We start from the raw sequence: 288,358 nt of genomic DNA, 5'->3' as shown, positions 1-288,358 counted from the left end.
TGAAAGGATAAAACAGAGTAATTTTGATAGGTGGATAAGGGCTTTGAAAAAACGTATGAAGCTCTCAGAGAAATTATACTTTTGGAGGAGTTTAAAAATTCAATTCCTGATGTAGTGAGAACTCATGTGGAAGAGCAGAGGGTTAAGACTGTGATATTAGCAGCAGAAATGGCAGATGATTATGAATTAGTTAATAAATCAAAGCTTGGCTTCCGACATCAGTTTCAGCCTGTGAGGGGTAGAAACTGGGGACATGAGAAACACTCAAGTGGTAAAGGTAAAGGTGATCTGATGGGAGATAATAAGGAGAGTGTACCTCAGATTAAAAACGAGATCCAGGAGGGTAGAAAACAAATGAAAGGTTTCAAATGTTTTCACTGTAATAAAGTAGGCCATGTAAAATCACAGTGTTGGTAGTTGAAGAAAAGCACTGGGAAGGCTGGTGTGGTAAAACAGGATAAGACAGGGGGTTTGTTAAAGTGGTAAAGGAAAGTGTTGCCAGAAAAGGTGGTAATATGTGGAATTCAGAGTGAGAGGAGTAGCATTCCATTATATAAGGTAAGGTTGGAAAGTCCAGTGAAGAGTGGTGAAGTGGTAGTAGGAGTAATAGAGAAACTACCTTGTCCAGGAATACAGTTTTCTTGGGTAATGATATAGCTGGATCGCAGGTGGGAGTGATGCCTACTGTGGTTGATAAGCCAGTGGAAAATCAGACAACTGAAGTGTTGAAGGACGAATATCCTTGGATTTTTTCTGATTATGTAGTAACAAGGTTGTAAAGTCACAGGTTAAGACAAGAGGAGAAATCAAAGAGTGAAGATGAAGTGGAAGTGCAAATATCAGAACCGATTTTTGATCAGATGGTTGAAAAAGAACAAGAACAGGTGGAGGATGAGGCGGATATTTTTAGTTCAGGAAAATTAGCGGAGTTACAACAGAAAGATATAAAAATACAACGGATGTATCAGAAAGCATACAATAAGAGGAATTTGAGTGCATACCAGAGTGTTATTACCGTGAAAGTGATGTATTGATGAGAAAAAGGAGACCTTTACATATGCAGGCGGATGAAAAGTGGGCAGAAGTTCATCATGTAGTATTGCCGGTAGGGTATAGAAAGGAGGTGTTGTGAGTTGCACATGACATACCAGTGGAAGGTCTTTTGAGAATAAGGAAAACTCAAGCTAAAATACAAAAACAGTTTTATTGGCCTGGACTACATAAAGATGTAGTTAAATTTTGTCAATCATGTCACACATGTCAAGTGATAGAGAAACTTCAAGCAGTGATAAAACCAACCCCCTTAATACCCATTCCAGCATTTGAGGAACCTTTTACAAGGGTCCTAATTGATTGCGTAGTACCGCTTCCTAAAACAAAAAGTGGGAATCAATATCTTTTGACGATAATGGATGTGTCTACTAGGTTTCCAGAGGCCATTCCAGTTCGTAATATTACAGCTAAAAAGATTGTGGAGGAGTTACTTAAATTCTTTACTAGATATGGACTACCCACAGAAATACAATCGAATCAAGGATCAAATTTTACCTCAAAGTTATTCAAAGAAGTAATGGATAGCTTAGGAATAAAACAATTTAAATCAACTGCGTACCATCTGGAATCGCAGGGAGTGTTAGAAAGGTGGCATCAGACATTAAAGACAATGTTGAGGGTTTATTGTCAAGATTATCGAGCGGATTGGGATAAAGGAATTCCTTTCGTACTGTTTGCAATTAGGGATGCATCTAATGAGTCAACCAAATTTAGTCCTTTTGAACTAAGTTTTGGTCATGAGGTAAGAGGACCACTTAAATTGATTAAGGAAAAATTGGTGGGTGAGAAATCGGAAATTACATTATTGGATTATGTGTCAAATTTTAGGGAACGATTAAATAGAGCAGGTGAATTGGCTAGACAACATTTAAAAGTTGCACAAAATGTGATGAAACGGGTCGCGGACAAGAAATCCAAAGTTCATAATTTTGCCAGTGGGGATAAAGTTTTAGTGTTGTTACCAGTGGTAGGTGAATCTTTAAAAGCTAGGTGTTGTGGACCTTATCAGATTGAAAGGAAATTAAGTGAGGTGAATTATGTGGTAAAAACACTGGATAGAAGGCTCACCGAGTGTGTCATGTGAATATGCTTAAAAGGTACTTTGAAAGGGAAGGAGATAAAAAGGAGGAGGTTTAATGATTCTAACTCACAGTGATGAACAAAATCCAGATGACTGTGAATTTGACATACCTCAAATTAAATTGGAAAATGAGGATGTTCATAAAAATTGGGATATATTGTTGAGCTCTCTTCCAGAGGAAAAACAAACTGACCTGAAAGAGTTACTGATATCACATGGGCAAGTTTGTGGAGATGAATTAGGCAGCATAATCAAAGATCCCTCCCACCCGGCATACTCACTCTTCCAACTTCTTCCATCGGGCAGGAGATACAGAAGTCTGAGAACACGCACAAACAGACTCAAAAACAGCTTCTTCCCCACTGTCACCAGACTCCTAAATGACCCTCTTATTGACTGACCTCATTAACACTACACCCTGTATGCTTCATCCGATGCCAGTGCTTATGTAGTTATATTGTATATCTTGTGTTGCCCTATTATGTATTTTCTTGTATTTTCTTTTATTCCCTTTTCTTCCCATGTACTTAATGATCTGTTGAGCTGCTTGCAGAAAAATACTTTCCACTGCACCTCGGTACACGTGACAATAAACAAATCCAATCCAAGTACTAAAATGGCTATACATGATGTAGGTGTGGGAAATGCTGTTCCATCAAACAACATCCATATAGACTTAACCCTTTAAAATTGGCACAGGTTAACAAAGAGATTGAGAATATGCTGAAAAATGGCATAATTGAAGTGGGTTGCAGCCAATGGAGCTCACCCATAGTGATGGTGCCTAAACCAGACGGTACCCATCGGATGTGTGTGCAAAGGACTCTATGATCGATTGAACTAAATTATCTGACTTTAAAGAGAAATGCCGAGGCATAGAGAAATGGATGGATCATGCAGAGACCTTCTTGTTCAAAGCGACTGTCAATCGAGACGAATTTCAGTTGGAGGAAGAAGGAAACAACGCTTGCCTTTTTATGGGGTATGTGGAACATTCCTTGTTCCAGGCCTATCTGGGCCCCTTGCCACAACTCCTTTACCGATGCATTGATGACTATTTTGGTGCCACGTCATGCTCTCGCCCGGACCTGGAAAAATTAATCAGCTTCGCTTACAGTTTTCACCCCTCCATCACTTTCACCTGGTTTATCTCAGACACTTCCCTTCCCTTCCCTGATCTTTCTGTCTCCATTTCCGGCAATAGACTATCCTCTAATATCCATTACAAGCCCACTGACTCCCACAGATATCTGCACTACAGCTCTTCGCACCCTACACCCTGTAAGAACTCCATCCCTTTCTCTCAACTCCTTCGCCTCTGTCGCATTTGTTCCGACGATGCCACTTTCCAAAATGATGCTTCGAAAATGTGTTTCTTCTTCCTTGACCGTGATTTCCCACCTACAGTTGTGGACAGGGCCCTCAACAGTGTGCGGTCCATCTCCCGCGCAACTACCCTCGCCCTCTCCACTCCCTCCCAGAACAAGGATAGAGTCCCCCTCGTTCTCACATTTCATCCCACCAGCCTCTGTATGCAAAGCATAATCCTCCGCCATTTTCACCAACTCCAGCATGCTGCCACCACCAAACACATCTTCCCTTCACTCCCTCTGTCAGCATTCTGCAGAGACCGTTCCCTCGGAGACGATCTAGTCCACTCCTCCACCATACCCAGTACCTCTCCCATCACCCATGGCACCTTCCCATGCAATCGCAGAAGGTGTAACACCTGCCTCTTTACCTCTTCCATGCTTAACATTCCAGGCCCAAAACACTCATTCCAGGTTAAGCAGCGTTTCACTTGCATCTCTTCCATTTGGTCTACTGCATTCGCTGCTCCCAATGTGGTCTCCTCTATGTCGGAGAGACCAAACGCAGACTGGGTGATCGCTTTGATGAGCATCTTCGGTCTGTGCGCATTCAGGATCCTGACCTTCCTGTGGCTTTCCATTTTAACAAAAGACCCTGCTCCCATGCCCACATGTCTGTTCTTTGCCTGCTGCAATGTTCCAGTGAAGCGCAACGCAAACTGGAGGAGCAACATCTCACCTTCCGGTTAGGCACGCTACAGCCTTCTGGCCTGAACATCGAATTCAACAACTTCAGATGATCAGCCCCACCTTGATCAATTTGTTTTCATTTCATTTTAACTGTCTTTTACCATTTATTTCTTTCTTAATATACATGTAATTTCCCCCCTCCCCCCCCCCCAATCTTATCCACCTTTCCTGTACCTTTCTCCTCTTTGCTTCCCCCTTCCCCTCCCCCTATACCTACAGTTCATCCTCTAATGTTAGTTTCCCTGCTGTTTGACCTTTCACATTTTTTGTCCTCTCTGGGGACTGCCATTAACACTCTTTCTCCTTGGTATCTGTGGCCATTAGCACCCGGTTTCCCTGGGTTTCTGTGGCTATGACTCATCTTTCATTCTCACTCCACAGTATAAATATTTCCCACTCTGTCTGTCTGTTAGCTTTGACAAAGAGTTTGCGTGTGTTGTCTTTTTTAAACAAAAAGTATATTTACTGTGTGCATTTCTTAAAGGATGGTGAAAAGGTGAAAAATAAAATCATCTTGAAGTTGATGGGTTTTTTTTAATTTGGGGGGAGGTGTCATAGAACAGGCCCTTCGGCCCTCAATGTTGTGCCGAGCCATGATCACCCTACTCAAACCCACGCATCCACCCTATACCCGTAACCCAACAACCCCCCCCTTAACCTTACTTTTTTTAGGACACTACGGGCAATTTAGCATGGCCAATCCACCTAACCCGCACATCTTTGGACTGTGGGAGGAAACCGGAGCACCCGGAGGAAACCCACGCACACAGGGGGAGGACGTGCAGACTCCACACAGACAGTGACCCAGCCGGGAATCGAACCTGGGACCCTGGAGCTGTGAAGCATGTATGCTAACCACCATGCTACCCTGCTGCCCCAAATTGTCATGTGAGAGTAATGGGTAAGACATGGGTGTTTAAGAAATGTACCTTTAAGAAATAGAGCTGCTCATATTACTGGAGTGATGTCAGAGTGTGGGTGGAGCTGAGCTCCACTTCTGCTTTTTAGTTTCAGTTTGAGAAGAGCTTGGGTGTTTCTGTGTTCTTTCATTGAGCTGCACTGCTGTTGATCTGTGCCATGCAAAGATTATCTATGGATTATTTGGCGAACTCAGAATTGTAAAAAGGTCTCAGTATTAAATGTAACCCAAATGTGCTCCTGTTTGAAGGTTTGTTAAGTCTTTTGGATGATAAAAGGACTGCATACAGGTTACTTAGTGTTCTATTCTTTGGGAGGTGTATTTGATTTACTGGTTGCTAAGATGTTTTCTGTTTGTTTTAGAAAGGTTAACTTGAGTTCATAGAATAAACATTGTTTTGTTTTAAAAACCACTGGTCCATTTTCTGCTGTACCATACCTGTAGAGTGGGCTGTGTGCTCCCCATACCACAATCTACTGAAAGTTGTGGGTCAGGTAAACTCCATGATACACTTTGGGATTCTCTAAACCCTGGCCCATAACACATGCAAGAGCCAACTTGGCATGTGGGCAATCTGGCACTGCCAGCCTGTCACCAGGGCAGTGCCCTGGTACCCTGAAAGTGCCATGTTGGCACTGCCAAGGTACCTGATTGACAATGCCAAGGTGCCCCGGTACCAGGGTACTTCCCTGCCCATAGTGGCTCATGCAAGGTTTTGATCAGGATTCTAGTAATGTTGACAGCAAAAGCAAGGGGGAGGGGGTGGGGGTGATGAAGGGGTCTCAAAGGTTGGGGGGAAGGGGGGGGCAAAAGGGGGTGAAGGAGTCCTGAAAAGGGAGGCCCTTAGCGACCTCCGAGCAGGTGAATAGTTGATTTTGAGATTCTGCTGTTCTGGAGTATAACAGAGTAACTTCCCTGGACAGAATTCTCACAAACCCCCGCTGGCGGGTTCAATGCCAGATGGGTGGCCCAAAAATTGTTTTTTACAGTGGAACCTTCTGCTGGTGCCTGCCGTGGCGGAAAGCCACTAGAGTCTGGCATGAAATTTAATTGCATTCCAATAAAAGGATGCAGGTGACAGCTCAACCACCCACACCTGACTCTCCACAGAGCCAACTGGAAGACATTCCAGTGAGAAACACGCCTGGAACAAAGTGGCATGCAGATTTGAGGACTCACCTGAACAATGCCTAGGGCTGCCTGCAGAGTTCAGGATGGAGGCCCCCAGCAAGCCTGGACCTCGCATCACCACAGCAGTGGTGGGGTCCATCCTCCATCCTCAAAATATTTCCACCTTCTTTATCAAGCAGTCTATCTTCCAACCTTCGAGTGCACACAGAAAGCCATCTTAATTTTCAAGAGGTCCACTTTCTCTCTTCAATTGTGGGTTAGTAAAGTTGGCGCTTTTTCAGTCTGGCACCCGGAAATGAGGTCGGGGCCGGAAGATTTGTTGTGTTTTCCCGTTGGCCTCCAGAATAGGCAACATTTCACGTTCCTGCTCCTACCATGGGGCTTTGTCCTCAGTTGGGATAATTCTACCCCTCTGTTTTAACTGTGGTCTTTGCTGAATTGGCTTACTTCAGTAAACAGAGATAGAGATACATCTGCAGTGGTGCTGATGCTGGCTGGCTTCTTCTTTGGTGGCACACACCTTCCAACATCCCAGCACTGATTCACACTGGGGCTGCTTTTCAGGTGTCTTTTATATTCCTAGAAGGCAGATAGGATAGCTCTTGATGAGATGATACTCATGTGTCATGACCTCCCATGATCTCCCATTGTCTCCATCAGAGATGACAATTCACTTTTATATGCTGCAGCAGTTTATTTGTCAATAAACAGGAGGGGTCCATTGGATCTCAGAGTAACCCCACCAACAACTCAGCCAATGACTGACTTTACATCTTCAGCCATGTGTCCATTTTAAAAATAATTCAGGTCTATTTCAAGTTTATTATTTCCAGCTGTAATTCCTTAATTATTATGACATAAAGCATGGTATGAACCAGAACAGTAAAGCTGCATATAATAATAATAATAATAATAGCTTATTGTCACAAGTAGGCTTCAATGAAGTTACTGTGAAAAGCCCCTAGTCGCCACATTCCGGCGCCTGTTCGGGGAGGCTGGTACGGGAATTGAATCCGTGCTGCTGGCCTTATTCTGCATTACAAGCCAGCTGTTTAGTCCACTGTACTAAACAAAGGTAATATAATAATCATGTGTGACTTCAACCCACATGTAGACTGTAATGAGCACTATTGCTGTGAAGAACAAATTCCTGGAATACGTATGCGATGGTTTTCTAGAACAGTATGTTGGGGAACCAACTAGGGAACCAGCTCTTTCCGATCTGATATTCTGCAATGAGAAAGGAATAATTCATTTTTTTCTGTAAAAGAACCTTTAGAAAAAAGTGCCTATAAACACAGAAATTTTACATGAAGTTTGAAAAAGATGTTGTTCAACCTGCAACTAGGACCTTAATTCCAATAAAGGAAGGTATGAGGTGTAATATGCCTTTAGGGGATGTCAGCATGATGTTGCTAGAAGGGAAATGTGTCAAGTAATCCAGTCTTACTTTCACTTTAGTTTTGAACAGAGCAGACACACAGCTCAGGTTTCTTCAAGCTTTGCGTCTATATATAACTTCTCATATGCCTAGTCTTGAATGAAGCAACAATATGTTTACCCAGTCCCCTAGGAGTGATTGGAGCCTTGTGTCTTGTACAGTAAATAAGCCCAAGGTATTATATCATTAAAAGAACACAACATGAGGGATACGTTGATTATGATGGATTGGGAAGATTCATTAAAAGGTATGACAGTAGAGAGGAAATGGCTAGCATTTAAAGGAATAATACATGGTTTACAACAAATGTGCAATTATTGAAGGCAGAAAACCCAACAGGAAAGATGAATCAACTGTAGCTAACAAAGGAAGTTAAAGATCGTATTAGATCAAATGAGAATACTTTTAATATTGCCCCCAAAAGAACATAAGCCTGAAGATAACATTTTAGAATTCAGCAAAGAAGGATCCAAGAAACTGATTAGAAAGGGAGAATAGAATATGAATGTAAAGAAACATGAAAACGGGCTGTAAAAGCTTCTATAGTTATGTAAAAAAGAAAATATTAGCAAAAACAAATGTGGGTCCATTACAGAGAGAGACGGGAGAATTTATAATGGAGAATACGGGAAACGAGGATGCTCCTTGAGACTTTGGATAATAATAATAATCTTCATTGTCACAAGTAGGCTTACATTAACGCTACAATGAAGTTACTGTGAAAAACCCCAAGTCCGGCACCTGTTTGGGTACACTGAGGGAGAATTCAGAACGTCCAAATTACCTAACAGCACGTCTTTCGGGACTTCTGGGAGGAAACCGGAGCACATGGAGGAAACCCACACAGACATGGGGAGAACGTGCAGACCCTGCACAGACAGTGACCCAAGCCGGGAATCGAACCTGGCACCTTGATGCTGTGAAGCAACAGTGCTAACCACTGTGCTGCTGTGCCGAATTGAGGCCATGGTCGAATCAATCTTATTGAATGGCGAAGATGGCTCGACAGGTCGATCAGCCTATTCCTGCTCCTTGTTTGTATGTCTGAATAGAGAGAACAGAGTGAATAGAATTAAGAAACAGCTCTCCAAAAGCGTTTGGCGTCTTCTCCATAACCCTCATGCCTTCTCATCCCATAATGGCTGCTAATCCATTAAGGACATAAGGGTGGCACGGTAGCACAGTGGGTAGCACATTTGTCTAGTTGAGCCCTGTTTCTGATCTGTATATTCTATGTCATGTCATAGAATTATCACCAAGATTCTGATTCGATCCTCGCAATATTTTTATTCTTTCACAGGATGTAGGCGGGCATTGCTGGCTATTATTGCCCATCTCTTATTGCCCTTCAGAAGTGAGCGACCACCTTCTTGAATTGTTGCAGTCCATCTGCTGTGGGTACACCCACAGTGCTGTTAGGATGGGAGTACATAGAACATAGAACATACAATGCAGAAGGAGGCCATTCGGCCCATCGAGTCTGCACCGACCCACTCAAGCCCTCACTTCCACCCTATCCCCGTAACCCAATAACCCCATCTAACCTTTTTGGACACTAAGGGCAATTTAGCATGGCCAATCCATCTTTGGACTGTGGGAGGAAACAGGAGCACCCGGAGGAAACCCACGCAGACACGGGGAGAATGTGCATACCCCGCGCAGACAGTGACCCAGCAGGGAATCGAACCTGGGACCCTGCCGCTGTGAAGCCACAGTGCTATCCACTTGTGCTACAGTGCTGCCCGTTAAAGGAGCAGCTAACCCAGGAGTTTAGCCCAGGGTCAATGAAGGAACGGCAATATGGAATGTGTATCTTGGAGGAGAACTTGCAGGTGATGATGTTCCCTTGCATTTGCTGCCCATGTCCTTCTAGGTGGTAACGGTCGCGGGTTTGGAAGGTGCTGTACAAGAAGCCTTGATCAATTGCTGCAGAGCATCTTGTGGATGGTGCACACTGCTGTTGCTGTGGTGGAGTGAATGTTTATTGTGATGGATAGATTGTCAATCAAGCAGGCTGCTTAGTCCTGGACATGTTGAGTTTCTTAAGTGTTATTGGAGCTGCTCTCGTTCAGTCAAGTTGCGAGTATTCCATCACACTCCTGACTTGTGCCTTGTAGATGATAGCTAGGCTTTACGGAGTCAGGAGGTTTGTTTCTCGCCACAGAATTCCTGGCCCCTGACCTGCTCTCATAGCTACAGTATTTATGTAAAACTGGTTCAGTTTCTGGTGAATGGTAATCCCCAAGATATTCAGCGACGGTAATGACATTGAATGTCAGGGTGATGGGTGGATTCTCTCTTATTGGGGATGATCATTGCCTGGCACTTCAATGGTGCAAATGTAATTTGCCACTTTCCAGCTCATGCCTGAACGGTGCCCAGGTCTTGATGCACGTGGATATGGATTGTTTTGATATCTAAGAAATTGCCAATGCTGCTTATTAGTGTTTCCACAGAAGCATTTTCTGGCAATGGGTTGAGATCATGATCATGAGATCAGTCCAAAGACATGTAGGTTAGCTGGATTGGCCATAATAAATTGCCCTTAGTGACAAAAAAAGGTTAGGAGGGGTTATTGGGTTACGGGCATAGGGTGGAAGTGAGGGCTTAAGTGGGTCGGTGCAGACTTGATGGGCCAAATGGCCTCTTTCTGCACTGTATGTTCTCTGTTCTATGAGCAGTAGGCTAGCTACCATAGTCCCTTTAAGCTCTGGTGCATGGAGGCGAACTGACCTATTTCTGGCGAAGAGCAACTAATTTATCGCAGACTGTGGATTGAAGTTGGTTTTGTAGGAATGGTTCCACGGGAGGCATTGCACTTATCTGAGAAGCTTTGTTTAAAAAAGATGTATTTTCCAATTAAGGGGTAATTTAACGTGGCCAATCCATCTACCCTGCACATCTTCGGGTTTTTGGGGATGAGACCCACACAGGCACGGACAGAATGTGCAAACTCCACATGGACCGTGACCCAGGGCCTACAACTACTGAGAAGCTGAATTGGTTGGTTTCTAGCCAGTAACAGAACATTTACAGCTCATTAATCTTCAAACGATTTGGTGTGGAGCTTCAGACAGTTTGTGGGATATATTTTTCTGCTTAATCTTGTGCGGTAAGCATATTTCTTCAGAGTTCCATACCCCAAGATACAAAAAACAAATTGGCTGCAAGACCAAATGAAACACTGAACAAAGTATGTATAATCACTCGCCAAAGCTATAATCTTTAAAAATTCTGAATACAATACGCCACTTGCAATGTCAGAATATTTAATAGTTTCCTGCAATTAAGTTACAAAATCGATGTTATGACTTCTCTCATCTTAAATCATTCTCCTCATTCAATGGCGATTGGACTGAGGGAATGGCAACTATTATTTGAAGAGCACTTAAGGTGCACGCTTAGCATTGTGAGCTTTTTGAAAGCTGGGCTTTTAATAAGGGCCCATGTTGTACTGTATTCAAACTGTGGCTTGCTTTATATTTCCTGCTGTTTCTTCACTGGGGTCATGCTGTGTGACCGGGACATCTTTCAGCCAACCTTGGCACTAATGGCGCTATTTTCCAAATTAGCCCTTGATCACAGAAGGGAGTTGATTCAGGCAATTTAATGGCCTGTCGCTATTAACAACAGGACTGTCCAGTCACACTGAATAAGGTTGCTATGGGGACTCTGCAGGTTCTATAGTCATCTAGACACAGGCAACAAAAAGAAACGGATTCAAGGGACTACAGCCGTACACCGACTCATCCAGTCCAGGATTTTAATTTCCTCTTGGCCACTCTTTTACCCTTCCTCTCTTGCAAGTACTGGACTTTTGGAGCTTGGGTTCACATAGCTGTCAGCCACACTCTACTCCCGCATCCAAGTGGCCACGGGGGACAGAGGGAGCATTGACAGGCTGTTCACCTACATGGGCATCATAGTTGAGCTCCTCCCACCCTGCTTCAATCTCGTCCTCACTCTTAAGTGTTTCTACTCCAGCAGAAGAAGGTTAGTGGGTGGCAATCAGGTTTGCTCCTCCCAGTCTTGGATTTTTTTCAATTTCTCAATTCTACCAAGCGTTCTGTCGCTTGCTCTCCATTGAAAAATAGTTTATGTCAATATTTAATAAACTCGCTGGTTGGCGCATTCTCATCCAGTTTCAACCATTTTTTTTTCGCAGGCTGTGGGCTTCACTGGCTAGATCGGCATTTATAGCCCATCCCTAATTGCCTTTGAGAAGGTAGTGCTGAGCTGCCTTTTTGAACCGCTGCAGTCCAAGTGGTACTACACATATGTCATACAAAGGACAAAGCTAGTTGTTGGCCATCTGCATGTATTGAGAGCGCTAATTAAAATTGTTTCCCCTGCTGTTAGTGTGTTAACACTGTGGTTCAACTTTTTCATTATGGTTATTTGTTACAGGTTTGTCGCTGTGATATGTCAGTGTGGGCGTAACTGCTAAAAGCTGATTCTGAATCTGGCTGAAAATGTCATAAGGTGGCCAGACACCCCAGTTTTGTCGGAACAGTCCCGTTTTTTTCATTAAATGCCCCCATGTCCCCACAATTTCATAAAAATAGTTCAAATGTCCCGGATTTCATCTTTTCCCTTTTTATCAAAAGGGCTGGATTCTCCGGTCCCCCAGCTTCTTGGTTGCGGGAGACGGCCTGCCATTCGCTGGTGGCATGATTTTCTGTCCCTACCGCTGTCAATGGGAATTCGCATTGAAACCATTCCATGCCATCATGAAACCCGCTGGTGGGGGTGCACTGCTGGCGGAACCAGAGAATCCTGCCGCCAACGAATGTGTATCCATGTGTCCATGTCGCGGGGCCGAACTAGCAAGTGGAGGGGGGGGGGGGGGTTGTGTGAAACTAACGGGAGGAATATTGGTCAATGAGAAGCAAAATAGCAGGTTAGCACGTGGGGAGAAGGGTTCAACTACAGGGGATATTATGACAAAAGTTAAAGGGACAAAGAAATCAGATGTTATTAATGGAAGTGTTAGGATTCAAAAAGAAGGTACAAAAATCCAGCATAACGGAACTTTACTTGAATGCTCGTAGCATTCGAAACATGGTAAACGAGTTGACGGCACAAATCACCACGAATGAGTATGATTTAGTGGCCATTACAGAGACATGGTTGCAGGGTGGTCACGACTGGAGTTAAATATCCAGGGTATCAGACTATTCGGACGGACAGACAGGAAGGTAAGGGGTAAGCTCTGATATTTAGGGTGGTAGTGAGAGACAATATAGGTTCTATGGAGAAAAAAACTGAATCCATTTGGGTGGAAATTAGAAATAGTAAGGATAAAATGTCACTGATAGGCATAGTCTATAGGCCACCAAATAATAACATCATGATGGGACGGGCAATAAACAAATAAATAACTGATGCATGTAAAAATGGTACGGCAGTTGTTATGGGAGATTTTAATCTACATGTCGATTGATCAAACCAGGTCAGTCAAGACAGCCTTTGAGAAGGTAATATCGAATACCAGTGTCTTGTGCTTAAACAAAGGAGGCTAGAATGGGATGAGGGAGGAGTTGGCTAGGGTAGACTGGGGGCAAAGACTTTGTGGTGGGACAATTGAGGAACAGTGGATGTCTTTTAAAGCGATTTTTCACAGTGCTCAGCAAACGTATATACCAGTGAAAAGGAAGGACTGTAGGAAAAGGGATAATCAGCCATGGATATCTGAGGAAATAAAGGAAGGTATCAAATTGAAAGAAAAAGCATACAAAGTGACAAAGATTAGTGGGAACCTAGAGGATTGGGAAATCTTTAAAGGTCAACAGAAAGCCATGATAAAAGCTATGAAGAAAAGTAAGATAGATTATGAGTAAACTAGCTCAGAATATAAAAACAGATAGCAAAAACAGGGTCCTTGGATGAGAAGGGGAATTTAATAATGGGAAATGAGGAAATGGCCAAGGCATTGAACAGGTATTTTGTGTCAGCCTTCACAGTGGAAGACACAAATAACATGCCAATAATTGATGGAAAGGAGGCCACGGCAGGTGAGGATCTAAAAGCAATCATTATCACTAAGAAGGTAGTGTTGGCAAGCTATTAGGGCTAAAAGTAGACATGTCTCCGGGCCCTGATGGAATGCATCCCAGCGTACTAAAAGAAGCTGTTCCGGTAGATTGGAAACCAGCAAATTTGACGCCCCTGTTTAAAAAAGGTTGACAAAGGGCAGGTAACTATAGGCTGGTTAACTTCTGTAGTGGGGAAAATTATTATCATCAAAGAAGAAATAGCGAGACATCTAGATAGAAATTGACCCATTGTGCAGACACAGCATGGGTTCATAAAAGGCGGATCATGTTTAACTAATTTATTGGAATTCTTTGAGGACATTAGGCGTGTGGTAATGTTAGGTCATCCATTTTGGTAGGAATAACAGCAAAATGGACTATTATTCTGGGTCACTGTCTGTGTGGAGTTTGCACATTCTCCCCGTGTTGGCGTGGGTCTCACCCCCACAACCCAAAAGATGTACTGGGTAGGTGAATTGGCCACACTAAATTGCCCCTTAATTGGAAAAAAAAAAAGAATTGGTACTCTTAAGTTTTTTTTCAATGGACTATTATTTAAATGGTAAAAAATTGCAGCATGCTGCTGTGCAGAGGGACCTGGGTGTCCTTGTGCATGAACCGCAAAAGGTTGGTTGCCAGGTGCAGCAGATCTCCCAAACTGGAGTGACATGAAAGTGGAGTACACCTGCTGTACGTCAGCTCACTTTATGAGGTCCCGACTATGGTTTTATTTAGCGGCTAAATTCATCATCATTGTGCTGTATAGCTGCACTGATCAGCAGGCCTCAGGTGGGACTTCTCATTTGTGTTAAACTAGATTATTTCAACCGACATTGACCCCAATGACCCTAGCACCAGGCGGGAAATACAAACTGAAGATGTAGTTATCAAGGCGAGTGTTAGTGTTGGTTAAAGCTCGGTGCTCTAGTCACACAAGAGTCAATAAAGACTTATAATTAACCTAAGAATTATTTACAAATATACAGTAAAGGGTACAAGCTTGAGTCCATGCTTGCTGGCACACACGGCTCTATCCTTTTTATTCGTTCATGGGATGTGGGTGTCACTGGCTGGGCCAACGTTTATTGCCCATTCCTGAAGGCATTTAAGAGTCAACCACATTGCTGTGGATCTGGAGTCAAACAGATGGGTTTTCACAACAATCAACAATAATAATAATCATCTTTATTGTCGCAAGTAGGCTTACATTAACACTGCAATGAAGTTACTGTGAAAAGCCCCTAGTCGCCACATTCTAGCACCAGTTCTGGTACACAGAGGGAGAATTCAGAATGTCCAAATTGCCTAATAGCATGTCTTTCGGGACTTGTGGGAGGAAACCGGAGCACCCAGGGGAAACCCACGCAGACACTAGGAGAACACGCAGACTCCGCACAGCCAGTGACCCAAGTGGGAATCGAACCTGGGACCCTGGCGCTGTGAAGCCATAGTGCTAACCATTATGCTACCCTGTTTTCATGGTCACCTTTAAACTTTTAATTCCAGATTTTTTTTTAAATAAATTCAAATTTCACTATCTGCCATTGAAAGTTTTGAAAGTTTTGAACACAGGTCCCTAGAGAATGAATCTGGGCCTCTGGATTACTAATCCAGCGACAATACCACTACACCACTACCTCCTCACAACACTGCTCTGTCCGACACTCTGGGTGTGAGTCAAGTGTGCTCTGTGTGGGTGCTGCAGTACTCAGTCCCACAGCAACCCTTTATGTGACAGATCCTTGTACTACAGCAAGTGCACGGTTGGTCTCCTCTCATAGATTGCCAGCACTTACTACCTAGGCTGACAAATTAAGACGAGTTGATTGGGCGATGTAATGATGGGCCGCTGGTCTCAAAAGTTATCCATAAGCAAAAGCAAACAACTTTCTGGTCGATTAAGTGATGATGTGAAATATTTTACTCATGTACTAAGCAAGAAGGCAAAACATAATTTTATTGTCTGTGTTCAGGCAATTGAAGAAAAATCAAGGACATTTAAAAATAAATCCTGACTGCTCAACCACTGTCTAAATTTGAGCACAGAAATTGGGTTAGTGGCATCACTGATTACAGAGAAGACATTGGGAGTGCTCACCATTCCACCTGTCATGCAAACTTCCTGGAGGCCTGGCTTGGCACTATTTAAAACAATTTCATGCACATCTCAGGTTTCCACTGTAGATTCCTTAGGAGTTCAGCCACACTGGTCTCTCACACAAAAGTGGATCCTACAACCATTATGATTGGGAATTTGCCTTAGGTTTCAATATCTAATTGTGTGATAATGTGACCCATGGGCTGTAACAATGGAAACCTCTTGTTATGGGAGCTGGATGCTCTAGTGGGCCACTCCAATATTTTGAAAGACGGATTGAATAACACATTTCAGTGACATGAAACTGACTATAAATCAGCAAACCAGTTTGGCTTACTATTGTCAAATGAATGGGTGCCATAATGCATAGTGGTAAGCACTGCTGCCTTAGCACTCGGGTCTGGGTTTAATTCCGGCTGTCTATCTACATGGGTTTCCTCCAAGTGTTCCAGTTTCCTCCCACAGTCCAAAGTAGTAAGGTGGGGTTACAGGGAAAGGGCGGGGAAGGGGAACTAGGTAGGGTGCTCTCTTAGAGGGTTGGTGCAGACTCAATGGCCCAATGACCTCCGCCTGCACTGTAGAAATTCAGTGCTTCTATAGAATGAGCAGGAGCAATATTTGTAGCAAATCTCACCATATTGTCATCATTCTTATAACAAAGGAAATAATGCAAAACACTAGACTCTCCTGTTAGTGTCCCAGGCCTACTCCTGCTTCTAATTCACATGCTTGTATGCACCTGGGCAGCTCCACTTTAAGATGAGAATGCTTTTCCTTGCTAGTTGTCTTGTATCTTTCCCAGATTTCATAGAACAGAATAACTTGGTGCCCTGTTCTGTTCCCCACCCATAGTTTGCCCTCATCCTTGCCAAGGGGCTGGCCAGTAAAGCAGCTAATTAATCTGATTAGCACCCCTTGCCTGCTCCCTCCCCATACCGCCTCCGACCAATCCCATCTCCCACCAGGTGGGACTCTGGGAACTGTCTCCTGCTGTTTGTGAACTGAGAATATGCCAGACCCTAATGTGCTGTTGACAAATGTCCATTGCCTCAAGCAATCTGGATAGATACCTCATTTGAATTCCAGTCAGCATTGGCAAAACATGGCTGTCCTGTGAATTTAACCTTGAGCATAAACTTGAACTTACAAGTAGCATTTTAATAGCATCCATACCAATAACTCACCAAAATTTCTCAAACAAGGAGTGTTTCTCACAGAAAACCTATCAATAGTTTGACTTTATAAGCAAAATCAAAAACTACACTTATGTGCTACCATGTCTTAAAAGGTTTCTTCCACTTCATTACCGGTGTCATGTGAGAGTACCTTTAAGAAATTGATGTTTTTATAGAATAACTGTAGTTGGTGTACCTTTAAGAAATGTGTGTTTATTACTGCAGTGATGTCAGAGTGTGGGTGGAGCTGGGCTGTCTGTCAGCTTTTAGTTTCACTTCGAGGAAAGCCTGGGTGTGTCTGTGTTTTTTTGGTTTTGTTTCAGTGTTGGAGCTGCAGCCAGCCGCAGGAGGTGTAATGTTGCTCTCTCTGCCATATAAAGACTATCTCTCGATCATTTGGTGAATCCAGAGGGATACAGGGACTGGTTTAGCACACTGGGCTAAATCACTGGCTTTTAAAGCAGACCAAAGCAGACCAGCAGCACGGTTCAATTCCCGTACCAGTCTCCTCGAACATAGAACATAGAACATAGAACACTACAGCGCAGTACGGGCCCTTCGGCCCTCGATGTTGCGCCGACCTGTGAAACCATCTGAAGCCTATCTGTCCTACACTATTCCATATTCATCCATATGTCTATCCAGTGACCACTTAAATACCCTTAAAGTTGGCGAGTCTACTACTATTGCAGGCAGGGCGTTCCACACCCCTACTACTCTCTGAGTAAAGAAACTGCCTCTGACATCTGTCCGATATCTCTCACCCCTCAATTTAAAGCTATGTCCCCTCGTGTTGGTCATCACCATCCGAGGAAAAAGACTCTCACTGTCCACCCTATCTAACCCTCTGACTATCTTATATGTCTCTATTAAGTCACCTCTCAGCCTTCTCCTCTCTAACGAAAACAACCTCAATTCCCTGAGCCTTTCCTCGTAAGACCTTCCCTCCATACCAGGCAACATCCTAGTAAATCTCCTCTGAACCCTTTCCAAAGCTTCCACATCCTTCCTATAATGTGGTGACCAGAACTGCACGCAGTACTCCAGGTGTGGCCGCACCAGAGTTATGTACAGCTGCAGCATGACCTTGTGGTTCCGAAACTCAATCCCCCTGCTTATAAAGGCTAGCACACCATATGCCTTCTTAACAGCCCTATTAACCTGGGTGGCAACTTTCAGGGATTTATGTACCTGGATGCCGAGATCTCTCTGTTCATCTACACTACCAAGAATCTTGCCATTAGCCCAGTACTCTGCATTCCTGTTACTCCTTCCAAAGTGAACCACCTCACACTTTTCCGCATTAAACTCCATCTGCCACCTCTCAGCCCAGCTCTGCAGCTTATCTATGTCCCTCTGTATCCTATAACATCCTTCAGCACTATCCACAACTCCACCAACCTTCGTGTCATCTGCAAATTTACTTACCCATCCTTCTACACCCTCTTCCAGGTCATTTATAAAAATTACAAACAGCAGTGGCCCCAAAACAGATCCTTGCGGTACACCACTAGTAACTGAACTCCAGGATGAACATTTGCCATCAACCACCACCCTCTGTCTTCTTTCAGCTAGCCAATTACTGATCCAAACCGCTAAATCACCTTCAATTCCATACTTCCTTATTTTCTGCAATAGCCTACCGTGGGGAACCTTATCAAACGCCTTACTGAAATCCATATACACCACATCAACAGCTTTACCCTGATCCACCTGTTTGGTCACCTTCTCAAAAAACTCAATAAGGTTTGTGAGACATGACCTACCCTTCACAAAACCGTGTTGAGTATCGCTAATCAACTTGTTCTTTTCAAGATGATTATAAACCCTATCTCTTATAACCTTTTCCAACATTTTACCCACAACCGAAGTAAGGCTCACAGGTCTATAATTACCAGGGTTGTCTCTACTCCCCTTCTTGAACAAGGGGACAACATTTGCTATCCTCCAGTCTTCCGGCACTATTCCTGTCGACAAAGACGACATAAAGATCAAGGACAAAGGCTCAGCAATCTCCTCCCTGGCTTCCCAGAGAATCCTAGGATAAATCCCATCTGGCCCAGGGGACTTATCTATTTTGACATTTTCTAAAATTGCTAACACCTCCTCCTTTTGAAACTCAATTCCATCTAGCCTGGTCGACTGAACCTGAGTGTTCTCCTCGACAACATTGTCTTTCTCCAGTGTAAACACTGACGAAAAATATCCATTTAATGCTTCCCCTATCTCCTCTGATTCCACACACAACTTTCCACTACTATCCTTGATTGGCCCTAATCTTACTCGAGTCATTCTTTTGTTCCTGATATACCTATAGAAAGCCTTAGGGTTTTCCTTGATCCTATCCGCCAACGACTTTTCGTGTCCTCTCCTTGCTCTTCTTAACTCTCCCTTTAGGTCCTTCCTGGCTAACTTGTAACTCTCAAGTGCCCTAACTGAGCCTTCATGTCTCATCCTAACATAAGCCTTCTTCTTCCTCTTGACAAGTGCTTCAACTTCCTTAGTAAACCACGGCTCCCTTGCTCGACAACTTCCTCCCTGCCTGACAGGTACATACTTATCAAGGACACGCAGTTGCTGTTCCTTGAAAAAGCTCCACATTTCGATTGTACCCATCCCCTGCAGTTTCCTTCCCCATCCTATACCTCCTAAATTTGCCGAATAGCATCATAATTGCCTTTCCCCCAGCTATAATTCTTGCCTTGCGGTATATACCTATCCCTGCCCATTGCTAAAGTAAACATAACCGAGTTGTGATCACTATCACCAAAGTGCTCACCTACATCTAAATCTAACACCTGGCCGGGTTCATTACCCAGTACCAAATCCAATGTGGCCTCGCCCCTTGTTGGCCTGTCTACATACTGTGTCAGAAAACCCTCCTGCACACACTGCACAAAAACTGACCCATCTATAGTACTCGAACTATAGTATTTCCAGTCAATATTTGGAAAGTTAAAGTCCCCCATAACAACTACCCTGTTACTCTCGCTCCTGTCAAGAATCATCTTTGCAATCCTTTCCTCTACATCTCTGGGACTATTCGGAGGTCTATAGACAACTCCCAACAGGGTGACCTCTCCTCTACTGTTCCTAACCTCGGCCCATACTGCCTCAGTAGATGAGTCCTCAAGCGTCCTTTCTACCGCCGTAATACTTTCCTTGATTAACAATGCCACACCCCCCCCTCTTTTACCATCTTCTCTGTTCTTACAGAAACATCTAAATCCTGGAACCTGCAACAACCATTCCTGTCCCTGCTCTACCCATGTCTCCGAAATCGCCACAACATCGAGATCCCAGGTACCAACCCATGCTGCAAGCTCACCCACCTTATTCCGGATGCTCCTGGCGTTGAAGTAGACACACTTCAAACCAGTGTCCTGCTTGCCGGTGCCCTCTTTCGAACTTTTAACCCTATCCCTGACCTCACTACTCTCACATCCTGTACACTGGGACTACAATTTAGGTTCCCATCCCCCTGCTGAATTAGTTTAAACCCCCCCGAAGAGCACTAGCAAATCTCCCTCCCAGGATATTGGTACCCCTCTGGTTCAGGTGAAGACCATCCTGTTTGTAGAGGTCCCACCTACCCCAGAATGAGCCCCAATTATCCAGGAAACCAAAACCCTCCCTCCTGCACCATCCCTGTAGCCACGTGTTCAACTCCTCTCTCTCCTTATTTCTTACTTCGCTAGCATGTGGCACGGGTAACAACCCAGAGATAACAACTCTGTTTGTTCTAGCTCTCAGCTTCCACCCTAGCTCCCTGAATTTCTGTCTCAAATCCCCATCTCTCTTCCTACCTATGTCGTTGGTACCTATGTGGACCACGACTTGGGGCTGCTCCCCCTCCCCCTTAAGGATCCCAAAAACACGATCAGAGACATCACGAACCCTGGCACCTGGGAGGCAACACACCAACCGTGAGTCTCTTTCGTTCCCACAGAACCTCCTGTCTGTTCCTCTAACTATGGAGTCCCCAATGACAAGTGCTCTGTTCCTCTTCTCCCTTCCCTTCTGAGCAACAGGGACAGACTCTGTGCCAGAGACCTGCGCCCTATTGCTTACCCCTGGTAAGTCGTCCCCCTCAACAGTATCCAAAACGGTATACTTGTTATAGAGGGGAACGACCACAGGGGATCCCTGCACTGCCTGCCGGTTCCCTCTGCCTCCCCTGACGGTAACCCATCTACTTTCTTCTTTTACCTGAGGTGTGACTACCTCCCTATAACTCCTCTCAATAACCTCCTCCGCCTCCCGAATGATCCTAAGTTCATCCAGCTCCAGCTCCAGGTCCCTAATGCGGCTCTCGAGGAGCTGGAGTTGGGTGCACTTCCCGCAGATGTAGTCAGAAGGGACACGAGAGGTGACCCTTTCCTCCCACATTCTGCAGGAGGAACATTCAACTGCCCTAGCCTCCATTCCCACTGAACTAACTTCCCAACTACTGAAAAATAAAAAAATAAAAAAACTTATTAGTTTAGCAATCCAACGGACAGAGCTTTTTTTTGGTTAGAGGAGGAGGATGGGTGGGAGACACTACATAAGTAGTGTTTCGGGTAAAGCTGTCACTCGAGAACAGCCCCTTCACAAACCACCTTCAACTTACGCTGACCGCACTGCACGTATGCAAATCTCCCCGGAACAGCCAATCAGAAGCTCTGCTCTGCTGCCCTCTGCTGGATGCTCACCTTCCGTCGAACTCCTCGGGTCACTGATGCAGATGCACCTTCAACTTACGCTGACCGCACTGCACGTATGCAAATCTCCCCGGAACAGCCAATCAGAAGCATAGCTCTGCTGCCCTCTGCTGGATGCTCACCTTCCGTCGAACTCCTCGGGTCACTGATGCAGATGCACCTTCAACTTACGCTGACCGCACTGCACGTATGCAAATCTCCCCGGAACAGCCAATCAGAAGCTCTGCTCTGCTGCCCTCTGCTGGATGCTCACCTTCCGTCGAACTCCTCGGGTCACTGATGCAGATGCACCTTCAACTTACGCTGACCGCACTGCACGTATGCAAATCGCCCCGGAACAGCCAATCAGAAGCTCTGCTCTGCTGCCCTCTGCTGGATGCTCACCTTCCGTCGAACTCCTCGGGTCACTGATGCAGATGCACCTTCAACTTACGCTGACCACACTGCACGTATGCAAATCTCCCCGGAACAGCCAATCAGAAGCTCTGCTCTGCTGCCCTCTGCTGGATGCTCACCTTCCGTCGAACTCCTCGGGTCACTGATGCAGATGCACCTTCAACTTACGCTGACCGCACTGCACGTATGCAAATCTCCCCGGAACAGCCAATCAGAAGCTCTGCTCTGCTGCCCTCTGTTGGAACAGGCGCCGGAATGTGGCGACTAGGGGCTTCTCACAGTAACTTCATTTAAAGCCTACTTGTGACAATAAGCGATTTTCATTTCATTTCATTTCATTTCAACTGTTCTCCGTAGTGAATTTAAACATGATGTGCTTCTGTTAAAAGATTTTTTTAAGTCTTATGGATGTTAAAAGCAAAGTAAAGATTACTTAGTGTCGTATTCCTTGGGGGTTGTATTTGAATTAATGGTTGCTAAGATGCTCACTATATGTTTTAAAAAGGTTAACTTGAGTTCATAGAATAAACATTGTTTTGCTTAAAAAATATACTTTTCCATTTCTGCTGTACCACACCTGTAGAGTGGGCCGTGTGCTCCCCACACCACAATCTATGAAAGGTTGTGGGTCAGGTGAACTCCATGATACACTTTGGGGTTCTCTAAACCCTGGCCCATAACACAGGTTCTTGTGATTTAAATCAGGTTTAGCTTTTCATCAACAGTCTTACAAAGTTCAAATTCCCACATTGTCAGCATTGGTAGAGATACTAATGAAATACAATTGCTCCAAAAAATGCAGAAAATTCATTTTGAGCGGGTTGCCATGTATGTTGCACATTCTTTCAGCTTTCCACGTGAAGATTAAGAATGTTCTCATGTGGCAATTGATAGGAAAGCCTGCATATCCATCCATGCATCTATCAAAATTTAACCTCAAACTGCATTCCAGTGTTTATCCTTCAAGGCATTCTTTGCCTTCAATATAATGACAATTGTTATGAGCACAGCAGATGTTAATTACTCAGCAAACCCACAATCCCAGAGGGAAACTTGTCTTACAGGCCATACCTTTTTTATATTCTAAAAATAAGAAAACACACTAATCTCAGCAGTAAGACGTCTAGTAACACTTTTGGAATTTTTAAAGTTGAAAGTAAAAGATTTATTAACAAGAAGAAAAGCAAGTTTAAGCACACAAGTGTAAAAATAGCCCTTGAATACAGCCCCCCCCCCCCCCCCCCACCCCCACAAAAGACTCCACATTTGGTCAGACCCACAGGTAAACACCTTCCAAGCAATACTCCCCAATATATATTTTTTGATTTGATTTGTCACATGTACCGAAGTACAGTGAAAAGTATTTTTCTGCGGCCGAGGGAACATACACAGTACGTACATAGTAGACAAAAAGAATAATCAACAGAGAACATTGACAAATTGTACATTGACAAACAGTGATTGGTTACAGTGCGGAACAAGGGGCCAAACAAAACAAATACATGAGCAAAAAGTGCAGCAATATTACTTGAGGCAAACTGCTATAGTGTTAATAAGGTATATCACATAATCTCTCAACCCTACTTCTACTCTGCTGTGGAAATCCAAGATCTTCAGAATAAGACTTCTTTTCACAACCCTAGACTTTTCTGACTTGACTGGATAGCTGATTCAAACTGCATCTTCTCTCAGCCCAGAGCTGTTTCTAGGAGATCTTCCTCACAGCTAATCAACTCAACCTCTCTCCTTAAATATCCTTTCCCTATTTCATCTGTGCTTCCATTGTCCTCAAAACTTTTTTTCAACTTTATTTTTCCAAAATATAAAGATCTGTCCAAAATATAAAAATCTTTCATGTCTTTCCTGTGGCTCCCACTTTCAGGTCAAATAAAATGTAAAAATTGTCCCTTGTTTACTTATGGAACATTTGCAAGTTGTAAAAGTTCCTTACTCTCTTTTGAAATGTACCAGCTGAAAAAAGGTTCCCTGTGTATCTCTTAACGTAAATTTCTAAACCATGCCTATTTATTTATGAAACCATGGTCAAGCAGTTTTATGACAAATGCATGCACTTAACACCTTCACTCGTTTTCATCTCTTAAACCTACCAGAGAAGCTGTGTCTAGTACCCTTTCCCCACCTTAATTAAATGTGTATACAACATACACGCCCTTCTTCACAGAAAGATACAATATTGCCTTGAAATATTTTCAAAAAAATCTATTCTCACACAACACATATTTATACAGGGCCTTTAGCCTAATTAATGTCCAAGGTACTCCAGTTGAGCCTTATAAATCAAATCCTGACAGTCAGTCGGAGATGGAGAGATTAGGATAGATGACCAAAAGTTTTTATAAATTTTTTAATTTAAACTTAAAAAACCTTTTGTAAACGTCTACAAATATTTAAATACTTCTAATTACATTTTAACATTTTAGGTTTTATCAATTATTAAATACTTCTAAAAATGTTTCTAAACATTTAAAAACTAACAAACTTTGTCACAGTTTAATAAATGTTTGTAAACTTTCAAAGATGAATTCTACGGTCTTTAAAAAGACAAGCTAAGTAAGACAAACAGTTTTGTTTTGCATAGCACTTATTTACTTGTTTACAAAAAAGAAAATGGCAGAACAAGAAGCAGATTGTTTCTATTATCATACTGCTTTTTGACATCCAATTGTGGAGGAGTAGAGATTTCTTCCAATTAAATTTTGGGAAGACAGAAGCCATGATTTGCAGTAATCACTCCAAGCTCCATTCCATAGCCACTGACTCCATCATCCCCTGGGCAACAGTCTGAGTTTAATAAGCCTGTCTGCTCAGAAGAACATAGAATGTAAGAGCATAAAAATTGGAACTACATTCACTCATTCAGTCTTTCAAGCACCCTCCACCATTCAATGCGATCCTGGTTGATCTTTACTTCAGCACCATTTTCCTGTGCTATCCGGGTATCCCTTGAAGTTTTTAATATGTAGAAATCTGTAGATCCCAGTCGTCGCAGACATGCTCAATGACTGAGCCTCCACAGCTCTCAGAATTCCAAAGATTCTCCACGCTCTGAGTGAGGAAACTCCTCGTCTCAGTCTTAATTGGCCCATTCCTTCTTCTGAGACTGTGTCCCCTGGTTCTATAGCCCCCAGCCAAAGGAAACGCCCTTACTGCATCTACTGTCGAACAAACTTAATGTCATATTTGACTCTGAGGTATGCTTCCGTATTTATATTCGTGTCATCAGGTAAGATTGTCTGTTTACACCTCGGTAACATTGTTCAACACTGCTCCCCTCTCAGCTCAATCCGGACCCTTGTCCATGCCTTCAGTGCTTCTAAACTCGACTATTCCAATACACTCCTGGCTTGTCTCCCACATTCTACCCTCCATGAACTAAGGTTATCCTAAACTCTGCAGCCCACTCACTGCAAATCCTGCTCCACAATCACCCTGTGCTGGTTGACCTACATTGACTGCCAGTCAAGCAACATCTTGCTTTTAAAATTCTCATCCCCTCCCTATCCCTATAATCACCTCCAACCCCACAAATCTCCCAGATATCTGCGCTCCTCTAATCCTGGCCTCTTGTGCAATCCCAATTACAATTGTTCCACAATATTGGTGGCTGCGCCTTCAGTTGCCTTGTTCTGGAATTCTCTCCCTACACATCTCCAATGCCTTGCTATCTTACTATCCTGCTTTAAGACACTTCTAAAACCTACCTCTTTGACTAGGCTTTAGGTCATTGAAACTAATGGGCTGGACATTCTCCCCGTGTCGGCGTGGGTCTCATCCCCACAAAACACAAACATTATATTTAAGTACCAAATTAGTTTTTTTCTAAAAGGCAAAAAGCCTGGCCAATCCACCTACCCTGCACATTTTTGAGTTGTTGGGGTGAGATCCACGTTTTTTTGAGTTGTTGGGGTGAGAATGTGCAAACTCCACTCGGACAGTGACCCAGGGCCGGAATCGAACCCGGTCCTTGGTGCCGTGAGGCAGCAGTGCTAACCACTGTGCCACCCCACAAAACCCAAAGATGTGCAGCATAGGTAGATTGGCCATGCTAAATTGCCTTTTAATTGGAGGAAAAAAATTGGGTTCTTAAAATTTTTTACTTAAAGGATGTAATTCATCTTCCATTATCTCCATAGGAGATGGCAGTTTATGTTTGCATGGCTTCTTCCTTTGAAACAGGTCTGAGAAAGAGTGTGACATCCCATTGTATCTCTCTCAGGACTTGGTAGCACCCATACAGTCACTGAATTTACATCTTCAGAATTTACATCCTCAACTATCTTTAACTTGTATGTCCAACTTTAAAAACACGTCTTATTTAAAAGTTAATTTTGTCTGTACAAATTCAGGGCTTTGCTCGGCCATCATGACATCTGTCATCCATGTCCCTTTCTTTATCGGTTCCTTTAGTCCTTTGATACAGGGACTTTAGATTTGTTAGTCCCACCCTTTATCTTTCAGGGAACATCTTGTTCTAAAACTTTACTATCTCTTCCTTGAATGGCTCCCACTGATCTGGCACTGATTTACCTTCAAGTAATTGTTTTCAGTCCACATTTCAGCTTCGTAAAACCAACTTTTTTCCCAATTAACAAGTTTTATCCCTGAACTATTTTTGTCCTTTTTCATAATTACATTAAATCTAACTGAATTAAGATCACTTCCACGAACATGCTCTCCAACCGATACCCATTCCCCTTGCCCAGCTTTACTCTCTTAAAACGGAGTCCAGAACATGCCCTAATTTTTGCTACATATCGTATAATTGCTCTCCTGATTTAAGAATTCTGCTCCCTCTCTAGCTTTCACTCAAATGCTAACTGGGATAGAATTAAAGTTGTTGAAATACACCATTACTGCTGTATTGTTTTTTCACTTTCGTGATTTGCCTACATATCTTCGTCTTTTATGCTCTCTGACTCTTTAGAGGATTAGTGTACACTTGCAGTGTGATCATAGAATTTAGTGCAGAAGGAGGCCATTCGGCCCATCAGTCTGCACCAGCCGTTAGAAAGCCCACACCTCCACCCTATCCCCTAACCTAGTAACCCCACCTAACCGTTTTTTGGACACAAACGGCAATTCAGCACGGTCAATCCATCTAACCTGCACATCTTTGGACTCTGGGAGGAAACCAGACACCCGGAGGAAACCCACGCAGACGCAGGGAGAACGTGCAGACTCCGCACAGTGACCCAAGCCGGGAATCAAACCTGGGACCCTGGAGCTGTGAAGCAAGTGCTAACCACTGTGCTACAATGCCACCCCTTTTTTGTTCTGCAGTTCAACTGATATGGTCTCATTTAATGATCCTCCTACCACATGATCCCTCCTCACAGCTATAATTGTTCCTTTAATCAATGTTGCAATATGCTCCTCACCTATCTCACCCAAAAACCCTGTACCCATGAATGTTGGGCTGCCATTCCTGCCCTTTTTTCAGCCATGTCTCAGGAATAGATGGAGAAAGGACGTTTCCCTTCCTGGAGGAATCTAGCACTCAGGAGCACAGTTCAAAACTGAGGGATTTCTATTTGAAGACGAGGAGGAATTTCTTCACAGCGGGTCATTAATCTCTGGACTTTTCTTCCCAAAATAGGAGTCAACAGTGGCTCTATGTTCAGGGCTGAGTGAGACAGATTTTTGATCTACACGTTGTAGGGGGCTAGTTGGGAAATGGAGTTAGGGCCACTATCATGTCAGCTGTGATCTTGAGTGGCAGAGCAGACTTGAGGGGCCATAGCTATATCATACTCCGTGATCTCAGCTCATGTCTTATCGCCTAGACTTCTTACATTGCAACATTTAGCACCACCAAACTCCCTTTTTGTCTATTTTCTAACCTTTGTTTCCTGTGCCTTCCAACCCCATACTAATCTTCTCCCTTCTCTTCCAACTGGAAGCTGGTCTGCTTCCTATCCTCCTCACCCCAGTTAATTAGGGGTTGCTGTGAAGATACTGATCTCACCCCTGTCAAGATGCAACTCATCTGGCTCCCCTCTTCTTCCCCCCGCCTAAGTGACCCCTCCCTCCTGAATAATCACTCTCCAGCCATGTATTCATCAGCTGTCCAGAGCCGGTTGGAGAGGGCGATTGACCCCGAGCTGCAGGAGGAGTTATCAGGACAGAAAAATATCAGAAAGGTAGGTTTTTTAAAATCATCTTAAAAGGAAGGCGAGGCAGAGACATTTATGGATAAAACACAAAAGCTTGGGGCCAAGACAGCTGACCAAATAGCCACCAGTGATGGAGCAAATAAAATCAGAGCCGCACAAAATTCAAGAGATTTGAGTCTTTGGGGTCACAAAAAGGGCATGTTTTTCTTCTTTTCAACTTGTGCTGCTGTGCATTCTGTGGCCCTTCCTTCCTTGGTGTTTCAATTTAGAATGTATTGCCAGATTGATGCTGTCACAAGCTTTAAGCAATGAGCTGCAGTGTTCTCCAACTCACAGTAAAAGGGCCAGTAAGGATAGGAAACATGCTACAATGTGCACCAGATAATTGACAATCATATTACCTGAAAAACAATTTGCTTTGACAAAATCTTAAATTCATAAAAATAAAGCTTGCAAGTGGCCTTGATTGAATAGGGCATGCAATTGGGCGGGAACAAACTGTTGATTTAGCTTAGACAATAAACAATTACTCCATAGAGAAAAACCATTCCCAACGTCAATAGTCCGGTTAAAAGTGTTGGCAGAGTTGATCTAAAACTTTTACTTCAAGGCAATGACTCAGATGGTCCCAAGAGATCTAGCTTGTCAGGAATCTGTATGCAGTGCAGAAAGCTTATCACAGCTCACCGCAGGAACAGGAGTCCATGGTGCAGTTCCAATTTGGTCAAGTGACAAGCAGCAGTTTGAGGCACTAAATGCCCAGCAGTTTACTGAGCTAACTCTGTTGATTTGGTGATGCGTTTATCAATAGGGAATAGACTGTCACAAGTATATAGAGCATACTTTTGGCCTGTTAGAATGATTGGTTCATTGAATGGCTCACTGGACCTTATTAGTCCTCAATGTTCCCTGACCCTTTGTGATTAATGATCTGCGTGTCTCAGCAAGTGTTGGGGTTGCTCGCTGTACTTATGGGGAAGAGGACAAGCTATACAGAGACTGCTAATCATGCTTCGTAGCGACGTTTATGTATGCAGGGTGAGAGGATGATGTAGGTTCCTTGTTGATCAAAGAAAATCTCAACTTCACTCATCGAAACAAAGAATTCCAATGAACATCCAGAAACGTAACCCAATAGAGAAATAACATGCACACTTAACGCTAACCATTTTATTTGTAAATATGCAACTATAAATACAACACTGACATTTTCTTAAACAGAAAAGCCTGCCTGCATTATTGCAACTAGTATACAAACAGGAGTGCAGTCCACTTATGGAGACAATGTTCTCAGAACAAAAGGGCGGGGTAGGTTGTTTCTTTTGCATCCTCAGAAGTCCTGCCGAATGTTTTCTTTGTTCTCATCCCCTTGTGCTTGTTTCATCTTGTGTATTTCACTTTCGAGCTGGACAATTGCTCTCTCAATCTCATAGTTCTTGCTGACTAACGTGACCCAGCTGAAATAGCAAAGTGAAGAGCGCTGTTAATTGCTCAAATGGCCAAAATGAGAACATTTATTGTTAGCACTAGATTTAAGACTGGCTTTAAATTACATTTATTTACAGAAAGCTCAAACCTAGTACATTTGTCACGCAATAACACCCATTATCTGAATCCATTCTTCAGCATGTGCAAAACCAAATGAACCAATTTCATATCATTTTCAGGGTTAGGGTTTTGACAAGAAATTAAATAGAAATAGGAGTAGGGCATACAGCCGCTCGAGCCTGCTCCATTGTTCAATATCAGAGCTGATTTTCGATATCAGAGCTGATCTTCTACCTCAACTCACTGACTGATCCCCATATCCCAAGGTTTGGTTATGAATGATGGACTTGTTTTAAAATGTCACCATGAAGAATCATGGAATTTTCAGTGAAGGAGGCCATTCGACTCATCGAGTCTGCACCCGGCTCTTGGAAAGAGCAGCCTACTTAAGCCCATGCCTCCATCCTATCCCTGTAACCCAGTAACTAACCTAACCTTTTGGACATCAAGAACAACAACTGCTGTGTGGAGAAGCAAGCAGCAAACTGCCATTTTGTGGTAGCTAACAAGCAAGATGTTAGAGAGGGTTTGTTTTCTGGTTGTAAGGCAGGGAACAGAACAAACTATTTTTGGAGATGTAAAGAACAAGGACTCGCCAAGGTAGGCTTTACTGATGAAAGATGGACCTGGAAGAGGCAAGCCGAGTGGAAGGACTTGCAATGGACACTGGAAGGTTTGACCTGGAGCGGCAAGAAGGGAGCCTGTTGGTGAGCTGGGAGTGACTTTGAACTTATTTTTGTAATGCTACACATCTACTAGGTGTAGTGCACAGCATCTTAATTGTGTTATTTAGTTAATGCTAAATAATCTTTTCTTTAGTTTAGTGCATCAGTTACCTGTTAAGTAATGTTTTCAATTATGTGTATTTTAGTTTGCTTATTGTAGTAAAAGTGTGTGTGTGAAATCTAGCCCTTCTGTTATTCACGTCTGTCAGAAATTCCTCTCTGAAAAAGGTTGGTCTCTACGGCCATTAAATTATTAGAGTCTGGGCAGCACGGTGGCGCAGTAATTAGCACTGTCACAGCACCGATGTCCCAGGTTCGATCCTGGCTCTGGGTCACTGTCCGTGTGGAGTTTACACATTCTCCCCGTGTTTGCGTGGGTTTTGCCCTCACACCCAAGATGTGTAAAGTAGGTGATTGGTCACATTAAATTGCCTCTTAATTGGAAAAAATAAATTGGGTATTCTAAATTAGAGTCCAAAACTCGATCGTCTTAGCCTTGAATTAATATATTCAATGACTGAACATCGGAAAGACTCTGGGGTAGAGAATAGCACATTCTCTCAATCCGCCGAGTGAAGAAATTTCTGGGTTACGAGGGTGAGACCCACACAAACTTCACATGGACAGTGACCTGGGGCCAGGATTAAACTTGGGTCCAGGTGTCCAGAGGCAACAGTGCTAACCACTGCACCGCCATGCCACCCATGTTGCAGTACAGTTATGGATGCTCCATCGTTGAATATATTTAAGGCAGATACTTGTCTCAGAGGATCAATGGATATGGGGAATGGGAATGAAAGTAGTCTTGAATGCCGCAGCAAGCTCAACAAGCCGAATGGTCTACCCCTGCTCCTACGTTATGTACTTTTAACTTGTGCTGGGAGATGTCACTTCCATGGAGCTGCCAGGGCCGACATTCAGCCACAATTTGCTTGGAAGATCTTGGCAGAACCCTCCGCCTTCCACCCATTAGGCCCTTAATTAACCAGCAATGGCTGTCCATCACTCTAGGTGGGTAGCCTCTGCCATTGATTACCAGCCTCCTGCACGATCATTCGGAAGTGGGAACCCATTGGCAACTCAACACCTCAACCTATAATAAAACCAGAAAATGCTGAAAATGCTCAGCAGTCTGGCAGCATCTGTGGAGAGAGAAAAATAGTTAATCTTTCAGCACTGGCGACCTTTTATCAGTGCGTTAATGTACATGTTTACTCCCCGTCCTGCCTTTAAACACGTCTACATAGGGCCAGGAGGATTCTGTCAAAGTATTGCTTAACATACGAGTTCTCTGCTTCTCTTGGCATTTGTACCCATGAAGGATAATAAGCATATCATAAAGGCTATGTAGTGGAGGGGTATAGAAAAATAAAACATTGAATTACCACTACAAAGTTGAAGCTGGCTAGACTTCTAGATCCAGTATGAAAATCAGGCCCTTGGAGTCACTTGAAATTAGATGTGTTTTATACTCCTAGAATTAAAATATTGCTGATAGCAGATAGCGCCTGTTGAAGTCTATAAAACTACTGATATTCAGCACACAGTTCAGAGATGGTTCGAATATTTATCACATGGGCAGTAAATCCAGAAGCATCTGGGAGAGCAGTTAAAGCCACTTTTACATTTCATGAAAACTACAATACTGGCACCAGCTTCTGATGTTCGGCTCTTGCACTGCACATTGCTGAAATTGGGCAAATATATGGTTAGGAAGATCCAGTACCAAGTCGTAGTAGGATACACAATGTCCATACATGAGGAACAACATCACCAATGTTTTCTTAGTATTTTAAAACAACCAGAAACATGTTCCTGTATCCTTGTTATATATTCTCTTCCCTCCCTCGGGTTATGTATTTGCCGCCCCCATTCTCCCAGTTGTTAAATCTAACTGTCCTCTCCCTCGTTCTTTTAACCTAACTGTGCCCGCTCCTCCTCCAAGTTCATTTTGATCTAGCTACCCTACCCTTCCATTCACTTTTCCATCGAGCCTGGAAGCATTTAATGTCTCTTGACTTTTAATTAATCCACTGTGCATTGGTGTGTCAATTTACAGCAGCTGTGTGAGTCCCTGCTTAAAATGCAGATGGACCCCGGGCTGTTCATTTGCACCTTGTACAGTTAGTGTTACTATCCCAGTTACTGGGATACTGGCTGTGAACCATCTGATTCATGTGTCAGTAAAGGGTTGAGCCTTAAAGATTCAGCTTTTAGGGCAGCACGGTGGCACAGTGGTTAGCATCGCTGCCTACGGCGCTGAGGACCCGGGTTTGAATCCCGGCCCTGGGTCACTGTCCGTGTGGAGTTTGCACATTCTCCCCGTGTCTGCGTGGGTTTCACCCCCACAACCCAAAGATGTGCAGGATAGGTAGATTGAACACTCTAAATTGCCCCTTAATTGGAAAAAATAATTGGGTACCCTAAATTTATAAAAAAAAAGATTCAGCTTTTTCACCCGAGTGCCACTGCATTAATACTTTTCCAGAGTTAGTAAAAACAGGATTTTGACACTTAAAATAAATTAAATAGAAATAGGAGTAGAACATACAGCCCCTCGATTGTTCAATATCAGAGCTGATGTTCAATATCAGAGCTGATCATCTACCTCAACTCACTGACTAATTCCCATATCCTAAGGTTCTGTTATGAGTGCTGGACTTGCTTTGAAATGTCCCCATTAAGAATCATAGAATTTAAAGTGCAGGAGGAGGCCATTCGACGCATCGAGTCTGCACCGGCTCTTGGAAAGAGCACCCTACCCAAGCCCATACCTCCACCCCATCCCCGTAACCTGCTTATCCTTTTTTGGACACCAAGGGCAATTTAGCATGGCCACCTAACCCGCACATCTTTGGACTGTGGGAGGAAACTAGAGCACCTGGAGGAAACCCACGCAGACATGGTGAGAACATGCAGACTCCGCACAGACAGTGACCCAAGCCGGTAATCGAACCAGGGACTCTGGAGCTGTGAAACAACTGTGCTAACCACTGTGCTACCGTGCTGCCTATGAGGAACGGCTGAGGACTCTGAGTCTGTACTCATTGGAGTTTAGAAGGATGAGGGGAGATCTTATTAAAACTTACAGATAGGGAGAAGTCTAGATAGAATGGACGTGGAGAGGATATGGACGTGGAGAGGACTTTTCCATGAGTACGAATAACTAGACCCAGAGGGCACAGCCTCAGACTGAAGGAACGATACTTTAAAACAGAGATGAGGAGGAATTTCTTCAACCAGAGGGTGGTGATTCTATGGAACTCATTGCCGCACAAGGCTGTGGAGACTAAGTCACTGAGTGTCTTTGAAACAGTGATAGATAGGTTCTTGATTAATAAAGGGACCGGGGGTTATGTGGAGAAGACAAGGAGAATGGAGGGGGGGGAAGAGAAAAATATCAGCCATGATTGAATGGCGGAGCACACTTGATGGGCCGAGTGGCCTAATTCTGCTCCTCTGTCTAATGGTCGAAGATCATAACTCGCTGCATTTAAAAACTCATCCACCTCCGACCTTAAATCAAATTCGCTCGGTGTCTATGTTTTTACTTTGTGTACCTCGTGTTGCCCTATTATGTATTTTCTTTTCCCTTCGTGTTCTAGATTATCTGTTTGAGCTGCTCGCAGAAAAATATTTTTCACTGTAGTTTAGTACACGTGACAATAAACAAATCCAATCTAGCAATTGAGCCTCCTTCCACTGTAAAACTGTTTCTCCTTACTTACTCCTTTCAAACCCCTCAATGCTGAACATCCCCCTTAGTCTCCCCATCAACCTTCACTGCTCTTAAACCTCCGTTTCTCTAGCCTTTCCACATAACTAAAATCCATTATTCCTGGTATTTAGATTTAGAATTTATCCAACAAGAAAATCAGTACTAAAACTAGTCTTTCCTAACCTCCAGATCAACAATTCAGCAAATGAGGAATATAAACACAAATAGACCAGAGGAGTCTGGGCAGTGAGAAACAGATTGTTAGTCCGTTGGAGTATATGGCCTAGGGTTTGAGGTTCGACACCATGATCAGACTCTAGAATGGATGTAACATTTTTGGAATCGATGCTAAACCTTCCCAATAGCAACCGTGGCCGATGCTCTAGCTTCCTGGTAATTTACCCGTGACATTTAACATTTTATATCCATCTACATGTCAAATGGACAAAGACCTTCATCTCCAGCTAAAAAAAAGGACTGATGCCCTTATGGGAAACTTTAAAACTTATTTGAGTATCATTGGAACTGTTCTATCCCTGAAAGCTGAACGAATACTGCAGAAACACTCTCTACAAACACCCAAAATGTTACTTTTCTAAAACAAAGGAACCAATCCTCGTCAGGTGGCCAGCCCCGGATTCTGGGCTGCTGGTTTCTGAGTGACAAACAGCATACGGTGCAAAAACCAAGAACACAAAGGAGACCAAAACCTTGCAGTGATTTTTTTAAAAAATTCGACATGATGTCTTTTTCTTTTTATCTATTCATGGGTGTGGCTGGCTGCGCCAGGATTTCATTGCCCATCCCTAATCGGTCTTGAACGGACTGGCTTGCTAGGCCATTTCAGAGGGTGATGCTGTGGACCTGGAGTCATATTATAGGCCAGACCAGGAAAGAACGGCAGATTTATTTCCTCAAAATAATGGTCATCCCAACATTTAATTCTATATTTTCTTTTAGGTGAATTAAAATTTCCCACGTGCCATGGTGGGATTTGAACCCAGAGCACTATCCTGTCTCTGGATTACTAGCTGTGACAATACCACTACCCCACCACCTCCCTGTCTCTTTAGATCAATTTTCAGATTTGCATAAAAAAGCAAAATACTGCACATGCTGGAGGTCTAAAATAAAAACCAAGTGCTGGGGAAACTCAAGCAGGTTTGGAAATGGCTGAGGCGAGAATGTGGAATCCAAAACAACACTTCTTTTAATTTCAGCTTTTAAAAGATTGTATATCGCCTCTGTCAATGCCAAAATATCCATTTGCTATTTGAAAGTAGGATGTACACACACTTGTAACTTTTTGTTATGAAATTAGGTTAGTCATCCACAGATCTGAAAGGGAATCAGATTGATGCGGTTACTGGCTGGCTAACACCTTCTGAACTGAAAAACAAATATGTAATATCCACTCCTCATTCCCCAATCAACCAATAAAGCAAATTCCATAGTTCAATGTTAATTCACTCACTTGGATTCCATTTCTCGTAGCTTACTGCCAGCAGCGAGCTGGTCATTTTTCCTCAGCCAGTTCAGGTCTTGAATCTGTTTCCTGAATCATCAAACATAATGTCAGATGTATACACAATCAGGTGGTTTATAACATAAATAAAACAAACATCACGCTCCTCAGAGAATGAAGGAAGAATCAAAGAGTTTTCATGCTCGATCACTACTGTTACATATACCAGTCATGGTTCATTTGTTTGAAAGGTGGAAGTTTTAGAAATAGAATTTTAAATTTAAATTGTGGGAAAAATACTCTGGAAATTTCTAGAGGCTGGCAAACAACAGGATAATTACAATTCAAAAAGGTAACTTGTGTTTACTGAATAAAGTCAAAATAAAAGGATGGGAGTCATAAAAGGCTTAGCTAAAGAACTGGAGACATGACGTCTGCAGTTATTCCGGTAAAAGATACAAGTTATTCATGTAGTTTCCCAGAACCTGGGAACAGACGGTGTGTGTCATCGTCATGGAGAAGGGTGGATCTTAGTGAGATACTTTGTGGAGCTTCTCTCGGAATTCAGTTGGGGTATAGTCAGTGGGCAAGACTATGTTTGGAAAGCAGCGAACAAATTGTCAGCTTTGGGTCTTATTTAGCCTGTAGCGGAAGTCAAGAGATAAAGTTGACCTGAAATAAGGTAAATGCTAGATCAATTACCAATGACGCGCCAGCGAGTGGGAGCAGGTATGCAATAAAAGACAAGTTGACGTGGGGAAAAATGATAAATTTGTGATTAATGTAAAAACTGTTATATTATATTTCTGGTAGTAAATATTAAAATACATTCAGACAGTCTGTCTATTAAAGCTGTAATTAAGTTGTAACAGGCGAGGTAATCATTCATGCCAACTACTTGCTTGATTACAGATAAAGGGCTAATGAGATATTGTAATGATTGCTGGAGATTCGCTGAGGATTAGATAAAATTATGAGGGATTGTATTTAGTCCTAGCTAAGCAGGTCATTGGTGGGATACAGATGATGTAAGTAATGAGAGGAGCCAGCTCTCTCTGTAGTTTTGCAGTCTGTTATAGGGTTTTAACTTGAACACTAGTTTTGCCAAATGCGGTTAGGTTGAGCAGAAGTGTACTGATCTGCTCCTGAAAGGATTGTTCTTCAAAAGTCTCTACACAGCTAAGCAAGTGACCTGTTTTGTTAACTAAGTGACATTTGAGCTGAATTGGATTGCTTAACTGGAATTAGTGGAAGGGGTAAATAGCAAGTTCAGGTTTTTGCTTTCATTAAACCGTTTAACTCAATTGTAAAACTATTTATTTGATGTTAATGTGGTTAATTCTGTGTTTAAATTAAAGTCTGTTTTAGCATAAAAGATACCTATTGGCCAGAGTCATTACTCCTGGGGTGAAGTATCATTTCCTCAGTTTTACACATAAAAATTAGTTTGGAGTCCGGTGTCCGAACACAAGTTGGGGTCTGGAACAGTATCCTAATAGATGTGTATAGTTGGAAGCCAAAGGAGGAAAACTACAACAATACTGTGAAAGCCAGTGAACCATATTACAGTTGTAATTCTGGAAGTAATCAGCTGGGTTGCAGTTCGAAACCATAGCAATGGACCTCTCAAAACCACAGGTGTTTTCTGATATTAAAACTGCCCAGACATCATAGCGAGATCTGTGCTGGAGCTGTGGAATCCAGAATCACTGTTTTATAAAGGAAATTGAGGGTTTCTTTGCCAGAATCTAATGAAACCATGGACCTGGAGAATAGCTGAAACGTTCAAGAGAAATCAGTGAACTCTGGAGAGCTGCGATACACCTTTTGGGCTGATCCCAGGGTAAGTGAATGAACTTTCAAGATTTCATAAGATAAATAATGAAATGAAAAATGAAAACCGCTTATTGTCACGAGTAGGCTTCAATGAAGTTACTGTGAAAAGCCCCTAGTCGCCACATTCCGGCGCCTGTTCGGGGAGGCTGGTACAGGAATTGAACCGTGCTGCTGGCCTGCCTTGGTCTGCTTTAAAAGCCAGGGATTTAGCCCAGTGTGCTAAACCACCCCCTACAAAGGGGATTCTGAAATTCAAACCCATGCAGACTGTAAAGGAATTCTGGGGGGGGGGGGGGGGGGGGGGGGGGGGGGAAGAGAAGAAACAAAGTAAAAAGTAAAACTGAGTTTATAGCAAGTCTTTAAAAGCTATAGCATTAAGTTAATAGTGCTTACTTTTAATTATTATTGATAAACAAAGCAACCTTTTATTGAGTAACAAAATCTTGTGGCATAGTTTTGTCAGTTAATTGATGGGTGTTCAGGATTTCTTCTTTAAACATTAATGGTCTCTAGCAGGATTGTAACACTATTCAACGACTCTCAGGAAATCCATGGATGAACATAGGGATAGGCCAAGCTGGGGTTGGCCTGTGAGAATTCTCAATAATGTGCAGTCTGCTGGTCCCAGCAACTGTGCTTGAATGTGAACAATGGCCATGTGGGTGAGATACTGGAGATCACATACAACACTGTACCCAAGTATGGTCATTACCTTCAGTCCTGGAAGAAAAATCATGTGCAAAGATGAAGGAATGATAAGGTTTGAATGATTTTTTTTCTTAGCCATTATTTCAAGATCTATGACCATGCAGATACGAGAGCTTTTCCTCAACATCTGCCCAGATACCACAAAATTTCAAAAGGACTGTCACCATGGTTTTGAGGTTTAGACAGGTTAATTGATCGGGAGGGAAGGACAATTGGTCTCTTACTTGGCTTCTCCACTGTGATGCAATGCAAGTAAAAAAGAGTTCAATCAATTTGATCTCCAAATAACTACAAGGCTGTGCTTGGAATTCACACTATAACTGGTAATCAGATTTTAGGAAGGAAAAACATCTCAATTTGGGTCACATCAGCAACACCAGGAAATGGGTTAATAATAATAATCTTTATTGTCACAAGTAGGCTTACATCAACACTGCAATGGAGTTACTGTGAAAAGTCCCTAGTTGCCACATTCTGGCGTCTGTTCGGGTACACGGAGGGAGAATTAGGAATGTCCAAATTACCCAATAGCACATCTTTCGGGACTTGTGGGAGGAAACCAGAGCACCCGGAGGAAACCCATACAGACACAAGGAGAACGTGCAAACTCTGCACAGGCAGTGACCCAAGCCAGGAATTAAACCTGGGACCTTGCCGCTGTGAAGCCACAGTGCTACCCACTGTGCTGCGACAAACTTACATATTTTCCATTGCATTTCTTTCATGCGTGTGTGGGGGAAAAAGTACCACAATGCATTTCCAAGCACAAATTCAAAACCTAAATGCAACTTAGGAATGAGGAGTTGCAAAAATGTTTTAAATGAACTTTTTGGTGCCATCTTCTACAGCTCAGCTCAATTATCTGTGATATCTTTGCCACTTTCTTTTGGGTTATTCTGTCAGTACAGAAAGATGAACACAATTCCATGCTTACAAGCACAATTAGTAACTGCAGCAATGTCAGAGACTAAGACTTAAGTGCAGATTGAGCACAGCAGTATGCTGAACACCCTGAGGGTTATGTATTTTCACAATCATTTATCAAGGAACAGGTGGTAACATTTCACAGAATGCATGGATATTGAGAATCAGACAGATTTCTGGAAAATCTCATCCCATCAAAATGTGAAATGGTCAGCCGCAGTTCAGCAGGATTCACACTTCCTAGTCAGAAGGTTGTGAATTCAAGACCCACTCCAGGATTTGAGCATAATACTCAAGGGGGCACTCCAGTGCACCACTGCGGGAGGGCTGCAATGTTGGAGATGCGGTCTTCTGGATGAGACATTAAATCAAAGTGCTGTCTGGCCATTCGGGTGGATGGAAGAGATCCTATTGCACTATTTTGAAGAAGAGCAGGGGTGCTATCCTCACTACCTGGCCAATATTTATCCCTCAGTCAACTTTGCAGAAACAGGGCAGCATGTGGCACAGTGGTTAGCACTGGAACTACAGCGCTGAGGACCCGGGTTCGAACCTGGGGTCACTGTCCATGTGGAGTTTGCACATTCTCCCCATGTCTGCCTGGGTTTCACCCCCACAACCCAAAGATGTGCAGGTTAGGTGGATTGGCCATGCTAATTTGTCCATTAATTGGAAAAAATAATAATTGGGTATTCTAAATTTACAAAAACTGATTATTGTGTCATTATCACATTGCCATTTGGAAGAGCGGTGTGAAAACTGGCTGCTTCATTTCCTACATTACAACAAAAAAAAAGCTCCTTCAACAAAAAAAACGTAAGATGAAGGAGAAAGGGGGGTGTATACGACAAGATGCCAGATTGGTAATACAACTCAAATCCAGGCTGAATATAAAAAAATCAGGAGGGGAAAATGAAAGAGAAATGCAAAAATCAAGAATATGAGACAGGCAGCTGACAAAAGGAAAACCAAAAGTCTTCTATAGACAGGAGGAACGGGCTGGGCTGATTAGGGACTGAAAAGGGGATATTGAAAGATTTCAAAAGAACATAGGCTGGTGGAATGGCTGGATATGTGGCTTGAAATTTAATGCAAAATAACTATGAAGTGACTCATTTTTATAGGAAGAATGATGAGGTGCAACAAAATAGAGGTGCAACAAAATAAAGAAAGCAACAATTCTAAAGAGTGTGCAGGAGATAGAGACCTGGGAGTACATGCGCAAATTTGTTGGATGTGACAAGGCTGGTTGAGAATGTGGTTAATACAGGATCCTGGCCTTTATCATTAGAGGCATAAAGTGCAAAAGCAGATAAATTACAGTGAGCCTTGATAAAAACTTTTGCTTTTTAGTCTGATTGGTATTCGTAAAGACATCAGCAGAGCCTGATGGTTATAAAGGCTAAATCTGTATCAGCATAAGCAACAGTGAGCACAGGAGCTGGCTGGGCAATGGGTGTTGCTATGCCGCGGGCAGACAGTAATTAAAGAGGCCCATGTCGTGCTCCTAAGAGAATTCGAACCCGACAGAATCACGACTCTTCGAGCATTCGTGATTCAGGACATTGATTGATTAATGGTGTCCTGTGAGAGAGAGAGAGAGAGAGAGAGAGAGAGAGAGAGAGAGAGAGAGAGAGAGAGAGAGAAAAAAGAGAAAAAGAGCAAAAGGAGAGAGAGAGAGAAAGAGAAAAGAGAGAGAGGGGGAGAAAGAGGAGAGAAAGAGCGAAAAAGAGAGAGCGAAAAAGAGAGAGCGAAAAAGAGAGAGCGAAAAAGAGAGAGCGAAAAAGAGAGAGCGAAAAAGAGAGAGCGAAAAAGAGAGAGCGAAAAAGAGAGAGCGAAAAAGGAGAGAGAGAAAGAGTGAAAGAGTGAAAGAGAAAAAAAGAAAAAAAAAGAGTGAAAGAAAAAAAAAAGAGAGAGAGATTGATTGATCACCTCACCTCACAATAGTTGGTATTTAGGTCCAAGCTGAGTTTTGATATCTTTTGTGGAACAAGAGTTTTGGCACTCTCTACTTCCGATTCCCTTAATACTTTTGGGGTAACTTGGGGAGATTGTTGTACAATAATTTGTGAATTTTTAAAGTGTTTTGTCTGTAATTCTAGTTGACCCAAGTTCGAGGTGCAACAGCCTTTATTAGATTAGAGTCCCAATACTTTCGGAAGGATATGAAGGCTTTGGAGAGAGTGCAGGAAAGATTTTAAAGATTGATTTGAGGGAATAAGGAATTGTGATAAGAGAGTAGAATGGAGACGCTGGGGCTGTTCTCTTTGCAGAGAAGCTCCCGAGAGGAGATTTGAGAGTCCTGTTCAAAATCAGGAGGGTTATAGATAGATAAACTAGAGAAAATGTTCCCATGGCACAAGGGTCAAGAACCAAGTAGTGAGACATGAGGAAAAACGTTTTTTTTTTTAAAAACACAGCAAGTGGTTAGGATTTGGACTGCACTACCTGAGTGCTGGAAACAGATTCAAATTGTAGGGAAAATGGAACTGAATAATCAGATGACGAGGAAAGATTTGCTGGGCTATGCAGAAAGACAGGGGATGTGGGAAAGGCTGAATTGTTCTCGAGAGCCAGGATAGACAGTTGAATGCCTTTTGTGCTATAACCACTTTAGAATTCTATGGGACATCTGGAGGTCATAAAAAGGTGGTATAGAAATGCAAGTTAGTCTCGGTGAGCCTCAGCATTTTACCTTAGCTATATTACAAAAAGTGATTAAAAATTGGAATGGTGTTAGAAAGTGAGAAATTCATACTTGGGGCAAAGGGTTTGAAATTTTGCTTTAAAAGTCTGTGAACTGTTGAACGTGTTTGCATTTGAGAGAGACGCGTCGCACCCGTCATGCCCTTCAATGCCCATGCGAAAGCCAGCAGCTCCGGGGGTGCCAACAAGCGACAACCAGCCACACAAAAAACCCCACAGAATTCTCACCTCAGTCTTTGGAGTTCCTTCTGAGCATTTTCAATCATCTGTACCAGATTGCTAATAGAGGGAGGAAGGGAAAGGGAAAAAGAAATGTAAATCCTTGGGGCAAAATTGTTTGATCAACGAATTTGTCCTGTAATGAGTGAAAAGTAATTGCCTCAAAATATTAGGACTGCACAGCCAGTGGATGGCAGGGGTATCGGGGGATGTTGTTGGGGGGGGGGGGGGGGGGGGGGGGGTTGTTCTGCTGACATGGGACGGACTTGAAATAGGCAATGGAAAGGAGGTCGAGGGTGGAGGCAGCCAACAGGCTGACCAGGAATGGCGCGACGCACGGGCCGGCCCGAGAAAGGCTATGGCTGACCAGCGTGGTTGGGGGGGGGGGGGGGGGGGGGGGGGTTGTGCCCCCCGACCAGGCTGATCACCTGGAACGTCAGGGGACTGAATGGGCCGGTTAAGAGGGCGCGGGTGTTCGCGCACTTGCGGGCTCTGAGGGCGGACGTTATTATGTTGCAGGAGACACATCTGAAAGTCTCTGACCAGACCAGGCTAAGGAAGGGCTGGATTAGCCAGGTCTTCCACTCGGACTTGGACTCGAAATCCAGGGGGGTGGCAATCATGATCAACAAGCAGGTGCAAGCAGACTGGAGGGGAGGAGTGGTGCTGGTGAATATATATGCCCCGAACTGGGATGACGTGAACTTCATTAAAAGAGTGCTGGGGAAGATCCCGGACCTGGACTCTCGCATGCTAATAATGGGCGGGGGACTTTAACATGGTCCTTGACCCGGCTTTGGATCGGTCATGTCTCAGAACAGGTAAACTCCCAGCAATGGCAAGGGAGCTGAAAGGATTTATGGAGCAAATGGGGGCAGTGGACCCCTGGAGAGCCAGACAGCCGACAGGAAGGGGCTACTCGTTTTACTCGCACGTCCATAAAGTATATTCTAGCTTAGATTTCTTCGTACTAAGCAGGGATTGTATAGGGGAGGTAAAGAACACGGAATATTCCGCAATTACTATCTCAGACCATGCCCCGCACTGGGTAGACCTGCAGATCGGGGGGGGGGGCGAACTACCAACGCCCGCAATGGAGGCTAGACGTGGGACTGCTGTCGGAGGTGGGGATCTGTGAGAGGCTTCGGAGGTGTATGCAAAATTACCTGCAGGTGAATGACACGGGGAGGTCTCAGCGGCGACCCTGTGGGAGGCACTAAAGGCAGTAGTGCGGGGGAGCTGATTTCAATTGGGGCCCACAGAGCCACGGCAGACCGGGCAGAGATGGATAGATTGGTCAGGGAAATGGGTCGGATAGATGAAGAGCACGCGGAGTCCCCGGGGGAGGGTTTACTCAGGGAGAGGCAGAGACTACAAGCGGAACTGGTGGCACTATCCACGAGTAGGGCCGTGGAACAGCTTAGGAAGGCGAGGGGCGTGGTGCACGAGCATGGGGAAAAGGCTAGCAGACTGTTAGCGCAGCAACTCAGGAAGAGGGAGGCGGCCAGGGAAATAAGTAGAGTGATGGATGGGGAGGGGCGCAAAGTGGAGGACCCGGCAGGATTGAATAAGGTATTCGGGGACTTCTATCGCAAGCTGTATACTTCGGAGCCGCTGGAAGAACCGGAGGAGATGAAAAGGTTTCTGGACGGGTTAACATTCCCAACATTAGGTGGGGGGCGAGTGGATGAGCTGGGGGCCCCGATTAGAGTGGAGGAGGTATTGGGGGGCCTAAAGGCCATGCAGACGGGGAAAGCCCCGGGGCCGGATGGATACCCAGTAGAGTTCTATAGGAAGTTTTCTGAGCTGGTGTGCCCGGTCTTGGCGAGGGTTTTCAAAGAGGCAAGGGACACAGGGACCCTGCCGCCGACAATGTCGCAAGCCACTATATTATTGATATTGAAGCAGGGTAAAGACCTGGAGGCGTGCGGGTCCTACAGGCCAATCTCCCTGATTAATGTTGACGCCAAGCTCCTGGCAAAGGTACTGGCGGTTAGAATGGAGGACTGCGTACCGGAGGTGATTGGGGAGGACCAAACTGGGTTCGTGAAAGGTAGGCAGCTGGCGGCCAACCTGGGATTACTTAATGTGATAATGATGCCCCCGGCGGGCAGGGAGGTGGAGGTAGTGGCGGCGATGGATGCCGAGAAGGCCTTTGACCGGGTGGAGTGGGACTATCTATGGGAGGTGCTCGGACGGTTTGGGTTCGGGGAGGGACTGGTGAATTGGATCAAATTATTATATCAGGCCCCGAAGGCCAGCGTCAGGACTAACAGAGAAGTGTCGGAGTACTTTAGGCTGTATCAAGGGACCAGACAGGTCTGTCCGCTCTCCCCACTGCTGTTTGCGCTGGCCATAGAGCCGCTGGCGATTGCGCTGAGAGACACAGAGGGATGGAAGGGGATGGTGAGGGGCGGGGTAGAACATAGGGTCTCTCTTTACGCAGACGACCTACTCCTGTACGTGTCAGACCCAGTGGCCGGGATGGGAAGTATACTGGGAATGTTGAGGAAGTTCGGCCAGTTTTCAGGATACAAATTAAATACGGCCAAGAGTGAAATGTTTGTGGTACAGGCAAGGGGCCAGGAGAACAGATTGAGGGGGCTACCGTTTAGGCTGGTTGAGGAAAATTTCCGGTATTTGGGAATCCAGGTGGCACGAGACTGGGGCAGGCTGCACAAGTTACATTTGGCCAGGGTGGTGGAGCAAATGAAGGGAGAGTTTCGGAGATGGGATGCACTCCTGCTGTCACTGGCAGGGAGGGTGCAGACTGTAAAGATGACAATCCTCCCTAGATTTCGGTTTGTTTTTCAGTGTCTTCCGATCTTTGTCCCACAGTCCTTCTTCAAAAGAGTTAACAGGATGATCATGAGCTTTGTCTGGGCGGGAAAATCCCCACGGGTGAAGGCGGCGATGGAGGGCTGGCTTTGCCGAGTCTGATTAATTATTACTGGGCGGCCAACATCGCTATGATAAGGAAGTGGATGGTGGATACGGGGTCTATCTGGGAGCGGATGGAGGCAGCTTCGTGCAGGGGCTCCAGCTTGGCAGCCCTGGTCACGGCTCCTCTACCGCTGCCGCCGGCCAGGTACTCCACCAGCCCGGTAGTGGTGGCGACTCTGCGGATATGGGGCCAGTGGAGGAGGCATGTAGGGGAGACGGGGGCGTTGGTTTGGGTGCCAATCTGCGACAACCATCGGTTTGCCCCCAGGAGTATGGATGGGGGGTTTCGAACATGGCGGCGGCTGGCGGGGGTGGGTGATATGTTCCTGGAAGGGAGCTTTGCGAGTTTGAGGAGCTTGGAGGAGAAATTTGGGCTGGTAAGGGGAAATGATTTTAGGTACCTACAGTTATGGGACTTTGTGCGTAGACAGGTCCCATCTTTCCCACGCCACCCGCCAATGGGGATCCAAGACAGAATAGTCTCTAGGTGGGAAGAAGGGGAGGGTAGAGTATCTGATATTTATAAAGGTGCTCATGAGGGAGGAAGGGTCCCAGACGGAGGAACTGAAACTTAAATGGGAGGGGGAGCTAGGCGGGGAAATGGAGGACGGGCTGTGGGCAGAGGCCCTGAGTAGGGTAAATTCGACCGCGACATGTGCCAGGCTCGGGCTGATTCAATTTAAGGTCGTTCACCGGGCCCACATGACGGTGGCTCGGATGAGCAAATTCTTTGGGATAGAGGACAAATGCGCTAGGTGTGCGGGAGGACCAGCGAACCATGTTCACATGTTTTGGGCATGTCCTAAGCTTAGGGGGTACTGGGAGGGATTTGCGGGCGTCATGTCCCGGGTGTTAAAAACAAGGGTGGTGATGGGTCATGGGGTGGCAATTTTTTGGGGTTTCGGAAGACCCGGGAGTCCAGGGGGAGAAAGCGGGCGATGTTTTGGCTTTTGCTTCCCTGATAGCCCAGCGACGAATACTATTGGCGTGGAGGGACTCAAAGCCCCCGAAGACTGAGTTGTGGCTTGCAGACATGTCGAGTTTCCTGGGTATGGAAAAAATTAAGTTCGCCTTGAGGGGCTCTGTACAGGGGTCCGCCCGGAGGTGGCAACCATTTATTGACTTCTTTGCGAGAGAGGTGAGCGTCAGCAAGGGGGGGGGGGGGGGGGGGGGGGGGGGTAAGAGTAGAGTAGGAGGGATAAAATGGCGGGTAGTACCGGTGGGAGAGGAGCGGGCTTGTGCAGTATGTTACGATTGAAGTATTGAATGTACGTGGATGTTTGCACATTTGCCTTCCTTTTGCTTTCTTTCTGTTGATGTCTGTAACTGTTTACAAAGCCAAAATCTACCTCAATAAAATTGTTTATTAAAAAAAATATTAGGACTGAAGTCAGTCTTTGGCCCCAACATTAAGACAATTCCCCAGCCACAAATTCATCTCTTTATAGATCATAGAATTTACAGTGCAGGAGGCCATTTGGCCCATCAAGTCTGCACCGGCTCTTGGAAAGAGCACCCCACTTAAGCCCACACCTCCACCCTATCCCTGCAGCCCAGTAATCCCACCTAACCCAAGGGCAATTTAGCATGGCCAATCCACCTAACCCTGCACATCTTTGGACTAAGGGAGGAAACTGGAGCACCCGGAGGAACACCACACAGACACGGGGAGAACGTGCAGACTCCGTTTTGCCTGTCATTATTTCACCCAAATGTGTGGGTGATTTCTTTTAAGTGCAGGGACCACTTTTTGTTTGGCCATGTGCACAGCCTTTGTTATTAATGCTGTGAGATTGCATAGCTCAGAGGGAACACCAATTGCAATACCCCACAAGTCCTGAAAGACGTGCTTGTTAGGTGAATTGGACATTCTGAATTCTCCTTCTACACTGTAGGAATACTTTGGATGGAAGCTCTCGTCACACTTTTCAACTCTCCATTTACACAATTTCTACAATGCTGTTGAGGATTTTTAATCCTTCACAAGGCAAAATTTAAATTGTACTTTGCTTTTGGAATGTTGATTTAGCTGACCTGGAAACTAACAGCAAACCAAAAAACAAATATAGCTGAATGTGAGCTAGTGATATGTGAATAGCTGAACACACTATCCAAGATCACATAATACATTACCATTCATAACCAAGATTGCAAAACCGTCACAAATGTCAGTGCCATCGAAATTAAAGTGTGAAATCATGGTATTGGTGCCACCAATTGTAATTAAACTGCTGCTCTCTCAGGCTGCATCAGCCATATCAGTGTGCAAAGGAAATCAAAAACATTGCATATGGCAACAACTTTAACAAGTGAGCTACCTGGGAACAACATTAATTTTGAATTCAATTATGATTTTATTCAGAGGTTCTGGAATTGTATGCGAGAATTCAGTTGCAGGACAGTATTCTACGCCCAACCATCTTCAGTGGCATCAGTTGCCATTCCCCCAGCATATTAGGCCAGATTGGGGATGCTTGCTGATGATTGCAAAGTAATACAGAAATGTAATTGCCCACAATGAAACTTTCTATGCCCTCATACAGAAAGACTTGGTCTGGGATGATAACTGCAAAGATAGATTCTCACCAAGCAAGTACAGATTTTTAAAAATTAATTCATGGGATGTGGGCATCGCTAAGCCAGCATTTATTGCCCATCCTAGAGGACATTTAAGAGTCAACCACATAGCTATGGATCTGGAGTCACATGTAGACAAGACCAGGTAAGGATGACAGATTTCCTTCCCTAAAGGCCATTAATGAACTAGATGGGATTTTGCAACAATCGACAATGGTTGCACGATCATCATTTGCCTTTTTAATTCCAAACTTTTACGGAATTCAAATTTCGCCATCTGCCATGGTGGGATTCGAACCCAGGTCCCCAGGCGTTACCCTGGGTCTCTGGATTATTAGTCCAGTGACAATACCACTAGGCCACTGCCTCCCTGTAATAACCATCTTTAGTGAGTTGAATCATCTCTCCACGACAATTGTTGAATGCAGTAGCAACATTCAGGGGTTCATTATGTTTTCCCAATTAAGGGGCAATTTTAGCATGGCCAATCCACCTAACGAGCGTGGTGAAACCCACGCAGACATGGGAAGAATGTGCGAACTCCACACAGACAGTGATCCAGGGCCGGGATTCGAACCCGGGTCCTCAGCACTGTAGGCAGCAGTGCTAACCACTATGCCGCATGCAGCCCTTCTGGGGTTCATTTTTGACTAGAAATTCAAACTAAATCAGATACACAATATAGTGACTACAAAAGAGTAGGTCACAGGTTGGCTATTCTGTGGCAATTGGCTCATCTCCTGACTCCCTAGAGCTCTTCCACCACCTACAAGTCACGAGTGTGATGGAATACTCTCCACTTGCTTGCAGTTCCAGTAGCATGGTCTAAGACAAGGCATTCTGCTGGACTGGCAGACGACCCGCCGCAGTTAATCTTTGGCCTCTCCATCATTGCGTACAGTGGCGGCAGTGTGCAATATCAACAAGATTCCTCAACATCACCTTCCAATACTGCAACCGCTACAACCTGTGGGGACAGTAGCAGCAGGTATCGGAGAACACCACCACCTCCAAGTTCCCCTCCAATTCACATCCCATCCTGACGTGGACTTATATTGCCATTCCTCCGAAGTTACTGGATCAAATACTTGAAGTTCCCTACCCAACAGCAGTGGAGTACCTTCACAACATGGACTGCTTTGGCACAAGGCAGCAGCTCAAACCACCTAAAGGCGACAAGTCCCCTGGACCTGATGGGTTACATCCCAGGAAGTAGCTAGAGATAGTGGATGCATTGGTAGTAAGCTTCCAAGAACCCTTTAATTCTGGAAAGTCCCAGATGATTGGAAAACTGCCGATATAACACCATTATTCAAAAAAGAAAGGAGGGAGATTTTTTTTTTTAAATCACTATAAGCCAGTTAGCATAACCTGCTGTCATTGGGAAAACGTTAAGAGTCAATTTTTAAGGATATAATAACAGAGCATTTAGAAATGCATAATATAATCAAGCAGAGTCAGCATTGTTTCAGGAAGGGAAATCATGTCTGACAAATTTATAGAATTCTTTTGAGGTAACAAGGAGGATAGATGAAGGGGAACCAGTACATGTGGTATCAAAACACTTTTTGGAAATCCAAGTACAAGATACCACTCAAAAGGCTACTTAACAAGAAAAGAGATCATGGTGTTGGGAGGCAGTATAATAGCATGGATAGAGGATTGGCTAACTGATAGAAGTCAGAGTTTGGTACGAGGGGCATTTTCAGGATGGCAATCTGTAACTCGGAGTGCCACAGGGATTGGTTTATTCACAATATATATTAATGGCTTGGATAAGGAAGTGAATGCACTATTGCCAAGTTTGCAGAGGACACAAACATAGTAGGAAGGCAAGTGGTGATGATGATAAAGAGTGATATAAACAGGTTAGTGGGCAAAAACTTGGTAAATGGAATATAACGTAGGAAAATGTGAAGTTGAATAAGGAGTTGAATATTATTTAAATGGCGAAAGGCTGCACAAAACTGCAGCACAGAGGGATTTGGGAGTCCTGGTTGATAAATCACAGAAACTGAGCATGCAAGTTCAGCATGGAGTAGGATGTTGGCCTTTATTTCAAATGGAATGGAGTATAAAAATAGGGACATCTTGCTAAAACAATACAAGGCACTAATTAGACCACTAGGTTGATCCTGGAAATAGAGGGATTTTCTTATGAGAGGTTGAGTAGATTGCACCAGTACTCATTGGTGTTTAGAGGAATGAGAGGTGATCTTATGAAGAAATACAGGACTCTCAGGGAGCTTGACAGGATAGATGCTGAGAGAATGTTTCCTCTTGTAGGACCAGTCGGCATAATCAAAGAGTTGCAGGTCGTCCATTTAAGACAGAGATGAGATGGATTTTTTTTTCTCTCAAGAGGGTACTGAATCTGTGGAATTCTTTATTGCGGAGAGCTGTAGAGGTTGAGTCATTATGCTCAAGGCTGAGATAAAACAGACATTTAAATCAGTAAGGGAATCAAGGATTATGGGGGTAAGGCGGGAAAGTGGAGTGGACGATTAAAATCAGACAAGTCATGATCTCATCGAATGGCAGAGCAGACGAGATTGGCCAAATAGCCTACTTCCTCTCCTAGGTTTATGGCCACCTTCGAGGGCAACCAAGCATCCACAACAAATATCAGGCTTGGCAATGCCTAAATCTTGAAACTGATTTTTAAAAGTTGGTCGAATTTGAGCTGTTATGAACAACATTTGAAAAATGCTTAGAGACAGCAAGTGAAATCTACCATCTTGTGATTCCCCCAAGCAGCATAGACCAGAAAATGTCAGGTTGCCATCCTGATCTATGTTAATTTAGCTGATGCTAGCCAAGATTCAGGACTACAAGAATATAATACTCAAGATTGAGTAGGGGGCAGGCAAAGAAAAGCAAAACAAGCTTTTGTTTTTGATCACAGTGCACTTCACATAAAAAAAAGTTATTGGGCAAGGAAAGGGCAGATATGGTTATCATGCCCTCCACTATCATGTGGAGAGCTGGCCCTCCTTATGTGCAGGCTCAAGCACACAAGAGTGACCATTTCAAAGAGACAGGAGGGAACTAATGGAACTAATTCAGTGTTCTCGGAATTGGAGTGGAAAGGAAGAAACAAATATTCATCAAGAGGGAAGCGGACACATAAGAACATAAGAACTAGGAGGAGTAGGTCATATGGCCCCTCGAGCCTGCTCCGCCATTCAATGAGATCATGGCTGATCTTTTGTGGACGCAGCTCCACTTTCCGGCCCCAACACCATAACCCTTAACCCCTTTATTCTTCAAAAAAAAACTATCTTTATCTTAAAAACATTTAATGAAGGAGCCTCAACTGCTTCACTGGGCAAGGAATTCCATAGATTCACAACCCTTTGTGTGAAGAAGTTCCTCCTAAACTCAGTCCTAAATCTACTTCCCCTTTCCTGCCCGCATCTATCCTATCTATTCCCTTCATAATTTTACATGTTTCCATAAGATCCCCTCTCATTCTTCTAAATTCCAACAAGTACAGTCCCAGTCTACTCAACCTCTCCTCGTAATCCAACCCCTTCAGATCTGGGATTAACCTAGTGAACCTCCTCTGCACGCCCTTGAGCGCCAGTACGTCCTTTCTCAGGTAAGGAGACCAAATCTGAACACAATACTCCAGGTGTGGCCTCACTAACACCTTATACAATTGTAACATAACCTCCCTAGTCTTAAACTCCATCCCTCTAGCAATGAAGGACAAAATTCCATTCGCTTTCTTAATTACCTGTTGCACCTGTAAACCAACTTTTTGCGACTCATGCACGAGCTGACCCAGGTCTCTCTGCACAGCAGCATGTTTTAATATTTTATCATTTAAATAATAATCCCTTTTGATAAGATACTGAAAAATCTGCATGGCGAAGGGAGTTGGCCAAATTAGAAGGTTCTTTCAGAAGTCAAATGGCCCTCCTTCTACAGGATGTATCATTGTACTACAACTTCGAACAAAGCTATTTACAACCAACAAACTCACATACTCATTATAGACTTTCCATGCATTTGAACCATGCTGTGACATCAGCTCCAGGTTTTCAATTCTCACTGCTTGATGTTCTAGCTGTGCCATGGAGTTGTTCACAGATTCCTGCCATGCTGTGATATCATTCTTCTGTCCTGAAGATGGGGCAGGCAGTTCATACCTGGAAAACAGCAAAACGCAGATGAATTAAACAGAAGAGCAGTCTTTTATTTTCCCTCATTTCCTGAAGACACGGGTAGCTGTTTTTCCTGATATGTGTTCTCTCACCCAAGTAGCTCCTCTTCCAAGGATGCAATCACACCCCAGGTTTTGATAGTAGTCCAAAACAATTTTGTAGTGGTGCACAACGTAAAGCAGCTGTGAAGGTCTAATCTGACTCGAGCGAGATTCCTTCCTTCAGGAAGACTCACTCTGCGTCAGTCCACAGATTCCAGGCTACAATTACACAACCAGTGTTGCAGGGAAGTGACAGCAATATAAATATACATATTTTTAAGAGTGTTTTTATTGGGTTCGCACATTTTGTATTTCACAACTCGTGCTACAAGAGGGGAAAAAAACAAATGAGCAAGAAGTAAAAGGAGGTAGGCAGCACGGTGGCGCAGTGGGTTAGCCCTGCTGCCTCACGGCGCCGAGGTCCCAGGTTCGATCCCGGCTCTGGGTCACTGTCCGTGTGGACTTTTCACATTCTCCCCGTGTTGGCGTGGGTTTCGCCCCCACAACCCAAAGATGTGCAGGCTAGGTGGATTGGCCATGCTAAATTGTCCCTTCATTGGAAATTCTAAACCAGGCTAAAGTCAGTACAGATATTTACGTACAATTACTTTCCCTCCTACTGTTGCTGTAGATCCTCTTCCACGTCCTGTGCAAGTTCTCTTCCGACCCTCGATGGCAAATTTTATTTTCTCTAGTTTGAGAAATGCTGCCAGGTCAGACAGACAATCTGCAGCCTTGGGCTTTGACAAAGGGTCATCTGGACTTGAAACGCGAGCTGTTTGCTCTCCCTACAGATGCTGCCAGACCTGCTGAGATTTTCCAGCATTTCTCTTTGGCTGCAGCCTTGGGTGGTGCTGCCAATTATCAGCCGAGCAGAAAATTCTGGTGGGCGTTCAGGGAGGCAAAGGCTAGGTCGTTTGTTGCCCGCCCATGAAGAGTTTTGGCTGGTTGGAGACCCCGAAGACCACTATTTTTGGACTTGCCTCCACCCTCTCTCCTCCTGGACATTGTCTCAAAAAGAGGTCATCCAGTACGTGCATCCCTGGCACTGCTCACATTTGTCCTTCACCTCTGTATCCCTGGCACTGGTCACATTTGTCCTCCACCTCTGGAGAGAACCTGCTCATTCGTGTTCTGGTCAGATGCACTCTGTGCACCACCTTAGCTGAGTTAGGCTCAGCCCTGCGCATGTGGAAGTGGGGTTCGCCCTCTGTAGTGCTTCGATCCAGAGTCCTTCCCCTATTTCAATGCTTCGTTCCTCCTCCCATTTTGCACTCTTCTCGTCAGGAGGGAGGGAAGGAGAGAGCGAGAGAAGCGTACCTTCTCCCAACAGTCGCCCGTATAGCTTCCCTTCCCCAAGTCGCTCACGTCCAGCAGTCCTGGTATCTGGGGGTTCATGGTTGTTTCCTTACAGAGGAAGTTTTTGACAGGTGTCACAGCTAGTTTCCTTTTGGCAACTGGAACCTCGGGGTTCCCCTAGGGTAGCTACTCGGTCATAGTGTAGATGTCCCCAACAGTCAATGTCCGCTCGTCCTATCTCCACCTTTTGAAGGGAGTAAAGCAGTGGCTGTTGTAGATGGGGACTATGGTGAATATTTTGGTTAAGCCGAAGACACCCACTGGGCTTCGTGAGCTTTTTATAATAATCTTTATTAGTGTCACAGGTAGGCTTACATTAACACTGCAATGAAGTTACTGTGAAAATCCCCTCCGGCGACGGTTCAGGTACATTTAGGGAGAATTCAGAATATTCAATTCACCTCAACAAGCACGTCTTTTGGGACGTGTGGGAGGAAACCGGAGCACCCGAAAGAAATGCACAGGCAGAGACTGGGAGTATGTGCAGACTCTGCAGTGGCCCAAGGCAGGAATTGAACCTGGTTGGGGGCATGGGAGTTCAGTTGTGACTAGTGCTCGGAGGGATATCCCCCAAGCAGGAACTGTCCTCCATCTTTAACCATTCTACTCCCAGTTCCTTCACCCATGTCCTCACTTTTCGTGCCATGGCTGAAATGGATGTTTGGGACAGCCAGGCCACCCACGTTTGTTTTCCTTTGTTGGACCTTCTTTTGGATCCTCGGGTTCTTCTACTGTGTTGAAAAAGACCTCGAGTATGTAGATCAGCAGGAACAGGAACCTGCGCAGTATGCTCATTTTGATCGTCTGCACTCTCTCTGCCAGGGTGAGTGGGAGTTGGCCCCACCTCTGCAGGTCCCTGTTGACTTCCTCCACCAGACCAGCCAGGTTCCATTTGTAGATCCAGTGTGCAGATGTGGGCTATTTGGATCTCCAGGTAGCTGAATTTGACCTGGGCTTGTTTGAATGGCAGTCCCAACAGCTCTGTCCTTCCCCCCCCCCTGCGGGTTCACAGGGAAGATCTCACTTTTGCTTAGGTTAAGTTTGTAATCAGAGTAGGCTCCTAACTCCTTTAGGAGTTTAATTATCTCTTCCATGCTGGCCCGGGGTTTGAGATGTAGAGGAGCAGATCATCTCTGTAGAGTGAAACTCTATACACTGACACACACACACAACCCCCCCCCCCCCCCCCAAACCCCCCCCCCCCCCCCCCCCCCCCCGGCGCGGCTCGATTGTCAGAGCAAACAGCAGTGGGGATAATTGGCAAACCTGCCTCGTGCCTGAGCAGCTGGAAGTATTCAGAGCTGGTAGTGTTTGCCCATATGCTAGCCGTGGGGCACTGTACAGCAGTTTCACCCAGGAAATGAACCCTGGTCCCAACCCAAACCGTTCCAGAACCTGTAGGAGGTACTTCTACTCAACTATGTCGAAGGACCTTTCTGCATCCAGGGAGATGATCACTTCTGGTGTTCTCTCCCCAGGTGGGGTCATTATCACGTTCAGCAGGCACCCAACATGCTCGATGTTAGCTGCCTACCCATGACAAAGCCCTTCTGGTCCTCCGGACTACCTCTGACTCGCAGCTCACCAGGTGCTTTGTGTCTGCCTTCAGCAGAGAATTGGGCCTGTAAGACCCGCATTCCATCGGGTCTATGTTCTTCTCGGATATCCCATTTGGTTGTGGCCGGAACTTTGTTGCCTCGCGTGTTCGCCATCGCCTCAGTCTCTCTCTCCCAGTTTATACTGCCTCTACTGTCTCCTCGGGTTGATGTTGCTTTACATGTTTCTTTCATTGTGATGTTGGAGAAGGGTGGGGTTTTCCCCCCTTCCGGGTTGAGCAGGCTATTTTGGGTTAAATTTGTGTGTCCACTCAGCACATCCCCATCACTGGAGGTCGTAAATATATTCTTAAAAAGAAAGTTCAAGCTTAGTTACTTAACAGCAGAGGGTATGAAACTTGACCAGGATATGGTTCTCAAATTGTCGAACAAAATATAACTATTAGGAATGAGGGCCAAGGTTGATCCTTGGGATTTTCAGTGCAATTCAATATCCAGCAAAAGCAGGTTGCATTGGATGGGAGATACTACAACCCAGAAGACCTTGGACAGAGTGCAGTGAGAGACTTCCTCAAATTGGTACAAAAGGACTTTATGTGAAGAGACCCGAGAAGGTAGGATTGTTCTACTTAAAACAAAAGCAGTTTAGGGGAGACTAGATATTTAAAACTAAGAATAGATAATAGAAGCAGCTTTCATTGACAGAATGATCAGTAAACAGAGGGCACATAATAATTGTTAAGAGTCAGAGGAAATTAGATTATTTTAATGCTTTGGATGACAACGGTGACCTGGGAGGCACTGGCTGAAAGGGTACTTGAATCTTTTTTTTTTTAAATTTAAAGTAACCAATTCATTTTTGTTCCAAATTAATGTGGCCAATCCACCTACCCTGCAGGTGCGTGTGCCCCACGCAGACACAGGAGGAATGTGCAAAGTCAAACCCAGGTCCTCGGTGCAGTGAGGCAGCAGTGCCAATCACTGCACCATCATGCCGCCCCACGGTGCTGCAGTCTTAATTGAACCAGCCATATAAATACTATGGATCCAAAGGCAGGTGAGGTCAGGAATGTTGGCAGTCAGTAACTCACTGGCTTGACTTTCCAAAGCCTCTCCCCCATCTCACAGGCACAAGTCAGGAATGTGATGAAATACCCTCTACTTGCCTGGACGAGTGCAGCTCCAAAACCATTTAGAAAGCTGGACATCATACCAGACAAAGCAGCCAGCTTGATTCCCTCCACACTGGCACAGAGCTGCAATTGTGTACACTCACGTACGAGATGCACTGAAGTTAACTTGAAGCCGCCTTACACAACACCTTACAAAAACACAGCCTCTACCACCTAGGTTAAGGGCAGCAAATGCATATCACCACCACCACCTGCAGGTTTCTCCTCCAAGGCACACACACGAACTGGAATGAGATGTTCATTACGTCACTGTTGCTTGTCAAAAATTTGTAACTCCCAACACAGAGTGCACCAGATGGACTTCAACAGTTCAAGGAATTGGCTCACCACTACCCTTCTTAAGAGATGGGCAATAAATGTCGGCCTAGCCAGTGACGTCTACATCCCAGGAAATAATTTTTTTAGAGTCAATTCAATAGTAACTTGGTCCTAATTTGCTAGCTCTTTCAACGAGCCAGTGCTGGCATAGAGCCAAAAAGGCTCCTCCGGCTCCAGCTTCCAACCTGCCATTCCATCCAACTATTCACATCAGTGAGACTGGGGAAGATAAAGTATACAGTCTTCCAATTAATTCCAATCCCAAAGGAATGAATTTCAACAAACTATTCGTAAATGTTAGCCTTGCCATTCATTACAAAAGCTGCTTGTTTTTTTAAGCCTGTTGCTCACCCACCCGTCATTTTCCAGTTTACATTTTCCAAGCAAACCTGCAGCCTCACCTTTTCATACTGAGCAGTTCCATTGGTTGGCGAGCTGCCAGTCGCTCAAATTCATTCCTCATAATTTCGGTCTATAAAATAAGTTAAATAAAAACCCATTAGCCTTTAAAACGTTTATAACCTAGGCAAACGTTTTAAAGCACTGCATTTTCGTGTGGTGCAGCATCAATGAATCAAACATGATTAAAACGTTTAAATGAACCCGTAACACACTTCCCGTAGAGCTGTTACTGTGCTGCGCTACACTGCTGTACATATCCTTTGTGAAGACTGAACTCCGTAAAATAGCAACACAACAGTTAAATCTCACAGGGTTCTGGTTAGCTTCATTACTGCACAGATTTAGAACATTTGACAGAAACTAGGGGGAAATCAAAAGAATTATTTTACCCTCACTGAGTTTATGGGTCTGGCCTTATCACCCATGGCCTGAATGGGTGATGGAAGTAGATTCATTCGTGCTTTCAAAGGGGAAATGAGATATACTTGAAAAGGCTATGGGGGATTGCAGGGCTATGGGGGAAAAAGGAGAGAGTGGGACAAATTAGATAGCTCTTTCAAAGCTGCTGCACAGGCAGAATGGAGTGAATGACCTCCAGCTCTGCTACAAGATGCTATGATCATAGTTTAATTATGGTTTAATATCCTTGGAAAACTAAAAAATTGCAGAGAACTTTAGAACCACCATTATTTTCTCAGGGCAACTGGGAAATGGGCAACAAACTGCACGTTGCTGGTATCAACCACGTAGAGAATAAAACATCTGACAAAGGCTTTGCTGCAATTTTTACCGACATTAGGCAGCAGCAAGATTCAATGACTCCAGCTCTATAAATCAAAATGCATGATGTATTTTGTATAAAAGACATGCAGAATGAATGCATGCCTTTACTAGAGATCAAATTCCAAAAATGGGAGATCTGGAAAGTCAAAGGCTAAGTGAGTTCCTTGTAAAAATACCAAAGAACAATCTATAGAAGAATTACACATTTTCTACATCTGCGAGGCATGGGAAAAGGTCATCCTGTGAAAAGAAACGCATGTGTGTGGACTGGCCCAATTTTATCTATTGCTAAAAACGCAATTATCAGAAATCAAATTCTTCATACAAAATGAACTCCTTTCAGCAAGCAAGGTGATTCTGCCACCGTTATATATTCTCACTTGCATCTGACAGACTGTGGATACTGGTAGGTACTGAGACTTCAATTTATCACTCCAAGCCTGGTTATCACAGGTATCTAAGTCATTAAGGTCATGTGGCCTCACTTTTGTTTTTAAAAAAATATTTTTAATGGATTTTCATATCAATTCATAAGTTAGAATTACAAAGCCGCACCAGAAAGGAAAATTAGAAAGAGAAAATCGAAACCTACATCTATTACAAACAACTGTCTTCCCTCCAAATGGGGCCGTGAGCCCCCTTTAGTCGGCATACACATTACAATCCCCAATATGGACAGAGCACGTATTTGCAAGTGTCTACTTACAGTTCAATTTGGGCTTTGGCTTGCCCTTGGACCAGTCCCCCACGGCTTTGTCCCTTGCGTTCTCTTGTTTGCCTTCGCTCTCCCCCCTCCCTTCTCTCTTTCCCTTCCCCTTACTCCACTGATTGCTGGCTATGAACAGGTATTGAAACAAGTTGGTGAATGGCTTTTACGTTCTGTGGAAGCATTCTTCCAACCCACAAATGGCAAACTGTATTTTATCCAGACTGAGAAATTCTGCCAGGTTGGACAGCCAGTCTGCAGCTTGGGGAGATGCTGCTGAACGCCAGCCGAGCAGGATTCTCTGGCGGGCGATCAGGGAGGCAAAGGCTGGACGGTGGCCCTCCTCCCCACGAAGACCTCTGGCTGATCTGATACCCCACTACTTTTGGCATGGCTCCACCCTCACTCCAACAATCCTGGACATGGCCCCAAGAAGGTTGTCCAGTACCCGACAGGTCCGGAACATGAGAGTGTGGTTGGCTGAGTCTCCCTAGCACCATCCGCATTTGTCCTCCAGCTCCGGAAAGAACCCACTCGTTCAAGTTCTGGTTAAGTGTGCTCGGTGCACCACCTTTAGCTGCTTTAGGCTCAGCCTGACATACGTGGAGGTGAAGTTCATCCTGCGCAGTGCTACGATCTAAAGTCCACCCCCATCTTGATGCCTAGTTCCTCCTCCCCCCATAATTTTCCTCCTCTCACCCAATAGGGAGCGTACCGCTTCCACCGGTAGCCCGTACAAGTCTGCGCACTTTCCCTTCCCGAAGTCGCCTGTGTCCAGAAGTTCTTCTACCAACGAGTGTCCTGGTGTCTCGGGGTACATAGTGGTTTCCTTGCGGAGATTTTTGACCTGAATGTGTCTCGGGTCGCTTCCTCTTGACTATTGGTACCACGTCCTGAGCGCGGTTACTACCACTGAACTCTAGAGTATTTGGTGGCGGGGGGTGGAATTTGGTTTGGGCTTGTTTAAACGGCAACCCTTCCAGCTGTCCCTCTCTTGCGGGTTTACAGAGTGGACCTTGCTCTTGCCCAGGTTAAGTTTGTGACTGGAAAAGGCTCCGAACTCCTTTAGGAGCTTCATTATCCCTTCCATACTGGCCCAGGGGTTTGAGATGTAGAAGAGCAGGTCATCCACATAGAGTGAAACTCATGATCTGTCCTCCACTTTGGATGCCTCTCCAGCGCACTGGGGTTGATTGCTAGTGGCTCGTTTGCCAGAGCAAACAGCAGTGGAATAGTGGGCAATCCTGCCCATTGTAACACTTGTGCCTCTGTGCGACCGGACCCAAAGCTGATTTTTTTCTGTACGCTTGCATTGGAGTACTGTACAGTAGTTTCACCCAAGAGGTGAACCCTGGCCCAAACTTTTCCAATACCTCTACGAGGTACTTCCATTCAACTCTGTTGAAGGCCTTTTCTGCGTCCAGATAGATGATCTGGTTATCTCCCAGATGGGGTCATTATGTTCAGCAGGTGCATGATGTTCGACATTAGCTGCCTGCCCTTGACAAAGCCCATCTGTTCCTCCATAACTACCTCTGGTATGCAGCTCTCCAGCCGCCTCGCCAGGATGTTTGCAACTACTTTGAGAAATTAGATGGGCCTGTAGACCCACACTAAGTCGGGTTATTGTCTATTTTGGGTATCATCGATATTGAGGCTTGTGCCAGTATAGTTGCCAGGGTGCCCTTTACTAAGGAATCTGTAAACATCTCCCACAAATGCTGGCATGAATGTTTTGTAGAAGCCTGCCGGGATCCATCTGGACCCTTCCCCTCCCCATGGAGTTAATACTCTCCATGACTTTCCCCAGTTCGAATGGTGCTTAGAGGCTGCATCTCTTATCTTCCCCCTCAACCGACATGTCCAGTCCATCGAGGAACTGTTTCGTCTTCAAGTCCCCCTCTGGGGCCTCGGGAGCCGTACAGCCCCAAGTAGAAGATTGCGACGACTTTGTGGAAGTCTGTGGCCCCATGAATGAGCCTACCGCTTTGGTATTTAACCTGGAGCTATTGGGGCACTGCTTTCCCAGTGGACTGCAGGTCAAAGTCCATCTGTAACTTTTTCCTCTCTCCTCTTCAACAGTTGGGGTCTCGAGTTTACCAACGATCCACTTCCAGTATGGAGTATACCAGCAGTTGCCGAGCCACCCTCTCCTTATTTTTGTGCACCTTGTATACAATAATTTGTCACCATCAACCTTGCCATCTGCTTCTCCAGTGAGGCAATCCAGTTGGTTGCAGCCTTCTCCAACTCCCTGATTGTCACCTTCCGTCTCCAGATGCCGCTCTGCCTTTTCCAGCATTGCTTGAAAGGGGATTAGTGCCTCCGATGCCACCACCTTCATTTCTAATTTAATGGCATCTCTATACAATGGAAGGGCAGCACGGTGGCCTAGTGGTTAGCACAACCGCCTCACGGCGCTGAGGTCCCAGGTTCGATCCCGGCTCTGGGTCACTGTCCGTGTGGAGTTTGCACATTCTCCCCGTGTCTGCGTGGGTTTCGCCCCCACAGCCCAAAGATGTGCAGAGTAGGTGGATTGGCTACGCTAAATTGCCCCTTAATTGGAAAAAATAATTGGGTAATCTAAATTTATAAAAAAAAATTTAAAAAATTTTTCAAAATCTCTATACAATGGATCTCCTGTGTTAGGAGGTCCATCATCCATTTGTTTAATGGGGGGGCGGCATATGTCCTGGCAGCACACCCTGTTCAGGTGCAACAGATTTCTCAGTGCCCCACGTGTTCTTTTGTTGATTCTGCCGTCCTTTCAGCTCCTCAGGATTCTTGGCATGCCTCGTTCTTGTGGAGGTGTTTTGGGGGGGGGGGGGGGGGGGGGGGGAGGAGAAGGAGAAACAGTACTGGACACCACACTGTGCAATGATAATTAGCTAAAGTCCTCTAGTCCCAGATGACCATTGGCTGCTTTCCCCTTTGAGAAGAGCTGACTGGTGGTGATTTAACCTGAGGATCACCATACCTCAGGTGAGGAGCAAGGTTGAGAAGGTGGGGCCTTCATGAATAACGATAATTAATCAGAGCATTACTGCATCATCATCTGCACTGATCTTTAACTCTATAGTTACAGATGAAGAAAGATGTAGAAGATGATGTCAAAACCCTCAAGAAGATGAAAAAACAATTACAAGGCTCCACACTTGGCATTAAATGTTGGACTGATACCAGGAAAGTGCATGTATGCTGGGCTGAATTAATAGAGATCCAAGTGGCGCAGCGCTATTCCAGACTGGGGCAAGACTCACACTCCAACGCATGAACAAAGGAGTGTGCCATCATCAGAATAACTGCTGTTAAAATCATGGGTGCCTCCTCTCAGGTGAGCATATAAGATCACATGGTGTAATTTTGAAGAAGAGTAGGAGCTACTCACAGTGCCTTGGCCAATATTTATCCTGCAAATCAATATCACCAAAAGTTATTGTTCGCAAGGCATTAGTAGTTCTTCAGCATACTGCACTCTTATGGGAGAGCCTGAAGACCATTCTGACATTGAACATGCACTTATATAGCAGAGAGGCGACTGAAGAGTAAACCAAAATGGAATGTGCTTCGTTACCAAGTCTTTTTTTAAAATCATTTCATGTGGACTTCACTGACTAGACAAGCATTTATCGTCCATCCCCAACCGCCTGAGGTGGTGGTGAGCCACCTTACTGAACTGTTGCAGGATCCGTGTTGTAGGTACACTTAAATTGCTGTCAGGGAAGGAGTTCCAGGGTTTTGACCCAGCAACAGTAAAGGAAGTGATATAGTTCCAAGTCAAGATAACTTGGAAGGGAACTTGGAAGCGGTGGTAGTCCCATGTGTTTGCTGCCCTTGCCCTTCGAGGTGGTAGAGGCTGGTTTAGAAGGCGTTTTGGTGAGTTCCTGCAGTGCATCTTGTACATGGTACCACTGCTCCCATTGCGCACAGATAATATAGGCAGTGTGTGTTTGAGGATGGGGTGCAAATCAAGAGGGCTGTTTTGCCCTGGATGTTGAGCCAGGCAAGTGGAGATTATTGCATCACATTTTTGACTCGTGCCATTTAGATGATGGACAGGGTTTGGGAGTCAGGTGGTGTTTGAAACTTATGGAACCGCTGGTTAAATTGCTGTGGTGTGCTGGCCTTTTGAGGTTGCTTGCTGCTTGGTTCTCGCTACCTGTGCCTTTGTATACAAATATGCAGTATTGTAGACTGCTGGCTTTAATCAATCAGTAACAGCAGAGTTCGGCACAACTACAGCAGCAATGAAAAAAAATAATCTCTTCCAAAAATGGGAAAACCAGCATAAAATTCCAAAGCAGTCACTAATCCACTGATTAGTATCTAATTCTTTTAATTAACGAACCAAGGACAGCTACAATTATAATTGCTGGACACTAGTTTTGAGGTTCTTCAAGTCAACTTCATCACCCTTTTGTGTTGCATCATAGCACAAGTCATAGGATTTATACCTTCTTCAGCCATACTGTGTAATCACAGCATCACTCACTGCCTGGCAACCTACTTAACAAAAATTACCCATTGTGGAGAACGGAATTACTCCACAGCAGGGGCAGGATCAAATTAAGCTGAAATCTGATCCAACCCACTTGTATTGTAAATAAACAAATATTTTCTCTTTGTTGGAGCTTGCCGTGTGCAAAATTGTCGCCACATTTTCTAGCGGTGACATTTCAAAAGTGCTTCATTAGCATTAAAGCTCTTTAGGACGCCACACAGTTATAAAAGGCATTGTATAAATGCAAGTTACTATTTAAACGGCACAAGTTTCTAAAAGGTCCAAAATCAATGCTACAGAAGGCAAACAGTTTAGCCAATATAAAGGTACAGTATTCTTGTATAAAAACAAGTTATGCACCATGTAGAAAACAGTTTCTAGTTATGATTTCACTACATGGTGGGAGACATGGGAAACATTCAGAGAAGGGCCATTAGAATAACTGAAGTTGTTTTTAAAACTGAGACACGATGAGCTCAGGGATATGCATAATTTTGGTCCAGAAATGTAGACATCAGGAGAGACCAGATTATAATGAACCGTGTCCATGTGGAGAGATTGTTTGAATTAGTTAAGAACAAAGGGACATGCACATAAATTATGCAAGTACAGAAGCAGATAAGATGTCAGGTGGTTTTTCATTTCCAGAAAGTCACTGATATTTGGAAGAAGTTGGCAGGTCACGCAGTGAGGGGAAATTCACTGTAAATATTCAAAAGGGAGCTGGCCGAGTTCTGAAATGAGGTCATTGCTATTAATGCATACAACGGTAGTTGCAATGTCGAAGGTCAGACAAGAACGTCTCAGAATTATTTTGAGTTTGACTAGGATTTATTGTTTAAAGTCTGCTCTTCAGCTTCCTGCAGTTCATTGCATGGTTGTTGGGGGATGAGGAGCATGGAGATTAAGTTGCCTGGTTGCAATGAGCTGACTTTTCCGAATGTTCACTTGACTGAACTCTGCTTTGGTTCAACCCAGGCGCAAAATTTTACATTTTAGAAAAAGACTGCTACACTTCGGCACAAATCTAAATTTTATTTTGTTGATGGCTTCCTCCCAACTGTGTCTCAACTTGAGATATTTCCATGAGCAAACCCTTCTTTGGGCGTGGAAACCCAGGAATAGATGATGTGCTCTTACTTCCTGGGGAACAGGCTTTGAAGTTTTCCAGAGCCCACGGTCGGCCGTTGAGATCAAGCCGGGCCAGTTGATCCCCTCCAAACTCCACACGGCTATCTCCAGCTGGGAGACCTGCATTAAGTGCTGGCCATCGGCAGTTTGCCTTGCACCTTCAGGCAAATATGGCTGATGGCCTTCTCCTCCCAGATGGTGCATTACTCCAGGTAGCCATGTCGGCTCAAAGTAGTTTGGTGAAAGACAGGTTGGAAACCTCCACCCTCATGCGAGGAAACTGAGACTTTGCTGATGATCAATAGGCACCTAGGTCAAATCAGTCAGCTCACCCCTGGGCTACGCTGCATGCCTTTGCAAACGTGAAAAATATAACAGGTGGAGTAAACATTGACCAGGGAGCATCATAATGTTTATTTCCTTTAACACAACGTAAAATAATATTTTTTCACCGTCTAAAAAAAAAATTGTAGCTTGTTTTAGACCTTAAAGCAACTATTGGACAATTTCTCCTATGTACGGACCAAAGATGTTGCCCATATCCCCAGGGGTACCAACATCACAGTGAAGAGCAGCACTTGGGAGATTATTAGTCATTCTCCCAAACTATCATGCCTCATAATCCTGTTTTGCTCCTCTGCTCCCCTGGATGATGGAGGAAGGAACATATGCATCAACTGGCAAAAGCACTATCCACTCTAATCCCGATCCATTCTGGCCAAAGAGGTCCTGGATCACAACTGACTTGGAGGGCAGCATTTACCAAGGTGTATTTGGACAATAGAATCAACCTGACAAAATGGGGTTTTCCTGTTAAGTACTGACTGCAGCATTCACACAATAAATAACCACTTGGGCAAAATATTGGAATGTTGCCAGCAGCTCTCTTGCACCCTCATTACTGTATACTTCACATTTGCACAACATTCTCCGACTGCTCTTTCTAATCAGCACATGAAAAGGCAATTTACAGTTTCTAATCCCAAACATCAAAGTTAAAAGAAGTCACACAGACTCACTTCAAATGCTGAATAGTCAGGTGTAGGCAAATAGCTCAGGTAATTTTTTGTGGGTCGATAACGTCTGGTCTCCTCCTCCACCAGAGCAGCTGCCTGAAAAAGAACAAAACGTGATTAAAACCCAAATACTAAGCGGCCTTCAATTAATCCTTGCTGAAATGCATTTTAAATCATCAGATCAGAATGGGATTGCAGGCAACTGGGAGTCAAAAGGATTCTACCCAATGGCAGCTGCTAAGAAGAGTCAGGAACCCCCAGACCTTTTGGAAAACAAACATTTGTCACCATACTAAATTCAGGATCTGCGAAAGGTTAAAAAACAGAGGCGGACATGATTCAATTTGGGTTTAGTTTATGTAGAATGTAATCAGACATCATTCCATTTATGATTCTGAGCAATACAACATTTGTATGAAATTATATTTCAAATTTGAATTGTTTTTTTTTGCAATTGCTGTGCATTCAATTTCTAACTCAATCTTAAGAGGCCTGAATGCACTGGAGTCAGACTGAATTAATCTTAAAAACCTGGCCAGAAATAAACTAGTAAGTGATTCCCTCAACTGTAAAACACTAACACACATCACTAAAGTGACGTGGCAACAAAGGTTTTTTTTAAAATAAATGCATATAAAAAGTTGTATGATATGGCAGCATTGGCATAATTTCATTTTGTTAAAGATTTATTGATTTTTGTAATATCTATCAGAATTGTTTTCTCTTTTTTATCTGTGAATTGAGGTATTGTAGTACATGGGGTAGCATTCCTGCCCGAGCCAGAAACGTCAGGTTCGAGTCCCACCCCAGGACTTTATGGCCAAGGAAGAAGTATTCATAACACGGTCAAACAGATTGTGAGTCGTGCTGCAAAATGGCTGACTAAGTGCGGAAGTAACACCTGGTCAGCCATGTTTGACGAGGAGTGGTGCAAACTCTGTCGATAGGCTAACCACCTCTTCCAGGAAAATAAATTTGCGCTGTGGGAACTGATTAAAGCCTGCTTTTGTGTGGGAAAAGAACAATCCCTGTGAATTTTACATTAAAACAATGCTGCAAAAATCAATAAATTGTCAAAGACATTGTGAATGTTGGGAACACTGCTTTTGTGGAGGTCACTTTCCCCATTCTCTGGTTTATTTCCCCATTCTCTGGTTTCTAAAATTTTGAATATAAATTTAATACTGCTGTCAAAACCAAAATTTAATACTGCTGTCAAAACATGGTTTAATCTACTGGTGTTTGATAAGCCTGTTCCATTCAGTATATGCTACTTGGTCTTATTTGCACTTAAAATTTCTTATTAGCTGGTTTGCCCTTTTGTAGGTATTGAGGTTTAGCCAGAGATATTCTGCACGCCATTGACTCGTGTTGGATAAATATTCAGCTAACCTGCCTCTGACCCCCAGTGTTCTGCTAAATTCTGTCTGCTTGCCAAACCACCCGATTTGGTATTGATAGCGAACTTTCATAGAATCCATATCCTACAGTGCAGAAGGTCTTTCAGCCCATCAAGTCTGCACTGGCCCTCAGAAAGAGCACTCTACCGAGGCCCACTCCACCGCCCTAACCCCATACCCTCACCTATCTTCGGACACTAAATGGTTATCCGCCGAATCTCCATAATTTGGATTTAGTAGAATAGATTTAGATTGATTGTCACATGTACAGGGAACAAGGTAAAGTATTGTTCTGCGTACTGTCCAGGCAGATCGTTCTACACAAGAAAAACATAGGACATATGACAGACACACAATGTAAATATATAGACATCAGGTGAAGCATATGGAGTGTAGTGCTGCTCAGTAGAGAAGATGCGTGGAGAGATCAGTTCAGTCCATAAGAGGGTCATTCAAGAGTCTGGTAACTGCAGGGAAGAAGTCTTTTTTGAATCAGTGGGTGTTGTCAGACTTTTGTACCCCGTGCCCGATGAGAGAGGTTGGAAGAGAGGCTAACCTTGGCGGGACTTTTTGGACTGAAATCCCAGCACAAATCCCTACAACATACCACTCCCACAAACTTAAAACACATCCTTTATCTTGTGCTTTGTGTTTCCTGAAGAGAAGACCACAAAAATCAAGACATTTTGATCAAATGTCAAGTTTGAGAAAGGCAGATCATGGCATCAAAGATATCCCAGTTTTCAAACTATAGCTACAAATGAGGTTTAATTTCTACACAGCAAAGATGTTGGGAGAAGGACGCAAATGTGGAGCACAGCAGAGCATTTGAAGTTTAAGAACAATACAGGATTGTACCAAGGGCCAATGATGGTCAGAGAAGGTGGAAAAATACAAACACTGGTATATTAGCAAACATTCATGTTCAACAAAACAAACCACCATTGAAATGAGAGCAACATTGAAAGTTAGAGGTGCAAAGAAGCACTATACACAGGAGGAAAAATCCAAGCATCTTGGATAAAGATTTTAAAATAGAAAGAAGGAGCTGGACAAGTCTGCACTGTAGGGATTCTATGGAAAGTTAAAAACTAACGGCAATATCAAGCCCAACCATGTCAACTGTTAAAAGGACAAAGGGAGGGAGATACAAAAGCAATTAAGATGGCAATGACTAAACTTGACAAGCTAATAATTAGGTTTAAATTCAGCACAAGTTGAGAAGGCAAGATTTAGTGGATGAAATAAGGATATTAGTGAAAAAGAATCTGGACTCAAAAGGTTAGGAACCAAAATCAATATGGGTAGGGATTAGGAACAACAAGGTCCCCAAAAATATTTATCCCATGGACAAGAAATTACTGGAGCTCATAACAAAGGCAATATAATAATTGAGAGTTATTAATTTTCATATAGACAGGAACAATTAAATTGGTAACGCTGGTGTGAAGTTGAGTTTATAGAATGTTTTCATAGCAGTTTGCTGGAACAATACATTGTGAAACTATCTAATATCGTGCAATGACGTAGGGTTAATTAGTAATCTCAGAGCAAAAGATACACTAGGAAACAGTGATCATAGTACCACACTAGGAAACAGTGATCATAGTACAATTGAATCCAATATTAAGTTTAAAAGCGACATTGCAGGGTAGGTGAATTGGGCATGCTAAATTTCCCCTGATTTGGAAAAAAATAATTTGGACACTAAATTTGTTTTTTAAATTTAAAAGCGACATACTGAAACACACACCAAATTGCACAATCAGGGGAGAGCTGGTTACGGTTGATCAGCAGAATGTAGCGCAGTGGTGAGCTCTGCTGCCTCAGTGCAAAGGACCCAGATTCAATACCAGCCCACTGTTCATGTGGAGTTTGCACATTCTCCCCATGTCTGCATGGGTCTCACCCCGACAACCTAAAAAGATGTGCAGGGTAAGTGGAATGACCAAGCTATACTGCCCCTTAATTGGAAATATTTTAAAAGTCAAATATGAAAGGACCGGAGAAAAAAATTAATTCAATTGATCAGCAGATTAGACTGAAAGGTTTGTTGGTAAATAAGTACTGTAGTGGGAAATATTCAAAGAAACAATTCAAAAGGGAAACATTTAAAGAAATAATTCAAAATGTTCAACAAGAATACATTCCATGAAAAAACAAACTCAGCAAGAAAGATCCATATTCCTGGTGTACTAGATCAGCTAAGGATAATTTTAGATTAAAGAAGCTTTATAATCTTACCGAGAATAATAGCAAGTAAAAATTGGGAGTGGTTCAGAAAACAGCAAAGAGTGGTCAAAAGGAAGAAAATAGAATACAAGAGTAAACAAAGAAGATACAAACAAATGACAGATTGGAAGACCTCGTACAAGTATTTTTTTTAAGTAAGCATTGGTCCCTCAGAGGCAGAGACCGGAAAGATTATAGAGAATTGAGGAAATGGAGAGACATGGAACAAATATTGTGTCTATTTTCACAGTAATAGGTGAAAATTACATAGCCAGGGGCTAATAAGAACCAGGAAATTAAAAGTAATTAATATCAGGGAAAAGGTATTGGAGAAACTAGAGATAAAATTTGAAAAAACACCAAGACCTGATGGCCTCCATCCTAAATTACTAAAAGAGGTAGCTGCAGAGACAGTATATGGACTGGTTACAATTTTCCAAAATTCCCTGGATTTTAGAACAGTCTAAGGGATTGGAAAGTACCAACTGTAACAATTAGTCAGAGAGCCAGGAAGTGTTGGAATCTACTTAAGCCTTAACAATGTCTGACGGAGGGCAGCATGGTGGTACAGTGCCTACAGCACTGAGGACCCGAGTTCAAATCCCACCCCTGAGTCACAGTCCGAGTCAGATGTGCAAGGTAGGTGGATATGACATGCTAACTTGCCCCTTAATTGGAAAAAATAATTGGGTGCTCTAAATTAAAAAAAAGACAATGTCTAACTGTTATGATGATTTTCAAAGTTCACATGGATTCACGAAAGAGACAGGAATGGGGTCTGCGCGGGATTAGACACATCCATACACTAAACTCCAATCTTTCGGTCAGGTTTCCCTCCAGTCTTCCACTGGGGAAGTTTCGCACGAGCTGCACAATCGAGTGCAGTCAATCATTTTTCTTTTAAAGTTCAACAAATTTTCCCTCAAGTGAATCCTTTGGGAGGTATGGCGATTCTTGTAGAGGAATGTTCCAGTCCTCAATGGTCCCTAGGAAAAATGAGTTAGTAAAGGAAGGATATTGGAGTCTATACGGTCCTGGGGTAAAGGCCAAGGCTTGATTCCGGTTTGCACCTTCCATTAAACTAACTGCCCCAGTGCTCTGCTCAATCCCAAGCTCCAGTTAAAGAGCGGAGCCAGTTTACAGTCCCGCTCCGGCACTCACCGCCTCTCGGACACCCGGAGCATCGTAACCTTGGTCAAAATAGGGCAGCGCATCAACGACCACATCGCCAGCCACAGCCAGCGGGCCCGCCATCTTAACCGCCGCTCCAGCCCACTGCGCCTGCGCGGCGTTGTGGGCAGCCAGGACCGAGTGCGCAGGCGCATGTCGGATCCCTCCGCGCCTGCGCACAAGCCCTCCCCTCCTTTTGGCGCGTGCACAAAAGGTATCAGCTGCAGAACGTGTTGCCAGATATGTTCCCCCTGTGGGCTGTGGACAATCTCACTTGTAACCTGCCGCCTGGAGGACACAGTGGTGTTGGCTCCTTAAAGGGCAGGGCGCTTAAAAGATCCAGGAGAATGATGATGAATTGCAGTGAGGATAGGGCAATGCCCTCATATCGCCTGCAAATGCCTGACTCCTGCCAAACAAAAACCTGAGCACGACCTGCCACTGAACCAGGTGATCTGTTGGCAATGAGACAGAATCACAGAAAAACACACTTCAGAAAAGACCCTTTGGCCCATCTAGTCTGCATGAAAGGCACCTGATCTACCAGTCCCAATCCCATTTGCCAGCATTTGGCCTATAGCCTCGAATGTTAAGACATGCCAGGTGCTCATCCAGGTACTTCTTAAAGGACGTGAGGCAACTCGCCTCTACCATCCTCCCAGGCAGTGCGTTCCAGGCCGTCACCACCGACTGGGTAAAAAGGTTTTTCCTCAAATCCCCCCTCAATCTCCCACCCCTCATCTTGAACTTGTGTCCCCTCAGAACCGACCCTTCAACTAAGGGGAACAGCTGTTCCCTATCCACCCTGTCCCTGCCCCTCATAACCCTGTACACTTCAATCAGGTCACCCCTCAATCTTCTTTGCTCCAATGAAAACAACCCAAGCCTAGCCAACCTCTCTTCATAATTTAAATGTTCCATCCGAGGCAACATCCTGGTGAAACGCCTCTGCACCCCCTCCAGTGCAATCACATAATTCCTATAATGCGGCGGCCAGAACTGCACACTATACTCCAGCTATGACCTCACCAATGTTCTGTATAACTCCAACATGACTTCCACTGAATGACACATCCCAGTTGCTATTGCCACCTCTGAGGCTTGGGGCACAGATGTGTGTCAGCAGCTATTCAGCAGGTGGACCGACTCTCATCAGCTTTCAGCCAATGGCTTCTTCATGTTGAAATAATGCTGAGATGAGAGGCCTTTGCATTGCCCTTGGTGCGGCGTGGGGCATGGTGGGCATCATCACGATCACATCAGTATGACTGTATGGTCACAAGTGGAAGGGAGGGAAACCTTTGAGATGCCATCCTGCCAAATCTGATGGAGGATGCGCCGGCATTGCCTGGGAGTTGGCTGAGCATGTCACAATGAAATGAGAGCAGGGAGGCACTTCAAGGTGACATTTAATACATAAAATAGTGCTAACACTGGTGAGTAATCTCTACTCGTGCTTCAATTCAACCGTGTCCATGCTGTGACTATATGAACAAAGGAATTAGGAGCAGAAGTCGGCAATTCAGCCCTTCCAGCCTGCTCCACCATTCAACCAGATCATGACTGATCTCTTCCTGGTCTCGAAGCCACCTCCCTACCTGGTCCCCATATCCCTTTAATGCATTTACATAGAATTTACAGTGCAGAAGGAGGCCATTCGGCCCATCGAGCACCGGCTCTTGGAAAGAGCACCCTACCCAAGGCCACATCTCACTCTATCCCCACAAACCAGTAACCTCACCCAACACTAAGGGCAATTTTGGACACTAAGGGCAATTTATCATGGCCAATCCACCTAACCTGCACATCTTTGGACTGTGGGAGGAAACCGGAGCACCCGGAGGAAACCCACGCAGACACGGGGAGAACGTGCAGACTCCACACAGACAGTGACCCAAGCCGGGAATCGAACCTGGGACCCTGGAGCTGTGAAGCAATTGCGCTAACCACAATGTTACCGTGCTGCCCTATATATTTGAAATATATCTATCTCCCTCTTGAAACCATTTAACGATTCGGACTCGACCGCATTATCGGGAAGTGAGCTCCACAAATTCACCACCGTCTGCGAGAAGTAGTGCCTGCTCATCTCAATTTTAAATCTACTACCTCTCAACCTATATCTCTGACCTCTTGTTCCAGTTTGTCCCACAAGAACAGTTGATCTACATTTTAAAAAAGTAAATTTATAGAGTTTCCAATTTTTTTTTCCAATTAAGGGGAAATTTAGCATGGCCAATTTACCTACCCTACACATCATTTTGGCTTGTGGGGGTGAGACCCATGCAGCCACGGTGCATTTGCCTTATTAGGTTTTGTACCTTCCTTTGACTTCCTCACCCTACTGCTACATCTAAACTTCTCCCCAGGATCCACAGCTGAGGATGAGGTGGCCTGCTGACTACCACGCCCTGTTGCCTGAGTTGACCTTGGCAAGAGTCCCCCCTTGGCGAGGGTCCGGGCCTGCTTTCGGGCAGCACGGGTGCTGTTGTGTTACCCTCCTCAGTGTGTGGGCTGGAGGTGTGTCAGTCAAGGAAAGGGAGAGTCAGGTGGCTTGAACACTCCCAAAGTAGCCTAGATGAAAGACCCTGGACTGTGCACATGACAATCCTCTCCCCTATATGCTCCTCCATGGGTTAAAAGATAGCTGGAGTGAGATCGCGAAGCATTGCTATCCTCCTGCGCTGACACTCATGGATTCCCACAAGTGGGTACACCATGCAGCACACGCCCATAGTGACGGCACCATATCCTTGGACAGAAGACGATGGGGCTCCTCCAGTCAGCCTATCAGTCTAATAGGGATGCTGACATCCCTTCCTGATATTCCCGACCCTATTGTTGTGGTTCCAGCAGCTTTGGGACAATTGAACCCAGTAGCATATCATCTAACCAGGGTTTAGCAGAATCCTGGACTCTGGCATCCCTCCAAGTGCCGCATCCTTTGGATGTTCCTGCTTTCGCCTGCTGTAAACCTTCAGCTGTGAGGTGCTCACCAGTGAGTGCCCCAACAGCCTGCCTACTAGTTATTCCCACTAAGGTGCAAGTATTTGTGCTGGTGGAGGGTGTAGGAGACAACTGTGACACCCCTTTGAGGCTCATCTCTGAGATGTTTCCCTCGGAGCTGCTCAGGTCGATGTTTTGAGAGGGCTAGAGGATGGTCCAGGCGAGTTGACTGATCTGCAAGGGAAGCAAGATGGTATTAGTGCACGGAAGTGACATAAGGATTGAAGAAACTGACCTGACATGAAGATGGTGCCATGGCTGGATGTGCTGAGGGTTGTCACTTTGTCTCTTCTTGCCTCCACCTCGTCCTCAGCACCTGCTTCTCCATTGCCAGCACAATGGCTCTTTCCTCAAACAAGGTGTGGATCCTCAGCTCGGGCATAACACGGGCCGGCTGTGCCCATTCACGCCAATTGTGCTCAGGTTTGTCCTGCAATGAGACAGATGGGGAGAATGTAGGCAGGACTTGTGCAGGTTAGATGGCAATGAAGTCTGGCATGATAGGTGAGTGGGAGCAGGAATGTGGGGAGATGATCCACCCGGGTGGGGTGGGGGGTCACGCAGATTAATGGAGGGTGCAGGGGGAGAACGGCAGGACGAGTGTTGGGACCCCTTGAAGTAGCTGGAAGTGAATCACCATGTGTGATGGATGTATTAATGGGTGCAGTTGGACACATGAGAAGGGTGGCTTACCCTTGCTGCACAAAGAAGGTAATTCATCTTCCTCCTGCACTGGATCCTGTGGCCACGACCCGATTCCAAAATGGATACTCGCAAAGAGTGCAGAGAAAAATGGACAGCACTAGAAAAACAAGCAGGTGCAAGGTTTCCTGTGGATTGGAACTTGCAGAACCAAGACAGAACTGAAACTACAAGCCATTAGCATAGTAATGAGCTATCTCCGGGGACAAAAATAAACATTGAAACAATCGGTACCAGGACAGACTCCCCGGTGCCAGTGGAGACTAAAACAAAGGCAGGCCAACGGTTACCTAGAGTCCGCCCAACGATCGAGGAACGACCCCATTATAGGAGAGAATCGATACAAACAATTGGGACATGGTCCAATTAATTGGGACCAAGTCCAGGGTCCGCCCAGAAGGGTGCGAAACCCTGGGGACTATAAAACAGAGTCCCCAAGGTCAGTTCGCTCTCTTATTTCTCCATCTTCACCTTGGCATTTGGCTCTCAGCAACGAGAGGCCCGCCAAGCACCAGCCAAGTAAGTCTCAGGTCAACGCATGCTACGAGATAGACGCTCCTAGTTACTATTCTATACCAGTTCGAAGCCAGCAGTATCAGAACCGGACAACGGCCATTGTTCCTTTGACTGAGTGGGCACCCGAAGCTAAGTATAGGCTTTTAGTAGGAGTTGTAGTTTAGCGAGTAGAGTTTATGCATGAGTAATAATTGACTGTGTGTGTAAATAAATGTGCATTGATTTCAAACTTACTAACTGATGTATCGAGTCATTGATCAGTATTCAGTTTGAACCTTATGGTGGTATCAGAAAGATACCTGGCGACTCTTGAGCAAAGGTAATTAAAACAGAGCAAATTAAGGAAAGGCATAACGGGCAACATTTACTGGCGAGTCCGCCGGGACTCGACTTAGAAGTGGCCCCCTACTCCGAGAGAACCCAAAATTTTATTTAGAAATCCAATTGGAAACAGAAGAACCACAAGAGTTTAAGCAGTACTGATCGATCCTCCAGAATTCAGAAGTGCGTTAATACATGCGTACTAACAGGGATATAAGTTAAACCTGAGATATTTTGTTGCGTAAAACTGTCGGGGGTTTTGTAGCATAAGCCGTACCCGTATTTACATCACCGCTTTATCACCCTCTGTTCCAAATTTAATAGAGAACCCAGATATAGGAAAAATGGCAATGAAGGCAATGGAACGCCTTATGAACCCACAGGAATTCGAGGTCGCAGCGACCAGCAGAGTAGGACAGTGTCCTGTTTGGGAAGAGGAAATTAGGAAGTACCTCAAAGGGAAAGGATGGCCCCTTTGAAAACCCCATAGATACGTACATGGAGCATGTGCGCAGGAGAAGCCCCAGAAAAGGAGAGCACCCCAACCCCCCACTGAACAGGCAGAACACACCCCCGTGAATCCGGTAACCACACACCGCAGGGCCGCAACAGAAGGAGACACAGATTTCCTGTATACAACCCCCTTAACCGTGACCCAATTATGGGACGCGTGCGAGAAAATCACACCGTTCCTCCCCACTTCAAACCCCCACCAATTCTTCGCGAAGGTTAAACAGCAGGCCACCATGTACGGCCTGGGCGAGAGAGAGCAGGTAAAGCTCACAGTTTTGAGCCTCGATCCTTCAGTCGTAGCAGCCCTTCCCGACCCACAGAATGTAGGAGGAGGCACCCTAGCAGAGATGCACACAGCAATCCTTGATGCGATCGGCTACAACAGAGGAGACCTGGTAGAATGCCTGAATAGATGCAGGCAAAAGAAGACAGAACACCCCACAGCGTTTGCTGGACGCTTGTGGATTCATTTCACTGCAGTTTTTGGAGAATTAGCCCGCGCCCATTTGTCCCCAGATAACATGGCAAAATGGACTCGAATCTTAGTCTCTCACAGAGGCAGGACAGAGAGCTTGCGCGAATTATGACCCCTCAGATGAGGCCCGCAATGAGAAATCGGTTTTGAAAAGGTTATCCCGCGCTTGGGAGCAATCCGTTCTGAACAAAACCAATTTTAGGAAACTCGAGAAGAGCAGGCAGATGCAGATATGCATACAGTTAAAGTGCACCAGAACCCCGCATGGATAAATGAGAGTAGAAACAGCCCACCCCAGCCCAAATCGCAGGAGTGCTACAACTGTTGTCAGTTCGGACACTTTGCACGAGAGTGCAACGCGCCACAGAAACCACACAGAGCCCAATAGACAGGCACCCTAAATAGGAATAGGGCAAAGCCTATTCACAGTGTTAGCGCCCGTTCAGACCAGGGAGACATGAACGGCACAGACTGACGGTGTTCGGGCTCCCCAACTTGGGTCTGCGACACCCTTTGGGATAAGTCCGGCCGACTGGTCATAGCAGCCAAAGTCCGGGGTCAGCCCGTTGAATTTCTTTGGGACACAGGAGGGTCCCGCACCACACTCAATTCCTCCACGATGTTTCAGAGGGACACATGGCCCACAACAGACACCATCACCCTACAGGCCACGCACAACAGGGACACATCACAGCCCCTGTATCCATACAAATCAGCAATATAACAACCAAGATTTTGTGGGAGCGAGAGAGACTCACGTTTGGTATGTTGCCTCCCAGGTGCAAGGGTAAGTGATGTCTCGGATTGTGTTTTCCGGGTCCTTAAGGGGGAGGGGGAGCAGCCCCAAGTCGTAGTCCACATTGGCACTAACGACATAGGTAGGAAAGGGGACAAGGATGTCAGGCAGGCCTTTAGGGAGCTAGGATGGAAGCTCAGAGCGAGAACAAACAGAGTTATCTCTGGGTTGTTGCCCGTGCCACGTGATAGTGAGATGAGGAATAGGGAGAGAGAGCAATTAAACACGTGGCTACAGGGATGGTGCAGGCGGGAGGGATTCAGATTTCTGGATAACTGGGGCTCTTTCTGGGGAAGGTGGGACCTCTATAGACAGGATGGTCTACATCTGAACCTGAGGGGCACCAATATCCTGGGGGGGAGATTTGTTAGTGCTCTTTGGGGGGGGGGGGGTTTAAACTAATTCAGCAGGGGCATGGGAACCTGGATTGTACTTTTGGGATACGGGAGATTGAGAGTATAGAGGTCAGGAGCACAGATTTGACTTCGCAGGAGGGTGCCAGTGTTCAGGTAGGTGGTTTGAAGTGTGTCTACTTCAATGCCAGGAGTATACGAAATAAGGTAGGGGAACTGGCAGCATGGGTGGGTACCTGGGACTTCGACGTTGTGGCCATTTCAGAGACATGGATAGAGCAGGGACAGGAATGGTTGTTGCAGGTTCCGGGGTTTAGGTGTTTTAGTAAGCTCAGAGAAGGGGGCAAAAGAGGGGGAGGTGTGGCACTGCTAGTCAAGGACAGTATTACAGTGGCGGAAAGGATGCTAGATGGGGACTCTTCTTCTGAGGTAGTATGGGCTGAGGTTAGAAACAGGAAAGGAGAGGTCACCCTGTTGGGAGTTTTCTATAGGCCACCTAATAGTTCTAGGGATGTAGAGGAAAGGATGGCGAAGATGATTCTGGAAAAGAGCGAAAGTAACAGGGTAGTTGTTATGGGAGACTTTAACTTTCCAAATATTGACTGGAAAAGATATAGTTCGAGTACATTAGATGGGTCATTCTTTGTACAATGTGTGCAGGAGGGTTTCCTGACACAATATGTTGACAGGCCAACAAGAGGCGAGGCCACATTGGATTTGGTTTTGGGTAATGATCCAGGCCAGGTGTTAGATCTGGAGGTAGGTGAGCACTTTGGAAACAGTGACCACAATTCGGTGACCTTTACGTTAGTGATGGAAAGGGATAAGTATACCCCGCAGGGCAAGAGTTATATCTGGGGGAAGGGCAATTATGATGCCATTAGACATGACTTAGGATGTGTTGGTTGGAGAAGTAGGCTGCAAGGGTTGGGCACACTGGATATGTGGAGCTTGTTCAAGGAACAGCTATTGCATGTTCTTGATAAGTACGTACCAGTCAGGCAGGGAGGAAGGGGTCGAGCGAGGGAACCGTGGTTTACCAAGGAAATGGAATCTCTTGTTAAGAGGAAGAAGGAGGCCTATGTGAAGATGAGGCATGAAGTTTCAGTTGGGGCGCTTGATAGTTACAAGGAAGCGAGGAAGGATCTAAAGAGAGAGCTGAGACGAGCAAGGAGGGGACATGAGAAGTCTTTGGCAGGTAGGATCAAGGAAAACCCAAAAGCTTTCTATAGGTATGTCAGGAATAAAAGAATGACTAGGGTAAAAGTAGGGCCAGTCAAGGACAGTGGTGGGAAGTTGTGTGTGGAGGCTGAGGAGATAAGCAAGATACTAAATGAATACTTTTCGTCAGTATTCACTCAAGAAAAAGATAATATTGTGGAGGAGAATGCTGAGACCCAGGCTATTAGAATAGATGGCATTGAGGTGCGTAGGGAAGAAGTGTTGGCAATTCTGGACAAGGTGAAAATAGATAAGTCCCCGGAGCCGGATGGGATTTATCCTAGGATTCTCTGGGAAGCCAAGGAAGAGATTGCTGAGCCTTTGGCTTTGATTTTTAGGTCATCATTGGCTACAGGAATAGTGCCAGAGGACTGGAGGATAGCAAATGTGGTCCCTTTGTTCAAGAAGGGGAGTAGAGATAACCCCGGTAACTATAGGCCGGTGAGCCTAACGTCTGTGGTGGGTAAGGTCTTGGAGAGGATTATAAAAGATACGATTTATAATCATCTAGATAGGAATAATATGATTAGGGATAGTCAGCATGGTTTTGTGAAGGGTAGGTCATGCCTCACAAACCTTATCGAGTTCTTTGAGAAGGTGACTGAACAGGTAGACGAGGGTAGAGCAGTTGATGTGGTGTATATGGATTTCAGTAAAGCGTTTGATAAGGTTCCCCACGGTCGGCTATTGCAGAAAATACGGAGGCTGGGGATTGAGGGTGATTTAGAGATGTGGATCAGAAATTGGCTAGTTGAAAGAAGACAGAGAGTGGTAGTTGATGGGAAATGTTCAGAATGGAGTTCAGTTACGAGTGGCGTACCACAAGGATCTGTTCTGGGGCCGTTGCTGTTTGTCATTTTTATAAATAACCGAGAGGAGGGAGCAGAAGGATGGGTGAGTAAATTTGCAAACGACACTAAAGTCGGTGGAGTTGTAGACAGTGCGGAAGGATGTTGCAGGTTACAGAAGGACATAGATAAGCTGCAGATCTGGGCTGAGAGGTGGCAAATGGAGTTTAATGTGGAGAAGTGTGAGGTGATTCACTTTGGAAAGAATAACAGGAATGCGGAATATTTGGCTAATGGTAAAATTCTTGGTAGTGTGGATGAGCAGAGGGATCTCGGTGTCCATGTACATAGATCCCTGAAAGTTGCCACCCAGGTTGATAGGGTTGTGAAGAAGGCCTATGGTGTGTTGGCCTTTATTGGTAGAGGGATTGAGTTCCGGAGCCATGAGGTCATGTTGCAGTTGTACAAAACTCTAGTACGGCCGCATTTGGAGTATTGCGTACAGTTCTGGTCGCCTCATTATAGGAAGGACATGGAAGCTTTGGAACGGGTGCAGAGGAGATTTACCAGGATGTTGCCTGGTATGGAGGGAAAATCTTATGAGGAAAGGCTGATGGACTTGAGGTTGTTTTCGTTAGAGAGAAGAAGGTTAAGAGGTGACTTAATAGAGGCATACAAAATGATCAGAGGGTTAGATAGGGTGGACAGCGAGAGCCTTCTCCCGTGGATGGGGGTGGCTAGCACGAGGGGACATAGCCTTAAATTGAGGGGTAATAGATATAGGACAGAGGTCAGAGGTGGGTTTTTTACGCAAAGAGTGGTGAGGCCGTGGAATGCCCTCCCTGCAACAGTAGTGAACTCGCCAACATTGAGGGCATTTAAAAGTTTATTGGATAAGCATATGGATGATAAGGGCATAGTGTAGGTTAGATGGCCTTTAGTTTTTTTTTTCAATGTCGGTGCAACATCGAGGGCCGAAGGGCCTGTACTGCGCTGTATCGTTCTATGTTCTATGTTCTATGTTCAAGCGCCCCATAGTGTTAGTTGATCTGCCCCACACAGCAGAACGCATTTTAGGAATTGACTTTATGAGCTCCCACAACCTTTCATTTGATCAGGTCAACAAATGTGTCTGGAGAATGGCAAAAACAGCACGAGCCCCCGCCACGCTCACAGTAGGAGAATATGCAAATAGGATCAGCTCAGTTGGAGATTACTGGTTTGACCCGAGAACAATTAGTGCAGACAAACAGGTTAGGGCAGTCCTGCAAGAACACAAAGCAGCATTTGCACTTCACAAGCACGACTGTGGCAGAATGGTTGACTCTGTACAGATTACAGGTCCTGACCCCAGACCCCAGAAACAGTACAGATTTCCCTAGGAAGCAGAGGGAGAAATCTCAAAAGTGATAGATAGCTTGTTAGAACAGGGCGTACTGAGATCAGTAGCCTCCACTAATAATGCCACGATTTGGCCCGTCAGGAAACCCGATGGATCATGGCGACTGACCATTGATTACCGGGAACTGAACAAAGTAACCCCAGCAGCAGCCCCCACCGTAGCCACAATTCCCGAGACCATGCTCAAGCAGGAACTCCAGTCACGATACTTTACGGTTTTGGACATTAGTAACGTCTTCTGGTCCATTCCATTGGCTAAAGCATGCCGGTACAAATTTGCCTTCACTTTTAAAGGACAGCAGCATACGTGGACGTGCCTTCCACAAGGCTTCCACAACTCCCCTTCCATTTTCCACCAACAGCTGCCAAATGGATTAGCTAAATTTTCCCGCCCCGAATGTCTTGTCCAGTATGTAAACGACCTGCTACTACAGACAGACACAAAGGCAGTGCACATTTCACTTCTAGCAGAACTCCTAGGACTCCTAAAAGAAATTGGATGTAAGGTTATGTAGCCACCTGGGGTGACCACTGCCCAACACAAAATGGAAGATTGCAAGGAATGCAGGGAAAAGGGACATGTTGCAAAAGCAAGCAGCTTGCAAAACACTTGTGTATTCTGGCTACTGCAGAAACCAGTTCTGAATGCTGCAGAAACCAGACAGCACTGTGAAAGAAAACAAGTTAGCATACTAATGAGGCGATACCGGGCGATCCCCAGGTAATGGAAACAAGTTAACACAAATCGATACATTAAATGGAAGGCCAGGCTTCTCGGCGCCAAAGGAAGTCCAAAACAATAAGTCCCAAGAACCGCCCAGTGATCGAGGAACTGCCCCGTTATTGGGGAATTCAAATCAATCGATTGGGAAGAGACCCAATCGATTGCGAGTAAATAGAGGGTCCGCCCAGACCCTGAGAGAGGTATAAAACAGAGACCCCGACCCCAGCTCCCTCTCTCTGCTAGCCTCTCCTTGACCAGCCAGCCCTCCCAGCAGAACACCGTTGCAGCAGAAGAACCTTGAGGAGGAGAGGCCTGGATAGTAGCCGGCAGCACGTAAGTGTCATACAACGCACGCTACGAGAGTAGACACTCCTGACCCCCTTTAGCCCATAACTACTGGAAGCCTGCGGACCCAGGACAAAGCTAGAGGCCGTTGTTCCCTGATCCGGCAGTCCCCTTATTCAGATAAGTATTTGGCCTATTAGTGGTAGGATTAGTCTAGTCTTATAGTTTTATATGCATGATTAGTAGATTACTGTAATATAATAAACGTGTCTTGTTTGAACTTACTAACTGGTGTATGGATTTATTGCTTTGAACTTGAACTTGAAACTTGTGGCGGTATCTTAATGATACCTGGCGACTCCAAAGCTAAGGAACGAAACAGAGCCAAATTGAGTGTTAAGCACACTCACCCAGAACGAGCAACATTTAGTAGCGACATCCGACGGGACTCGATTCGAAGTGCCCCCCCCCCCCCCACTCCGAGAGAACCCAGAAATTTGAATCTGAAATCCAATTGGGAAAAGGAAAAACCACAAGTGTTCAAGTAGTTCAAATCAATCCACCTAATTCGGAAGTGTGTTTTTGCATGCGTAACTAACAGGGTTGTAAGGTAAAACCGAGAGATTTTTGTTGCGACAAACTGTTGGGAGTTTTATAATTCGGAACATAGCGAAAGCCGTACCCGTATTTTATAAGCATTGCCTTATTACCCCTCGTTCCAAATTTATGAGAGCATAGGAGAAAAAGAAATGGCCATGCAGGCAATGGAACACCTCATGAACCCAGAGCAGTTCGTGGTCGCAGCGACCAACAGCAGCAGAATAGGTCAGTGTCCCATTTGGGAGCTGGAACTCAGGAAGTACCTCAAAGGGAAAGGATGGCCCCTTTGGAGTGAGTTTTGTGTGAATGAGGAGACAGGTCCCGGGAGTATAGGACATACTTGGTGGGAGAACCTATCTGACATTCACAAGAAAAGTTTAAGTAACGCACGTAAGCCGATGGCAATTGTGTCCTGCTTGGCACAATTACGAGGCACAGAGGAGGTCGTCAGGACGCTCCGAGCAGAGTTAGAGGAGAAAAACAGAATGAGCAAAGTGGATGTCAGGGACATCGAAAAGGAGAATTTAGGATTAAGGCAATGACTGGCAGATAAGGATAGAGAGGTGGATGATGCCAAGAGGGCACATCAGTCTTGTCTAGCCCATCTGAGCAGCTCTCAAGTTCAGTACGAAAAAGCCTATCAAGATGTGCAGCGTGCAGTCTTGATAAGAGAAGCGTCAGAAAAGCAGGTAGAGACACTGAAGAAGCAGTGTAGCGACCTAAAGGCAGCTTTAAGGGCACTCCATGCTGCCACCACTGAGCAAAGGCCAAGCACATTGGACCACGCTAAATGTAGGAAGCAGATTGCGCAGCTGCAATCTCTGCTTTCTGTGCAGAATGGCTTCCAAGAGACCTTTGGAACACAGTTAGAAGAAGAAAATGCCCCAGATTGGCAGGAGTTGAGTGAAACAGCACAGCGCTATGTTCAGGGAACATGTGCGCTAGCAGCGCAGCAGAAAAGGAAAGCGCCCCAACCCCCTACAGATCAGATAGCACCCGCACCAATGAACGCAGTCACCACCCAACGAAAAGCAACCGCAGAAGGCGCACCCGAGATCACGTACACCACCCCCTTAACCGTGACACAACTAAGGGACGCGTGTGAGAAAATCACCCCGTTCCTCCCCACTGCAGACCCCCACCAATTCTTCGCACGAGTGAAACAGCAGGCGACCATGTACGGTCTGGATGAGCGAGAGCAGGTTAAGCTCACAGTTTTGAGTTTAGACTCATCAGTTGTAGCAGCCCTCCCCGACCCACAGAACGTTGGCGGAGGCACCCTCGAAGAGATGCATACAGCTATTTTATACGCGATAGGGGACAACAGAGGAGACCCAGTCGAAGGCCTAAATAAGTGTAGGGAGAAAAGGACCGAGCACCCCACAGCATTCGCAGGAAGGCTGTGGATTCACTTCACTGCAGTTTTTGGTGATTTAGACCGCGCACATTTGACCCGAGATAATATGGTTAAATGGACCCGCACAATCATCTCCCACGCCACAGATGCAGGACAGAATGTCTGCTCCAATTATGACCCCTCAGAAGAGGCCCATAATGAAAAATGGGTATTGAAAAGATTGTCCCGCGCTTGGGAGCAATCTGTCCCCGGCAAGGTAACAGTAAAGAACCCCGAGGAAGCTCAGGCTGCAGCAGATATTCAGGCAGTGAGAGCGCACCAAAACCCCGCATGGGTAAATGAGGGAAAGAACAGCCCCCCCACAGAAGTCACAGGAATGTTTTAACTGTGGACAGTTAGGGCATTTTGCTAGGGAATGCAACGCCCCGCAGAAATCTCAGAGAGGCCAGCAGACAGGCACTCTGAACAGGAACAAAGCAAATCCTATCCATAGTATAGGGACGCAGTCAGGACAGACCAATGTGGACGGAACGGACTGACGGTGTTCGGGCTCCCCCACTTGGGACTGTGACACCCTCTGGGACCGATCCGGACGACCGGTAGTCACGGCGAAAATTCGGGGAAAGCCCATAGAATTACTCTGGGACACAGGAGGGTCCCGCACAACCATTAATTCCTCCAGTACACCACAGGCAGACACGTGGCCCACTACAGACACAATAACCCTCAGCGGCTTTACAGGTCACTCACAGCAGGGACACATTACAGCCCCTGTACCCATCCAACTAGGGAATATCTCCACCAGACACCCTGTTGTTTTAGTTAATCTACCCCACACAGCAGAACACATACTGGGCATTGACTTTATGAATGCCCACAGCCTGTCATTCGACCCAGTCAATCAGTGTGTCTGGCGAATGGCGAAATCAGACAGAGCACCCGCAACGCTCACAGTAGGAGAGTACGCAAACAGGATTAGTGCAGTAGGTGACTATTGTTTTGACCCGACCACACTTAGCACGGACAAACAGGTTAGGGCAGTTTTGAACAAACACAGGACAGCATTTGCCAGTCACCGGCACGACTGCGGCAGAATGACTGGACAAGTTCAAATTACAGGACCTGACCCGAGACCACAAAGACAGTACAGATTTCCCCTAGAAGCGGAGGGAGAAATTGGAAAAGTTATAGAGAGCTTATTAGAGCAGGGGGTACTTAGAACAGTAGCCTCGACTAATAATGCCCCTATTTGGCCAGTGAGGAAGCCCGACGGATCATGGCGTCTGACCATTGATTATCGGGAACTCAACAAAGTTACCCCAGCAGTAGCCCCCACGGTAGCAACAAGTCCCGAGACCATGCTCAAACAGGAACTCAACTCCAAATATTTCACGGTATTGGACATTAGCAACGGCTTTTGGTCAATCCCATTGGCAAAGGCATGCCAGTACAAATTTGCCTTCACATTTAAAGGTCAGCAGTACACATGGACATGCCTCCCACAAGGATTCCACAATTCCCCCTCCATTTTCCACCGACAGCTGGCAAATGGACTAGCAAAATTTTCCCGACCTGAATGTCTGGTACAGTATGTGGATGACCTATTACTGCAGACAGACACCAAGGCAGAGCACATCACGCTTCTGTCCGAACTCCTGGAACTTCTGAACTCAATCGGATGTAAAGTTAACCCCAGATAGGCCCAAATATTGGAGAGTAAAGTGATGTATTTGGGTACAGTCATCACGCACGGCAAACGCGAGATCGAGTTCAAAAGAATTGACTCGATCGTCAAATTGCCCCTTCCCCAAAATGTTTCAGCCCTCCGGTCATTTTTAGGACTGGTTGGGTATTGTCGGAACCATATCGATGGTTTTGCGACCAAGGCAGCCCCACTTTCAGACCTCCTTTATAAAGGAGCCCCTTGGGAATGGCTTCCGCAGCATATAGAGGCTGTGGAAGATTTAAAGAAAGCCCTTAGCGCAGCACCTGCACTACAAGTTCCAGACCCGCTCTCCCCGTATGCAATTGAGGTAGCAAGCACAGATCTGACCCTCTCGGCCGTGCTCCTGCAGGAACGGCACGAGCAGCTACGACCAGTGGCTTATGCCTCCAGACTGTTTGACCCAGTAGAGCAAGGATTTTCAGCCTGCGAAAGGCACCTGCTCGCGATATTCTGGGCAGTACAATACTTTTCTTACATTACCGGACTCAACCCCATCACCATTCTGACCGAACACATCCCCACACAGTTACTTTTAGACGGACGACTGAAGGACGGTTCAGTGAGCCAGATAAGAGCAGCTTGATGGACACTTCTGTTACAGGGACGGGACATAACAGTTAAACGGACCAGGACACACACATTTTTAGCGGACAACCTACAACATCCAGGACAACCCCATGAATGCGAGATAGTAGCACCCCTCCACAACACAGGACCCTTCATTGCTAAGACGCCCCCCAGGAAGATAGGGAATTCAAGCCAGAGACCCCAGCACACAGACACGTGTGCCCCCTTGAAGATCTATGTGGACGGTTCATCCACAGTTTTAGATGGCGAACGCATTACAGGATGCGGTATTTATGTAGAAGATGCACAGGGACGTGCACTAGAGGAGATGGCATTAAAGTTACCCGGACACTTAGGCGCGCAGGCAACAGAGCTCGCGGCCGTAGCATACATAGTGGACCACCCAGATTCGTTCCCCAGCCCAGCAGACATATATTCGGACAGTTTGTATGTCTGTAACAGCCTCACAGATTTTCTACCCCTGTGGAGGACAAGAGGTTTTGTCTCCGCGGACGGGAAGCCCCTTCCACCAGCCTCATTACTCCGCCATATCCTAGAGAAGGCAAAGGATAGGACGTACGGCATTATTAAAGTTAGAAGCCACCATCGATCATCCCCCCCTGGAAATGTGAATGCCGACGCACTGGCTAAAGCAGGTTCCAGGCGAGGTAATTTTGGACACCCCCAGCTAGCGCACCAGCTAGCCCCCCTGTGAGTTCAGTTCAGGTCTCGCAGACAGACATAGAGGATTTAGTACAGGCACAGAGGCAGGATGCAAATCTCCGGGAGATTTTAAAAGGAAACTTTGTGGCCCAGTACGACAAAATCAAACACGCTTTGACCACACATGAGGGTGTGCTTATCAAAGACAAGTTGTATGTGGTTCCTGAGCAGGACAGGAATCAAATGATTGCCTTATTCCATGATGGTCATGGACACCAAGGGATCGACCCTACCACAGCCCACCTTAGGCAGCTCTGTTGGTGGCCCAATTTAAGAGACGATGTAACGCACTACATTGAGAACTGTTTGATTTGTGCACAAAATAACCCGGAGAGGTATTCAAAGAAGGCACAACTCAGCCACACTCTCCCCGTTAATGGCCCCTGGACTAACCTCCAGATCGATTTTATAGGTCCATTGCCCCCTTGCAGGAATGGCTATAAATATGTTCTGGTGGTCATAGACACGTTTACGAAATGGGTAGAGGCGTTCCCATCTCGCACAAACACAGCAAAGACAGCCGCAAAGATCCTGACCCACCACATTTTTGCTAGATGGGGACTCCCCAGAAGTATTGAATCAGACCAGGGATCTCATTTTACAGGACGGGTCATGAAGAACGTCCTCACCATATTCGGCATTAAACAAAACTTCCACATTGCGTATCACCCCCAGTCAAGCGGAATAGTGGAACGCATGAATCAGACTCTAAAATCGACCCTTAGAAAGATGGTACAGGAGAACAATTCAACTTGGGATTCAGTGCTCCCATTCGCACTTATGTTTATACGAAACACAGTTTCAGCATCAACAGGTTTCACCCCACACACACTCATGACCGGACGCCCTATGAAAGGATCTGAATTCCTTTTAGGACTCGACATGACCAGCCCAGAAGTGACGCCCCTCACACACGAGACAGCAGTAAAACAATTAGTTGAAACTGTAAGGTCGGCTCAGTTAGCAGCCGCAGTAAAATTGGGTAAGAAACAGAAACAGAGCAAGGCTTGTTTCAACAGGACTGTCCATACTACAGAATTTCAGGTTGGGCAACAGGTAATGTTATCTGTGTATAACCCCAGCATGTTTTTGGCCCCAATATTTTCCGGCCCATACTCAATTTCGGACAAAATCAGCCCTTCAGTTTACAAAATAAAGTACCCCAATGGGAAGACTGCGTGGTTCCATATTAACCAGTTAAATGCATATGGAACACAGTCCAACCACTCACACCATGTCCTGCTAGACGCAGCAGAACACCACGCCCCGCCCACAAGAGACACATTTCCACCCTCCCCCTCACAGACCAGTTCCTCATCGGACTCGACCTCGACTCCGCCCATTGACTTCATACCTCGCCCCGAAACGCCCACAAGCTGCCACAGCAGAGACAGCGACTGTGACTTTGACGACAGCCACAGCACGCCTCTCTACTGCCCTGATTCAACAGACCCCACACACATCAACTCCGACCCCGACTACAGTGATTTAGAGATCACCTACATTAAAACTCCAGACCCACATCCAAACCCACCGCCCAACTATGACGACCTCGACGACGTTCATACAAATTTAGACCCCACGATTTGGCACAGGGACAATTCTTGGAGACTTGTCCGAAATGACGAGAGTGACCCCCGGTCACATAACGCTAAAATTGCATGCCTGATCCATACAAGGGTATGGGATCCGGGAGAAGAGGATGACTCTGAGTCTGACTCCTGACACGGCAACCCCTTTGTGACCCTGTTCGCAGAGAATGAAGAGAATTGAGGTGTCCAGATGATGTAAAAAGAGGAACCGCTTGAGAGATAAACGGTGTCCTTTCTGATGGAACCTGCACGAATGTTGGTGATGTTTGTTTGTATGTTTGTTAAATGTTTGTTTTTGGAGATTGGCCACTCGGTTTTCAGCTGAAAAGCTTGTGACCACCTCACATACACGTTAAGTTTGTCCGCAGATAACTCTGAGAACTTGACTCAGCTGCAATGTCTGGAGCCCAACTTAAGGCTTCACCCCTTACCCCTCTAGGAGCATCTTGGCTCCCTTTTTTTCCAGGTGCCCCTCTATTCTGGGAATAGAGGCTGCAAATTCACGATGAACACATTCATGCCTGTTCGTTCCAGGTCGCTCAGGCAGTGGAGAAACGGCATTGAGGACCCGCCCTGTCTGTGGACCCCCCCCCTCTGGTCAGTTAAGCTCGGGTACAGCACAGCACGCCCTACCCGGGGATTCCATTCAAATCTTACCCGTCGATGCCCATACACAACTCATTCGGATATCTCATTTCTAAAGTTTGGTTTCATTTTTGTTTGAGGTAGCCCTTCGGCTGCCATTCCTTATGCTATTTACATCCAGGAACTTTGGGATGGTAAAACCTGCGAGACGGCTCGCAGTGGCAAAGTTAAGTATACGTCTGGTCCTAAATTCGCTTTTGAAAAAAAAAGAGGGGAGTCACAGGGTGTGACTTGGCCATTCATTTAAGGGACAATTGGAATGAGAGGACAGATACACTAACATTAAAGGTATTAAACGAATTATTGACAGATACTATGCTTGATCCCATTGCTTTTGGACATTCGAAGGAGGGATCAGAGCAAAATCAGCAATATAAAAGGACTGAAGGAAGAGAAGAAAGAAGAGCGCGATGAAGAACTACATGTTTTTAGGTATTGTTTTTATATTTTTGCGCGCGGACGCAAACCCTTTTTCCCTTATGACCCCCGCCGTTAATGTTTCCCAGACACCGACTTCTCAAAGCCCAGTACTGAACAGCGATGACCAGAACTGGTGCACAAAATTTATGAATTGGTACTCCCTTTCGTATGTTATTGAATCACTTTGGTGATAGCAGCTCTCTGCATCATAGTGCAGACACTCAGGTTAACAAAATGGAGGAGAGCCTTCCGCTCTTGCGCCTCGACCATATTCAGAGTACAATCCCCTATTTTTGGCTTCCACCAATCCCTCCAACCCCTTGATGTGTAATGAATGATTTAATTTTGATTTGATGTTGTAAATAAAGACCTTTTCTGATGTTTTGTAATGTTCTGAACTCGACTGCCGAGCCAGAAATGGAATGTAATGATAATGTTTTAAGGCTAGGAAGATAGAATGTTTAAATGTGTAAGGGAGTGTAGTTTACAAAGGATAGTTAGAGGTTCCCTAGTAATGCATGTCCCCTTTGACATAGCACCAACCAGAGACTGTTAGATAAAGATTTTGTGCCATAATTGAGGAAAGTGTAGAGGCCATGGGACTCGCTGAGATCAGGGAACAAAAAGACACCGACGTTGGGTGATCCTTCATGATTTCTCATGAGGATCACAAGGAGGGAGTGTAGCCACCTGGGGTGACCACTGCCCAACACAAAATGGAAGATTGCAAGGAATGCAGGGAAAAGGGACATGTTGCAAAAGCAAGCAGCTTGCAAAACGCTTGTGTATTTCTGGCTACTGCAGAAACCAGTTCTGAATGCTGCAGAAACCAGACAGCACTGTGAAAGAAAACAAGTTAGCATACTAATGAGGCAATACCGGGCGATCCCCAGGTACAATGGAAACAAGTTAACACAAATCAATACATTAAATGGGAGGCCAGACTTCTTGGCGCCAAAGGAAGTCCAAAACAATAAGTCCCAAGAACCGCCCAGAGATCGAGGAACTGCCCCGTTATTGGGAATTCAAATCAATTGATTGGGAAGAGACCCAATCGATTGCGAGTGAATAGAGGGTCCGCCCAGACCCTGAGAGAGGTATAAAACAGAGACCCCGACCCCAGCTCTCTCTCTCTCTGCCAGCCTCTCCTTGACCAGCCAGCCCTCCCAGCAGAACACCGTTGCAGCAGAAGAACCTTGAGGAGGAGAGGCCTGGACAGTAGCCGCCAGCACGTAAGTGTCATACAACGCACACTATGAGAGTAGACACTCCTGACCCCCTTTAGTCCATAACTACTGGAAGCCTGCGGACCCAGGACAAAGCTAGAGGCCGTTGTTCCCTGATCCGGCAGTCCCCTTATCCAGATAAGTATTTGGCCTATTAGTGGTAGGATTAGCCTAGTCTTATAGTTTTATATGCATGATTAGTAGATTACTGTAATATAATAAACGTGTCTTGTTTGAACTTACTAACTGGTGTATGGATTTATTGCTTTGAACTTGAACTTGAAACTTGTGGCAGTATCTTAACAATATCTGGCGACGACTTCCGGTGGCGGCGATGACGTAGGAAGCCGCACATTTGGGAGCTCCCGATTCAAACGGACCTTTCGGCTCTTTTTAGGAGAAGGTGTGGTGATCAACTTTCTCCACATTTAATGCCTCGAACTCGGAGTGGAAAGCGGGAAAAAACGGCAGCAGCTCCCCAGAAAAAACGGGGGAAGGATTCCAAAATGGCGGCCAGCGGAGTACCAGAGGAGTGGAGGCTGTGGGCGCAGGAGCAGCAAGCTGCTCTCCTGCGTTGTTTTGAAGATTTTAAGGCTGAGGTGCTGAGCTCTGTGCAGGAAACGAATAAAAAGCTTTCGGAGATTCAGACGACCCAGGGTGCTGCCATCCAAGCGCTGCAGGAGGAGGCCGCTGAACAAGAGGAGGAGGCCGTGGTCCTCGTGAGTAAGGTGGAGGGGCACGAGGCACTCCATAAGAAGTGGCAAGACCGCTTCGAGGAGCTTGATCTCCGCATGAGGCGGAAGAATCTGAGGATCTTGGGCCTTGTGGAGGGGCTGGAGGGGTCGGATCTGACAACGTACGTGGCCATGATGCTGAACTCGCTAGTGGGGGCAGGATCTGCCCCTGGAGCTGGAGGGAGCCCACTGAGTACTGGCCAGGAGGCCCAAAGAGAATGAACACCGCGTGCGGTGCTGGTGAGGTTCCACCGGTTCAGTGATCGGGAGTGTGTGCTGCGCTGGGCCAAGAGGGTGAAGAGCAGCAATTGGGAGAATGGGGTAGTATGGATCTACCAGGATTGGAGTACGGAGGTGGCTAAGCGGCGGTCCGGGTTTAATCGGACGAAGGAGGTGCTCTATAAGAAGAAAATAAAGTTTGGAATGTTGCAGCCTGCGCGCTTGTGGGTAACTTATTTGGACCGACATTACTATTTTGATTCCCCGGAGGAGGCGTGGGTCTTTGTGCGGACGGAGAAGCTGGACTCGAACTAGGGGTTGGGGGTTGCGGGGTCGGTTGTCATGCTTTATTGCAGGTTTCTGATGTTGCTGTGTTTTTTCTGTACTTTTGTAATTTTGATATGGTTATTTATTGGGGTGTCGTTCTGTTTTCTGTTGGGGGGCATTGTTTGAGTTTTGTATTTTGCGGGGGGGTTGGGGGGTTTGTTGTATTCTGTATAGGGTTGGGGGTATGGAGTGGGGCTGGTATTTGGGAGCTGCGTCAGAAGGGTGTGGTGGGGCAGTGCGAAAGCGCGGGCTTTCCTCTGGTTTCTCGCGTTGCGGGGCTGGGGGGGTGGAGATGATGACGGGGGGGGGCCTTAACTGGTTCCTCCCTGCGCTGAAGCAGTGCCTTGAGGAGTGACAGGATGGGGGACGATTCCACTTTGGGAGGGGTCAGGTTTTGGCGGGAGTTTCCGGGGTCAGCAGAAGTTAGCTGACCCACGGAAGTACAATGGAGGACGGGTCGCGGCTAGGAGGAAGGAGGGGGGGAAAGGGTAATACCGGGTTGCTGCTGGCAGGGTCAGGAATGAGCTGGTGTGGGCCGGAGGGACAGAGGTGAGGTGTTGTCGCCGTGGGGACTGGGTCGGGCGGGGGGGGGTGCTGGCCTGGGGTGGGCAGTTGACGGACTATGGCTAGTCGGAGGGGGGCGGGACGCCCTCTGATCCGGTTGGTCACCTGGAATGCGAGAGGACTGAATGGGCCGGTGAAGCGGTCTGGGGTACTTGCTCATTTGAGGGGCTTAAAGGCAGATGTGGCAATGCTTCAGGAGACCCACCTGAAGGTGGCGGACCATGTCCGTCTGAGGAAGGGGTGAGTGGGGCAGGTTTTCCACTCCGGGTTGGATGTGAAGAACCGGGGAGTGGCGAATCTGGTGGGGAAACATGTGTCGTTTGAGGCATCTGAGGTGGTGGCGGATAAGGTGGGTAGGTTTGTTATGGTAAGGGGCAGGCTACAGAGAGAGAAGGTGGTACTTGTTAGTGTGTATGCCCCAAATTGGGACGATGCGGGCTTTATAAGGCGTATGCTGGGACGTGTCCCGGATCTAGAGGCGGGAGGTCTGATTATGGGGGGTAACTTCAATACGGTGTTGGATCCTTCACTGGATCGGTCCAGTTCAAGGACGGGTAGGAGGCCGGCGGCGGCCAAGGTACTGAGAGGGTTTATGGATCAGATGGGAGGGGTGGACCCATGGAGGTTTGTGAGGCCGAGGGCATGGGAGTACTCTTTCTTCTCCCATGTACATAGGGTCTACTCTCGGATAGACTTCTTCATGGTGAGTAGGGGACTGATTCCGAAAGTGGAGGAGGCCGAATATTTGGCCATTGCAATCTCCGACCACGCTCCGCATTGGATGGAGCTGGAGATGGGGGAGGTGCGGGACAAGTGCCCGTTGTGGCGGTTGGATGTGGGGCTGTTGGCGGAGGAGGAGGTGTGCAGGAGGGTCCGGGCAAGTATTGAGGGGTACCTCGAGGTGAATGATACGGGGGAGGTCCGGGTGGGGATGGTCTGGGAAGCCCTGAAGGCAGTGATTCGTGGGGAGCTGATATCCATCCGGGCACACAGGGAGAGGAGTGAGAGGAGTGAGAGGGATAGACTGGTGGGGAAGATCCTGGAGGTGGATAGGAGGTATGCGGAGGCACCAGAGGAGGGAATGTTGGGGGAGAGGCGCAGCCTACAGGCTAAATTTGATTTGTTGACCACTAGAAAGGCGGAGGCACAGTGGAGGAAGGCACAGGGGGCAGTGTATGAACATGGTGAAAAGGCGAGTAGGATGCTGGCTCATCAGCTCCGCAAGCGGGATGCAGCTAGGGAAATTGCTGGAGTGAGAGATAAGAGTGGGAATGTGGTGCGGAAGGGGGTAGAGGTGAATGAGGTCTTCAAGGACGTTTATGGGGAACTGTACCGGTCTGAGTCAACGGTGGAGAGGAGGGGAATGGAGAGGTTTCTCGACGGGCTATCTTTCCCGAAGGTGCAGGAGGAGCAGGTGGAGGGGTTGGGGGCGCCGATTGAGCTGGAGGAGCTGGTTAAGGGGATCGGGCAGATGCAGTCAGGGAAGGCGCCGGATGGGTTCCCGGTGGAGTTTTATAAAAAGTTTGTGGACCTAGTGGGCCTCCTGCTGGTGTGGACACTTAATGAGGCGTGGGAAGGGGGGACTTTGCCCCAGACGATGTCGCGGGCGCTGATTTCTTTAATCTTAAAGAGGGACAAGGACCCCCAGCGGTTCATACAGGCCCATATCTCTCCTTAATGTGGATGCCAAGGTGCTGGCAAAGATCCTGGCCACCAGGATAGAGGACTGTGTGCCGGGGTGGTACACGAGGACCAGACAGGTTTTGTTAAGGGAAGGCAGCTGAACACGAATGTGCGGAGGTTGCTGAATGTCATCATGATGCCGGCGATTGAGGGGGAGGCTGAGATAGTGGTGGCGCTAGATGCGGAGAAGGGCCTTTGATAGAGTGGAGTGGGGATACTTATGGGAGGTGTTGGGGAGGTTTGGATTTGGTGAAGGGTTTATTAGATGGGTGAGGCTGCTGTATGAGGCCCCGATGGCGTGTGTGGCCATGAATGAGAGGAGGTCGGAGTACTTCCGGCTTTATTGAGGGACCAGGCAGGGTTGCCCCCTGTCCCCCTTGTTGTTTGCGTTGGCAATCGAACCGTTGGCGATGGCGTTGAGGGATTCAGGAAGGTGGAGGGGTTTGGTGCGGGGTGGGGAGGAACATAGGGTGTCGTTGTATGCCGATGACCTGCTACTGTATGTGGTGGACCCGGTGGGAGGGATGCCGGGGGTGATGGAGCTGCTAGCTGAGTTTGGGACCTTTTCAGGCTATAAACTAAATCTAGGCAAGAGTGAGGTGTTTGTGGTGCACCCTGGGGATCAGGAGGAGGGAATTGGTAGGCTCCCGCTTAGGAGGGCAGGGGAGAGTTTTAGGTACCTGGGGGTGCAGGTGGCCAGGGACTGGGAGACTCTTCACAAGCGTAATTTCACCAGGCTTGTGGATCAGATGGAGGAGGAGTTCAAGAGGTGGGACATGCTGCCACTGTCGTTAGCAGGGAGGGTGCAGTCCGTCAAAATGATGGTGCTGCCGAGGTTCTTGTTCCTCTTTCAGTGCCTGTCCATCTTCATCCACAGGGCCTTCTTTAGGAGGGTGACTAGCAGTATTTTGAGCTTTGTGTGGGCGCATGGGACTCCGAGAGTGAAGAGGGTTTTCCTGGAGCGAGGGAGGGATGGAGGCGGGCTGGCGCTGCCCAACCTTTTGGGGTACTACTGGGCGGCCAATGTGTCAATGGTGCGTAAATGGGTGATGGAGGGGAGGGGGGCGGCGTGGAAAAGAATGGAGATGGCGTCTTGTAGAGGTACGAGCCTGGGTGCCTTGGTAACGGCGCCGTTGCCGCTCTCTCCTAAGAGGTATACCACGAGCCCGGTGGTGGCGGCGACCCTAAGAATCTGGGGACAGTGGAGATGGCATAGGGGGGAAACAGGTGGCTCGATAGAGGCCCCATTAGGTGGAAATCATCGGTTCATCCCGGGGAACACGGATGGGAGATTTAGGGGGTGGTATAGGGTGGGCATCAGTAAACTGAGGGACCTGTTTATTGGCGGGAGGTTTGTGGGCGGGGGAACTGGAAGATAAATTTGGGCTCCCCCAAGGGAACATGTTCAGATACTTGCAGGTAAAGGCGTTTGCTAGGCGACAGGTGGAGGAATTTCCTTTGCTGCCCTCGCGGGGGCGATGGACAGAGTGCTTTCGGGGGTGTGGGTCAGAGAGGGGAAGGTGTCTGACATTTATAAGGTAATGCAGGAAGTGGAGGACTCGTCAGTGGAGGAGCTGAAGGCTAAATGGGAGAGGGAACTAGGGGAGCAGATAGAGGATGGGACTTGGGCGGATGCCTTGGAGAGGGTCAACTCTTCCTCCTCATGTGCGAGGCTTAGTCTCATCCAATTCAAGGTGCTGCATCGGGCCCATATGTCTGTGACTCGGATGAGCAGGTTCTTTGGGGGTGAAGACAGGTGCACCAGGTGTTCGGGGAGTCCAGCGAATCATGCCCATATGTTCTGGGCATGCCCGGCACTGGACGAATTCTGGAAGGGGGTGGCGGGGACGGTGTCGAGGGTGGTTGGATCCAGGGTCAAACCAAGTTGGGGACTCACGATTTTTGGAGTTGCAGCGAAGCCGGGAGTGCAGGAGGCGAATGAGGCCGGTGTTCTGGCCTTTGCGTCCCTAGTAGCCCGGTGGAGGATCTTGATGCAGTGGAAAGATGCGAGGCCCCCAAGCGTGGAGACCTGGGTCAGTGACATGGCGGGATTTATAAAATTGGAGAGGGTCAAATTTTCCCTGAGAGGATCAGAACAAGAGTGGCAGCCTTTTCTGGACTTTCTGGCTCAAAGGTAGGTATCTTGGTCAATAGCAGCAGCAACCCGGGGGGGGGGGGGGGGGGGGGGGGGGGGGGAGGAGGAGGGTGTTCTTTATTATTGTTTCTATTTTTTCTATGGTTATTTAACTTAATATTGTGTTAATTTAAGTTGTTGTTAATATGTTTTGTTGTTCATTGAGGATGGGCGAATGTTTATGACTGTTATCATTATTGTTATTGTTGGTATTTTATTGCGGTTCGTTGTTATATAAACACAACATTTTTCAATAAAAATTATTTTTTAAAAAAAACAATACCTGGCGACTCCAAAGCTAAGGAATGAAACAGAGCCAAATTGAGTGTTAAGCACACTCATCCAGAATGAGCAACAGTTAACCCCAAAAAGGCCCAGATTTTGGAAGAAAAAGTGATATACATGGGAACAGTTATCACACATGGTAAACACGAGATTGAGCAGAAAAGGATTGACTCGATTGTCAAATTGCCCCTTCCCCACAATGTCTCAGCCCTCCGGTCATTTTTAGAACTGGTTGGCTACTGTCGAAACAATATCGACGGTTTTGCCACTAAAGCAGCGTCCCTCTCGGAACTTCTCAAGAAAAAGGCACCATGGGAATGGCTTCCGCAGCATACAGATGCCGTGGATGCTTTAAAAAGAGCACTCAGCACAGCCCCCGCACTACAGGTTCCAGACCCACTTTCCCGGTACGCTATCAAAGTAGCAAGCACCGACCGAACCCTTTCGGCCGTGCTCCTCCAGCAACAGCATGACCAGTTAAGACCCGTAGCATACGCATCCCGAGTATTAGACTCTGTCGAACAAGGATTTTCTGCCTGTGAAAGGCACCTGCTCGCAGTTTTTTGGGCAGTACAGTACTTTTCATACATTACAGGACTTAACCCCATCACCATCCTCACAGAGCACACCCCAACACAGCTATTATTAGACGGCCGACTTAAAGATGGCACAGTCAGCCAAATCCGAGCAGCCCGTTGGATCCTTCTTTTACAGGGACTGGACATCACAGTTAAAAGAACAAAGACACACAGTTTCCTTGCGGACAATTTACAGTACCCAGGCACCCCTCATGAATGTTAGATTATCTCCACACAGCACAACACAGGCCAATTCATTCCAAAAACACCTCCCAGGAAGATAGGTAGTTCACCCCAGAGACCCCAGCCCACAGACACTTGCGCACCCCTGAAAATCTATGTGGATGGCTCCTCCACAGTTTTAGATGGCAAACGCATAACAGGATGCGGTATTTATGTAGAGGACGCACAGGGACGCGCCCTAGAAGAGATTTCCCTAAAGTTGCCAGGACACTGAAGCTCGCAGGCAGCAGAACTGGCAGCGATAGCTTACATAGTAGACCACCCTGATTCGTTCCCCACACCAGCAGACATCTACTCAGACAGCCTGTATGTCTATAATAGCTTAACCAAATTCCTACCGCTGTGGGAAACAAGAGGATTTGTTTCCGCAGACAGTAAACCCCTACCATCAGCCCCATTGCTTCGCCATATTTTAAAGCAGGCAAAGGACAGGAAATACGGCATTGTAAAAGTTTGCAGTCACCACCGGTCTTCCCCACCTGGAAATGTTAAAGCAGACGCCCTAGCAAAAGCAGGTTCTAGGCATGGTTACTTTTGGAACCCACCCCCGAAAGCGCCCCAGTACACGCAGGTCAGGTCTCACAGACCAACATACATGATTTAGCCCAGGCACAGAAACAGGATGACAAGCTCAGGGAAGTTTTAAAGGGAAACTTCCCAGCCCCTTATGACAAATTTAAGAATTCCATGACCACACATGACGGTGCGATTCTTAAAGACAGCCTTTATGTAGTTGAAATGAAAATGAAAATGAAAATCGCTTATTGTCACGAGTAGGCTTCAATGAAGTTACTGTGAAAAGCCCCTTTGAAAAGTTCAAAGTTCTGTGAAAAGTTGACTGTGAAAAGTTCCAAAGCAGGATAGGAACCAACTCATTTGCCAGTTCCATGACAATCATGGACATCAGGGAATTGAACCCACTTTAGCCCACCTCAGACCGCTCTGTTGGTGGCCAAATTTGAAAGCCGACGTAACACACTACGCTGAGAATTGCTTAATCTGTGCCCAGAACAATCTGGACAGATACGCAAAGAAGGCTCAACTTAGCCACACCCGCCCCGTTAATGGCCCATGGACTAACCTCCAGATAGGCTTCATTGGATCCCTACCCCCTTGCAGAAACGGATATAAGTATGTGTTGGTGTTTATCGACACCTTCACAAAATGGGTGGATGTATATCCATCGCGCACTAATACGGCAAAGACCACAGCCAAAATACTAACCCACAACATCTTTACAAGATGCCCCCCCCCCCCCCCTCCCTGTAGTATAGAGTCTGATCAAGGCTCCCATTTTACAGGACGCGTTATGAAAAACATCCTCACAATGTTTGGAATTACTCAAAAGTTTCATATCGCGTACCACCACCAGTCAAGTGGTATTGTCGAACGCATGAATAGGACACTGAAAGCCACCCTTAGGACAATGGTACAGCAGAACAATAGCACCTGGGACTCAGTTCTCCCATTTGCATTGATGTTTTTACGAAACACGGTATCCACGTCCACAGGATACACCCCCCACACTCTCATGACCGGACGCCCCATGAAAGGAACGGAATATTTATTAGGCTTAGATTTGACCAGCGCCGCAGTGACAGCCCTCACACACGAAAACGCTGTACAGCAGTTGATAGCAAATGTGAAGGCGGCCCAACTCGCAGCTGCTGTGAGAATGGGCACAAGGAAGGAACAAAGCAAGGCTTGTTTGGATAAGACAGTGCATGCAACTGAGTTTGAAATAGGGCAGCAAGTAATGCTTTCCCTTTACAACCCCAGCACATTCCTGTCACCTAAGTACTCAGGTCAGTACTCCATTTCGGACAAAGTAAGCCCCTCTGTCTACAAGAGAAAATACCGTAATGGAAAGTCTGCGTGGTTTCACATAAACCAGATCAAGGCTTATGGCTCGCAGAACAACCACACACACCACATCCTGCTCGCAGCAGCAGACGACATTGCCCCGCCCACAGAAAACACATTCCTACCCTCCCCCAACCAGTCCAGCCCGTCCTCAGACTCAACTTCAACTCCGCCCCCGACACACGACTCCGCCTCTCCCCGCCCCCAGACAGCAGCGACAGTGACTGCGAAAGCACTGACGACAGCCACAGCACACCACGATACTATCCCCCTGCACTAGGCCTCACTCCCAGCGACACCGAGTACAATTCATGTGATCCCTTCAAGATCACATACATTAAAGACCCAGACCCAGACCCACCGCCCGACGATTACGAATTAAAAGTCTGCAATTCAAAACTAGACACACGATTCTGGCACCGGGACTATTCATTCAGGCTCATCAGGAACAATGAGATGGACCCCAAGCCACCCCACGCAGCTTTGGCACGACTTCTACAGTCAAGAGCATGGCAGCCGGGAGAAGATGATGACATTGAGTCTGACACCCACCACGCGAATCCCTTTGCGACCCTGTTCGCAACTGAAAACTGAGGTGTCCAGATGATGTTTAAAAGGAACCGCAGGGCAGCACGGTGGCGCAGTGAGTTAGCCCTGCTGTCTCACGGCGCCGAGGTCCCAGGTTCGATCTCGGCTATGGGTCACTGTCCATGTGGAGTTTGCACATTCTACCCGTGTTTGCGTGGATTTCACCCCCACAACCCAAAGATGTGCAGGGTAGGTGGATTGGCCACGCTAAATTGCCCCTTAATTGGAAAAAATGAATTGGGTACTCTGAAAAAAAATTTTTTAAGGAACCGCTAGAGAGATACGATGTCCTTTCTGATGGAACCTGCACGATATTCGTTGCATGTTTGTTTGTGTGTGTTTGTTAAGTGTTCAGTGTTTAGAACTTAAACAGCTTTTCACTGCCCCATGCCACCACTCCTTTAACGCCCCCGGCAGTTAATGGAACAAGTTTGTCCGCAGAAACCTCAGAGAATTTGCCCAGACACCAATTCGTAACTGCTCTTCTAATTTGAGGGTAGAAGAGGCAGTACTGCAACCCCCACAATGACTACATTCTTGCCCGTTCTTGCCGGTTCCTCAAGCAGTGGAGAAATGGCACTGGTCCCCGCCCTGTCTGAGGACCCCCCTCTGGTCAGCTAAGCTCAGGTAGAGCACATCCCGTCCTACCCGGGGATTCCATCCAATTCTTACCCGCCACGGTCCATATACACCTCATTTTGGCTCTTTCATTTCAAAAGTTTTTGTTTTGTTTTATAGTGACCCTTCGGTTGCTTTCCTCATGCTATTTACATCCTCAAACATTGGGATGGTAAATCGCACAGGCTGCGAGACGGCTCGCACTGTGTCAGTATTTTTCAAGAATGTCTTGTCCAGAAATTCGTTTTTTTTTTAAATGAGGGAGTCACAGATGGTGACCAATTATAAAGGCTAATTAGCGCTAAAGGCCAGACAGACTAACACATGAGATCTTAAGCAAGATAATGACAGATATTATGCTTGTGTTCACAGAATTCCAGAAGAAGACAAGAAGAGAAGAAAGAAGAGAAGAGAAGAGAAGGAAAGATGAAGACGACCTCCATCTTTGTTATATGGACACTAACCCCCTCCCCCCCGCCCAGTAACAGTCAACAGTACCCCGACCTGGTGTGATACGTTTATCACTTGGTATTCCCTCTCATATGTCGTTGAAGCACTTTTAGCACTGGCGATACTTTGCAGTATCGTGCAGACCATTCGAATGAAGAAATGGCGAAGGAGAGCCTACCGCTCTCACACCCCAGTATACCGAATTAGATCCCCTATATTCGGATTCCACCAGACTCCCGAACCCCTTGACATGGATTAAAGTACATTCGTTTTTTTGTTTGTTTGTGCTCGTTTGTTGAATTAAGAAATGTGAACTCTGTGTTTGACTGCCAAACCAGAGAAATTTGAATGCTGCTATTTTTCTACAGTTAAGATGTTAGTATATTTTTGAATTGTTTGAGTGAGGATAGTTTATTGAGAATAGTTAGAGGTTCCAGTTTTTTTATTTTGTAATGCATGTCCTTCATGCCATAGTGCCCCCATAGAATGATGTGTGTATGTAAAATTGTTTAGTTAAAGATATGTTGCATAGTTAGGGTCAAAGTAGAGCCTAGTCATGGGTGCCTGCTTGGTTAGGAAACAAAGACATTGCAGTAGTGTGATCCTTCACGCTTCGCGTTGAGGATCATAAGGAGGGAGTGTAGCCACCTGGGGTGGCCACGTCCCGATTCCAAAATGGATACTCGCAAAGAGTGCAGGGAAAAAGGGACAGCACTAGAAAAACAAGCAGGTGCAAGGTTTCCTGTGGATTGGAACTTGCAGAACCAAGACAGAACTGAAACTACAAGCCATTAGCATAGTAATGAGCTATCTCCGGGGACAAAAAGAAACATTGAAACAATCGGTACCAGGACAGACTCCTCGGTGCCAGTGGAGGCTAAAATAAAGGCAGGCCAACGGTTAGCTAGAGCCCACCCAACGATCGAGGAACGACCCCGTTATTGGAGAGAATCGATACAAACGATTGGGACATGGTCCAATTAATTGGGACCAAGTTCGGGGTCCGCCCAGAAGGGCGCGAAACCCTGGGGGCTATTAAGCAGAGTCCCCAAGGTCAGTTCTCTCTCTTATATCGCCATCTTCACCTTGGCATTTGGCTCTCAGCAACGAGAGGCCCGCCAAGCACCAGCTAAGTAAGTCTAAGGTCAACGCACGTTACGAGATAGGCGCTCCTAGCTACTATTCTATACCAGTTCGAAGCCAGCAGTATCAGAACCGGACAACGGCCAATGTTCGAGCAACAATCCCCGCCCTCTTATGCAGTGAGCTGGCACTCACAATTGCTGCCACTATCACCCAGACGGAATTGGTGACCTTGCTGGCTGGCCGTCTGCTATGTACGGTTGGAGGATGTTGTGCCTCTGCTCCATCCCATCCAGCGTCTTGGTCAGGGCTCCCTTTTAGAAATGTCAGTCTGTCTTACAGGCTGCCATCTCCCCCACTGTCTCTGCGCTCCCCCCCCCCCCCCCCCCCCCTCCCGATTGGATTTAGAACAAGTTCTAGCACGGCTTTTACACAAAGCTCCACCCCGGATTGCCGAGATGAACTAATTCCAGGCGAGCAAAGTGGTTGAATATAAAGTGATTTTTCTTGCCAATGGCAGGATTCTCTCCAGTTGTCTCAGTGAACCTTTTGGGGGGAAAAATCAGAAAATTCCGCCCATTGTGGCCAAGTCAGAATGGTGTGTGACCAGGAGGGGCATTTGGAGCCTATAATGTTCCCCTGCACCCGCAGTCGTTGTCCTTCCAGGTGGTGTCTTGTACTTCTTTTTGGCTTGGCTTATTTCAGTCCGGTCCATCTACCAAGTACGAGCACCATAGAAAAGCTATCTCAACCGAGCACAACCCAATTATTAATGCTATCAAGAAATTAACTTTCAGAGCTAGCTAGTTTCATGCTTTAAAGAACAGTAACATCCATATGGAACAATGGGGTAATCTTCAGATTTTTGGATCTCCATTCAGGACAGTTTAAACAAGCCCGGTGTCAATTTTTCCAATGGCTGGTTACCCCCCAACCAGAATGGCCGGTGGGCAGAACAAGACTGCCTCTAATCTTACTTTTTGAGAGAAAAAGTCAGGAAACAGATAGTTTTAACTGATCTATATTTGTATTTGTGGGCATTAGAAATAGGGTATAGCTTTAAGTAAGTTTAATTTTCTGTTTCTGGATTTGAAAGGGTTAATGACTTCAGTTTGGTTTAGCTGCATGGGAATGAATGTTTCCTATGTGAGAGCAAACACATAAAACTAAGCTGTTGCTTAGCAACCAGGGACCACCCTAGAACAGGAATAAATTTTGAGTTAGTTGTAAAAGAGAGCCAGGAGAAGTTGGACAGGGCAAGGGAGCTGCAGAAAGTAGACTTTCCAAAAGAACAAAAGAAATTCTCAAAAATCAGGGAGTGGGGACAAAAAGAATGTCTCATGAAGACAGTTAAGTTAAAGGATTAAAGGGCAGCATGGTGGTGCAGTGGGTAGCACTGCTGCCTCACGGCGCTGATGTCCCAGGTTCAATCCCGGCTCTGGGTAACTGTCCGTGTGGAGTTTGCACATTCTGAGTTCCACCCCCACAACCCAAAAGATGTGCAGGATAGGTTGATTGGCCACGCTAAATTGCCCCTTAATTGGAAACATAAATTGGGTACTCTAAATTTATAAAGAAAAAAAAGAAAAAGTTCTAGGGATAAAGAACAAGAAGTTGAACAATGTCCAGTTCGGGAGAATTTAAGTAAGAAGTGGAGAAAGTATTCTAAGTAAAAAAGAGAGATGGAAGAACCAGATTTAAAGTCAGCTAGGTTCTCCACGTGTCTGCAAGGGTTTCCACCAGGTACTCCGATTTCTTCCCACAGTCCAAAGATGCGCAGGTTAGGTGGATTGGCCATGATTAATGTGCGGGGATACAGGGATAGGGTGGGGGAGAGGGTCTGGGTATAGAATTCCTTCAGAGGGTCAGTGCAGACTCGATGTGCTGAATGGTCTTATTCTGCACTGTAGCGATTCTAAGTGAGAAGCCAGACATCTGGGGTAAATCAATAGCTTGGTGATATCTTCGTACAGCCTGTGAAGTACTGGTGTTGTTGGCGTGGCTGAGTACCTGAGAGATCGTGTGGAAGTTTGAATACAAGTCGGAATCCAAGGCAGAGGAATAGCAAAAGGAAAGACTGAAATCCTGGAGGTGGATCCTTGGTGAAGGCATCTGAAAGAAAGTTTTGTTTGGGGGAAGAATCCAAGTTCATTTTTGGAGAGTGGAGTTTGGAAATCCTCATGTGGATATCAGAGTTCCAGTGAGACCAGGTAGTTCATAGTCTGACAAGCATCTGGGGGAAGTTTTTGAGAAATTCATAGAAGTTGTATTGGGTGGCATCTGTTTCTTTGTTTCAGGGTGTGGTGTGACTGACCAGATCTTGGTTTGTGGTGGCTCGAGACAACACTCTAGAGGTTTCCAGTAGTAACAAAGGGGTTTACTAACGAAAAGCAATGGCTGGTATATGTACAGGCACAGAACACAATAGGATGGGTCTTAACTGTCTAGCTCCGGGGTCCACACTGCCCTGGTCACTGCTCCCAGGACTTCCAGGACCCCGCGTTAACACGCTATTGGCCCTGAGCCTGGTATTTGGGCCGCCAGGGTCGCCGCCTTAAAGGGACCACGCTACCACATCCCTCCCCCTTTAAGTCCCTGATTACATTTTACACAATGCCCTTGTCCAAGTTCTATATACAGGCAAAAGACATCAGGGAAGAGAGAGCTCATCAAATAGTCATTCGGTCCTCCCACATGTTCAACAGTCTCCAAAGTAGTCATGCTGTGGGTGGCTGATGATAGTTCAGGAAGCCCCGCCTACTTAGTATGGGAACTGGTCTCACCGGCTTCCAATGGCACAGCTGGCTGGGTTAACCCAGGAGTTGTCAGCTCCTTCTGCTCAGGAGCATTCACAGGAGTGTCAAGAACACCGGTGGGACTCACCTGCTCTGAAAGGGGGGGTCGTGGCCCCCCGGCTCCTCAAATGGTCTGTGGTTTTTGAAAGCTCTGCCATTTACATTCACCACCTATGACACTGCCCCAGATTGGGATAGAATCTGCCCGTTTAACCATACTGGGCCCGAGGCGAAGTTTCAATATAAGACCAGATCCCCCACCTGGAATGCTCTGTCACCCCTTTGCGTAGCCCACTGATGTCTCAGGGAGGCCTGATGTGCCTGCACCCTCTCCACCAAGTTAGGAAATATCAAATCCAAACAAGTTCTGAGGCGACGGCTCATCAGCAACTCAGCAGGCATGATCCCCATGTCGGTTTGGGGGGTTGTGTTGTGTGATAACAGAAAATTAGCACATCGACGGCGCAGCATTCTGTATGATTGTTTCCTCATGGTGTTTTTAAAAGTCTGTACGGCTCTCTTGGCCAACCCATTGGACAGAGGGTGGTACAGGGCCGACCTGGTGTGTCGAATGCCGTCTGCTTGAATGAAATTTTGGAAGTCATCTTCTTGTTGGATAAAATGGATTCTGGCAGTCTGTATAGCGAACATTCACTGTAAGGCATCTACCACATCTGCCAAGGTCGTGGTCCTCATCTCCTCCACAGACAGCCACTTGCCATGGGCATTCACCAAAACTAAAAACATCCTGCCCAAGAAAGGGCCGGCATAGTCAACCTGGACCCTGGTCCATGGGCAACCCAGCCACTCCCAGGGGTGGAAACTGGTCGATGGAGGCCGTGATAGTTGAGTCGGCCAGGGGTGACATTGCTGTAGCAGTTCTCCGATGGCTTTATCAATGCCTGGTCACCATATATAACTGTGTGCCAGCACCTTTATCTTTGTTTGCCCTGGGTGGGCATTATGCAGCTCCTGTAAGAGAGGTCCCCTATAGGGTGGCATGTGGTACAGTGGTTAGCACTGGGACTACGGCACTGAGGAGCCGAGTTCGAATCCAGGCCCCGGGTCACTGTCATGTGGAATTTGCACATTCTCCCCATGTGTGTGGGGTTTCACCCCCACAATCCAAAGATATGCAGGTTAGGTGGATTGGCCATGCTAAATTGCCCCTTATTTGGAAAAAAAATAATTGGGGGTACTCTAAATTTATTTTTTTTAAAAGAGAGGTCCCTGGCTGGTGGTGGAATGACAGCTCATAGGCCCACAGGATCACACCATCCTTACAGGTCAGTTCAGCTTAGCGGCTTAAATATGGCCTCAAATGCTCGTATTTCTCATGATGCCACCCAGTCTGTATCATCCATTTTACTTTAGACAATATCGGGTCTCACAGGGTCCAATTAGAAATGAGGCCAGGTGTCCAAGAAGTTCAACACCAATATGATCTCCTGGGGTACTAGTGGAGGTGGCATACTTTTAAGTAAGGGAACTCAATGCATCCGCATTGGCAATCTGCATGCCAGGTCTGTGCTGGAAGACGTAGTTGAAGGCTGCAAGCAGCAAGACCCAATGTTTCACCCTTGGTATTGGTTTGTCCTCGCTCAAGAGGTCCAATAGTGGTTTATGGTTGGTGATTATAAAGAATCGCTGTCCGTACACATATTGGTGGAATTTCTGTACACCGTATATGACCACTAAACCCTCTTTCTTGATTTGAGCATAGTTCTGCTTTGTTTCTGAAAGGGTCCATGAAGCAAAGGCAATGGGTCCCTCGGAACTATTACCCCGTCTTGTGGGATATTGCTGCCCTAATCCCGTAGAGACACATCACATGTGAGAACAGTTTTCCAGGGTCGAAGTGAACAAAATGGTTTGAGGATTGTAAGATTTGCTTCACCAAGTGAAACATTTTTCTTGTGGCTCCCTCCTTGCATTATTGATGTTTCTTTAGTAGCTGGTGTAATGGTGCCAATTCTGAATGAACCTGCCATAACATACCATGCCGAGGAAGGATTTGAGCTCATTCTTGGGTGCTGGAATTTCAGGGATAGCCTTGCTTTCTCCTCAAGGGGCTGTAGATCTCGCATTTACATAGAATCCTAAATACGTCACTTCTGTGGCCTGGAATGTTCATTTTTCATGTTTGAGACGGACACCTGCATCCCAGAACCTTTTTGCGTCTCCTCCAAGCTAGACAGTCTAGTGACTGAAACATCGGGACTACAATAGTCCTAGTGACTGAAACATCGTCACGGTATACCATCACTTTAGGGATATCCTGAAGGAGGTTTTGCATCGTACGCTGGAAAATAGCTGATGTTATGCCAAATGGGAGCCTCATGTACAGAAATAGGGCCTTGTGGGTATTTATCGTGGAAAACTGGGACTCTTCGACCAATTCCAATTATAGGAATATGTGGCTGAGATCTAATTCAGAGTAAGTGAGGCCTCCCGCTAGCTTGGTGTAGATATCCTCGATCCTGGGGTTAGGGTTCCTATCCACCGGGGCATTTATGGTTCATTTGTAATCCCCACAGCTTCTCATGGATCGATCCGGCTTGAGGACGGGTATTCGGGGGACTGCCCACTTGGAAAACTAATCGCTTAAGCTCAGCTTTGACATTTTGATGCAGGGCATAAGGGACGGGTCTGATTCAAAAAACAGGGTTGTTGAATCTGGTTGATATAAATTTTGGCTTTCATAATGATATCCTATAATGATATCATGGTTGTGTTGTAATTCACCGACTGACCACTAGTATATAAGTGAATGTTGGAGTCAGGTGACCTCAGATTGACTAGGGAGCTGGGAGAGAAGTTCCTTGTACATGTTCATACTGTTATTCATCTGTTGTTTTGTACATGCTTTAACCCTCAGTAAATGTTAATAAATCATTTATAGCTTTAGCGACAAGTGTTCTTGTAATATAAATCAGGTCAACCGACAAGAACATTAGAGGTCCAGTCCAGCTCGCTCTGGAAGATGTGCTTGTACCTTCACAGAAGATCTTGAAGGACACTTAAAGATTTAAAAAATTTCCAGCCAATTGAGTTTGATTTTCTGTAAGAAATACCTCCCCATTCACCTGGCTCTGTGCTCTTCCACAACAACCGGGGAAGATGGGCCTCTTGCTCTTTATAAGCCACGGGTGTGTTGATTGTCCCAAGGATTTTCAACATTTCCCCAGAGTAAGTGGAAAGCTTGGCTGTGGTGCTGCCCAAATTTAAAGTTTGAGCTCCGTCACAAATATACTTGAAGATCTGCTCCCCCACAACTGTTACTGAGGCCCCGGTGTCCACTTCCATTTTCAAAGGTTATAACGATCCCAGACCAGACCGCAACAGTAGCTGGGATACTGGACAGAAACGCCAATATTGGTTGCATGAAAAAATTAGGGCTTTGGTATTTTAAAACAAAACATTATTAGGAATACAATATTAAATTATTTAACTTCACACCCAAAAAGAACAGCTTATCACTAGTACTTAATTCCCCATTAAACAACAAGTAAATAAACAAACAGTTCTAAGTCCAGCTTAAAATATGCAGGGGATAGACTAGACCAGTAGGGTATAGTGCAGAACAGATTTGGCCCCCAGTTAGAACCCCTGCAGACTCTGGCTGAATATCTTCAAATAGATGCTTCAACTGGGTTGTTTCAGCTTGTCTTGATATAAGACGCTTTGGCTTTTAAATATATATATATTTTTAATGATCCTACTGGGAAATAAAACTGCCTTTACTTGTGGACTCTGTGATAGCCAGATCGGACTGCAACTCTTCTCTCCAAAAACTTTTTCAAAATGTCTCTCTCTCCTTAGATCCACCCAGCACTGACATCATCTCTCCAAGCTGAAAAACAAATCAACTCTCCAGGGACAGGGGCAGCACGGTGGCGCAGTGGGTTAGCCCTGTTGCCTCACAGCGCCGAGGTCCCAGGTTCGATCCTGGCTCTGGGTCACTGTCTGTGTGGAGTTTGCACATTCTCCCCGTGTTTGCGTGGGTTTCGCCCCCACAACCCAAAAGATGTGCAGAGTAGGTGGATTGGCCATGCTAAATTGCCCCTTAATTGGAAAAAAATAATTGGGTACTCTAAATTTATAAAAAAAAACTCTCCAGGGACTGATAAACTCCCAGTCTCCAGTCAAATCACAGTGCATTAGCCCAGATTGAAAAACACATTCCTCTGTCAATTTCACCTTTTGGCTCCTAAAAGCACCCAGGTTCTGCAGAACAGAATCCTTTTTTTAAAAAACATAACCACTGCAGTCAAACACACTCTAACCCCAGGCTTTTAACCCTTAAATTGCCCGATACATTTATAACCCAATTTTCCTAACATCCTCCATTCGTCACACAGGTTACCATTCACATGTAGGAAAATTTCAATGGGGGCTGTTATGTTTAGCTGGACTATGTTCAGACGGTATTTTGCATGCTCCCCCTCAGAGTTCCACTTCACTTTTTTCAGTGGCTTGGTAGGCTGCTGCTGTTTTTTTTTGCATTGTTGCACTCTGCCTTGTTTGAATATGGCCTCTATGATTACAGCAGAAACATAGGTCTCTTGAGGATGGCCCCCTTCACATCGATAGAAGTCCACCTCTGCCTTAGATGAATGACTTGTTCTTTGGTTCAGTCCCAAGGACCAGGTCTGATCCCCTGTTGATGCTGTCACGCACCTTGTGGCTATACCGCCCCATATTTGATTGACTTCCCCTTCGGCCATGCTTCGGAGTTCAGTGGTGCCTTTTCCGATGCTCTCCATCGCTAACTGATTGGCTAACTGATAGAAGACAGACAGTTAGATAAGAGGGGCATTTTCAGGATGGCAACCTGCAACTAGTGGAGTGCCACAAGGATCCGTGCTGGGACCACAAATTTTACAATATATTATCATGACTTGGATGAGGGAAGTGAATGCACTATTGCCAAGTTTGCACTTGACACAAAAATAGGTGGGAAGGCAAGTGGTGAGGATGACATAGAGAGACCACAGAGGGATATAGGTTAGCTGACTGGGCAAAAACTTGGAAGATGGAATATAATGTATGAAAATGTGAAGTTATGCACTTCAGTGGGAATAAAAAAGGAATTGAATATTATTTAAATGGAGAAAGGCTTCAGAAACCTGCAGCACAGTGGGGTTTGGGGGTCTTCTTGCATAAATCACAAAAAGTTATGCAAGTTCAGCAGGTAATTGGGAGGTCAAATGGAATGTTGGCCTTTATTTCAAAGGGAATGGAGTATAAAATTAGGGACATCTTGCTAAAACTATACAAGGCACTAATTAGACCACATCTGGAATACTGTGAACAGCTTTAGTCCCCTTAGCTGAGAAAGATACTGGAATTGGAGGCAGTCCAGAGAAGGTTCATGAGGTTGATCTCAAGTGTGGTGGTATTTTCTTATGAGGAGAGGTTAGGTTGACTGGGCCTGGCCTCATTGAAGTTTAGAAGAATGACAAGTGACTTTATTGAGACATATAGGATAAAGCGGCACGGTGACGCAGTGGTTAGTACTGCTGCCTCATGGCATCGAGGTCCCAGGTTCGATCCCGGCCCTGGGTCACTCTCCGTGTGGAATTTGCACATTCTCCCTGTGTTTGCGTGGGTCTCGCTCCTACAAACGAAAGATGTGCAGGGTAGGTGGATTGGCCACGCTAAATTGGTAAAAAATAATTGGGTACTCTAAAAAAAAAAATTTAATTGAGACATATAGAATTATCAGAGGGCTTGACAGAGTAGATGCTGAGAGGATGTTTCCTCGTGTGGGAGAGTCTAGGACCAGTGGACATAATCAATCAGTGAGGGCTCGACCATTTAAGACAAAGATGAAGAGGATCTTCTCTCACAGGGTAACGAATCTGTGGATTCTTTACTGCAGAGAGCTGGACAGGTTCAGTTGTTCGTGTCGCGTCTTTTCGTCCGATGTCACTTCGTCCAACGACACTTCGTCCACGTCTTTTGGTCCAACGTCTTTTTGTCCGCCCGTCTTTTGGTCCAACGTCACTTCGTCCAATTATCCAATTACAAATTAACTCCGTATAAAACCATTTAATTGATAAAATGCAGGTAATTGATAAAATGCAAGTAAAATGCAAGTTGAAAAATGCAGTTAAAAAGTTAAAAAGTCTAAAAATGCAGTTAAAAAATCTAAAAGTTTACTAATTACTTAAAATTCCCGAAATTACTTAAAATTGATGTAAATTGTAAATTCCCGAAATTCCCTAAAAGTTAGATTTCCAGAACTGTACCCGAGAGAGAATAATGGGGAGAGGACAAGATGATTTGATATTCTACAATTCCGACAGACACAGATATAAGTGGGAGTCTAATTGGATTTAGACAATGAGTGCAGTTCTGAAAGAAGGAGATTTAAACTCGATTTTCGTCGAGTGATTAAAACCTCTGGTTGGCAGTGGGTTCTGACATTACAGGTCTGAAATGATCAAATATTCCATCAGATACAATGGCTCTCATCACGCTGGAGCATACATGGGTGAATATCCTGCAGCTTATCTTAATAATGTCTGGAGATCAAGCAGCACAAATGCAGAACTCAACCTCAAGAGGCAAAATAGGTGGAGAGGATCCTTGAGCAGTAACATTGAAAAACTAAATTAAACTATTTGTAATTGGATAATTGGACGAAGTGACGTTGGACCAAAAGACGGGCGGACAAAAAGACGTTGGACCAAAAGACGTGGACAAAGTGTCGTTGGACGAAATGACGTCGGACGAAAAGACATAGCACCCAGTTGTTACGTATGTTCAAGGCTGAGATACACAGATTCTTAATCAGTAGGGGAATTAACAGGTTATGGGGTAAGGTGGAAAGTGGAGTTGAAGATTATATCAGATCAGCCATGATTTCATTGAACGGCAGAGCAGATGCAATGGGTCGAGTGGCCTGCCTCTGTTCTGACGTCTTATGGTAAAAGCTACTTCAATTGCTTTTTGAAACATAATTGTATTCTCAGCCAAGAGTTTCTTTTGGATCTTGAGGTTATGGATTCCAAACTAAACGGTTGTGCAGTGTTGGTCATTCTGGGTGAGTGTGCTTAACATTCAATTTGGCTCTGTTTCTTTACTTAGCTCTGGAGTTGCCAGGTATCGTTAAGACACCGCCACAAGTTCAAGGTGAAGTTCAAAGCAATAAAACCATACACCAATTAGTAAGTTCAAACAACTGAGTTTATTATAATACAATTATAATAACTACCCATGCACACGCTAAAAGGATTAAGCTATTCGTACCGCTAAATAAACTAATACTTATCTCGAAGGAACTGCCAGGTCAGGGAACAAGGCCTCTTGCTCTGCTCTGGTCTGCAGACTTCAGGTTGGTATAAGTTAAAAGGGGTCAGGAGTGTCTATCTCTGGTAGCGATCGTTGTGAGACACTTACTTGCTGGCGGCTGCTGTCCGAACCCTCTCCTCTCTCTCGTTCAAGGTCCTCTTGGCAAAAGCTGGTTTTGGTGCTGGTCCACGGAGGAGTGCTGGTCAAACAGAGAGGAGGGCTGGACGAGAAGACTGAACCATGTGTGGGACCTGTCTTTTATAGGTCCCAGGGATCCGCGCCCCTTTGGGCGGACTCCATTACCTGCTTGGAATCGATTGGGTCTCTTCCCAATCGATATGTTTGAATCCCCCCAATACTGAGGCTGTTCCTTAGCTACTGGGCGGGCTTTCAGGCTCTTTGTTTTCGAACCCTGCTGGTGCCTGAGTGTCTGGTATCCTTTACAATGTTGCAGTTACTTCCCCATTTGTGTCCATTGTATCTGGAATCGTTCCATTAACATGCTAATTATCCCGGTGATTGCCTCATTAGTATGCGGAATGTTTGTTTCGGTGCTGTCTGCTTTAGAACATAGAACAGTACAGCACAGAACAGGCCCTTTGGCCCTCGATGTTGTGCCGAGCAATGATCACCCTACTCAAACCCACGTATCCACCCTATACCCGTAACCCAACAACCCCCCCTTAACCTTACTTTTTAGGACACTACGGGCAATTTAGCATGGCCAATCCACCTAACCCGCACATCTTTGGACTGTGGGAGGAAACCGGAGCACCCGGAGGAAACCCACGCGCACACACGGGGAGGACGTGCAGACTCCGCACAGACAGTGACCCAGCCAGGAACTGAACCTGGGACCCTGGAGCTGTGAAGCATTGACGCTAACCACCATGCTACCGTGCTGCCCCAATTTCTTAGCAGACAGAATCCACACCTGCTTGGTGCAGCCTGCTGGCGCTGCAAACATTGTCCATTTTATCCTATATGCTTTGCGTTCCTCCATTTTGTATTCAGGGAAATGGCCAACTTCAGTGGCTACATGCAGTATATCATTAAGGGCTGTCCCAAGCTCGCAGTGCTCAGCGAGCTGGCGAAGCCTTGCTATGAAGGTTGAGACAGACTCTTCAGGAATTAATATCGCTGGTGGATGATCGAGAGCCAGGGTTAAAATAGTCCTTGACCAGCATGACAAACTGGACAAAAGTCTTTGAGTCCAGGGACATGAGGTTCCTTATCAAATTATACGGTTGGGATACGTTTGAAGTATCACCTTCTGCTTGTTTCCCCCTGTGATCTCATTCGCGGTGAAGAAATAGTGGAGCATTTCGATGTACTGACTCCAATCTTCAGCCCATTGGTCAAACGGGTCTGGTTTACCAATAATTCACATTTTCACTCAAATTTGGACGTCACATTTGATTCCTGACTATTGTTCACCTTTTTTTCAGTTGCTTTTTCCTTCCCCTCGAATCACAAAGTACTGCAGGCTGAGACTGAACCTTTTACCTTGTTGCCAATGTGGTGGCTTGAGGCAACACTCTGGAAGCTTCCCGTAATAACAAAGGGTTTATTAATCAAAATCAAAGACTGGTATGTATACAGGCACAGAACACAAAAAGATGTTCTTAGCTGTTTGACTCCAGGCTGCACAGTGCCCAGCCCCTGCTCCCAGGGCCCCACTATTGGCCGGGATTCATGTGCTCTCACATGATTGGCCCTGAGCCAGTCACGTGGACTGCTAGGCCCACCCCTTAAAGGGGCTATGCTACCACAGTTTACATGGACTGTGTACTTACTGAAAACATTCGAGAATAAGTTATATTTTGTGAGCTGTGTTTCCCTTATAAATAGAACCATCGATCTATAGAATTCTTACAGTGCAGAATGATGCCATTTGGCTCATTGAGTCTGCACAGACCTTCTTAAAGAGCACCCTACCTAGGCCCAATCCCCTACACTATCCCCGTAACCTAACCTGTACATCCCTGGACACTAAGAGACACGTTAGCATGGCCAATCCATCTAACCTGCACATCTTTGGACTACAGGAGGAAACTGGAGCACCTGGAGGAAACCCACATAGAAAGGGGTAGAATGTGCAAACTCCATACAGACAGTCACCCAAGGCCGAAATTGAACCCCAGTCCCTGGCACTCTGAGGCAGCAGTGCCAACCACTGTACCAGCCTGCCACCAATCTGTGTACATGTGTAAAAGGACAGCTGGGTTGTAGGAGCATTGTATTATAGTTAATATAATCTATAGTTAATCTATTGTTAATCCAACATCAACCTCAATGCTCCAGTGCAGTCTTCAGATGCCTGAGGAACAGAAGTATTCGAAGATTGAGACCTCAAACCCAGCACCGAGCTCATGGTCCACAGGGCAACAGTAGTCCCCGCCCCCCTGTATGCATCAGAAACATGGAAAATGTACAACAGACACCTGAAATTCTTGGAGATATTTCACCAATGCTACCTCCTCAAAACCCTGCAAATCCACTGGCAGGATAGGCCGTACCAATGTGAACGTTCTCTTTCAGGCCAATATCCACAGTATCGAGGTACTGGTCATGGTCGACCAGCTGCAATGGGTGAGCAACATTACCTGTATGCCCGACACAAGACTACCAAAACAAGTTCTTTTTAAACCGGTCACATCTTTTTGTTTTACAAGTTCAGGGGGGGGGCTTCTTATTCATTTTATTCATTTATTTTATTCATTTAATTTTTTTTTCATTTATTTTATTCATTTTAATTTTTTTTACAAGTTCGGGGGGTGGGGGGGGTTTATTCATTTATTTTATTCTTTTTTTCACTTATTTTATTCATTTTATTTTTTATTTTTTTTACAAGTTTGCGGGGGTTTTATTTGATGACATTTTGCAGGAAAAAAGTGCAGAACTTTGAACAGATGGAGACTCCATACTTTCCGACACCGGAAGGCTTCACCTTCATCCAACAGGTTCTATTGGAGGAGCGTGTACGAGGGCCAAAGGGACCCAAAGCCATTTCCTCCATTTTTATCAGCAGCAAACAAGGTAAGAGAAAATGGTGGGTCGCTCAGGTCAGCCAGCGTGGGTCGCGAAGGTTGGCCGGGTTAGGTCCCGAAGGTTGGCCGGTTGGTAAAAATGGGTCACCGGAAAAAAAGTTTGAGGAACACTTCTCTACTCTGAGCTCCGGAATGGCCAACAATCACGAGGAGGGCATAGGGAAAGCTACAAGGACACTCTGAAAGTCTCCCGATATAAATGCAACAACCCTATTGATACGTGGGAATCGCTTGCCTTAGAACACTCAAGCTGGAGAAAAAGCATCTGTGAAGGTGTCAATCACCTCGGGCATCGCAAGGTGGGGCACAGAGACAGCACGTAAACAGCGGAAGGAGAGCGGAGAATCCAGAGCGCCCCACCTACCTCATTAAGCATCACCTGTGCCAATCCTGTGGCAGAGTCTGTAGATTTGGGATTGGACTATTCAGCCACCGCAGAACCCACCTCCCCGGAGTGTAAGCAAGTCATCCTCATCAATGATGCTGAGGGAATGTCGAAGTAGAAAAAGAAGGAAAAGGAATCTTATCTTGCTTAATAAAGATTTATTCTTTTGTTATAAGTTTTATTCGCAGTCCTTTGACTCTCTTCATCTACATCTCTAAACAAAAAATAAAATTTATGGGGCGGGATTCTACATCCTGGGATGCCTGGAATGCGTTCCTCGATTAGACGGAGAATTGGATGTCGGGGGGGGAAAGCGCCGATCTGAACATGATGCTCCGCACACACACACACACACACCCACCCCCACCCCCTCCCACTGGCGGTGTGAATGAGGTACACAATGTGTGCTGGCGGGAGGATGTACATAAATGCAAATAGATCATAATGGCTGATTTGCATCTATTTAGCAGGCCTGGCACCCTATGCTCCGGCCTCCTGTAATTCTCTGGTTCCCACGTCAAAGAGCGGTAAGTGCATTCCAAGCACTAAGTGCATTCAATCACTGAAAAAATAAATTTCACTGCACTTACCTCGCTTTGCAGTGATCAATGATTACAAACCTTGGGGTTTCACCACCTAGGCCACTAAACCGTGAAGGGAGATGAATGAATCAAAGCTGCTGATGGTTTGTAGAAGCTGTCAATCACAGACCACTACTAGAAAGCTATGAATGGCTTTCTGCTAATGAATCTGTGGGAATCAGATGCAGGTGACACTGCTCTCCTTCGAGGAATGGACATGTGGGGCTTCAAGGTAAGTGTTACAGCTGGACTTCTTCTCACTGCCCCTGTCAGTACTGCTCTCTAGCTTCCAGACAGGGGTCTCTTTTCTGGGGGAAGGGGTCTGTGGGTGGAAGGGTTCCTTTAGGCAGAGGGCCCCTGTGGGCAGTCCCATTATTACAGAGGTCCCTGTGGGGGGGTTCCTCTATTACAGCAGTCCCCCTCTTACAAGGATACCCCTATTACAGGGGACCCTGTGGGAGGTCTCCCAATTACAGGGGTCCTTGTGGCAGGTCTCCCTGTTACAAGGGTTCCTCCCCTTACAGAGGTATCCCCATTACAGGGGTCCCTGTGGGGATCCCTCCATTACAGGGGACCCTGAGGGGGCCTCCCTATTACAGAGGACCCTGCAGAGTGCATTCACGCATCTGTCGAGGGACCCGAGTATGGCATTCTGTTTGGTGCCTGGCGCCAACCTTGATTTTCGGCCAACGCGAATTCTCGGTCCAATCATTTTTCCTAATTCCGCCGTCAGCCGACCGAGAATCCCACCCATTGTCTCCCAAAAGGCGAATCCTGCCCAATGATCTATCTAGTTGGGGTTCTGACCTGGGATCTGACCACCCTAGTAACATGAGCTGCGATCGAAACAATATAATGTTTAGAAATTCAAGGAAAACAAAAGTTATTGTAAAAATGTGAACAAAATTATTATTTAAAGATATCTGGGGGGCAATTCTCCAAGCACCGTGCGGACCGGAGAATCGCCGCAACCGCGCCATGACGCCCCGACGCCGGCACGTGATTCTCCGAAGAGTGGAGAATCGGCACCATTTGCGCCGGCGCGTTTGACTCGGCGCTGGCTGCAGGCCGCTGGAATCGGCGGGGCAATTCTCTCCAGCCCGGGTGGACCAAGCGGCCTTGCGGATACGACAGAGTCCCGCCGGCGCCCTTCACCCCTGGTCGCTGCCGGCGGGAACTCTGTGCGAACAGCCAGGGGGCGGCCTGTGGGGCGGGGAAAAGCGCTCCTCCACCTGGGAGGGGTCTCCGATGGGGTCTGGCCCGCGATCAGGGCCCACAGATCGGCGGGCTGGCCTCTCCCACCCGCCGGGCCTACATTGTTCCGCGGCCGGCCCCTGAACACCGACACCATGTTGAGTCGGGGCCGGCGCACAGAAGAGGTCCCCCGCGCATGTGCAGGTTGGCATGGCCCAACTGCGCATGAACGGGATGGCACAGCGCACATTTGGCACCATTCGGTGTGATCGCTCCAGCGCCAAGCTGGCCTCCTGTGGGGGACAGAATCGGTCGTACCCGGGCCCGGTTCACGCCATCATGAAACACGATGGCGTTCACGCTGGCGCAAACACTTAGCTTCCATTTGGGAGAATCGCCTCTCTGATGTTAAAACCTTTTTAAAATGGAAATTGTAGCTGACATTTCAGCAACCATTCGGTGAAAATGAGAATCAGCTTGTTTCCTCCTGGATATTTGGCTTGTTCGTACCATACTCCTCGGTATTGTATTTTGAAACAAGTGTTAAACATTCATATTAGAATAATGCCAATGCTAATTTGACACTTACATTGTTTATAACATTAACATTTGTTGCAGATTAGAAATACTTAAAGAAATGGATTGGGCAGGGTGCCTGGAACACTCTAGACCCACAATCTTAAGATTTAGTAATTGGTTTAAGTGACAACTTTTTAGGTATGTATCAATGCATTATGAGTTACGTTGTTGAAGAGAATGAAATAGAATGTTCTAATTAAATCAGGTTTTAATGGGATAGTAACGATTTCACAATAACTGCAAACAACTCGAAAAAAATGCTGAAAACAGACTTTTATTCATTAACGGGGGGGGGGGCAAAATAGAACACATATATTCTGATGTTACAGTGAGCAGTTGTGTCAGAGTGTGTACACTCCACTTTGACTTTGCAACAGGAGTTTCGAGGATGCAATGGATTTAAATGTGGGACTCCATTCAATGGTACTGTCCACTATTCGGTAATTTAACTGCTGGATTCCGACAGATTATAGATGATACACTCTAATGACTTCTGGAATATAAAACTTGCATTGCCAAAGATGTCTCTGCATTCACAAGATGTACTTCCCAAACTCCAACATATATTCCGGGATTGCTATTTCAATGCTGTGTAATATTTTGATCTAATCAAATAACAACAATTTGTTTTTGTATTGCAGTTTTAACAATCCATCTAAGGGGCAAACACAGCAGTGGAAACACAGCTCCCTTACCTGTTGCAGGGCACCAGAAGATATAGTGCATGGGTGTTCATGAATCTCACCCACGTGGCATGTACATGTCTCATCAACCGTTATAATACATCACATGCCAGCATGGGAACATCAACTTGATCCACCACAGGCTTGTTGATATCACGAGGTACTGTTACTCTGCGATGTTACAAACATCAGGATAATTACAAGGCTGTGACTTTATCAGGCCACTGTAAAAGGGGAGATTATGTGTAGTGGTAACGTCACTGGATGTGTAATCCAGAGACCCAGGTTAATTGTCTGGGGACATGGGTTCAAAACCCATCACAACTGCCAGTGGAATCTAAGTTCAATTAATTAATTAATTTAATTAATTTAAAAATCTGGAAAACTAAGCTATTCTCAGTAACAGTGACCATCAAGGATTGTCATAAAATCCCATCTGGTTCACTAGTGTTCTTTAGGGAAAGAAATCTGCCTTCTTTACCCGGTCTGGCTTACATGTGACTCCAGACTCATAGCAATGTGGTTGACTCTTCTTTTGAATAAATTTAGAGTGCCCAATTCTTTTTTTCCCAATTAAGGGGCAATTTAGCGTGGCCAATTCACCTACCCTGCACATCTTTTTGGGTTGTGGGGGTGAGACCCACGCAGACACGGGGAGAATGTATGTGGTTGACTCTTAAGTGCCCTCTGAAGTGGTCTAGCAAGTCACTCAGTTCAAGGGCAATTAAAGCTTGGGTAACAAACGATGCCCTGGCCGGCAATGCCCACATCCCGTGAGAGAAAATAAAATTTAAAATCCAGATGTGATCTTACAAAATGTCCAGTGCATGTTTTGTGACTATGCTGATGAGAGCCGGAGGCTCTGCTCTAAGGAGCTGAAGCCAGATCCAAATTGTCACAGCTTCTGTCAGCAGGTAAAAGAAAACAACAATGTCATCTAACATAGCCTTATCAAATATGTATTTGAGCTGATGGAAATGTGACCCTCCTCGCTTTCTTTTCATCACTGCAAACTGACGTCCTTCTAAAAAAGCTCCCGCTGACTGATCTCAACGAAGCAGCAGTAAGAGTGCTGCAACTGACCTCAGCACCACAGGACTAGGGAGGGGGGAGAGGGCCGGGGGGGGCGGGGGGGGGGGGGGGGGGGGGGCGTGCAGGGGGAACCAGCTAGCGTTCCTGCTCTTCCTCATCATCCGGTTAGACTCCCTGCCACAAAGTGAAAATCTATGAATGTAGGGTGAGAAAAGGATTGGCAGCAGCTTTGATGCCCCCCCCCCCCCCCCCCCAGGGTTAAATGGTCAGCAGGCTAACCTCATGGGTGAAGAATCATCACTGCGGCATTGGACAGCTGCCGACAACAGTGGGCAGTAACCTAGCAACCTGAAGAGGAGGAGGGGGTGGGGAAGGTGGGGGGAGGGACAAAATGTCCATTTACTTCATTACAAATCGTAGACAAGAATAATGTGCACAAATGAAGCACTGGACCAAGTGCTGATAAAGAATACCTCAGTATATCGGCATCTACACTGAGCCCCCACGTCTTCCTCCAGTTTGCAATTTACAGAGGTGGATACAGTGGAATACTCCATTCATATTGCTAACTCTGTGGGGAGGCAAGATCTTCGTATGACACGATGTGACACTTTGTCAGCTGAGATCAGGATTTCAGCTAGCCATGGTGATTCAGAAAGTGTAATTCAGCGCGAATCTGACCACCAGCTTACATTGCTAACTCCCAAATTGGTCCCGGCAGGATTTGCACCACCTGAACTGTCACTTGAACGTCAGATCTGGCAACTTCTAGGTCCTATGTTTTCTCTAATTAGCCACACAGAAAAGGTCTCATAGACTTCCCGCAGTTTATAGTGAGGACGAGGTTTCAGGAGGCAGCACCACTGGGAAAAAGGTTACACTCAACTTTGACTTGTTTGCCATACAGGGATTTTCTTGTTTGCCATCAAGAAAGTTCTGATAGTACTTCTAATAGTCTTTCGATGAGCTGATTTGGCTTGAAACAAATTGTAATCTTCTCGTGCCTTGATTGCATTTTAACCATCTCTTAAAGAACACCATACGGTGTTATACTCCTATATTTAAATAAGCACTCAGTTTTGAATGGCAATTTGTCTGAACATAGTCACAGATGTGATGGTGAGCATTAGAGGCGATACTTCGGATGCTTCTTCTGTTCTCAGGGGTCTGTTAGCAAATGCACTCCCAGTGGCAAATTGTGTCATACAGAGCAGCAAAGATTCCAGGCTTGTGAAAAGAGAATAATAAAGGGATAAATAATACATAGGAACATCGGAAGGAACGTTGGAACTGGAATAGGTCATTCAGCCCATCATGCCTATTCTGTCAATTTAGTGATAGCTGATCTATACATAAACAACTATGACTTTATCAACGCATTTACTCTCCTTGGTTCTGTAATACTGCTGCCAAACAAAAATCCATCAATCGCAATTTTAAAATTTTCAATTGACCAATGTGAAGCAGTGCTTTCCAATGTCATTCTAGACTCATAGCTCTAACCTGAACATTATTCTCCCTGTTCTGCACTCTCTGACCACAGGAAGAGGGATACGGACCCAGGAAGTGTAGAAGATTTTAGTTTAGATGGGCAGCATGGTCGGCACAGGCTTGGAGGGCCGAAGGACCTGTTCCTGTGCTGTACTTTTCTTTGTTCTTGTTCTTTCAAGGAAAGAGTTTCTCTTTACCGACCCTGTCAAATCTTTAAAGCCCCTTAACCTTCTACACTCAAGTGAATACAGTCTGCGGAACCTGTCCTTCTAATGTAACCCTTTTAGGCCCAGTATCATAGAATCATAGATTTTATTGTGCATAAGGAGGCCATTCGGTCCATCGAGTCTGCACCGCCTCTTGGGAAGAACAACCTACTTAAGCCCACGCCTCCACCCTAGCCCCGTAACCCCACCTAACCTAAGGGGCAATTTATCGTAGCCAATCCACCTAACCTACACATCTTTGGACTGTGCAAGAAAACCGGAGCACCCGGAACACCAAGCAGACATGGGGGACAAGTGCAAACTCCACCCAGATAGTCATGCTGGTGGATCTGTCCTGGCCAATATACCTTCCCTGCAATGCGGTGCGCAGATCTAAATGCAGTATTCCAGATAAATAGAGGTCCTCGTTCACATTACTACATTGCTGCAAAGGTTGCGGCTGGATCAGCAACGCTGTTAAATTGTGCTCTGTAATTGCTCAAGCTTTCCCTTTAGCTGTCATTGAAAGTGACTGCTGTCACAAACACCTACTCTAGTGGCTCTCATAGGCCTCGAGCGATTATGCAGCAATCTGTCAGTCAACCATGTCTCCACTGAATGCAGGCCACTTGTGCACTGCTAATGAGGGTGCTCAACACATTTCCCTGAAACAGAATGGTGGCAGGCTGCCACTCAACTAAAACTTTTATATCAGGGCTGGATTTTTATATGATGCTCAGCATTGCACACTGCAGAAGAGCTGAGACCTCTTCACCTGCACATTTATTGTGCACGTGAATGGCCAAGGACTCCATAAAGAATGAGCACGCAGGTGTTTTGTAATGTTCTGAGTGTCATTATTAAGTGCACAATAATCCTACACATGATTCATTCTTTCAGTTTCAGGATGTTGTGCCCAGGGATGCTGAGAGACATAGTCAATGGTCAGAGGGTGATCATAAATATGGAAGTAAGTCATGTCCAACGATTCCATTCCATAACCCACTGACTGCTGGAACCCAGGGGTACAGGAAGGTGGATATGTTTATATAGTTTAAGTTTATATTGTTAATTTATATAGTTAAAGAAATATGGGATGTTGAATATTCCATTTGAAATGTTAGGGAATGTTTGAAAGAAACTTGATAAAATACCGCATAAGCACAGGCCAATGCGTTATATGGATACTATGGATGGTTCTTTTTTTTAATGGTTTGACTGTTTTTTTCGATGGCAAAGAAAGATAAGCCCCCGGCCCAATCCTCCACAAACACATGATTCACTGGCAAGTGCGTTGCCCAGTAAGGAACAAGGCCATGCAGATTAAACCGGCCCTACAATCAATCGCTTCTGTCTGCCTGGTTTAGCCAATCTCAACTGATAAAAGCAAATTACTGCGGATGTTGAAATCTGAAACAAAAACAAAAAATACTGGGTAATCTCAACAGGTCCGACAGCATCTGTGGAGAGAAGGGAGCTAACGTTTCGAATCTGGATGACTCTTTGTCAAAGCTAGAGAGACTAGCTACGCTGAACGAACTGACAGAGGAATGGGAACTACCGACAGGACATAAATGAGGCATCTACAAATAAAACACTTCCTCCGCAAAGAGACAGCAGGGTATCCCTGGGCCCGGAGACAGCACTTTTAGAGGACAATAAGGAAGGGTGACTCTGCGGGGAAATATATGGACAGCAACTGGACAGAGGTCAAACACCACTGGACGAGACCAGACAGAAATGGGAGGCCGAACTGGGGACAGAAGTGGGGTGGGGACTCTGGAGCGAAGTACTGTGCAGGGCTAACTCCACCTTCTCCTGCACAAGGCTCAGCCTAATGCAGCTCAAAGTGGTGCACAGAGCATACCTGACCAGAACCTGAATAAGCAGGTTCTTCCCAGAGGTGGAGGATAAATGTGAACTGAGGGGTCCGGCCAACCACATATTCTGGGCTTGTCCTAAACTGACTGGGTTCTGGGCAGCCTTCTCCGAGGCAATGTCCAAGGTTGCGGGGGTGAGGTGAAGCCATGCCCAAATGTGGCAATCTTTGGGGTATCAGAACAGCCAGAACTACACATGGGGACGAGGGCCAATGCCCTAGCTTTTGCTCCCCTAATCACACGCTGGAGAATCCTGCTTCACTGGCGATCAGCAGCACCATCCACAGCTGCAGACAGGCTCGCAGACCTATCAGAATTTCTCCATCTGGAGAAGATCAAGTACGCCATCTGAGGGTCGGAGGAAGGCCTCCTTACTGCATTGGGGGAATTTGTCAGCCTGTTCCAAAACCTGTTGAAGGCCAGCTGCAGCTAGTAGAGGGGGAAACTGGAAAGGGAAAAGAAAGAAAAGCAAGGCGGAATGTCAGGGACGCACAACCTAGGGTGGAGGGGGAGGGGGGGAGAGAGGGCAGAGAGCCTGAGAGGGACAAACGAAACAACGCGGAGGGATGGGCCAACGCACCCCCCATCCACAAGATGGACATGGCCAAGGCCGATAGAGGGAGAAAAGGGAGGGGAAAGGGGAAGAACGAGGAGAAGGGGGAACACTGCCCCAGATCGAACAGGGAGGGCAACGGGGGTTCGGCGGGGTGGGGGTCTAGGTGGGGGAGGTGAGGAGGATGGTATGCCGAGTCAGACGGCGACAGTTTGTGAATAAAGAGACTCAAGAAAAAGCCTTTTTTGTATTGTACAACAAATGAAAACGAATGAAAATGCCAATAGAAAGATTTTCAAAAAAATAATAATTTCTGCTGTGATCCACACTGCATCCTAATGTCAGGGGAATTAAACTGCTTTAGCATGGCACCCGGTTCCATTTAGGGTCTCTGCCTCACGATGGAAAGAGAGCATCCTGTCTGCCCATTCTTTCAGAGGATGTGGGCATCACTGGCAAGGCCAGCATTTGTTGGCCATCGCTAATTGCTACAGCTGAATGGTTTGCCAGGCCATGTCAGAACACAGTTAAGAGTCAAGCACAGTGCTGTGGGTCTGGAGTCGTATGTTGGCCAGACCAGGTAAGGATTCCTGGTGGCGGGATTCTCTACTCCAGTCACTTATCATTGGGATTTCCCATTGAAGCCACCCCACGCTACCGGGAAACCCACAGGCGCAGGTGACCTCCCGGTCCGAACAGAAAATCCCAAAATTTGGAGAATTCCGGTCCACTCTTGCATTGAGGTTGTGTAGATATTGCAGACTTCATTTTAAAATAAAACTTTAAAATTGGTCATTAGCGGGCAGCACGGTGGCGCAGTGAGTAGCACAGCTGCCTCACGGCACTGAGGTCCCAGGTTCAATCCTGACTCTGGGTCACTGTCGGTGTGGTATTTGCACATTGACCCCATGCTTGCGTGGGTTTCGCCCCCACAACCCAAAGATGTGCAGGATAGGTGGATTGGTCACGCTAATTTGCCCCTTAATTGGAAAAAAATGAATTGGGTACTCTAAATTTATATATTTTTTAATTGGTCATTAGTTGGAGACATTGGTCGAGAAGTTGAAGAAACTAGTGATAAAAGCTAAAAAAAATTGTCCCTACTTGATTGGTCACAGTTGGTTTATGGTGAAGGAGTTGACAGCATTTGAAAACTGCTTAAGCTTTTGAACTTGGGTTTGATTTTGAAATTGATCACAATGAATCGGGGTAAGGGCCAATGCACAAACTGCAAGGCATAAGTGAAGCTACTAAACAATGGGGGAGAAGACAAAAGCAATCAGGAGGTAATGGTTAGACGGGACCGAGTTTGCATTTGAGAAGCCTGCAGATCGTACGGCGAGTCTCACCTCAGGACTTGATGGCAAAGGGAGGTGAGTTCATAATGCAGCAAAGAATGCTGGGAGTCAACCTGCTAGTGCTTCCAACACTCCAACAATGACAGCGGGTAAGTGTGGGAGAGATTTCTGCTCACAATGTGATGGAAAGAATGTTGGAGACGCCACCATCACTGTCCATAACTCCAGATTACAATATCGATGTAACAGTGCATGTTCCACAGTATCCCTACAGCACAGGAGGCCATTCAGCCCATCGGGTCTGCACTGACCATCCAAAAGAGCACTTTAACTTACCCCCCCCCCCCAAGCCCTGTAACCCCGTGCAGTGATCACGTCCAATCAACCTAACCTGCACATCTTTGGACTGTGGGAGGAAACAGGAGCACTTGGAGGTAACCCACATAGATTTTTTTTTTAAATAGATTTTAGGGTAACCAATTTATTTTTTTTTCCAATTAAGGGGAAATTTAGCGTGGCCAATCCACCTACCTTGCACATTTTTGGGTTGTGGGGGTGAAACCCTCGCAAGAGATAGATAAATTCTTGATGTCGCGAAGGATTAAGGGCTACGGGGAGAATGCTGGTAGGTGGAGTTGAAATGCCCATCAGCCATGATTGAATGGCGGAGTGGACTCGATGGGCCGAATGGCCTTACTTCCACTCCTATGTCTTATGGTCTTATGGTCTAAACATGGGGCGAATGTGCAAACTCCACATGGACAGTGACCCAGGGCCGGGATCGAACCTGGGACCTCGGCGCCGTTAGGCAGTATTGCTAACCACTGCGCCATCGTGCTGCCCGAAACCCACATAGATGCAGGGAGAATGTGAAAACTTCAAACAGATAGTCACCGAAGGCCGGAATCAAACCCGTGTCATGCCGACACAGACAGCCTGAGCGAACTGTAACACCCCACCACCAGATTGTAGGAGGAACGGGTGAACTCACTCAGCTTCTCTTTCCCATTCCCCGCTGCAATCCACACCAAAGACTGCTGAAAAACTGTTTACCTTTGGCCCAGCAACAACAGTGAAAATCAGCAGAGGGCAGATGAATGGATGGATCAGATATAACCATTTCACATAGAGACGCTGGTGGATGGTTGGAGTGGACTGCTCATTAGGGCATATTCCCCATGGAATCATTATGTGACCTCCTGCCTCCAACCTAATAATCTGATCAAAACACCTGGTTCCTTCATTTTTAATATTTTTACAACTAATAATAACACATTTTTTTATGTCCCTCTGTTTTTCCCCCCATGTTGTTCACAGCAACGTCAAGGAAATTAATCTTTAATTAATCCGGCAAAGACCCAGTAGGAGAAATGGCCTTCTGCTGTGTTGCAATGTAACTCTCTAATTACTGGAAAGTCCAGGACAATCCTGGAGGGTTTGCAGACCTCCTGCTCAGGGAGACGGGCATGGCTGATACCATATTAGTTTCAAGACTGTGTTGGACTGACATTTGATGAAACTTTTGACATTCAGCTGGTTTCAAATGACCTTTATTGGTCCTGTGAGTTTAATATAAAAAAGATTGCTAATAAAGATACAATTGCTGAGCTTATTTCCTTCCTGCGAATTTCAATTGTACACTTTCTGCATGAATTGCTGAAAAACAAACATGCTGTCAAAACTTTTCATCATGCACGTTTCAGGACAGGCGCATGAATACTGATTGTAAAGGGAACAACAATTTATACTGCATGAAAAGACAGTGCTGATTGTTTGGCAAGTGGATTCTGATTGGTAGAGGCATTGCCATGGGGAATGCATCAGGGAACAGTTAACTACCAAGCTTTTGTTGAAATTTGACAATGCCTTGATCAATCAGAGTTGACCTTCCTGGTTTGAATTTGTCAGTTAACTGTTCCCTAATACATTCACCATGGCAACACATCTACCAGTTATAATCCACTTGTTAACCACAACTTCACATGCAGTATAAATTGTTGTTCCCTTCATAATTGGCATTCTTGCATCTGTCTTGATGAGCACAAGATGAAAAGCGTCGACAGCACGTCTCAACAATACTCATGTTCTGTACCACCAATCGATTTTCTGAGTCATAAGCAAAGAGCTTTTACCTGCTGTTGTTAAGAATGGAACACTTTGGAGCTTATTTGTGAAAGAAATGTGTTAACTCTTTCATAGAATCCCTACAGTACAGAAGGAGTCCATTCAGCCCATCGGGTCTGAAAGAGCATCCTACCTAGGCTCACTTCCCCACCCTATCCCCGTAACCCCACCTAATCTGCACATCTTTGGACACTAAGGGGCAATTTAGGATAGCTAATCCACCTAATTTGCGTATATTTGGACTGTGGAAGGAAACTAGACCACCCGGAGGAAATCCACGGGAGAAGGTGCAAATTCCACACAGTCACTCAAGGCCAGAATTGAATGTGGGTCTCTGGTGCTGTGAGGCAGCAGTGCTGACCACTGTGTCACTGTGTCGCCTCAACTCTGATTATTCAACACATTCTGCATTTACCATGTTCTCTAAAGAATGTGCATTACTGCACTAGTTTTGCATCTATTGCGCATTAACAACATTCAAGCTGAACAAGGGTGTGCAGTGAATAGGAAAACCAGTCTTGTGAATCTGAAAATATGACTTTCAGTCTCAGTACGTGATCTATGCACAGGAACTCAGCACATTACTATAGAACAGTGAACATTCAGTACCTGATAGTTAGAAATGTCTATGAGCATTCAAGTACTCTATATATCCTGTTAGCCTCAGTCACTGTGTCAGATGCGTTTGTACATAGTGTTAATACAGCAATATGTGGCTTGTCTTGTTTCCAAATATGTATTAAAGTAGCCAACGGACTAATAAAGTATTCACAGTTCCAGGTCTAAATACATTGTTGAGTCACTTAATGGTCATATGTACACCATGTTACTTGCAGTCCCAAATCTATGTACAAGTACTCAATGGGCACCCTTCCCAATGTCTGTCATCTGATCGGTAAACCTCAGAGATATCAGCACTCATCTAATTCTGGCCTCTTCAGCGCCCCAATTTTAATTTGTCCATTATTGGTGACCCAAAGACCCTGTGAAGTGCATTGGAAGATGTTATTAAGTTAAAAGCATGATATAAATATGAGTTGTTGCGGATTGGCCCAGTACAGAGCACAATGTATTTACTGTCAGCGGCGCCAAGTACGTTGTATCAGCTTCAATTGTGTAAATGATATGTTGAGTTCTATTCTCAGCATCGTATCCACATGTATCTCTTGGATGTGACTGAATTGTATTTAGACAATGCACATGCTGTTAATGTGAGGATTGCATTTCCCAGTCCAAGAGCTAGATCCAAATCCAGGGTACAACCGAATGCAGGTTGCCTTCAGGTGGCAGAAGCCGTAAAGCACAAATCAAGCCCCTTTCTAAAACTTCAGTGAAGCATCCTTTTTGCCTAATGTCTGTCAATGCCATCAGAGTCAAACCTGCTGGCACAGGCCATGCATGTGTTGGATCGATCTGTTGTACTTAAGTGAGTCCAAGTTCAGAATAAAATGAAACAGTTATACATAGATCCCTTCTTGGTTGAAGCTGGAGACCATTGAATACTGGAGAACCTTGTTTTTGGCAGGAAACATTTCAAACTTGAAGGAATCTGGATGGGGCAGAGACTCTGCGAAAGGAGAGAATAAACATGCATTAATATACAAGTTCACATCAGCATGAAAGTAGAGCCATCAGGCATTTGAACGAAAATGGACATAGCGCCAACGAGTCTTTTACATAATTCAAAAGAACAATGGGGAAGTTCTCCCTGTTACCTGGCGAATATTTATCTCTCAATGTCACGCAAGAAAACACAGATGATCTGGAAGGGGATGTTCTGTCCTGACTTTGATGGGTGGGAAGGGTGGAGGGCGAGGGGGGAAAATCACATGGGGGTCCCAAAACGGCTTTTACACTGACAAGATTTCCCCGTTCAATTCATTCTTTCCGCCCCACCCACCCCTGCCAGTGACGTAACGGGGTCCCTGCCACGCAATGGCTGCAACCCCATTTGAATTAATTTAAATATAATTAGCAGACCTCGCAGCTGGGAAATCTCCCAACGAATGAAGGTCCAGACCCTCCCCCACTGGTGGGGTGACACCACGCCGCCGGGGTTCCCAACGGGTTTTTACAAATATCGAATTGGCAACCAGAACCCACTGGGGTACAGCCCTAGGGTGATGCTCGGGCAGTGCTGCTGAGGCAGGGGAGGTTACATTAGGGAGGTTTGGGATGTGTGAGGAGTTCAGTGTCCATGGGAGGTTCCGTGTCTGTGTATGGGGCGGAGGCGTGAGGGGAGGTCCATATCTGTGGGGAGTAGGGGTTCCCTGGGGGGAGGGCAGGGGAGTTCTGTGGCCATTGGGTGGCAGGTTCCCTGTGTCCATGGGAGAGTCCCTGGGAGGAGGGGTTATGTGTCGGGGTGGGGGGGTGGAGCTCCTTTTTTATTTTTACATTGGGGCCCCCATTAACCCACCCGACAGCATGACATTGTGGGACCCCCACCTCCAGATTTCAGAGGGTTTAAAAATTCAGCGGGAAAAGCTGGCAGCGCACCCGGTGGGTTAATCACCGCTTTCTCCACTCTTGTTGAAAATGAGAAAATTGCGCCCCTGCTCATTATGACATTGCTGTTTGTGAGAGATTGAACTGTCAAATTGACTGATGTGTTCCCTACATTAAAGCAGTGACTACACTTTAAGAGTATTTCATTGACTGAAAAACACTTTGAGACTATCGGTGGTCATGAAAAGTACCCTATGAATGCAAATCTTTCTTTCTTTACAAAATAGCCAGTCAGCCCAATCATCTCATTGATCCGGAATGGCCTGGTCATTGTGTTCCATTACTGCCTCCACTTGAAGCCTATATGCCCCTCTTACGTTCAATGACTTAGAAATCTGTCCATTTCTTTTTTGGTTGCTCACTACACGCAGATCCACTTTGTTCAACAGCCTCGTGATGTGACGTGTAAATCTTACACCTGCGTCAGAGAATCAGAACCATAGGAATTTTGGAGCCTAGATGTCCAGACTCAATCATGTAGAATGGCCATTTGGGTGAGATACCAGAAGCCTCTTGATACTATTGTGGGCAGGGCAGGGATGATAGGTATGGCTCTCATTTTTTTCCACCTCTCAACTGATTCCAGACAGTGTGTTTTAAAAATAAAAAAGTATTTAACCTCCTGAGCCCTGTAATTGTCAGAGACAGACAAATGACAAGTTTTCTTGTGAGTTTTTAGAAGAAAAGACAAATTGTTTCTTAAATTTTGGAGTACCCAATTCATTTTTTCCAATTAAGGGCAATTTAGCGTGGTCAATCCTCCTAGCTTTAACATTTTTGGGTTGTGCGGGCGAAACCCACGCAAACATGGGGAGAATGTGCAAACTCCACACGGACAGTGACCCAGAGCCAGGATCGAACTTGGGACCTCAGCGCCATGAGGCTGCAGTGCTAACCCACTGCACTACCGTGCTGCCCTTGAAAAGGCAAATATTTACTATCCAACAGCGGAATGTATACCCAACCACACCCACTCACACATTCAACAAAAGGTTATGATTACAATAAAGATATCATGCATTTAAATCTTAAGAGTTCAAGAGTTCTTTGTCACTCTTGCTTTTACTTAGGGTGAAGTCTTGAAATGATACTGGCCTTTGTTGGTCCACTGAAGAAAAAAGGCTGGATAGATTAAAAAGATGACTTCGCTGTTGGATATAATTCACAGTAGTTGGTTTCTTTGGTCCCACACCAGTCAAGGTGTGACATTGAAATCTCTGCAATGAAACCTTGCTCCAGTTTCTCAGATAGAGAGGTCATGGCCAACTCTGCCGAATGATGTTTCTTATATAACGTGAGATTTAAGTACTTGGGGTGGGATTCTCCGACCCCCGCCGGGTCGGAGAATCACCGGGGGGGGGGGGGGGGGGGGGGGGGGGCGGTGCGAATCCCGTCTCGCTGCTCCAACACCAGCTGCCGAATTCTCCGGTGCTGGTTTTCGGGCAGGGGTGGGAATCTCGCTGCGCTGGTCGGGGCCATTGGCAGCAGTACCCCCAGCAATTCTCCGGGCCCCGATGGGCCGAGGAGCCAACCATTTGCATCCAGTCCCACTGGCGTGAAACAAGGTCCATACTGGCGGGACCTGGCTTGGAGGGCAGCCTGCGGCGTCTTCGGAGAGCCGCGGGGGGATCCGGTCCCGGGGGGCCCCCACGGTGGCCTGGCCCGCGATCGAGGCCCACCGATCTGCAGGCGGGCCTGGGCCATGGGGGCACTCTTTCCCTCCGCGCCGGCCTCTGTAAGGCTCCGCAATGGCTGGCGCGGAGAAGAAACCCCCTACGCATGCTCCAAAACACACTGGCACTCCTGCGCATGAGCCAATTCGTGCCGGCCGGCGGTGGCCCTTCGCCGCTGGTTGGCGCGGCGCCAACCCCTCCAGCGCTGGCCTAGCCCCCGGAAGTGCGTAGGATTCTGCACCTTCTGGGTGGCCCAACGGCGGAGGGATTCACGCCACTCTTTAGTGCCGGCACTGCCCGCCTCGCCGATTGCGGGAGAATCCCGGCCATGGACTGTACAAAGGCTAAAAAATAAGTTTCCTTTATTCCACTGGCATCAAAACTGTATAAGCTTTCATGGAAGTGTGTTATAGGCCAGGGCTCAGAAACTCCAAAGTGTATTATGAAGCTCACCTGACCTATAACTTTTATGTTGAATTTGGCTAGGATTAGCACAAGAGCCTTCACTTCCTATTCGCTTTTATAAAAACAAAGTTTACTATAAGAATGTAGTTAACATATATACAAAGTTTACCAATTTGTTATCAATTACAAACATGAAAAAATACACAACAGTAATCTATGTATGTAACTCTTAATGACTTGGAACAGCTACTAAGGGGGATTCAATACAAAATCCAATAAAACCAAAACCCCTTTCAAGAGTGTGGTCCAGCACACTGTAATCTCACTTCAATGGGACTGGTCCTTGCCCTGATATTCTGCTCTAGCCTCCAAACAGCAGATTCCAAACTCCTTCCAGAAAGCAACTCCTATCTTTAAAGTTACCAAGGCAGTTTGCCACACCCAATGTGCTTTCAGTTCACTGGAACAGTTTTAAAATAAACATCCTGCAGTCCAAACCAACAAACTGAAAATGAAACCAAAACACTAAACCCCCTCTCCCCTGACAGCCACAGCCCAGCTCCACCCACAAATTACATCACTGAAGCTGTGCTGCAAACCATGTGGTCAAACAAAACCAAATAACAGTGGGGAAGTTCTCCCTGTTACCTGGCGAATATTTATCTCTCAATGTCACGCAAGAAAACACAGATGATCTGGAAGGGGATTTTCCGTCCTGACTTTGATGGGTGGGAAGGGTGGAGGGCGAGGGGGGAAAATCACATGGGGGTCCTTAAAGGACACTTTAATGACAAGTGTAACTTTAAGCAACAAACTATATACAGGGAATATTCACCGCCGATGCTCCAGATCTCTGTCCTATTCTGGACATCGGCTCCTCAACGCAGTGACTCACCAGATTGTTTCTGCTGCTCCAGCTCCTGGCTGCAATCCTTCTCTGCTCTCTCTCCAAAATGTTTCTCAGACTCAGGGGTTCTGCCCGTCACTAATTCTCCTTCCTTGCTCCTTAGCCACACTCAGGGGCTTCCAGATGCTCTGGACACTTGCCACCCTCACAAGTCCTGCATTTGCCTTTGCTTCTTTCTCCCTTGCCTCATGACATCTTGCTCCATTCAGCTTGTCAAGGTCCCTGCTCCCTATGGGAAGGGTCCACAGGGGACACGAAATTGCCCTGCCCGGTGCTCTCCACCGCCAACTGTCACGTGACCAAAGCATCTTTTCCATTGTCCTCACAGAAGGCTAGGCTATTGTCAAACTATGGGGTCCGAGTATTACCATTCACATACCATCGTGCTTCTTCACACCCATTCTCTGGATTTTAACTCTGGAGTTGAAAATCTGCAAACTGCATTGTATAACTAGTTTTGTTTAATTTATTTAGAGAAGGGCAGCCATTAACCACAGGAAACTTGTTTCACATTTTAATAACATCGTCCAGACTTGTCCAGATGCAAAAATTGGCTCAGGTACTGGCAGGAAAGAAACAATCACATGAAAGCTCAACTCCATTTTGTTTTAAAGTGAAGGAGGTAATTTCCATTATTTTTTCTAAGTGTGGTGGCAGACGTTTTCAGTGGCGCCGTTCCCGCTGGCCAGAATGGCATGCATCCACACCAGATTCCTTCCTCGACCAATGCCACCCAAACTAATTTATTGATCATTGATCTTATCTGCTTGTTTGTGGGGCCTTGCTGTATGCAGATTGACCGCTTTACTTGCATATTCAACAATCGTGATCACAACTCAAAAGTAATTAATGGGTTGTGGAGCACTTTGGGATAGCATGCTATATAAATGCACTTTCTCTGAACGAGCATAATGGGCCCATGCTGATTCCCTTGAATACAGGTGTGATCCACAGGCACACATCACTGGGAGAAAGTGAGACACACCTCAGAAAGAGGGACGGGAGAAATCTGAGGAGAACAGACATAGCAACAAAATGCAACAAATGAAGAGGAAGATGAAGAAGAGTGAACACACTGAAGACTGCCCACTGTTGTTCACAAAATATGCAAAGACAAAAGATTGTGCAAAACAAAGTGCGTTGTTGCCTCTGATAAATAAACATAATGAATAGACTTTTTAAAAAAATTTAGCGTACCAAATTCATTTTTTCCAATTAAGGGGCAGTTTAGCATGGCCAGTCCACCTACCCTGCACAGCTTTGGGTTGTGGGGGATGAAACCCACGCAAACATGGGGAGAATGTGCAAACTCCACATGGACAGTGACCCAGAGTCGGGATCGAACCTGGGACCGCGGTGCTGTGAGGCAGCAGTGCTAACCACTGCGCCACCATGCTGCCCAATAACGAATTATATTCACCGACTGCAGTGTGTGTCAGCTTATATTTTGTGCTCAAGTGCCTTGAGTGGGGTTTGACCCATCTAACCCAGAGACAAGAGTGTTAATGCTGAAACAAGGTACTACTCACAGGTGTAAAGCAATATAGAAAATGTTGATAGTCACCAGAAAGTAATTGCTTCATCAAATGCTGAAAGTGACAGATCATCTGTGGTAGGGGACAAGCCTCAGTTGTTAGGATTGATTTGCTGAAGCCTTTGATGAGCCTCTGTCTGTCGACTGATGTGTGGAGCTTCACACGTCGATCGATTTTGAAGCATAGTGCCAATGAATCAAGGAAAAGGTGTGACTGGACCATGAGTGAACACTGCTCTCACCTCTGTCTAAATTAATTCCATGAAGTGTTGATAACTGCTTTGAAACTTTGACCTCAATTTAGTTGCAGGCTCGAGGCCAGATGACAGCCAGTGTTGGAGTCATCTCTTATTTGGAATCACTAAAACTGGTGCACTGCAGATCGTGGTGCAGTAAAACTAAGGACAATGTTATGTATTTTCTCAGTACACCTTGGCTTCTTTCGTATCCCTCATTTTTTAGATCTCATTATGGGTGACCACATCTTCAGCTGTTTAGGCCCTTAAGCCTATCGGCCTGTCCACCTCTCTCCTCCTGTTTAAAACTTACCTGTTCAATAAAGCATTAGGCTACCTAATCTAATGTCCTTTTTCTTTCGCTGGGTGTAATTGTTTGGCTGATTTCATGCTTGCGAAGCACCTTAAGACTTAGGAGTTGTTGTTGTATTAGGGTTAGTTGCAGCAGGGGCTGGTTTAGCACAGTGGGCTAAACAGCTGGCTTGTAATACATAACAAGGCCAGCAGCACGAGTTCAATTCCCATACTGGCCTCCCTGATCAAGTGCCAGAATGTGGCGACTAGGAGCTTTTCACAGTAACTTAATTGAAGCTTACTTGTGACAATAAGCAATTATTATTATTAAGTGTATTCCTGAAGGTTTCATCACATGACCTGCTCCCACACTCCAGCCATTGGTCAGCCAACACGCTCATCCCTGTGACGCACTGCCTTCCTACACCAATTGAAAAGCAAAAAGACTCATTACCAACTGGATGACTCTTGACTGTCAAACAGATTCCCCCCCCCCCCCCCCCCCCCCCCCCCCAATTTCAATATTTTCTCTTGTCTGTTAAAGAGAAATGTTCAAAAGAAAAAAACAATTTATTTTCTTGATGTCCTGAAGGTTTTTCTCCAGGGCTGCATCCAACAGTTTCCTGAGATTGGTCTTCACTTCCTGGAGACTCCAGGCCAATCCTGAAGGGTTAGCAACCCTACGTTGTATTGTATTGGAATCAGAGAGTCTGTTCACTGCTGGAGCAACTCTGAAAATGTTGAGTGTGCTATTTGCAGGCCAGAGGGAAGTTTCCCAGAATGGCACATACATGTAAAATTACCCCCCTCCCACTCAACTTCCTTTTAATTAGAGAACTGCTAGTGTTTATATCACAGGAGTTCATGCAGCCCACCATCCCTGCACTGCATCCTCACTGACGTTTACAGCAAAAATGAACCTCAGTTGCATCTTATAGAGCAGATTTTAAGAAAAATGTATTTTAAAATGTAGCATTTGTTGCTCATCCTTAATTGCCCTTGAACTGTGCATGTTTGCCAGGCCATTTCAGACAGCAGTAAAGGGTCAACAACATTGCTGTGGCCCTCATGTCATATGTAGGCCAGGCCAGGTAAGGATGTTAGATTTCCTTCTCTGAAGGGAACCAGATGGATTTCTACAACGATTGATGCTAATTTCACGGGTGCCATTATTGAGACCAGGGGCGCGATTCTCCGCTCCCACGCCGGGTGGGAGAATCGCGGGAGGGCCGCTCTGGCACCCCCTGCAATTCTCCCACCCCACCTAAAATGGCGTGTCGCGTTTTGCGACACGCCGCTCGGAGAATTGCGGGCTGCCGTTTTTCACGGCGACCCGTGATTCTCCGACCCGGATGGGCCGAGCGGCCTGCCGTTCCCTACCGGTTCACGCCGGCAGCAACCACACCTGGTCGCTGCCGGCGTGAACATGGCGCAAAAGTTGAGTATGGGGCATGTGGGGGGCGGAGAGGGACGTGAGCACCACGACCGTGCTCGGGAGGGGACTAGCCCGCGATCGGTGCCCACCGAACGTCGGGCCGGCGTCTCAAAGGGACGCACTCTTTCCCCTCCGCCGCCCCGCAGCTCAAGCCGCCACGTCTTGTGGGGCAGCGGAGGGGAAGACGGCAACCACGCATGCGCGGGTTTGAGCCGTCAGCCGTCGTGACGTCAGCCGCGCATGCGCGGGTTGGAGCCGGCCAACTTGTGCATGCGCGGCTGACGTCATTAGGCGCGCCGGCCGCGTCATTCTCGGCGCGCCGGGCCTTGACGCCAGCGACAAGGCCCCGCGGCCGAGATTTACGACACGGCCCTCCTAGCCCCCCGGGGGGGAGACAATAGGGGGCAAGAAGCGGCCTCTGACGCCGTCGTGAACCTCTCCAGCTTTTCACGACGGCGTCGGGCCTTGCGGAGAATTCCGCCCCAGCTTTCATTTACAGATGATTCTTAATTGAATTTAAGCTCGGGGGGGGGGAGGGGGGGGGGGGGGGGGGGGGGGGGGGTCAGACCGAGATGCTCGGGGGAGGGGGCTCCTCGGGCGCTCGAGTGTGTTACTGAGTTAGATCGCTTCTGTTGGATGTTTCCCAGCCCAACGCAATTGCCCAGAGGTACATAGCACCTCTAGGCAATTGCAGGATAAACCCTTACATGGGAATGTCCTAGAGGGATTCCCCAGTGCATCATTGGGGTACACCCTAAATGTGATGCTGGGAAACCAGGAAGTTATGGAGTGTCTCGTTCTACTGCATTGTGAGACAGTTGTCAGTTAGCAATGTCTAAATAGATTTGTGGCACTGTCGGTGCTTTTCATTGCTTTTCTTGCAGGAAAGATCCTATCCACAGTTGGAAGATGACGTGCACATTCAGAATCTGGGGCGGGATTCTCTGATCCTGAGGCTAAATGCTGATGCCGTCATAAACGCCGTCGCGTTTCTCGACCGTGTCAACATGGCCTCAGGAGCAGCAATTCTGACTCCTGCAGGGGGCCAGCACGACACTGGGGCGACCCACGCCGCACCAGCTGCCGATCCCCAGCATAAAACGGGCGCCGCGGGTCTGCGCTGGCGCAGTGGCACTGGCGCCAATGCGCACATGCGCAGTGGGATCGGCATCAATGCACGCATGCGCAGTGGCTTCCTCCTCCGTGCTGGCCCCAACGCGACATGGCATAGAGCTACAGGAGCCGAACAAAAGAGGCCCCCAGCCCGAGAGGCCGGCCCACTGATTGCTGGGCCCCGATCGCAGGCCAAGCCACAGCGGAGGCCCCCCCCGGGGTCGGACCCACCCCCACCCCCCCACCCCCCTACCAGGCCACCCCAGATGCATCCACGCCGAGGATCCGCCGGGTAAGAGCAGGTGTGGATGGCATTGGCGGGACCCGGCTTTTTTAGCGTGGCCACTTGGCCCATCCCGGGCAGAGAATCGCCGGGTGGGACCCCGTAGAGCGGCCCCCCGACCGACGCCATGCCGACCGCTCCGGCATCAGGGCGGCATGGCGCGATTCGCACCGGACCCAACGCTTTTCCAGCTGGCCCCCCGGGGTGGGAGAATCACGCCCCTGATGTTTCTCTCTGATAGTATGCAGTCTCTAGAAACTGTCAACTTGGCCTTCTGGGGCAGGTTAAGATTATTTCGGACCTTACTCAAGACAGTTTTCAGCTTTCAGAACAAAGTAAGGCTTTTGCAAAGAGACCTCCTGTCAAGAAACGGCAACCACTTTCCCCATCTCAAGCAGCGGATATTGAGGTCGAAGTGACAGCTCACAATCTGGAGGAATGCCGGGATAGGTTACAAGGACTGCTTGGTCATTTTCAAGCCGGGTTTGTTGATTCACAAAAGTTGAGATCCTGTTTTAGCGTCCTTGTGAACACATTCATGGTTGATGTGGCTGATTCTCAAGCCTTTGGTTACAGAAGCATCTGCTGTGGAAGTGGAAGACATCCAGAACGATGAGGGTCAGAAGATGATGCATAAATCACCATCTACAACTGAGGAAACAAAATATCACCAACTCAAGAGAGCTAGTGTATGACTCATTTCAATTCTCAGAACAACATACTGGCTGTGAATTGTTGTACTCCGCAATTGACTTTGTAAAGTCAAAACATTACGTAGTCCCTAGAAATCGACAGCCGACGACCCCTCCCCTGAGCCCTCCAGGAGACCGGCCAGTAGTTATTTCCCTCAGCAGTCGCCTAATTGCTGTCCTATTAAGGACGGCGAGTGGGTTTCCACCCCCACCAACTCCCCCCTGCATAATTGATATGAGGCAAGCACCCGTCCCCCTTACACAATAGCTGTAAGGCTTCAATGCCCACTGACACCTCACCTCTCCCCTCCTATCCTTCCCTGCACCCAACTGCTGCAGAGAGGCCGTCTCCACAGAGCTGGCAGCCCCACCATGTGGTGCGGGACCTCTTGGCCACTATCTAAATGGCATGCCTGTCTTCATGCAGCATCTGCCGATTTACTCCCATGCTGCCACTGGGTATCGTCCTCGACAGTAACAGAAGGATTGCATCAGAGAGCCACCCTGTGATGGCCCTGTCACCTGTCACTCCCAGTTTTCCTGAGACCCCCGTCTCCACTTCCACCTCTGTGCGATCAGGAGAATCATCCCATGAGCTTTATTCATTTCTCCACAACTGCTGCCTAACCTGCTGATTATTTACATAGAATCCATATAATCCCTTCAGTGCAGAAGGAGGCCAGTCAGCCCATCAAGTCTGCACTGACTCGGCGGAAAGAGCACCCAACCTAGCCCCCCCCCCCCCCCCCCGCCCTATCCCCGCAACCCCCAGTTAACCTCCACATGTTTGGACACTACGGTGCAATTTAGCATGGCCAATTCAACTAACCTGCACATCCTTGGACTGTGGGAGGAAAAGTGAGCACCCAGAGGAACAACACGGGAGAATGTGCAAACTCCATACAATCACCCAAGGCCAGAATCGAAACTTGGTGCTGTGAGGCAGCGGTACTAATCACTGTGCCACCGTGCCACCCAGATTTCTGTATGTAATCCAGATTTCTGTTATCCGCAGTATTTTTGTTTAGTTTTGTCCCATTAACGTATTCTTCTATTCCCTTCTCCCTCTTGTATTTATTTAGCTTCCGCATTCTAACCACCCACTGGCCAACGAGGTTTCTCCTGAATGCCCAATTGGTATTATTTGTGACTATTTTATATTTATGGCTCCTTGTTCTGGTATCCCCACAACTGGCAGAACCTCTCCACATTCACCCTGTCAAACCCATTTCATAATTTTAAGCACCTCAATCAGGTTATCGCCCCCACCCTAGTCTTCTCATTCCTGGAGGACGGTGCTCTCATCTATTTCGCCTTCCATATTGGTTTTTAAAATAAATTTAGAGTACCCAATAATTTTTTGCCAATTAAGGGGCAAGTTAGTGTGGCCAATTCACCTACCCTGCACATCCCTTGGGTTTTGGGGGTGAGACCTTCCTCGTGATTTTGATTTAATTCTGGCAAATCTCTTTTGCAATCTTCCCAATACCTCTAGATCCTCATTATAATCTGGTGACTGAAATAGTTCACAGCGCTTTTTTGCAGATATTACACTTCAAAGGAATCCAACACCATGTGAAATCCTTTGTAGTTTTTTTTCCTGGAAAATATAATAAGATGCCACACAGCTTATCTTTTTTTCCCTTTCAACAGTATGGAGTGAACTTTTTAATCAAACTAAAAATGATGAATGCAGCACGGACCAAGATAGAATTGGGCTGTGATTACTTTTTAGATTTCAGCAGCAGAATAATTGCCAATTAAACGGGTGCCGCGGGTCTGTGCATGCGCAGTGGCTTCCTTCTCCGCGCCGGCCCCGACGCAACATGGCTACAGGAGCCGGCGCGGAACAAAGAAGCTTTAAGAAGCCCACGGCCTGACCAGAATATCTACTAACGGAGCAATATATCATTGAACCTGAACAGTGGCAACATGAATATTAGCACAGGGAAATGGAACTAACAATCAGGGCATGCAGTATGCAATCAGCTGAACAGAACTGTGATTGCAATTATTTTACACATTGGGCCCTAATTCAGATTGGCAACGTTTTTCACACTCAACATGATAATGACAGCAAAATCGTGCCGTCATACAGTTGTTGTTTCCCAGGGGAATGCTAATAGTGGCCGAGTATAATTGCATTCACAGAGTTTGCTATTTGGCACAAATTTCCAGCATTGTCTGGCAATCTCCTTTATTCAAATAGACTTGTTCCTGAAGAGTTTACCAATCTGCAGCTCCTAAACCACACAGTCCATATCATAAGGGTCAATTAATGTGGTTAAACCTCAAATTACAGGTACTTATAACCATTGTTCTCATTTGAAATGTATTCATTAGCGAGGCCATACTGCGTCAGAGAGCGAGTTCTACAATGGGCCAGATAAAGAATTATGGGTGCGATCTACGAGCCGCGTCACGCCCAAAAGGAAGTGTGGTGTGACGCAGCCTGTAGATGCCGGGAATCCCCTCTTCCAGGATCAACTGTTTCTCCATCTAACATGATCTAATATGCTCTCGCGAAACGTCGCGATGTGAATCCCGCCCATTGTGCACAGATCACTTTTTAGCAAATCCAAATATTAAAGTGAGAGCGCTGGTCTCACTCTCATATGCACTCCCATGATCAAATTAAGGCATTGGAATCTAACTCTTTCATCTTGGAGATCTCAGGCGAACGCCGTTCACTGCTGGTATCCACAAACGGGGACCAGATGGCACTTATGGGGGTCTCCCAGGGGGTTGGAGGCCCTCAGGTGCTTGCCTCTGGGCAGGGTGGCACCCTGGCACTGCTGGTGCCACCTGGGCATCTTGGCATTGCCAGCATGGCACTGCAAGTCTGGCACTGCCAAGGTGTCCAGGTGGCACTACCAGCTGGCAGGGTACCAGGCTGGCACTGCCAAGGTGCAACATTGGCATTTTTCCCATGACAGGAATCAGGCCCGGGGGTGCCTTGTATAGATGCAGGGGGCTGTGGTCCCGCGAGACCCCCTTATAGGTGAGCGGGGCTTGGGGGGGGGGGGGGTCAGGGGTCGTGTCAGGGGGGTTTGGTGATTGGGACAGCATTTGTCCGCACTGAGAAGTTTCAGTGAGCGGAGCTCCTCAGTGTAGAAAATGGGACTAAGTGTGGCTTCATCAGGGAGTTCCCCACTCAGGCCGAGAATGGAAACTGAGTCCGTTCGATAGCGTGGGCTTTTTTGGCATTCGGATTACCAGAACACCTGGCTGAACGCGCTCGTTATGGGATTCAGTTTCCCTTTGGGTAGGTCGCGCCCTCAAACAAAAAATACAATACATCTTTATCAGCTAATTCCTCTGATGGAACGGCACTAGTTGCTGACACAGAAGCTCAGCTATGAAGGCTCATGGATTGTTTCTCTCATGCCTGTAATCCCAGAAGGAAAAAGCAGTCGGACCAATATTCGTATCTCTGGGTGAGCACCTAGGAGCCTGTAAGTAGCAGCAAAGGGGTGTACTTAAAAGGCAGACTACAGTAATTGAAATCACCTTGATCCTGAGGGGGACATCCCAAGTCCACAGACTTGGCACTAAGTCACTACCCGCTACTGCCCCTGGCCTGGGAAGCTATCCCTTGCAAAACCAACAGTTTTCAAGATTTTTCAGTGCTTTTTAGCCTCCGGCTCCCCCTCCGCCGCCATGGTGCCCAGTCCACATTTATAAATACTTGTAGTAATTCATGCCTGCAAGACTTTGAGAGGGGCAGAGCATCGGGGTAGAGCAGAGCATACTATGTCCAACCCGCTAATCACCTTTAAATGCATGCAAATGCCGGTTTTGCATTCCGGCCCCAGAGTGGGGTGCATACCTCGTTATCGCCAGCAGCGAGGTACCGGGGCTTGGCTCCCGAATCGGTGCGGGTGTGGACCTCGATTTTGGCCGGACTCCCAATTCTTCACCGATTCGCGTTTGCGGCATCGCAAGGCGGAGAATTTCGCCCCCTGTTTTGTGCCTTCTGGGATTTCTTCTCCCTTTCTATGAGGGAGAACTTTCTTAAGGGAAATTAGGAATGGGCAGAAAATACCGGCCTTGCCAGTGTCGCCCACATCTCATGAAAGAACTTAAAAACATATGAGTGTCAAGAACACCCTGATTGTGGGACAGGGTGTTACATCTCTGCCTTTGATCACATTCAATTACTTCCTGTCAGAAACAGTTAGCATCTTCCGCTGCTTTGGGTCCACAGTGACAGACAATCTATCCCTTAATGCAGAACTCGATACACACATAGACAAAGCAGCTACCACGTTTGGCTGACTCTTCGGACTAGGAGGTTGGTTTATGAGGCCTATGTTTTCAGCAGCTAGTTGTACGGCTGTGAAACATGGATGCCTCTCAGCTGTCAAGAAAGGAAACTCAGGGCAGCACGGTGGCGCAGTGGTTAGCCCTGCTGCCTCACGGCGCCGAGGTCCCAGGTTCGATCCCGGCTCTGGGTCACTGTCCGTGTGGAGTTTGCACATTCTCCCTGTGTCTGCGTGGGTTTCGTCCCCACAACCCAAAGATGTGCAAGGTAGGTGGATTGAATACGCTAAATTGCCCCTTAATTGGAAAAAATGAATTGGGTACTCTAAATTTAAAAAAGAAAGAAAGGAAGCTCAGCAATTTTCATCCTCACTGTTTGCAGCGCATTGTCAGCACCTCATGAAAGGACAAAATCATGGCGGCATGGGGTAGTGGGGGCAACTCCATCCTCACACAAAACACGATCTCCTGTGATATTCAATCCATCCTCGCCGTGTCCAAATCAGCCCAGTTCATTGAGAATGATTCACCCTTCTCCCCTTCCCCCACAAGATGTTCTACAGTCCTGTCAGAAATACATGAAAGGAATTCTCAACCCGAGAGAGAAAGATCTAGAAAGAAATGTCAGGAGAAGTTGTAAAATGTGACGGTAAGAAATTCTGTCAGTACTTCAGGAATAAGAGGGCAAACAAATGAATGGTGAAAATCATAAAAGAGACAAATGGACTTGAAAGGGGATGAACAGAAGTTGTTCAATATTCTGAATGACAACTTTCTCGAAGTATTCACAAAGGAAGATGTGAATAACATGCCCTCTTCAAACAACGGAAGCTGAATTGAATTAATGACTTCAATATAAAGGAGATGGAAGTCCTCATCTCTCTGATAGAGTGCAAAATATAACTTAGGGCTGATAGCTTCTTTGCACCGGGAGCCTCTGTGTGCTTGAGGTATTGAAGCAGCAGTGAGATTCAGCAATGGAGACAGAGGGGATGTGGAAAATAGGGGGGACTACTCAGTGACCCCGTTGTACTGGCATGAATCTGGGGTCAATGGGTGAATCGCGCAGGTCCCAAATCGAGCTCCGCACCGCGTGCAAAACCTTGTGCGAGTCATCAAATCCAGATCTCGCCAAGGACCCGGGTTCGATCCTTGTCCCGGGTCACTGTCCATGTGGAGTTTGCACTTTCTCCCCATGTCTGTGTGGGTCTAACCCCCTTAATCCAAAGATGTGCAGCGTGGGTGGATTGGCAACGCTAAAATGCCCCTTCATTGGAAAAAAAATTAATTGGGTTCTTTAAATTTATTTTAAAAAATCAAAGCCACATCTGATTGTTCAATGAGTCGTATGGCTCATTTAAATAACCAGACACTGGATTTAGCCGGCGCCCGACACTCACCAGCCAGGCCTGGGAGACGTCACTAGGGCGCCGTTTAGTACTGGCTCACACAAACATGGACCAGGTATACCGGTACGCATATGGGGGTTTAGGGATGTGTGCCTCCAAGGCCATTGAAGATCTCTGGGTGGTCAGGAACAGGCACCCTGGAACTCCCCTTGGCATTGGGCACCTTCGCACTGCCAGTCTGGGACCATGGCAGTGCCACCCCGCATAAAATTGGATGCCATGGCAACAGTGGCTTTGTGCCATCTAACCACATGGACAATCTACTCACGGTGAGTAAATGTCAGGTGGCCTGCTCACCAATGGGCCAATTCAGGCCCTTAGTGGCCTACTCAAGGCTTCTTCCTGTTGCCACTGGGGTCATTGCTGCTTTGGGAAGGCCCAGGCCAAGTGTTCAGGTTGCTAGGTGAAACAGGGCAGAGACTAGTTCCCTCCACTTTGAGCACCCTATGCCGATTGGGATCCTCTTCCCAAAGTCTTCCCCCTTCTATGTTTCCCCTCCCACCACCCCATCAACCGCAGCCCTCAACCTGCTCTTTAGGGCCTGTCAGTCGAGCCCACCAAGACCCCAAATGCACATAATTCTGAACTTTGGGCTCCTCTTCTTCAGGGACCTCTTGACGTCCCAGCAGTGACAACCTATCCTGGTGCCGTTGCTGGAGACGAGTGACGTGCTGGCCATTGGATTGTCTGGCACCTCTCGGAACTGGGGTTTCCTCTCGGACGTGGTGAAAACCCTGCCACAAGCCATTTGAAGGCCTGAGGGCTCTTAGATCGCTAGATGGAGAGCTGGTTAAGCAGGGATCTTAGTAAAATTCAGCCTAAGGCCATAACAAACCGCAATCATGTTTCCACTTGCACAGACTAAGAAGCTAGCTACTCTGACAGGAATGTTGGTAATCTTAGGCAGTCGCTTCCTCACATGATATAACAGTTGATACAAATACAAAAGGTTTTAAGATTGCCATGTTTTGGGATTATCTCTCTAATTTAAGGTGAAACAGAAGAATGAAGGAGGGTGGTCGGTTTGACAACAGGCTTTGATGGCTAGGTTGGTAAAAAGTATTGGGCGGGCATATTTCTTCACTGGAAAGAAGGTGCAAGATATTCACACCTGTTAACAACAGCAAGAGCATCTGTCTTGGCACGCTGTTAATCTTCAAGCCTCACAGGGAGGTGTTAGGAATGTCAGACTTTATAAATGGTTATCCTTTATGCTGTCTAGCTAATTCCAGGATAAAATGAAGCTGGGGTCTAGAGGACAGCAAATTAGTATTTGTAGTTGAATGCAAGTCCCATATAATTCAGATGACCATGGGGAATTGCTTTGAGAGGGGAAGAGTCCACAGAAAGCCACTGTGGTACTGGCTCACAGATTTTGCCTAAAGTGTCACTGAACCTGATAGGTGAACCTACAAGAGTCTGAGAGAGAAGGAAAGATATTGGAGAGTCCTATCTGAATCATAGAAATGCTGTCCTCAATATTCATCATGCAGAAGCCAGGTGAGAGCTTGCACCCAGATTGAAGATTCATGAAGATTTAAACAATGCTGGAAGATTTACCCAGCTTTGGAGAAATAGAGGGATCTCCAAGGTAACCTCACAGTGGAAGTTATTTTGGGGACTTGGAGCTTCCCTGCTAGGAAATGAAAAAGGAAGCAGACCATTAGGAGCAGAGGATAGCTAAGGACTGGTTCCAGGAGAATAAAGTGGCCATTTAAGGGACAGAGTAAAATATAACCCTGGCATGGGATTGTCAGTTATGTTAAAAATCACAGTTGAAAGTTCACCAATTTAAAATTTCTCTCATTTCAGAGGTCAGCTGGAGGCCTGGAACCAGGACAGGTCAGCTTGGTGCTATGTTTTCAAAATCAGAGATTTTTGAAAATATGATGGATGAGGACCCCTCTGACATTCTCAGCCTCTTCAGTGTCATCTCAGACTGCATCTTCTCACATGTGCTCACAGCAAACCCTGAGCCGAGGCCATTGAGTTGGTCTGAATCTTGAGAACTGCAAGGTTTAAGCACCGCTTTAAAAAATTTTTTAAACTTTCCAAGGATAGGTTTTCATGAGCCTGCAACGGGCTTAAGAGTGTCTTTTGTTGGAATGGGCCTTTCCAGAGTCCTTTCCCTTCCTGACCCTCGAGAAAATGGCCGAGGGTGGAAAGGTATAGGTGGGGCTCCTGGCCACTCTATTTGATGGCCATTTTGTCTATGACCCCAGTCCCTCCATGCCAGGATAATCCTACCCTGTCTCTCTCCTCAGAAAGAAATAAAGACTTGCATTCAATATGGCACCTTGGAGGACCACTGGATGTCTCAAAGTATTTTATAACTTGCCTTCTTATCTATCTTTATATCACCAGCAAATTCGACCACAATATACATGGTCATCAATATGGATGGTAAATAGTTGAGCCCCGAGTACTGATCCCTATGGCATTCCACGTGTTACAGTTTGCCATCCTGAAAATGACCCAATTATCCCTACTCTCTGTTTCCTATTTGGTGGCCAATCCTCTATCCGTGCTAATATATTACCCCCAACACCATGAACACTTATCTTGTGCCATGCCCCCAACCCCCTGGATCTGCTGCTCTTTTTTGTGCTGATGACCATCATCCCCATTTGATGCCCCAGTGGGTAGCTTTCTATTGGAGTCACAGCAGGTGTTCAGAGCCAACCAATTTTTGATCACTAACTAGAAAGCCTGAGTGGCAAAGAAAATCATAAAAAGGGACAGTAAACGGCGGGGGAGGGGGAACTGCAGCCCCCCCCCCCCCCTCCCTGCTGCCTCCCCTTCTCCAAAAATCAGATATTTGCAGTTTAATTCACATCAAAAACAGAAGAACGACTTCTCAGAAAACAGGAGCCTGGCCTGGAAAAATATACGGCCTACAACTCAACATATGCCAAGTCACTCGCTATTCACAATGTTCCTCACACCCATCATGCTTGATTTATGAAGATACAGGAAATGTTTTGTCACACCTTCATGACCAGTTGATACAACTATCTCTAAGGGTCCACAGATGTAAAATGCTGCGTCTCTGTACTTGAGGCACTGCTATGGCTTCTTCACCTTTGACCTTCAGTTGAAACTACGACTTCAGCAAGTGCAAAAAAGCGCGTTATGAACCCAGAATGTACAACGGGGCTACCATCTCCCTTTAATTGGAGCCACTAGTTTATCCGATTGAGCAATTATACTTTACGTTCATCAACTGGAGGTATTGGTGGCGATTTTCCGAGCGCTGGGCCGGAGAATCGCCGCAACCGCGCCACGACGCCCTGACGCCGGTGCGCGATTCTCTGAGGTGCGGAGAATCGGTGTCATTCGCGATGGCGCGGCGCCGGCCGCTGGAATCAGTGGGGCTGCCGATTCTCCGGCCCGGATGGGCTGAGCAGCCGCACGGATACGACAGTGTCCCGTCGGCGCCGTTCATCCCTGGTCGCTGCCGGCGGAAACTCTACGCGAACGGTTGGGGGGTGGCCAGTGGGCGAGGGGGGGGAGGGGAGGGGGCTCCGTCCCCTGGGGGGTCTCCGATGGGGTCTGGCCCACGATCGGGGCCTACCGCGCGGCCGGCCCCTGAACACCGACGCCATGTTGAGTTGGGGCCGGCGTGCAGAAGTCCCCCGCGCATGCGCAGGTTGCTGCGGAGCAACTCTGCATTCGCGAGTTGGCGCAGCGCACATTTGGCGCCGGAAAGGGAGCCTGGAGCGCCGTGAACCGCTCCAGTGCTGTGCTGGCTTCCTTTGGGAGTCAGAATCGGTCGTACCCGGATCCAGTTCGCGCCGTCGTGAAACGCGACGGCGTTCACGACGGCACGAACACTTGGGCTCCATTTGGGAGAATCGCCCCCATTAAGTTTATAACTAAGTGTTTTGGGGATCACCCACTTTGGTTCAGTACGTTTCTTTGTGAGAATCTGATTGCAGAGAAAGAGCAGAGTGCCAGTGGCCAGCAGTAATCTGTAGTTACTCACCCATAACCTCAGCAGGTCCCTCCTGTACTGGGAGGATGCTGACCCTGGTCCCTGTCTGCTGAATGAACTGCAGGAGGTTTGCCTGTCGTAGCTCTCTAGTCAGATCTTCCAGCTCGCAACGTTTCCTCTGTGTGGGATGAAACAGAAGTTGTTTGGTTCTTTACATTAGGGTGACCGTAGCCATGAATCACAGTAGTTTTCAATCATCCGTGTGTTTGATTATTTGAGTTGGTTTACTATTGATGTTAATTGTGCTCGAATGGTTAAACCTGGATGTGAACACCGAGAAAAGTACTCAAAGATCACACAATCAAACACAGGACAATTGAACTCTACAATCCCCAGGAAAATACTGGGACTCAGAGGGTTAAATTATGAGGATGGACCACATTAACTTGGCTCGTGTATTCCCTTGAGTTTAGAAGAATAATCTGATCTATTTAAAATGCTAAAGAGATGTTAACGGGATTTGACTTGGCAGATGCTGAGAAATTATTTCCTCTGGTGAGGGTGTCATGAACAAGAGGACGTAATCTTAAAATCAAAGTCAAGTTAGGGCAGCATGGTGTGCAGTGGTGAGCACTGCTGCCTCACGCCGCCTGCGGCCCCAGGTTCGATCCCGGCTCTGGGTCACTGACTGTGTGGAGTTTGCACAGTCTCCCCGTGTTTGTGTGGGTTTCGCCCCCACAACCCAAAAGATGGGCAGGGTAGGTGGATTGGCCACACTAAATTGCCCCTTAATTTGGAAAAATGAATTGGGTACTCTAAATTTAAGAAAAATCAAAGCCAGGTTGTTCAGGAGGGGGACGAGGGAGCACTATTTCACAGGAAGGACAGTAGAAACATGGAACTCTTTCCCCCAAAAGCCTTTAGGCGCTGGAGGGCAATCGGAACTTGCAAGATTGAGATAGAACGATTGTTTGTTCATTGAGGGTGTCAGGCAATGGGTAACAAAGATAACTGATGGAGTTGAGATGCACATTGGCTCTGACTTAATTGAATGGTGCACAACAGGCACGAGGGACTGAAGGGCCTATTTCTGTTCCTGTGCTAATTTGTTCCTCACTGGAGTCGATCCCTCCATCGCAGAGGTGAATGGGTCCTATTTCACTTTTCCTAGCTGGGTTTAGTGGCTTACCATGATGGTTTCAGTGCTAAGGTCTGGTTTGATCATGCTGGAACAGAGGAGGACAAGCAAAGAATTGCTTGCTGGCCTGCTGCCTGCACTACTGACGTCAGCAATTTAAGGCCGGGGAGAGGACGAGGCAGCCAATTCGCCTGTGTCAATCATGAGGCCAATTACGATAGTTAACAAGCTGATTAGAAGCTTGTCTTCTTCACGTACCTAATTCTCATGGAGCCAGGCAGCCATCAGCAGCTGCCTGTTGCAGACCTGCTCAACGCAGGTGATGGCAGGGTCAGATGTAAACTAATGTGAGAGGGTTCAGTTCGAAAGGGCACTGAAGAAGCTGAGCAGGGCAGAGGGTCTCTACCTCCCACTCACCTAGTTTGGAGAACGAGTCACCAGCCTACCCTGTCGCTACCCACCCTGTCCCGTAAAAATTGTCATGGTGCAAATGGCAGCTGCAACATTGCCTGCTGCAGCCTACGCTTTGACTGACAAACCTCTGCTCCCACCCCCAGGGTGACAGATTGGCCACTGCAAATCTGTCCCCAGACCAGTTGCCTTCAAGAAAATTACAAAAACTTGCAGCTCCCCAACATGGGTGGATTTGTGACCCAGAAAACAACTTACCTCCTGATTCACACCTCCTCTGGGAATATCTGCCGCTGGGGTTTTTCACTCTTCCCTGGAGGACCCTGTTGCGGGATCTGAGGGGTCGTAATGCAATGAGCTCTCCAAAGGACAGGAGGAAGTGGACAACCTCTCCAAACAAGAAGGCGTGGGTGAAAATAGCCGAGGATTTCAGCCGCAGCCGTGCAGTCCCTCCGACCTGGAGTTAGTGTGTACTGTGAGGATTCACGACTTCAGGAGCATTGGAAAGGTGCATGGCATAACCTGTTCAGATGCCAAGCTCCAAACTTTGACTTTCCCAGTATTTTCCTCCACAGCACACCTCAACTCAGCCCACCCCGTAACTGCACTCATCCTACTCCCGAAAGAGGGTGGGATGTTATTAGGATCCTGTCATAATATCAATTTCAGAGAATTTAACTCCCCTCAGTCGCACAAACTTGCTTTCACTTGTCTGTAAAAATTGCTCCATTAGCTCTGTTTCTCTCTCTGCTGATGCTGCCAGGCTTTCAGATTATTTCCAGCAATTTCTGTTTTTTTTTACTTTGACCAATAATATTGTAAATAGTAATAGCCCTGAGCGTTCAAAGTGCTTTAGAATCCATAGATCCCCTTCAGTGCAGAAGGAGGCCATTCGGTCAATCGAGTCTGCACCGACCCTCTGAAAGAGCTCCCTAACCAGGCCCATTCACTCACCCTATCCCCATAACCACACCTAACTTGTTGGCTGGGATTCTCCTTTCCGGGGACTAAGACCCATGCCAGCGGGAAAACCGGCGCCAACGACTCTGGCGTCAACGGGCCCCCAACGTGAGAAATTCTCACCTGTCTCAGGGGCTAGGTTGACGCTGGAGGGGTTGGCGCCGCTCCAGCCGGCACTGAACGGCAAGTTCGCACATGCACGGAACGGCCGTTGTGATCTTGCGCATGCGCGGAACCGCTGGCGTGATTCTGCGCTTGCGCAGACCGGCCAGCATATTTTGGCGCATGTGGGGGGGGGGGGGGTTCTCTTCTCTGCGCCAGCCATGGCGGAGCCCTACAAGGGCCGACGTGGAAGGAACAAGTGCCCCCACGGAACAGGCCCGCCCGCAGATTGGTGAGCCCCGATTGCGGGCCTAGCAACCGTAGGGGGCCCTCCCCCCCAGGGTTGGATCCCCCCACGCCCTCCTGAGGACCGCCCTGCCGACTTACCTGCCAGGACCCACCGTGTGGGACCATACGTAACCCATGCCGGCGGGACGGGCCAAGAACGGACAGCCTCTCGGCCCATCGGGGCCCGGAGAATTGCCAGGGGGGCTACTGCCAACGACCTCCGACAGCCATGGCGGGATTCCCGGCCGAAAAACGGTGCCAGAGAATACGACAGCCGGTGTTGGGGCGTCGGGGCGGGATTTGCGCCGCCCCCCGGGGATTCTCTGACTCGGCAGGGGGGGTCAGAGAATCCTGCCCGTTGTCTTTGGACACTAAGGGGCAATTTAGCGTGGCCAATCCACCTAACCTGCACATCTTTGGACCGTGGGAGGAAACCGGAGCATGCGGAGGAAACCCACGCAGCCGCAGGGAGAATATGCAAATCTCCACACAGACAGGCACACAAGGCTGGGACGCTGGCACTGTGAGGCCGCAATACTAACCACTGTGCCGGCACGTCTCCCAGCAAAGGGCTATCAAAAGATGGAATAAATAGGGGGGAAAAATAGGGCGGCATGGTAGCACAGCAGTTAGCACTGTTGCTTCACAGCTCCAGGCTCCCAGGTTCAATTCCCAGCCTGAGTCACTGTCTGTGCAGAGTCTGCACATTCTCCCCATGTCTGCGTAGGCTTCCTCTGGGTGCTCCAGTTTCGACCAACAGTCCAAAAATGTGCAGGTTAGGTGGATTGGCTGTGCTAAATTGCCCTTAATGTCCACAAAAGGTTAGGTGGGGTTACTGGGTTACAGGGATAGGGGGAATGCTCTTTCCAAGGGCCGGTGCAGATTCGATGGGCCGAATGACCTCCTTCTGCACTGTAAATTCTATGAAAAGGGATTGCAAGATTTTTTACAAAATGTAAAAATACAGTATAGAAAAAGGACGAGGGTAACTAAAGTAAACACTGATCTCTCAGAGGCAGGGACAGGAGATATTATCATGGGAAAATGAGGAAATGGCAGAGCATTGAACAAGTTTCTACTTTCACAGTAGAAGAAGCAAATTACATGTGAGAAAGACAGGGGGTGGAATTCTCCGTCCCGCCAGCCCCGTGTTCCGGCTGCGGGATTCTCCATTCCTGCAGCCGGCCAATGGGGTTTCCCATTGTGGCTGCCACAATGCCATCGGGAAACCTGCGGGCGTGGGTGCGCTGCTGGTCAAGTGGAGGATCCCGCCGACTGAGAATCCCGCAGAGGGTAACCAAGGGAGAAATAAAGAGTGAGGAAATTAAGGTGATTGCTATCAGCTGAGAAAAAGAACTAAAAGCCAACAAATCCCCACGAACTGATGGCTTATTTTTAAGGGCTCTGAACAAGATAGTTGCAGCAAAAGTGCACGTACTGGTTCTGATTTTCAAGACTTTCCCAGATTCCAGAATGGTTCCAGCAGACTGAAAGTTAGAAAATGTAACAGCGGAAAGCAAGGAGGAAGAAACTATGTGCTATAGGCCAATTGATGTCAGGAAAATTATGGAATTTATTATTAAGGAAGTCTTGATTGGACTTCAAAAATCATAGTATAAACAGATAGAGTCATCACGTTCTTACAAAAGGGAAATCAGGTTTGATGAAATGAAATGAAAATCGCTTATTGTCACAAGTAGGCTTCAAAATGAAGTTACTGTGAAAAGCCCCAAGTCGCCACATTCCGGCGCCTGTTCGGAGAGGCTGTGTGGGAGAGCTTTTAAACTCCTCTAGAAGTACTATTTCTCTTAAGCCTTTGACGGTATGGTCAAAGTGTAGGGCTAAGATCAACCAACAAAGTGGTAGCTGTTTGATTCCATCGAATTCAAGGAAGATTTGTGTGTGGTTTTTAACGGGAGTTCTGGAATTGTTGGCGAAATGGGTAATGTAAATGGCAACCCTTGTCAGATCATAACTTATACAGCTGCCAACGGGCATCATGGAATAATCCTATTGGACATTTCCTGTCAGATGACCTTGTATCAAGTGTGCCCAAACCTCTGCTGGCCATTGTTATTTAGCTGCCAGTTTCTCAAAGGCTCAAAGAAAGTTTCCGCATCATCCTCTTCAAACTTGGGGACAAATTCGGAATATTTCAGGGAATCAAAATTTGTCTCTCGGTCAAGGATATTTTGATTACCACTAGTTAAATTCAGGTTCTTCTTAATGGCTGCAATCTCTCTCAGTTTGCTGTCTTTCAGTGCCTGTAACTCTCTTTCTAGTTTTATGAGCTAGAAAGCACTCTCCGTCTACCTCTTTCTCTCTCCTGGGATTCTCTCTGTGTCTGAAACTGAAACGGTAGCCTCCTCTCTTCCATGCGAATTTTGGTTAAGGTAACCTGGTAGCATGCTGTTTCGGTCAGTGCAGACTCGATGGGTCGACTGGTCTCCTTCTGCACAGTAGGGATTCTATGGTTAGGATTGCAAACTTTTGCCTCCTCTTGCAGAAATGCTGTCACATAAAAAGTAGCCATTTTCTATTGTTAGAACTCGCAATGTTTACTGCTATGATTACTTCTGCTTCTTCTTTCAACAATTTTGACTTTAATGGTGCTTTTGCTTTTCACTGCCAATTCCTTCAAAGTGAGATTTGGCTCATTTGCAATGGATTTTATCCTGTAATGCAGTGCCCACTTTGTCACAAACAGAATACCTGTGTTTTGTTGCTGCTCGTGATCAGTGTGTTTTGTATGCGAGGAGTGTGTGTTTTCTTGCCCTCAGAGTGATTGTCCAGCAAATAATTCCAGCAGCAAGCTTCTTGTGTATTAAAAATATTTATTATCACACACATGCCCTAAGGTTTAACCGTGACATTTCATTCATTCCATTCACCCGCACTACCTCTCACACAAAAGATTAAATACAGATAAGGAAAACAAAATACAATCACAATTCATGGTTATCTCATTTTCTTTCCTGGGCCAGCCTGTAGTTTCTTAGATGAGTTCAGGTATTGGTTGGGGGGGAAAGACTTGTAGAGCGGCACATTTTCAGTAAACTGCAATCCAATATCTCAGAGGTTGTTGCTCAGATGGAACAGGTTGGAGAGAGTCCTTCTTCCACTTTCAAGGTGTGATTGTTTATTACCTTGACTGTTGAGTTTTAAAAAAAAATTTAGAGTACCCAATTATTTTTTCCAATTTAGGGGCAATTTAACGTGGCCAATCCACCTAACCTGCACATCTTTGGGTTGTGGGGGTGAAACCCACACAGACACGGGGAGAATGTGCAAACTCCTCACAGACAGTGACCCAGGGCCAGGACCCGAACCCAGGTCCTCAGCGCCATAGGCAGCAATGCTAACCACTGTGCCATCGTGCTGCCCTCTTGACTGCTGAGTTGATGTACAACTGGTTCAATGGTTAGGGAATCTCTCTGGAGAACAGTTTCTTGCTGTTTTAGAAACAGGCGACAATGGCTGTCTCACTACGTGACCGCTTACAAGCCCAAAGCCCTTTGCCAAATAAAGTGGATGTCTATGCGATTATATATCCTGTGTGATTACTTTCCCACTTTGTGAGTTTGAGGGAACATGTGTCTTTCTACCCGAATGCCCTAGTCAATTTGAAATTACCCTTTTGAATTAATTTCCAGAAAAGGCATTGAGCTAATTTCATTCTGGAAATGTAATTTTGTTCCCTCTTGAAACAGGGGAGCGTGGTAATCCACAATAAATGTTAGGTGATCAGCAGACAACCATTTTTTGTAGCCTTTTGCGGGTTTTAAAAGATATAACATATTTATTGAAAGTCCATACTATACTGAAACATGTCAACGGCCTGACAGTTCCCCTGACAGCTTGACAGTTTCCTTCAGCTTGCCAGTTCCAATCAATTTAACAGCTCCCTTGACAACTTAACAGTTCCCTTGACAACTTGACAGTTTCAATCAGCCTGACAGTTCCAATGAGTTAATCCACTTTTTATGCACATCCTTATCTATTTTTTTTAATTCCAGAGGGCACCTGATCTCTTCCAAATGACACCTTATGTATTCCAACCGATGACCTATCCAAAAGGATACCCTACCTCCCCATTGAACTCTAGCAGCTTTATGCCTTCTCCTGAGATGCCTTAAAGCACACAAGTCATGTTTTGGACATCGCAGTTATGACAATTTGATCTGTTTGTAGGCATTTTTGCATGTACAGATGCCTCTATGAACCACGGCTATGCAAAATATAATTTACCCCGATTGGTGCCAGATGTGGGATCGGAGAGTCTGCATTGGGTCTCCAGTGCCATTTTGGCTAAGGTAGAGACCTTCCCCATCATAATGAAAGTTCAGGCCAAAAGGTCTGAGCAAAATGTATCGAAGTTTGCTGATGATACAAAATTAGCTCAGAGTGTGAGCTGTGAGGAGGACAGAAAGAACCTGCACGGAATTTCTAGACAGGTTAAATGAGTGGAAACAAGATGGCAGATGGAGCATAATGTGGGGAATGTAAAAGTATTCAGTTAGTTGTGAGAGGCTTGATACCTTTAAATGCTGATGCGCAAAGAGATTTGGATGTATTCATTTTATTTATTTATTTATTTTCTAAATTTAGACTACCCAATTCATTTTTTCCAATTAAGGGACAATTTAGTGTGGCCAATCCACCTACCCTGCACATCTTTGGGTTGTGGGGGCGAAACTCATCCAAACGACAGGGGAATGTGCAAACTTCACACGGACAGTGACCCAGAGCCAGGATCGAATCTGGGACGTCAGTGCGTGAGGCAGCAGTGCTAACTACTGCGCCACCATGCTGCCCGACTTGGATGTATTCGTACAAGGAACACAGATGTTAGCTTGCAAGTTTATCAAGCAGTTAGGGAGGAAAATGGCATGTTGATCTTTATTGCTCCTAATTCTTATCTTCTAATGATCTAAGTGTTTGATTATTTGTCCAAATATTTCTGTCTTAAATTTAACGTTAATTTCTATCAGATTATGATAATAATCTTTATTAGTGTCACAAGTAGGCTTACATTAATGATGTTACTGTGAAGAACCCCTAGTTGCCACACTCAGGCACCTGTTCGGGTACACTGAGGGAGAATTCAGAATGTCCAATTCACCTAACAACCACATCTTTTTGGACTTGTGGGACAAAACCAGAGCACCCGGAGGAAACCCACGCAGACACGGAGAGAACATGCAGACTCCGCACAGACGGGGGCTGGTTTAGCACAGGGCTAAATAGCAGACAAAAGCAACAGCGCAGTTCAATTCCTGTACTGGCCTCCCTGAACAGGCGCCAGAATGTGGCGACTAGGGGCTTTTCATAGTAACTTCATTTAAGCCTGCTTGTGGCAATAAGTGATTTTCATTTCATTTCATTTTCAGTGACCCAAGCCGGGAATCGAACCTGGGTCCCTGGCGCTGTGAAGCAACAGTACTAACCACTGTGCTATCATGCTTATATTTCAGTGGCGCACCTGGGGATGTTTTGTTACATTACAGGTGCTTTGCAAATGCAAGTTATTGTTGTTCATTTGAACACAATGAAGACGCAGAGAGAAAGTAGCAAGACCGCTCGGAATGGTTTGCGGGATTCTCCCAGCCCTGGCCGGGCCGGAGAATCCCCACGAACGGGCCCCGACGCCGGCACACGATTCTCCGCAGAGTGGAGAATCGGCGCCATTGGCACCAGCGTGTTTGACGCGGCTCCGGTCGCGGGCCCGATTCTCCGGCCGTGAGAAAAGAACCGAGTCCCGCCGGCGCCGTTGTAACCTGCTTTGGGTCGGCGTGACCTCAGCATTGAAGGGTCGGGTGGCGGCCTGTGGGGGGGGGGGGGGGGCTCCGATGTGGCCTGGCCCGCGATCGGGGCCCACCGATCAGCGGGCCGGCCTCTGTGGCTGGGGGCCTCCTTTCCTACGCATCTCCCCTGTAGTCCTGCGCCATGTTGCGTCGGGACCAGCGCGTTGAAGGAGGCCACTGCGCATGCGCACGTTGGCACCGGCGCCACTGCGCGTTGGCGCTGGCGCAACTGCACATGCACGGATCCCGCAGCGCACCGTTCGCGCCGGGATCGGCAGCTGGAGTGGCGTGAACCACTCCAGCGCCGTGCTGGCCCCCTACAGGGGCTAGAATTAGTCTTGGGAGCGGCCCGTTCACGCCGTCGTAAAACGCGATGGTGTTTATGACGGCGTGGACACTCTGCCACGGGATTGGAGAATCCCACCCCGTATATTTGGAACATCAAGATGAGAGAATTCAGAGATGCTCTGATTAAGATGGGTAATGTAGAAGGAGACAAGAAGATTGAGACAACAAAGGGTTTACCTTAATTCAAAATGAAGCCTCATCAGCATTTGCAGAGTAAGCTTTCATAATGTTCACAATAACGGTCTGATTACATTATCATTTAAGCGAATGTTAAAATGGCCTAAATAACAACCTGCACAGCCATGAATAGGGACCATCACACTAATGAGTACCTGAGAATCCAACACCACTGACCTAATCAACTGAGTCCGTTAATCTCCTTTGTAAACCATGCATCTCATCTGAAGTGCTTTAGGGTTAGGTTTCACCTGCTAGGATACCAAAAAAAATTATATTTAAAGTGTCTAATTTCTTGTGATAATTACAGGTCTGTTGTTGGGCTTCTTGTAAAATGGCAGAAACTGTTAATGGAACCCTTTGTTGTGGAAGGCTGTGTGTAAAAGAGGTCAGTGCCAATCCATTTATCCTGACATCAGGTGGTACTTATAGGAGGCAATGGGTGGCTGATTATTACCGTATTATCAGATGAGAAAGTGGTACTTGGATCTACAAGAAAATGCATTGACTAAAGCTACCTGGCTGAGAAACAGATGAAGTCTATGAACATGAAACATTGAGATATTATCCCCCTGTTTTGAAAGCCAAATTAAATCATAGTTTAATTTTTTTGTTACAAAGAAAGAAACTGGGCACGATTCTCCGATCCCCACGTCGGGTGGGAGAATCACGGGAGTGCCGGACGATTCACGCCACGCCGCCCTGGCACCCGCACGCGATTCTCCCACCCCCCGCAAAACGGTGTGCGGCGTTTTGCGACAGGCCACTCGGAGAATCACCGCTCCAGTCGAGTGGCGATTCTCCGGCCCGGATGGGCTGAGCGGCCTGCCTAATCTGACCTGTTCACGCCGGCGCAACCACACCTGGTTGCTGCCGGCGAGAACAGCGCGCGACCGCTGCATGTGGGGCCTGTGGGGGGCGGAGGGAGGATCGAGCACCAGGGGGGTGCTCAGGAGGGGTCTGGCCCACGATCGGTGCCCACCGATTGTCGGGCCGGCGTCTCTGAAAGACGCACTCTTTTCCCTCCACCGCCCCGCAAGATCAATCCTCCATGTCTTGCGGGGCGGCGGAGGGGAAGACGGAAACCGCGCAGGCGCGGGTGATGTCATTCAGGCGCCGGTTTTCACTCCGGTTTTCACTCCGGCATCGGCACTTTGTCTCCCTTTGGGAGAATCGCGCCCACTACATTTACATAACACTGTTGCAGGAGCTCCAAAACAATTCACAGCCCATGGGCCTACATCTGATGTGGAGAGACTATTGTTATGTAGGCAAGAAGTGCAGCCAATTTATGTACAGCATGATCCCAACTATGTGCAAGACCAGGTCATCTATTTTTGGTTGCAGTGGAATTGTTTGCGGGAACATCCAGAATACTGGCCTGGAATACCATCCCGGAATACTGTCTCAGGTCTTCCTCAAATAGTACAATGTGATCCTTTCACCTGGATAAGCAGAGAGGCTGCTATTCAATGTTTCATTTGAAGCAGAATTTTACAGTACTCCCTCACCACTGTCAGCCGAGATTACGTGCCCAACTTTATAACTCAGGTAACAACTAGTAACTGAAAGCAAACTGACATCTAGAATGTTAGGAACATGGGAACAGGAGTAGGTTATTCAGGCCCTCGAGTCTGCCCCGCCATTCAGCAAAGTTATGGCTGACTGTCTACCTCAATTCCATGTTCCCGCGCTATCTCCATATATCCCTTGATGCCATTAGTATCTGAAAATCCATCGATTTCTGCCCTGAACTTACTCAATGATTGAGCTTCCACAGGTGTCTGGGACATAGAATTCCAAAGATTCAGTACCCTTTGGGTGAAGGAATTCCTCATTTCTGTCCTAAATGGCCTACTCTTTATTCTGTAACTGTGTCCCATGGTTCCAGACCACAGCCCAACCCCCTCCCCCCACCCCCAGCAGGGAAAACGTCCTTTGTGCATCTACCCTACTTAGCCCCTGAATAATTTTGTAAGCTTCATTGAGGTTATCTCTCATTATTCTAAAATCTTGAAATACAGGCCCAGTCTTCTTAATCTCTCCTCGTGGGACAGTCCTGCCATCCCAGGCATTAGTCTCTTGAACCACCACTACACTATTTATTTATTTATTTATTATGGGAATTTATTCCAGGAAAGGAAAAGATGAAAAGAAACACCATGAGACCCCTCTTGCAGTGGGTACAAATGGGATTCAGTTTAGGATGAATAGGTCATCCGAGATCAGTTAATAGCCAGGTAGCCAAGAATCAGGGGAAAGTAGCCAAGGCGTGAGAGGGAGGGATAGACCGGGATGGGAGGAGACAGCGAAACCTAAGAGAAAAGAAAGGCGAACCACAGGAGAAGGGGAAGGTGGAAGGGGGCAGAAAGGGGGTAAGGGGGGGAGAAGAGGGAGGAGACAGGAAACAATAGAGGGGAACCAGAGAGGTGGGGGAGGAGACAAGGGAATGACAGCCGGAAGGAAGGCACGGGAAACGATAACAAACTTGGCAAATACAGGAACAGAGAGCAAGGAAAATATGGGTGAAAAATGGGCCAAACGGCCGATGCGGAGGTGAACGCGAGACAACAACGGCAGCGTAAACCGTCCGGGAGAAGCAAGTAACAACACCAACACTGGATCCATTGCCCTTTCTGTATTGGACATAATTAATGTAAGGGTCTCTCCAGCACCCAAATGTTTTTTTTTTTTTTTTTTAAATTTAGATTACCCAATTATTTTTTCCAATTAAGGGGCAATTTAGCGTGGCCAATCTACCTACTCTGCACATTTTTGGGTTGTGGGGGCGAAACCCACGCAGACACGGGGAGAATGTGCAAACTCACACACGGACAGTGACCCAGAGCCGGGATCGAACCTGGGACCTCAGCGCCGTGAGGCGGTTGTGCTAACCACTAGGCCACCGTGCTGCCCTCACCCAAATGTATATGTACCTCCCCAGTTCCCCCCCCCCCCCCCCCCCCCCCCCCGCCCACAATGTGTTAAAAATAATATTGTAATGTAAGAAATGCAACTGCCAATTTGCAAACAGCAAACCCTCACAAGCAGCAGTGTGATAATGACCAGGTAATCTGTGTTAGTGATATTGGTTGGGTATTATGCACAAAGTTGTTGTTGCTGAGCTAATGCATAATACCCTACCAGTTTTTTGGTACCAGGGTTTGCTGGTTGCAAATTGGGAGTTGCATTTCATACATTACAATGGTAAACGCTTCAAAAGTACTTAAGTGGCTGCAAAGTGCTTTGGGGTACCCTGAGGGGGTGAAAGGTGCCATATTAATGCACATTGGAACATAGAAAGAATGGTTAGGCGTGAGGATCTTCAAACAACATCACACCATATACTGAATGTTCTGCTCTTCTCTTAACCATGTCTCTGTGATACCAACAATGTCACAATTCCATGTGTCAATCCACATCCTTAACTCATCAGCTGTACCTATTCCACGCCTAGCATTAAAGTAAAGATCATCCAGCCTTGTTTTACTCTCTAGATGTTCCAACATAGCCGATCTCACTCTGACTTGCTTCCTTTACTATAGCATGATATGCCTCTATTTTACAAATACTCTGTGTCCTCTCCCCCTGCCAAACTATTTTAAACTCCTCCCAATGGCACTAGCAAATCGAACTGCAAGGATATTGGTCCCAACGTGGTTCAGGTGCAGACTGCTCCTCTTATACATGTCTCGGGCGCAATTCTACCATCGGGAGACTACGTCCCGACGCCAGAGAGAAAACCGGAGTATTTCACTCCGGCATCGGAGGCCGCTCCCAGCCCCCTATTCTGCCGCCCCCGGGGGGCTAGGAGCGGCGCTGCGTCATTTAAGCGCACTGGGCCTTGACGCCGTGTAAAAGCGGCGGCGCGTAAATTACACGGCCAGCGCCGCGTAAATGACATCACCCGCGCATGCGCGGTTGCCGTCCTCCCTGTGGTCGCCCCGCAAGACATGTTGGACGGATCTTGCGGGGCGGCGGAGGAAAGGAGGTCCTCCTTCAGAGAGGTCGGCCCGCCAATCGGTGGGCGCCAATCGCGGGCCAGACCCCTTTTGAGGCCCCCCCCAGTGCAAGAACCCCCCTCCCCCTCCCACAGGCCGCCCCTCCAGCGTTCCCGCGCTGTTCCCGCTGGCAGCGACCAGGTGTGGTCGGCGCCAGCGGGAACACGTCGTGTTGGGCAGGCCGCTCAGCCCATCCGGGCTGGAGAATCGCCGCTCGCCCGTTACAAACGGCGAGCGGCGATTCTCCCAGCGACCAACCGTGAATCTCGCCGCGCCGGTTTGGGGGGGTTGGGAGAATCGCATGCGGGTGCCGGGGCGGCGTGACGGGACTCGCTCGGCGCCCCCACGATTCTCCCACCCGGCGTGGAGGGGGGGGGGGAGAATTCCACCCCTTACCTTCTCCAGAAACGGTGCTGGTGATCCGAAAATCTAAAACCCTTCCTCCTGCACCACCTCTTGGGCCACTCATTCATCTGCCCTGTTTTCCTGTTTCTATACTTGCTAACACGTGACACTGGGAGTAATCCAGAGATTACAACCTTAGAGGTCCTGGTTTTTAACCTACTGTCTTGCTCCCTGAATTCTTGATGCAAGACCTCATCCTGCATTCTATGTCTCTCGTTGGTACCAACATGTACCACCACCTCTGATGATTTACCCTCCCCCTTTAGTACGCTCTGCAGCCATTCAGTCACAGCCCTGACCCTGGCACCAGGGAGGCAACACACCATCCTGGAGTCACGTCTTTGGCCGCAGAAACGCCTGTCTGTTCCCCTGCCTAATGAGTCCCCTATTACTATTGCTCTTCCTTTCTTCTTCCCCTCACCCTGAACATTGTGGCTTGCAGCCCTAACTTTACAATATGATCTTGGCTGACCCTCCAGTGCAGGACTGAGGGAGAGGGAAGCCTGCATTTTTTCAGATATGGGATGAGAAACCTGGGGCGGCATTTTCCGGTCGCCTCCACCCCAAGAGCGGAAATTGAATTTTCCATCCCGCCCATGATGGTTCTCATGTTTATGGGGTGCCAAGTGGCTTCCCAAGCCTACAATTTGTCAGGCAGGAGGCACATACTTATTATGAGGGAGAAATATGTCTCCTGCTATATTGCCAGAAAATCAATGTGAATCAGGCGATAGGCCCTTTGCGTGTAACAATAAGAGGCCTATTCGTGTTTGAGGCTCCCTGAGGCAAACCAGAGTAATCTCAGGAAAACCAGGCCTACTTTAAAGACTGCCTGTTGGGCCTCAACCAATTATGGTTTTTAAATACATATGTATTTAAAGAATTGGACTAGAGAAGAGAAGGAATGTGCTTCCTAACCCCACATTCAAAGGATGTGAACCCCCCCCATTGCTTTGCCAGGTGCCCCTCTGTCCAAACCCAGCCCCACAAAGTCACATAACCGTGCCTCTGTAGCTAAACATCTCCCACTATGGCTGTTAATTGTCACTTTGCTCCCAGCTCCCATTAACTTCCAACCTGGCTGTCCTCATTCTCCTAACTAAAGGCTGCAGTCTGCTAGCATGTGGCACCTGTTTCTAAACACACTTCACTGGGTGAGCTCAAGCTCTACCATCGTTACTATCTTAGGAATTCGGCCTGAGCAGCTCCACCAGGGGATGTATGTTAAATGGTGCTGTGACATTTTCTTCAAAAAGCAAGGAGTTCCCTGTGTCCTGGCCAACATTCATCCCTCAACCAATGTCACCAAAGCAGATTAGCTGATAATTTTTCTCACTCAGTGCCCACTTAAGGGCCTCATCATGATGCCAGCTTGCTACCAACCCCTTCTCCCGCAACTACCACCCCAATGTTTCCACTGCTTGGACCACTCTGGTGGAGCACTACAATACAGCCCCAGAGGGTCCCACAGATAGAGGTCACATACTGTGTCCTCCACAACTTGGCACAGCAGCGGGACAACATGATGGAAGAGGAGGATCGTGTGGCCTGGTTGGAGGAGGACCCGGTGAATGGAGGACAGGCGACACAATAAAAGTTCAGGGCCAGAAGACCAGGGAGAAGCTCATTGCCTCCAGATTCACAAACTAGGAGGCTCTTTGTCCAGAAGCTCATACCACCCCACCCCCCTTACCCTCACACTTGGCCTTGTGGGATTGCTTGTTCAGACCTTCCCCTCACCCTTGCTCCTCCTGGCCCATTAGCTTTGTTCACCCCTTCCCAGAAGCCTTGGGCGGGATTCTCCGACCCCCCACTGGGTCGGAGAATCGCCGGGGGCCGGCATGAATCCCGCCCCCGCTGTGTCCCAAATTCTCCGCCACCAGAGATTCGGCGGGGGCGGGAATCGTGACGATCGGCGGGCGGAATCAATACAACTAGCTGACCGGCGGGACTGACGGCGCGGGCGGGCTCCGAGGTCCTGGGGGGGGGGGGGGGCGGGGGGGGGGGCGAACTGGCCCCGGGGGGTGCCCCCACGATGGCCTGGCCCGCGATCAGGGCCCACCGATCAGCGGGCGGGCCTGTGCCATGGGGGGCACTCTTTTCCTTCCGCCTTTGCCATGGTCTTCACCATGGCGGAGGCGGAAGTGACCCCCTCCCCAGCGCATGCGAGGGATGACGTCAGCAGTCGCTGACGCTCCGGCGCATGCACGGACTTACGCCAGCCAGCGAAGTCCTTTTGGCCCCGGCTGGCATGGCGCCAAAGATCATCCACGCCAGCCGGCGGGGCGCCGACCACTCCGGCACGGGCCTAGCCCCTCAATGTGAGGGCTTGGCCCCTAAAGGTGCGGAGACATCCGCACTTTTGGGGCGGCTCGACGCCGGAGTGGTTCACGCCACTCCATCACGCCGGGACCCCCCGCCCCGCCGGGTAGGGGAGAATCCCGACCCTGGTCTCTGCCTCCCCTTCCTCCAACCTGTGCAACCATTCCCTCAACCTTTCCCCCTCCCGACAACCAATGTCCCACTGCCCCCTTCAAGTGTCAACCTAACAGCACACCAGGATGATCGGCCTGGGTTGACAATATCTGTGGGTCTCCTCTCAAGGCAGGAGGATGATGACAACATGCTGTGCAGAAACCTGTTGAGCTCCTCATAATCTGAGAAAGTCGGACTCCTGTCTTTCTGATGACAGCCCACTGACTACCCGGCTCATACCTGACTGTGGATGGGAGCATCTTCTTTTGGGCCACAGTTGAGAGTGGCGGGGAGGAAAAGGTACGAGGTTTTGGCTCACAGATTGGTGATACTGTCATACAAGGTTGTCTGAGGCTGGAGGTCTCATGGCCTCACACTTGGTGAGGCTGGAAGCTTGTGGGAGGTTCCGAGGTTCGATAGGGAGAAAAAGCACCCCCCCCCCCCCACCCTTGTGGGAAAGCAGTGAGAGTGAGAGGGATATTGGTTTTGATGTGCAAATTTCTTCAAATGTGATTATTTACATTGCGGCCTCTTCTCTTTAAATAAAGCTATGTAACTTCACCCGTGCCAACTCAGTGGTCCTTTATCTTCTTAATCGTGTGAGACCTACCACTCCTTCTAGTTGTCTCCCCAAAATACACAGCCAAAGTGGAGGCAGGCTACCATATACTATGCCCTCTGGCCTGTGATGCCCTTGGCGGGTGTCCTCTGGAGGGCCTGGATCTGGAGGGTTCCAGCTGATTTTTGTGTGTTACAGATTTCTCCCTGTTCTTCTCGCTGCCGAGGAGTTGTGCTGGTGTTGGGAGGGTGGGTTTCAGATGGGCAAGAAACTGCTGAGATCTCCCTGGTGGAAAGCCCCGGGATGGACACCAGTGCTCCCTTCTCCCTCATGATGCTTGTGAACCTCTGGGCTACTCCATGGGACAGAGGGGCAGCTGAAGTGAGCTCCAGAAACTTGAGAGTCACCTGGCGCTGCCAGTCCTGGAGGCCCACCAATGTCTGAACCATGGTGCCGAAGCCCTCAGGCATGGTCCTCTGTGAATGGGACATGTCCCTCAGCGAGTGGGCCATTCTCTCGATTCCCTCAGCCATGGTCCTGTGTGAGAGGGCCGTATTCTGGAGCACTGCCGCAATGTCCAGCTGCTCCTGGAAAATGTGCTTCTGTGACTGGACCCTGCTGTCGTGGGACTCAGCGGTGGACATCACAAAGTGAGCCAAGCATTGGACATTATCACACATGGTTCTGACATCTTGATCTAGGCTTTCTACTATGGACACCACCCTGGCAATGTTGGCGTAGGTGCCAAGCAATGTTGGCACCATCTGTGAAAGAAAGCTTTTGGACTCCTCCAGTTGACCTTGCGATCGCTGGAATGTTGCTGACATCCCCTCCTGTACAGCCACGGTCGAGATTTGATTCTCAGCCAGTGTAGGCATAACAATTTACAGAGACCTGACATCTGGCTGGTGGCAGCTGTTTTCTGGGATCCAGCAGAACTCAACCTGCCCTATCCCTTGGAAGTTCCTGCCTCCACCTAAAGTGCTGCAGAGGTTGTGTGGTTCTCACCAGATAGTGGCCCAGAGGCTTGCACACTAAAATATCCCACCAAGGCGAGTGTCTCTGCACTGGTGGATGATGCTGGTGAAAGAGTGCCAAAAATTCATTGTGGAGATCCAAGTTGCTCTGAGGAGTTGGACAGGGAGCACCTAGCCCAGATGGCCCAGCCTCACCTGATGGAGATCCTGGGAGACAAAGATTATGGGGTCAGTATTTGGGAATAACAAGGGTGTGGGAGATGAGAGACTCACTCGTCACGGATCATCTGCGTAAAGGTGCAGTGGACTCTCACTCCCTTGGTGCAGGCTGACCTCGCTGTCTGCCACAGCTTGTTCCAGGGCCTCCCCCGCAATGTCCCTCATCATCTCCTCATGGTGGGTCAGGACTCTTATCACGGGCATCCCCTTGCCCAACTTCTCTCATTCCATCTGTTTGTGGGTTATCTTCTCTTGTGGGGGCACAAGGAGGACATTGTGAGACAGATGCCCGGTGAGTAGGGGAGGTTTATAGCAGGTGTTATGTGTGGATACAGCACCTAGCCAAGGAGGGTTTGTGAGGAAGATGCTGTGGGAGGGGGGAGGGGGGAGGCTGTTGGGAGGCTTTGAGGTGACATTGAGATTATTAATGGTTAGGGACAGGAGTGATGCAAGGGGAAGACAGGTGGGCACTCTCTCTTGCAGCTTGACGGTCATTCATCTTCCTGCATTGGATGGCAGCCCTCCTGGTGAGGCTGCTAGCACTCACAGCCTCTGCAACCGCTTCCCAGGCTCGATTCAAGGCATTGACTGGTGGTCTTCTCCCAACCCTGGAAAATAAGGTGGCCCCCCCTGTCCTCCACTGTATCCAGCATGCAGTCACAGTCAGAGTCCAGATACCTTCGAGCAGTTCTTCTTGCAGCCATCTTCTTGGCTGGACTGACAGTCAGTGCTGCGAGAGTGTTTAAATGGTGGGGGTGGAGAGTTGCTTCATTTGAATGGAGCCTCATTGGTGCTTCACGGCCAGCTGGAAACGCACCGTTTTTTCCCACCGGCGGTAGCATTTAGAATTCATTCTGGAGAATTGCGGCCTACATTTCAAAAGCATTAATTGGCTGCAAAGTACTTAGGCAAACCCTGAGGGGCTGCAGAATCGAAAATTCAATCCTTTCGTTCTGTTGTCCTCGGAGTGCCGGTGTTGAGAGAGTCACTCATTTTAAAGTTTGAATTGATCTTTCCATTTTAGCTCATGTCATTATACAGTAAACACTTCAACATCTGGCAGAGTCAGCTGTGCTGTCATAGAACATAGACGTTCACATTTAATAAAATGACATTATTAATTTTCGTAAGCGCTACTTTCTGGCTATGTGGGATACAATTCGAAAATCCAGCTTTGCAGTCCCACCAACCAGGGCTGGTATGCAAGTATTAGGCCCAGTAGGTGTTGGAACCGACAATTCTACGGACACGTGCTTGTAGGATTAGAATAGCGGTTTAAATATACTTACAGCAGAGCCAGCCTGTTAACCGTTGAACTTTCGGTGAACTGGCCGGCTGACCCTGTGGCACTGATCTTTATACAGCAGCTCCCAGGGGAGGAGTCCTGGGCGGAGCCACGGGAGAAGCCCTGTACAACTCCAATGACGAACAGCCTCCACGATGGCTTGTGCTTCCTTCTCGACTGAGGAGTGTCGGAGTTCTGAAGCGGATAGGGTACGGGAGAAAAATGCAACGGGCCTCCTTGCCTGATTTAAAGTGGCCGCTAGAGCTACCTCTGAGGCGTTGCTCTCAACCTGAAAGGGAGTGGATTCATCCACCGCCCGCATGGCGATGTCCTCCTTGATGCAGTGTGGCCTTAAAGAGTGGGAGGGCTTTGTCCGCATATTGAGGGACCCACTGGGCGTAGTATGAAAAGAACCCCAAGCACCGTTTGAGGGCCTTGGGGCAATGAGGGAGAGGGAGTTCTAAGAGGGGGTGCATGCGGTCCGGGTCTGGGCCCAGGACTCCGTTCTCCACGATGTAGCCGAGGATGGCCAGTCTGTTTGTGCAGAAAATGCATTTCTCCTTGTTATAAGTGAGATTTAATTTCTGTGCCGTTTGGAGAAAACGGTGGAGGTTGGCGTCGTGGTCCTGCTGGTCATAGCCGCAGATGGTAACATTGTCCAGATACGGAAACGTGGCCCGCAGCCCGTACTGGTCTACCATTCGGTCCATTGCTCGTTGGAACACCGAAACCCCGTTAGTGACGCCGAAAGGGACCCGGAGGAAATGGAAGACGCGGCCATCGGCCTCGATTGCCGTGTAGTGGCGGTCCTCCGGGCGGATTGGGAGCTGGTGGTATGCAGACTTCAGATCCACCGTAGAAAATAGCCGATATTGGGCCATCTGATTAACCATGTCTGCAATTCTGGGGAGGGGATACGCGTCTAGCAGCGTAAAGCGATTTATGGTCTGGCTATAGTCGACGACCATGAGAAATTTTTCCCCGGTCTTGACAACCACCACCTGAGCTCTCCAGGGACTATTACTGGCCTCTATGATCCCCTCACTGAGCAGCCGTCGGACCTCCGATCGGATAAAGACCCTATCCTGTAGGCTGTATCGCCTGCTGCGAGTAGCTACTGGCTTGCAATCTGGAGTGAGATTGGCGAAGAGAGGAGGGGGGGAGATGCGCAGCGTGGCTAGGCTGCAGATAGTGAGTGGGGGCAGGGGCCCGCCGAAGCTGAGGGTGAGGCTCTTGAGGTTGCACTGGAAATCCAGGCCTAATAAGAGTGGCGCGCAGAGGTCAGGCAGGACATAAAGTTTAAATTTAGAATAACTAGCGCCTCGAATTGTGAGCGTAGCAACGGTGCGTCCTTGGATTTGGACTGAGTGGGAGCCTGAAGCGAGGGCGATAGTTTGGCTCACAGGAAAAATAGAAAGCGAACAGCGTCTTACCAGGTCTGGATGTATAAAGCTCTCGATGCTCCCGGAGTCAAAGAGGCATGGCATGCTGTACCTGTTGATCTGGACCTCTGCCATCGAACTTCGTAGGTGCTTGGGGCGGGATTGATCTAGGGTGACCGCGTTGAGTTGCGGGCCGCGTGGTGAGTGCCCGGGGAAGTCGTATTCTTCAGATGAGCTTTCTGAGCATGCCGATGCAGATGGGGCCCGTGGATCGCACGTGGTGAGCGGCGAGGAAGATGGCGGCCCCCATGAGTCGCACGTGGCCGGCCGCATGGTGGGGGTTTGCCAAGATGGCGGCCCCCATGGATCGCACATGGCGGGAGGGGGCGGAGTCGGGGCGTAGGCCGCAGCGTTTCGGGCCCCACGGGCCCGCTGGTGTTGGGAGTGATTTGTTCTCTCTGCAGAGGAGTTACAAACTGGAGCCCTTTTCGTGAGGCACAGTCTGGCATAGTGGCCTTTCTTCCCGCAGCTGCTGCAGGTCGCGGATCGGGCTGGGCAGTGCTGCCGCGGGTGCTGGCTTTGGCCACAGAAATGGCAGGCTGGGGGCAGCTGAGTAGCTGGCTGGAGCAGCTGAGTAGTTGGCTGGGGCAGCAGAGTAACTGGCTTTGGCAGCACGGTAGCTGGGGGGCCGTGCGGCACAGGCCTGGGGGGAATGTTGGTCGGGGGCCACGATGAGGTTGCGGGGTCCGCGGGAAACGACGTGAGGCTGCGGAAGGAGACTTCCATAGTGGTAGCAGCCTCCACAGTAGTGTCTAAGTCCTGGGCCCCCTTTTCTAGCAGTCTTTGGTGCACATAGTTAGACCTGAGACCCGCTACGAAAACGTCCGGCACAGCAAGCTCCCTATGTTCAGCCGCGGTAATGGCTTGATAATTACAGTCATTGGAAAGATTGTTCAATTCCCGTACAAACTGAGCAAGCATTTCTGTAGGCCGCTGACGGCGAGTCGTAAACACGTGGCGTGCATAAACCTCGTTAATGGGCCTAACGTTTTGTCCAATATTGCCAGCGCTGCGGTGTAAGAACCGGCCGGATATAGCTGTGTGGAGATTCTGTGGCTTACCCTCGCGTTCAGTAGGCTGAGTTTTTGTTCCTCCGTTGTTCCAGCGGCGCTGGCTTCTGCCAGGTAGGCTTTAAAACATCTCAGCCAGTGGGAAAAAATTTCCTTATCCTCTGCATCCTGTGGGTCGAGTTCTAGGTGTCCGTGCTTGAGGGCTGCTTCCATGATTTTCTTCGACTGTTTCCTAAGTATATTAAATTGTTGGATCCAACAATTCTACGGACACGTGCTTGTAGAATTAGAATAGCGGTTTTAATATACTTACAACAGAGCCAGCCTGTTAGCCGTTGAACTTTCGGTGAACTGGCCGGCTGACCCTGTGGCACTGATCTTTATACAGCAGCTCCCGGGGGAGGAGTCCTGGGCGGAGCCAAGGGAGAAGCCCAGTACAACTCTCAAGCATTCCCAGAGCTATTCCCCCTGGTGGTCAGGTAGTGCAACCGCACTTACAATATAGACACATGTATATACAAATTATAATCCCGTGTGAATCACATTCACCACAGTAGGTGAACCTTTAAACTTGCCCACAACAATTAACTTTTGAAAATGAATATTGTGCATTTATGAATAAAAACTTTTATATGCTGCAGCCAAAAATCAACACATTCAAGTTTCAATTTGATGCAACACTATGGGAATAGAGGTAGCCACATTTCCCAACAGGATATTGTGGCAATATGCCTGCAAGCAATATCATAGATGGCTGATGGTGTGACCTCCAACCAGCAGGTGGTGGTACAGACACACAATGTGGTCTCAAGCCAGTGGTCATGTGACAAGGCACCCCACTATAAGTGGGGGCACATCCGGCCACCATCAGATAGTTGTAGGAGATGGTTGCAAGACATTACAGGTGAAAAGTTGTGCTAGGTGTAGTTCCAGAGGAGTATAAAGAAACTCCATGATAGCTTGCTCTGTAACAGATCACTATCTTACCACGTGTGATTCAGTAAAGGTCCTGGTTTGGATAAGTCAATTCATTTGGTAGATTCCTTGCTGGATGTCGAACACCCAAATACAACAGATACCCTTTGACAAAGGATAATCTGGATTCGAAACATTAGCTCTTTTCTCTGCCTACAGATGCTGGCAGTCCTGCTGAGATTTTCCAACATTTTCTCTTTGTTTTCAGATTCCAGCAACTGCAGTAATTTTCTTTTATCCAGTTTCTTACAACAGATATCATCCTCTCTTTTTTACATATTTTACATATCACTCGGCCTACCATAGTCCTGTGTTCAAAATACTGTGCTCAGAATCCTCATGAACCAAGATAAGGGTCCCAGGCTTTGCCAATCACTGCTCTGCAGTCAGTTCCTGCTCTCAGCAGTTTAACTGACAGCTGCATGGAAAACGGAAAACCTGACTCTTCCGATTTTTAAAAAACCTAACGGAAAACCATGAAGATCTTTGAAGGTCCGAGACAGAAGTTCCTACTCACAGAAACAGCTAGTGAAACTTTTTTTAAACCAATCTTTCGAGGCCGAGAATCAGAAAGGAAGATGACAATGGCAGAATTCCAAATCCACAATGTCAAAAATTTGCCAATTAGTGGAAATTTCTCATCCCGGGGTTTGCCGCCCCACCCCCACTGCTACTTACAACCAGGGACTGCGGTGGAAGAATCAATCCAGTCTGGTCTTTTACGTTCACGTTGGTTTATTGTAAGACAGTTCCTCATTGCGACCAACCCACAAGAAGCTCTCACACCAAATTTCTCCAGTTGCCTGTATTTATAGGATAATCAATATCACGTGTTTTGCTGGCGATTCCCTTATCTAGGTAATTGTCATACACGGTGACTAACAGTACATTGACACCCACTCCACAAATGTTGCCACTCTGGGCGACAGCCTAGTTCATATAGAGGTTGTATCAGCCCTGCTATTATCACAAGGAAAGTCACTTTACTCAATTTAAGTTTTTTTTAACAGAAATCGGAAGGGTCTCTTGCACAGAAAGAATGGTCCTGATGAAATTGACTGGGAGTGCAATGGTGGGGGGGGGTATTGACAGTGGAGGGATGGGTGAAGTCTTGTATGGGAAACCTGGGCCGGGATTCTCCTGGGCCGGAAGTCTCCGCACCTTTAGGGGCCAAGCCCTAACATTGAGGGGCTAGGCCCGCGCCGGAGTGGTCGGCGCCCCGCCGGTCGGCGGGAATGGCCTTTGGCTCCATGCCAGCCGGGGCCGAAGGGACTTCGCCAGCCGGCGGAAGTCCGTGCATGCGCCGGAGTGTCAGCGGAGGGGGTCACTTCCGCGTCCGCCATCGTGAAGACTATGGCGAACACAAAAGGAAAAGAGTGCCCCCACGGCACAGGCCCGCCCACTGATCAGTGGGCCCCAATCGCGGGCCAGGCCACCATGGGGGCACCCCCCGGGGCCAGATCGCCCCACACCCCCCCCCCCCCCCCCCCCCCCGGGACCCCGGAGCCCGTCTGCGCCGCCTTGTCCCACCGGTAAGGTAGGTGGTTTGATTCCCGCCGGCAGGACCGGCATGACAGCAGCGGGACTTCGGCCCATTGTGGGCCGGAGAATCGCCGGGGGGGGGGGGTGTGGGGGGGGGCGCCGACTGGCACGGCGCGATTCCCGCCCCCGCCGAATCTCTGATGGGGTGAATTCGGACATGGCAGGGGCGGAATTGACGCCGGCCCCCGGCAATTCTCCAACCCGGCGGGGGCGTCGGAGAATCCCGCCCCTGGTGTTTTAACTTCACTGTTTGGTTCCTTCTTTCCCAACAGCCTGGAAGTTGATGAACTGGCCTGCCTCTCCATCATACCGGAAGCACTCTGGAAGAGGCCACAGCTCTAGGTGCAGGTGGGGAGCCTGCATTTGGGTGAGTGTGTCTGGGGGTCTGAATCCTGAAGTAGGGTGATTCACAATTTCTCTGGAAGTTGATTTCGATCCTGATCCCTTTGGGGGAAACTTTGATCCCCAGGGAAAGGGGGGGGAGGCATGAGGCGGGGGCCAAGGCACAAAGTATTTGGATTTTGGAAGGTGGAAGAGAGCAGTCTGTTGGCAGTCAGGAAAGAGGAAAACATGGTGGGTTGAGAGGAGGCAATTCCATTCCTCCTGGCCCACAAGCTGTGCTGTAAAGGGACTTACCTTCCCACAAAGCAGTCTTCATCTCCCTTCAGGTGCTGGGTGTTCTGAGCCTTGAGAAACCATACCAGCCAGGAGTAAACCTGGAGGGTAGGTTAAATACAAGGCACTCAGCTCCATTATAATACTTAAGTATCCAATCTGACAATTTAACAAATTATCTTAATCACTGTTCTTATTAAAATGACTGTCTTGACTGCATTAACACCGAAGGTGGGTAAGTTGGAGGTGGGAACTCTCTTCCCCAGGGAGGGCAGGAGGTTCCAGCCTGTGATTATCAACTGGGCTTGGGCGAAGGTGGCCGAGGTGGTCGGTGCTGCCAGCCTCACCAGGCGGACCGGAACACGGTGCAGAATGAAGATGAATGGCCTCATTAGGGCAGCTCGGGTGAGTCACCACCTCAATTCCCCTGGCAACACTCCTGTCCCTCACTCTTCACATCACACCTCCTAATCCCATCGAGGCCATTCAAAACCCACCTGTCTGCATCTCCCTCACACATCCCACCCTGCACCAAACCCCACACCTATATTGTCCTCTTTGGCCAGGTGCCTTGCATACACATGCCACCAGCTAGACACCCCGTGTAACTCGCCTCCATGCGTCTCACCATGTTCTTTATATGTCCCCTAGGAAAAGGCAGCCCATAACAGAAGAGAGCGGGAGAAGATTGGAGGGGTGTCCCAGACCTTAGGGCTCTCAGCCCTGCTGAGCAGAGGGTGATGGAGCTAGCCGGGGATGTGCAGGACAGGGCTATATCTGAGGCAAAGGTCGGCATGCGACAACCAAGTGAGCTCCTAATGTAAAGTGAACACCTTATAGCAAGTGAGTCACCCCTTTCCCCCAGACCACTTCTTCCCAAGATCTCACCATGTGTCTTGTCTTTTTCTTGCAGGATCACCATCAGACCATGCGGCCCGTCTGGGGAACCTCGCCCCTAGCTGCAACCCCAGCACACCCCGGAGGACCAGCCCGGGGGAGGCACCGACTTCTCGTCACTGCTGTCACCTGCACCCTCCATCATCGCAGAGACTACCACCTTGGTGGGTCACTTTAATGAAGAGGCTCCTGGGTCACCTTCTGGTACGCACGTCACACTGCTGCAACACATCAGGTGGAGGTAGGGACTCCTGAGGGAGTAAACAGTCAGGGGGCTGTCCAATCCCAGGAAACAGCTGTAGTCCGGGACAGGTATCGCACTTCTGGAAAGAATGATCTCATCACTGGTGGAGATGCAGATTCAGGATTTCCTGGAGGAGGTTTCAGCAGCTTTCCAGTGTCTGCAAATGCAGCTGGAGGAGTCCAACCACCTTAAGGTGAAAGAGATTGTGCCGACAATGTATGCTAACCAGGCCAACACGAAGGAGTTGCATTCGGAGTGGAAGTCTTAGGTCAAAACGTCACAGCCATGAGTCAAGATGTCCAAAGCTTGGGGAAATCTGAGCGGTCACTGGCTGAGGCTCAGGAGGAGAGCCCAGTCACAGGCAGCCCATGTACAGGACCCACATGGCCATTGCTGCAATGCTCCAGAGCTTGGCCCTTTCACAAAGGGTTATGACTGAGAAGGCGACAGCATTGGCTGGGCGCTGACTGACCTGGGTCAGTCACAGAAGGACATGGCACAGTCCCAGAGGTGCATGACTGAGGCAGTGAGGGACATGACTCACTCGCTGAGGGACAGATTTCCTTCCCAGAAGGATATTAGTGAATCAAGTGGGGAGTTTTTGCAACAATTAACAATGGTTCCACGGTCATCCTTAGACTTTTGATTCCAGATTTTTTTACTGAATGCAAATTTCACCGTTTGCCATGGTGAGATTTGAACCCGGAACTGAAGAGCATTATCCTGGGTCTCTTGGTTATCAGTCCAGCGACAGTACCACTGCATCACAGCCTCCGGAATGTCCCCAGTGAGTGGCCCATCACCGCTCACTATCTCCATAACCGCCCACCCCCACCTTCCCCCACCCCCTCAAAGGATGTATGGGCCTGTGAGATGGAATGGCCAGCACACATGCAGGATCACCTGGGCGGACAGTGGAATGTGATCCTGAAGGTAGGAGTCAGACTTTGTCAAATGATGAGGACGCACTAGAGCTCATCTCACAGCGAATCGTCATCATCTTCAATCCCGCGGACAAAACCCACTGCCTGCCTAGGGCAACACCCTGTAGTGATGCAGGTAGGACCCTCGGAGAGGGGAGGGGGAGTTGGGGTGGTAGGCTAGAGTGAAGGGAGGAGGGACAGGAAAGGATGTGAGTGGTTATGGGAAAGGGGGCACCACTTGGAAGGGGGTGGGGAAGGTGGTGGGGGAGTATGGAGGGGTGGAACAGGGTAGCAGAGTTGCCGGTGGCCAGGTCTCCTAGTAGTCAAATCTGGAGGTGATGAGGTTGTCCAGTGAGCATATTGGGTGGCCTGCCATGCCAGCCCGGGCTCCAAGCCCTGTTCTTCCTTGCCATCCTCCTCAACAGATGAGGCCTGCCGTTCGTCTTCCTCCTTCAGCATGTCCCCCCCTCTGCTTTACGATGTTGTGCAGGACGCAGCAGGCCAGCACAATGTTCGAGACCGTCCTGGGGCTATATTGGAGCATCCCACCAGAGTGGTCCAGGCATCGGAAACGTATCGTGAGGATGCTGATGCATCGCTCAACGATGCTCCTGGTTGCTGCATGGGTATCGTTGTAATAGTTAGCTGCCATCGGTCTGGGGCCTCCGACAGGCAGCATTAGCCAAGTGCTCAGCGGGTAACCCTTGTTGTTCAATAGCCAACCCCTTACCCGAGGGAACGCGTCGAAGGTGCCGGGAACGTACGCGCCGTTGAGCAGATGGGTAGCTGGTGGTCATGCACCAACTGCATATTCAGGTTGTGGAAGCCCTTCCGATTAATGAAGGACACCCCCTGATGAGCCAGTGCTCATAGGTGGACATGTGTGCCACTGATCACCCCCTGGACCTTGGGCATGCCAGTGATGAAGGCTAATCCTGCTGCCCGGGCATCCTGGTGTGTCTGATTCAGACTGAAGTTTGTATTGTCCACTGCCCGGGCACATAGATCACAGCGTGGATGCACCTGTGTGACGATGTCTGCGAATTCCCAGACAGGTCCCTACTCAGCCCCTGGAATGGCATAGAGGCATAAAAGCTCAGTGTGACCGTCACCTTGACGGCCCCCAGGAGCGGATAGCTTCTTCCATATCCCCGCGATGCCAGAAGCGCCACCATCTGGCACAGATGGCACACACTCTCCCTGGTTAGCCAAAGTCTTTGGCAGCACAGGAGGTCTGGCAGTTCCTCGAAGGAAAGGCAAAGACTGTATAAACATGGCATGATGTGGCACCTCCTTTGCACCTCCTCCTCAGCCTATTTTACAGCAGGCACTCAACCCTCACTAGCTGGCCCCTACTGTTCTGGGACAGGATCCCTTTGTGCAGAATCCTCCCCGAGGAGGCCCTGTGCATCCAGCCTGTGCGCATCCACAACGGCAGCTGCGGCCAAATAGATAGCGAACATTGCTGGCTGTATTCCGAAATTCATTCTCTGCAGGGGGCGGAAAGACATGTTAGCAAGATGAGTATTCTCTTGCCCATCCAAATCTAACAGGCTACATGGTGATCCTGAGTGGCATTTCAACTCCACTCTCCACATGTTCCCCCGAAGCCCACCCCGCCCCTCAGCCATTCCCTCCGATATGTTGCCGTCCACACTACACCCCATCCCCCATCAGAGTGGCACTGGACAGCCTCGATCCTCACCACCCATCCCAATCACCGGGGATATTGGCGGCTGCCGCAACCCGTGTCAGTGATAGGCTCTGCGGCTCCTACTGGGGTGTCTTCATTGGGTGGGCCATGTGTTATCCTGCAGGATGGCACCAGGCTGTGCAGTGGAGAGGGCCACCCTCTGCCACCAATCGCCTCCATGCTTCGAGGTTTGTGTGTGGACAGGTCCTACAGTTGAGGCAGGGAAGTGTGTGTCTGGTGGGAACATAGCTGCAGTGTGATGTGGGTCCTGGATGTGACACACAGGTTGTGACAACCTGTCCGGGAGCAGGGTAGATGGGAGCAGAGGTGCAGTGGGCAGGCTTGGAGACAGCTGGTGGTCATGCGGAATGGGCTAGCCGTTGTGTAACTGTTGAGGCCTTTGTCCTGAGAGGGGCAGTGTGCCAGGGATGGTGCCAAAGGCCATGATGCTTGTGTCCTTTGTTTGGGGTGAGCTCTGCTAATCTCCTGCTTCCCCTGCAGTGGGGCTGCGCCGCTGATGAGTGCACAGAGGAGTGGCAGCACCTGGTGTGCCACTGATTGAGCTTGGCCACACCCATTCCATTGATGGGTCAGCTGGGGTCTGAGGGTTTCCAGAGGGGTGGCCTGAGTCGGCTCCCAAATGACCAGAGGCTCTGTGAACATTTACAGGATACAGTGATAGTCAGCGAGTGAGCATATATTGCAGCAATGGCGGCCTGAGCCATAACAGCTTTAAAAATTTTAAAGGGTTGAAAATAAATTCATTCTGCAGCAAGAAGAAAATATCTGACAAGGGAGTTACACACCCAAAGACACAGAACGCAGTTGCAAACTGTCAGGAATGTAGTGCCCACCAATGTAATAATGATAAAAATGAGTTTATATTAAATATTCCAGACCACAATCAACTGGGTTTCTTTTTACAATCGAAACCAATCCCAGAATAATATTATAATCTTAAATCACAGACAAACGACTGATGAAAAATTGACCATGACAGACCCTCGAAGCATGGCTTCCCTGGAATTGATGAGGCCCGGATCTTTCTTAGAAATTCAAAGTTACAGAAATATTCTTTGAAATCAGAGAGGGTTGGACTTACTAAGAAATCAAGGGTTCCAAATCATATTTGGAACATAAAGAGACCAAACCTTGGTAGGCAAACTGTTGGAGAAGATACTGAGGGATAGGATCTATTCACATCTGGAAGAAAATAGACTTATCAGTGATAGGCAGCATGGTTTTGTGCAGGGAAGGTCATGTCTTACAAACCTAATAGAAATATTTGAGGAAGTGACAAAGTTAATTGATGAGGGAAGGGCTGTAGATGTCATATACATGGACTTTAGTAAGGCGTTTGATAAGGTATCCCATGGCAGGTTGATGGCAAAAGTGAAGTCATATGGGGTTCAGGGTGTACTAGCTAGATGGATAAAGAACTGGCTGGGCAACAGGAGACAGAGAGTAGTGGTGGAAGGGAGTGTCTCAAAATGGAGAAGGGTGACTAGTGGTGTTCCACAGGGATCCGTGCTCGGACCACTGGTGTTTGTGATCTACATAAATGACCTGGAGGAAGGTATAGGTGGTCTGATTAGCAAGTTTGCAGATGATACTAAGATTGGTGGAGTTGCAGATAGCGAGGAGGACTGTCAGAGAATACAACAAAATATAGATAGATTGGAGAGTTGGGCAGAGAAATGGCAGATGGAGTTCAATCCAGGCAAATGCGAGGTGATGCATTTTGGAAGATCAAATTCAAGAGCGGACTATATGGTCAATGGAAGGGTCCTGGGGAAAATTGATGTACAGAGAGATCTGGGAGTTCAGGTCCATTGTACCCTGAAGGTGGCAACGCAGGTTGATAGAGTGGTCAAGAAGGCATACAGCATGCTTGCCTTCATCGGACTGGGTATTGAGTACAAGAGTAGGCAGGTCATGTTACAGTTGTATAGGACTTTGGTTACGCCACATTTGGAATACTGCGTGCAGTTCTGGTCGCCACATTACCAGAAGGATGTGGATGCTTTGGAGAGGGTGCAGAGGAGGTTCACCAGGATGTTGCCTGGTATGGAGGGTGCTAGCTATGAAGAAAGGTTGAGTAGATTAGGATTGTTTTTGTTGGAAAGACGGAGGTTGGGGGGGACCTGATTGAGGTATACAAAATTATGAGAGGTATGGACAGGGTGGATAGCAACAAGCTTTTTCCAAGAGTGGGGGTGTCAGTTACAAGGGGTCACGATTTCAAGGTGAGAGGGGGAAAGTTTAAGGGAGATGTGCGTGGAAAGTTTTTTACACAGAGGGTGGGTGCCTGGAACGCTTTACCAGCGGAGGTGGTAGAGGCGGGCACGATAGCATCATTTAAGAGGCATCTAGACAGATATATGAACGGGCAGCAACAGAGGGAAGTAGCTCTTGGAAAATAGGAGACAGGTTTAGATAAAGGATCTGGATCGGCGCAGGCTGGGAGGGCCGAAGGGCCTGTTCCTGTGCTGTAATTTTCTTTGTTCTTTGTTCTAATTACAATTACGATATCACCCATGTATGTAAGAAATTAGCTATGTAGCCCCAAGAAGCACTATAAATATTGAGAACACATATTGGATTTTTTTCATTCACATAACTGACTTGTGCATCTCTCGAGGCAAATGTCTGAGGGCAGGTCAATGCTAATTCTCCCCTTAACAGGGGCAGAGTCTCCTCACTCACTCTGCCGTCTTCATTAGGGGATTAAAGTAAATATGACTTTAATAATTGATGGACATCCAACTTAGAATATTTTTCTGCAACAATAATTGAACTTAAAAACTGGATTCACAACTAGAAATATGATTGCTGTTTCTCACTTTTCGTAGAACTTTTTAAAGTTGCGATTGACTGTTTTCACCCCACAAAAATTACACCTTCGATTCTTGAAACAATATTTGCATAGTCACACATAGCTTTCTGGATCTCTGAATCATGAATTCGATTTTGTACCCTCTTTGGTGGGGGTTATCTTACTAAGGAATTGCTCCTGGACCTCAATAATAACCAGGATATTATATTCTGTCTGAAACTTGCTAAAAAGACTCTTTGGAGGACAGTAACACTCTTGGGTAGCTCTTTTCCTAAGGGGAGAAATCGATCTGTCTTTCAGACTCATTTGGTGTCTTTAGGATCTGTCATTCTCAACTTACAGATGCTGCCAGACTTTTCAGCATTTTCTCTTTGGATTCTCAACTTAAAGTTGAGAGGAATCATCAGAGAGGTATGCCTGATCTGAGATAATCTCAAAAAGTGGGTTGGATTATAATTCACCACAATAAACTGTTTTTGTGATCCTGGCTGATGGATAAACATTGACCACAGCACCTAATGCCTTTTAGGCTGGCTATTTTTTGTTCATCACACAGTGAAGTGCCTCATGTTGTCTCTCTCTACTTGAAGATTACAATAGCTGTTGACAATGCTTGTTTAATAATAATAGGGCAGCAAAGTGGTGCAGTGGTTAGCACTGCTGTCTCACGTCGCCACGGTCTCAGGTTCGATCCCGGCTCTGGGTCATTGTCCGTGTGGAGTTTGCACATTCTCCCCGTGTTTGCGTGGGTTTCATCCCCACAACCCAAAGATGTGCAGGGTAGGTGGATAGGCCATGCTAAATTTCCCCTTAATTGGAAAAAATTGATTGGGCACTCTAAATTTATTTTAGAAATAATAATAATCTTTATTATTGTCACGAGGCTTACATTAACACTGCTATGAAGTTACTGTGAAAATCCCCTAGTCGCCACATTCCAACGCCTGTTTGCGCACACAGAGGGAGAATTCAGAATGTCCAATTCACTTAACGAGCACATCTTTCAGGACTTGTGGGAGGAAACCGGAGCACCCGGAGGAAACCCACGCAGACACAGGGAGAACGTGCAGACTCCGCACAGAGAATGGCCCAAGCGGAAACCGAATCTGGGACCCTGGCGCTGTGAAACAACAGTGCTAACCACTTTGTATGGCTCTACACATTTGATTCCTTCTGCCTCATTGATGCTTTCTCCCATTGGGATCCCTCACTTCACAAAAGAAGCCTGCCAATAAATGAGGAGGTTCACACAGAAAATTCGGGAAATACTCAGCAGGTCTGGCTGCACCTGTGACGTGAGAAAAAATGTCAACTGACAGAATTCAGCTGTGCCTGGGTGGCAGTAAAGGAGCCAGTGGGATGGTAAAATAGTGTGGAGCTGTATTGGGATGTTTGACTATCGCTGTTTGACTGCTGAGGAGGTTTCCCAGTGACAGACTGCAAGGTGGAGCCACTTGATCCAAGGAGGCAAGCAGCATAATTAAAGGCTCTATTAAAGGACCGCTGTCATTTTGCAAACAGCAGATGACCCACGGCTGCGTGGGGATCCAGTCAGCTTCATGGACGCAGCCCCTCGGCCACAAGGAGCCATCAGAGCCAGTACTGCAAATATGGGTGGCCATCTCTGCAACTCCAATAGATTTCTCCTGCAATTGGCAGAGCTTTCCCCTTCGGACATCCTGAATTTTAATTTGTACTGACCTGTTCGACAGCACCTCCATTTTGAGGTGCCCTCAAGGTCGCCAACCTGCCTCATTAGTGCCCACCTCTCCTGCTGGCAATGCCAGGGCTTCAGTGCTGCCGCCGTCTGAGTGGGCTGGCAGCACCTACATCCCACTCACCGGTCGGAATTTTCCAACCTTTCGCTCCTTTGGGATCTTCCGGTCCTGACCTTGTGTCAGGGTCCCAAAGCCAGTGGTAAAAAGCAGCTCAATGTTTCTGTTCGAAGATCTTTCATCAGGGCAACACGGTAGCATAGTGGTTAGCACAATTGCTTTCAGCTCCAGGGTCCCAGGTTCGCTTCCCGGCTGGGGTAACTGTCTGTGCAGAGTCTGCATGTTCTCCCTGTGTCTGCGTGGGTTTCCTCCGCATGCTCCGGTTTCCTCCCACAAGTCCCGAAAGATGTGCTTGTTACGTTAATTGGACATTCTGAATTCTTCCACCGTGTACCCGGACAGGGAATTTTCACAGTAACTTCATTGCAGTGTTAATGTAAGCCCACTTGTGACAATAATAAAAGATTATTATTATTGTGTGGAACTGGTTTGAACACCCTTAAAGATGGTAGAGATTTTGTGTATTTGTGAAGTAACTACCTAACTGGGAGTCCTGTCCCTTTACTTCACCTCAGGAATATACTCCCCCAAGAATCTTTGAATTTTCATTCACAACCCTCCACTAAGGTGACCCAGGATGGAAGTTAGATTTTAAACCGAGATGAGAAGAAACATCTTTGAGGTTAGTATCAGATCAGTTGTGAACTTATTAAATGGCAGAGTAGGCCCGACAGGCTGAGTGGCCTACTCCTGCTCCTAGATCATAGGCGGATTCTTCGTCCCATCGCACCCATTTTCTGGTGCAGCGCGCCCCCCGCCAGCAGCGGGATCCTCCGTCCCGGTAGCCGGCCAATGAGGTTTCCCATTCTGGGCACCCCCACACTGTCAGCAAATCCGCTGGTGTGAGTGCGCTGCCGGCAAAACGGAGGATCCGGCCGGCAGAGAATCCAACCCTTATGTTTGGATGTCGTGAAGGGTTTATCTGTTCCTCATAGGGACACAATTCCACTTACCAAGGTCTCGGACCTTACTGAAGTTTGACTGGTTAAAGCTGCACTAACAGAGGGTGTGTTTATATGGTGAAATGTTTTTACAGCTTGTGTCCCAAGTGTTGCACAGAAAGAGCACAAAACAATTGCAGTTGCAACAAAGTAAAATACATATGTGGCAAATTTAATCTAACCGACCCTCTTAGAGTAAATTGGGGCTTGGGTGGGTTCATCAAGCAGAGTTCTTCAGTGCAGAAAACAGGGCTAAGTGCGGCCTCTTGGAATGGGTGGGTGCAGCCTCGTCAAGGAAAGGGACTTAGCGCCATGCCAACCGGCGCCAAAGGGCCTCCGCCAGCTGGCATGAGTTGGCACATGTGTGGGAGGGCCAGCGTGTGCTGGCATCATCCCAGCTCATGCGCAGAGGGCTTTGTTTCAGCACCGGGAATAGCGGACTGGTACAGCCTCCGGTGCGGAAGGATAGAGTTCCCCCACAGCACAGGCCCGCCTGCCGATCGGTGGGCCCCTATCGCGGGCCAGGCCACCGTGGGGGCACCTCCTGGGGCCAGATCCCCCCGCACTCCCCCAAGAACCCCGGAGGCCGCCCGTGCCGCCAGGTCCCGCCGGTAAGCACCTACTCCAATTTACGGCGGCAGAACCGGCAACAGACGGGCTGGACTTCAGCCATCGCGGGCCGGAGAATTCGGGCAGCCTCGGGGCCCATTGAGTCGCGCCGGACCCCGGCATTCTCCGAGGCGGGCGGTGCGACTCATGCCGGGCCGATTTTTGGGGGGCCGGAGAATTTGGAGGACGGCGGGGACGGAATCATGCCGACCCCCGGCGATTCTCCGATCCGGCTTCGACTCCGACCCTCCTTCCTGGAGCGAAGTATCTTTTCCTCACAGTCTTACAAATTTAAAATAAAACATTGGGGTTTTAAGCCACTGTTGGGGCCTGATCTGGGATTGTATTACTCTAAAGGAGCAATTCGCCAAGAGCCACTGCCCAGCCCCTTCTTCACATAACCATGCATATCTTGCTTTTCAGATATTAATACAATTTCCTCTTGAATGCCTCTGTTGAAACTATCTCCACCACAATCTCAAGCAGTGAGTTTCCAGATCCTAACCACTCGCTGCGTGACAAGGTTTTTCCTCGTGTTACCATTGCTTCTTTAACCAATTCCCTTCAATCTGTGCCCTCTGGTCCTCGATCATTACACCAATGGGAAGGTTTATTCCCTATCTACACTGTCCAGACCCCTCATGGTTCTGAACACTTCCATCAAACAAAAATGGTGGCAGAAGTCCAAAGGTGTTCAGGTAGAATAGCTTTCAGGTCAATCAGATAGATTGGCCTACTAAAATTGCCCCTTAGTGTCAACGTTTATGTGAGGATACCAGGATAGGGCGGGGGCGTGGGTCTAAGTAGGGTGCTCTTTTGGAGGGTCTGTGCAGACTGGAAGGGCCGAATGGCCTCCTTCTGCACTCTAGGGATTCTGAGGAAGTTTGAAATTCTCTTCTACAAACAGCAGTTGGTGCTATAATGACCGTTTCTTAAGGTTAAATTTGAGATTAATGAATTTTTGGCAATCAAAGATATGAAAGGGTCTGGAGCAAAAGCAAATATGAGGAATTAGGTGGTAATTCAACCAAAAATTCATTGAATGGTGGAATATGCTCAGGGGTTAAATGGCCAATTCCTGTTCCTGTGAGAGGAGGGGAAGGAGAGTGAAAGGAAAGAAAGAAGGAGAGAAGATGGATGGAGGGAGGAGGAGAGGTGGAAAGGAATAAGGAACGGGAGGAATAAGTGGGACATGGAGAGGAGAGGAAAGTAGGAGGGAGGAGGGGAAGGAAGGAAGGAAGGAGGAAGGACGATGTTTGCTTCTGAACACTAGCTTTGTGAGATATTGGGAATATGCATGGGCATCAGGATCAGGCTCGGACTGTGATTCCCCGCAAGGTACAATATCCAGACGTAAACAATGAGCTGCCTTTAGCAAGGGCTGGCGTGCCGAGGCTGGGGTACAGTTTCATAAGTAACAGGGTGACCTAGAAATGGGTGATGTACCATCAATTCGACTCAAGACACATTTAGGATCCAAAACTGTGGCTTTAATCAGCTAGTTGTTAGCCCGGTGGTCGACTACAGAGAATGACCGACCTCTGGGTACTTATACCCCGCCTCGGAAGCGAGGCCTACTTGCCTCTCGACCAATTGGAGAGCAGTCACATGACTAGTCCCAACCAATCGGACGAGAGGCACACGACCAGCCAGAGCCAATGGGAAGCCAGTGCTCTGCACCAATGCCAGTGCTCATATCCATACCACCACATTGGGGAAACATTCTGAAACAGTCTGGGGAAAGGGAATTATGGCTGTGCGGGGTGGGATGGGAATGGGAGGCAGAGTGGACAATGGGAGAGGAACAGCTTTTTAAACAGCGCCATCGAAACAAAAGGCCTAGAAAACCTTAGAGATATAACCCAGGAGCGGAAGTCTGAAAAGAATGATTGTTCTGATGACTTAAAAATAAAACACACTTTATTTACACAGAAAAGGGGTCATTACAGGAAATTTGTAATTTCCAAACAGGTACGATATGTAAGTCTGCAACGATAAACGGCACCTGACACTGTACATAATTAGAATTACCAATTGAACACTCGTGTATCAATTTGAAATAGATTGGCTAAGTCATGAACCACTAGGTTGCTGGTAGTGCAAAGAGAGGGCCTCGGAGTAAAAGACCGATCTTCAACAGTACAGCATGTACACTCTGTGACAGGGATAGTGAGGGAGAGGGGGGTTGCGGTAGAGGGTTATGTGATACAACCCTGTGAGCATAGCCAGTGAGTTCAAATACTGTTTGGTTCAAATGAAATAAAAAATAAGGAACATTCCCAGCTAGATGGGAACAGCTTCATCAATCCAGTCTATGTTTTATTATCTTGAGCAGGAGCACATACCTCGCCTCCTCAATCTCAATCACCTCAGGTTTGGGCAGCCAAATGCAGGACGGTTGCAGGTTCAATCACCGGTGTCGCCTCAACTAACGGCGGTGTTATGACCCTACCACTTTCTGAGCTCGAGGAGGGCTGGGAGAATATCAGACAGCAACAGACTGAAGCCCATTGATCTGACTGGAGGAGTATGTGTGGATCTCGGGAGAGCACAGGCACCCAAGGGTCGAATGGCCTGCTGGCGTGTTGACGCTAGGTGAAGTATTGAACCTCACCCCAGCCCCCAAGAAAGGTGAGATGGGGTTAAAATGAGCAGTTGATTTAGCAGGGAAACTGCCAGGATGTGTGGAGATTGGATCAGGCTGGTTTAGCCGGTTGCAGGCCCCTGTGCCATGTTCGAGTCTTTAGAGAGGGTGGGGGTTTCACAGAGTATATTGCTCTGTAAAAACCGCCAGGTATCCCCCACCCTTACGGCGTGAGGCTTAGTTTAGGAAATTACTGCGTAGGGTGGTACCGGAGCAGACTGAAGATTTTGCCTTGTTCTCTGATGCTCAGATAATGGCTCAAGCTACAACTAGTAGGGTTTCCAACACTCCAGGATTGCCCTGGAGTCTCCAGAAATTAAAGGTTAACCTTCTGGACGCTGGCACGAGAAACCCAGGAAGAAAATAAGAACTAAGGAAGAAGAAAGGTTTAGGTTTTGTTTCCATTTTCCTTGGATACTTTTCTGTTCTCGTGATAAAAGTACTGGAGATGAGAGAAACGCTCTTTTGACTGCCAGTGAGGAATCAATCAAATCGAATGATTAAGTATCTGTTCACTTTCTGACTGGTAAGGAGGTATCTCAAGAGGACTGGCAAGGTCCATGACGAATGGCAGGGCAGTGGGAAGTAGCGGGTCATGTCATGAAATCTCCAGGAAGGGGGAAAACACGGTGGCACAGTGGTTAGCACTGCTGCCTCATGGTGCCGAGGTCCCAGGTTCGATCCTAGCTCTGGGTCACTGTCCGTGTGGAGTTTGCACATTCTCCCTGTGTCTGCGTGGGTTTCACCCCCACAATCCAAAGATGCGCAGGATAGGTGGATTGGCCACACTAAATTGCCCCTTAATTGGAAAAAATGAATTGGGTACTCTGGGGGTGGTTTAGCTCACTGGGCTAAATCGCTGGCTTTTAAAGCAGTCCAAGCAGGCTAGCAGCATGGTTCGATCCCCGGACAGGCGCTGGAATGTGGCGACTAGGGGCTTTTCACAGTAACTTCATTGAAGTGACAATAAGCGATTTTCATTTTCATTTCATTTAAATTTATTTAAAAAAAATGAAATTCCAGGATTCTATCCAAGTAGAGTTGGCAACTCAAGTACAGGAAACAACTATTGGTTTCTAGCCTGGGCACATAGCGGCCAGTAACATATTGCTGGACATGAGGCCTGAAGCTGACCATGTGCCACATTATCTCAGTGGCTTCTTATAGGGGAGAAAGACGTACTGAGGGCCCATCGTTTATTTAAGGTAGGTTATCTCCCCATGATGTGATTGGAGTGCCTAAGCGATGCTCCAAATACAAAGCAGCTAACTGGCCCACTAATGGCGCTGTTAAAACTTATCCTGTGCATGAGAAACAGAAGATGCATGGATGCTCATGGCCCAACATACCCCCACTCTACCACTACCACTAAGCCAGGGAATCAAGACTGCAGGCTCTTGATTATCAAATCAAATGATATCAAAAAATGACTGAGGCACTGGATACTGCAAAGTCTATGGACCCTGACAACATTCCGGCAATCGTACTCGAGACTGGTGCTCCAGAACTTGCCACGCCCCTCGCCAAGCTGTTCATAGAATCATAGAATCACTACAATGCAGAAAGAGGCCATTTGGCCAATCGAGCTGTCACCGACCCTCCAAAAGAACACCCTACCTATGTCCAATCCTCCATGCTATCCCCTTAACCCCACCTAACCTTTGGACACTAAGGGAAAATTTAGCATGGCCAATCCATCTAACCCACACATCTTTGTACTGTGGGAGGAATCCGGAGCACGCCGAGGAAATCTATACAGACACGGGAGGAACGTACTAAATTGCCCGAGTGTCAAGGGATGTCTGGGTAATCGGGTTGCGGGGATGGAGAGGGGATGGACCTGGGTGAGGTATACTTTTGGAGGATTTGTGCAGACTCGATAAGCCGAATGACCTTCTTCTGCACTGCAGGGATTTTATGACTTCTGTGACTGACATCTACCCAGCAATGCGGAAAATTGTCCAGCCATGTCCTATACACAAGAAACAGGACAAATCAAATGCCAATTACCGTCAATCAGTCTACTCTCAATCATCTGTAACGTGATGGAAAAAACCATCAACGGTGCCAACTCGCAGCACTTACTCAGCAATAACCTGCTCACTGATACTCAGTTTGGGTTCTGCCAGGGTCACTCTGCTCCTGACCTCACTACAGTCTTGGTTCACACATGGACATAAGAGTTGAATTCCAGGGATGAGGTGTGAGTGACTGCCCTTCACATCAAGGCAGCATTTGCCCGAGTATGGCATCAAGGAGCCCTAGCAAAACCGCAGTTAATGGGAATCGGGGGAATACTCTCCACTGGTTGGAGCCATACCTGGCACAAAGGAAGATAGCAGTGGTTGTCGAAGGTCAGTCATCTCAGTTCCCCAATGGACAGCACGGTGGCGCAGTGGTAGCACTGCAGTCTCACGGCGCCGAGGTCCCAGGTTCGATCCCAGCTCTGGGCCACTGTCCGTGTGGAGTTTGCACATTCTCCCCATGTTTGCTTGGGTTTCGCCCCCACAACACAAAGATGTGCAAGGTAGGTGGATTGATCACGCTAAATTGCCCCTTAATTGGAAAAAATGAATTGGGTACTCTACATTTATTTTATTTTTAAAATCTTAGTCCCCCAACATCACTGCAGGAGTTCCTCAGGGCAGTGAACTAGGCCCAACCACCTTCAGCTGCTTCATCAAAGACTTTCCTTCCAACATAAGGTCAGATGTGGGGATATTCTCTGATGATTGCACAATGTTTTTTTTTTTTTTAATTTGGATTACCCAATTATTTTTTCCAATTAAGGGGCAATTTAGCGTGGCCAATCTACCTACTCTGCACATTTTTGGGTTGTGGGGGCGAAACCCACGCAGACACGGGGAGAATGTGTAAACTCCACACGGACAGTGACCCAGAGCCGGGATCGAACCTGGGACCTCAGCGCCGTGAGGCAGTTGTGCTAACCACTAGGCCACCGTGCTGCCCTATGATTGCACAATGTTCAGCACCATTCACTACTCCTCAGGCACTGAAGCTGTCCATGTGCAAATGCAAGAAGACCTGGACAATATTCAGGTTTGGGCTGATAAGTGGCAAGTAACATCTGCGCCACACAAGTGCCAGTCAATGACCATCTCCAACAAGAGAGAATCAAACCATCATCCCTTGACATTCAATGGCATTCCATCAACGAACCCTCCGCACTATTAACATACTAGGGGTTGCTTTGACACAAAACTGAACTGGACTAACCATATAAATACTGTGGCTACAAGAGCAGGTCAGAGGCTAGGAATCCTGTGGCAAGCAACTCACCTCCAGTCTCCTCAAAGCCTGTCCACTACCTACAAGTTACAAGGCACAAGTTAGGAATGTGATGGAATATTCCCCACTTGCCTGGATGAGTGCAGCTCCAATAACATTCAAGAAGCGCAACACCATCCAGGACAAACCAGTCTCCCAGCCCTCCACCCTTTCCCCCCACCCCACCACCCCCACACCCTCTTAGACCCTGCCCCACATCTCCTCTGACATCTCAGACGATAGTACGGAGTCCCTAAAATGTGACAATGGCTGCTAACTCTCTTCCTTTGAGGGCGACCTGGACTGGTTCCTGACTGCAGGGGCAGGGATCCCATTAAATAGAAGATAAGTGGATGAACAGTCAATGGACACATGGGCCCTGTGATCTCCTGCAGCAATTCTAAACTGCCCCTATGGGTCAGAGAAAGATTTTCCTGGATATTCTTCTTCCTCTTACGAGGCCCGCCTCCCAGGTGATTTGATGGCTGTGGAGGAATGGAAAAGGAGCATCGTACTGGCGGGCAGGGGTGTTGGAAGGGGTGGCGGGGAGGGGGAATGTGGGACAGGTTTGGTGGAGCAACTATTCTTTTCCTTCAGCCATTGTCATGTCTGCTCCCCCGCTCAAACCTTTTCTGTGCTTCACTGAGCTGCCCTATGAACTCTGGGCGGTGTGGGACTCTCAAATATTATCACTCTTCCAGTTGGCCTCAGCACCACTGAGCTACAGCAGAGTCAGGGGAAATAAATCAGTCAGAGCACAGCTGCCGACTGCTTTTGAATGCCTCTTACTAGAGCACGTGTGTGCACATGTGTGCGCGTGTAATTTGGGTCAGATCTACGATTCAGTTGTGTTGCTTTCATGGTTGAATAGCCAGCACACTATGAATGCCCAATAGGCTGAGGCACTGGAAGGCTATCAGCGACTTTAAAGAGAGGAAAGGAAAGGAGAAAATTAATTGTGAAGTGTTTTCAGCAGCTCCTTCAACAAGGCCAGAATGTTGACATAAAGAGGGAACATTTGTTCTGAGCACATGGGCACACAACATGTTTACTCTTGAAAGGTCCAACAAAAAAATTCCTTTCCATGGTGCCTTGGATTCTCAGCCAGGACAAGTAAAACATAAACACAGAAAAGTCACCGGCACTGGGATTGCCCATAATCCTTCTACAGACTGACCTGAATTTCATTTTCCACCCTCTCAAAGGCCTTCTCCGCCAGCCTTACATCCTCCTGCAGTTGAATAGCTTCCTGAGATTTAACACTTATCTCCTCTTTCAGTTCCTCTACCTTGATTCTGATGCCGTGACAGGATTTGGCCTCTTGCCATTCCCTCTGGGACCTGACCATCTCGGTGTCGGCCTCCAGGACCTGGGTTTTCAGCCTGCAGTCCCTCAGTTTCTCCTCACACTCCTCCAGTTTCTCCCTCATCTCTTCTAGCTGCGCACTGAGCTCTCCCCCATGGAGCTGCTCAGCTTTCAATTCATTCTCCCAGAACTCTAATTCCTCTGCCTCGGCGTTCCTCTCGTCAATCAGCTCCTGGAGTTGGATCATGTCCTCACTGATATTTGGTTGATCATCTTCCTTCAGCTTTTCGATCTCCATTTCAGTCGACTCCAGCTCAGACTGAAGACTCTTGAGTTTCTCCTGCTGAAGGTGCAGTAGCTGATTCAGCTCCCCTCCTGGTTCTGGATTGGAGCCTGACACCTTTTTCTCAGGCTCGGGGTCCTTGCCCTTGCCTTTTCCTTCTTTGCTCTTCCCAAAGGATTCCAGCCACTCTCGAGCTCCTTCGGCAAAGTTTAGGGACTTTCTCTTGGCTTCTTTCAAGTGGCTATTTTTGTCACTTTTATTCCGCAGCTTTGCCATCGGGGGGAGGCTCTGCCTGTGAATGTTCCTCTCTGCTCCCCGGAGCTTGTCTGAAACAGGCCGCAGGTTGAGGGAGGGCCCGGTGCGGTTCAATATCAGCTGAACATCCTTGGCTTGCAGGCCCCATTTGCTGAGGGATGGCAAGAGTTTCTCGTCCGGCATGAAATGTCTTTCAACATCCTTCCACTTTTCCTTCAGGGTGTAGCGCCCAGTGCGACCTGCAAATGAAAGCGTAAGAGTGTCACTAACACTGGCTTTGCACGTGAAGGAATGCAGGGGGGGGGAGGAGGCTGGCGATCAGAGCCCAACCCTTAAAGGGAGTACAAAGAAAGAAAACTGCATTTATAATGCACCTTCTGCCACCTCTGGAGGCTGGCAGATCAAGCCTCAGTTTACTTCCCTGCTAAAGGGCAGCAATTGCCTTGGTATTGCTTTGGAATGTAAGCCAAGATTTTGAGCTCAGGTCCCTGGAGTGGGGCTTGAACCCATGAATGTCTTCAGAGGCAAGACCCACTGAGCCAACCCTGATCCTAGGCCAATGAACACCATCAGTGCCTCTTCTGGAAAGACAACCATTCTGTTTCGCTACAGAGTCACCCAGATGTGAAATGTTAGCTCCCTTCTCTCTCCACAGATGCTGTCAGACCTGCTGAGGTTGTCCAGCATTTTGTGTTTTAGTTTCAGATTCCAGCATGCGCAGTAATTTGCTTTTATCTTTCTATTTCTCTCTCTGATTCACAGTCAGTTAAATCAATCAGATTTGTATTAAAATGGCACATTCACTCTTCTCAGGCCATTGCAAGGTGCTTTATATGCAGTGGGCTACTTTTTGACAACCTGTGACTGTCAGTGTTGCCACCAATTTGTACACAGCATGATCCGGCTATGATACTGAGAGAATTCCCTGTTCTTTTACATCCACCTGAAATAGTACGGGTATAACTTCTCTTGTCTAATTCAGCAATAAAAAGCATAAAGCTGCTATTAATCTAAAGTATTCAACATGAGCGATGGGGTCCAAATAGGCCGGGAGTTATTCTGGAGGGATTTCCTTGACTGTGGCTGGTTTATGGCTCAGTTGGTAGCACTCCCACCTCTGGTTCTGAGTTAAAGCTCCATTCCGGGAGTTCAAGTGCAAACATTTCTTTTTAAATTTAGAGTACCCAATTATGTTTTCCAATTAATGGGGCAATTTAGCGTGGCCAATCCACCTATCCTGCATATGTTTGGGTTGTGGGGGTGAAGTCCACACAGACACGGGAAGAATGTGCAAACTCCACACGGACAGTGACCTAAACCCGGGATCGAACCTGGGACCTCGGCGCCGTGAGGCAACAGTGCTAACCACTGTGCCACCGTGCTGCCCTCAAGTATAAACATTGAAGCTGACCCCGGGCGGCACTGCTAGAGGAGCTGTCCCTCAGATCAGTGATTAAACAGAGGCCCTATCTACTCTCTAAGGGTGATGTAAAATATCCTATTGCAGGTTAGGTGGATTGGCCATGCGAAATTGTGTCCAAAAGGTTAGGTGGCAGCAGGGAAAGCTTGCTCTTTCTGAGATTTGGTGCAGATTCGATAGGCTGAATGGACTGTATGAATTCTACGATTCTAAGAGCACGGGGTGGGGTTGTGGAGGCGGGGGGAATGTCAAACCATAATGCTGTGGCCAATATTTTCCCTTCAATGAACATAACACACAAAAAGAAAACAGATTATCTGGTCATAATTGTATTGGGTTTTTGTGGGATCATGCTGTGCAGAATTTGGCCACCATGTTTCCTATATTACAACAGTATCAGTGATCGATTGGCCGCAAAGTGATTTGAGAACCTGGTGGTCATGAAAAGGCCCGATATAGATTTAAAATTTTATTCGGGATGTCCTATAGGGGAGTAATCATTCTTGTTGCTATGTATGAACACATTCTTTATCAATTAATTTATATGGCTGCTACAGAACAACCTAGAAATGACCATTGACAATATCAGAAGAAAGACCAAAGGCACTTTGTAAAGGTGTTCCTTTGTCCATTAATTTAGCGGGTCTCAGGTTTGATTTAAAGTGAGTCTGTAATACCACCTGTGTTATGGTGGTGGCCGTTGGAGTCTCATAAAAGGGCATCAAACATCCCCTCATCTATGATCACTGATGGTGACTCGTGGCTAGAGCAATTCTTCCCCATTGTCAACTGTCCAGGTTCTCAGTGGCCCCCAGGAGAGGGTGCTTCGACTTTGTCGAGCAGGCCGCAGTGTCTGTTGGTTCCAGTAGATGGAGCAGTCACCACAGTGGCTGACCACAGTGTGGGCTGCATCGGGCCAAAATGGCAGCACAGTCAGCAAGACGTAGGCCTTGAACTCCCTCGCACCTCCTGCCGCTGCACCAACCTAACTTTACCAGAAGCATGGAGGAAAGTGCAAGAGAATTCAGAACCCCAGGGGATGATTTTAACCTAATCTGCCCAAGGGAAACTGACTGGATTCGGCTGACCACTAATTTTACACATTCCCCACAATTTACCTTCCGTTTAATTCCACCACTTCAAATTTACTCTGAAAATACAGACCATTAAACCTCTATCCCTTAATCGGGACTATCTCCAAAAGTCAATTCTGACAATTTTACAATGAACTATGGGGTAGAAATTCATTACAGCCTGTCTCTGGGCACGTAACCAATTTGACATATCATGAACCATTCGGCCCAAGACCCACCTGCAACTGTGCCTCAAGCCTCGTTATAATAAGTGGAGAAAGCTGCCCGCCTCTTCAGGGGCCGCTCGCCTGTTTTAATCCGTGACAATTGGGCTGCTTGCCTCGGAGTGCACCTTTGGAGGTAAATCCCTGGGGGTAGAGAACAGATGGGGAAGGCAGAGATGGTGGTTGGTCAAGTGAGTCTGAAGGGGAAGGTAGCCATCGGGCTAGCAGCAGCCCCCGGAAGAAAATGCCTGCTCCTCCTGGCTCACACATGACCTTTTGTTGGTGGAGGCACCCACACTGAGAAAGCCCGAGCAGAGTTGGCTAACTTCAGGACGGGGTGGTCAAGCAGGTGTGAGACCACTTGTAGGCAGGGAGCCTTTAACAGCATCCAGAATGCCTGAAAAAAATCACATGATCCAATGTGGGGTTGGGTGTACTTCAGGTGTCTTTGAGGCGTTGACCACATCCCCATGATATCGTTTTTTTTCGCTTCCATTTTCTAATTTCTGCCAGTCGTTTGAAGGTGACCCCATTTCCTTCCAAATATCTTGGGTTCAGGCACCTAAAGGCCAGTTTTTGAAAGGAAGCCTTAACTGAAGGGGCAATTTTGGCAGAAAGAGATAAACTTCAGGGAAGTGGTTATGTTTTGGAAGTGCCCTGTCACAGCCCACGGGCCCACTGGCACAGTTGTAAAGTGCCATAAATTCATCCCCTATTATCTCCCTAACCTGTTAGGTGACAGTCCCAGATTCTTAAAATATGGGATCCTTGGCTTTATGAACAGAGGGATTAAGTAGAAAAGAAAGAAAAGGATACCGATTAGACTTCAGATGGAAAATTGGATGGGATTGTGCAGCCCTTGCCGCCATGGTGGGGGGGACCTTCCGTCCCCACCAAAGACAGCGACCTGTGACGGGTTCCCCAGCAGCGGGATAGGTGAACCACGCAAAATTCCATCGACATTGGTGGGACAGGAAGATTCCGCCGGCAGCCAATGGTGAGCCGCAGGGAGTTGGGATAGAGGGGCAGAAAATCCCTCCCCAAATATGTCCAATTCTAAGCACCGCACTTCAGGGCAAGAGGTTTACTGGAATGGTACTGGGGTCTTCACTTTCATGGAGCTGGGACTGTTTTCCTTCGACCATCGAGTGTCACAGGGAGGAACCATTTCCACCAGCTGGAGGGCTGGCAACCAGAAGCCCAGCTTGAATTAGTATTTGAAAGAAAAAGGAGCCATGGAGAATGAGCAGGAGAATGGAACTAATTCGACACGATGGGCCAAATGGCCTACATTCACACAGTATGATTCCATGATTCAAAATAATGCGACCTGGAATTTATGAAGGGGAACTGGCACAAGCGTGGTTATAATCACTGCTTACAGTTCATCCCACTCCTCCCTAACACCCGACAGGAATTCCTGAATGTGTGAGAGATCAGAACAGACAGAAATAGAATATTTTTCTATATTACAAAAAAATCGTCGCCCAGCAACCCCCCCCACCCCAATCATCATTATAATGAAGGTGACCCTGCCAATTACTATCCGGAATAAAGTTGGGTTTTGTGGGACATTATTCACTCCTCCCAGGTAACACACAGCTCCACACAGGAAATACTCTGCTTACCCATGGCCTGAGCCAGGGCTATGACCACCTCCTGGCATGTGGTATTCTCATTCACCCCGCAGACCACTCGCTGAATTCCGTCCACCCACACCTTCAGTTCCATGGTCCAAAGTTCGGATTGGGGGAGGGTGGGAAGGCGGGAATGGACGGTGAGGAGACTCTCAATGGTGAACCTTCATGAAGACTTTCAATAGCCTCTCCTCAGACGATTACTGCATGTATCTCACTGGGGCGAAGACTCTGGGGAGAGAAAAAAAGATCATCTAAGTCAGAGCCTTGAGTTGAAAAGAGACAGCATTGTGTTTTGTAGTTGTGAGCAATCGAGCGCCTTTAGTTCAATGGTGTCCCATTAGCAGGGTTATTCTGAGACCCCTGACATGCAGCCTTCTATCCACCACCACCTGCTCAATCCAAACTCCAAAACCGTGTCCATTGCCATTCTCAATTGCATTTTACCAGTTGTTTTGTCTTGAACCCCCTTTCATGACAACTGGAATATTAGAGTCCAGGTCACTCAGGAGTGAAATTAAGAAGCATTACTTTTCAAATAATTGGAGCTTCCAAAGCCTATGATGAATAGATTTTTGTTGAGTAAGGGCATGAGCGAAATGGAGAAAAGAGAGGTTAATGGGGTTGATCAACTGAGCGGCCTCAAGGGGCAGAATGGCCTATTCCTCACCCCAGTCACAACATGCAAGTAGAAAAGGAAGAAAGAGGGACTTGCATTGACAGAAAATAATGTACTTTGCTTTTTAAGTGCATGTGGTGAATCACAGTAGCGTAATTCACACTGTATTACACATGTTGTACTATGTCTCTGTAAGCTCGGCACACGAGCAGTTGCGCTGCTCTGCCACTAGGGGGAGATGTACTGGGAGTGTACAGGAGTTTGTACTGGGCTCCACCCTTGGGTCCACCCAAGGCTCCTCCCCCTAACCGGAAGTATAAAGGTTGATTCTGAGAGCCTGCCTGCCAGTTCATCTGGAGTTCATCTTGTCATAGGCAAGCTCTGTTGTAAGACGATTAAAACCACTGTTCACTTCTAACCACGTGTCGCGTGAATTGATGGTCTCATCAGTGCAGTCACTGTTATAATGATGGAAACGTGGCAGCTAATTACCACCGAGCGGGGCTGGGGCATGATTTGACATGGATGGGGTGTTGGAAGTGGGGGGTAGTGGGACGGCGGGGAGGGCGGGGTGTAGTGAGAGATTAAGCTTCAGGGTCGGGAGTCGGAAGTTTCATTCGGCGCTGTTGCCAACCCCTCACGGGTCCCGGAATTGATGGGGGTTCAGCATCGATTTTCAGGTTGTAAGACGCCCGCATATTCTCTGTTTAAGCCGGCACTTAGCCGCTGAAATGGAGAATCCAGCCTGTTGAGTGAGGTGATGAAGGAGCTGTGCTCCGAAAGCGAGTGATTCGAAACAAACCTGTTGGACTTTAACTTGGTGTTGTAAGACTTCTTATTGAATGAGGTGACAACATTAATGAGAGACATAGGGCGGGATTCTCCAACCGGGTCCTGCCGGGTCGGAGACTAATGCCGGGGGACGTCGTGAATCCCGCCCCGCCGGCCGCCAAATTCTCTGGCATCAGAGATTCGGTGGGGGCGGGAATCGCACCGCGCCAGTCGGCGGCCGCATGCAGCCCCTCCCCCCCCGGCGATTCTCCGACCCGCGATGGGCCGAAGTCCCGCACGTCCTTTGCCAGTCCCGCCGGGGTAAATTAGACCAGGTCCCTTACCGGCGGGACCTGGCGGCACGGGCGGGCTCCGGGGTCCTAGGGGTGGCGGGGTGATCTGGCCCCGGGGGGATGCCCCCATGGTGGCCTGGCCCGCAATCGGGGCCCACCAATCCGCGGGCGGGCCTGTGCCGTGGGGGCACTCTTTTCCTACGCGCCGGCCATGTCAGACTCCGCGATGGCCGACGCGTAGGTGAACCCCCTCCTGCGCATGCACTGAGATGACGTCAGCAGCCGCTGACGCTCCTGCGCATGCGCGGACCCGCATCGGCCGGCCGAGTCTCTTCGGCCCCGGCAGGCGTGGCGCCAAAGGCCTTCCACGCCGGCCGGCGGGGCACACCTTTGGGGCGTGCCGACGCCGGAGTGGTTCACGCCACTCCGTCCCGCCAGGACCCCCCGTCCCGTCGGGTATGGGAGAATCCCGCCCATAGAATTCCAGGATATTTTTGCTCGTGGAAATTGAGTACCCAATTATTATTATTTTCCAATTAAGGGGCAATTTAGCCTGGCCAATCCACCTAACTTGCACATCTTTGTGTTGTGGGGGTGAAACCCTCGCAGACATGGGGAGAATGTGCAAACCCCACATGGACAGTGACCCAGGGCCAGGATTCAAACCCAGATCCTCAGTGCCACAGTCCCAGTGCTAACCACTGTGCCACATGCCGCCATTTTGCTGGTGGAAATGGCTGATCTACCACTGTGAGATGAAATAGACAGGTAATGTCACAAATTATGTCTTCCCACTTGTGTACCTCCTTCTCACCATCTCAGTATTTTGAGTCTCTCCTGTGTCATATTTATTCCAATAAAGCCTTCCACCGGTACATCATCTCGGTATTTAGAAACTTTACCTGACAAATCCCACCATGTGCAAACTCCCACCAGGGTGAATCACTTCTGGGTGAATTCATGCACACTACCCCTCACACCTAGAACCCCCTCCCCACCACGTGGCTGAGCTCACCCCTGTACATGGGCCCTTCTGCACATCCATTTTCCCAACTACACTGGTGAAGCCAACACTGTACAGAACACCACCATCTTACTCCGCAGAAAGAAAGACATCCCCCCAGCTACCCGGTCACACACTTTTGGACATGATGGTCGGGCTGGGTTGGCTAGGGGGAGCACGGAGAAAGGGGGAGAACTCTGGATTGAGGCGCTGCAGAGGATCAACTCCCCCCTCCTCATGCATAGGACTAAGCCTGGTGCAGCTCGATGTGGTGCACAGAGCACACCTAACCAAGAAAAGAATGAATGGATTCTTCCCGGAGATGGAGGACAAGTGCAAGCAGTGTCAGGGGGGCCCGGCCAACTACACCCACATGTTCTGGCCCTGCCCCAGACGCAATGAGTTCTGGACAACCTTCTTCAAGGCCATGTCTGAGTTTTTAAAAATAAATTTAGAGTACCCAATTATTTTTTTTCCAAGTAAGGGGCAATTTAGTGTGGTCAATCCACCTAACCTGCACATCTGGCCACGTCCAGGGTTGTGGGGGGTTAAGGTGGAGCCAGACCCACTTCTAGCGGTCTTCGGGTTGTCGAAGCAGCCAGAGTTCTTCACAGGGAAAGGGGCAGGCGCCCTGGCCTTCGTCTCTCTGCTCACCCAGAGACATCTGCTAGGTTGGAAGTCGGCAGAGCCACCCAGAGGCTCAGAGTGGTTCTCAGACCTGGCCGAATTCCTGAAGATAAAAAACTTAAAACTTTCAATCAGGGGGTCCGAGGAGAGATTCCGCGACACATGGAGGTTTACCAGCCTTTTCGAGGACCAGCATCCCGAGGGGGGACAGACAGGAGGGGAGGGGGTGAGGTAAGGGGGAGGACATGGTAGCGGGGGAGGGGGAGGGGAGCTGGAGAATGGAGGGAAGGGGAGAACCACGGGGGAGAAGGAAATACACTCACGGCACAGTAGCGAGACAGGGAGGAAGGCCCTACGTCTGGATTGGCACAGGCCCTTCCCACACGTAAAGAACTTCAGGACATCCTACTCATCCCCTAAAGTCAACGGTTTGACAAGACTCTCCCTGTCATGATAAATGTAAGTAAAATGTTCTCAATGTAACTATGTACACCATTTTAAATAAGGAAACGTGATTATGAAGACCATAGTCATAGAAACGGTGACAGCCTGTGATGTATATGTTGTTGATGTGGTTGTTGTTCGTGCTGTTTTCTGTTGTTTTATTTATTTATGCGTTGTATAAATTTTGATATTACGTGTTAAAATTCGAATAAAAATACTTTAAAAAAAGAGAGCAAACAACATCAATACTTATTTGCATGTTGTGTTGGGACAGATGTGTTAAAATGTATAGTTGCAAATCTTTTGATTCACTCTGAAATGCAGGCCTTGCTCTGAAAGATCTAGAACTCTCTCGGTGACAATCGCTATGCTGTGGTCAAAACATTTCAGTGAACTGCCTGATTTGTAACCAGTTCAACTTGATTCAGGAAGGCCCACAGTTGAATCGACCTGTTTATTGCTGTTATGCATGGTTTGACAACTCTGATTGGACAGATTCCTGGTAATTTAATCATATATCGAAACACCTTCAACTGCAACCCCCCCCCCCCCCCCCACTCTCCCACACTCTGAGTGTTGGCTGCCAAACGCATCCACCCTCTAGGTCCACACTATGTCAGCTGTAGTTCAGCTGGGAGCACTTTCATCTCTGAATAAGAGGGTTGTGGATTCCAGGCCTACTCCAGGCCCAGTGCAAAGAGATAACCCGATGCTCCAGTGCTGCGCCAAGGGAGTGCTGCACTGTCAGCAGTGCTGCCTTTTGGCTGAGACATTAAACTGAGTTCCCTGTCGGGCTCTCTCACGGAGCACTACTCTTTCTTTTTTTTTAATAAACAATTTTATTGAGGTAGTTTTTGGCTTTATAAACAGTTACAGACATCATCAGAAAGGAAGCAAAAAAGGCAAAAATGTGCAAACATCCACGTACTTTCAATACTTCCATCGTACCGTATTGCACAAGCCCGCTCCCCTCCCACCCGTACTACCCGCCATATTTTCCCTCCTACTCTACTCTAACCCCCCCCCCCCCCCCCCCCCCCCCCCCCCCCCCCCCACCCCCTGCTGACGCTCACTCTCCCGCAAAGAAGTCAATAAATGGTTGCCACCTCCGGGTGAACCCCTGCACAGATCCCCTCAAGGCGAACTTAATTTTTTCCATCCCCAGGAAACTTGACATGTCCGCAAGCCACCACTCAGTCTTCGGGGGCTTTGAGTCCCTCCACGCCAATAATATTCGTCGCCGGGCTATCAGGGAAGCAAAGGCCAGCACATCGGCCGCTTTCTCCCCCTGGACGCCCGGGTCTTCCGAAACCCCAAAAATTGCCACCCCTGGACTCATCACCACCCTTGTTTTTAGCACCTGGGACATGACCCCCGCAAATCCCTCCCAGTACCCCCTCAGCTCAGGGCATGCCCAAAACATGTGCACATGGTTCGCTGGTCCTCCCGCGCACCTAGCGCATTTGTCCTCTATCCCGAAAAATTTGCTCATCCGAGCCACCGTCATATGGGCCCGGTGAACGACCTTAAATTGGATCAGCCCGAGCCTAGCACATGTCGCGGTCGAGTTTACCCTACTAAGGGCCTCTGCCCACAGCCCATCCTCCATTTCCCCGCCTAGCTCCTCCTCCCATTTAAGTTTCAGTTCCTCTGTCTGGGACCCTTCCTCCCTCATGAGCACCTTATAAATACCCGAGACTCTACCCTCCCCTTCGTCCCTCCCAGAGACTATTCTGTCTAGGATCCCCATTGGTGGGAGGCGCGGGAAAGATGGGACCTGTCTACGAACAAAGTCCCGCAACTGTAGGTATCTAAAATCATTTCCCCTTACCAACCCAAATTTCTCCTCCAAGCTCCTCAAACTCGCGAAGCTCCCTTCCAGGAACATATCACCCACCCTTCCCGCCCCTGCTCGCCGCCATACTCGGAACCCCCCATCCATACTGCCGGGGGCAAACCGATGGTTGTCGCAGATTGGCGCCCAGACAGACGCCCCCATCTCCCCCACATGCCTCCTCCACTGGCCCCATATCCGCAGGGTCGCCACCACTACCGGGCTGGTGGTGTACTTGGCCGGCGGCAGCGGTAGAGGAGCCGTGACCAGGGCTTCCAAACTGGAGCCCCTGCACGAAGCCGCCTCCACCCGCTCCCAAACAGACCCCGTACCCACCATCCACTTCCTTATCATAGCGATGTTGGCCGCCCAGTAATAATTGACCAGACTCGGCAACGCCAGCCCTCCCTCGCTGCGGTTCCTCTCCAACATCGCCTTCTTCACCCGCGGAGACTTTCCCGCCCAGACAAAGCTCATGATCAGCCCGTTAACTCTTTTTAAGAAGGACTGTGGGATAAAGATCGGGAGGCACTGAAAAATAAACAAAAATCGAGGGAGGATTGTCATCTTTACAGTCTGCACCCTCCCTGCCAGCGACAGCGGGAGTGCATCCCATCTCCAAAACTCTCCCTTCATTTGCTCCACCACCCTGGCCAAATTTAACTTATGCAGCCTGCCCCAGTCTCGTGCCACCTGGATTCCCAAATACCGGAAATTTTCCTCAACTAACCTAAACGGTAGCCCTCTCAATCTGTTCTCCTGGCCCCTTGCCTGTACCACAAACATTTCGCTCTTGACCGTATTTAATTTGTATCCTGAGAACTGGCCGAACTCCCTCAGCATTCCCAGTATAGTTCCCATCCCGGCCACTGGGTCCGACACGTACAGGAGCAGGTCGTCTGTATAAAGAGAAACCCTGTGTTCAACCCCGCCCCTCACCATCCCCTTCCAACCCTCTGCGGCTCTCAGCGCAATCGCCAGCGGCTCTATGGCCAGCGCAAACAGCAGCGGGGAGAGCGGGCAGCCCTGCCTGGTCCCTCGGTACAACCTAAAGTACTCCGACACTTCTCTGTTGGTCCTGACGCTGGCCCTCGGGGCCTGATATAATAATTTGATCCAATCCACCAATCCCTCCCCGAACCCAAACCGTCCGAGCACCTCCCATAGATATTCCCACTCCACCCGGTCAAAGGCCTTCTCGGCGTCCATAGCCACCACTACCTCCACCTCTCTACCCGCCGGGGGCATCATTATCACATTGAGCAATCTCCTCAGATTGGCCGCCAGCTGCCTACCTTTCACGAACCCCGTTTGATCCTCCCCAATCACCTCCGGTACACAGTCCTCCATTCTACCCGCCAGTACCTTTACCAGGAGCTTGGCATCTACATTAATCAGGGAGATTGGCCTGTAGGACCCGCACACCTCCGGGTCTTTACCCCGCTTTAATATCAGAGATATGGTGGCTTGTGACATCGTCGGCGGCAGGGTCCCTCTGTCCCTTGCCTCATTGAAAACCCTCGCCAAGACCGGGCCCACCAGCTCCGAGAACTTCCTATAAAACTCTACTGGGTATCCATCCGGCCCCGGGGACTTCCCCGACTGCATGGCCTTTAGGCCCCCCAATACCTCCTCTACTCTAATCGGGGCCCCCAGCTCTTCCACTCGCCCCCCCCTCAACTGTTGGGAATGTTAACCCATCCAGAAACCTTTTCATCCCCTCCGGTTCTTCTGGCGGCTCCGAAGTATACAGCTTACGATAGAAGTCCCGGAATACCCTATTCAATTCTGCCGGATCCTCCACTTTGTGCCCCCCCTCGTCCCTCACTCTACCTATTTCCCTGGCCGCCTCCCTCCTTCTAAGTTGCTGCGCTAACAGTCTGCTAGCCTTTTCCCCATACTCGTACACCACTCCCCTCGCCTTCCTAAGCTGTTCCACGGCCCTGCTCGTGGATAGTGCCCCCAGTTCCGCCTGTAGCCTCTGCCTCTCCCTGAGTAAAACCTCCCCCGGGGACTCCGCGTGCTCTTCATCTATCCGGCCCATTTCCCTGACCAATCTATCCATCTCTGCCCGGTCTGCCTTGGCTCTATGGGCCCCAATTGAAATCAGCTCCCCCCGCACTACTGCCTTTAGCGCCTCCCACACGGTCGCCGCTGAGACCTCCCCAGTGTCATTCACCTGCAGGTAATTTTTTATACATTTCCGAAGCCTCTCGCAGATCCCCTCCTCCGACAGCAGTCCCACATCTAGCCTCCATTGCGGGCATTGATAACTCGCTCCCCCGAACTGCAGGTCCACCCAATGCGGGGCATGGTCTGAAATGGTAATTGCTGAGTATTCCGTGTTCTTTACCTCCCCCATACAGTCCCTGCTTAGCACAAAGGAATCTATCCTGGAATATACTTTGTGGACGTGCGAGTAAAACGAGTAGCCCCTTCCTGTTGGCTGTCCCTCTCTCCAGGGGTCCACTGCCCCCATTTGCTCCATAAACCCTTTCAGCTCCCTTGCCATTGCTGAGAGTCTACCCGTTCTGGGACACGACCGATCCAAAGTCGGGTCAAGGACCATGTTAAAGTCCCCTCCCATTATTAGCCTGCAAGAATCCAAGTCCGGGATCTTCCCCAGCACTCTTTTAATGAAGTCCACGTCATCCCAGTTCGGGGCATATATATTCACCAGCACCACTCTTCTCCCCTCCAGCCTGCCCCGTACCATCAGGTATCTGCCCCCCCTGTCTGCGGATATGCCCTCTGCCTCAAATTGCACGCGCTTGTTGATCATGATTGCCACCCCTCTGGACTTCGAGTCCAAGTCCGAGTGGAAGACCTGGCTAATCCAGCCCTTCCTTAGCCTGGTCTGGTCTGACACTTTCAGATGTGTCTCCTGCAACATAATTACGTCCGCCCTCAGGGCCCGCAAGTGCGCGAACACCCGCGCCCTCTTAACCGGCCCATTCAGTCCCTTGACGTTCCAGGTGATCAGCCTGGTCGGGGGGCACATCCCACCCCCCCCACCCCGCCGGTCAGCCATAGCCTTTCTCGGGCCGGCCCCTGACCCGTGCGTCGCGCCCTTCCTGGCCCGCCCTATAGCTGCCTCCACCCTCGACCTCCTTTCCAGTGCCTATTTCAAGTCCCTCTCCCGTCAGCAGAACAACCCCCCCCTCCCCTAACCCCATCCCCCGATACCCCCACCCCTGCCATCTACTGGCTGTAACTTCCCCCCCCATCTGACTTCCTTGACTAGCCAATCTGCTAGCCCGGTGACTCAACACTCCGGCGCCTTCCTGTCCCATTCCCCTTGTTTCCCCGCCCTCCTCCCCACCCACTGGGGCAAGCCGGCTCCAGTGTCTTCCGCAAGCTGCACAAAAAGCCCAAACAGGAAAAAAAAAGGGAAAAAACATAGAAAAAAGAGAAAAAGCACATAAATGTCCATGAACAAAGGAAAGAGTCTCAAATGTTCCGCTTGGCCCCTTTGGCCCAGCAAACCGTTGAGCAGCAGTCCAGGCACATTCGGCGTTCCTCCCCACAGAAATCCTCGGGCCCTAACTCGCGTCCTTGGGGCCTCCTTTCGGGACCAGCCCCAGGTCCCTCACAAAATCCATCGCTTCTTCGGGCTCGGAAAAGTAGTGGTGTTGACCCTGGTGCGTGACCCATAGCCGAGCTGGGAACAGCAGACCAAACTTCACGTGCTTCTTGAACAGCACCTCCTTGACATTCTTAAAGGTTGCTCGCCGCCGAGCCACCTCCTGGCTTAGGTCCTGATAGATGCGGAGAACACTGTTATTCCACGTGCTGCTCCTGGCACTCTTTGCCCACTGCAGCACCCGCTCCTTGTCCACGAACCTGTGGAACCTAATCACCATCGGGCGGGGGGGGGTCCGCCCAGCCGCCCCTGCCTTGCCTGCACCCTGTGTGCCCCCTCCAGCTCCAGCGGTCGCGGAAAGGCTTCGGCCCCCATCAGCTGCTTCAGCAGGTCTGCTACAAACGCTGCAGCATCAGCTCCCTCCGCCCCCTCCGGGAGGCCGACCATCCTCAGATTGTTCCTGCGGACTCTATTCTCCAGCTCCTCCACTCTGTCCAGCAGTCTTCTCTGCCGCTCTTTCAGGCCGTCCACTTCTAGCGCTGCAACCGTTTGCGCATCCGCCTGCTCCTCCACCGCTTCTCCCAGCTCCTTAACTTTAACATCCTGGGCGTCCAGCCTCTGGTTCAGCTGATCCACCGCTTTCTGGATTGGGTCCAAGCTGTCCCGCTTCAGCGCTTCAAAACTGGACTTCATTACCTGGAGAATGTTATCCAGCGCCAGCTGGATTGCTGAGTCCGGGGTCCGTGTGTCCGCCATCTTAGGTCCCAGGTAATTTTCTTCCGGTCCTTGTCTCTGTCCCTTTTTCTCCTTCTTCTTCTGCTTTCTGGAATCCCGCTGTTCCATATGCCGCAGCCCGCTCCTCAGCGCCTTCGCTGCCGCTTTCCTTCGCCCAGCTCCTTCAATTTTACCTCCTGGGCATCTGAAGTGGGTCCAAGCTGTCCCTCCTCAGCAACTCCAAACTTTTTCTTTTTCCCTTTGTCCTGGAGGAAGGAAGGTCCGTGGGTCCGCCATCTTACCCTGCAGGTCAGCTTCCTCCTTTCCTCCGTCTCTCTCTCCTTCCTCCTTACCTGCTGGCCTCCCACACTTTCATCTTCTGCAGCCCGCTCTCCTCTTCTGTTCCCGGCAGCCTTTTTGCCACCTCCGTGGTCCCGCTATCGCGGGGAAACAGCTGTTCAGGCCCGCCGGAGTGAGAGCCCACCGAATGTGCGGCTCACTCGGACATCGCCGCCACCGGAAGTCCAGCACTACTCTTTCTACAGATGCTGTCAGACCTGCTGTGATTGTCCAGCATTTTCTCTTTTTGTTGAACAATTCTCGGATGCGATTCTCCGCTCCCGCGCGGCATCGGGAAGGCCGTTGTGAACTTGGCTGAATTTCACGACGGCGTCGGAGGCCGCTCCTCGCACCCTATTCATCCCCACCCCCCCCCCCACCCCCAGGGGGCTCGTAGCGGCGTTGTGAGAAACTCGGCCGCCGGGCCTTGATGCTTGCATCAAAGCGGCGCGCCGAGAATGACGTGACGGCGGCGCCTAAGTGACGTCAGCCGCGCATGCGCAGGTTGGCCGGCTCCAACCCGTGCATGCGCGGTTGCCGTCTTCCCCTCCGCTGCCCGCGGCTTGATCTTGCGGGGCGGCGGAGGGGAAAGAGTGCGTCTCTTAGAGACGCCGGCCCGACGATCAGTGGGCACCGATCGCAGGCCAGTCCCCTCCCGAGCACGGCCGTGGTGCTCGATCCCCTCTCCGCCCCCCACCGGCCCCAAACTTACCTTTTGCGCTATGTTTACGCCAGCAGCGACCAGGTGTGGTTGCCGCCGGTGTGAACAGGTCGGGAACGTCAGGCCGCTCGGCCCATCCGGGCCGGAGAATTGCTGGTTGCCGTGAAAAACGGCGAGCGGCGATTCCGCGACACGACATTTGGGGGGGGGGGGGAATCGCGGGGGGTGCCAGGGCGGCCTGTCGTGATTCGCCCGGCCCTCCCACGATTCTCCCACCCGGCGTGGGGAGCGGAGAATTGCGCCCCTCATGTTTCCTCTAATTTCCCGTTGCTGTTTGTTGCTCTGTGGGATAGCTTTAAGTGGGCAGCACAGTGGGTAGCACTGTTGCTTCACAGCTCCAGGGTCCCAGGATCGATTCCTGGCTTGTGTCACTATCTGTGCGGAGTATGCACGTTCTCCCCGTGTCTGCATGAGTTTCCTCCGGGTGCTCCAATTTCCCCCCGTAAATCCCAAAAGACTAAGTCCCCACGCCGGCGTGAAAATAGTGGTGTTCTACACCACGAAAACTGGCGCAAAACGGCCAACGATTCCCTGTTTTGCTGGGGGCTAGCAGTGAGGCAGAGTAGACTCCCAGCATTTCCGAGTCTGTGACCATGCATGCGCATGGTGGTGGCCTGCAGCGGCCATGCCGTGCTTCATGGCGGACTCAGCCCACGGATCCGGACCGCAAAAATAGTACCCCCCTTCGGCCGCTCACCCGCCCTGGACTGCCCGCCCACAATGTCCCCAGCTCCGAATGAAGCCCCCCCCCAACTGTGGCAGCGTCGGACTGAGTCCGCAGCCACCACGCTAACTTCACGATGGGTGAGACCACACGTGTCCCACGCCGTCGGGGACTGAGCATTGCGGAGCGGGTCTCAGGCAATGGCCTGAGGCCGTGGATAATGGCGCATTGTACTTCTAGAGTACACCGCTTTTCAGGGGGCGGCGAAAACAGATTCCCGCCCCGTCGCCAAATGCAATTTCAGTGTCGGCGACCGGAGAATCCAGCCCTTGCTGTTCGGTGAATTGGACATTCTAAAAAAAATTCTTCCTCTGTGTACCTGAACAGGTGCCGGAATGTGGCGATGAGGGGCTTTTCACAGTAACTTCATTGCAGTGTTAATGTAAGCCTACCTGTGACAATAAAGATTATTATTATTAGACTGTCATCTGGCCACGTTTGTGTACATCTTAAAAGGGACTGCTTCTTGATTTACCGTATCTTGGGAGCCTCCTCTTAATGGAGGAGATGATGAGTTTTGTGATCCATGTTTGGCTCCAATGTTCCATCTCAGCCTTTGGCCGACTGAGGAAAAGAACATTTTGAAGACCTTGGATTTCAAATCTGAGACAAAGTCATGGTTTTGCGAGCAACAGTGACTCTGCAACTCTGTGTTCCGATATGCTTCAGAGATTTGGACAGCCTACAGCAGCCACCTTGCTAATTACTGGAGAAGTACCACCAGCGGTGCCCTAGAACCATAGAGGCATAGAATTCCTACAGTGCAGAAGGAGGCCATTCAGTCCATCAAGAGCGTGCAATCAAGGTAAACTTCCCTGTCCAATCCCCGTAACTCCATAAACCCCACCTAACCTGCACATCTTTGGACTGTGGGAGAAAACCCGGAGCATCCGGAGGAAACCCATACAGATACTGGGAGAACGTGCAAACTCTACACAGTCATCCAAGGCCGGATTGAACCCGGATCCCTGACGCTGTGAACAAGGGTCCCTGGCAGCGATGCTAACCATTGTGCCACCTGAAAGCTTCTCAAACTCTTCCCATCTGGGTGGCAAGAAAGGCAGTCCAACAGCAGTATCCTCTCCCAAGCCAATTGAGACGCTGATCATGCAACACCAGTTCCACTGGGTGGGCTGTGTCATTCGTATGCCTGACACTAGGGCCCACCCCCCTAAAACAACTGCTCTACTTGTAACTCGGCCACGGGAAGAGACTCCTGGGAGTACAGAGGAAACACTTTAGGGATGAGGCCAAAGTATCTCAGAAGAGATACATTCTGACTCATGGAAGACCTTGGCTTGTGCCTGACCAAAATACAGAAAGTTCATTGGGAAGGTACCGACCGTATTGAGGGACAGCACCAGAAACATATAGAGGTGAAGTCGAGGCGTTGGAGGGAGCGCAAAAATGGCCAAACAATCCGCCTACGCAACTCTTCAAGTGCCACCCCGCAATTGGCAGAGTCTGCAGTCACGCGTCTGACTCATCAGCCATCCCAGAACCCATCCAACTGGAGTGGGCACAAGTCACCCTGAGGGACTGTCTAAGAAGGGAAGGAGTTTGTCCCCAGTGTGGCAAGTTAGAGAGTGTAAAGCTCAGAGGGAGCATTGTTTACGTTACTTTTCTGTCTCCGATATTTTTAAAACAAATAAATAAAAGTGCTGAGGGAAAATGAGTAAGACACCTGGGGCGGAATTCTGCGTTCCAGGGGCTAAGTGCCAGCGCTGACAGAGAGACCGCGGGTGGTTCTCGACAGGACAATCGCGCAAACCCCTGACCGATTCCGATACCGGTGAGGGGCTAGCACCAGCGCAGCGTGAACAACCCGCGGATCGCGCAGATAACAGCCGGAGAATGGCTGCGTCACGGCTGCGCATGCGAAGGGCTGACGGCCTGCACCAGTCGAATTAAAAAACATGCCGTGGAATTCTACGACCCCCCCGCCGGGTCGGAGAAGCGGCGCGGCACGAATCGCGCCACGCCGCCCCGATGCCAGGACACAATTCTCCGCAGAGCAGAGAATCGCACCATTGGCGCCGGCATGGTCGGCGCGGTGCCGGTCGCGGTATGCGCCGACTCTTCGGCCCGGGTCGGCGTGCCGATTCTCCGGCCCAGATGGGCCGAGCGGCCATCACAAAATATCCGAGTCCCGCTGGCGCCGTTCTAACATCCTCTGAGCCAGTGGGACCTCGCCGCTGAAGGGTCCAGGGGTCGCCTGTTGTGGGGGGGGAGGGGTGATCCGACCCCAGGGGGGGGGGGCCTTCATAGTGGCCTGGCCCCCGATTGTGGACCCACCAATCGGCGGGCTGGCCACTCTGGCTGGGGGCCTCCTTTCCTCCGCGCTGGCTCTTGTAGCCCTGCACCATTTGGCGTCGGGGCCAGCGTAAGGAAGAAGGCCATTGCGCCTGCACTAGTTGGCGCTGGCTCAAATCCGCATGTGTGTACCCCGTGGCGCAGGGTTCACTTCGGGATCGGCTCCAGCGCCGTGCTAGCCCCCTGTGGGCCGGAGCATGGGGTCCCGGAATGGGCGCCGACGCCAGAGTAAAACAGACCCGTTTTTACGACGACGTCGACACTTAGCCGGCCGATGGGATAATCCCGCCCATGGTGCAAGCAGTGTTGGAACCCCAACCCACCAACCCCGACCACACAGCCCACCCCTGGCCACCCCCGACCAGTCCCCCCAGCCCTAGCAGAAGCCCTCCCGGACTGTGGCGGCGCTGTACATCGGCCGCAGCCGGCATGCCGGGTTCCCGACTGCTGGGACCAAATGGTGCCCGCGCCGTCGGGAACTCAGCCCATTGAAGGCGGAGCGTCATGGGTGGGCCAGCCAATGAATCGAGAACAGCCTTGTGACGGCGCGCATCCCAATGGCGCCGGTTTGGATGGGGCGGAGCTTCGCAAACAGGCGTCAAAACCGGCGCCTGCCCAGGATCCATTCTCCGCCCGATCGCCAATCCCGATTTCAGCGGCGGGCTATGGAGAATCCCGTCCTGAGTATTTTTTAATTGCCTAATGATTTTTAGACTGGACTATTTGCAACAGTGTTCAGGAGGTTAGCAATGGCTTGTACAGTCCTTGTGCAAGGATTGGTTGACACGGGGAGAACATGCTGACTCCGCACAGACAGTGACCCAGTGGGGAATCGAACCTGGGACCCTGGCGCTGTGAAGCCATGGTGCTATCCACTTGTGCTACCGTGCTGCCCCGTGTAGAGGGATATGGGCCAAATGCAGGCAAGTGAGACTAGCTTAGTGAAAGAAACTGGGCGGCATGGCCAAGCTGGGCCGAAGGGCCTGATTCCATGCTTTTAAACATCTATGACTCTATGACTCTATGATATTGAGATGTGTATTTTCACTATTGCAAGGATATTTTATGCATCAATGTGGCATTAGGGCATCAAAGTGTGGTAAATGTGGATAATTGAACTTGTCTCAATGAATCACGTGGCCTACTTATGTTGCCATGAGCAACGGATAATATTGAAACAAAGTCTTTGAGGTGGAACTGCATCGAGTGGAGTGACACGTCCCCCTCTACAAACTGGCATGGGGTTAGAATTAACTGAAGACAGATCCTTTTTTTAAATATAAATTTAGAGTACCCAATTAAATGTTTCCAATTAAGAGGCAATTTAACCTGGCCAATTGACCTAGCCTGCACATCTTTGGGTTGTGGGGGCGAAACCCACACAAACACGTGGAGAATGTGCAAACTCCACACGGACAGTGACCCAGAGCCGGGATTGAACCTGGGACCTTGGCGCCGTGAGGCAGCAATGCTAACCACTGCGCCACTGTGCTGCCCTAACTGGAGACAGATCTGAGCAGAAAGTGGGGATCACGCCTTTCAGGCAGATTCACTGTGGGTGGAAATGTTTCCGCTTACATCTACTCCGCGCACTCTGAACTCTTCCAGCCATGCTTCAGGGGAATGATGTTCCTGGGAACGCAAAGTGCGGATTCACAAGTATGACTAGCTGGACTGGACTGAACATTCAGCTAAAAGCTGGCTGCCAACGCTCGCTTGGGTAATGCTAGGTTCTGGCATGGAAAGGAAGTGGTGCTGTGTGCAATTGGCAATCGCGATACTGCAAGATTTATATAACAGCTCTGCATCCCACGCTAAGCACGTCACCAGAAACAATTACACGATGTAAACACAGTTCAAACGCATCTCTATTCAGCTGAGGCCCTGAAGGCCAGTCGCTGTGCAGTCAAACTGCGCTAGAATGAACGGCTTGGGTTGGTCACGTGTGGACGTCCTGGCTCAGAAAATCCTCCCTGATCGACATCTTCACCGCTGTATGCTGCCTTCTGCAGTCTGCTGACTGTCGTGTTAAGAACACTGAGATAACACGGGCTGCAACTGGATGCAGCTATAACTGAATATACTCCAGACCTTGAAGTTAGTTCAATTTGATTTATTGAACCTGCCACACAGTTAGCACAGCTCTCTGTGAGTTCGACTCTCTGCTAACCAAAGTGTGATTACTCTGTCTGACTGAACCAGACTAGCTCTTAGCCACGTGCTTTAGGTGTTATATGATATGTATACCCTGACACACTCTGTAGATGTCCCCAGTGGAAAGAGATGGAGTGTGAGTGCCTCGTGCCCTCTATTGTGGGAAACCACCCCCAAGTGTTCTGCCTGCTGATTGGTTATGTCCTGTTCTCTGTGTTCACCAGCCGCCTGTCTGTATCTCACCATGTGCATGTCTGCATATCAGGACATCTCCCCTTTTGAAATGTTTTTCTGAAGCATATGTGAAAGTATTTACATGTGTAGGCTGATAAACTAACTTGTTTACATACAATGGTAGATGGGAACATATGTACATGTGAAAACAGCTGTCTAATCTGCGAAAACAGAACATAGCAAACAAAACAAATGTTCATAAGTCCAGTCTCTGGGGCTTGAGTCTGATCCTGGTCGACCACCGGAGAGGTGGTGGTGGGGACGACGGTGCCTTGATAGGCGGGACTGAAGCCTGACTGGCGGCCTCATGGTTCGAGGTATCAGGAGGTGGCACAATAACAGATGGAGACAACGAAGAATGTGGTTGCAGGCAGGTAACTGTGTGCAGTGCCCTTCTGCTTCGCCGCACAACAGAGCCATCAGTCATACGCACAACAGACGAACGAGGAGCAGCCTGTCGAACAACAACAGCTGGAGCTGACCAGCCTCCATCAGGTAGCTGACCAGCCTCTGAACAGCATCCGCCGGGGATAGCACAGGCAAATTGTTGGCATGAGCATCATAGCCGTGCTTTTGCCGGTCCCTGAGTTTCTGCACCTTTTGCAGCACCGAGAGGTGATCCAGGTCAGGCAAGTGGAAGAGTCCTCCGCAAGTCCCTGTTCATCAGGAGTTGAGCCGGTGACATGCCGGTAGACAGAGGGGTGGCCCTGTACGCACGCAGCGCAAGGTTGACGTCAGAAGCAGAATCCGCAGCCTTGCAGATGAGCTGCTTCACTATATGCACCCCTTTCTCAACCTTCCCGTTGGACTGCGGGTAATGCAGGCTGGAAGTGATGTGATGAAACTGATATAACTGGGCAAATCCTGACCACTCTTGGCTGCTGAAGCAACAACAGTTGTCACTCATGATAGTGAGTGGAATACCATGCCTGGAGAACGTCCCCTTACAGGCCTTGGATGTGAGGTCCGAGAGCTTCACAACTCCTGGGTAGTTGGAAAAATAATCAATGATTAACAAATAATCACGACCATTGGCGTAAAAGAGGTCGATGCCCACCTTGGACCACGGGGAGGTCACGATTTTGTGCTGCTGAAGCGTCTCCTTGCCCTGTGCTGGCTGGAAGCGTTGACAGGTCGGACAGTTGAGGACCATATTTGAGATGTCCTGACTAACCCCAGGCCAGTAGACAGCCTGCCTGGCTCTGCGCCCGCACTTCTCGACACCTAAATGTCCATCATCGATTTTCCGGAGCACCAAGCTCTGGAGACTGAGTGGAATGACAATGCAGTCCAGCTTGAGGAGGATGCCATCAACCACCGTCAGGTCGTCCTTCACATTGAAGAATTGAGGGCACTGCCCTTTTTGCGAGCCATTGGCGAGGTGGCGCGACATACTGCAGAAGAGGGTCTTTGGCTGTCTCGTTGCGAATGCGAATCACCTTTTCATCCGATGCCGGGAGGTTGCTGGCCCACAGCTGCACCTGTGATTCGATTTGTTGGATGAATGCCGGCGGGTCAGCAGGCAAGGTTATGGAGCGGGACAAGGCATCAGCAATAATGAGCTCCTTGCCAGGCGTGTACACAAGCTCAAAGTCGTACCTTCTGAGTCTGAGGAGGATGCACTGCAGCCGGGGCGTCATGTCGTTCAGGTCCTTGTGGATAATGTGGACCAGAGGCCTGTGGTCCATCTTGACAGTGAATGTCGGCAGGCTGTAGACATAATCATGGAACTTGGGAGTTCCAGTGAGAAGGCCCTGGCATTCCTTTTCAATTTGGGCGTACTGCTGCTCAGTGGGTGTCATCGCCCGTGCTGCGTAGGCAACCGGTGCCCAGGATGAAGTGTCATCGCGCTGGAGCAACACTGCACCGATGCCGTCCTGGCTCGCATCTGTCAAGATTTTTGTTTCCCTGTCAGGGTCAAAAAATGCCAATACAGGTGCAGTGGTGAGCTTGGCTTTCAGCTCCAACTACTCTGCATGATGAGCTGCCTGCCACTCAAAGGCAGTAGACTTTTTCACCAGGTGTCTGAGGGCCGTGGTGTGTGAGGCCAGGCTTGAGATAAACTTGCCCAAAAAGTTTACCATGCCTAGGAAGCGCAGCACCGCATTCTTGTCTTCAGAGGTCTTCATGGCTTTGATGATCTTGACCTTGTCTGTGTCCATGCGCACACCCTGTTGAGATATCTGGTCACCTAAGAACTTAAGTGTCAACATGCCAAAGCAACACTTGGCCCTGTTCAGCTTGAGGCCATTGGCATGGACACGGCGGAATACCTGCTGGAGAAGAGAGATGTGCTCTTCAGTGGTTGAGGATCATATGATAACGTCGTCCACATACACACGAACCCCCCTTCAATGCCCTCCATCATCTGCTCCATGATTCTATGGAAGATCTCCGAGGCCGAGACAATGCTGAATGGCATACGAATATAGCAGTACCTGCCAAACTGTATGTTGAAGGTGCTGAGCCTTCTGCTGGACTCATCCAGCTGGATTTGCCAGAATCCATGTGACGCATCTAACTTTGTGTAAAACCGGGCGTCTGCCTTCTCACTTGTGAGTTCCTCCCGCTTCGGGATGGGGTAGTGTTCCCGCATTATATTCTGGTTGAGATCCTTAGGATCAATATAAATGCGCAGCTCCCCCAAAGGCTTTTTCACACATACCATCGAGCCGACCCAGTCAGTCGGTTCTGTAACTTTGGAGATGATGCCCTGGTCCTGAAGACCCTTTCGCTGTGCCTTCAGGCGTTCCTTCAGTGGAGCCAGGACCCGGCGTGGTGCGTGGACCAAGGCGTGGCATCAGGCCGTGCAGGATCTTGCACCGATATGGCAGAGTGGCCATCTCTTCAAACACATCCGGATACCGAGCTAGGATGGCGTCAATACCGGCTTGAAGATCCACGTTGGGGGAAGTCATTGTGTAGCCCCGCTACACAAGGTTTAGCTGCTTGCATGCCTGTGCGCCGAGTAGGGAGGCCCTGTCTGGCTTGACAATCTCAAACTGTAGCCTTACGTGATTGTTCTTGTTGGAGACGAGCAGATGGCAGGATCCCAGTGCTGTGACGGCATTGACGTTATAGTCCAGGAGCTGGCAGGCTGCTGGAAGGAGCTTGGGTGGCTTCTTGATGCGGTTGAAATCCGCCTGTGAAAGGAGATTGGCAGACGCACCTGTGTCCAGCTTGAATTGCAGAGAGCATTGATTTACTTGCATCACCGCACGCTATTCGTCCGCAGAATCCACAGTGAGGACGGACAGGCTCCGTGATGATGTTGGTGAGGCATGTTCACGTGTGGTAATTGTCATAATATACACCAGTATATCATGGTGCAGACACACACTGATGGACACACACACGGACCAATCAACATGTACAAACACCGCAGCCAATCACCAGTTAGAATACACACACTATAAAGACAGAGGGCACCACGCTTCCCGCTCATTCTGGGTGCTGCATCTGAGTGTAACAAGAAACCATTCAGCCTAGCACAGACTTACAACACTTGCTGGGAGAATCAACTGGTTCGGACAAGGCTTAGGTCTCTAGTTTAAGTTCGCATCATTTAGACCCACAGTCATCATGTGTTGGTTAGTTAGAAGTAGTTAATAAAATTGAGTTGAACCTTCATCAGTGTTGGAAGTGTCTGTTCATCTCTCAAGTCTACACTAGCCAAAACTTCATAGTATCAGAAGTTGAGGGATGCTAGCACTTCTGAGACCTACCTTTCAGTGATCTGCCTTCCACCAGTCTCGCGCCATCCTACAGAATGGACTCCATCCGCCCGCCCGCCGCCGCCTCTCCGCATTGCAGGGATTCTGGGCTCCAACTGGAAACTTTTCAAACAGCGCTTCCAGCTGTACCTCGAGACCAGGGACCTGGAAGCTGCCTCGGACACACGGAAGATTGCTCTCTTCCTCTTCACAGCCGGTGACCAGACTCTGCACATTTACAACTCGCTCACGTTTGATGAGGGGGAGGACAAATCAAAGTTCAAAACCGTAATTATAAAGTTCAACAGCCACTGCGCGGTCGAGGTCAACGAGAGTTTCGAGAGATACATTTCAACAGCGAATTCAGGGTAAGGACGAGCCTTTCCAGTCCTTTATTACCCACCTCCGCGTCCTTGCGCAGTCCTGCAACTACGGGTCCACCTCTGACTCCATGCTCCGTGACCAGATTGTTTTTGGTGTTCAATCTGAGCCCCTGCGCCAGCAGCTACTAAAAGTAAAGCAGCTCACTCTCTCCATGGCCATTGAGACCTGTGTACTTCATGAACATGCCTCCACGCGCTACTCATGCATCCAGGCTGCTGAAAAGGCGCGGCAAGACCCCTACGAGGCAGAACGGGTCCAAATGATTAAATCTCTTCAGGCTCTGGATCTGAACGATGGCGGCCATTTTGTGCGCTTTTCGTGGAGACCCGCGCTTATACGCAGCGAGTGTGCTGACGTCACTGACCGCTTCACGCAGGTACGCGCTACACTGGATCATCTCACGCATGCGCGGTGGCGTGACGAACGTCCCGACGCTTCGGCGTGCAGCAACTGCAGCTCCGCCCACTTAAAGCGGCAATGTCCTGCAAAGTCCTGACGTTGCCTGCAGGGTGGAAAATGAGGCCACTACGCAGTAATGTGCAGATCTTCCCTGCCTGCTGTTTTTAGGAGGTCCACCCAACCCCACAGAGACGTCAGGGCTATCCAGCCTGCCATCAATGAACCTACTCCAGACCTTGCTTCCGACTGTGCCTGCAATGACCCACAGGTCCCGTTCCAAATCGGCGTCGTTACTACGAACAGGATGTCCCCCAACTGCGGCACTGAACCTGTCCACGTCCACAGCGTCAGCCAGGATGATGAGTAGTGTGCCACCATTACGGTCAATCGGTCCCCTGTCATGTTCCGCCTGGACAGTGGCGCGTCGTCTGATTTTTGCAAGCTCTGTGTACAGCCTGCTGTCCTGCCATCTGCCTGTAAATTGCTGGTCTACAATGGCAATGCCATCCCCGCCAGTGGCTCCTGCCGCCTTGAGGTGACACATCGTGCTCACACAGTCATTCTCCCGTTCGAGATTGTTGCTGCCTCGAAAGCCTCCTTGCTTGGCGCGCAGGCATGCAAGCTGCTCCACTTAGTGCAGAGAGTACACGCTCTCTCTTCAAGTGATGTGTCTGCATCCTCTGACAGAGACGTCAGGGCGCAACTCGACTCCATCATCCAGCAATACCATGATGTTTTCGAAGGCATGGGCAGGCTCCTGTACACATATAAAATCTTACTCAAGCCCAACGCCATGCCTGTCATTCACGCACCTCGCAGAGTCCCAGCGCCCCTCAAGGACCGCCTCAAGCAACATCTCCAGGACCTCCAGGACCAAGGAGTAATTTCTAGGGTCATGGAATCCACAGACTGGGTAAGCTCCATGGTCTGCGTCAAGGAACCGTCCGGCGAGCTGCAGATCTGTATTGATCCTAAAGATCTGAATCAGAATATCATGCGGGAGCATTACCCGATTCCGAAACGTGAGGAGCTCACGTCCGAGATGGCCCACGCCAAACTATTCTCAAAACTGGATGCCTTGAAGGGTTTCTGGCAGATCCAACTAGATGAGTCAAGCAGGAAGCTGTGTACATTCAACACACCCTTTGGCAGGTTCTGCTACAACTGGATGCCATTCGGCATCATTTCTGTGTCCGATGTTTTCCACTGGATCATGGAGCAGATGATGGAGGGAATCGATGGCGTCCGGGTATATGTCGACGACATTATTATCTGGTCAACCACCCCGCAGGAACACATTGCCCGCCTTCAGCGTGTTTTCAGGCGCATCCACGAACATGGCCTCCACCTCAATAGGGCCAAATGTTCCTTCGGCCAGTTGAGTATCAAGTTTCTGAGGGATCACATCTCCCACCAGGGGGTGCATCCGGACGAGGACAAGATTGCAGCAATCACGTCCATGAAGACGCCCGAGGACAAGAAAGCAGTTCTCCGGTTCCTGGGGAATGGTGAACTTCCTCAGGAAGTTCATCCCGAATCTCGCCTCACGCACCACGGCCCTCAGAGACCTGATTCACAAAACCACAGATTTCCGATGGCTCCCTGCTCACGAGCGTGAATGGCAGGAGTTGAAGGCCAAGCTTTCCACAGCCCCATTGTTGGCCTTTTTCGACCCGACCAAAGAGACCAAAATCTCTACTGATGCCAGACAGTCGGGGATTGGTGCCGTGCTCCTGCAATGAGACGAGGCCTCGTCATGGGCCCCCGTTGCGTATGCGTCGCCGGCGATGACTCCCACAGAGCAGCGCTATGTGCAAATTGAGAAAGAGTGTCTCGGCCTTCTCGCTGGAGTCGTGAAGTTCCACGTCTATGGACTTCCGCAGTTCACGGTTGAAACCGACCACCGCCCCCTTGTAAATATTATCAAAAAGGACCTGAATGACATGACTTTCAACTGATCTATACCCCTGGCAAGGACCTTGCCGTGGCCGATGCCCTCTCAAGGTCGATCATAAGTCCGTGTGATCTTGACGGCTTCATTTGCCAAATAGATGCTCAAGTTCAGCTTGCAGCCTCCCATTTGCCAGCTTCGGATGCACGACGGATGCAAATTCGCCGCGAGACAGCGGCTGATCCACTTCTGCAGCGGGTGATGCGCCTAATGTCCGACGGGTGGCTCAAGGGCCAATGCCCGCAATTTTACAACGTCCGCGATGACCTGGCAGTTGTCGACGGGGTGCTCCTGAAATTGGATCACATTGTCATTCCATAAAGCATGCGTCAGCTAGTGTTGGAGCAACTCCATGAAGGCCATTTGGGAATTGAGAAATGCCGCCGCAGGGCCGGAGAAACCGTCTACTGGCTGGGCACCAATGATGACATCGCCAATGGGGTGCTCAACTGCTCTACCTGCCAGCGTTTTCAGACCGCCCAACCATGGGAGACCCTGATGCCCCATGAGCTCGTCACATCGCATTGGACCAAAGTGGGCATCGACTTGTTCCATGCATTGGGCAGGGACTACGTCATCATCATCGACTACTTCTCCAGTTACCCGGAGGTCATCAGGCTGCACGATCTCACATCCTCGGCTGTGATCAGGGCTTGTAAGGAGACATTTGCCTGACATGGCATTCCGCTGACGGTCATGTCAGACAATGGCCCCTGTTTTGCGAGCCAGGAATGGGCCGGCTTCGCCCGACACTACAACTTCGAGCACGTTACGTCCAGTCCCCTATACCCTAATCCAATGGGAAGACGGAAAAGGAGGTCCACATCGTTAAGCGGCTCCTCAGCAAGGCCGCCGATGCTGGCTCAGATTTCCATCTTGCTCTGCTAGCCTATCGCTCTGCCCCGCTCTCCACCGGCCTGTCGCCTGCTCAGCTACTAATGAACCGCAACCTCAGAACGACGGTGCCATCAATTCTCACTCCCAACCTCGATTATGACCCGTGCTCCACCGCATGCACATGTCTCAACTGCAGCAGAAAACTTCCGACGACTCAAGGGCTGCTGACCTTCCCGACATCCATCCACGCGACACGGTTTGCATCCACCTCCCGGACGGTGGCTGGTCTGCGCCTGCTGTCGTTCTAAGGCAGGTGGCCCCCGCTCCTTCCTGGCCCGCTTACCGGATGGATCCATTCAGCGCCGCAACAGCCGTGCTCTTCGCCTGGTTCCAGGGTTGTCACGGGATCCTCCGACCAGCTCTCCTGCTGATCCCGCCGTGGACTGTGTGGCGCTTCCGGTCACTCTGCCTGCCCCTCACAGTGCTGCAGCCCTCCCGACTCCTGAGGCGCTAGCCATTGCCCCACCCTTGAGGCAGTCAACCAGAGTTCGTCGCCCACCTCAGAGACTGAACTTATGAACTCTGTACACATGTGGACTCTCTGAAATGTTTTTTTTTCCTATATCCTTTATTGTTGCATTCGTTATCCAGTGATTTGTAAATCGATTCGTTGGTTGTTCCAGTTCATGGTAGTCATCTGCAGCAGGCACCTTCCTCTGTAAATAGTCTTGTTCCCTGTATATAGCTTTGTACATATGTCTTCACACCTCACACGTAGCTAGGTACATTCTCCACACACCCACACTATTTATTATCACATGCCTATATCAACATCTTTTTATAAAAGGGGGGATGTCATAATATACACCAGTATATCATGGTGCAGACACACACTGATGGACACACACAGGGACTAATCAACATGTACAAACACCGCAGCCAATCACCAGTTAGAATACACACACTATAAAGACAGAGGGCACCATGGTTCCCACTCATTCTGGGTGCTGCCTCTGAGTGTAACAAGAACTCATCCAGCCCAGCACAGACTTACAACACGTGCAGGGAGAATCAACTGGCTTAGGTCTCTAGTTTAAATTAGCATCATTTAGACCCACAGTCATCGTGTGTTTGTTAGTTAGAAGTAGTTAATAAAATTGAGTTGAACCTTCATCAGTGTTGGAAGTGTCTGTTCATCTCTCAAGTCTACACTAGCCAACACTTCAGTAATGATCCCCACATAGTTGGGGGACTCCAGGCAATCGTCCTCAGGATCCGTTGTACTGCCAGAATCACAATCCTATAAACCTTGTCGGACACTCTGAGTGCACCTGCGTTGGAATTGGGAGTGCTGGCCCTTGACTGGTGGTGCAGACCTGCACAAGGCTGCATAGTGTCCAGGCTTTCCGCAATTTAAACATCGCCTGCCTCTTGCAGGGGAATGGCACTATTTGGCGCCGCCCTTTTGGCGCCGACATTTTGGCGCCGACCTTTTGGCACTCACCTGTTTTGGCGCTGGCCTTTTTTGGCGCTGGCCTTTTTGGCGCCGCCAACATTTCCGACGTACTTCATTATCTGTTTAAAGGGCTTTAAGTTGCCCCCGAGGCCCTGAAAGGCTACATAAATGCATATCTACCTTCCTGCTTTTTTCATCTTTCGAAACGTGAGCTAAAAGGTTGCCCCGCAATCCAAGTGTGGGTGTGGAGGTGAATGTGCCTTTAAGGCTGTGTGTCTATTTACTGACTCTCGCCATCGCCAGGAGGTTAGAAAGTCAAACGGCTTCCAGGAGCAGAGTTAAACATTGCAGCGCACAGTGAAGAAATGATTCGCAGCAGGCGCTATTATTTTTTTAAGAAAGTTTTAATTAATGGAGGATCCCCTTTGGGGTCAGAGTTGCGAACGTTTAATGCGAAGGTAGCTCATGAAACTTTCAAAATGGAAAGCGGAACCGTTTAACACTTCAGGGGTCACCATGCCTCGTGTAAAATCCCAGATTTCTCTGCAGATCTATTCCTGCTCTCTTCAGCTTCCCGATATAAATTGATTCACGATCGGCCGCGCCCCCAGCTGCCTTGCCGAACCTCTCTGCTTATCTCGCTTCCTTTAAGATTCTTCTGATCACCTTTCCAGCTGCCCGCCTTCAATATCACCTGGTGTCACTGGGCGTGACACTCGTATGCCGCCGTGCTAATTGTAATTTTGGCGTTGATAATTTCGGCGTTGAAGTTAAATAACTAGATTCTATAGACTATTCAGGCTTCTAAGGACTACGGAGGGGAGGGGGGGGGCTGCCTCTTGTGGGACACATACACGGGCTTTCCGAGGTTACTAACGGAGGTTTATTACATGCTTTAATTTTGATTTTGCCGCCAAACCATGGTGGGCCAAGAAAATGAGCGCCATAACAACTGGCGCCAAAAAAAACGGCGCCAAAAGATCGGGGCCAAAAAGGCGGCGCCAAAAAGCACCCGACCCTCTTGCAGGGCAGTGTTTCTTTAAGTGGGCGGTGCTGCAGTTTGGGTACGTCATGACGTCATTATGCTCTGTGCGTCGTCGCACATGCGCAGTGCGGTCGGCAGACGTTCGCACCTGCGCAGTGTGGTGATCGGCCGCATCGTAATCCCATTCGCATGCGTGGGGCTCCGGGAAGAGCGCGTGAAATGGCCGCTTTCATCAATGCTGAGGCACTGCATCCGGGCGATGGCCTGCACACTCTCTACCTCGTGGGAGGCAAGTTTCTCATTTTCAGCTGATTTGTATTGGGAATACTGTTTTTGGCGTGCTCATGCACTGTACATGTTTCAATCGCGACTGGCAGGGTCATATGCTTGATTTTTAAAAGCTGCTCTCCCAGAGTTTTGGTCTCTGATCATGGAGTCAACAATATCACCAAAGTTGCAGGACAGCGCTAGTAGACGGAGATTAGTCAAGAAGGAGTTGACAGGTTCATCTTTACCTTGTAGGCGTTGTTTGAATATATAGCGCTCGAAGATGTCATTGGTGTCCACTTCACAATGACTATCAAACTTGTCCAGGATGGTCTGAAACTTTGTCTTGTCCTGGCCTTCGGTGAAGTTAAATGAGTTGAAGAGTTGAATGGCTTGATCCCCCACAGTTGAGAGGAGAAGCACGATCTTGTATCAGATGCACCCTTGAGGTCTGAGGCTTTGATGTACAGCTTGAATGTCCGCCATTTGGCACTGAGATTGCTTGAGGTCTGCAGCTGTTGAGGAGCCTGGATCTTCTCCATGGTGCCGGGGTACATTTGCTGGTCGTCACAGAACAGATTGAGGTAAACCACCTAGGGATAGCAGTCTTCTGGTACCATGTCGTGTTAAGCACACTGAGATAATAAGGGCTGCAACTAGATGCAGCTGTAACTGAAATATACTCCAGACCTTGAAGTTAGTTCAATTTGATTTATTGAACCTATCACACAGTTAGCACAATTCTCTGTGAGTTTGACTCTCTGCTAACCTAAGTGTGATTAATCTGTCTGACTGAACCAGACTACCTCTTAGCCACGTGCTGTAGGTGTTATGTGATATATACACCTGACTCACTCTGTAGAGGTCCACAGTAAAACGAGGCGGAGTGTGAGTGCCTCGTGCCCTCTATAGTGGGAAAGCCCCCCCCCCAAGTGTTCTGCCTGCTGATTGGTTATGTCCTGTTCTCTGTGTTCACCAGCCACCTGTCTCTATCTCACCATGTGCATGTCTGCATATCATGACACTGACAATTCCCACTTCAATGCTGACGTTCTTTGTGAAGTGGTGGACAACACTTATATATATCTCTCGAGATTTAAATGCAAAATCCAGGCTGACGCCATGATGGTCCTATTGATTGTGGAGATGCAGTCACAGAGCCAGGGTCTACATGCAGGGATGTTGGCGAGCATCCAGCATCTGCAAATTCCCGTTGAAGGAGTTCAACTGTGTGCAGGAGCAGGAGGTGGTGCTGACCATGCATGCCACCCAGGCCAACACCACGTGGGTTGCGTCTGCAGTGGAGGCATTGGGGCGAAGGTTTTGGCTATGGATCAACATGTTCAAAGCCTAGGGTATTCTGTGCAGGCACTGGCCAAGACTCATGACAGGGATGCCATGTAACAGGCAACCATGTGTCGGAGCCACCTGGAAATCGAGCGGCGCTCCTGAGTGTGGCCCAGTCACAACAGGCTATGGTTGGGTCACACTGCCCGGATATCAGGTGCAGGCATACATGATGCACATCTGATGGTCACATATCAGATACACGTTCATCGAATGGAACCCCTTTAGGTTTGTGTAGAGTGACCAGTCATCTTCAGGTGCTCGTAGGAGGACATGCATCCCGTCGATCACACCCTGGACCCGCGGCATGGTGGTGAACCACGCTGCCCGGGCATCCTGGTGGGCTCAGTCCACATTGAAGTGGATGTATTGAGCAGCCTGGGCATATAGGGCCTCCATGACAGCGCGGATGCACTGTGCACCGAGGTTTGTGAGATCCGGGACAGGTCCCCATTCAGCGCATGGAAGGACTCTTGTGGCGTAAATGTTCAGGGCGACTGTCACCTTGACGTCCAATGGGTGCGGGTGTCCTTCCCCCAAACCCCTGCGGTGTCAGATATGCCATGGTCCAATGGGCTATATGGTGGCCCCAGTTGGCACTGCGGGCTCTACTCCCACATGTTCCCACCCCCCCCATCATTGGACCCGTCGGTGGCTGACACCCTGGGGGCCTCTGGCCTTGGCGCCCATCCCTGCTGCCAGGGGTACCGTCAGCTGGCATTGTCTTTGCCAGCGGTATGCTCCGCTCCATGGACCCAGTGCCCCGGAGGGGCTACTGTGGGCGTTGTCCTGGGTGGGGGGTGTATGACGGAGGGTGTGTATGACGGAGGGTGTGGTGCTGGGTGGCGGGGTGGGGGCACCCATATGGCCGGTGTCATTCTACAGATCCACGTATCAAGGTGGGTGGTTAGTGGGGTGCGCAGAAAGATGGCTGCCTTGCAAGCCGTGGCAATGGCGGTCCTGACTGGACACCGCCCCAGTCCCGTGGGGAGGGGTCACCCCAGCCAGCCGGCCTGTTCCGCCGTCACACCCTGTCCCCGGCCCTAGCAGGCCCCCCACCCCAACCAATGTCCGGCATGGCAGCCCACAGTCGCGCCTCTCTGTGTCCTACCTCCTCTCTCCCTCATCTGCCATGACGCCGGTTTCCTGATTTTTAAAAGCACAATTGAACCACGCCGTTGGGAACTCGGCCCATCGGAGATGGAGAATTTGGAGGAACCGGAGAATACCGGTTTGAACACACTACTAACATGCAAACGGTGTTTACTGTACGTGCATTTCGTACCGCATAGACGCCGCTGTCAAGGTGACGGAAAATCGTGATTCGGTATCAAATCGGCACCTGCTACGATGTTGGCGTCAGAACCTATTTTCCGCCCAAAAGCATTTCGCGATTTTGGCGTCAGCCAACGGAGAATCCCGCTCATGGTCTCTTATTGTAGATTGATGAGCCATAGTTGTACATTGTAACTACATAGAACTCTTGTTTATCAGGCCGGGTAGGGGGTTACTCACTGTGTGAGTGAATGGAGTTGGTGTTAATTCAGTATAGTAAGGGTTATTCAATGCACAGAGTTCCCCTTTATTTCGTGAGGTAAAGATTATTTCCTGTGCAACTGTACAGAGTTTCTCTTTATTCCACAGTGCAAGATCAACATACTGTCAGATGACTATAGCTGATTACAAATTACAACTGAACACTGAAGAGCTGTCAGGAAGATTGAATAATTCTGAAGGTTATGTGGGTCTCCAAGAAAGGTCATTGTTCATCATCTCTGTGGCAGGACCCCTCCCCCGTTCGGGATTTTTAATGAAATGGAGAAGGTTTGTGCTGACAGAGTTTGGCTTTTTCCACACGTGATTTGCGGACCTGGAGTAAAGCAGGGACAACTCGGAGCTCAGTAATTGAGGAAAACATTGCCCTCTCTCTCTAATCTGACATCCTGTCAACCATGCAGATCCTCTGGGTAAAGATATGCATCATTTTGTCGCAAAAAAACTTCAAAGGTTTAGGAATGCTTATTACACCCCGTGTTATCTCAGCGGACAGGGGCATGCCGCGTGATTGCAAAATCAACAGCCATTCTGAGGTTGGAGGCCGTTCCGCCAATCAACTCGATCATAGACCCGACATTACCCCGCAATCGCTGATAAATCCACCTTAGCCACGAAAATTTCAATAAACCCCAGCAATGAGGGAGGGGAGTTTCAGGTTTATATGACCTTTTGTGCGAAATAATGTTTCCTGATAAAGCGAACACATCAGACAGACAGGACGTCACACTGGGAGAAATGGAATAATGTGAGTGCATCCTCAGCTATTGATGGACTGTGCATAAAAGCTCGGGCTTAACTTGTCAACTATGCGGCACATTGTCTAATTGATAACGGCCCCGTGCTGGGTTCTGGGGCTCTCCAATATTTCAATCCTTTCTTCATCTGTCCAAATCTGCGGACAAAACCCATCCAGGATTTAAATCTTTTTTTTTGCCAGCTGTCAAGGGATTAACAAAGAAAGGGCAGCGCGGCTTTGTGCTGACTGACCTTTACCTCCCTAATCTTTCTGTCTCTTTGTGGCACAAATTGTAAATCGCTGGGATTATGAGCACGAAAGAAGCCCCCACAACTGTAACACTGACTACCCAGCGGCTTTATTGCCTTAGAGAGGCTCTGTCATCGACTGAAGGGGCTGGGGCTGGAACGGGCCAGCATCTTATCCAAAGACTGGGCTAGATTTCCAGCACATGCTCACAGATACACACCCCTCCAATAGGAGCATGCGTGAGAAACCTCTCAGCATTTTCTGTTAGTATTTTCACCGAGGTATCTGGTTAAAGAAGCAGGGCACATAGAGCAGGGTGAAAATGGTGAGGGGCATTGGCAAAGTGAGGCCAGCCGTGGCATTTAGGAGCTAAAATGTCATGAACAGGAGAGAGGGAGTTCCTCAGTGTTGAGGTCCTGAGGAAAAATGAGTTGGAGAAGCACTTGGCGCCATTTTGCAATGGCTCGTCATCGCCATAGCAACCTCTCTACCGGAAAGGACAATTGGGTGGTTTTAATGGCCAGCTGACCCGCAACATTGGTCGTACATGTCAATAATGTGTCATTCCCATACAATGAACGTACGAGAATAAGTCAACTAATTCGGCCTCTTCTGGAAGTCTGTAACTCCAGGTTTTTATTGCTTGAGTGATAACTGGATCGGGGATAAGAGTATAAACATGATTGGACTCAACACCTGCCAGTATCTTAGAAAACCGTGCAGTCATTTTCATCCCTTCCCACATATAGGACCCAATGAACAAAACCCACATCGGGCATGAATGCCTTTTGTGTTCAATTGTCAGGGGAACGTCAGTAATGCTCTGTGCTCTGCCTTGCTGTATTCAAGGATTGACATTCTGCTGTGGCCAGGAAATCCTGATTGGGCGGCCGTTTCAGATGCTCAGCTCCTCATCAAACCAGCTGTGGAAGTGGGGAATTGGTTACTGTGAGCGAAAGAGATTGAGAAAAAAGATGAAGCGCCGAGAATGAACTAAGGCAAAGAAATTAAGGACGGCATCATAAACTGTGACAGACTGGGTGGATGGGAGAGACAGACTGGGTAAACTGGGGCAGACTGAGTAATCTGGGACAGACTGGGTAAACTGGGACGGACTGGGTAACTGGGACAGACTGGGCAAACTGGGACAGAGTGGGTAAACTGGGGCGGACTGGGTAAACTGGGACAGACTGGGTAAACTGGGAGAGACTGGGTACACTTGAACTGACTGGGTAAACTGGGACAGACTGGGTAAACTGGGACAGACTGGGTAACTGGGACAGACTGGGTAAACTGGGACAGACTGAGTAAACTGGGACAGACTGGGTAAACTGGGACTGACTGGGTAAACTGGGACTGACTGGGTAAATGGGACGGATTGGGTAAACTGGGACAGACTGGGTAAACTGGGACAGACTGGGTAAACTGGGAGAGATTGGGTAAACTGGGACTGACTGGGACAGACTGGGTGAACTGGGACTGACTGGGTAACTGGGACAGATTGGGTAAACTGGGACAGATTGGGTAAACTGGGACGGACTGGGTAACTGGGACAGACTTCGTAACTGGGACAGACTGGGTAAACTGGGACAGACTGGGTAAACTGGGACAGACTGGTAACTGGGACAGACTGGGTAAACTGGGACACATTGGGTAAACTGGGACAGACTGGGTAAACTGGGACAGATTGGGTAAACTGGGACAGACTGGGTAAACTGGGACAGACTGGGTAACTGGGACAGACTGGGTAAACTGGGACAGACTGGGTAAACTGGGACAGACTGGGAGAACTGGGGCAGACTGAGTAAACTGGGACAGACTGGGTAAACTGGGGCGGACTGGGTAAACTGGGGCGGACTGGGTAAACTGGGACAGACTGGGTAAACTGGGAGAGACTGGGTAAACTGGGACAGACTGGGTACACTTGAACTGACTGGGTAAACTGGGACAGACTGGGTAAACTGGGACAGACTGGGTAACTGGGACAGACTGGGTAAACTGGGACAGACTGGGTAAACTGGGACAGACTGGATAAACTGGGACAGACTGGGTAAACTGGGGCAGACTGGGTAAACTGGGACTGACTGGGTAAACTGGGACAGACTGGGTAACTGGGACAGATTGGGTAAACTGGGACAGACTGGGTAAACTGGGACAGACTGGGTAAACTGGGACAGACTGGGTGAACTGGGACGGACTGGGTAAACTGGGGTAAACTGGGACAGACTGGGTAAACTGGGACAGACTGGGTAAACTGGGACTGACTGGGTAAACTGGGACTGACTGGGTAGACTGGGACAGATTGGGTAAACTGGGACAGACTGGGTAAACTGGGGCAGACTGGGTAAACTGGGTCAGACTGGGACAGATTGGGTAAACTGGGACTGACTGGGACAGATTGGGTAAACTGGGACAGACTGGGTAAACTGGGACTGACTGGGTGAACTGGGACAGACTGGGTAACTGGGACAGATTGGGTAAACTGGGACTGACTGGGTAAACTGGGACTGACTGGGTAAACTGGGACAGACTGGGTAAACTGGGACAGACTGGGTAAACTGGGACTGACTGGGTAAACTGGGTCAGACTGGGACAGATTGGGTAAACTGGGACTGACTGGGACAGATTGGGTAAACTGGGACAGACTGGGTAAACTGGGACAGGTTGGGTAAACTGGGTAAACTGGGACAGACTGGGTAACTGGGACAGACTGGGTAAACTGGGACAGGTTGGGTGAACTGGGACAGACTGGGTAAACTGGACAGACTGGGTAAACTGGGACAGACTGGGTAAACTGGGACAGACTAGGTGAACTGGGACAGACTGGGTAAACTGGGACAGACTGGGTAAACTGGGACAGATTGGGTAAACTGGGACTGACTGGGACAGACTGGGTGAACTGGGACTGACTGGGTAACTGGGACAGATTGGGTAAACTGGGACAGATTGGGTAAACTGGGACGGACTGGGTAACTGGGACAGACTGGGTAACTGGGACAGACTGGGTAAACTGGGACAGACTGGGTAAACTGGGACAGACTGGTAACTGGGACAGACTGGGTAAACTGGGACACATTGGGTAAACTGGGACAGACTGGGTAAACTGGGACAGATTGGGTAAACTGGGACAGACTGGGTAAACTGGGACAGACTGGGTAACTGGGACAGACTGGGTAAACTGGGACAGACTGGGTAAACTGGGACAGACTGGGAGAAATGGGGCAGTCTGAGTAAACTGGGACAGACTGAGTAAACTGGGACAGAGTGGGTAAACTGGGGCGGACTGGGTAAACTGGGACAGACTGGGTAAACTGGGACAGACTGGGTACACTTGAACTGACTGGGTAAACTGGGACAGACTGGGTAAACTGGGACAGACTGGGTAACTGGGACAGACTGGGTAAACTGGGACAGACTGGGTAAACTGGGACAGACTGGATAAACTGGGACAGACTGGGTAAACTGGGACAGATAGGTGAACTGGGACAGACTGGGTAAACTGGGGCAGACTGGGTAAACTGGGACTGACTGGGTAAACTGGGACAGACTGGGTAACTGGGACAGATTGGGTAAACTGGGACAGACTGGGTAAACTGGGACAGACTGGGTGAACTGGGACGGACTGGGTAAACTGGGGTAAACTGGGACAGACTGGGTAAACTGGGACAGACTGGGTAAACTGGGACTGACTGGGTAAACTGGGACTGACTGGGTAGACTGGGACAGATTGGGTAAACTGGGACAAACTGGGGCAGACTGGGTAAACTGGGTCAGACTGGGACAGATTGGGTAAACTGGGACTGACTGGGACAGATTGGGTAAACTGGGACAGACTGGGTAAACTGGGACTGACTGGGTGAACTGGGACAGACTGGGTAACTGGGACAGATTGGGTAAACTGGGACAGACTGGGTAAACTGGGACTGACTGGGTAAACTGGGTCAGACTGGGACAGATTGGGTAAACTGGGACTGACTGGGACAGATTGGGTAAACTGGGACAGACTGGGTAAACTGGGACAGGTTGGGAAAACTGGGACAGACTGGGTAAACTGGGACAGACTGGGTAACTGGGACAGACTGGGTAAACTGGGACAGGTTGGGTAAACTGGGACAGACTGGGTAAACTGGGACAGACTGGGTGAACTGGGACAGACTGGGCAAACTGGACAGACTGGGTAAACTGGGACAGACTGGGACAGATTGGGTAAACTGGGACAGACTGGGTAAACTGGGACAGGTTGGGTAAACTGGGACAGACTGGGTAAACTGGGACAGACTGGGTGAACTGGGACAGACTGGGTAAACTGGACAGACTGGGTAAACTGGGACAGACTGGGACAGATTGGGTAAACTGGGACAGACTGGGTAAACTGGGACAGACTGGGTAAACTGGGACAGACTGGGTAAACTGGGACTGACTGGGTGAACTGGGACAGACTGGGTAACTGGGACAGATTGGGTAAACTGGGACTGACTGGGTAAACTGGGACTGACTGGGTAAACTGGGACAGACTGGGACAGATTGGGTAAACTGGGACAGACTGGGTAAACTGGGACAGACTGGGTAAACTGGGACTGACTGGGTGAACTGGGACAGACTGGGTAACTGGGACAGATTGGGTAAACTGGGACTGACTGGGTAAACTGGGACAGACTGGGTAAACTGGGACAGACTGGGTAACTGGGACAGACTGGGTAAACTGGGACTGACTGGGTAATCTGGGTCAGACTGGGACAGATTGGGTAAACTGGGACTGACTGGGACAGATTGGGTAAACTGGGACAAACTGGGACAGACTGGGTAAACTGGGACAGACTGAGTAACTGGGACAGATTGGGTAAACTGGGACAGACTGGGTAAACTGGGACTGACTGGGTGAACTGGGACAGACTGGGTAAACTGGACAGACTGGGTAAACTGGGACAGACTGGGTAAACTGGGACAGACTGGATGAACTGGGGCAGACTGGGTAAACTGGGACATACTGGGTAACTGGGACAGACTGGGTAAACTGGGACAGACTGGGTAAACTGGGACAGACTGGGTAAACTGGGACAGATTGGGTAACTGGGACAGACTGGGTAAACTGGGACAGACTAGGTAAACTGGGGCAGACTGGGTAAACTGGGACAGACTGGGTAAACTGGGACAGACTGGGTAAACTGGGGCAGACTGGGTAAACTGGGGCAGACTGGGTGAACTGGGACTGACTGGGTGAACTGGGACTGACTGGGTGAACTGGGACAGACTGGGTAACTGGGACAGACTGGGTAAACTGGGGCAGAGTGGGTAAACTGGGGCAGACTGGGTGAACTGGGACAGACTGGGTAACTGGGACAGATTGGGTAAACTGGGACTGACTGGGTAAACTGGGACTGACTGGGTAAACTGGGACAGACTTGGACAGATTGGGTAAACTGGGACAGACTGGGTAAACTGGGACAGACTGGGTAAACTGGGACTGACTGGGTGAACTGGGACAGACTGGGTAACTGGGACAGATTGGGTAAACTGGGACTGACTGGGTAAACTGGGACAGACTGGGTAAACTGGGACAGACTGGGTAACTGGGACAGACTGGGTAAACTGGGACTGACTGGGTAAACTGGGTCAGACTGGGACAGATTGGGTAAACTGGGACTGACTGGGACAGATTGGGTAAACTGGGACAGACTGGGTAAACTGGGACAGACTGGGTAAACTGGGACAGACTGAGTAACTGGGACAGATTGGGTAAACTGGGACAGACTGGGTAAACTGGGACTGACTGGGTGAACTGGGACAGACTGGGTAAACTGGACAGACTGGGTAAACTGGGACAGACTGGGTAAACTGGGACAGACTGGATGAACTGGGGCAGACTGGGTAAACTGGGACAGACTGGGTAACTGGGACAGACTGGGTAAACTGGGACAGACTGGGTAAACTGGGACAGACTGGGTAAACTGGGACAGATTGGGTAACTGGGACAGACTGGGTAAACTGGGACTGACTGGGTGAACTGGGACTGACTGGGTGAACTGGGACAGACTGGGTGAACTGGGACTGACTGGGTAAACTGGGACAGACTAGGTAAACTGGGACAGACTGGGTAAACTGGGACAGACTGGGTAAACTGGGACTGACTGGGTGAACTGGGACTGACTGGGTGAACTGGGACAGATTGGGTAACTGGGACAGACTGGGTAAACTGGGACAGACTGGGTAAACTGGGACAGACTGGGTAAACTGGGACAGACTGGGTAAACTGGGACAGACTAGGTAAACTGGGACAAACTGGGTAAACTGGGACAGACTGGGTAAACTGGGACTGACTGGGTGAACTGGGACTGACTGGGTGAACTGGGACAGATTGGGTAACTGGGACAGACTGGGTAAACTGGGACAGACTGGGTAAACTGGGACAGACTGGGTAAACTGGGACAGACTGGGTAAACTGGGACAGACTAGGTGAACTGGGACAGACTGGGTAAACTGGGACTGACTGGGTAAACTGGGACTGACTGGGTAAACTGGGACTGACTGGGTAGACTGGGACAGATTGGGTAAACTGGGACAGACTGGGTAAACTGGGACTGACTGGGTAAACTGGGTCAGACTGGGACAGATTGGGTAAACTGGGACAGACTGGGTAAACTGGGACAGACTGGGTAAACTGGGACAGACTGGGTAAACTGGGACTGACTGGGTGAACTGGGACAGACTGGGTAACTGGGACAGATTGGGTAAACTGGGACTGACTGGGTAAACTGGGACTGACTGGGTAAACTGGGACAGACTGGGACAGATTGGGTAAACTGGGACAGACTGGGTAAACTGGGACAGACTGGGTAAACTGGGACTGACTGGGTGAACTGGGACAGACTGGGTAAACTGGGACAGATTGGGTAAACTGGGACTGACTGGGTAAACTGGGACAGACTGGGTAAACTGGGACAGACTGGGTAACTGGGACAGACTGGGTAAACTGGGACTGACTGGGTCAGACTGGGACAGATTGGGTAAACTGGGACTGACTGGGACAGATTGGGTAAACTGGGACAGACTGGGTAAACTGGGACAGACTGGGTAAACTGGGACAGACTGAGTAACTGGGACAGATTGGGTAAACTGGGACAGACTGGGTAAACTGGGACTGACTGGGTGAACTGGGACAGACTGGGTAAACTGGATAGACTGGGTAAACTGGGACAGACTGGGTAAACTGGGACAGACTGGATGAACTGGGGCAGACTGGGTAAACTGGGACAGACTGGGTAACTGGGACAGACTGGGTAAACTGGGACAGACTGGGTAAACTGGGACAGACTGGGTAAACTGGGACAGATTGGGTAACTGGGACAGACTGGGTAAACTGGGACAGACTGGGTAAACTGGGACAGACTGGGTAAACTGGGACAGACTGGGTAAACTGGGACAGACTGGGTAAACTGGGGCAGACTGGGTAAACTGGGGCAGACTGGGTGAACTGGGACTGACTGGGTGAACTGGGACTGACTGGGTGAACTGGGACAGACTGGGTAACTGGGACAGACTGGGTAAACTGGGGCAGAGTGGGTAAACTGGGGCAGACTGGGTGAACTGGGACAGACTGGGTAACTGGGACAGATTGGGTAAACTGGGACTGACTGGGTAAACTGGGACTGACTGGGTAAACTGGGACAGACTGGGACAGATTGGGTAAACTGGGACAGACTGGGTAAACTGGGACAGACTGGGTAAACTGGGACTGACTGGGTGAACTGGGACAGACTGGGTAACTGGGACAGATTGGGTAAACTGGGACTGACTGGGTAAACTGGGACAGACTGGGTAAACTGGGACAGACTGGGTAACTGGGACAGACTGGGTAAACTGGGACTGACTGGGTAAACTGGGTCAGACTGGGACAGATTGGGTAAACTGGGACTGACTGGGACAGATTGGGTAAACTGGGACAGACTGGGTAAACTGGGACAGACTGGGTAAACTGGGACAGACTGAGTAACTGGGACAGATTGGGTAAACTGGGACAGACTGGGTAAACTGGGACTGACTGGGTGAACTGGGACAGACTGGGTAAACTGGACAGACTGGGTAAACTGGGACAGACTGGGTAAACTGGGACAGACTGGATGAACTGGGGCAGACTGGGTAAACTGGGACAGACTGGGTAACTGGGACAGACTGGGTAAACTGGGACAGACTGGGTAAACTGGGACAGATTGGGTAACTGGGACAGACTGGGTAAACTGGGGCAGACTGGGTGAACTGGGACTGACTGGGTGAACTGGGACTGACTGGGTGAACTGGGACAGACTGGGTAACTGGGACAGACTGGGTAAACTGGGGCAGAGTGGGTAAACTGGGGCAGACTGGGTGAACTGGGACTGACTGGGTGAACTGGGACTGACTGGGTGAACTGGGACAGACTGGGTAACTGGGACAGACTGGGTAAACTGGGACAGGTTGGGTAAACTGGGACAGACTGGGTAAACTGGGACAGACTGGGTGAACTGGGACAGACTGGGTAAACTGGACAGACTGGGTAAACTGGGACAGACTGGGACAGATTGGGTAAACTGGGACAGACTGGGTAAACTGGGACAGACTGGGTAAACTGGGACAGACTGGGTAAACTGGGACTGACTGGGTGAACTGGGACAGACTGGGTAACTGGGACAGATTGGGTAAACTGGGACTGACTGGGTAAACTGGGACTGACTGGGTAAACTGGGACAGACTGGGACAGATTGGGTAAACTGGGACAGACTGGGTAAACTGGGACAGACTGGGTAAACTGGGACAGACTGGGTAAACTGGGACTGACTGGGTGAACTGGGACAGACTGGGTAACTGGGACAGATTGGGTAAACTGGGACTGACTGGGTAAACTGGGACAGACTGGGTAAACTGGGACAGACTGGGTAACTGGGACAGACTGGGTAAACTGGGACTGACTGGGTAAACTGGGTCAGACTGGGACAGATTGGGTAAACTGGGACTGACTGGGACAGATTGGGTAAACTGGGACAAACTGGGACAGACTGGGTAAACTGGGACAGACTGAGTAACTGGGACAGATTGGGTAAACTGGGACAGACTGGGTAAACTGGGACTGACTGGGTGAACTGGGACAGACTGGGTAAACTGGGACAGACTGGGTAAACTGGGACAGACTGGGTAAACTGGGACAGACTGGATGAACTGGGGCAGACTGGGTAAACTGGGACAGACTGGGTAACTGGGACAGACTGGGTAAACTGGGACAGACTGGGTAAACTGGGACAGACTGGGTAAACTGGGACAGATTGGGTAAATGGGACAGACTGGGTAAACTGGGACAGACTAGGTAAACTGGGGCAGACTGGGTAAACTGGGACAGACTGGGTAAACTGGGACAGACTGGGTAAACTGGGGCAGACTGGGTAAACTGGGGCAGACTGGGTGAACTGGGACTGACTGGGTGAACTGGGACTGACTGGGTGAACTGGGACAGACTGGGTAACTGGGACAGACTGGGTAAACTGGGGCAGAGTGGGTAAACTGGGGCAGACTGGGTGAACTGGGACAGACTGGGTAACTGGGACAGATTGGGTAAACTGGGACTGACTGGGTAAACTGGGACTGACTGGGTAAACTGGGACAGACTGGGACAGATTGGGTAAACTGGGACAGACTGGGTAAACTGGGACAGACTGGGTAAACTGGGACTGACTGGGTGAACTGGGACAGACTGGGTAACTGGGACAGATTGGGTAAACTGGGACTGACTGGGTAAACTGGGACAGACTGGGTAAACTGGGACAGACTGGGTAAACTGGGACAGACTGGGTAACTGGGACAGACTGGGTAAACTGGGACTGACTGGGTAAACTGGGTCAGACTGGGACAGATTGGGTAAACTGGGACTGACTGGGACAGATTGGGTAAACTGGGACAGACTGGGTAAACTGGGACAGACTGGGTAAACTGGGACAGACTGAGTAACTGGGACAGATTGGGTAAACTGGGACAGACTGGGTAAACTGGGACTGACTGGGTGAACTGGGACAGACTGGGTAAACTGGACAGACTGGGTAAACTGGGACAGACTGGGTAAACTGGGACAGACTGGATGAACTGGGGCAGACTGGGTAAACTGGGACAGACTGGGTAACTGGGACAGACTGGGTAAACTGGGACAGACTGGGTAAACTGGGACAGACTGGGTAAACTGGGACAGATTGGGTAACTGGGACAGACTGGGTAAACTGGGACTGACTGGGTGAACTGGGACTGACTGGGTGAACTGGGACAGACTGGGTGAACTGGGACTGACTGGGTAAACTGGGACAGACTAGGTAAACTGGGACAGACTGGGTAAACTGGGACAGACTGGGTAAACTGGGACTGACTGGGTGAACTGGGACTGACTGGGTGAACTGGGACAGATTGGGTAACTGGGACAGACTGGGTAAACTGGGACAGACTGGGTAAACTGGGACAGACTGGGTAAACTGGGACAGACTAGGTAAACTGGGACAGACTGGGTAAACTGGGACAGACTGGGTAAACTGGGACTGACTGGGTGAACTGGGACTGACTGGGTGAACTGGGACAGATTGGGTAACTGGGACAGACTGGGTAAACTGGGACAGACTGGGTAAACTGGGACAGACTGGGTAAACTGGGACAGACTGGGTAAACTGGGACAGACTAGGTGAACTGGGACAGACTGGGTAAACTGGGACTGACTGGGTAAACTGGGACTGACTGGGTAAACTGGGACTGACTGGGTAGACTGGGACAGATTGGGTAAACTGGGACAGACTGGGTAAACTGGGACTGACTGGGTAAACTGGGTCAGACTGGGACAGATTGGGTAAACTGGGACAGACTGGGTAAACTGGGACAGACTGGGTAAACTGGGACAGACTGGGTAAACTGGGACTGACTGGGTGAACTGGGACAGACTGGGTAACTGGGACAGATTGGGTAAACTGGGACTGACTGGGTAAACTGGGACTGACTGGGTAAACTGGGACAGACTGGGACAGATTGGGTAAACTGGGACAGACTGGGTAAACTGGGACAGACTGGGTAAACTGGGACTGACTGGGTGAACTGGGACTGACTGGGTAAACTGGGTCAGACTGGGACAGATTGGGTAAACTGGGACTGACTGGGACAGATTGGGTAAACTGGGACAGACTGGGTAAACTGGGACAGACTGGGTAAACTGGGACAGACTGAGTAACTGGGACAGATTGGGTAAACTGGGACAGACTGGGTAAACTGGGACTGACTGGGTGAACTGGGACAGACTGGGTAAACTGGACAGACTGGGTAAACTGGGACAGACTGGGTAAACTGGGACAGACTGGATGAACTGGGGCAGACTGGGTAAACTGGGACAGACTGGGTAACTGGGACAGACTGGGTAAACTGGGACAGACTGGGTAAACTGGGACAGATTGGGTAACTGGGACAGACTGGGTAAACTGGGGCAGACTGGGTGAACTGGGACTGACTGGGTGAACTGGGACTGACTGGGTGAACTGGGACAGACTGGGTAACTGGGACAGACTGGGTAAACTGGGGCAGAGTGGGTAAACTGGGGCAGACTGGGTGAACTGGGACTGACTGGGTGAACTGGGACTGACTGGGTGAACTGGGACAGACTGGGTAACTGGGACAGACTGGGTAAACTGGGACAGGTTGGGTAAACTGGGACAGACTGGGTGAACTGGGACAGACTGGGTGAACTGGGACAGACTGGGTAAACTGGACAGACTGGGTAAACTGGGACAGACTGGGACAGATTGGGTAAACTGGGACAGACTGGGTAAACTGGGACAGACTGGGTAAACTGGGACAGACTGGGTAAACTGGGACTGACTGGGTGAACTGGGACAGACTGGGTAACTGGGACAGATTGGGTAAACTGGGACTGACTGGGTAAACTGGGACTGACTGGGTAAACTGGGACAGACTGGGACAGATTGGGTAAACTGGGACAGACTGGGTAAACTGGGACAGACTGGGTAAACTGGGACAGACTGGGTAAACTGGGACTGACTGGGTGAACTGGGACAGACTGGGTAACTGGGACAGATTTGGTAAACTGGGACTGACTGGGTAAACTGGGACAGACTGGGTAAACTGGGACAGACTGGGTAACTGGGACAGACTGGGTAAACTGGGACTGACTGGGTAAACTGGGTCAGACTGGGACAGATTGGGTAAACTGGGACTGACTGGGACAGATTGGGTAAACTGGGACAAACTGGGACAGACTGGGTAAACTGGGACAGACTGAGTAACTGGGACAGATTGGGTAAACTGGGACAGACTGGGTAAACTGGGACTGACTGGGTGAACTGGGACAGACTGGGTAAACTGGACAGACTGGGTAAACTGGGACAGACTGGGTAAACTGGGACAGACTGGATGAACTGGGGCAGACTGGGTAAACTGGGACAGACTGGGTAACTGGGACAGACTGGGTAAACTGGGACAGACTGGGTAAACTGGGACAGACTGGGTAAACTGGGACAGATTGGGTAAATGGGACAGACTGGGTAAACTGGGACAGACTAGGTAAACTGGGGCAGACTGGGTAAACTGGGACAGACTGGGTAAACTGGGACAGACTGGGTAAACTGGGGCAGACTGGGTAAACTGGGGCAGACTGGGTGAACTGGGACTGACTGGGTGAACTGGGACTGACTGGGTGAACTGGGACAGACTGGGTAACTGGGACAGACTGGGTAAACTGGGGCAGAGTGGGTAAACTGGGGCAGACTGGGTGAACTGGGACAGACTGGGTAACTGGGACAGATTGGGTAAACTGGGACTGACTGGGTAAACTGGGACTGACTGGGTAAACTGGGACTGACTGGGACAGATTGGGTAAACTGGGACAGACTGGGTAAACTGGGACAGACTGGGTAAACTGGGACTGACTGGGTGAACTGGGACAGACTGGGTAACTGGGACAGATTGGGTAAACTGGGACTGACTGGGTAACTGGGACAGACTGGGTAAACTGGGACAGACTGGGTAACTGGGACAGACTGGGTAAACTGGGACTGACTGGGTAAACTGGGTCAGACTGGGACAGATTGGGTAAACTGGGACTGACTGGGACAGATTGGGTAAACTGGGACAGACTGGGTAAACTGGGACAGACTGGGTAAACTGGGACAGACTGAGTAACTGGGACAGATTGGGTAAACTGGGACAGACTGGGTAAACTGGGACTGACTGGGTGAACTGGGACAGACTGGGTAAACTGGACAGACTGGGTAAACTGGGACAGACTGGGTAAACTGGGACAGACTGGATGAACTGGGGCAGACTGGGTAAACTGGGACAGACTGGGTAACTGGGACAGACTGGGTAAACTGGGACAGACTGGGTAAACTGGGACAGACTGGGTAAACTGGGACAGATTGGGTAACTGGGACAGACTGGGTAAACTGGGACTGACTGGGTGAACTGGGACTGACTGGGTGAACTGGGACAGACTGGGTGAACTGGGACTGACTGGGTAAACTGGGACAGACTAGGTAAACTGGGACAGACTGGGTAAACTGGGACAGACTGGGTAAACTGGGACTGACTGGGTGAACTGGGACTGACTGGGTGAACTGGGACAGATTGGGTAACTGGGACAGACTGGGTAAACTGGGACAGACTGGGTAAACTGGGACAGACTGGGTAAACTGGGACAGACTGGGTAAACTGGGACAGACTAGGTAAACTGGGACAGACTGGGTAAACTGGGACAGACTGGGTAAACTGGGACTGACTGGGTGAACTGGGACTGACTGGGTGAACTGGGACAGATTGGGTAACTGGGACAGACTGGGACAGACTGGGTAAACTGGGACAGACTGGGTAAACTGGGACAGACTGGGTAAACTGGGACAGACTAGGTGAACTGGGACAGACTGGGTAAACTGGGACTGACTGGGTAAACTGGGACTGACTGGGTAAACTGGGACTGACTGGGTAGACTGGGACAGATTGGGTAAACTGGGACAGACTGGGTAAACTGGGACTGACTGGGTAAACTGGGACAGACTGGGTAAACTAGGACTGACTGGGTGAACTGGGACAGACTGGGTAACTGGGACAGATTGGGTAAACTGGGACTGACTGGGTAAACTGGGACTGACTGGGTAAACTGGGACAGACTGGGACAGATTGGGTAAACTGGGACAGACTGGGTAAACTGGGACAGACTGGGTAAACTGGGACTGACTGGGTGAACTGGGACAGACTGGGTAAACTGGGACAGATTGGGTAAACTGGGACTGACTGGGTAAACTGGGACAGACTGGGTAAACTGGGACAGACTGGGTAACTGGGACAGACTGGGTAAACTGGGACTGACTGGGTAAACTGGGTCAGACTGGGACAGATTGGGTAAACTGGGACTGACTGGGACAGATTGGGTAAACTGGGACAGACTGGGTAAACTGGGACAGACTGGGTAAACTGGGACAGACTGAGTAACTGGGACAGATTGGGTAAACTGGGACAGACTGGGTAAACTGGGACTGACTGGGTGAACTGGGACAGACTGGGTAAACTGGATAGACTGGGTAAACTGGGACAGACTGGGTAAACTGGGACAGACTGGATGAACTGGGGCAGACTGGGTAAACTGGGACAGACTGGGTAACTGGGACAGACTGGGTAAACTGGGACAGACTGGGTAAACTGGGACAGACTGGGTAAACTGGGACAGATTGGGTAACTGGGACAGACTGGGTAAACTGGGACAGACTGGGTAAACTGGGGCAGACTGGGTAAACTGGGACAGACTGGGTAAACTGGGACAGACTGGGTAAACTGGGGCAGACTGGGTAAACTGGGGCAGACTGGGTGAACTGGGACTGACTGGGTGAACTGGGACTGACTGGGTGAACTGGGACAGACTGGGTAACTGGGACAGACTGGGTAAACTGGGGCAGAGTGGGTAAACTGGGGCAGACTGGGTGAACTGGGACAGACTGGGTAACTGGGACAGATTGGGTAAACTGGGACTGACTGGGTAAACTGGGACTGACTGGGTAAACTGGGACAGACTGGGACAGATTGGGTAAACTGGGACAGACTGGGTAAACTGGGACAGACTGGGTAAACTGGGACTGACTGGGTGAACTGGGACAGACTGGGTAACTGGGACAGATTGGGTAAACTGGGACTGACTGGGTAAACTGGGACAGACTGGGTAAACTGGGACAGACTGGGTAACTGGGACAGACTGGGTAAACTGGGACTGACTGGGTAAACTGGGTCAGACTGGGACAGATTGGGTAAACTGGGACTGACTGGGACAGATTGGGTAAACTGGGACAGACTGGGTAAACTGGGACAGACTGGGTAAACTGGGACAGACTGGGTAACTGGGACAGATTGGGTAAACTGGGACAGACTGGGTAAACTGGGACTGACTGGGTGAACTGGGACAGACTGGGTAAACTGGACAGACTGGGTAAACTGGGACAGACTGGGTAAACTGGGACAGACTGGATGAACTGGGGCAGACTGGGTAAACTGGGACAGACTGGGTAACTGGGACAGACTGGGTAAACTGGGACAGACTGGGTAAACTGGGACAGATTGGGTAACTGGGACAGACTGGGTAAACTGGGGCAGACTGGGTGAACTGGGACTGACTGGGTGAACTGGGACTGACTGGGTGAACTGGGACAGACTGGGTAACTGGGACAGACTGGGTAAACTGGGGCAGAGTGGGTAAACTGGGGCAGACTGGGTGAACTGGGACTGACTGGGTGAACTGGGACTGAATGGGTGAACTGGGACAGACTGGGTAACTGGGACAGACTGGGTAAACTGGGACAGACTGGGTAAACTGGGACAGACTGGGTAAACTGGGACAGACTGGGTAAACTGGGACAGACTGGGTAAACTGGGACTGACTGAGTAAACTGGGACTGACTGGGTGAACTGGGACTGACTGGGTGAACTGGGACAGATTGGGTAACTGGGACAGACTGGGTAAACTGGGACAGACTGGGTAAACTGGGACAGACTGGGTAAACTGGGACAGACTGGGTAAACTGGGACAGACTAGGTAAACTGGGACAGACTGGGTGAACTGGGACAGACTGGGTAAACTGGGACTGACTGGGTAAACTGGGACTGACTGGGTAGACTGGGACAGATTGGGTAAACTGGGACAGACTGGGTAAACTGGGACTGACTGGGTAAACTGGGTCAGACTGGGGAAACTGGGACAGACTGGGACAGATCGGGTAAACTGGGAGAGACTGGGTGGCCTGGGACAGACTGGGTGAACTGGGACAGACTGGTTGAACTGGGAGGGATTGTGTGAACAGGGTGAGACTGAATAGACGGGGAGTGACTGGGTGGAGTGCCAGTGTAAAGTAAAAATGTGAAGAGCGCCAACATGAACATTTTACTCGATTGGTTATGGCTGTCGTAAAATATCCCTTTTCATCATTCTTTTTTTTTCTTTTTTTAATTTAGTGTACATAATCATTTTTTTTTCCAATTAGGGGGCAATTTCTTGTGGCCCATCCACCTAACCTACACATCCTTGAGTTGTGGGGGTGAAACGCACACAGACACGGGGAGCCAAAGATAAAATGCTGGAAAATCTCAGCAGGTTTGGCAGCATCTGTCGGGAGAGAAAAGAGCTAACGTTTCGAGTCCAGGTGACCCTTTGTCAAAGGTTACTTTAGCCACCCTCCAATCTTGGACGATGACCACCAATGCATTCACTATTTCGAGGGCCACTTCCTTAAGTACTCTGGTCAGAGGTCCAGGTCTTCAAACATTCTCATCCTCAGGTTACCAAAGTGGAGCTGGCACACTGAAGGTGGTGTTGAACAGTGTCACCGACATCTGTCCTTGTTTTTTTTTTTATAAACTCAGAGTACCCAATTATGTTTTTTCCAATTAAGGGGCAACTTAGTGTGGCCAATCCACCTACCCTGCACATCTTTGGGTTGTGGGGGTGAGACCCACACAGACACGTGGAGAATGTGCAAACTCCACAGAAACAGTGACCCGGGGCCAGGATCGAACCTGAGTCCTCGGTGCCGTAGGCAGCAGTGCTAACCACTGCGCCACTGTGCTGCCCTCGTGTCTGCCTTTGTTGACGGTATGGAAGGTCCGCATTGTCCAAGGCCCCATCATGGATTTTGATAGCCTGGCGACACTGCTGTGTGGCAGAGGCAGACTGGTGAGGACCTTTGTCTTATTGGTATTTACGGTAAGGACCATGCTCTCATACGCTTTGGTGAGGGGGCTGATGATGGCTTGGAGCTTGGCCTCCGAGTGTATGCAGATGCAGGCATCGTCTGCATAAGAACAAACAGTACAGCACAGGAACAGGCCCTTCAGCCCTCCAAGCATGCGCCAATAATAATGCCTGTCTAATCTAAAACCTTTACACTTCCGGTGTCCATATCCCCATCCTATTCATGTATTCGTCAAGATGCCTCTTAAAGGTCGGCAACATATTTGCTTCCACCACCACTCCCGGCAGCATGCTCCAGGCACTTACCACCCTCAGTGTAAAAACGTGTCTAGCATATCTCCCCTAAACTTTCCCCCTTGCACCTTAAACCAATGTTTCCTAGTAATTGACTTTTCCACCCTGGGAAAAAGCTTCTGACTATCCACTGTGTCCATGCCCCTCATAATTTTGTAAACCTCTATCAGGTCGCCCCTCAACCTCCTTCAGTCCAGTGAAAACAATCCGAGTTTATCCAACCTCTCCTCATAGCTAATACCCTCCGGACCTGGCAACATCTTGGAACAGGTCGCTAGTCTGTCACCAGAGACTTATAGCTTGAGGGGCGACACTCTGCATCAAACTTGGCAGATCAGGTGTACCTTCGATTTTTACCATCTGCCATTGAACTCGAACTCGGAGTTCCCTACTGAGAGGCAGGGACGCTGTAGCCACTGTAGCCACCTAAGATGGACACTGAACTAAACAAGATGGAGAATTGCTAAGACTGCAGGGAAAAGCAGTTTAGCCAAGCCTGCAAACACTCATTAGCATTTTGCAAGCAGCAAAACTAGTTTCTGGCCAGGTGGAAGATCTCAAACCAAAGGTGTTAATAGCAAAACGCTTTGCATATTAATGAGGCAATCCAGATCTGGGCACACACAATGGCAACATTTGTGTTTGAATAGATACTTTAAGTGGATGTCCAGACAGAGTGGCACCAGAAGTATCCACTATAGAAACCGCCCCCACCATCAAGAAAGACCCTCACATTGGAGGAATTCAAAAGATATCGATTGGAAGCGATCCAATCGATACCTGAAGGTAAAGCCCGCCCAGGAAAAGGCAAGGACATTGGGGACCCCTATAAAAGTAGACCCCCACACATGGTCCTGTCTGTTGTTTTGTGCTCCGGCTTTGACTTCGACCCAGAACTTCGACTTGTATCCTGACTCCAGCCGTTGAGCACCAGCCGCCGAACCGTAAGTGCCAATACGACGCTCGCTACGCGAACCAGACTCTCTAGACCCCCAGTGACCAGCACGCTCTCTGAAGGTTGCAGACCAAGATCGGAACGAAGGCCTCGCTCCCTGACCTTGCCTGTTCCTGTTTAGTTAAGTATTCTGATCGCTTAGTTTAGTCATAGCTTAGTCCCTTAGCGTGTGCATGCGTATTTATTATAATTGTATAATAAATATTGATCGTTTGTAACTTACTAATCGGTGTATCGTTTTATTGCTTTGAACCTGACCTTGGAATATTTGTGAGGTGTCTAGATACGGCACCTGGCGACTCCCGAGCTGAAAATACATACATAGAGCCTAGCAGTGTTAAGCACACGGCCTTTAAACGGAGGCGTGTTAATACACTCCAATAAACGCGTTTTACACCCATAGTAAAACGTGCAACATTTAGTGGCGACATCCTGATGGGACACGGTTATAAGTGGTACCCCCACTCCGTCGAGGACCCTGAAATTTGAATTAGAAATCTGGTAAAGAAAAAGGAAAGAAATCACAAATATTCAAGGTGTTCAAAGGAATAAACGTAATTCGGAAGTGTGTTTAGTGCATGCGTACTAACAGGGTTGTAAGGAAAACCTGAAAGCATTTTTGTTGCGACAAACTTTCGGTAGTTTTGTGAACGGAACATAGCGTAAGCCTTACCCGTTTCGTGAGACATAACCTCAACACCCCCTGTTCTAAATTTAAAGTGAATCAGAAAATGGCCATGCAGGCAAAGGAACGCCTCATGAACCCAGAACGGTTTGTGGGCGCAGCGACCAGCAGTTGCCGAGTAGGTCAGTGTCCCATGTGGGAGCTGGAACTCCGCAAATATCTGCAAGGAAAGGGATGGCCCCTTTGGAAAGAGTTTTGTTTGAATGAGGAGACAGGTCCCGGAAGTATAGGACATACTTGGTGGGAGAACCTCTCTCAAATTCACAAGAAAAATATGAGTAAAGCACGTAAGCCAATGGCGATTGTGTCCTGTTTGGCACAATTGCGAGGCACAGAGGAGGTCGTTCAGACGCTCTGGGCAGAATTAGAAGAGAGAAACAGAATGAGTAAAGTGGATGTCAGGGACATCGAGAAAGAGAATATGGAACTTAGAGGGAAGCTGGCAGAGAAAGGTAGAGAGGTGGATGATGCCAAGAGGGCACACCAGTCTTGTCTAGCCCATCTCAGCAGTTCCCAGACCCAGTACGAAAAGGCCTATCAGGACGTGCAACGTGCCGTCCTGATAAGAGAAGAATCAGAGAAGCAGGTAGAGGCTTTGCAGAGGCAATGCTCTGACCTTAAGGCAGCTTTAAGAGCACTCCATGCTGCCACCACAGAACAAAGACAGAGTACGGTAGACCACGCGAAATGCAGGAAACAGATTGCAGAACTGCAATCTCTGCTTTCGGTGCAAAATGGGTTCCAGAGTACCTTTGGAACGCAGTTAGATGAGGAGAATGCCCCAGACTGGAAAGAGTTAAGTGAAACAGCGCAGCGGTATGTTCAGGGAACATGTGCGCCAGCAGCGCAGCAGAAAAGACAAGCACCCCAACCCCCCACAGATCAGCTAGTTACCGTTCCAATGAATCCAGTCACCACCCAGAGAAAAGCGACCACAGAAGGCGCACCCGATATTACTTACACCACCCCCTTAACTGTAACCCAACTAAGGGACGCGTGTGAAAAGATCACTCCGATTCTCCCCACCGCAGACCCCCACCAGTTTTTCGCAAAGGTAAAGCAACAGGCAACCATGTACGGCCTGGACGAGAGAGAGCAGGTTAAACTCACAGTTCTGAGTTTAGACCCATCGGTTGTAGCAGCCCTCCCCGACCCACAGAACGTTGGCGGAGGCACCCTAGAGGAAATGCACACCTCCATTTTAGATGCCATAGGGTATAATCGAGGTGACCCCGTAGAAGGACTTAATAAGTGCCGACAGAAGAAAACCGAGCACCCCACAGCATTCGCCGGAAGGCTGTGGATCCATTTTAACGCAGTATTTGGCGATTTAAATAGAGCCCATTTAAACCGAGAAAATATGGTTAAATGGACGCGCACCATAATCTCCCATGCCACAGATGCAGGACAGAATGTCTGCAGCAATTATGACCCCTCAGAGGAGGCCCATAATGAAAAATGGGTCTTGAAAAGATTGTCCCGCATTTGGCAGCAATCCGTCCACAATAAAACAGCATTTATAAATCCCGAAGAGCAGGCAGATGCAGACATGAATCCAGTTAAAACACATCAAAACCCCGCATGTGTAAATGAGGGAAGGAACAGCCCACAGCAGATCAAGTCAAAGGAATGTTTTAACTGTGGACAGTTAGGACATTACGCTCGAGAATGTCAAGCCCCCCCGAAACAGCAACAGAATCAGCCCACCAATGCCCCCCGAAGCAGCAATGAAACCAACAGCCCAGACCCCCCTCTCAGGGAACAGTACACAAGGGAACAATGCACCAGAGTGCCTGCTCCGCCTTATGTGCCTCAGGGGTCATGTTACAACTGTAGGCAGCCAGGACACTTCTCCCGAGATTGCAGGAGACACCCAGCACCAGCTAGACCCGCCCCCAGATATGAAAGAGAACACCACCCACAGCAGCTACAAGGTCCCAGCTGCCCCATGCAAACTATGAGCGCTTACCCACCACTTCTCATGGCAGGGATACCTCAGCAATGCCAGTTCATTTTTGTTTCTCTCCTTCCCCTCTTCTTCGGTCACACTGCACTGGCTCCGTATGCTAGTTACACCCCAAGCCAAATGTAATTTACAGTATCCTTTGTTCTGATGGAACTTGTACGTTGCATGTTTGCTTGTATGTGTTTGTTAAATGTTCAGTGTTTAAATTTAAACAGCTTTTCACAGCCCCACGCCACCACTGATGGAACCTGCACGCATGTTTGTTTGTCAGTTTATGTTTGTTTGTTAATATGTTAAGGGATTGATTGCAGATCTTTTCAGCTGAAAAGATTGTGACCACCTCGCACGCACTTTAGTTTGTCTGCCGAAACCTCTGGGAACTTCAGTTGTATCCTCTGGTGAACCGACACGGTTCCCGACTTGTTCCCTGTTTTCAGATGAAGGAGCATCTTGGCTCCCCCATTGTTTTTAGGTGCCCCTCTATTCGGCGAATAGAGGCTGCAAATCCACAGTAAACACATTCTTGCCCGTTTACTCCAGGTTACTCAGGCAGTGGACAAACGGCACTGAGGACCCGCCCTGTCTGAGAACCCACTTTGGTCAGCCAAACTCGGGTATGGCACAGCACGCCCTACCCGGGGATCCCATTCAAATCGTACCCGTAGCGGCCCATACGCAACCCATTCGACCTTTCATTTCCAATTTGTTTTCATTTTTCGTTAGGCAGCCCTTAGGCCGCCATCCCACATGCTATTTACATCCAGGAACATTCGGATGGTAAATGAGCAAAGCCTGCGAGACGGCTCGCAGGAGGAGAGTTGTTAGGTGTATTGTGTTCATTAAATTCGCTTTTGAAAAAACAAAATGAGGGGAGTCACAGGGTGTGACTTGGCCAGTCATTTTTAATGGGTCAATTGGAATTGAAAGACAGATACACTAACCAGTACGGATATTAAGCTGTATTGACAGATACTGTGCTTGATCCCATAGCTTTCGAAGGACGAAACAGGGACCATAGCAAGGATCGGCCATACAGGAGGAAGAAAAGAAGGAAAACGAAGAGAAGATGATGGAAGCCCACTTATTGCTTTTAAATGTTATATTTGTTTGTGTGGAAGCAAGACACGTTTCCCCCACAACCCCCACCGTAAATATTTCACTTACAGCAACTCCCCCGTGCTCAGCTCTGATCAGTGAGGTTCAGACCTGGTGCACAAAATTTATGACATGGTACTCCATGTCATACGTGATTGAATCACTGCTAGTGATTGCGATCCTCGCCATACTTGTACAGACCCTCAGGTTGAGGAAGTGGAAGAGGAGAGCCTCCCGTTCCTGCCCCTCAACCGTCTATGGAGTTCGATCTCCTATTTTTCGGTTTCATCAATCCCCTTTGCCCCATGATGAATAAAGCACTGTGTGAATAAAATAAAATATATACCCATGTATTATATTGTCCTGAACTCGACTGCCGAGTCAGGAAATGTTATGTGATGTGGTATGAATGGATGAGGTTTAGTCTGTAATGAAATGTTTAAGGTAAGATAAGGATAATTGTGATAGGTAGAGGTTCCCAGTTTTTGGTAATGCATGTCCCCTTTGACATAGCGCCAAGTAGAGATGTCAGTTAAAAAAAAATTTCTTCCCATAGTTTAAGGACAGAGTAGACTCTCAGGAGCTTGCCGAGGTCAGGGAACACAAAGAAGGCAACCCAGATGCACTCGAGGCAACGTACATAGGTGATCCTTCACAATATTTTGATTGTGAGGATCACAAGGAGGGAATGTAGCCACTGTAGCCACCTAAGATGGACACTGAACTAAACAAGATGGAGAATTGCTAAGACTGCAGGGAAAAGCAGTTTAGCCAAGCCTGCAAACACTCATTAGCATTTTGCAAGCAGCAAAACTAGTTTCTGGCCAGGTGGAAGATCTCAAACCAAAGGTGTTAATAGCAAAACGCTTTGCATATTAATGAGGCAATCCAGATCTGGGCACACACAATGGCAACATTTGTGTTTGAATAGATACTTTAAGTGGATGTCCAGACAGAGCGGCACCAGAAGTATCCACTATAGAAACCGTCCCCACCATCAAGAAAGACCCTCACATTGGAGGAATTCAAAAGATATCGATTGGAAGCGATCCAATCGATACCTGAAGGTAAAGCCCGCCCAGGAAAAGGCAAGGACATTGGGGACCCCTATAAAAGTAGACCCCCACACATGGTCCTGTCTGTTGTTTTGTGCTCCGGCTTTGACTTCGACCCAGAACTTCGACTTGTATCCTGACTCCAGCCGTTGAGCACCAGCCGCCGAACCGTAAGTGCCAATACGACGCTCGCTACGCGAACCAGACTCTCTAGACCCCCAGTGACCAGCACGCTCTCTGAAGGTTGCAGACCAAGATCGGAACGAAGGCCTCGCTCCCTGACCTTGCCTGTTCCTGTTTAGTTAAGTATTCTGATCGCTTAGTTTAGTCATAGCTTAGTCCCTTAGCGTGTGCATGCGTATTTATTATAATTGTATAATAAATATTGATCGTTTGGAACTTACTAATCGGTGTATCGTTTTATTGCTTTGAACCTGACCTTGGAATATTTGTGAGGTGTCTAGATACGGCACCTGGCGACTCCCGAGCTGAAAATACATACATAGAGCCTAGCAGTGTTAAGCACACGGCCTTTAAACGGAGGCGTGTTAATACACTCCAATAAACGCGTTTTACACCCATAGTAAACCTTAGCGTGTGCATGCGTATTTATTATAATTGTATAATAAATATTGATCGTTTGGAACTTACTAATCGGTGTATCGTTTTATTGCTTTGAACCTGACCTTGGAATATTTGTGAGGTATCTAGATACGGCACCTGGCGACTCCCGAGCTGAAAATACATACATAGAGCCTAGCAGTGTTAAGCACACGGCCTTTAAACGGAGGCGTGTTAATACACTCCAATAAACGCGTTTTACACCCATAGTAAAACGTGCAACAACGCTATTCATTGTGCTACAAGACCACTCTGCGAAACCGTGCTTCATAGCAAAAAAATATTTTTGAATTTACTGGCTGGAAATCCCTAACTGATTTTTTTTTTTTGAAAGGCTACTGTCACATTCCAGCGAGTTGGAATCACGGCACCAAAACCGCACCAGGAAACACTTTCCCTGAAAGAGATGAAAGGATGCTATCTCCTAACCCATTAGCAATGTGTCCAGGCAATCATCTGGGTACTCAACAGGGTGGAGACAAACCATTAGACGTAATCGCTTGGACAATGGGACCCTGCCTGAGAGGCGAATTCTCAGCCATGATCCAATCAAGGTAATTGGACTACAGCAGCCACACCCATATTTGGGTCATTGGCCAGTTGGAGAGAGAAGATCATGTGACAAGCCAAACCTTTGTATGCTTAAGCACCTGTTTTCTCTGCAGAATGGATCACACAACTGTGACACTGAAGGAAAAGATCCTGAATGGATTCCTCTTGTCCCTCGATTCTCACTCGGACCCTTTCCAATTTGCACTCTATCTGCTGATCCTGACTACCAAGGTGCTGCAGGCAGAGATTTTGAAAATAACTCAATGCTGCTATCTCCAGAAGTAGAGATGAATCACCCGACTGCAACATTAAACTGCTGTAATGGCGAAGGCACTGGGTTAAAGTGGCAGGGTCATCGAGGGACAGCAGCTGGAACACAGAATTCAGCCAGGAACCTGCCAAGGCACCACTGTTCAAGAGTTCTATATCCCTTTAATTTTACTGGATTCCAGATGACCTAATCTATCATCCCCACACTGATTTATTTGTGTGCGTGTGAACTCTGAGTGTGAAATTCATAGCATCTTTATCATTTTCCTTCGACTGGGTCAGTTGCAACTAAAACTACCTACTTTTCTATTTAAAGTCACAATAAGACCAGGGCTGATCTGCTTTTAAAAAATTCATTTGTGGGACGTGTACGTCGCTGGTTAAGCTAGCATTTATCGCCCAACCCTAGTTGCCCTTCAGAAGGTGGTGGTGAGTTGCCTTCTTGAACCACTGCAGTCCTTGAGGTGTAGGTACGCCCACTGTGCTGTCAGGGAGGGGGTTTCTGGATGGTGCTCCAGTGACAGTGAAGGAACGGCGACATATTTCCAAGTCAGGGTAGTGGGTGACTTGGAAGGGAACCTCCAGGTGGCGGGATTCCCAGGTATCTACTGGGCTTGTCCTTCTCGATGGTAGTGGTCATGGGTTTGGAAGGTGCTGTCTAATGAACTTTGGCGAGTTACTGCAGTGCATCTCGTAGAAGGTACAAACGGCTGCCATTGTTCATCGGTGGTGGGGGGTTTGAATGTTGGTCGAAGGAAGAGCAATCAAGCAGCTGCTTTTTCCTGGATTGTGTCGAGCTCAGTGAGTGTTGTTGGAGCTTTACTCATCCAGGCAAGTGGAGAGTATTCCATTACACTCCTGCCCTTGTGCCTTGTAGATGGTGGACAGGCTTTGCGGGGGTCAGGAGGTGAGTTGCTCACTGTAGGATTCCTAACCTTTGACCTGCCCTGATAGCCACAGTATTAATGTGGCTAGTCCAGTTCAGTTTCTGATCAATGGTAGCCGCAGAATATTGATTGTCGGGAATTCAGCGATGGTAATGTCATTGAATGTCAGGGGGCAATGGCTCGATTATCTCTTGTAGGAGATGGTAATTGCCTGGCACTTGTGTGGCGTGAATGTAACTTGCCACTTGTCAGCCCAACCCTGGATATTGTCCAGGTCTTGCTGCATTTGGACATGGACTGCTTCATTATCTGAGGTGTCGCAAATGGTGCTGAACATTGTGCAGTCATCCACAAACATTCCCACTTCTGACCTTATGATGGAAGGGAGGTTATTGATGAAGCAGCTGAAGAAAGTTGGGCCTAGGACACTCCCCTGAGGAACTCCTGCAGTGATGTTCTGGAGTTGAGATGATTGATCTCCAACCACTACAACTATCTTCCTTTGTGCCAGGTATGACTCCAACCAGCGGAGAGTTTTCCCCCTGATTCCCATTGACTTCAGTTTTGCTGTGGCTTCTTGATGTCAAATGCTGCCTTGGTGTCAAGGGCATTCACTCTCACCTCACCTCTGGCATTCAGCTTTTTTGTCCATGTTTGAACCAAGGCTGTAATGAGGTCAGGAGCTGAATGACCCTGGTGGAACCCAAACTGAGCGTCCGCGATCAGGTTATTTCTGAGTAAGTGCTGCCTGATAGCACTGTTTTTTAAAATAAATTTACCCAACAGGGCCTCACGGTAGCATGGTGGTTAGCATCAATGCTTCACAGCTCCAGGGTCCCAGGTTCGATTCCCGGCTGGGTCACTGTCTGTGTGGAGTCTGCACGTCCTCCCCGTGTGTGCGTGGGTTTCCTCCGGGTGCTCCGGTTTCCTCCCACCGTCCAAAGATGTGCGGGTTAGGTGGATTGGCCATGCTAAATTGCCCGTAGTGTAAGGTTAATGGGGGGATTGTTGGGTTACGGGTTACGTGGGTTTAAGTGGGATGATCATTGTTCGGCACAACATCGAGGGCCGAAGGGCCTGTTCTGTGCTGTACTGTTCTATGTTCTATGTTCTAACTATATTTTTCCAATTAAGGGGCAATTTAGTGTGACCAATCCATCTACCCTGCACATCTTTGGGTTGTGGGGTGAAACCCATGCAGACACGGGGAGAATGTGCAAACCGCACACGGACAGAGACCCTGGGCCAGGATCGAACCTCGGTCCTCAGCACCGCAGGCAACAGTGCTAACCATTGCACCATCGTGCCAAGCTTGATCGCACTATTGCTGATTCCTTCCATCACTTTGCTGATGATGGAGAGTAGACTGATAGGGCAGTAATTGTTGTGAATGCCTCAGCCTGATTGTAATCTCAACTCCGTATTTCTGGGCAGCATGGTGGCGCAGTGGGTTAGCCCTGTTGCCTCACAGGTTGAGGTCCCAGGTACGATCCCGGCTCTGGGTGAGTGTCTGTGTGGAGTTTGCACATTCTCCCCGTGTTTGCGTGGGTTTCACCCCCACAACACAAAAATGTGCAGACTAGGTGGATTGGCCACGCTAAATTGCCCCTTAATTTGAAAATGTTAATTGGGTACTCTTTAAAAAAAAAAAATTTTAACTCTGTATTTCTGCATCTCCCTGATAACCTTTCAACCCCACCCCTGTTTATCCCCCCGATAATCTTTCACCCCTTCATCAATCAAGAATCTATCCAGCTCTGCCTTAAAAATATTGAAAGAGTCTTCTTCCACTGCCTTTTGAGGAAGAGAGGGCGAGATTATATGATCCTGAGGCTAAGTGTTGACGCCGTTGGAAACGCCGGCAACACGGCCTCAGGATCAGCAATTCTGGCCCCTACAGGGGGCCAGCACAGCACTGGGGCAGTTCACGCCGCTCCAGTTGCTGATCCCGGCGTCAACCGGGCGCCAATGGGATCCGCGCATGCGCGGTGGCACCGGCGCCAATGCGCGCATGCGCAGTGGCTTCCTTCAACACGCCGGCTCCGATGCAATATGGCGCAGGACTATAGGGGCTGGCACGGAAGAAAGGAGGCTGCCAGCCAGGGAGGCTGGCCCACCAATCGGTGGGCCCCAATCGTGGGCCAGGCCATATCGGAGCCCCCCCCCCAGGGGTTGGATTCCCCCTCCCCACAGGCCGCCCCCCGACCCTTCCACACCGAGGTCCTGCCGGCAGAGAGCAGGTGTGGACGGCGCCGACGGGACTCGCCGTTATTCTGACGGCCGCTTGGCCCATCCCAGGCCAAACGTTAGTTATTTTCTCTCCCTACAGATGCTGGCAGACCTGCTGAGAGTTTACAGGATTTTCTCTTCTGTTAAGCCTGGTGTTGTCTAAGAGTATCTGGACTAACTCCTATTTCTTACTTGCATGTTGCCCTTCAGGTCTACCACACCCCACCTCTCTTGACTCTCCCGTTGCTGTCAATTTATTCGGCAGCTTGTCTGACCGCCAGTGCTGGGTGAGAAGATACTACTGCCAAATAAATTTTGTGATGACCAATTGTCTTCGGTCCCCAACTTAAACTCCATTACCTATCCATCTCTCCCTGGCCATTGTCTGAGACTAAATCAGACCATTTACAACTTTGGTGTTCTATCTGACTCTGAGTGGAGCTTCCAAACCCATATCTCCAGCCATCAGCTCATCTGTGTCTGAAGCCCCAATCCATGCCTATGTTATCTCCAGACTCAACTATTTCAATGCTGACTTCCGGTTGCGGCTATGACTAGCTGAGCCGCACATTTGGAAGCTCCTGCGACAAAGGTGTTTTCGGGCCATTTGGAGGGCCCCAACGGTGCTGAAAAGACGAATCCCGGTGGGGGAAGGTCCCCTGAGGAGAACTAGACCGATTTTATGGTCGGAACTCGGAGTGGAGCGGCAAGAAAAGTGGCAGCAGCTCCCCAAAAAAAGCGGGGGAAGAAAATCAAAATGGCGGCCGGCGGCGCACCGGAGGAATGGAGGAAATGGGCGGAGGAGCAGCAGGCCGCTCTCCTCCGTTTTTTCACGGAGCTGAAAGTGGAGCTCTTAGAGTCCATGAACGCGACGACCACCAGGTTGGTGGGAGCCCAGGCGACCCAAGAGGCGTCGATCAGAGAGCTGCAGCAGGAGATGACCGTGAGGGAGGAGGAGGCCACGGTCCTCGGGGCAAAGGTGGAGGTGCACGAGGCACTCCACCTGAAGTGGCAGAGCCGTTTCGAGGAGCTGGACACTCGGATGAGGAGGAAAAATTTGAGGATCCTGGGCCTAGAAGAAGGCCTGGAGGGGTCGGATCTCCCGAGATATGTTGCGGAGATGCTGAGCTCCCTGATGGGGGAAGGGGCCGGTCCTGCGCCCCTGGAGCTGGAAGAGGCATACCGGGTCATGGCCAGGAGGCCTAGGGCAAACGAGCCCCCGAGGGCGGTGCTGGTGCGGTTCCAGCGGCTATGTGATCGGGAGAAAGTCCTGAGGTGGGCAAAAAGGGAGAAAAGCAGTAAGTGGCAGAACTCGACGGTAAGGGTGTACCAGGACTGGAGTGCGGAGGTGGCAAAGCGGCGGGCCCGGTTCAACCGGACGAAGGCGGTGCTACACGCGAAGAGGATCAAATTTGGAATGCTGCAGCCGGCGCGCTTGTGGGTCACCTACAAGGACCAACATCATTATTTTGAGTCCCCAGAGGAGGCCTGGACCTTTGTACAAGAAGAAAAGCTGGACATGAACTAAAACCTGGGAGCACCGGCGGTCGTAGCCGCCTGGGTACTCTTGATTGAGCAAGTGGCCCTTATCTTTTCAGGCCAGGTCAGAGCTGGGTAACAGTTTCTTGGATTGTTTGGCTTTTCTTGAACGTTTGACTTTTTGAATATCTTGAAGGTTTCGAGTTGTTTGGTGTTTCTGTATATTTGAACTGTTGAAATTTCTATTGCGGGTCGTTTTCTTCTTATGGTGTGTTTCTTCCCGTTTCCAACTTCCCTTAGTCATTTACCCTTTTTACCCCTTTTTCTTCGGGTGTTTGGTCCCTTTTTTTTTTTTGTTTTTTGTTTTTTCTTCCTTCTCTGGTTATGGTTATCTGTGGTTATTTATACTGTTTGATGGAGGGTGATGGTTAAGCACATTTTTAGTTGATAGCTATTTAATTATTTTGTTATTTAAGTATGTAGTTAAGTATTTATGTATTTAGTTGCTATGGGGTATTTATATTGTTAAGTTGGGAAGACGGGACGGGGGGGAGTGGGTTGATCATGCGGGTTTATCTCTGGGGTTTTAAGGGGATCCTTCACGGGCGTGGATGGGGATGGGGGGGAGTGGAAGATGGCGGGGCGGGGTGTGGCCGGGCGAAAGCGCGGGCTTTCCTCTGTTTTTCCCGCGCGCGGGATGGAGGAGAGAGGAGGGGAGAAGAGTGGGGAGTGGCCAGTAATGGCGGCCTTTCCCGCGCTGGAGCGGGGTCAGAGTGGAATGGTGGGGGGGGGGGGGGCCCTCCCCCCCCCCCCTCGAACCGGGAGGAGTCGGAGTGTGGCAGGAGCAGCCGGGTCAGCGGAGATCAGCTGACTCTCGGGAGTACGATGTTGGGCACATCGCGGCTAGGAGGGGTCCTAGCCAGGGGGGGGGGGAGGGAAGGTTAGGGGGAGATACCGGGTTGCTGCTGGAAAGACCAGGGACGAGAAGGGGAGAGCTGGGGGGGGGGGGGGGGGCCATCGCTATGGGAAACGGGTCAGAAAGGGAGGGATGACCCGGGGCGAGCAAGGGACAGAACATGGCTAATCGACAGGGAGCAGGGACGGGTCGCCCAGCGATCCGATTGATTACGTGGAATGTAAGGGGGCTGAATGGGCCGGTTAAAAGATCAAGGGTCTTTTCGCACCTGAAGGGACTGAAGGCTGATGTAGCGATGATGCAGGAGACTCACTTGAGGGTAGCAGATCAGGTCCGCCTGAGAAGGGGGTGGGTGGGACAGGTGTTCCACTCAGGCTTGGATGTCAAGAACCGGGGGGTGGCGATTCTGGTGGGAAAGAGGGTGTCGTTCGTGGCGGCAGAAGTGGTGGCAGACAAGGAGGGCAGGTATGTGATGGTGAGGGGTAGGTTGCAGGGAGAGAATGTGGTGCTGGTGAATGTGTATGCCCCGAATTGGGAAGACGCGGGCTTTATGAGGCGCCTGCTGGGCCTCATCCCGGGACTGGAGGCAGGGGGCCTGATCATGGGAGGGGACTTTAATACGGTGTTGGACCCTGGGCTGGATAGATCGAGTTCCAGGACGAATAGGAGGCCGGCAGCGGCAGAGGTGTTAAGGGGGTTTATGGAGCAGATGGGAGGGGTAGACCCATGGAGATTTGGTAGGCCTAGGGCGAGGGAGTATTCTTTTTTCTCCCACGTCCACAGAGTGTACTCCAGGATAGACTTTTTCGTATTGAACAGGGGGCTGATACCGAGAGTGCAGGACACGGAGTACTCGACCATTGCGATATCGGACCATGCACCACATTGGGTGGACGTGGAATTGGGGGAGGCGCGGGATCAGCGCCCGTTGTGGCGCCTGGATGTGGGGCTGTTTGCGGACGAAGATGTGTGCAGAAGGGTTAGAACGGGCATTGAGAACTATCTGGGTACGAACGACACGGGTGAGGTGCAGGTGGGGACGGTCTGGGAGGCTCTGAAAGCAGTGATTAGAGGAGAGCTGATCTCCATAAGGGCACACAGAGAGAGGAAGGAGAGGCAGGAAAGGGAGAGGCTGGTGGGGGAACTCCTAGAAGTAGATAGGAAATATGCGGCGGCACCAGAGGAGGGGCTATTGAGGGAGCGGCGCAGTTTACAGGCCAGGTTCGACCTACTGACCACTAGGAAGGCGGAGACGCAGTGGAGAAGGGCGCAGGGTGCGGCGTATGAGTACGGGGAAAAGGCGAGCAGGATGCTGGCACACCAGCTTCGTAAGCGAGATGCAGCCAGAGAGATTGGGGGAGTGAGAGAGAGGGGTGGGGACGTAGTGCAGAAGGGGCAAGAGGTGAATAGGGTCTTCAGGGACTTCTACAGGGAATTGTATAGGTCTGAACCGCCAAAGAGGAGAGGGGGAATGGAGAACTTTCTCGACAAATTGAGGTTCCCAAAGGTACAGGAGGAGCTGGTAGAAGGGTTGGGGGCGCCGATAGAGCTGCAGGAGCTAATTAAAGGGATAGGCCAGATGCAGGCGGGGAAGGCGCCGGGGCCGGATGGGTTCCCGGTGGAGTTTTACAGGAAATTTGTGGACTTGGTGGGCCCAGTGCTGGTGAGAGCCTTTAATGAGGCGCGCGAGGGGGGGGTTTTGCCCCCAACAATGTCGCAGGCCCTGATCTCCTTGATTTTGAAGCGGGACAAGGACCCGGTCCAGTGCGGGTCCTACAGGCCTATCTCCCTCTTAAATGTAGATGCCAAGCTGTTAGCAAAGGTCCTGGCAACCAGGATAGAGGATTGTGTGCCAGGGGTAATCCATGAAGACCAGACGGGGTTCGTGAAGGGACGCCAACTTAACACAAATGTCCGGAGATTGTTAAACGTGATCATGATGCCGGCAGTGGAGGGGGAGGCGGAGATAGTGGTAGCGCTAGACGCGGAGAAGGCATTTGATAGGGTGGAGTGGGAATACTTGTGGGAGACGTTGGAAAGGTTTGGGTTTGGGGAGGGATTTATCAAGTGGGTAAAGCTGCTCTATTCGGCCCCGATGGCGAGTGTGGTAACAAACGGGAGGAGGTCAGAATATTTTGGGCTCCATCGAGGTACTAGGCAGGGATGTCCCCTATCCCCCTTACTCTTTGCATTAGCGATTGAACCGTTAGCAATGGCACTGAGGGGTTCAGGGGGGTGGAGGGGACTGACAAGGGGAGGGGAGGAGCATCGGGTCTCGCTCTATGCGGATGACCTGTTGCTGTATGTGGCAGACCCGGAGGGGGGAATGCCGGAGGTTATGGAAATACTAGCGGAGTTCGGGGACTTTTCGGGATATAAATTAAATCTGGGGAAAAGTGAGGTCTTTGTAATACACTCGGGAGACCAGGGGGAGGGAATTGGGAGGCTCCCCTTCAAAAGAGCAGTAAAAAGTTTCAGGTACTTGGGGGTGCAGGTGGCAAAGAACTGGGGGACCCTCCACAAGCTGAACTTTTCTAGGCTGGTGGAACAGATGGAGGAGGAGTTTAAGAGGTGGGACATGGTGCCGCTGTCGCTGGCAGGGAGGGTGCAGTCAGTTAAAATGACGGTCCTCCCGAGGTTCTTGTTTTTGTTCCAGTGTCTGCCCATCTTCCTCCCTAGGGCCTTTTTCAAGAAGGTAACGAGTAGTATCATGGGGTACGTGTGGGCACATGGCACCCCTAGAGTTAGAAGGGTCTTTTTGGAGCGGAGTAGGGATAGTGGAGGGCTGGCGTTACCCAATCTTTCAGGATATTACTGGGCGGCAAATGCATCGATGGTACGAAAGTGGATGATGGAAGGGGAGGGGGCAGCTTGGAAGCGTATGGAGAGGGCGTCCTGTGGCAACATAAGCTTAGGGGCACTGGTAACGGCACCATGGCCGCTCCCTCCCGCGAGGTATACCACGAGCCCGGTGGTGGCGGCCACCCTCAAGATCTGGGGGCAGTGGAGGCGACACAGGGGGGAAGTGGGGGGTTTGATAAGGGCACCACTAAGAGGGAACCACAGATTTGCACCGGGAAATACAGGAGGGGGATTTCTGAGCTGGCAGAGGGTGGGCATTAGGCAACTGAAGGACTTGTTTATAGAGGGGAGGTTTGCGAGCTTGGGAGAGCTGGAGGAGAAATTCGGGCTCCCCCCGGGGAACACGTTCAGGTACCTCCAAGTGAAGGCATTTGCCAGACGACAGGTAGAGGGGTTTCCCGTGCTTCCCGACAGGGGGGCGAGTGATAGGGTGCTATCAGGGGTCTGGGTCGGGGAGGGGAAGATCTCGGACATTTATAAGATTATGCAGGAGGTGGAGGAGGTACCAGTAGTGGAGTTGAAAGACAAGTGGGAGGTAGAGCTGGGGGAACAGATAGAGGATGGGACATGGGCAGACGCCCTAGAGAGGGTCAACTCGTCGTCGTCATGTGCGAGACTGAGTCTTATTCAATTTAAGGTACTGCATAGAGCCCACATGACGGGGACAAGGATGAGTCGGTTTTTCGGGGGTGAAGACAGGTGTGTCAGATGTTCGGGAAGCCCTGCGAATCATGCACACATGTTTTGGGCATGTCCGGCACTGGAGGAGTTCTGGAAGGGGGTGGCAGGGACGGTGTCGAGAGTGGTGGGGTCCAGGGTCAAGCCAGGATGGGGACTTGCGATCTTCGGGGTTGGGGTGGAGCCGGGGGTACAGGAGGCGAGGGAGGCTGGAATATTAGCCTTTGCGTCCTTGGTGGCTCGGAGGAGGATCTTGATTCAGTGGAGGGACGCAAGGCCTCCAAGTGTCAACACCTGGTTAAACGACATGGCAAACTTCATCCAATTGGAAAGAATCAAATTCGCCCTGAGAGGGTCGGTGCAGGGGTTTTTCAGGCGATGGCAACCCTTCCTGGACCTCTTAGATCAGAGATAGAAACTGGGGTCGTGACAGCAGCAACCCGGGAGGGGAGGGGAGGGCGGGAGGGAGGGGGGGGGAGGGTGGGGGGGAGGGGAGGGGGGATAACAACGAAGGAAACACGGTATCGGTGGTGTCACGGGCAAGGCCTGCCCGAGGACACTGCCAGAAACGACAAGATGGTCTGGCGGCCGGTTCGTCGGCGGGGGGGGGGGGGAGGCGGGGGGGGGCGCGCGGGTAGGGGGGGGGGGGGGATTCTTGTTAAGTAGGGGGGTTTGACTTTGTTTTGATATAATTCAAATGTAGGGGGGGTTAAAATGTTTGTACTCTGAAAAATTTCTTCAATAAAAAGTATTTTAAAAAAAAAACTATTTCAATGCTCCCTGGTCAGCCTCCAAGCTTCCATCTCTAGAAACCTGAGCTCATGCTGCTCTCTGTGTTCTAGCTTGCACAAAGTCCCATCACCCTTTGCCCCTGAGCTTACTGCCCTACATTTGTCCATTCAGCATTGCCTTAATTTTAAAATTCTCATCTTGATTTCACTCCTTATCTCTGCAACCTTTCCCAGCCCCAAAACCCTTTCCAATGTGTTCCTCCAATTCTGGCCTCTTGTACATCCGCCATTTTAATCGTGTCATCTACGGCAGCTGCACTTTCAGCATCCAAGGCCCCGAGCATTGGAATTCTCCCCTTAAACCTTTCCACCTCTATAACTCTCTGGGCGGGATTCTCTGGCCAAAATCATGTTTGGCAATCAGCCGGACAATCCACATTGAAGGCGAAATTGGGGGCAGCGCCGCTTTTGCGATGCTCCGCCCCCTCCAAAACGGTGTATGCCGCACGCTGTCAGGACAGCCTCAGGACGTTACCTGAGGCCCTCCCTCCGATGCTCCGTCCCCGATGGGCCGAGTTCCCGACGACGTCGGTCACGTGTGATGTGTTAGACAGGTTGGTTCAACGTTCAATGCAACTGGATGCAGGGAAGCTAGAAACAAACGTCTAACACCGGAGATGATCCAACACGGTTTGATTTAAACTATGAACTACTGTACATATTCAGCTGTGGGTTGACACTCTACTAATCCTACTGACGACCCCTTACTGGCTCGACCAGACCTACTAGCTACCACATGGCAGTAATGTCCACTGACTTGTGCACTCTGACTGTCTCAGTGTCTGGGTCCCGAAAAGAGCGGGAGTCTTTTTTTTTTAAATTTAGATTACCCAATTATTTTTTCCAATTAAGGGGCAATTTAGCGTAGCCAATCCACCTACTCTGCACATTTTTGGGTTGTGGGGGCGAAACCCACGCAGACACGGGGAGAATATGCAAACTCCACACAGACAGTGACCCAGAGCCGGGATCGAACCTGGGACCTCAGCGCCGTGAGGCGGTTGTGCTAACCACTAGGCCACCGTGCTGCCCAAAGCGGGAGTCTTAATGCCCTGTGGGCTTTATAGTCGTGGTGCCTTATCAAGTGATTGGTTGTTCTGTGTTGTGTGTTCATTGGTCATCCTATGTGTCAATCACTGCCTGTCAGCATCTCATTATATACATGAGTGGATATTATGACAACGTGTGGCATTTTGTTTCGGGAACTCGACGTGGTGGTTGAGGACTAAGTCCAGCGCTGCCACAGTCGGGGGGGGGGAGATGATCCATGGGCAGTGGGAGGCTTTGGCGGGGGCTGGGGCTACTGGTGGGGGGTGGTACGGGGGTGGCAGCCTTGGCCAAAGGGGGTCACTATTTGACAGGCCGGGTCCACGTGCGGCCGGGGCCGTGTTGCACAGCGCGGCCGCTGCAGACCGCCACCATGCACATACGCAGCCACGGAGCTGGCAATTCTCTGGCCACATCCACTCTGGCCGGGGGCTCTACGCTGCGTGCCTGCTAGCCTCCTGCCAGACGGAGGATTGGTGGCCGTTTTTCACCTTTTTTCAGTCGTAAAACGCCATCGTTCCCACGCCGGCGTCAGCACTTAGTCTCTGAATCGGAGAATTCAGCCCTATATTCTTCTTTAAGGTGTTCCTTAAACATCTATCTCATTAAGCAAACCTTTCGTCACATGTCCTAACATGTGGATTGGTGTAAAATTCAACCTTAGAATGCTCCAATGACGTGCCTGGGGGTGTTTTACGACGTTGCAGGTGCCTTATGAATGCAAGTTGATGACCTGGGCAAGGTGGGCAAAGGGTCCTAATGTGAGCAGGGACAGGGATGGTGAAGAGCACTAGCCTGAACCAGGCCAGATGGGAATGTGAACGCGAGCCGGGGAAGTTTTGCTCCACCGCGGAATTGCCCAGCTCGCATTCGCATTCCCATCTGGCCTGCACGAGGCCGTGTTTTCAGGAGGGGAGTTGTACCCCAGTGTGAGTCAGAGCACGAAGAGACAACCTGCATCCTGATTTTGAATTGGTGTCTACAGGAGAGGAACTCACTGAAATTGCAGCACAGGCTCAATGCACAAGAGGATGTGCATAACCAAACAGCTACTTGACAAATCGCACCACCGTACGGAATGCAATTCTTACAGCATGACGCACAAGGCTGTGGAAAATCAATGGAAAGTGATACAATATTTAGTTAACTGACTGAGCCAGCACTTTAGTCTCTCGACACAGGCCCCTTAAAACATGTGCAAACCCCTTGAGAACTGTCTGTTGGACACATCAATTAAAGTTAATTTGTGCACTGATGCTATTTTCTCTACTCCCTTTGGTTCTCTGTGAGAGATACTGCTTCATGAGTCGGCCCATTACTGTGCTCTCTGAGGATGTGCCTGAGACAGAGATTACAGAGCCGTCCACAGAGCTAATGGCTGTTTATTTTAACACTGGCTGCTGTCCTTTCCTTCTGTCTTGGTTCAGCATTTTCGAATCGGCCTGATCATTTTGACAGATCTCTGGTAAAAGCCTGATGGTCACATCAGAAGGCCTGTAAATATGCTGAGTGTAGGAGACACAAGAATTGTAGGGGCAGCAACTGCATCAACCTGACTGACAAAAGACAGCCTGCAGAGAGCATCTATCGGTCTGAAACTGATGGAGTAGTGATTCTAGAACTGAAATAGAACAAAGAACAAAGAAAATTACAGCACAGGACCAGGCCCTTCAGCCCTCCCAGCCTGCGCCGACCCAGATCCTTTATCTAAACCTGTCTCTTATTTTCCAAGGATCTACTTCCCTCTGTTCCCGCCCGTTCATATACCTGTCTAGATGCCTCTTAAATGATGCTATCGTGCCCGCCTGTACCACCTCCGCTGGTAAAGCATTCCAGGCACCCACCACCCTCTGCGTAAAAAACTTTCCACGCACATCTCCCTTAAACTTTCCCCCTCTCACCTTGAAATCGTGACCCCTTGTAACTGACACCCCCACTCTTGGAAAAAGCTTGTTGCTATCCACCCTGTCCATACCTCTCATAATTTTGTAGACCTCAATCAGGTCCCCCCTCAACCTCCGTCTTTCCAATGAAAACAATCCTAATCTACTCAACCTTTCTTCATAGCTAGCACCCTCCATACCAGGCAACATCCTGGTGAACCTCCTCTGCACCCTCTCCAAAGCATCCACATCCTTCTGGTAATGTGGCGACCAGAACTGCACGCAGTATTCCAATTGTGGCCTAACCAAAGTCCTATACAACTGTAACATGACCTGCCGACTCTTGTACTCAATACCCCGTCCGATGAAGGCAAATATGCTGTATGCCTTCTTGACCACTCTATCAACCTGCGTTGCCACCTTCAGGGTACAATGGACCTGAACTCCCAGATCTCTCTGTACATCAATTTTCCCCAGGACCCTTCCATTGACCATATAGTCCGCTCTTGAATTTGATCTTCCAAAATGATTCACCTCGCATTTGCCTGGATTGAACTCCATCTGCCATTTCTCTGCCCAACTCTCCAATCTATCTATATTTTGATGTATTCTCTGACAGTCCTCCTCGCTATCTGCAACTCCACCAATCTTAGTATCATCTGCAAACTTGCTAATCAGACCACCTATACCTTCCTCCAGGTCATTTATGTAGATCACAAACAGCAGTGGTCCGAGCACGGATCCCTGTGGAACACCACTAGTCACCCTTCTCCATTTTGAGACACTCCCTTCCACCACTACTCTCTGTCTCCTGTTACCCAGCCAGTTCTTTATCCATCTAGCTAGTACACCCTGAACCCCATACAACTTCACTTTTTCCATGAATCTGCCATGGGAAACCTTATCAAACGCCTTGCTAAAGTCCATGGAGATGACATCTACAGCCCTTCCCTCATCAATTAACTTTGTCACTTCCTCAAAGAATTCTATTAGGTTTGTAAGACATGACCTTCCCTGCACAAAACCATGCTGTCTATCACCGATAAGTCTATTTTCTTCCAAAGGTGAATAGATCCTATCCCTCAGTATCTTCTCCAACAGTTTGCCTACCACTGACGTTAAGCTCACAGGTCTATAATTCCCTGGATTTTCCCAGCTACCCTTCTTAAACAAAGGGACATCATTAGCAATTCTCCAGTCCTCCGGGACCTCACCCGTGCTCAAGGATGCTGCAAAGATATCTGTTAAGGCCCCAGCTATTTCGACCCTCGCTTCCCTCAGTAACCTGGGATAGGTCCCAACCGGTCCTGGGGACTTGTCCACCTTAATGTCTTTTAGAATACCCAAAATGTCCCCCTTCCGTATGACAACTTGACCTAGAGTATTTAAACATCCATCCCTAGCCTCAACATCCGTCTTGTCCCTCTCCTTTGTGAATACCGATGCAAAGTACTCATTAAGAATCTCACCCATTTCCTCTGAGTCCACGCATAAATTCCCTCTTTTGTCTTTGAGTGGGCCAATCCTTTCTCTAGTTACCCTCTTGCTCCTTACATACGAATAAAAGGCTTTGGGATTTTCCTTAACCCTGTTAGCCAAAGATATTTCATGACCCCTTTTAGCCCTCTTTATTGCGCGTTTGAGATTCGTCCTACTTTCCCGATATTCCTCCAAAGCTTCATCAGTTTTGAGTTGCCTCGATCTTATGAATGCTTCCTTTTTCATCTTAGCTAGTCTCACAATTTCACCCGTCATCCATGGTTCCCTAATCTTGCCATTTCTGTCTCTCATTTTCACAGGAACATGTCTGTCCTGCACTCTAATCAACCTTTCCTTAAAAGACTCCCACATTTCAAATGTGGATTTACCCTTAAACAGCTGCTCCCAATCCACATTCCCTAGCTCCTGCCGAATTTTGTTATACTCTGCCTTTCCCCAATTTAGTACTCTTCCTTTCGGACCACTCTTGTCCTTGTCCATGAGTATTCTAAAACTTACGGAATTGTGATCGCTATTCCCAAAGTAATCACCGACTGAAACATCAACCACCTGGCTGGGCTCATTCCCCAATACCAGGTCCAGTATGGCCCCTTCCCGAGTTGGACTATTTACATACTGCTCTAAAAAACTCTCCTGGATGCTCCTTACAAACTCTGCTCCATCTACACCTCCAACACTACACGAATCCCATTCAATGTTGGGGAAGTTAAAATCTCCCATCACAACCACCCTATTGCTCTGACATTTTTCTATAATCTGTCTACATATTTGTACCTCTACTTCATGCTCGCTTTTGGGAGGCCTGCAGTAAAATCCCAACAATGTTACTGCACCCTTCCTATTTCTTAGCTCCACCCATATTGCCTCAGTAATAAGCCGACAAATCTCATTTCATATTGAAATGAGACCTGCGTCCTCTTCATGCAACCACCAGAGTTACCTAAAGGCAGGGTCTATTAGGAAAGAGCTATTGTTCTCTAGCACTCAAGTTGGAATTGGGGTTTTAATTATTTAATATATCAAACTTCTTGTTTAATGGACTGCACCAAATATAAAGGGGATGCAGGTAGCACTGTGATTTTGTTGGAGAAGAGAACTGAACACAGTAAATTTGGAGTCAAAGAAGTCAAGACCTGTTTCCTAGTTCTTATTATAGTGTTATATCGGAGCTTAACAACCAATTAAAAAAAAAAAATTTTTTTTTAGAGTATCCAATTAATTTTTTCCAATTAAGGGGCAATTTAGCGTGGCCAATCCACCTAGCCTGCACATTTTTGGATTGTGGGGGCAAAACCCACCCAGACACGGGGAGAATGTGCAAACTCCACACGGACAGTGACCCAGAGCCAGAATCGAACCTGGGACCCCGGCGCCGTGAGGCAGCAGTGCTAACCACTGTGCCACCGTGCTGCCCCTTAACAACCCATTTAACAGTAGTTTTAACTCCATAGGACCCTCCCTAGTTCTTTTACTACCATTACTATTTTAGAACCAAAACAATGGTTGCAATGATGTGAACTTTAGACCCCTAGAATCTGTCTAAGGAGCACATTGAAAATGAGAGAGAGCGAGAGAGTGTGGGTGGTATTTTACTGCAGCCCGATTCTATTAATTTATTAAAATGTTTAACGCTAATTGTATTGTTGCTGGAATCCTGTATCTGAGCTTCCTCAGTGGTCCAAGAACCCTGCTTCTTCTCAAAATCATCTTTTGTTGAGAGGTGTGGGGTGGGGGAATTTTCATTCCTGCTCTGTTTCAATTAATTAGGTCCCAAATTCTGGAATTCCTTCTCTACATCGCTCCATCTTCGGCCTTCCTACTTTGCTTTCCTCTTTTTTTTTTACCTTTTTAAATTTAGAGTCCCCAATTTTCCAGTTAAGGGGCAATTTAGCGTGGCCAATCCACCTACCCTGCACATCCTTGGATTGTGGGGGTGAAACACACGCAGAACGCAAAAACTCCACACGGCCAGTGAGCCAGGGCCAGGATTCGAACCCGGGTCCTCAGCGCCGCAATCCCAGTGCTAACCACTGCACCACATGTCACCCATTGCTTTCCTCTTTAACAAGTCTTACAACACCAGGTTAAAGTCCAACAGGTTTGTTTCAAACACGAGCTTTCGGAGCACGGCTCCTTCTTCACCTGAAGAAGGAGCCGTGCTCCGAAAGCTCGTGTTTGAAACAAACCTGTTGGACTTTAACCTGGTGTTGTAAGACTTCTTACTGTGCTCACCCCAGTCCAACGCCGGCATCTCCACATCATGGTTTCCTCTTTAAGGCACTGCTTTGACCAAGCTTTTGGTCATTTGACTTATTATCTCCTGATGGCGTTTCGCTCTACACTGGCAATGACCATCTCTATGACGAGAGAATCAAACCAGTGCCCCTTGACATTCAATTACCATCAATGAATCCCACACTATCAATACCCTGAGGGCAAGGCAGCACGGTGGCGCAATGAGTTAGCACTACGGCCTCATGGCGCCGAGGTCCCAGGTTCGATCCCGGCTCTGGGTCACTATCCGTGTGAAGTTTGCACATTCTCCCCATGTTTGCGTGGGTTTTGCCCCCACAACCCAAAAGATGTGCAAGCTAGGGGATTGGCCATGCTAAATTGCCCCTTAATTGATAAAAATGAATTGGGTACTGTAAATTTAGAAAAAAAAAGAATAAAAAAAAATCAGTACCCTGAGGGCCACCATTAACTAGAAACTGAACTGGACTAGCCATATAAACACTGTGACTACAAGAGCAGGGCAGAGGCTAGGAATCCTGCGCCGAGTAACTCACCTCCTGATCCCCCTGCCCCCCATCCTCAAGCGTATCCACAATCTATAAGCCCCAAGTCAGGAGTGTGATGGAATAGAGCAACATGGTGATGCAGTGGTTAACACTGCCTCACGGCACTGAGGACGTGGGTTCAATACTGGCTCCGGGTCACTGTCCGTGTGGAGTTTGCACATTCTCCCCATGTCTGTGTGGGTCTCACCCCCACAATCTAAAGATGTGTGGGTAGATGGATTGGCCATGCTAAATTGCCCATTAAGTGGGCAATAATTGGATATTTTAAATTTATTTTTTAAAAAGGAGTGTGACGGAATAGTCTCCATTTGTCTGGATGAGCACAGCTCCAAGATGCTGGACACCATAGAAGACCACTTTTTAAAATAAATTTAGAGTAGCCAATTATTTTTTTTCATTTAAGGGGCAATTTAGCGTGGCCAATCCACCTAACCTGCACATCTTTGGGTTGTGGAGGTGGAACCCACGCAAGCACGGGGAGAATGTGCAAACTCTACACAGACAGTGACCCAGGGCCAGGAATCGAACCCAGGTCCTCAGTGCTGCAGTCTCAGTGCTAACCCCTGCGCCGCATTCCGCCACAAAGCTGCCCACTTGATTGGTATCCCATCAAGATACATTCACTCCCTCCACTACTGACGCACAGTAGCAACTGTGTGTACGATCCACAAAATGCACTGCAGGAATTCACCAAGGCTCCTCAGACAGCACCTTCCAAACCCACAACGGTTACCATCTAGAAAACAAGCGAAGAAGACTCAACCAATTCTAAGCCACTCAACATCCTGACTTGGAAATATATCGCGTTCCTTCACTGTCGTTGGGTCAAGATTCTGGAACACCTACCCTAACAGGACTGTGGGGGTACCTACACCACATGGACTGCAGTGGTTCAAGAAGGCAGCTCACCACCACCTCAAGGGTGGTTAGGGATGGGCAATAAATACTGGCCCCCGTAGGCGGCATGGTGGCACAGTGGTTAGCACTACTGCCTCACAGCGCAAGAATCCTGGGTTCAATTCTAGCCTTGGGTGACTGTGAAGAGTTTGCATGTTCTCCCTGTATCTGCGTGGGTTTCCTCCAGGTACTCCAGTTTCCTCCCACAGTCCAAAGATGTGCAGGTTAGGTGTATTGGCGATGCTAAAATTGCCCTTTAGTGTCTAAAGATATGTGGGATAGATTAAGGGGCTATTGGGATAGTGGGAGGGAGTGGACTTGGGTGGAGGTCTCTTTCAGAGGGTCAGTGCAGACTCAATGGGTTAAATGTAGGGATTCTATGATTTTAATCTATGATGCAGCCAGCGACGCCCGCATCCCATGGATGAATAAAAGAAAAATATAGCTCAATGTCACTGGATGGGATTCTCTGAGCCCGCGCCTGCTCAGTAAATCAGTGTTGACGCCGAGACGGCCTGTCACACCAGTCTGACGCTGGGACATGATTCTCGCGTGCCACTTGGGGGCCGTTGAAAGAGGCGATTCTCTGCGGTCGACTGGCCGAGTTCTGGCTGAGTTCCGCTGGTGTGGTTCCCGTATGGTTCCACCCAGCAGGAGCTCGGACTTGCGACCGCGGTGGCAGTCCTGGTGGGGGGGTGGGGGGATCAGACTCAGGGGGGGGGGCATTCACGACGGCCAGGCCTGCGATTGGGGGTCACCGATCGGTGGGTGCCCGCGATCCAGGGGGGGCCTACCTTCTTCCGTGCCAGCCCGCTGTGTGGCTCTGCCATGTTGTGCGGCGCTGGCGCACAAGTGGCCGCCGTGTGCATGTGCGGACCCGCGGCCGACCACCGCATGCATGCGCGGACTCGCGGCGAGCAGTGCAGGGCCGCGTACGTCAGCTGGAGCTGGCCCCCTGTGGGCAACAGAATTGCTGGGCCAAGAAGCCCGTCGACGCCCGCATGAAACACTCCGGTGTTTACGCCGGCGTCAACACTTAGCAGCATTTTCAGAGAATCCCGGCCACTGTTTCTTTCATAACATTTCTTGAAGCACCTGACATTGAATTTCATTAAATGGATTCTATCAATTGCTGTTTTTGTTATTGTTATAGGGGTCTACTCATGGAACCAGATAGATCATGCTTGACTAGTTCTGATTTAAAATAGCAGTTGAGGTCCTCTTCAGATCATGGGACCCCAGTTTCTACATCCCATTGGGCCTATTGTCTGAAACAAGCAACATTTTGGAAACCTGGTGGTGGCCCCTTTCGAAATGGTACCAATCCCCTGGCCATTTTAACTGCCAAATTCATTTTAATATTATTACCTGACATTTCTTGCTGTCATTGTCATTTTCATACAAAGAATTGCTGTTAATTTTTGGACAGCCTAGAATTTGTGGCTAACACATCTGCACAGCTTTAGGGGCCACGAGGGCAGTTTTGAGGATTATTGTGTTCAAGCGGAAATTAAAGGGAAGAGGTTAATTAAAGGGGAGTGCCAGAATAGGTGAACAAAAATTTTGAAAGCCTTTGGAAATGGCCAGAATGTAACTGTTTAAGAGCATTTGTCAAGTCTGAGGAGAAAATTGACTAAATATCGACGGACAAAAGAAGCCTAAAGGTTTAGGCAGGAGCCTGCAGGCAGACAGAAGCTTGCAATTATATAGGGCCTTTGACATACAATGTCCCTAAGTGCTTCACAGAAGCATTCTTAAAGAAATAATTTGTTATGAGCCACGTAAGGAGATCTTAGCACAGGTGGCCAAAAGGATGGTTAAAGAGAGAGGGCTGGATTCTCCATTTCTGCGGCACCAATGGAGAATTTGTGGTGCTCCACAATGGGAAAATCGGTGCAAATCCCTCGTCGGTACCGGTGCCACGTGGAACACCTGTGGATTGCGCGGAGAATCGGCGAGTCCCGGGCCGCGCATGCACAGGACTGACAGGTTGCAGCTGCGAACGCCTACGTCCCCACCGGTCGCCCCGGAAAACATGGTGCCGGTCATGCTTGACTGCATACCCACCCACCCCGTCCCCACAGCCCATACCCTGGCCATCCCCCACCACTCGCAGAAGCCCGCCCCCCCCCCCCGGCCAGCAGCCAGGATCCCGGCTGAATGTGGCGGCACTGGACACTGTCTGCAGCCGACAATGCTAGGTTCCTGACCACTGAGACAACACATGGCGCGCACTGTCAAGAACTCAGCCCATCGGGGGTAGAGCATTGCGGGTGGGCCAGCTGATGATTCGGCAACGGTGTTGCGACTGCGCGTGGCACGTGTCCCGATGACGCCGATTTGGAAGGAGCTGAGCATTGCCAATGGGAGCCTGCCCCCATTCCGCCGTCGGACCTCATTCTCCGCCCAATTTCCAATCCCGATTTTGGCATCGGGTTACGGAGAATCCTGCCCTGGGTTTTTGGTCGCCACGGTGGCGCAGCGGTTAGCACTGCTGCCTCACGGCGCCATGGACCCCGGTTCATCCCGGCCCCGGGTTACTGTCCGTGAGGAGTTTTCACATTCTTCTCATGTCTGCGTGGGTCTCACCCCCACAACCCAAAAATTAGGGCAGCACGTTAGCACAGTGGTTAGCACTATTGCTTCACAGCGCCAGGGTTCCAGGTTCCATTCCCGCTTAGGCCACTGTCTCTGTGGAGTCTACACGCTCTCCCCGTGACTGTGTGCGTTTCCTCCGGGTGCTCCCGTTTCCTCCCAGAAGTCCCGAAAGACGTGCTTGTTAGGTGAATTGGACATTCTGAATTCTCCCTCAGTGTACCCGAACAGGCGCCAGAGCGTGGCGACGAGAGGATTTTCACAGTAACTTCATTGCAGTGTTAATGTAAGCCTACCTGTGACAATAACAAGAATAGATTATTAGATGTGCAGGGTAGGTGAATTGGTCATGCTACATTGCCCCTTAATTGGAATTTAGAGTAGCCAATTATTTTCTTTTCCAATTAAGGGGCAATTTCGCTAGGCCAATTCACCTAACCTGCACATCTTTGGGTTGTAGGGGTGAAATCGACACAGACATGGGGAGAATGTGCAAACTCCACATGGACAGTGACCCAGGGCTGGGATTCGAAACCGGATCCTCAGCGCCGCAGTCCCAGTGCTAACCACTGCGCCACATTCTGCCCTAATTGGAAATTTTTTTTAAAGAGGTTTTCAGGTGCATCTTAAAGAAGGGACAAGATGGAGAGGCAGAAAGGTTTAGAGGGAATTGCAGAGTTCAGGGCTTAGCTGCAGGGCGAGAGAAGATTACAGAGAAAGGGAGGGGTGAGGCCACGGACATTCTCCCCGTGTCTGCGTGGGTTTCACCCCCACAACCCATAGATGTGCAGGGTAGGTGGATTGGCCACGCTAAATTGTCCTTTCAGTAGTTTCCACTTCTTCGTCAGTTGGTCCGTCGCTAGTCTGTGCCCTACGCAAAAGTCCCTGACCGTCAGTGTGCCTCCTCACGTCTCCACCTTTTGAAGGTGGTGTCTAGCATGGCTGGGGGGAATTTGTGATTGCTGCAGCTGGGGGCCATGGGGGATATCTTGGTTATCCCAAAGTGCTGTCTCATTTCGACCCACGTTCTCAGCGTGGTCTCTGCCACTAGGCTCGTTGTGTGTCTTGTTCAGGGGGATGGGAGTGCTGCCGTAGCCAGGGCCTGGAGGATCGTTCCTTTACAGGAGGCCTCCTCCATCTGAACCCAATCTGAGTCAGGTTTGTGTACCCATTCCCTCACTCTTTCTGTAGTTGCTGCCCAATGGTAGTATTGTAGGATAGGTAAAGCCAAGCCACTTTGATATTCCTTCTTTGCAGTGTCGATTTGGGAATTCTCGGGTTCTTAAACCCCCCCCACACAAACGCCATGATTGGACCATCTAAATTTTGGGAAAAGGCCTTGGGGATGAAGACCAGTATGGATCTAAACAGGAAGAGGAACCTTGGCAGTACGTTCATCTTGATCGTCTGCACTCTCCCTGGATAGGTTATGGGATATGGTAGAGGAGTGTACGTTTCAGAGGGTCAGTGCAGACTCAATGGGCCGAATAGCCTCCTTCTGCACTGTTGGAATTCTATGATTTCACTTTACCAGATATTAAATATTAAAAATGGAGGGAATGTTTGTTTGGCTGACAGTCAAGCATCATCCAATTGGGTCATGAGTCTTTTTACTTTCTTTTTTTTTTCTTTTTAAAAATAAATTTAGGGTATCCAATTCATTTTTAAGGGGCAATTTAGCGTGGCCAATTCACCTACCCTGCACATTTTTTGGGTTGTCGGGGCGAAACCCACGCAAACACGGGAAGAATGTGCAAACTCCACACGGACAGTGACCCAGAGCCAGGATCGAACCTGGGACCTCAGCGCCGTGAGGTAACCGTGCTAACCACTTGCTGTCCAGTCTTTTCACTTTCTAATCGCTGCAGGAAGGCATGGGGTCACCAGAGTACGGTGTAGTGATCTGTGTATCTGCTGGTATGTAAAGGGTTAACAACTGTACCATAGTGTTAGACAACCACTAGATGGCAGCACCAAACCCGTGTATATAAACTGAACTCAGAAGATCTCCCCCCCCCTCTTTGAACCAGGTGTGACTAGGTAGCAGAGAGTTAGCGAGATATAGCTTAGTTGGCATGTGTAGTTAAACGTTATTAATACTTCTGATTTACTTTATCATCAGTCATAGTTGTGAAGAGTGAACAAACTCGTTAGTATTTATATTTGTTACTCATTAAATGTTATTTGCTTAAATTGAAGACTGATACTTTTATTGAACTACAACCATCAGACCATTCTGGAGGTAAGCAAAAGAGTAACGATGTATTACAATCACGTAATATAACACACGGGGGCATATGTTGTGATAAAACCTCCAGGAATACATTTAAACACAGTTGGGAACCCTACCTTTAAGCCACACTGTGTGCACTGGGTCCATAGAACCATATAATCCCTACAGTGCAGAAGGAGGTCATTTGGCCCATTGAGCCTGCACCAATCCTCTGAAAGACCACTCTACCTTGGTCCACTCCGCTGCCCTATCCCCGTACCCCACAATGGGAAAATCGGTGCAAATCCCTCACCGGTACCGGCGCCGTGTGGAACACCTGTGGATTGCGCGGAGAATCGGCGGGTCCCAGGCCGTGCATGCACAGGACTGACAAGTTGCAGCTGCGCATGCCCACCGATCACTCCGGAAAACATGTTGCCGGCCAAGCGCATCCCTGGACACTAAAGGACAGTTTACCATGGCCCATTCACCACCTAACTTGCACATCTTTTGACTGTGGGAGGAAACCGGAGCACCAAGAAGAAACCCACGCAGACATGGGGAGAAAGTGTAAACTCAATGCAGACAGCCGCCCGAGGCTCGAATTGCTCTCGGGTCCCTGGCACTGTGTGCACGTGTGCTAACCACTGTGTCGTTGTGCCGCCCTGTGCTGCCCATTTGATGCAGATCTCCTGAATTCTCCCCATTTAAACTATTGGATGGATTCTGAGCAGTGATGCAACACAGGTTGAGCAGGAGTGTTCCATAATGTAACTGGGCCATCAAAGTGACAGACCTGTTTTAAAGATGCTGTGGAAAAGAGCCTGCAACTTCCAGGTGCAGCTGGTGTTGTCTGCAGACATGCATGAACCTGCGGCGGGTGACATCAACATAAAGGAACTGACCATCGTTAACACAATGCCATCTTCTCATGGGTCTTACAATCACCAGGAAAAAAATGGAATAATTTCCATTAATACAGGTCCTTTTGTGAACTCAGAATGCCCTCAAAGCATGTCAGAGCCAATGAAGTACTTTTGAAATGGCTGTTGCAATGTAAAATTCACAATGCAGATCACAAGATACTGAAAGATGAGCAAGGTCATTCAACACATCTTAATTGAACCATTCAGAATGACCCAAATGCCCTCCCATTAATGAAACTAATTGTCTTTTAAATGATTCCAAGCCTTAGTGTCTCCATGCATTGATCAGTCTCAGATTGAAGATCTGACACTAAGGGACAGTTTCTGACATGACTGCTAACATTAACATTTAATAGTTTGACTGTGTCTGTTCCTAATCTCATGTTAAAGTCCTTAAGTACAATGAATGATCCATTTTCATATAATTCACCAAGTTAACACTTGTCCGCCAAGACTGGGGACCACCCACCCCTGCTGCTTTTCCCTTTTCCTTTCCATGTTGTGTCAGTGAGGACCAGGGCTAGTGAACTGCTCAGGAACCAGTTCTAAAAAACAGTGCAAGTTATCCAAAACGGGTTCATTAACAAAGCAAACAAGAGGGCAGCACAGTGGCGCAGTGGTTCGTACTGCGGCCTCACGGCGCCGAGGTCCCAGGTTCGATCCCAGCTCTGGGTCACTGTCCGTGTGGAGTTTGCGCATTCACCCCGTGTTTGTGTGGGTTTTGCCCCCGCAACCCAAAAGATGTGCAGGGTAGATGGATTGTCCACGCTAAATTGCTCCTTAATTGGAAAAAGTAATTGGGTATTCTAAAACAAAACCAACAAGTTGGATAGCACCGATGACCAGAAGCAACTGGTCTGTGATGTCTGCTAAAACAAAACCCATGAGAGAATTAATACCTATTATAGGGTTTGGTTAGCTCAGTTGGCTGGACGGCTGGTTTGTGATGCACAGAGATGCCAATAGCATGTGTTCAATTCCCGTACAAACTGAGATTATCCATGAAGGCCCCAGTTTCTCAACCCTGCTCCTCGCCTGGAAAGTGGTGAACAGGCAGCACGGTGGCACAGTGGTTAGCATTGCTTTTTTTTTTTTTTTTATAAATTTAGAGTAGCCAATTATTTTTTTCCAATTAAATGGCAATTTAGCGTGGCCAATCCACCTAACCTGCACATCTTTGGGTTGTGGGGGTGAAACCCACGCAGACATGGGGAGAATGTGCAAACTCCACACGGACAGTGACCCAGGGCCGGGATTCGAACCCGGGTCCTCAGCACCGCAGTCCCAGTGGTTAGCATTGCTGACTCACGGCGCCGAGGTGCCAGGTTGGGTCCCGGCTCTGGGTCACTGTCTGTGTGGAGTTTGCACATTCTCCCCGTGTTTGCGTGGGTTTCGCCCCCACAACCCAAAGATGTGCAGGGTAGGTGGATTGGCCATCCTAAATTGCCCCCTAATTGGAAAAAGTGAATTGGGTACTCTAAATTTATTTTAAAAATAAAAAATTTAAAATAGAGTGCCCAATTCACCTCGGCACTGCGAGACAGAACTGCACCACCGTGCTGCCCTAATTACAGTTCAATCCAAACGCTAATGTGGCCAGTTATTCTGTTAGATCCCTAATCTCCTTTAACAATCATAATCCAAGGGTACGGAAGCGGATTGTAAAATCTCTTTGAAACTAGCTCCAAGTTCAGCACTGACCAGGAATCAAACCTGGGCATTTACCAGGCTCCCATTAGCTCACGAGACGTACGAGGGGAAAATTGATGCTGTGCAGCCGTCTGTCAGGTTAGCAACCGCTGATACTTTCTAACAGTCTGCAGGAATGTGGATAACACACCAGACTCACTGGACTGCAGAGTCTGATAACTAACATCAAGGAGATTTCACTTCAGGACAGATCATTGTAGATAATTTAATTGAAAGCAATGGGTGTATATTTGTTAAAATATATAACAAAATACCTGTTATTCACTGTTAAGCATACAGTATTTAATCACAATAATATATACAGGGCCTAGCATATAAACCTGTCATTCACTACAACATACACAGGGCAGTTTATTCCCTTTGATATCTCTAGGGTCTAGATTCACCAAAAAATGCACTAGCCATAATAGATATATAAACTGTTATTCACTGTGATGTATGGAGAGTTTGTCATTCACTATAATATCTGCAGGGCTTGTCATTCACTGTAATATACACAGATTCTGTTGTTCACTGGAATATATACAGAGGCTGTCATTCACTGTAATCATAGAATACAGAGCAGGAGGCCATTCATCCCATCAAGTCTGCAAAGTCTGAAAGAACAGCCTATCCAGAGCCGCTTCTACCCCCCCCCCCCCCATTAAGGGGAAATTTAGCGTGGCCAATCCACCTAACCTGCACAACTTTGGAATGTGGGCAGCACGGTGGCCTAGTGGTTAGCACAGCTGCCTCATGGCGCCGAGGTCCCGGGTTCGATCCCGGCTCTGGGTCACTGTCCGTGTGGAGTTTGCACATTCTCCCCGTGTCTGCGTGGGTTTCGCCCCCACAACCCAAAAAAATGTGTAGAGTAGGTGGTTTGGCCACACTAAATTGCCCCTTAATTGGAAAAAAATAATTGGGTAATCTAAATTTATTTTAAAAAAAACTTTGGAATGTGGGAGGAAATCGAAGCATCTGGAGGAAACCCACGCAGACGCGGGGAGAATGTGCAAACTCCACACAGTCACCCAAGGTCAGATTTGAACCCGGGTCCCTGGCGCTGTGAGGCAGCAGTGCTAACCACTGAGCCACCGTACACAGGTTCTATTCTTTACTAGAATATAAACAGAGTCTATCATTCACTGTAATACACACAGGCCCTGTTATTCACCACCTAATATTATAGAGGGTCTGTCATTCACTGTAATAGCCACAGTCCCACAACAAGAGGTTGGCCATTTAGGACTGAGATGAGGACGGATTTCTTAAGTCCGAGGGGTGATGAAGCTTTGGAATTCTTTACCTAGAGGAAGCTCAGTCATTCAGCATCTTCAAGATAGTAAAGGTATCAAGGGTTATGGGATAGCGCAAGAAAATGACATTAAAGTGAACGGATCAGCAGGGTAGCATGGTGGTTAGCATAAATGCTTCACAGCTCCAGGGTCCCAGGTTCGATTCCCGGCTGGGTCACTGTCTGTGTGGAGTCTGCACGTCCTCCCCCTGTGTGCGTGGGTTTCCTCCGGGTGCTCCGGTTTCCTCCCACAGTCCAAAGATGTGCGGGTTAGGTGGATTGGCCATGCTAAATTGCCCGTAGTGTCCTAATAAAAGTAAGGTTAAGGGGGGGTTGTTGGGTTACAGGTATAGGGTGGATACGTGGGTTTGAGTAGGGTGATCATGGCTCGGCACAACATTGAGGGCCGAAGGGCCTGTTCTGTGCTGTACTGTTCTATGTTCTATGAATGGCAGACGAGGCTCAAGGGACCCACTGACCTAATCCTGCTCCTATGTTCCAGGCTTAAATTTACAATGCAATACTGAGGGAGTGCTGCATTGCTCATTTTAGGATTAGACCTTAAATTAAGGCTCTGTCTGCCCTCTTGGGTAAGATCCCATTGCAATATTTGGAAGGACAACAGGAGAAAGCGGGGATGAGGGTGGGGGGAAGGAGACAGTCCTTCCGATGGGCACAGGGGGCCCCCAAATAAAGTAATGCACCCATTGCTTCAGATCGAAGATGGCGCCGGGGTGAGGTGACTTTTTGCAAGCTATGCCCAGCATACCCTCTAATTCTATCTTTTACTCTCGTTCTATGCTTCTAAAACTTCATTCTAACACTTTTATATTCTACAGTCTCTCCTTCTTTCCCTATGTACGGTATGCATTGTTTGTACAGCATGCAAGAAAAATACTTTTCACTGTATACTAATACATCTGACAATAATAAATCAAATCAAAAAAATCAAATCGTTGTCTGACATCAGCCCACCCAGTAAAAGCTGTTGGGCTACTTACTTGGTTTGGGGCTCTGACTGGACAGGTAAAGTAGTGAAGGGGGAAGGGGTGCGGGATGAGTCAATTAGGCCCAATGTGCCCAACAGCTAGTGCAATAAAATTGGAGATAGGTTGTGGTGGGTGGGTAGGTGGCAGAAAGACCCCACCCCACCGCCTTCAAATCCACTGGGGGATGCAGTAAATTTCACCCGAAGATAATGACACGGTAAAATCGATTCAGCGTGTTTCGCAACCCAGAAACAGCAGACCCAGTCAATTTGATGACTGCTTGTAAGACCCTCAAGGAAACAGATTCCCACGACTGCCAGATCAAAGTAAGTAGGATTGCTCACTTCCAAAGCAGGCAGCACAGGAGGACCTCCATATCTACACCCATGATCGATGAAGCGCCCAACTGCTTCTCCGATTTCACAAAAATAAGGCCCAACTAGCTCTCCCTCCCATCGACGCCAATCACCTGATTACTAACTGCCACCTAAATGGCTCCGCTACCCGCATAACGTGGTGCCAATCCAGTCCCCTCCCCTTGGGTCTGTCACTGACCTCCACGAACCGTCGCTTCCCGAAGCCATAACGTGGAACTCAGACAGTGCCCCACTGCTTTCCCAATGAATGAACACAGAACTTAGACTGTTATACCATTTTCCAATAACACAGAATGTGGTTGCAGCATACTGTGCTGCAGTGCATGTTTATACGAGTGACCAGTGTCGTATGGCCATTCTAACTGTGCCTTCTCAACCTTGCTAAGCACTTCATTAGAAAATTAGGCATTCTGAAGTCACTGATATATTGACGTTAGTCCGAGTAGAAATATGAAATGTGAAATCTTGTTCAGTCTGCACTCCAGTATATCTCTTCTTGTGGTGCTGTTTACTGAGAGCAGACTTCATGCATATTTGCATTCTGTACTTACCAGTGCGACGGTTGGTCCCAAAAGAGATTTCTTCCCAATATCACACAGTCCAGCTAGTTCACAGAGAGGGAAGGCTGAGGCAGCTTGCTGGCCTCTGTGTGGGGCTCCCAGTGACTGCAGGTGTTTCCGACTGTTCCACACTGATTGCTGTCAGGAATCCTCGATGCAGCCGTCAGAATCCCAGTTTACAGCCACGAGCTGTGGCAGACACCAGGCCCCCTTTAGTCATTAAGAACCTATGCCACCAACTCAGCTCTCCCTATTCTGTGGAGCAAGGTGTCCGTTTAGAAGCTGATATTCAGTGAAAAGAGAACTATTTGACTGTTGTGCCTGGGGCTGGGACAGGGGTGGTTTGCTGGCTTTAAGCCAGTTGCAGGCACTCAATCCAGTGACAGTGGTGGGTTGGCCCACAACAGTAATTAGCAGGAATTACAGACTGGGAGTGCTCCCGGCTGCAGCCTAAAGAGAAAATAAATGGCTTTAACCCATTAAACAATCTGACAGTGCTTTATCAGTAAAGTGAGGAGTCTGTGCTGGTCACATCCTTTAACTCTTTCTGCCCTGAAGCTTTCTGCCACACAGCACAACATCAGGAAAAAAAGCTTTCTAATAACTTTGTTCATTATTTAAGGGCACAGACTTCTTGTGTTAGCTGAGGCTCCACGGGTCTCGTGGGTTCAAATCCAGATACTTCAGCACTAAATCTAAGTTGGCTCTGCAGGGTAGTACTGAGGGGAATGCTGCATTGTAAGAAAGAGCTTCTTTCAAATGAAATGTTAAACAGAGATAAAAACAGAAACTTCTGGAAAAGCTGAGCTGGTCTGGCATCATTTGTGGAGGGAGAAACAGAGTTTGAGTCCACATTTGAGTTCTTCAGACTCAAATTCTGTTTCTTCACTAGGGGATATTCACAGTAACTTCATTGCAGTGTTAATGAAAGTCTACTTGTCACACTAATAAATATTTTTTTAAAAATTGATTATCTGGGCATTATCTTATTGATGTGTACAAATTATAACCATATAATCATAGAATCCCTATAGTGCAGAAAGAGGCCATTTGGCCCATCGGGTCTGCACTAACACTTCGAAAGATCACCCTACCTAGGCCCAAACCCTCGCGCTGTAACTCCACCATAAGGGGCAATTTTAGTTCGGCAAATCCATCTCACCTGCACATCTTTGGAGTTCCGGAGGAAACCTGAACACCCGGAGGAAACGGATGCAGACACGGGGAGAACGAGCAAACTCCACACAGACAGTCACCCAAGGCCAGAATCAAACCCGGATCCCTGGCGCTGTGAGACAGCAGTGCTAACCACTGTGCCATCGATCAGTCCACTGTGCCACCAGACTGCCCACTGTAGCACTGAGTAACCACCTTTACCACACCACTACAGCGACTACACTTAGTGTACTGAATGGCTGTAAAATGCTTTGAAACGTCTTGAGCGGGATTTTCCAATCCTGCCGGCCCTGGGTCGAGAAATTTCCATCTGAGGTCAACTTATCCATTATAATATATATAGTGTATATATATTTTTTTTTTTAGAAAATACTTTATTGAGGCATTTAGAACTTTCAACATCATTTGTAATTTTCCACATCAAATGTCAACAAAAACAGAAACACAGCCATATCACCAACAACCCCCCCCCCCCCCCCCCCCCCCCCCCCCCCCCCCCCCCCCCCCCCCCCCCGGGCACAGACCCCAAATAACATGGCTTACACAAACTGTGCCACCTTCCCCAGCCACCCCTCTGTTGGTTCTCCTATCCTTACCTCGTCTCTCCCATGCCTCCCCTTTCCCTCCTCCCCCAATTCCTCCCGCTTACAGTTTAATTTTTCTCAAAGAAATCGATGAACGGCTGCCACCTCCGAGCAAACCCCTGCAATGAACCCCTCAAAGCGAATTTACCCCGCCGTATCACTAACCCATACCCCTGACTTAGGGGGGTTCGAGTCCCTCCACCCTAGTAAGATCCATCTCCAGGCCACCAGGGAGGCAAAGGCCAGGACGTCAGTCTCTTCCACCCCCTGGGCTCCCAGGTTTTCCGACACACTGAAGGTCACCACCTCTGAACTCGGAACCACCCTCACTTGTAAGACCTCTGACATGACGTCAGCAAACCCTTGCCAGAAACTCCTCGGCCTTGGACATGCCCAAAACATATGGACATGGTTCGCAAGGCCCCACTGCACAGCGCCCACACCTATCCTCCCCCTCCTCAAAGAACCTGCTTATCCATGCCACAGTCATGTGTGCCCTGTGGACCACCTTAAACTGTATCAGGCTGAACTGGCGCACGATGAGGATGCATCAACTCTCCTCAGGACCTCCTCCCATAACCCTGCCTCCAACTCCCCACCTAGCTCTTCTTCCCATTTTCTCTTCACCTCCCCTATCGGGGCTCCCTCCCACTCCATCAGCTCCTTATAGATCTCCAAGACCTTCCCCTCTCCTACTCCTGTTCTCGACACCACCTTATCCTGTAGCCCCTGAGGCGGCAGGTGCGGGAAGGTCGAAACCTGCTTCCGCACAAAATCCCTCACCTGCAGACCCCATTCCCACCTGGCAACTCAATCTCCTCCTCCAACTCCTCCAGGCTCGGGAAACCCTCATCAATAAAGAGATGCCAAATCTCTCGATTCCTGCCCGCTGCCACCTCCGAAAGCCCCCATTCAGCACGCCCCTGAACAAACCGGTGTTATCACATATTGGTGCTCACACCGACGCCCCCTCTAACCCCACATACTGCCTCCTCTGTCCCCACACCCTCAGGGCTGCCACTACTATCAGGCTCGTGGAGAACCGAGCCGGCAGAGGTGCCGTTAACAATGCCCCCAGATTCTTGTCCGTACATGATGCCTCCTCCACCCGCTCCCATACTGACGCCTCCCCCACTACCCACCTTCTGACCATCGCAATATTCACCACCCAGTAGTAAGTAATGAAATTCAGAAGAGACAGCCCCTCCTCCCCCGCCAACCCACATCCTCGCTCCAGCAGCACCTTTTTCACCTGCGCGGTTTTACCCGCCCAAACAAATGCCGAGATCTCTGCATTCACTTTTTTGATGAACGCCTTGCGGATAAAAATTGAAAGGCTCCGAGAAACAAAAAAAACCTCGGGAGGACCATCATTTTAACTGTCTGTACCCACCCTGCCAACGACTATGGGAGCGCATCAAACCTCCGAAAGTCCCCCCTCATCTGTTCTACGAACCGACCCAAATTCAGTTTATGCAGCTACTCCCATTCCTGCGCCACCTGGATACCCAAATATCGAAAGCTCCCTGCCACCACCTTGAACGGCATCTCACCCAATCTCTTCTCCTGCCCCCTCGGCTGGATCGCAAGGACCTCACTCTTACCCATATTCAATTTGTATCCCAAAAACCATCCAAATTCCTCTAATATCCCCATAATCCCTCCAATCCCCCCAGCGGGTCTGATATGTACAAAAGTAGATCGTCCGCGTAGAGCGAGACCCTGTGCTCCACCCCCTCCCCGTGCTATCCCCTGCCAGACCCTCGACACTCTAAATGCCACCGGCTCTATAGCCAAGGCAAACAACAGTGGGGAAAGTGGACATCCCTGTCTCGTGCCCCAGTGCAAACTGAGGTAATCTGATCATACCCGATTCGTCCTCACACTCGCCACCAGTGCCTGGTATAGCAACCGGACCCAATCCAGAAATCCCTGCCCAAACCCAAACCGTCCCAGGACCTCCCATAAGTATTTCCATTCCACCCAATCAAAGGCCTTCTCTGCGTCCATGGCCACTACCACCTCAACCTCGCACCCCTCTGGAGGCATCATAATTACATTAAGTAACTTCCTAATGTTGGTCGCCAAATGCTGCCCCATATCGAACCCCATCTGGCCCTCCCCTATTACCCTGGGATGCAGTCTTCGATCCTTGTGGCCAGGGTCTTCGCCAATAGTGTGGCATCCACATTTAGCAGGGAGATTGGCCTGTCCGACCCACAGTTTTCCGGGTCCTTATCCTGCTTTAAAATGAGGGAGATCGACGTCTCTGACGACGTTGGTGGGAGCACTCCTAACTCCTTTGCTTCATTGAAGGCCCTTGCCAACTGTGGTCCCAACACCCCCGAGAACGTCATAAAATTCCACCGGGTACCCATCCGGTCCCGGGGCCTTACCTGATTTCATCGCCTCCAACCCCTCTACTACTTCTACAAGCCCAATTGGGGCCCCCAGCACTCCACCAGTACTCATCAACCTTTGGGAACTGCAACCCTCCCAGAAACCACCTCATCCCGTCTTCCCCGGCTGGGGGGTTCCGACTTGTTTGACAATTTGCTGTAAAACTCCCTAAACACGCCATTCACCCCCGCCGGGTCCAAGACCGTATTCCCACCTGTGTCCTTCACTTTCCCAATCTCTCTCGCCGCCTCCTGCTTCCTCAATTGGTGCGCTAACATCCTGCTCGCTTTCGCCCCTTACTCATATACCACCCCTCTCACCCTTCTCAACTTCCCCAATGCCTTACCCATGGATAGCAACCCGAGTTCCATTTGCAGTCTCTGGTGTTCGTTTAACAACCCTTCCTCCGGGGCCTCTGCATATCTCCTATCGACCGGCAGGATTTCTTCCACCAATCTTTCTATCTCCACCTGCTCCGCATTCACCGTGTGCCCGAATCAAAATAAACTCTCCCCCTGACCACTGCTTTCAGTGCCTCCTAAACCGTACCTGCCAAAACCTCCCCCATGTCATTAATCTCAACATACCCCCAGATGATCTTCCTCACCCGCTCACACACCTCTTCCTCCGCTAACAGTCCCACATCCAGCCACCATTACGGGCGCTGGGCTCCCCCTTGCTCACTCGTAAATCTACCCAGCGCGGGCATAGTCCGACACCACTATTGCCGAATACTCGACATCTACCACCCCTGAAAAAAGTGTCTTATCCAATATGAAGAAATCTATTCGGGAATACACCTTGTGCACATGGGAGTAAAATGAAAATTCTTTTGCCTTCGACTCCCAAATCTCCACGAATCCAACCCCCCATGTGCTCCATGAACCCCCGAAGCTCCTTAGCTGTAGCCAACACCCTCAGACCTCAAGCTCGGCTGGTCCAGTCTCGGATCCAGGACCATAATAAACTCCCCCTCCATAATCAGCCGATGAGAGTCCAGGTGCGGAATCTTCCCCAGCACCCGCCTCATAAATTCCACATCGCCCAGTTCAGGGCATGGATGTTTACCAGCACCACCGGCATCACCTCCAGTTTCCCACTTACCGTAACGTACCTTCCCCCAGAGTCAGCCATTATATTTCCCACCTCGAACGCCACCCGCTATTTCACCAAAATCGCCACTCCCTTCATTTTAAAGTCCAATCCCGAATGAAATACTTGCCCACCCCATCTCTTCCTCAGCCTAATCTGGTCCCCCACCTTCAGGTGCCTCTCTTGTAGCATGGCCACATCCGCCTTCAATCGCTTTAAGTGTGCAAACACACGGACCTTCTTGACTGGCCCATTCAATCCTCGCGCGTTCCACGTGACCAGTCTGGTCGGTTCCACGTGACCAGCCTGGGCGGGGGTCACCCAGCCGCCCCCACCCTCCCCCCTGCCAATCAACCATAGTCCCTCTTGGGACTGTCTCCAGCCCTTGTCCCGCACCTCTCCAGGCCCGCCCTCGGGCACCCACCGTCATCGATCTTCCTCCCCTTACACTTTAAATGCCCGTCTCCTGTCAGCAGTACTTCCCCCCAACCCTCACCCCCAAATCCCCCAGCAACAACGCCTGCCCCCATGCCCCATTGACCTTCCACTCATCCCCATTGCGCTTCCGGGAACTAGCCCGCCCAGCTAGCCTGGCAGCCCCCGCCCATGGTGCCTAGCATCCTACCCCCCACTGATTCACCTTGAACATTAGTACCATCAAGCAAAAACAACCCCTCTCCAAGCCAAAACAAAGAGACCAATCCTCCATCCCTTAAGAAAGAACAAAGAACACACCTGAAGCCGAAAAAGAAAGAAATGGCCCCAAACATAAGTTAACAGCAGCATCATCACAGCATCTCCACCAAAATTCAAAGTCCACCTTCTCCTGCCAGTCCATTGTCTTTAACAATATCTATTGCCTCTTCCGCCAAACCGAAGTACAATTCCTGGCCTTGTTCATGCACAGACATGCCGGGTACAGTAGCACAAACTTCAGCCCCTTCTTGTAGAGTCCTGCCTTGACCTTGTTAAAGCTTGCTCTCCTCTTGGCCAACTCTGCACCCAGGTCCTGGTACACTCGGATTTCATTGCCCTCCCAGGTACAGTGCCTCGTCTGCCTGGCCCAGCTCATTATTTGCTCCTTGTCCAGGAATGAGTGTGGCAGCTTGTTCCCCTGGGGCTTCCTCATTAGTGCCCCGTGCGTTCGATCCACCTCCAAAGGCCGTGCAAATGCACCCTCTCCAAGCCGCTTCTCCAGCATCGTCCCCACGTACGTGCCAGCATCAACTCCTTCACTCCCCACCGGCAGGCCAGCGATCTTTGTGTTCTGCTTGTGTGACCGATTCTCCAGGTCTTCAACTTTCTCCAGCAGCCGCCTCTGCTGATCGCGATCAGCCCCAGCTCCACTGCCATCGAGGCGAACTGCTCCTCTTGTTCCCACATGACCTCCTCTATCTACTGGATCGCCTGACCCTGGGCAGCCAGCTTTATTTGCACGCGGTCAGCCACCGCCCTGATTCAATCTACCGCCCAGGCCAGGTCCTCCAGACTCTCCTTCCGTTGCTGGGTGAATGACTCACTCAAGAAGCTCACCAGCTGCTCCATCGACCACTGAGCCGACAGGGCCAATCCCTGCCCCTCCCCCATCTCCACGTGGGTCGCAGGTGCTTCACCAGTTCTATCCGACTCATTTCCTCTTTTTCTTTTTTTTTTAAAACTAGAGTACCCAATTCCCTTTTTTCCAATTAAAGGACAATTTAGTGTGGCCAATCCACCTGGCTTGCACATCTTTTGGGTTGTGGGAGCGAAACTCACGCAAACACGGGGAGAATGTGCAAACCCCACACGGACAGTGACCCAGAGCCGGGATTGAACCTGGGACCTCGGCGCCGTGAGGCAGCAGGACTAACCCACTACGCCATCTTGTTGCCCTGATTCAGCGCCGGCCCTAGGGTTGCTGGCGCCCCGGGCAAGCTGAACTTCGGCGCCCTTGGGGGGGGGGGGGGGGGGGCGAGAGGGGGGCGGGGCCGAGGCCGAGGGGGGGGGGGGCGAGGGAGGGCGGACCCGGGGGGGGCGGGGCGGGTGGACCCGAGGGGGGGGCGGGGCGGGCGGACCCGAGGGGGGGGCGGGGCAGGCGGACCCGAGGGGGGGGGGCGGGGCGGGCGGACCCGAGGGGGGGGGGGGGGCGGGCGGACCCGAGGGGGGGGGCGGGGGGACGGACCCGAGGCGGGGGGGGGGGAGCGGACCGAGCGGGCGAGCGGACCGAGCGGGGGGACGGACCGGGGGGGGGCCGCCCTGGGGGAGTGCGGCCACACTGGGGGAGTGCGGCCACCGCGCATGCGCTGGTTGGCGCCGGCCCAACTGCGCATGCGCGGGACCCGAGTCTGGCGCCCCCTAGCACATGGCGCCCCGGGCAACAGCCCGAGTTGCCGGTGCCTTGAGCCGGCCCTGCCCTGATTCCCTCTTTTTCAACTGATTCTGGCCCTCAGCTCCATACACCAGAGGGCCAATCTCTTCCACTCACTCTCCTGCACCTTTTTTCCACCTCACATCCGCCTTTTAACTGGGGAAAAGGTCTGAAAAAACTGCCATGAGCGGGAGCCACCAAATGTGCGACCACTCACACCATGGCCACCACCGGAAGTCAACAGCAGTATATATATATAAATGCAAGCCTTTTTTTTGCAAGTTCCCTTATGCCCCTTTTTCCCCCTTCTGGCAAGCGTTGCCAATCTTCCTGGATTGCCCTGAATTCTCCAGAATCTGACGATTTTTCATCACATGGCGCCACGTGGAACACAATCGATTCCAATGAAAAACGGTGCAGGATTTGTCGGGTCTGTGATTGACACTCAGGAGGCTGACAAGCTGCAGCGGCATGTACACATTACACTCCCCACACACACTCATCCCAGCCAACAAGATGGCACTGTATGTGCTGGAGCGCGTCCATGCAACTCATTGGTCGGCTGGGTGCAGAGGGCATCTAGGGGGGTGGCCTGGGGGGACACTTATATGACCCATCACCCTAAGTTCACAGTGGGTTCTTATTGGCGTGTGCAGCTGCATGGCACGCTTCAAGGCATGGCTGCCTTGCCAGCTGCGGCAATGGTGTTCTGTGCCCATCCACCCCGACCCCACAGCCTGGCCACCCCCCAGCTACACCCCCCCGGCCCTGGCAAAAGCCCCTCGGCCCTCCATAGCTGACAGTACATTATGGCGATATACTGTCAACAGTCACAACGCCTGTTTCACGATTTTTATTATTTTTAAATTGTTTTTTAATAATATTTTATTAAGGTATTTGAAAATTTTTATAACAGTAACACAAAGAATGACATCAACATGATAAAATAAACATTCCCCCCCTCCAGCCCAATCTTCACGCACCTCAACCATACAACAACAATCCGCCCGCCCCCCCCCCCCCCCCCTCCCCCCTTGGAATACTGGAATACTGCATCTGTTGACATTTTAATTTTCCCCGAGAAAGTCGACGAACGGCTGCCACCTCCGGGTGAACCCTAACATTGACCCTCTTAAGGCTAACTTTATTTTCTCAACGCTGAGAAACAGCCATGTCACTCACCCAGTCCCTCCACATTAACAAGATCCATCTCCAGGCTACCAGGGAGGCAAAGGTCAAGACATCGGCCTCTTTCATCCCCTGAACTCCCGGATCTTCCAACACTCCAAAGATCGCTACCTCCAGACTTGGTACCACCCGTGTTTTTAGTACCGTGGACATTGCCGTAGCAAAATCCTGCCAAAACCCTCCAAGCTTTGGGCATGCCCAAAACATGTGGACGTAATTTGCTGGGCTTCCCGTGCACCTCGCACACCTATTCCTCAACCCCGAAGAACTTACTCATCCATGCCACTGTCATGTGTGCCCAGTGGACTACCTTAATGAGTCTAAGGAAGAATATATCTATCTTGAGAAGCCTGGCACATGAGGAGGTATTAACCCTGCTTAGGGCATCCGCCTATAGCCCCGCCTCTACCTCTCCTCCTAGCTCGTCCTCCCACTTGCCCTTAAGCTTCTCTACCGGAGTTTCCTCCGCCTCCGAAAGCTCCTGGTAAATATCGTAAACCTTCCCCTCTCCCACCCAGGTACCGGAAACTACTCTAACCTGTATCCTCCGAGGCGGCAGCAGCGGAAAGGCCGGCACCTGTTGTCTCAGGAAGTCTCGCACCCGCAAATACCTAAAACCATTCCCTGCTGGAAATTTAAATTTATCCTCCAAAGCTTTCAAGCTGGGAAAGCTCCCGTTTATAAATAGATCCCCCATACTTCCAATTCCATACTCCCGCCATCTAGCCTACCCGGTACAAACCTGGAGTTATTATAAATTGGGGTCCAAATCGATGCTCCCTCCACTCTCTTATATCTCCTCCACTGCCCCCAGATTCTCAGAGCCGCCACCACCACCAGACTTGTGGAGTATCGGGCCGGCGAGAACAGCAGAGGTGCCGATACCAATGCTCCCAGACTGGTGCCTTGACATGGCGCCGCTTCCATCCGCTCCCATGCCGACCCCTCCCCCACTACCACTTCCTGATCATGGCTATATTAGCCGCCCAGTAATAATTGCAGAAGTTCGGCAGCGCCAACCCACCCTCCCCCTGACTGCGTTCCAGCAACACTTTCTTCACTCGCGGGGTTTTACCCGCCCCCACACAACCCAAAATAATCCTATTCACCCGCTTGAAAAAGGCCTTCGGGATGAAGATGGGGAGGCACTGAAAGACAAACTGAAATCTGGGGAAGACTATCATTTTCATGGTCTGTACCCTCCCCGCCACTGTTTCACGATTTTTAAGAGCACAAATGAACCAGGCTCTCAGGAACCTTCGGAGGCAGAGCATCACAGAGGCCCGCTAATAATATACAAATGGCGTTTACTGTTTTTTGCATTCTGGACCGCATTGACGCCGCTGTCGAGGTCACGGGGAATTGTGATTTGGCATCAAATCGGCACCTACCACGATTTTAGCGTCGGAAACCTATCCTCCACCCAATCGCGTTTCGGGATTTTGGCATCAGTCACGGAGAATCACACCCCTAATCTTTTATACTCAAGAGAAATCAAGCCATGTTATGTAACCTGTTCTCAGAATTTAACTCTTTTAGCACCAGGATCATTATGCTGAACCTGTACCTCTCTTCTCAAGATAGATATATTCTTCCTTAGACTCATTGTCCAGAATTGATTGCAATGAGCCCGACAGAATCTGACCAAGTCCCTGTATATGCGAAGCACCACTTACTCCCCCCTTTGTATTCCAAGGATGTGTAAGGGCTTTATTTTGCAAACAGCTTTTGTCTGAAGTCCCTCGTAGAGCTTATTCCTTGCTGCACAGGCTGTTTTCCTCCTGTTTCCAATCTCACCCAAATCTCCCACTGGATTAATAAATTTGCAGCTGAGGGAACCAATCATTGAGCACCGGTTTGAAGAGTGTATCAGAGGCAGGCTGGCCTAGCCGGAAGCCTCATCTGTTTAAGGACTCTAATAACTCGAAGGACTATTTGTGTCCGAGGATATTCGCAGTCCTCTCACTTCTGCAATGCTGTCTGCAAGAAGAAGGTTAATGTCCCCCATTTGCACCTTTTTAAATGCAAATTCCTCAGTGGTACATATTAAGGAAAGGCCATTAGAATGCCTTGTCCATCAAAAGCCACGCGATAAATCCCACAACATAGCCAGTGGAAAGTCTGAGTCTGTTTTCACTCGTGTTTGCTGACTGTTTCTCTTCCCTTTGCAGCCTTGACAAAGAAGAAGTCCATTCGGTCAATTTTGCTCTTTGAAAGAGAGATCTAATTAGTTCCAATCCCCTCTCCCCATTCTTTTCTCATAGCACTGAATTTGTTTTTTTTTCCTTTTCCTCGATGCATAATACTGATTATAAGCTAATATTGAACATGTTTGCACCGCCCTTTCAGGCAATGGATTCCAGCTCATGACAATTTACTGCATAAGGACAATTTTCCTCACCTCCGCGTGTTTG

The 288,358-nt window shown here is 48.7% G+C and overlaps 2 protein-coding genes across 6 annotated transcripts; both read right to left on the bottom strand.

Moving 5' to 3' along the window:
- Positions 1-29,381: 29,381 nt before the first annotated feature.
- Positions 29,382-69,711, bottom strand: bcas2 (BCAS2 pre-mRNA processing factor). Of its 3 annotated transcripts, XM_038820172.1 has the most exons (7): positions 69,564-69,711; positions 64,774-64,866; positions 56,633-56,703; positions 51,588-51,749; positions 42,085-42,135; positions 35,692-35,772; positions 29,382-29,683 (listed from the first exon to the last, which is right to left on the bottom strand). In XM_038820172.1, the coding sequence occupies exons 1-7, from the start codon at positions 69,654-69,656 to the stop codon at positions 29,557-29,559; spliced, it is 678 nt and encodes a 225-aa protein (XP_038676100.1). In that variant the 5' UTR covers positions 69,657-69,711; the 3' UTR covers positions 29,382-29,556. The 3 variants fall into 3 exon arrangements, with proteins under 3 accessions (XP_038676100.1, XP_038676101.1, XP_038676102.1); XM_038820173.1 differs by lacking the exon at positions 42,085-42,135; XM_038820174.1 differs by lacking the exon at positions 51,588-51,749.
- Positions 69,712-126,770: 57,059 nt separating this feature from the next.
- LOC119978853 (ras association domain-containing protein 8-like) lies at positions 126,771-277,636 on the bottom strand. 3 transcript variants are annotated; one of them, XM_038820748.1, is made up of 5 exons: positions 277,149-277,631; positions 193,563-193,802; positions 188,552-189,456; positions 146,783-146,909; positions 126,771-127,615 (listed from the first exon to the last, which is right to left on the bottom strand). In XM_038820748.1, exons 2-5 carry the CDS (start codon positions 193,663-193,665, stop codon positions 127,506-127,508), a joined length of 1,245 nt encoding a protein of 414 aa, XP_038676676.1. In that variant the 5' UTR covers positions 193,666-193,802; positions 277,149-277,631; the 3' UTR covers positions 126,771-127,505. The 3 variants fall into 3 exon arrangements, with proteins under 3 accessions (XP_038676676.1, XP_038676678.1, XP_038676677.1); XM_038820750.1 differs by having other exon boundaries at positions 188,663-189,456; XM_038820749.1 differs by lacking the exon at positions 146,783-146,909 and having other exon boundaries at positions 277,149-277,636.
- Positions 277,637-288,358: the final 10,722 nt, after the last annotated feature.

The sequence above is a fragment of the Scyliorhinus canicula genome, chromosome 15 (assembly GCF_902713615.1).
Source record: "Scyliorhinus canicula chromosome 15, sScyCan1.1, whole genome shotgun sequence".
In the NCBI taxonomy this organism is placed as follows: domain Eukaryota; kingdom Metazoa; phylum Chordata; class Chondrichthyes; order Carcharhiniformes; family Scyliorhinidae; genus Scyliorhinus; species Scyliorhinus canicula.
The sequence above is the reverse complement of the archived record's forward strand: the minus strand, read 5'-3'. Positions and strand labels throughout refer to the sequence as shown.

What these genes read in the sequence shown, in the direction of transcription:
- bcas2 (XM_038820172.1), bottom strand. Translation starts at nt 69,656, where the DNA reads ATGGCGGGCCCGCTGGCTGTGGCTGGCGATGTGGTCGTTGATGCGCTG. An exon ending in CTGACTATTCAGCATTTGAA is followed by an intron (nt 56,704 to 64,773) that starts GTGAGTCTGTGT and finishes CTTATTTTATAG; the next exon opens with ACCGAAATTATGAGGAATGA. An exon ending in GAACTGCTCAGTATGAAAAG is followed by an intron (nt 51,750 to 56,632) that starts GTGAGGCTGCAG and finishes GCTGTTTTCCAG; the next exon opens with GTATGAACTGCCTGCCCCAT.
- LOC119978853 (XM_038820748.1), bottom strand. Translation starts at nt 193,665, where the DNA reads ATGGAACTGAAGGTGTGGGTGGACGGAATTCAGCGAGTGGTCTGCGGG. An exon ending in AGCCCTGGCTCAGGCCATGG is followed by an intron (nt 189,457 to 193,562) that starts GTAAGCAGAGTA and finishes TTTCATTTGCAG; the next exon opens with GTCGCACTGGGCGCTACACC. An exon ending in GGGACCTGCTGAGGTTATGG is followed by an intron (nt 127,616 to 146,782) that starts GTGAGTAACTAC and finishes CTCCTTTCGCAG; the next exon opens with AGTCTCTGCCCCATCCAGAT.